The 288,358-nt window shown below is 40.2% G+C and overlaps 1 protein-coding gene across 1 annotated transcript; it reads right to left on the minus strand.

Annotated features, from left to right (window-relative positions):
• Positions 1–19,443: 19,443 nt before the first annotated feature.
• On the minus strand, positions 19,444–170,124 carry NIBAN1 (niban apoptosis regulator 1; the record flags this gene model as incomplete). Its single annotated transcript, XM_084250048.1, has 14 exons — positions 169,970–170,124; positions 103,216–103,346; positions 99,585–99,716; positions 94,509–94,623; positions 90,269–90,436; positions 46,054–46,169; positions 38,414–38,518; positions 37,954–38,116; positions 36,996–37,183; positions 34,617–34,778; positions 32,622–32,732; positions 30,742–30,849; positions 23,122–23,233; positions 19,444–20,564 (listed from the first exon to the last, which is right to left on the minus strand). The coding sequence occupies exons 1-14, from the start codon at positions 170,022–170,024 to the stop codon at positions 19,444–19,446; spliced, it is 2,787 nt and encodes a 928-aa protein (XP_084106174.1). The 5' UTR covers positions 170,025–170,124.
• Positions 170,125–288,358: the final 118,234 nt, after the last annotated feature.

Consider the following 288,358-nt stretch of genomic DNA (forward strand, 5'->3'; position numbering starts at 1 on the left):
CATATGCCACATGTCTTTTATCCATTCATTCACTGATGATCATTTAATTTATTTCCATTCTTGGTTATTGTTAATAATAAGTGGGAATGCATATATCTTTTCAAAATCCTATTTTTGTTTCCTTTGCGTATATGCCCAAATGGAGTTGCTGGATTGTATGACATATCTATCTTTAGTTTTTTGAGGAAACTCCTTATTGTTTTCCATGGTGGTTGGACCAATTTATATTCCTACTAATTACATTCCCACTTGTACACCAGTGTATAAGGGTTCCCTTTATGCCACATCCTCTCCAGCACTTGTTATTCTTGTCTTGATGATAGACTTCCTAAACAGACATTGTGGGTTTGGTTTGTATTTCCCTGATTATTAGTGATGTTTAGCATCTTTCATGTGTCCATTCTGACATTCACTGAAAAAAATGTCTACTTGTTCTTCGAGAAGCCTATGGGCTCTCTATATATTTTGAATATTAACTGCCCCCCCCATGTGATAGGAGGTTTGCAAAATTTTTCTTCTATTCTGTAGGTTTTCTTTAGTTTCGTTGTTTCTTTTCCTGTACAGAAACTTTTGAGTGTGAGAGTGTGAGGTAATTCCATTTGTTGATTTTTTTTAAGATTTATTTATTTATACAAGAACTGGGGTACAGGTCAGAGGCGTGGAAGGGTGAGAGAATTCACCATAGAGAGCGGGGAACAGAACAGGCAGATGAATGGAAGACACTGCTGAGGGGAGCAGCGGGCGAGGCAGGAGAGGTCTGCCAGGCCATGTGGGTTTCTCCCTGGCCGGCCAGGAATTGAACCCACGCTGCAGAGGCTGCAGACAGCTTCACAGAGCAGCGCTCAACCCGCTGCACCACCAGGGAGGCCCCATTTGTTGATTTTTATATCACATCTTAGCAAGAAGTTTGGTTTATTTAGTAAGAAGTAAGTAAGCATAAAATTTAATGCATCACCCCATTCTCAAAGATTTTACCGTAACACTAGTGATTTTGAACTAATATCTTTCAAACAAGATTCTTGATAGCAGTTGTGTATAATTTATAAAGGGTCACCAGTTTTAATTAAGTGGTCACAGTTCCTGCTTCCACAATAACTATCGTATAATATAAGCAGGAAGGGGAAAATATATCATTCGGGAAATTTCGCGCCAATTTTTATGGAGTCACTAAATTTTAAAGAGTAATTGGAGATGTCTTGTTCATGGAGATGTGTTTCAAATGCTCTGTGTCCATGTGTTTAATCTCACCCACTCAACAGAGTCTAGCAACTTTATCTTTAGGTAAATTTTCCCCACTGAGAGAAAATTTCCATCTGTGGTTTTGATCTAGAAACCACTATTTTTCAGAGATTCAGGAAAAGACACATTTATACATCAAAAGGATATTCAGATGAAATATTTAGAACTCACAGTTGTTTCGTACTTCAAATAGCCATATGCAGTGTTTTTTCGTAGCACATCATGTTGTGCTTTGATGAGTGTGCTGTCTTTTGTATTTGTAATTTCTTAATGCATATCAAGCAAGGGGTAATGGGCTTAAATAAAATTGCTTTCACATTAGACCTCTTGGGGGAGTCCTCAGCAGCACAGGGCTGAAAGTAAAACCTGGCATCTCATGGTGGGAAGAAAGTGCCAACATAGTGGTCAGTTGACCAGGCAACCCCAGAGGAATTCTGGTGGGCAAGATTTGAGACAAATCAGAACTTCAAAGAAGCAGCGGTGCCTTCAGAACAGCACATGTCAAACAGTTATCTTAGGGAGCTAATTTTAACTTGGCAAGGTTTCTGATGACTTTTCCTCTTTTGCTTATTCAATTATACACTGCTGTTCACAGGCCTGAGGCTAGGAGTAAATGTACCCAAAGAATCCCTTAATGTATGGGATTCTAGAAAAACAGAGGGTCCTATGCCAAATTCAAATTCAAATTCAAAATAGTTTTAAACATTTATTTAAAAAAATTTTTGACAGTAATACATCTTCCTTGTGGAACATGGGGGCAGATACACAAGACAATAATAGCTGTTTAATGTTTCATCAGCCCAAATCCTTGTTTCCATTTCAGCAAATTTTCTGCTATGCTTTCTTGCATGTATATTTAAATTGCTTATGATTTGTTAAAACTCAAAACCATGTCTAAATCTTTCCCATATCATGGTGATCTTTGTAAACATTTTTTTTTTTAAATGGAAGTAAAACAACTCAGTGGAAAGCGTATCTGGCTCTTCTTGGTGATTTGAAGTTCAAGGAAGGCATAAATTTGGAAACCTGCAGGTAGAGAAGACAGTTCTTTCTCCTCTTTCTTCTTTCTGGAAATCTGAATCTGCTTTATCACATGGGTTATGCAGGCTGTAAATGTGGTAGAGCTTCTTCCTAGGGACGATGGCATTCACCTTCCTCATGTACCCATGGTGTAGAAATCATTGCCAGCAGGAACCACATTTTATTGACTTGACACTAATTTACATAATTGTATATTTAGGGAGTACAACTTCACATCTCCATGTGGGAATGTGCCCTACTCATCCCCCACCAAAGCTCCAGTACCACAACCTGACTTTCCTTCCTTCCCTTACCCCCTTCGGTCCCCCACTTTCCATTCCCTCTCGTAACCAGAATATTATTCAGAGTATCTAAGAACTATTCTCATTTTGCCAGTTTGTTTTCTTTGGTTATTTGTATTCCACAAAGAGAACATCTAGTGTTTTTCATTTTGACTTATTTCATGTAACATAATCACTTCAAGATCCATCCGTTTTTTTTTTTTAAAGTTTTCTAGATTCCTGCTATGAGTGAGACCATCCGGTATTTTTCTTTTTCTTTTTGGCTTATTTCGCTGAGCATGATCCCTTCCAACGCCATCCATGTTGCTGCAAATTGCATGTGTTTATCTTTTTTGAATGCTGAATAATATTCCATGGTGTATATGTACCACATCTTCTTGATCCAGTCATCTATTTTTGGGCATTTGGGCTCTTTCCAAAGCTTAGCTATTGTAAACAGTGCTGCTATAAACATAGGGGTGCAGGTGTTCTTTGGAATTGATGTTTCTGTGTCCTCTGGGTAAATACCTAGGAGTGGAATTGCTGGATCATATAGAAGCTCTATGTTTAGTAGGTCCAGAAATCTCCACACAGCTCTCCATAGTGGTTGGACCAGTTTACACTCCCACCAACAGTGCAGAAGATTTCCTTTTTCTCCACACCCTTGCCAACATTTGTTGTTGCTAGTTTTTTTAATATGTGCCATTCTCATAAATAAGGGACCAGGAAAATGAATATAAGAAAGTGAAAATCAAAATCAACAAAAAACTATGAACCAGAGACACTTTTTGGGGGGTGGGGGGGCGGGAGGGGAGGGATTGGGGTCAGAATGGGGCATTTGCAATTGTATGGGGGAATATAAAAATAAAATTTATTATTTAAAAAAAATACAGAAAAGAAAAAAAATAAAAATGCAATGGATATGAAAAAAAAAAAAAGATCCATCCATTTTATCCCCAAAAGACACTATTTTATCTTTTTTCAATAGGTGAGTAGTGTTTCATTGAGTGTATATCCCAGAATTTCTTTAACCAGTGGATGGACATTTAGGTTAGTTCCATGTCTTAGGTATGAATAACGCTGCTATGAACATAGGAGTGCATAAATCTTTTTGTATTAGTGTTTTTGTATTCCTTTGGTAAATATCTAGCAGTGGTATTACTGAGTCGTATTGTAGTTCTATTTTTATTTTTTTAAAGATTTATTTATTTTTATACAAGAACTGGGGTACAGGTCAGAAATGTGGGAGGGTGAGAGAATTCACCAGAGCCAGAGTGGGGAGCAGAGCAGGCAGATGGACCAAAGACCCTGCTGAGGGGAACAGCGGGCGAGACAGGAGAGGTCTGCTGCGCCATGTGGGGTTCTCCTTGGCCGGCAGGGAATCAAACCGGTGCTGCAGAGGCTGCGGACAGCTTCGCAGTGCGGCGCTCAACCACTGCACCACAGGGGAGGCCCTCTATTTTTATTTTTTGATAAATTTCCATACTGTTTTCCAATAAGGTTGCACCACGTTGTATTCCCATCAACAGTGGATGAGTATTCCTTTTTTTTTTTTAAAGATTTATTTATATATACATACAAGAACTGGGGTACAGGCCAGAGGTGTGGAGTGTGAGAGGATTCACCAGAGACAGAGTGGGGAAACAGAACAGGCAGATCGACTGAAATACACTGCTGAGGGGAGCAGCGGGCAAGTCAGGAGAGGTCTGCTGTACCATGTGGGTCTCCTCCCTGGCTGGGCATCGAACTCATGCTGCAGTGGTTGCTGATAGCTTCATAGGTTGTGTCTTAACCCCTTGCACCACCAGGGAGACCCCAAGTATTCCTTTTTTCTCCACATCCTCACCAACATTTTTTTCCCCATTCTCTCTGATATGGGTCTTTCTCATTGGGGTAAGGTGATATCTCATTGTTTGATTTGCATTTCCCTTTTAATTTTTCATGTACCTGTCAGCTATCTTAGATGGCAATGGGCATTTTGTTTTGTTCCTGACTTTAAATGTAAAACTTTTCAGCTTTTCACCATTATACTAAGTTTGTGAAATGACCTTTAATGAGTTGAGGTAGGTTCCTTTAATTCTCATCTTGTTTAGAGCTTTTGTCATAAAAGAGTGCTAAATCTTATCTAATGCTTTCTCTGCAAATATTGATATTATCATAAGATTTTTATCTTTTTTCCTATAATGTCTAACATTAACTGATTTACAAATATTAAATAATCCTTGCATCCCTGAAATAAATTCCACTTGATCATTATATATACTCTTTATAATATATTGTCAGATTTGATTTGCTAGTATTTTATTGAAGATTTTTGCATCAATATTCATCAAGAATATCGGTCTGTAATTTTCTTGGGTTGTCTTAGATTTTGGTATTAGGGTAATACTGGCATCATCAAATGTATTAGGGAGCATTCCTTCTTCTCGGATTTTTAGAATTAATCTGAGCAAAATGGGTTTATGTCCTTTCTTAAAGTTTTGATAGAATTCACTTGTAAAACCTGGGCTTTTGTTTTGGGGGAGAATTTTAATTATTTCAAATCTCCATGATTGTGATTGGTTTATTCAACTCTTCTGTTTCTTCCTGTTTTAGTCTTGGTAAACTACTTTGTTTTAGAAATTTATCCATTTCTTGAATATAAGAAAGTGAAAATCAAAATCAACAAAAAACTATGAACCAGAGACACTTTTAGGGGGGCAGGGGCGGGAGGGGAGGGATTGGGGTTAGAATGGGGGGGCTGCAATTGTATGGGGAATATAACAATAAAATTTATAAAAAAGAAAAAAAAATAAAACATGTGATATACGAGACAGACAGTCCAATGGACATGGTAACCAGCCATTGGTCTGTACTACAAAAAAAAAAAAAAAAAAAAAAAAAGGAAATTTATCCATTTCTTCAAGGTTATCAAGTTTTCTGGCAAATTACTGCTTGTAGTAATCTCTTATGTTTGTATTTCTATGCTATCTGTGGTAATTTCTCCTCTTTCACTTTTAATTCTGTTTACTAATGTTTCCCTCTACTTTTCTTTGTTAGAGTAGCTAAAGATTTATTGATTTTCTTCTCAAAGCACCAACTCCTACTTTCAATTATGTTTTGTATGGTCTTTTAAAATTTTCATTTCATTTATTTCCATTCATATTTTTATTAACTCCTTCCTTCTACTAGCTTTGAGCCTTGGCATGTATGTTTTTATGTGAATAAAAAGCTTTCATTTCTTTTCAGTAAATACCTAAGAATGGTATTACGGTATTGCATAGTAAGGGCTGTTTAACTTTATAAAAAACTGCCAAACTGTTTTCCAAAGTAGTCATCCTATTTTGCATCCCCATCAGTAGCATATGAACGTTCTAGTTCACCAACATTCAGTTTGCATTTTTGTTATGGCAATAAGTGCTAAAATGTTTGATGAAATTGCAGGACAGAAAGTAAAATTGTGGGACACAATCTGAGAACCCCAGAGAAATTTCATTCTCCTTTTCTCTTTCCTATCTTTGGTTCCCTCCAAATTTCCTTTTAAAAATCTCATGCCTCTTGGAATAGGAAGAGAAATATGAAGCATATGATAGTAGAGTTATGTAATTTGGTTTACGTGGCCAAGCTGGAAAAAAAATCTACATGAGAGAAAAAAGTTATTTAGAAAAGTTCTAGAAGACTGTCTTATACCTCATTTTTATTTATTAAGTGCCCTTGGTATTTAGAAAGACAGATACCTTTGTACATAGAGGAGAAGAAATAAAAGCCACACAGAAGTCCCTAAGTTAGTATCTAAATATGTGCTTCCTCCACTCTGAGCTTATTGTTATTGTGGGAATATTAATTTTTTTTTACTTTCTTTTTTTATTGAGGTAATGTTACAGGACAACCCCAAGAGAAAACTAGGTGTGACTCCTCCAAGAATTTAGGACAAGACCCAAAAGCTAACACATAGAGGAAAAAAAAATATATTTACAAGGGGAATGAAAAGAGGGAAGAGAGAGAAGGAGTAGGAGGAAAAAGAAGCGAGGATGAAAAAGTAGCAGGAAGAACAGGAAGAGATCAATTGGTTGGCACATCCTATTAGCAATATAAGACTACAGGGTGAAAGTCACAGCAGGAAAAGCAAGAAAGCAAGAGTGTACATGCGTCCATTTAAAAGCCAAAAATGGCTGCTTAACTCTACCCCTAGTTCCTCATGACCCCTCCCGCCCATTGAGGAAGTCAGGTTCATGACATGCTGGACATTGTAATCCTTGGCACCTGAAATCTCTTCAGCATGGAAATGGGAGCAGAGTCTGTAAAAAATGTTAGGGAGCTGAGGATATCATTTGTGAACTCGAGGTCTGTTTGTTCCTTATTAGATTTTGATTATGTGGAGATTATTACTCCTCTAACAGTAACATTGGTTTCCAACACTGTAATGGCTCAGAGGTATAGGATCACACCTCTTCATCCTTTAATTTCATTAGCAACTAGATATGTCCTTTGTATTGAATCTGTTCATCTAGGTTGTGATTTGGCTCAGTTCCTGGCTTCTGCACCATTGCTGATCCACTGCCCTTCCTCCCAGAACAACTCAGTATCAAATTTACTAACTCCCCCAGGCTTCACACCTGATAGTGTGAGCATTTAGACACTTGTTATTGACTTCAGACCTGGCCATACTTTTCAGTTTCCACCCAATCCATGCTTAAATATTTGGAACTTGACATTATTAACGACTTGGATGCAAACACCAATAGTTTATAAATCAAATTTATGGAGACATAAAGCCAGGAGGAAAGCTAATATGTTAAATGAGAAAATCAGGACAAAGAAGATTTTCAAAGGCTGGTTGAAATAAAAAGCTGAAACTAACAAGGTAAATTGAAGCTGAATAGAGTTTGAACTTAAGTTTTAAAACTCAGTTGCATAAGATAGGATAAGAAGTGATGAATTACTTCTATTGCATATGAAAGTGACTTAAAGTTTGAGCAAATTACATTTCAGATGAGTCATTGGAGTGGTGCAGAAAAGGAAACTGCCAAAATAACTTAATATTGCCTGAAGCTTTATCAAGAGATACACAGTGGATTGGTCAAAGTGGAGACCATCCCACTATAATCCACCAGTCAGACCACACTTAGAATATCAGTTTAACTTTTTGGAAACACACTCTTAGGCAGACAGGACAAACCAGAGTGTGTCCCATCTCCCACAATGCTCTGACTTCTCTCTTACCAAGGTGCTGTGACTTTTTATAAGCCAACTGACACAATTCATGCCTTACCAGATCTGAGTTCACTGCCACATTTGACTCCTTTCTTCTTCAAGGTGTCTTCTATTTTGGCTTCTTGTCATTCTACCTTGTTATCTTTTATCAAGCAACTTTTCTGACCACAATTTTTTCTCCTTCTGTTCCAAAAAATGGAAACCCCCTAAGTTGACTAGCCCACTTTTCTTCCGGTAATTCTTCAAATGAGATCTTAACCACTGACATAGCTTCTGCTACCAAATACATAACATTGACTATCAGATATTAATTTCTAGTCTTAGCCCTTTTTGAGCTCTTGTTATATTTATCCTCCTCTTTTTTTTGATGAAAATATTTGATCAATAAATTCCAAGAAGATAACAAACAGGTGTCTGAGGGAAATGATAAGGTGTCAAAAGGAGGTGATTCTGAGGTAAGATGAATCTAGAGGAGATTACTTGCAATTTGGAAACCCTCATAGTTAACATTTAAACACTGAAGTTTTGTGTGAATTGTATTTTGGGAAAAGGTTATTTCTTGTAGGAATCGGTTCATATGTCCCTCTTCAAGGTAGGTTAGAAATGGAATCTTGGTGTATACCACATTTAGAAAATAAGAAGTGGACTGACAAGTCTTCCCATTACCTTCTCAAAAGGAATCAAATATGGTAGATGTGGAAACATAAATCTGACTTTTAATATTTTTATTATTTTTATCTCATTTATCTTCCCACAGAACATTAAAACAAAAGGTTTGCAACAAAGAGAACTTGCTCTTTGCTTTCCTTTGAAGATAACAAGGGAGGAAGGGAAAAGAAAGTACCTTATTTAGGTCAGGTTTGGGGATAGAAGATTCTTAAGAAAAAGGACTCTAGTCAATGAGGTAGAAGCTATTAGGAAAGAGAAGGGAAGTTTTGAGGAGCCTAATTAAGGAAGAAAGGAAAATACAAGGAAATAGTTTGTATCTGGGTTGCAAAAAGACTCAACATAGGAACTCAAAGCCACATCACACGAAAAAGAGAAAGATTTGATGATATTTACTCTGGAGAAGTGATTTCAAAGTTGTTTGGCAATGTCTGAAGTCTGTCATGAGGAAGAGAGCCTACAATTTGTATACAACTCTGATAGATAGTGTTGGACCCATGGGATAAAAATTATATTTGAAGATGGAGGTGGAGGAATGGAAAATGAGTCATATTTTTGCTCTCTAACCATCAGAGCCATTTGAAAATAGAATGAGATGCTTTGGGAGAATATGAGTTCTCTGTCCCTGGTGGATGCCCACTTAGGAAGATTTTACTTTTTTTCCCCCAAGATTTATTTATTTATGCATACAAAAGTTGGGATGCAGGCCAGAGATGTAGGGGGTGGGAGGATTCACCAGAGACAGAGTGTGGAACAGAACAGGTAGATCTACTAAAATACTGCTGAGGGGAGCAGCGGGCGAGATGGGAGAGGTCTGCTGCACTATGTGTGTCAGTTCCACAGCAGTGGCTGAGGATAGATTCATAGTGCTGTGTCTTAAACCCTTGAGCTACCAGGGGGCCCCAAGCAGGAAGATTTTAAGGGGGATATGCAAGCACTATAGAAGTCTTTGCACTGCATAAATGTTAAGGTATATTCCACCCCCAAGAGTATATGGCTCTATGACTACATTGAATATGTAAGCATGCAGGGTAAACTCCCTCTCCTCTAAAAGTTATGAGTCAGGGCCTGGTGACCCCTGGTTATGCAGGGGTTAAAGATAGCACTATCAAGCTATCACCAGCCACTGCAGCGATTCCCAGCTGGCCACGTTGCAACCCACATGGCACAGCAGACCTCTCCTGTCTCGACCCACTGCTCCCCTCAGTAGTGTATTTCAGTAGATCTGCCTTTCTGCCCCCCACTCTTTCTGGTGAATCCTCTCACCCCTTGTACCTCTGGCTTACATCCCAGTTCTTGTATGCATAAATAAATAAATGTTTAAAAAATAATAAATAAAAGTTATGAGTCAAAACACATGAAGAACCATGACAATTTCTTGGTGATACATGATGAAATACCAAAATCAATGTTGTTAGCATAATAGCCAAAAAAAATCAGAGAAAACAGTCTGGAAGGATGCTGGGAACAGAATGTTAGTACTGATCTGGTCCTATATTTTGGGAAGGCTGGAAAAGAAAGGCCATTCCTAGTGAGATGACCTACTACAAGATGTGGAGTGAAGTTATTATTAGTTCCAAGACCTTTTATGCAGACTTCATTAACATTTTAAAAGAGAACCATAGGTCACTAAGCGCAGCAATGTTGAAATAAAACTGGAAGGGCAAATTTCAATACAAGGCTTTTAAGAATGTTAAATTCTTAACATAACATTTTAACAGGTGAAGGAAAGGGGTTAGGTATATTTATAAACCATTTCTCCTTAGAGTTACAGAGACTAAAGCATATTAACCAGGTCGAATAAAGGTTTGATTAAGATTTATCTTTATTTCATTGTTTGGTGATAATAAGTTGATTTTCTAACTGGATTTAAAATTTTATTTTTTCTTGTTTTTGTTTTACTTTTAAGAAATGAAAAGAGCCTTCCTTCAAAATTATGTGTTTAGAATTATCCCCCAAAGATTGTAAACTTTCCTGAAGACTATAATTGTTTGCTACAGAAAAGAGCTCCTGTTATTAGCATGTTTGTTGTAGAAAAACAAGCATAGAAATATGCTTGCTTACTTGAAGTTATATGCTGTATTTGTCACAAGTCAAATGTTCTCAGTCATCTTAAAGGTAATGAAGCGTGTTGATCATGACCATGGATCTTGTTACTAGTGTGAGTTCTGTTGCTAATTTTGAAAGAAATTTCCTTGTGACTTTTCTTCTTATGAGGCTTATACATTTAAAGAAAAATTAATAAAACATTCATTTTCAAAACCAATGCAAACATCAAGATTCTTTGATAACCAAAGGATTGGAACTGGGAAGGATGTTTTATTCACCAAATGGGCAGTGAGGCTAGAGAAGCAAGTAAGTGTGAGCAGCTATATGAGAGTCACCAAAGTCAGTTGCGTGAGTGTTTATAGTTATAGCTAGTTTAGGGGGGGCAGGAGTGTGGGTTTTAGAGTAAACAAGTCCTTCGAATCCTGGTGAGGAGGCTGATTGCAGTGATGGCCCAGTTAATCCGTGGCCTCAAACCCAACGCGGTGTGACTTTGCAGCTCTTCCAAGCCTTTGAATTTTGGCCAGGCTTGTGACTTGCTTTCTCCAAAAGACTATGGTGGAACTGGTGTGGAACTGTTACAGAGCAGCCCCGATATAAAACATGTTGCCTGGCTGTGGGTCCTCACCCGCGTGTTTAAAAGGGACTTATTAATACTCCACTGCATGCACACACAAAAGGTTAATAAAAGGTTTATTTACAAGGGAAGGGGAAATGAGGAAATGTACAACTCAGGGAGAAAATAGGAAATAAAATCTTAAATGCGTCCTACCCGATCTGCCGACCTGGAAACCCAGTGGCACCCTGAGAACTGGCAGAGTGCCGTGAGATGGCTGAGAGCCGCGCTGGCGGAGAGCCAAAAGGGCTTCCCAAAGCCCACGTGTCTGGTTTTATACCAAACCTGGCTGCTTAACTCCACCCTCAGATTCCAGCAACCTTTAGTGGTGATGGGATTCTCTTTCCCAATGTCCTGATGGCTTTGGTCTGGGGTGGGGGTGGAGTCCACAAAGCCTGTATGCAATTAGCTTTAGGACATCCTTTTCCCCCTAACAATGCCAGTTCTCAGTCCACGTCTCAGGACTCCTTTCACTTCCTCCTTCTCTTTCTCTCCCTCCCTCTCTCTTTCTTCTGCCATAAGAATAAGCCTGAGCCACTTTGCTGACAGATGAGAGGTCACATGGAGTAGGGCCCAGTTGTGCTTGCTATAGGTAGGCTAGGCCAAAATCTGTTCAGCTCACTCCCAGACATGTTGAGAGAGCCTGGCAAGATCAACAGAACAGTCTACCTGAGGTTGGGTGGTCACCTTTTGAGCAATGATAAATGTTTACTGGTTTAAGCCACTGAGTTTTGCAGTGGTTTTCTTTTGTAGTATTGTTAAATGAGACACCTCGACTAATTACTAGCTGTGGAAACTTCAACTTCTTTGCACTTCATTTAATTCATCTGTGCTTAAGTATCTACTATACATTATCTTTTTTTTTTTTTTTTAAAGATTTATCCATTCATGCATACAAGAGCTGGAGTACAGGCCACAGGTGTGAGGGATAAGAGGATTCACCAAAGATAGAGTGGGGAACAGAACAGGCAGATTGACTGAAATACACTGCTAGGGGAGCAGCAGGCGAGTCAGGAGAGGTCTGCTGCGCCATGTAGGCAGTTCCCTGGCCGTGGATCGAACTCGCGCTATAGTGGCTGCGGACAGCTTCAAAGCTTGCGTCTTAACCCCTTGCACCACCAGAGGCCCACTTTATCTCTTTCAACCCTCCCAATAACTTGTGATGTGGGTTCTGGTATTCCCATTTTACAAATTAATTCTTTTTTTTAAGAATTATTTATTTATGTACATAAATGCATAAATGCTCCCTGGCTGCAGTGGTTGGCGATAGCTTGATCGTGCTGTCTTTAACCCCTGTGCCTCCAGGGAGGCCCCTTACACACTAATTCTTATAAAGGTTGAGTGATTAGTCCAAGGTCACCCAGTGAGTTCACAGATGTACAGCTTTCTCATAAAGGACCTCAAAGGAAGTAAACCAAGTTTATAAGACAATTAATAGAAGATTTCTAATACATGATCTGAAAAGTAGGGTGGCTCATTTATATTAAGAGTATTTCCCTTAAGTCAAATCATTGAAATTGTCAGTACAAAAAAGCTAAGCCTCACTCTGAGCATAGTGAAGGTGTGCTGGTTTTGTTGGTCACTCTGTCCCCAGGGCCTGGAAGAATTCATGGCACATTAGGGGATATCCATAAATAATTTTTGAAAAAATTAATACATTAATGAATCCTGATGGTGCATGGAAAATATCTGTTCAAAGACCTGAAATAAAATCTCAAAGATGCAAAACTGGAAGCCTCCAACCAGAGGGGGTGGAGCATGAACAAAGTGGGTAGGAGCACACCTGAAACTAGGGGCGTTTTGTTGGAGGGTGTGGTGTGGTAGCAACACCAGAAGGGGGAGATCCTATATCTCTAAAACACAAGCAACACTGTAAACCAGTGTTACCTCACTTAAAAAATTAATCTTTATATGTCTGTCTCCAACAGACAGGAATGAAAATACCTTTATTTCTCCCACATGATTCTTCTCAAATCAATATACAGAAAAAACTATCCCCCACATGCTTCAGGCAGCAGCACAGGCTGGACAGGGTGAGGAGTTGAGGTCTTACCTAGAAAAGCTACCCTTAGCTTCAAAATCACTTGCATGTCTTGTGGGAATTCCCAACACATTAACCCACTCTCCCACCCCAACTGTGGCCTGTCCCTGTCCCTTGGAGTTGCTAATACAAAAAAGCCCTCACCACCATATATGCTTACCCCTTTAAGTAGACCCCAGGCGGGGAACCCAGCTGGATCTGCAGAAGGTCTGAATGCCATTCACAGAGGACTCAAGATTCCTGGAAAGAATGTGTAGAAATGGACCAAAAGGGATCTTGATAGCTTAATAACAGTTTTCTTCAGGGTATCTATAGACAACTGAATTTTGGATTTTAGTCCATGACTTTATTGGATTCCTGGCCCAATCAACATGGGGGGTGTGTGTCTGTGTAGCTTTCCCCATACCAACAGGCAATTCTTTAACACTATTAAGGTATCCAAGAATTAATTCAGACATTTAATTCTGACATTATCTTCCCAGACAAGCATTAGAGTCTACAGGGAAAGTGCTCAGTTTCTTAGAACTGCCCTCTATTTCAGATCCAGCTATAAGCCCATATAGTCACTTATACATCTGACTTACTAGTTACATATCAGAGGTTTTTTGGACCCATCCTCAGGTTTGATTAATTTCATTTAATTAATTAACTTAATTAATTTCACAGAACTTCCGAAACACATTTATTCACTAGATCACCAGTTTATTACAAAGGATTTAACTTAGGAGTGGTTAGATGGAAGAGATGTGTAGAACAAGGTATGAGGAAAAGGCATGAAGCTCTCATGCCCACTTCAGGCTCACCATTCTCCCCAAATTTCTACATGTTCCCTAACCTGGAAGCTCTTTGAAGTCCTTCCTTTTGAGTTTTTATAAAGGCTTCACTCCATTGGCATGATTGATTAAATCATTGACCACTAGCAATTTCCAACTCTCTCCATATATAAGGGGGTCTGAGAGAAGAATGGAAGTTCTAAACCTCTAATCACATGGTTAGTTCTCCTGGAAACCTGCTCCTACCCTTAGATGTTTTCCAAAAGATCTTGTCAGCAACACAAGAGATAACTTTATCACTCACAACACTTAGGAAATTCTAAGATTTTGGGAGCTGTGAACCAGAAGTTATGGATAAAGACCAACTATGTACAAAAAAATATTTTTTGGTCATCTAAATTAACAAATACATATTTCTTATAAATCACAATGTTATGACAAAGAAGAAATGAAAGAAGAAATAAAAGAGGCAGGAAATTAATGTTTCATAATCAAACCTGCCATTTCTTGAGTGGGGTCATTAGTTGCCTTTCCTTTGTGCTGCCACACCTTCCTCCTCTTGCAGAATCTTTTTTGCATCTCAGTTTCCCCAGCTGAACTGAGTTCCCTCAAAGCAAGAATCATGTCTTCTTCCCTGTTCCTGCCTAGCCATAAGAGGAGTACTTGCCAGGAGGAAGATGCTATCCATGATTCTTGGACATTTGCTCATGTTTCACATACTTGGGTGAAATTCAAGGGCCAACTTCTTAACCTTTTTGCATTATTGATCTCATGGAGACCTCAGGAAAACCTAGTGGAGTCCACTGTATTGAAACTAAAAGATAGTTCATAATAACTAGCTTGATTTTGAGGGGGGCAACTTGGCTCTGAAGCTGTCTCCCAGAGGAATGGGTATGCACAAACACTTGATCAAATTCCATCAGTAATGCAGAACTGTCTCAGTAGACTAAAGGGTAGTAAAGTTACCCACTTCAGCCACCTTCATGGTATATAGGGACTCACCACTTATATCTCCATTTGTGTGCTGCTTCTGGTAGCAGTGATAATTTATTCATTTCTTTAACATTTATTGAGCATTTACTATCTGCAAGGGCCTATGCTCTGCTAGGGATACAAAGATTGAGGATAAGGTCATTGCCCCAAAGGTACAGGGAGGTAAATGGCTGCAATAGAGTAAAAGAGGATGGTTGGAACTGGGCAAATAAATTAGGGTGAGAGTTCAGCAAAGTTTTACTGGGTAGGGGCAGGGAGGGGGATTTGTTCTGACTTATCTTGACTCTTACAGGAAACATGGGAATTGGCCAGATGGAAAAGGGAGGGTCAGATGTTCTTGGCAGAGAGAAGACTATGGCAAAGATTAAGTGGCCCCAAGCATGGCTGAGGAGAGAACAGCTTTTAGATGACAAAATCCTCCCAAGTCCTTCATTAGTCCCATCTAAGCCATACCAAATAAACATGGAATCTAAGAAAATCAACCCTCACCTCCTATCCCATTCAGATTATTGGCCCTAAATAGAAGTTCTGGAGGAGCTCCTCTGGGGGTGGTTCTTGTACACTGAAAGTCTGGTCTGGAAGGAAGAGAGGGAGAGGTGAAGTTTGCACCACGCCACATATGCCCCTCACTCCTGGAAGTGATTTATCGAATTTCTTCCTCTCCCGACTGAAGTTGTTGGTTTAAGTAGCATGAAAGCCAGGATTATAAGCAAGCTTTATGGCAAGTGAGGAAGCAGAAACCTACTCTCAGCTCTCCCTGGTCATGTGAACCCTAAGAATTCAAGTTAGAGGATGAAGTACTCATATCTACCAAGTTTACCTATTTCTCCAGAAGCCACTGGAATGTCTCTGTGTAGTAGTGACACAATCGTTATTTGTTGGGTGAATGAGCAATCAAGTCAATATTGGTGAGTAAATATTATTTTACTTATAATTATAGAATGAATGTCTCACCCAACGCTACCCACTGAAAATTAATATAAGGTTGAACAGCAATTCAGTGATGTCAAGTATTGTATTATGGGCATAATCCAATTCCTAGAGAAATAAGCAGGTATATTTCCAAAGTATAAGGACATCTGACATGAAGTGACTTCCCTGCGGATTCTTTCCTGATGATAGAAAGTTAAAAGCGCCGTAATCCCATAGGAGTGAGGGCTGTTCCATCTACCTCAAGCATGACATTTACTTAAAAGATAAACCCAGCCCCATTCCAAATATATATGACATCTGGAAAGCTCTTCAAGGATGAACATTTTATTGGAATATAGGCACTTGCAAAGTAAATATGTGGTTACAAAGTGTTTCGGCTTTATCTGCTTTACAGCATGACTGGTAAAACCAATGCACAGTGTCTGGTTTTCTTCATGAAGTTGCAGACTTAAGAGGCAAATCCCAATCCCATTCATTAAAGGTCAAGTAAGAAGGCACACAAAGCTAACTGTTTTACCTAGAGCAACTGTCTTATTGTTTCTGTCAGTGATGGCCTGCCCTCCCCCAGATTAAAATTGCTGGGTAGCATATGATTTGACACTTTAGAAGGAATTAGAATCCCTTTTGGCTAGAAGAATTGTGAAGTCCTTTGAAATCACAACTCCAATCTGGAGGGCTACAAAACCAGTCCTATGAATCAGCGTTATAGAAGAGAAGGCCTTAAGATTGTAGAACAGAAAGCCTTAAGGCCTACAGTCCTTGACAGCCGCTTTAGAAAGCTTTTGGATAAATTGGAAGCTTATCCTTGTGATCTGCACAGCACATTTCTTGAAGAGTTTATTCTGCATAAATCAAGGCACTACTCTTTCCTTTCTCAGCTACAAGGAGAAAATGACAAGTTTTTTTTTTTCAAGGAAATATTCTTTCTTGGTGAAAGGTCAACAGCAACATAATTAAAGTCCTGGTGTTTTGAGAAAAACCACATCTTGAAGTTTTATACTTTTCTAATGGGTTTGCCCACAGGAGGGGTATCCAGAGCAGTGGTCAAAATCTTTTCATGCTGTTCATTTAATTCACAACCTCCTTCATGCAACCTGGAAACCACTGGAGCACCAAATACAAGCCTGTATTAAAAGCAAGACAAAGTCCAAAGAATATGAAGTTGTTCCACTCAATGTGTTCAAATGAATACAGAATATTTTTAATGCATTTTAATTTCCTGTTCCAGCTTCAAATGGAAGATAATCTTCCTTCTTAGTCTTGTGAACTTGTCTTTTCTGAAATATTTATAGGAATATTCTTTGACTGTGTTCTTGAGTGCATCCTTCCACGTTGTACCATCTTCTCTGGCCTACGGGATGGATAAAGGGAGGGCACTGATGTTTATCCATCTAATACAGAGTATTAGAGCAACGAAATGTACTCTCTTAGGTTTAGCAGAATTTCTTCATTTTCCAAAGTGTGCAAGAAGCCCTAAAGTTAGCACAGGAAGGAAGTGGGGAAGTCATGAGTGGAGTCAGCCTGGGCTGGGACCTCCTTTGTGAGGCTTTCCCCCAAGGCTACCTTGTGGGCTGGACACGGCTTCTTGGCTGCTGGCCTTACTGGGCAGCATATGATCACCTGGCCATCCACCCTTTGGACTTTGGACCTGATTTAAGGAATGACTCCCCAAGGGCAGAAAGTCCAAAGAGCCCCAGCAGAGCAGTAAGGCAGAAGTTCAGTTCTCTCCTTTCCTGCCCTGCCTGGCAGGAGCTAATTTCTGTGTTGGCATTAGAGACGTTGAAGAGACTTGAGGAGACAGAGAGCCATTATTCAAGGCTCTATGTTTCAAGCAGGAAACACATATGATGACTAAACCCTGGTTTCTGTCTTTGAAGAGAGGAGCCCCAGGGAGAGACGGGAAGTAAACATAATTTCAGTAATCTGTGCTAAGTGCAAAGACACTGGGTATGTGTTTGCTTACACAGGGAGGGGAGAGGAAGATGTGGAATCTACCTTTTTACCTATAACCAGATCCCTCACAGACATGAGGATTTAAATGCACTAAGAAAATTTAAAACAATTCAATATGAGAGTATACTGATAATGATTTTTTTCATCCTTTACAACCTAGAAATCCAAGAAATTCTTCATGGGGAAGTATAAAGGGAGATATTCAGATTCCTGGCTAAATGGTTAAACACACTGTACAAATATGTACAGAATGAATACAAACTTACTTGTTGCTAATAATACAAACAAGCTCTTAGGATAATATGTTGGGAACTAATATTAAAATTTGTAGAAGGAAATTTCAAGATGTAGTTCCTGGGACTGAAGCTTTGAGAAAATCATCTGGAATTTTTCTGAAGATCACAGAACCTATCTTTTTCATCTTTTACAAGTCCATTCCAGCTTTAACAGGAAGAGTTAAGGGTCATGATCCATTTAGAAGATGGATTTGTGTTTATTACCATTAAAATGAAAGAAACAATCTTCTTTCACCACAATATCTCAAGCTCTGGGGAGGTAAGGGACCTCAGGTAACTTGCTGAATGAATTAACAAATGCTTTCTACTCTTGGTAAGATCTTTGGAACTTGATAATACATACTTTGGCTCGCTTTCCTGCTCTCTCTTTCTCTCCCTTCCTCCCTCCCTCCCTAATCCCCTCCTTCATTTCTTATTTATGATTCATTTATTCCCTTCTGGGAATGAAGCAGGACTATTTGAATAGGAAAATAGAAAGCTGTCATGCTTTGAAAAGTAGCATATTTTTTCCTTCTAGATATAATTCCCTTGGGTTCTTTAATTTACACTACACAAAACCCTGTATATTTTCTTATTTTTGTTACTATGCCTGCTATAGTATGTGGTATAGAGTAACTGTTCAATAATATTTGTTGATTGGTAGGTTTTAAGCTCAGTAATTTAGCTAAGCGCTTTCTCGGCATGGTCTGAGGCTAATTTGGAATGCTTTCAGGCTTAAACATGCCAAGGAAATGTCTTGTTTCCTCTTAATTTCCAGAAAAGGTGATTAATTAATAAGAATCAACAAGATTAATGAACCAGAAATTGACAACAGAATTAGTGACAGGCCCAGACAGCTCCACAGACCACAACCTTCCTCCGATTCAGCCCAGCATCCCTGGAGATCTCTCAGGCTCCGTGGGCTGTATGAGGCAAGAGTGTTGTGTTCACATCATCCCTGTTTTCTTGCAGCCCAACTGTGGACAGATGCTGAGCCCTTAAGAGACAGTGAAGTTGGCATAATAGGTTGTGAAGCTGGATTTGCATATGCATTCTTAGAAAAAATTAAAAAGCGTTAAAGTGCATTGGGAGAAAATGTGCAAAGAGTGTTGGAGGCTGAACTCCTCCTGTTTTCAGTGTTTGTGTCAACACCCTACTCAGCTTCCTCTCACCCCAACACTCCACCACCATGAAATTCCTATTAACATGCTAAAGCAACAATTCACAATAGAACCGTTCAGTTCCACCAAGGTTTGCTTCATTCTGCATAGCCTGTTTCATCTGGTTTCATCATACAGATCAAGGAATTAATTAAAATTTTTTTAACAATTCGCATGCAACCCTTAAGTGTACCTATTACTATAACCCTTTGGCTGAATTTGTTCAAAGAAATACTTTTGCGAAATTGTCATATTCACTCCTCGGAAGGTGGTGGCTCTGGGGTACTCTCCTCATTCTGTGAGCCTAGGATATCGAGGTCTGGAGCATTCTCGACCACCCACTGACACTCATAAACATGGACAGGGGCAGCCTGCATCTCTGCATCCAAGCTGACAGGAGCCTGGGCAGTGCTGCTTTGCCCTCCCACCTCTTCTTGTTCTATGGAAACCTGGCTCTCCTGGGAGCCGATGGGGGCAGGACTGAAGGCACAATCTTCCTGGGGCAGGGTCTCTCCCTCCACAGAGTGGGCCTCCAGCGTGCAAGCCCTCCCTGGGAGATCCCTCTCTGCAGGCACTTCAGCCTCAGCCTGCTCCTCTGGTCTGGCTGGGCTGCCGGCACCCTTGGTAGGCCCTCCACTGGCTGGCGGAGCCCCTGGAAACCCCCCCAACTCTGCCCCACCAGCCTGAGCCTCTCCAAGGGAAGAATGGGCCTCCCTCTTGCTGACTTGACTTTCTTCACAGTTGTCCTGACTGGTGGCAGCTGCTTGATTGACCTCTGTGTACACATGGGTTGTCTCCTCTTCTTTTTCAATTTCTGGAGGAGCCAGGGTCTCCTCATTTGTATCTTTTCCTATGTCGAGATGGACAGACTCTATTGGTACCTCAACGGGCACTGTCAGCAGGCTTCTGAGCTCCTTTAAGGAACCTGAAGGAGATACAGATTCTGGCTTTAGGTGGGTGAGGTCTTCGCCCTCAGGAGTCTCTCCAAACTCCAGCTCTGCCAAGTGTGTGCCTGCCGTTCCCACCATGTCCTCTTCAGTCACAGGAGTCACAAGATGGTCATCCACACTTGAAATAATCACCTGCCCATCTCCACCGGAGGGAGGACTGGTCATAGTGAGAGAAGGACTTTCTCCTTTGGCCAGCTGACCAAGGCCCCCTGCCTGCTTCTCCACTGACTCCTGGAATACTTCATTATTTGGGGTCTCATCGTTTGGACCCTCATGCAAAATGGCCGAGGCTTTCCGCACAGGGCTGGCCTGGTTTGAGCCTGCAGGGGTTTTTAGATCGGCTAAGCTCAACACACTTTCACAGGGCAAGGCCATGTTGTCTTCAAATAAGTTGTGCTTCTTGAGGGTGGCAGCTTCCTTTATCACTGTAAGATACAGAAGAAAAGTTATGATATTAGCACGGTGCCCTGGCCAACATGGATTTTCCAATTTTATCCAGAAGCCAAATTCCCTGCTCAGTTTTTCTGGCTCTCCACATTTCTCAATCTCAAGTTCTAGGTGACGTCACCCTATCCAGGGAACCCTTCCTGACAGTCAAAGCCAAAAACTCTTTCCAGACTCTGGATCACAGCACTGTTCATCCATTTATTTCTTCACTCATTCATTTATTGAAACAACAAACATTGTCTGGGCATCTGCTACAGGACCCAGTTGACCTCTTAGCAGTGAACTTAATGTTGTCTATACAGATGTTGATTTCAAATGATGAACACTTGAAACAAATAATGTTATAATGCAATGTTACTTTAGTTAAAAAAACTGTAGTTTTAAATTTAAGAAATGATGCTTTATTGTTGTAAAAAATACAAAAAACAACCCATCTTCTTATATAGCTTTTTTTCCTTTATATTAATTATTAAAGCAACATTGCATTATAACCTTAAGTTTCAGGTGAGTGTCATTATAAATCAACATGTGTTTATATTACATGAAATTCACCACTGAAACTCCTCCAATTCTATCCTTCACTGTATGATTCGCCTCTTTATCTGATTTACCCAACTTTCCCTTCTGGTCCCTACTATAATAGATCTTATAGTCTAAAAGATTTTGTTTTATTTAGTTCATTCATTTCTTTATTTCTTCTATATGACTAACTTTAAAAAAATAATAAAACACTCTATTTTTATTAAACCAAAAAATCTGGATTTGTGGAATCCAAAGATGAATACAATAGGCCTTTGTGTTCCAGCCGCTCGCACTCCTTGTGGCCCACATCATATGGAAGCCCCAGTGCATCTCATCAGCTGCTGGTGCATGTGGTTCCAACCTTGCCTGCCCCAACTGAGGCGCTGCCCAGTCAAGGGCAGGGCTTGCTGCTCTCTGCTTTTCTCACAGGACAATGTGTAGCTGGAACTCAGCACAGAGCACGTGGAGTGTTGCGCTGTGGGGTCCAAAATGAGGACCTATGCACAACCAGCTCAGTCCCAGGGCCTCAGAAGAGCAGTTCTGGCAACAGTCAGAATAACAGCTGACATTGTTGCCCAGGAGCCTCTGCTCCAACCACACAGCCCAGGGGATGCCATGCACCTTGAATAGCTCAGGCCTATGTATTTGGTGAAATTGATGGGGTTAAGCGAGTGGGGTGCATAGGACCCTCTGAGAAAGATTTCAGCCCAGTTTCCTTTTCGGCAGCACATAGCGAATTTATTAAGGAAGAAGACATTTGCATAGATACAAACAGGCAAAGGTTGCATTTTAAAGGTTTATTAGAAAAAAGAGAAAGGCGGGGGGAAATGTGCCTGCATAGGCACAGGTGGGCAGACAGCTGCATTTTGCTAGAGCAAGGGGTGTTCTTATACAGTTTGCTTTGGGGTGATTCATTCCTTTGAGGAATTTTATCACTTTGGGGTCAGGTTGGGTTGGTTTTCTATAACACAGAATCCTTTCTGACTGCACCTCAGATTCCTGGAAACTTCCATGGCTGGTTTAACAACTGTCAATCATCCCTATCCCTACCTCTGCTTTCTGACTTTGTGAAAAACCTCCATCCCTAATTTTTCTACTCCAAGCTTTCATCATAATCATTTCCAGTGACTAGCAGCATAGTGTCCTAACAAAATCAGTCCACGGTGGCAACTTTTGCACAAAAAGCAGTAAAGTGCCTGAAGGAAGGGAGTCATTTACAAATTCCCTCAGAGGTGCTGCACTCAGCAGGCAGTAACCTTCACTGAGCCTTCCTTTATGGGGACATCTTGCCGACCTAAATGTAAATTCCTTATCTCATTGAGCCCAGGTGATTATGTGGCCAGGCCTTGCACATAGTCAATTTGGAGGGGTTCTGTCATATTCAACACCTTCCAGGGAGGAACCAGGTATGTTTTAGGGCTACAGATTGGGGATGGAGGATGCTCTCCAGCACATTTCTTTCCAGGCTTCTTGTCTGTACTCCTGTCCCCAACAGGTCTGATCCACAGGACAGAGGACAAGGCCAACAGTACTGCTGTACCCCCTCCTATGTCTGTGCCCAGCTGGGAGCAGGTGGGAGTGTACTGAGAGGGACAGCCCAGCCCTGTCCTGAAGTCACCTCACTGGACTCTCAGAGGTTCAGGAGCCTGTGGCTGGAAAGAGCCCTTTACTCTATCTGAAGAGCTATTCAGGAGACACGCTAGGTTGAATCTCTAAAGCCTCAGTTTTCTCATCTGAAAAAAAAAAAAAGCTTACAATTCCCATCTCACAGGGCTCTTACCTGTAGTGAGAGAGAACTAACGTCTAGCTCTGGGACAGTTCGGCACTGCCAAGACAGGCCGCTCAGTCTCCCTTTCTGGTCCTTGCCTTCCTCCCAGCTCCACAGCACCCTACTGTCAATTAACCTCCCCCTTCAAAAGGCTGAGAAAACAGAGCTGGGCTTCTGGTTCCATCTCCCAGGTGCTCCCTTCTAGAGTCTAAAGTTCTTTCCAGCCCCAGGTAAACCCTGCTTACCTTTCAGGGTTTCATCCAGGAGGATCTGATATAAAATCTCTTCATAGACATTTTCAACATGGATCATGTTGGTGTGGTCAGCAAAGATGAACTGCTCATATTTCTGAAGATCCTGGAGAGTGAGAGACAAGAAGATAAAGTGAACCAGACATGAGAGGTCTATTTGAGACTGTCCTTGGAGTGTGAGACTCTCAGTCATCAGTCTCTCCCTTCCCTCTCCCAGACACCATTCCCTACACTGGGCACACACTATGCATGCACTTTGAGGGCACAGACACCAGAGACTGCAATCATTTCAAGGCCCTATTAGTGGATCTGGGGCCCTACCCCCCTTCCTGTCTTCCTTTTTTGAAGTAACAGTTTGCAACACTGCATAGATCTCAGGCATACAGCTCCTCACATCAGCAACCATATGTATTACACTAAATGTCCAGTTACTACCACCAACCACCCTACCTGCTCCTTCCTCCCTTTCTAGTAACCACCATTCCGTTGTCAGAATCTAAGCATGTGTTTTTGGTTTTGCTTTGTTTATTCATTTGCTTTTTTTTTCCTTTTTAGTCCACAAATGAGTGAAATCATATGATATTTGTCTTTTTTCTTCCGATTTATTACATTGGCATAATCTCTTCAAGGTCCATCCTTGTTGTTGAAAATGGCAAAATTTCATCTTTTTATGGCTGAGAAGTATTCCAGTGTGTATCTAACACCTCTTCATTATTTCATTGTTGGACACTTGGATTTTTCCATATCTTGGCTATTGTAAATAACATTGCAGCGTGTGGGTGAATATATATTCTTGAATTGTGTTTTCATATTCTTTGCGTAAACACCCAGAAATGCGATTTAATGGATAATATGGTTATTTTAATTTTTTGAGGAACTACTATACTGTTTCCACTAGTGACTGTACTAGTTTACATCCCTGCCAACAGTGCACACCGTTCCTTTTTCTTCATATCCTCACCAATACTTATTATTTCTTGATATTTCCATAATCAGCATACTAACTAGTGTGGGATGAAATCTGATTGTGGTTTCTTTTTTTTTTAAATGTCAATAGTACGCTACCAAGGTATACACGGTATAATGAACACATTTAAAAACTGCAGCTCAGTGGCTAAGTATATCAACATACCCATGTAACCATGATCCAGATCAAGACAGAGAATATTTTCATCACACACACATACTTTCTAGTCTATACCTTCCAAAGGGATAAGTACGTATCTGATGGCCAGTGAGATTTTTGGGCCTAGAGTTGATGTATGCTCAACTATTCAATCGGGTAAGAGTGTTCAACTGTGTGGTGAGGAATGGAATTAGATTGTAGTGGTGAACTTAATGTGGTATATACAAGTGCTGACTTAAACAACGTGTTTCTGAGTCATATAAATGTTATGATGCAATGTTCTTCGATAAAAAATATTTAGTTAAATTAAAAAAAAAGAATAGAACACTTTTTCTGATATGGAGAACTTTTAGTCTTTTCAGGAACATTCTTCTCTTTCCTTCTAGCTGATCTTGGTGCTCCCTGACTCTTTCTTTGAAAGGCAGGTGTGATTCAAAATCCTTGCACCCTTCCTGCTTTTCCAAATGGCTTGCTTATTAGAAGCATGAGGATAGAGCATGGATCCAAAAGTACCAAATTATATCCTAGTGATAAAATCAGTAATCCTTGCACCTGGTTGTGTGGCTCTCAGAGAACCAGTGACTTAGCAGTGGGATTTGGTGTCTTTTGCCTACAGGAATTGGATTTATAGCAGGTGATCAGAAGTCACCACATTCAGACAACTCTCAGTGCTGGCATGTGGGGAGTTTGTCACCCAGGACCAAATCATAGCAGGCATTCCTGGGGTCCGTCTTTACCCCCACTAAAGCAAGGCCAAAGGATTGAAGAGACATGAGCTTCCATGACCCCAAGAGGGTCTGTGAGACTGAACTGACACACAGATTGGACACTACCCTGGAGTAGCTGTGGCCCTCTGGGAAAACTATGTCAGTGCTTTGTCTGTGCAGCTCTCTTCCTCTGCAGAATGAGGAGAACATGCTCCTGCCCTCAATACCCTTTGAACCCCTATGTGGTATCCCACTCCTGTTCCCCTGGTTTCTTTTCACCTCTCAGGACCAGATGTAAAGGACTCTGGGAAGACCCCACAAGCAGAGCTGATACACCTCTCCCCGGAGCTCTAGCCAGTGCCTCCCCATTCGCACCACTGGGCTCAGTTGACAGTGAACAGTGTGCACTGTCTTCTGTCCTGGGCTGTGAAGCCAAGATGGCAGGGACACTGGCCTGAAAATACAACCCACAAAATAAATTCCAGATCTGATACATATTTCATACATGTTTGCTGAATAAACAAAGAGTAGACTCTCACCATTTCAACCAGCTCTTTCTCTTGAAAAGAATGGTGTCTAGGAGCATTTATACCATTGTGACATGGCTAACTCTACAAAACAGGTTTCTTTTTCTTTTCTTTTTTTTTTTTTGGTAGCTGAAACAATATTTATTTAGGAGAAGTTTCTAAATATGAGATCATACATTAGAATAATACTTGATGCAATACAAAAAGAATAATACAAAAGAACAAGAAGTAGTTTCAAAAAGTAAAAGTGTATTTTTTTACTCAGCTGGAAGTTTAACATGAGTATTTCCTGATGAAGAGTAAGAGAGTGAGGCACAACTGTTTCCTACCTCCTTGCCAGTGGAAGTGAAGCCCATTACTTCTCATATTCTATTAGTTTTATTTATTTTTTTAAATAATAAAAAGGACTTTAATTTTATTTTTATTATTTTTTAATAATAAATTTTATTTTTATATTCCCCCATACAATTGCAAATGCCCCATTCTGACCCCAATCCTTCCCCTCCCGGCCCCCACCCCCCAAAAAGTGTCTCTGGTTCATAGTTTTTTGTTGATTTTGATTTTCACTTTCTTATACTTATTCATTTTCCTGGTCCCTTATTTAAGTTTTCTAGATTCCTGCTATGAGTGAGACCATCCGGTATTTTTCTTTTTCTTTTTGGCTTATTTCGCTGAGCATGATCCCTTCCAGCGCCATGCATGTTGCTGCAAATTGCATGTGTTTATCTTTTTTGAATGCTGAGTAATATTCCATGGTGTATATGTACCACATCTTCTTGATCCAGTCATCTATTTTTGGGCATTTGGGCTGTTTCCAAAGCTTAGCTATTGTAAATAGTGCTGCTATAAACATAGGGGTGCCGGTGCTCTTTGGAATTGATGTTTCTGTGTCCTTTGTGTAAATACCTAGGAGTGGAATTGCTGGATCATATGGAAGCTCTATGTTTAGTAGGTCCAGAAATCTCCACACAGCTCTCCATAGTGGTTGGACCAGTTTGCACTCCCACCAACAGTGCAGAAGAGTTCCTTTTTCTCCACACCCTCGCCAACATTTGTTGTTGCTAGTTTTTTTAATATGTGCCATTCTCACTGGTGTAAGATGGTATCTCATGGTAGTTTTGATTTGCATTTCCCTGATTACAAGTGATGTTGAACATTTTTTCATATGCCTGTTGGCCATTTGCATTTCCTCTCTGGAGAAGTTTCTTTTTAGCTCTTCTGCCCATTTTTTGACTGGATTATTTTCTTTGTTGTTGCTGAGTCTCATCAGCTCTTTGCAGATTTTTGTGATCAGTCCTTTATCATTAGTGTTGGGTGCAAAAATGTTCTCCCAGTTGGTGGGGTTTCTCTTTGTTTTTGTTATTGTCTCTTTTGCTGTGCAGAAGCTCTTTAATTTGATGTAGTCCCAGCTATTTATCTTTGCCTTTACTATCACTGCTTTGGGTGCTGTGTCTGTAAAGATGTCTTTGTTATGCAAATCACGTAGTGTTTCGCCTATATTTCCTTCTATGTATTTTATGGTTTCAGGTCTTATGTCTAGTTCTTTAATCCATTTACAAAACAGGTTTTCTATATGAACTGTCACAGAAGTTTAATTCCCTGGACCTGGACCAATTAAATTTGAATCCCTGAGGGTGGCTTGTGGGGAATCAGAATTTTTCTAAAGCTTCCCAGGCAATTCTAATGTGTTCTTGGATTGAGGACCACAGACCTAGGAAGTGACTTAACCAAGGAAAACACACTTAATAAAATAAAATATTCTTCTCTGAAGCAAATAATTCCCTAATTCATCAGTTCTAATTCATCTGTTCTGGAAATTCGGAGTTTTAAAAATCTCTAATGCTCAGAGCAAAGAAAGTTTGTTCAATAAATGGTGCTGGGAAAACTGGGTCGCTACATGCAAAAGAATGAAGCTTGACCACCACCTCACACCATACACAAAAATCAACTCAAAATGGATTAAAGAACTAGACATAAGACCTGAAACCATAAAATATATAGAAGGAAATATAGGCGAAACACTACGTGATTTGCACATCAAAGACATCTTTACAGACACATCACCCAAAGCAGTGATAGTGAAGGCAAAGATAAACAGCTGGGACTACATCAAATTAAAGAGCTTTTGCACAGCAAAAGAGACAATAACAAAAACAAAGAGAAACCCCACCAACTGGGAGAACATTTTTGCACCCAACACTAATGATAAAGGACTGATCACAAAAATCTGCAAAGAGCTGATGAGACTCAACAACAACAAAGAAAATAATCCAGTCAAAAAATGGGCAGAAGAGCTTAAAAGAAACTTCTCTGAAGAGGAAATGCAAATGGCCAACAGGCATATGAAAAAATGTTCAACATCACTTGTCATCAGGGAAATGCAAATCAAAACTACCATGAGATACCATCTTACACCAGTGAGAATGGCACATATTAAAAAAACTAGCAACAACAAATGTTGGCGAGGGTGTGGAGAAAAAGGAACTCTTCTGCACTGTTGGTGGGAGTGCAAACTGGTCCAACCACTGTGGAAAGCTGTGTGGAGATTTCTGGACCTACTAAACATAGAGCTTCCATATGATCCAGCAATTCCACTCCTAGGTATTTACCCAAAGAACACAGAAACATCAATTCCAAAGAGCACCGGCACCCCTATGTTTATAGCAGCACTGTTTACAATAGCTAAGCTTTGGAAACAACCCAAATGCCCAAAAATAGATGACTGGATCAAGAAGATGTGGTACATATATACCATGGAATATTACTCAGCATTCAAAAAAGATAAACACATGCAATTTGCAGCAACATGGATGGCGCTGGAAGGGATCATGCTCAGCGAAATAAGCCAAAAAGAAAAAGAAAAACACCGGATGGTCTCACTCATAGCAGGAATCTAGAAAACTTAAATAAGGGACCAGGAAAATGAATAACTATAAGATAGTGAAAATCAAAATCAACAAAAAACTATGAACCAGAGACACTTTTAGGGGGGCGGGAGGGGAGGGATTGGGGTCAGAATGGGGGGGCTGCAATTGTATGGGGAATATAACAATAAAATTTATTTAAAAAAAAAAATCTCTAATGCTCAATAGCCTTCATTCCTGAAAGCTTTGGGACATAGTTTCTTCTGAAACCATTCTCCCTTGAATTCAAATCTCAAAAGTTTCTTACAGGGCCTCCCCAGTGACGCAGCGGTTGAGCACTGGGTTGCAAAACTGCCCGCAGCCTCTGCAGCACCGGTTCAATCCCCGGTCACCGGGCAAGGGTCCCACATGGCGCGACAGACCTCTCCTGCCGCCCGCTACTCCCCTCAGCAGTGTACTTCATCAGTCTGGCTGCTCTGCTCTCCCCTCTGGCTCTGGTGAATTCTCTCACCCTCCCACGCTTCTGACTGTACCCAGTGCTTGTATAAATAAAATAAATAAATCTTAAAAAAAAAAGTTTCTTACAGATGGGGATCAACTCTGCTGATTTTTGGAAAGAGGGGAGCAGACAAGAGTGGTGGCTTTCCTTACCCTTCCCCTCTTCTGAGAGGAGGTGGCTCGAAGGCCCCCAAACAGCTTTTGAGACTAAAAAAGGAAAACATGTTAAGCAGAATGTCTGAGCCCAGACATGTCCAGAGGTGGGCTGAGCCATCCCCTGGTGGCTGAGCTTCTCCATCCATACAAGGCCAAGGGACAATCACAGAGACAGATTCTTTGCTCCCCTGCGGGGATCGAATACTTCTCTATGAAAGAAATACAACCCCCCAAATAAATTCCAGGCAGGTAACTAGATATACTGATGAGACTCTGGAAAAAAATAAACAGCCCATCACTTAGAGAATATTAAAATGCCCAAAGACATTTCTGTGGCCAAATAACTCATGCAAAGATTTTAAATGTTCCAATGTTTGGAGACTCTCTCTTTGCTGCCAAAAAGTCCTTTTTAAATCTGAAAACATTCTTTATTATTGACAGAGAGGCCTGCAAATGTGCAGGCTCACAGGTCATTTCTGAAATGGAAAAGTAGGGATGGTTGTGGTACACAACAGTTGAAGCCAGCAGTTCACAAACCTGGCTACACTTTAGAAGCAGTGAGAATGGGAGTAGGGAAGTCTTGGTAAAATTATTTTAAAAAATCAGGATCATGGGAGTAGGGCTGAGTCAGTATTTCTCAAATGCTCCCCAGATGACTCTAATGTGCAGCCCAAATTAAAAGCACTGATGTGAAAAACCAATTAATTATCCATTAATGTCACTTTAACTCCCTGAGATATTCCTGAATGCATTCCACACCACCAGTGAGCGGGTGCTGGGTTCAAGGTTGGTGCTTCCCAGCTCTGTGACTTTGGGCTGTTACTTAAGCCCTGAGGTTTTTCCATTTGCACAATGAGGAGATACGCCCTCCAAGTGTTGTCATAAGACAATTCATCACTGAGACAATTCATACAAAGTGGTGACCACAGTGCCTTGCATATGGTTAGCAACCATCAAAATGTTCATAGTATCATTCTAGTCTTCTAAGTCTCAAAGATACTCTGAGCATTATCTCCATTTTCTAGAAGATGAAATCTAGAGAGGAAAAGTGACTTGTGCAAGGCATAGAGCTGATACCTGGAAAAAGCAAGTCTGGGCCCTAGGCATCCCCAAGCCTGCAGAGCCTGCATCTACCCATCCACTGGGCCCTGACACTCTCATGCCTTCATAATCCTGCCCTCCCTAGTTGCTTAGTGTTCATTGTAGCTTTAAGTGGTTTTATTTACATTGATCACTAAAGAAATGTTGCTGGATTTAACAAAATCAATACCCTTCTGTAATCATGTCACTTACAGTCTTTACCTGGGTGTGGTGGGCAAGTCTCAGAGCACCTGTTGGCCCCATGAGTCAGACTAAATGAGGCTTACCCAGTATACTCTACCACACCCCTTAGTTTGGCTCAAACTCAGATCATTACCCTTTGAGATCATGTCTGGTCCAGGGCTGGCAAATCTGGCCAGCGGCTTGTTTTGGTAAAGTTCTATGGGAACACAGACATGTTCGTTTGTTTTTGTATTGTCTGGCTGCTTCTGTGCTCTGACAGCAGATTTGAGTAGCTTCAACCCAAATAGTATGGTGCATGAATCCTAAAATATTTACTATCTGACCATTTGCCATAAAAAGCTGGGGACCCCTCCCTGGTCTGGTGTACTATTTGCAAGCGCATCATCGCAAAAGAATTTACTTGGACTTCACAAGCAATCAGAGCAGGACCATGGAGTCACCCATCCCCTTACTGGTTTGCATGTGGCCGCCAGTGCCTTCTGCATGGTGGGAAGTGTGATCTGAACCAGCGCCTCTTGAAATATTCTCTTCCGGATGGTGCTGCTGTCATAATCATATTGCTGTCAATACAGAGACAGAAACATATGCTAAATAGCAACATTGCAATCTGTTAACTTTGGCTTAAACAAAAAACTCAGTCATTCGCATCCTCTCCCTTCCCCCTTTGCCCAATTTCTGAGTACCCTGTGGTGTTTTCAAGGTCTCAGAAATCTCTCTATGCAATGCTTACACTCTAGGTAGAGGTTCTGACTGATAATGACCCATCTTACAATCTCCTCAAACAGATAAGGAAACTGAGGCAAGACAAAACAGAGCAGCCCCCTGCACTGTAGAAGTGGGGTGTAGTGTGGGTAGAAGTGGGTCGTGAGTATGCGCTTCATCACCCTTGTCCCAGGCAGGACCATGATCATCTCCCTCTTTCACTCCACATCCCCAAAGCAGGACAAATGGTTTATAGTGATTTTTCCCAAGAGAAAAACAAGCCTGGCTCATAGTTGCCTTCCATTGTGGCCTTTAATCAGAGTTTTTAGTACCCAGAACAAGAAAGGTGAAGATTCACTCTGTTACACATGGGATATCCAACCCTAGGGACCAGGATTTGGTTTTAGATGTCACTTGAAGGAGATCACAGAAAAACTGGAAGCTCCTTGTCACAGGCTGTGCGAGAATAGTCAGGCCAGGCATAGAGTGGTTCGAGAGATGAAGGATTTATCCTGGAGCGTGTAACTTGGGGAAAAATTAGAGCTCTATTCAAACCACCAAAGGGTATCACATGAAAGAAGGACATGAACAAAGAGACAGAACGAGCAAGAGCTTAGGCTTAACATAGGAGGCATGGCCTTGCAGTTAAGTGTCTGAAGAAGAAATGGACTATCTGAGAGTAAGTGCCCTGACACAGGAAGTGGTATTAACACTATCTTTTTTTTTTTCTCACTTGCAAGTTCATTATTATCACAATTATTTGTGTTTCTATGGTATTTCTTTTAAGCTCAATTGTTTGGTTGCTGGAGTTTTCCACTTGCTGAGAGCAGCAGGACTAGGTCTGCAATTCGGGGACCCCTGCTAGCTCTGAGGGACTTGATCTTCTGCTCCAAGGTTCTTTAGGGGAGTAGAAGGTTGTAAAAATATCAGTGTACTAAGTTTAAGGATTGCTTTAGCTCCAATCTTGACTAGCCTGTTGAGTTTCCATTCATCACATTAGCTCTTAGTCAGTTTCCTCATCTCTACAATGAGTCCAATTTCTAAATATCTCACAAGTTTTTATGAAGGGCAAATGAAACAGGATAGGTTAAAACAAAAAGTTCTAATGACATATAATATCGGTGCAAGCTTCTATTATTACATCCATTTCCATATATACTTATGTACGGAGCAAACTGAAAGCAATTTTATATGGCAAGTATCTTTTCCTTGGCCATGAAATTTATGTTGGCTTAACTTAAATGAGTTTTATGATACCGTAAATTCTTTGAAGAAAGAAGGCGTGCCTTGCCTATTTCTATGTCCCATGCAATAATCATTATAATGCTTTGCTTCCAGTGGGCAGCCAGGAAATACCAAATCCAACTGCTAAGACAGGAAGCCAGACAGACATTCCCTTCCAGCTGAAGGTCAGATGTAGAGGCCTGGTAGTCCCCGAAGCAGCCACTAGATGGCAGAACAGGCATGAAAGTCTAACTGGGCACTGCTGCCCTTGGGAAGAAAAGAGGGGAAAGATGGGAGGGAAAAGGGGGCGGGAGTGAAAGAAAGGGCTTGATAATTTCCACTTTATAAAAGAAACAGAGGTCACATTCTTGATGCAGGCTTCCCACAAATGAAAGGACGATTTTACCTTTAAGACTCGGAGCTTCACCTTCTCAATGGCAGCTGCTGTTTTGGAAGCCTCTCCTTGGAGGTGTGGGGAAAGCAACTGCTCAAAAGTGAAGACTGCATTCCCCATCAGCTAGAAATCAAGGCAACACAGAAACAGATGCAGTCAGGGGCAGGGGCTGCACTGGGGTCTGCGTAAGTGGCCTGAGAGAGGGAGGGGATGGCCATTGATAGGGGTCTCCTAGGGCACTAATTGGGGGTGGCCCAGGGAACAGGTCTTCATCCCACTGCCTGGTCTGTGTGTGAAATGAGGAGATGCAGCCGTGGGATCAGCCAGAGGCTAGGATACGCGCATGCACACCTGTGGATGGAGGGGTATGTGCATGTTTGTGTCTTTTCTTCATATCACTTCTCCTTCCAACCTGAACTGAAAACACAGACTCAGAGCTGCAAATCCCATTAGCCCCACGGTGGTCCTGCTCTTCCTTCATTCTCTGGTACCTGCAGCCAAGGCTTAGGGAGCTGAGGTAAGAACCTTCTCCAGTTATTTTTTGGCTGCTTTACCACCCCTTTTAGTGAAGGTAAACCACTCTGCAGCAAACTCTCTCCTCTTTCCACTCTCACCATACTCCTCTTATTTGGGGACCAGACTGGGTGGGAGGCAGACAGTCTCAGGGCCTTAGGAGACCCTGCTGATACCTCTGAGGTGAGGGAATGGAAATGGAAGGGGCCAGATATTTTTTAACATCAGATTTCTTATTCTCCTCTCTTGATATGAGTTTCACCAGGGACCACCATTATCAAAAGGGTTTCTGTTAACTGTTGCCTAATTTTGTTCCTTGTCAGTTTTTTTTAAAGATTTATTTATTTATTTATTTATTTATTTATTTATATAAGCATTGGGTACAGTCAGAAGCGTGGGAGGGTGAGAGAATTCACCAGAGCCAGAGCGGGGAGCAGAGCAGGCAGAAGGACCGAAGTACACTGCTGAGGGGAGCAGCGGGCGGCAGGAGAGGTCTGCGCGCCATGTGGGACCCTCCTCCGGTGGCCGGGGAGCAGCCGGGGATCAAACCTGCGCTGCAGAGGCTGCGGGCAGCTTCGCAACCCAGCGCTCAACCGCTGCGCCACCGGGGAGGCCCCCTTGTCAGTTTTTAATGCTTCGCAACTCAGATATTAGATAATAAGATGTATCACTTAACCCTGCCTATACATTTTAAGAAAGAAAATATTCCTTTCTTCCCCCAAGCCTGAGACTGCAAGTCTCCAGCAGGCCTTTCCTCAGTGCCCCAAACACTATTGTGAGCTGATTTAAGACTCTGTCTCCCCATCATCTCCCTGAAGTGGGAGCTGCACAGAGCCCAGCCCACAGCAAGGTCCCCAGCAGATCTGCATAATAGAATCCTGCTCTTCAGCAACAGGGCTCACACCCTTTCTTCATTGAGAAAGCACTGTCATGTGGAGACAGTAGCTACTCCTTCCTGTTGCTGGAGGAAAAGTTCCACAGGGGGAAAGAACACACCTACAATGTAGGCTCAAGAAATCCAAACCGGAAGATATGACTGACTGACTGACTGACTGATCTACTCTTAAGTAGGTTGGGAAATTCATTGAAGCTGGCGGTACACAATTCTGGCTGCACTTTAGAAGCAGTGAGAATGGGAGTGGAGAAGTCTTGGTAAAATTATTTTGAAAAATCAGAATCAAGGGAGTGGGGCTGAGGCATAAGTATTTCTCAAACACTCCCCAGATGATTCTAATGTACAGCCCAAATTAAAAGCACTGATGTGACAAACCAAGTGATTATCCATTAATGTCACTTTAACTCCCTGAGATATTTCTTCTCTGTGATGTTCATCAACGTGGAAAAAAGAGGAAGCCAGCTGGAAGGACAAGATTTATCCTCACTCGACATGATGATAAAAAAAAAAAATATAGGCCTCATTCTTGGGCTGCCCCAACACCCATCTCTCACTGTCCCCCGCTTCCTCCTGTCCTCATACACCCCTGCTGTTCCCACCTCTTGCATGTAGTTCTGTGTCCTCTGGGCCACCAAGTCCACGTGGGGGAATCTGAAGCGGCTCCTGAGATCCTGCAAGCGTTCTTGGAGCTGGTCGACTTTGATATAACCAGGTTCCATCTTCGCGGAATCCAGTGGAAGATTCTTAAGCTGGTCTAGATGCTGCATTTTGGCGATGGAAAAAAATTAAGCACCTTCAGACATTTACATGGTACATATCAGACATTTACATGGTACATTCAATATTATTACACATTGCATAGATGCTGAACAATCAAATGTTTGTTACTAGCTCTCACTTCTCAGATCCTGAAACTTCCATTATCTGATTTTCTTCCTTCAGTGGGTCCCTGGGTGCCTCTATTGCTCGGACAGAGCAGAACTGGTAGAACTAACTGGACAACGGGAGAAGTCAGGGGTGCATCCAAGGGGTTGCAGTCTTTGTAAGCTCTTGGTGGTCTCCGAGCTCCCAAGTTTAGAGCTCAGGAATGCTAGGCTCCTGGGCGCATGGAATTGTTACAGGGCCCAGGAGCCTCCCAAACCTTCTTTTGTGAGTGGCATCCTTTCCCCAAAAGTATCATGGTGAGGAGATTCAAATTCCTCCTGGACTCCTGGACTCTGGGAGTGAAGTCAGAATGCCTACAGTTCTCTCAGGCTCAGACAGGATCCACAGAGCTCCCCTCTACTCTTGGCTCTCTGCAGTGCTAGTGGATTTTCAGGAGGGTGATAAGTAGAGGCCTAACCTGGGAAAGGTATCCGGTTTTAAAAACTGGGGTCTCTCAGGGCCTCCCCTGGTGGAGTGGGTGGCTGAGCACCACACTGTGAAGCTGTCTGCAGCCTCTGCAGAGCCGGTTCAATCCCTGCCGGCCGGCAAGGGTCCCACATGGCGTTGCAGACCTCTCCTGTCTCGCCCGCTGCTCCCCTCAGCAGTGTGTTTCATCAGTCTGCCTGTTCTCTTCCCCACTCTGTCTCTGGTGAATCCTCTCACCCTCCCGCGTATCTGGCCTGTATCCCGGTTCTTGTATACATAAATTAATTAATTAAAAAACTGGAGTCTCTCAAAACAAAACTTCAAGAAAAAGAAAAAAATATCAAGCAGAGGCATACAGCAGGGGAAGGGGAAGGGGGGAGTCAAAACAGGAGAGGGAAGAGCACAAGGGACCGTGGTGATGAAGCAGAGTGCTGTGGTGGTGGGAAAACTATGGGACAACACCTGAGAGGAGAAATCAAAGATTGTTTATAAATATGAACAATGATCCAAGAAAATAAATAAACTGCCAAAATATTTGCAAAATGATCTTGTTTTGGTGCAATGGCACGTATGTGTAAATATAAAGTAATAAGAAAGGAAAAGAAACAGAGGCATTTGTTTTCATGCACTGATTTCTGGGGATGTCCATCATAATATATCAAGCGCAAGGCCAAACCACTGGGCAGTATTTGTCAGTGACTCTTGAAGTCTAAGGAGCATGAAATTCTCTGGAGGTCTTATCAAATCATACTTATGAGGTCTTATCAAATCATACTTATCAAATCATACTTATGGAGGTCTTATCAAATCAGAATTTTGGATTCATAAGATCATGGTGGGGCCTGAGAATCTTCTTTGAACCACAAGGTATTGATGACAATCTGGTTCAGAGACCATGCTTTGAGAAACGTTGGTCTTTATCATGAGTCTGTATTTTTTTTTACGATTTATTTATTTTTATACAAGAACCGGGGTACAGGCCAGATGTGCAGGAGGGTGAGAGGATTCACCCGAGACAGAGCGGAGAACAGAACAGAAAGACGGACTGAAATACACTGCTGAGGGGAGCAGCGCACAAGAAAGGAGAGGTCTGCCCTGCCATATGGGTATCTCTGTGGTTGGCGGGGATCCAACTGCACTGCAGAGGCTGTGGACAGCTTCACAGCGCTGTGCTCAACCACCTGCACCACCAGGGAGGCCCCTGAATCTGTATTTTTTGAAAACAAGCAAATTATGCATAAATGAAGATATATGCTAATATATTGGCGTGAATAAGGAAAGAGTATGTGAAAACATATTAATATTAAAGTATTTAGTTATTTCAGGGAGTTGGACGTAGAGGTGGCCTCAGAGTTGGGGGTGGACTAGGTTGGGTGGGTATGGGTGATGGTGATTCATTTGGACTTTATGCATATATATATATATATATATATATATATATATTCATCTGGCTTTTCTTTCATTCATTCACCTGATTTCCAATATTAATGGTTTTCAAGTGGCAAAATTAAATAGCCTGCTTGTTCAAGTGAGCAGGAAGGGAGGGAGGGAGAAAAGCAGACGCATCCTTATGGAAAAGCCAGCCCTGGGAGAATGTCCTCACTCAGCATCTTGGCTTCGCAGCCTACCTCCTTTAGCTGGATATTGTCTTTGGTGGCTTGAAAGTTCTGGCTAAGTTCATCCACTTCTTTTTCAAAGAGTGAGCGTACTTCACTGAACCCGGAGCTCACCGGTCCCATGAGCTCCTCCAGAATGGACGTCAGGAATGGCTGCACATTCTCGGCACAGATTTTGTCTGCTGGCTGGGCCACCATCGCTGCAGTAGGAAAGAACCAGAAAAATGGGACTTGGAGCAAAATTGCATTCGGAGGCCCTGGATTAAGGCCAGGGCTGGACATCACCCCACAGCATCATTTAACAGTCACGGCAACCTCAAATAGCCTGGCCAGACCAGTCCCGTGAACCCTGTGTTGCAAGTGCCAGAATGGAAACCAGCAAACCTCTGAGAATTAGATCAGCGGAATCTCTCCCCTCTCCAAGTTTTCCCCTGCTGGCCCCTATGAACATATAAAAAAGAAAATTCCTAATATAAAAAAGAAAATCCTGGAGACCCACCTATTTACTATCACAACATACGTATAGTTTGACTTGTAAAACCACAATTTATTCAATTTGAATTCTTGAAGAGTTCATTAACATTCAGTTCCCCTCTTCCCTAGGAGGACACTGTTGCCTGATGCCCTGGGAGCCACAGGGGCTCCTGAACTGTGGGCTATGGGTCTCTCCTATGGACTGGATGCATTTTACATCCCAGGCGTGGATGCTCTACTGTTTTCAAGGATGCAGAGACACTGTCATGTTGAGTATGGTTTTGTGACACGTTAATTCCTCCACCTTGTGTCATTGACATTTCCATGGGAAGGTCCAGGTCCTCAGTAGTGCCTCTAGCAGGCTCCTATTACAATTGTTATTGCCTCTTCCCAATTCCCTTAGTTTAATTCTCTGAAACCACAAAACCAACTACGTGGTAGAGCCACTACAGTACAGTTTATTTTGTTAGTAAGGATATGGATTATCTCCACTGACCTTTGATTTTTCCAATTAAAAAGTTCTTTGAGTTCACAATCTGATCCATGTCTGAACGAACAGTTCCTTCCAGGCCCTTTGTCAGAGCTCTGCATTCCTCCTTCAAGGCACTTAATCCTTCTGAAACCTGATGATGGACCATGTTGTAGGCCTCCTCCAGGAGCTGCAACACACAACACGTAGCTGAGAGCTTTGTCCCAGGTAAGGGTTCACCAGCGTCACACAGAGGGAGCAGGTTAATCGCAGAATCTTACTGCACAAACAAAATGTACATATTTCCAATTTTTCTTTCAAAGTTGGAGTCTGTTTGGATTAGTTATCGTGTAAGTGAGAATGAACAGACTCAATGGTTGGCAGTTCTCCACCCAGGGAAGGAATTACTTAAACACAACACTGCCCTATAAAGAGAAGGGAATTTTCGTTTCGAGTGGCAGGGTTGCAAGGCAAAATCACCACTCACACTGAACCAGGCCCTCTTCCTGTCATTCTTCTTTCCCTTCATTTTGGGCAGCAGGTCTGTCTGGAGGGTTGGCAGGAGTTCCTCCATGACCAGGCTACTCAGGATCTGCAAGCAGAACAGAGGTCGAGGTTGGCTGGCCTGAGATGGTGATGGCTGAGGTCAGGCCAGTTGAAGGGGTTCTGGGGGAGTGGCCTCTCCTGGCTACCTCAGGCTGTCCCAGGCCCCATGAAATCTGCTAGGTTAATAGTTTCACCCTGGCCTGAGGCCACAGAAAATCCAACTATGACAAACTTAGAGTAGGTGTTCTTAAAGATCTGCAAGGATGGGCCTCCCCAGGGGTGCAGTGGGTTGAGCGCAGCACTGTGAAGCTGTTCGCAGCCTCTGAGGCATGGGTTCAATTCTTGACTGGCCAGGGAGCTACCCACATGGCACAGCAGACCTCTCCTGTCTCGCCTGCTGCTCCCCTCACCAGTGTATTTCGGTCCATCTGCCTGCTCTATTCCCCTCTCTGTCTCTGGTGAAGCCTCTCACCTTCCCGTGCCTCTGACCTATACCCCAGTTCTTGTATAAAAATAAATAAATCTTTAAAGAAAAAAAAAGAGGGCCTCCCCTGGTGGCACAGGCAGTTGAGTGCCATGCTGTGAAGCTGTCCGCAGTGTCTACAGTACCAGTTCGATGGCCGGCCGGCCAGCGAGGGTCCCACAAGGTGCAGCAGACCTCTCCTGTCTCGCCCGCTGCTCCCCTCAGCAGTGTATTTCATCAGTAAGCCTGTTCTATTCCCAGCTCTGTCTCTGGTGAATTGTCTCACCCCACCGTGCACCTGGCCTGTACCCCTGTTTTTGTATAAATAAATGAATAAAGAAATAAAGAAATCTTAAATAAAAAAGGAAAAAAAAAGATCTGCAAGGAACAGTAACATCTGCTGACATGTTTTCACTCAAAGTCAAATTTCTCTTATTCAAACTAGAAGAACCTAGTGCCTTTGGGATAAGAGAATTATAGGAGATTTCAACTGTGGGTAAGGGCGTTCTCTGCCACACTGTGAAGGAGTCAGGCTTGGTTTTGGTGACTAGAGTCCTTGTTTGTGTCCCTCACTCCTCTCACTCCCCCAGGATCTAGGTATCTCCCCACTGTCCCCAAACCCCATCTTCACCTCTTTAAATTTAGAAAAAAAAGGGAGTAACAAATACTTTGGAACAACTGGACCTGTGTGGGATGAGCAGAATATGGGAGGAGGGGTGAACTAAAGTTTTCAGAGTGTTTGAAAAAGGATCATTCCCAAATCTCTCCTGAAATTTTGCTTGGCCTAATTAAAAGTTTCTCTTGAATATGAGCAGTGTTCTATACGTCTGCAGCTCGTTAAGTTCCTCCACAAAATTCTGGCCTCTCCTCCCCTCCCCCATGCTCCAACTAGGGCAGCTTTGTTCAGATTCACTTTTACTATAAATTTTCTGGGGTTCACAGTTCCGCATTCAGTTTCAGGCTACAGACCAAGATTTACAAAAGAACAAGAGTCATTTTGGGAATGGAGGCATGCAGAAAAGTAGAGAATCATTTGACCTCCGTTTTCTGCAATTAAGTAATATTTGTCCAAAATAATTGACCTTGTAAAAATTCATATTAAGCTTTGGGAATTAAGAACGCTTTTCTCTGAGGTCACTGGTCAACCTTGGCTAGTGAAAATATTCATGAGTTAACTAGATTTTGCCTTTCCCTAGGGCTGGTGCAACACTTTAGCTGAGCTGAACAGGAACAACTCCAGGGTGCAAGTGGGTGGGAGAGCCAGCCAGCCTCTGTGCCTGTGGGTTCCTGGGAGAAAGGCCACCTGCGCTGTGTGCAGGGAGTGGGGCTCCTGCCATCTGGGAGGTGGAACTCGGGGTGTGACAAAAATTATTATGGGGATGGAATCTCCTCTAGTTTTGGTAATTCATGGGTAAGGATTTTTTTTTTTTTTTTTACTTTTCTTAACCATTCTCTGGGGGGAGGGCAGCCAAGCAGTGTGCTAGCATTTTGAAGGCGTTTAAGGTGAACTTGACATGTGCAAACTCCATGGAAATGAGCAGGTCCAACACTTAGATTCAAGTAGGTAATTACTAAGCCACTGAGCCTCATCATGCTCAGGGGAGTAAGTTCTCTTAGGAACATACTTGCCTAAGAGTGTAACAAGCATGGGGGGGGGGGGTACCGAAGAGGGTAAGGAGATAGACTCCAGAACTTAAAATCAAGGAGAAATGTTACCTTAATTGAAAGTGTTAAACTCCAGGATGCTAATAATTGTAGTCTCTTTTGCAGAGACTACTTTCACCCTGAACGCAGTCATGCAAGGGGGTTGGAAAGATGAAACTGTTATACCAAGGTCAAAGAGAAAGAATGTTCCATTCAGGTGGGGGCTTATCGCTTTGAGTCTTTTCCATACAAATGGTCCAAGAAATTTGGTTCTGTTTTACAACTTCAGGAATTGGGAGGAAAATATGACTGGAGAAAAATGGAGAGGGTGTGGGTTGCAAGGGTGGGGACTCAGGGAATAGCCCCACAGCAAGCAGAGTCTCTGAGTACAGATGCCCAACTGGTACCCAACAACATCGCCCTCTTCCTCTAAGCTTCAGCCCCACCCCCACCCTGACCTGTGCAAAGGCTAACCTGCCCAGGGATTTCCTACCTTGGTGAGCTCTCCAAGAGCAGAGTTGAAAGCCCTAGTGATTAAATTGCCAGAGAATGAAGCTAAAGTAATAAATAAATCATCATAAAAAAGGGGTTCCCCAACCTTCTCTCCCCAGCACAGGATCTGTTGAGTTTTTCCATGAGACCTAAAACGGGGTATTGCCAAGTGGCCATGCGTGAAAGAATCCACTTAAAGGGACTGCATTCAAGGTCATTAGACAAAAGGCAGTGCTGGAACATATGGACATGGCCTAAAAAAAAATGGATAGTTTTCTTGTCTTGAGACCACCCTGTTCTGTGGGAATTATGAGCTGCTCTTGGCCCATCTGGCTCACTTAAAGGCACAGAATAAATAGACCAAATAACTGTAAATACATTGTGCAAAACACTTTCTTTCCCTCCTGACCTCATTTGATACATTTGTATTGACAAGTGAAACTTATTCATGTTTTTACTGGTATACAAATATCTTCACTTTAATAGACTGTCAGGCAACTTATTCCAAGGTATTTGCTTTGCCTGGACACTTGCCTAAAATAATCATCACCCAGAGGGCCTGCCATCCTCACTGTGTGAGTCATTACTATGAAGATAATAATGTAATGATGCTGAAAGTCTTCTGAATGCAGGTCCTTAGGGTCGAGTGGATTAAGACAATGTTGTGATTAAATTCTCAGCAGCCATGAAGAAAAAATGCAAATAAAGCTAGGCTTTAACCACAATAAGTCACAGTCTCAAACTCAGTCATGCCGTACTATTTTCTTTAACTATTTGGTAGCTGCTTTGGGCTCCTGACCTCTTTTGTCTGCAAGTCTTAGGGCGGGTGCTGCTTCGGGTCCATGTATGAGGTCACAGTGGACCTAATCTTGCCAGACTCTGCACAGCAAAGTTTTGGGGACCATTTCCTTTCACCTCCAAGGAGAGCCTGGCATATGCAAAAAAAGCATCTCTGTCACAGTTCAGTTTCGTGGCTCCAGTCAACATTTCAGAACATTGTTTCAGTCACCTGGAGGGTGCTGGACAAATAATTCTGAAATGGCCAGCCAGCACTCCCACTTTATGAGTCTGTGATTTCATTAAAGAGACTCAGATTCCTGGAAGAGCAAAGTTTTCTATCAGGTATTGATTTGCTAATACCTCCGATTGTCTGTCTGTGTGTCATTTAATATGTTAAAATTTAAGTCCCCATCTCTGTCCCAGCAGGAAGGTTTGGGAAGCCTGATTAGATAAAGGGAATTGATAAGGTTGCTATGGGACCAGGCCCTAAGACCAGATCATTTTTAACCGTTTTTTTTTTTTTTTTTTTGTGATTTATTTTTTTTATTTTTTTTTTTTATAAATTTTATTGTTATATTCCCCATACAATTGCAGCCCCCCATTCTGACCCCAATCCCTCCCCTCCCGCCCCCGCCCCCCTAAAAGTGTCTCTGGTTCATAGTTTTTTGTTGATTTTGATTTTCACTTTCTTATAGTTATTCATTTTCCTGGTCCCTTATTTAAGTTTTCTAGATTCCTGCTATGAGTGAGACCATCCGGTATTTTTCTTTTTCTTTTTGGCTTATTTCGCTGAGCATGATCCCTTCCAGCGCCATCCATGTTGCAGCAAATTGCATGTGTTTATCTTTTTTGAATGCTGAGTAATATTCCATGGTATATATGTACCACATCTTCTTGATCCAGTCATCTATTTTTGGGCATTTGGGTTGTTTCCAAAGCTTAGCTATTGTAAACAGTGCTGCTATAAACATAGGGGTGCAGGTGTTCTTTGGAATTGATGTTTCTGTGTCCTTTGGGTAAATACCTAGGAGTGGAATTGCTGGGTCATATGGAAGCTCTATGTTTAGTAGGTCCAGAAATCTCCACACAGCTTTCCACAGTGGTTGGACCAGTTTGCACTCCCACCAACAGTGCAGAAGAGTTCCTTTTTCTCCACACCCTCGCCAACATTTGTTGTTGCTAGTTTTTTTAATATGTGCCATTCTCACTGGTGTAAGATGGTATCTCATGGTAGTTTTGATTTGCATTTCCCTGATGACAAGTGATGTTGAACATTTTTAACCGTTTTTAACCGTGAATGCAGAAGCAGGGCCAAGACACATTTTGTATCAAAGGTCAAAACTCAAGCCCCGACATCCCAGCACTAACTCTCTCAAACCAACTGCCCAGTCATGAAAAGCCCAAAAAACAGGTTATAAAAGGGAGCCCCAAATCATTCTTCACACGCAGACCTCTTCTGTCTCGCCTGCTGCTTCTCTTAGCCATGTATTTTAATAAATTCCCCTTTTCTGTTCTCTGCTCTGTCTTCTGGTGAATTCTTTCACCCCCTGCGCCTCCAGTCTCACCTTGATCTTCTTCCCACAACACTGACTTTTACAGATTTCTTCTCTGCTTTTCTTTTTGTTGCATTTCCCACTTAAGACATTTTTTACAATATATAATTTGTACTTTATTATGGCTGTGCTCTTTGTGTTCAGGATATCCATATGTGCATAACCCCAGTGCCCACATACACTTCTGCTCTGTCTGTTCTCTGTGTGCTTCCAGGTATGTCCTGTCTCACTTCCATGGCCAAGGTCAAGTCATTTAGTTCTCTCTCTGGGTCATTTAGTCATTTAGTATCTCTGATGACACTTAGCGCCTGTCAGCTGAAGGCAAAGTCAAGTCAATGAAAGTCAAGCAGCAAGTCAAGCAGCAAGTCAATGAAAAACTAATCAAAACCTCAATCCTTCCCACCCGGGAAGGATTTATGAAGCGTTTGAGGGCATCATGAAGAATGTGAGCTGGCTGAGGTTCCAAATAGAAGAAAAAAATTAAGCAAATGGCATCGTTAAACTCAAGGAGCTAAAGAAATGTGTAACTTCATATGTTCTCATGGTGGGTATCAATCTTCCCCTACCAGGAGTCAAACTGTAATGTCCTTTGCCATTTGTCTACTTAGCATGTGACCCTGAAACCAGCAGCCTCACAGGGCAGGGATATTTTCTCTTGCCCAGCATAGTGCCAGGCTCAGTAAATACTTGTTCAGCAAATAAAACTGAACAAAGTCACTTAACTGATGTGTGCCTGCCTCAGTTTTCTCATTTACAAAATGGAAAGAACAATAACTGTTCTACTTACCTTGTAAGATTGGTGAGAGAGAGAGAATTAAGATTTGAACATAAGAAGTATCTCTTGCAGGCATTTTTTTTAAAGATTGATTGATTGATTGATTCATACAAGAACTGAGGTACAGGCCAGGTGCACGGGAGGATGAGAGGATTCACCAGAGACAGAGCGGGGAACAGAACAGGCAGACTGACGAAATACACTGCTGAGGAGAGCAGCGGGCCAGACATGAGAGGTCTGCCCAGCAGGTGGGATTCTCGCTGGCCGGCCAGGATCCAACTGGTGCTGGACAGCTTCACAGCATGGCGCTCAACCGCCTGTGCCACTTGCAGGTTTTTTAATACTGGTATGTCTATGAAATGTGTTTGGTCTATCACAGGCCAATTTATTCAAATGATTCAGCCTCCTCTTGTGCTTTTGTTTTTCTTATAGCTACAAGTACTGTAAATCCTTTGCCTCTCATATTCATTAATGCACGTACTTTCCCAAAATCTCAGAAATCAAGAATCAGTTCAAGTACAGGATAAGTCTCAGGACGGAAAGTACATGAGTTTAGAATCCACCAAAAGAAAAATAGTAACAAGAGGAAGAAGATTCTGAGTCATAAGGTAAAATAATAAAGAACCATCATGAGAAAAGGCTTTTGGCTTAAATATTCAATGACCATGAAAGGTAAGGCCTCATGTGGCATCTTCTAAATTTTGTTCCTTATAACAAGTTTTATTGGTCCCCCAAAAGAAGCACTCTGGGCAAAACCAAAGAATAGCATTCTTGGACACTGTGTGCCTCTAGTAAATAATCCCTACCCTACCTCCTCTTCCTGGTGGAATCAACTGTTAGAAACCATCATGGAAGAGAGGGTCACTCATGAAACAGTTTCCCTGGAGACTTATTAAAATGACCCTAGTGGGGCCTCCCTGGTGGTGTAAGGGGTTAACTCTCAGCTCTACAAAGCTATCTGCAGCCACTGCAGCACAAGTTTGATCCCCAGCCAGGGAGCTGACCCACATGGCGCAGCAGACTTCTCCAGTCTTACCCACTGCTCCCCTCAGCAGTGTATTTCAGTCGATCCTCTTGCTCTGCTCCCTACTCTGTCTCTGGTGAATCCTCTCACTGCCCCTCCTGCATCTCTGGCCTACACCCCAGTTCCTGTATGCATAAATAAATAAAATAAAATTTTTAAAAAGAACAAGTAATATTTAAAAAAAAAAAAAAAAAGCCCCTAGTGCTTAGCCCATGGCTGGCATTTAATCAATGAGATTGGGAAATATACTCAACCACAGGAGGATAGAAAACCAGCAAAGGTAATGTGTTAAATGTATTAAAATCTAGCTAATGCTTTCCAATTTTGTTTTCATTAACTACTTCATTTATAAATCATCTACTAGATAAAGAAAACTGTTTGCCAAATACTTTCCAATAACATCTCATTTAATTCTCACTGCCCTGCAAGGTAAACATTGTCATTCCTGTTTGTGTTTTTTTTTCTTTCCCCTATAGCAGTGACCTGAGACTAAAGAGTAGGTTAAATTACTTGGCAAGATTTAAACCTGGGCTGGGAGCCTAGAGCACCACCCCACATGATGCCACACTTGCTCACATTTGCTCCTAGTCTGGAAGGATGAGGCCATTTAAAAGAATAATTTTTTGTGCAGAGAAAGTGGAATTAGCCCTTCCCATTGCAGCTGCAGTGCTTGGGCCCTATTTAATGCCTGGTCTGGGGTCTTCAGAGTAGGTGTCTCAGGGCTTCCAGACAATAAGAGAAGTGGACTTTGATCTTCCATTCAAGCAACTTTTTTTGATGGTTTATTATGATCCTGACCCCCTACTATGTAGATGGAGAAGAGGTCCCAAAACGCTGAGTCCCAGCTTACCTGGATTTCATCTCCAGTGTTCATTTCCCACGAACCATAATGCCCCTTCTCCTGCTGGAAGAACTGCACAGCTTCTAAAAAGGCTTGGGCTTCAAATGTCATGTGCTTCATGTAATCTAAAAGAAAGAGGCAAGGGCAGTGAGCAAAGAAAAACCACTTTTTCTGATATTTCTCCATGGTTCCCCAAGTGTAATGGATCAGAAACCTAGCATTAGGGGGATATTGCAAGGGATGCAGAAAAGTTAAGCAAGTGCTGAATGCAAAGAAATTGCTAAGTCTCCATCACGCTACTTGGCCACCATGCAAACTGGTTCATTCTGTCCATTAGAAGCACCTCCATTCCCCTTTCTCCTTTATGTGAATGCCTCCTGTAGGCACCAGGGTATCTAAGGCATCCCCTCCCAGTTTCCAGAACAATATTTCATTTTCTTCATGACCTGATAGCTACTTTTAGTCAAAATGCTATCAATAGAACATGTTAATTTATGTAAATGGAGGATGATTGTGCAACTATCAGTACAATACACTAATTTATGAAAATGAAAGATGATAATTACTAACATTTAGCGGGATCCTGTTCTTCTAACTTATATGCATTTTACTGAAATCTCACAAAAACCTCTGAGGCGAGTATACTTATCAGTCCCACTTGACAGATGAGGAAATAAAAGCACGGAAAGATGAATTAAATGCCTAAAGTCATGCAGTTACTACAGCTGTGCATTCAGGCAGTCTAACTCCAGGGCCTGCTTCTAAGCACTACAAGATACTGTCTCACATACTCATTTTATGGGCCTGGCCTTCCAAACATTTTGGATTTTTAAAAACATCATATCTGAAAGGTAATATTCTATCAAAAGAAATGAATATCTAAAGGTAGAATTTTAGGTGTGGTTGAGGTAACAGGGCTAACTGGTCTCCCCAGAAGTCGACAAATCTCACTGTGCATGCAAGTCTCTCCCTTTCTGCTATACATTAAGTGTTTGTACCTCCAAATTCATATGCTGAAACCCTAATCCTCAATGTGATGATACTGAAAGATGGAGCCTTTGAGAGGAAATGAGGATATCATAGCAGAACACTCATGATGGAATTAGCACCCTTCTAGAAAAGGTATGAGTTAGCAATCTCTCTGTCTCTGCTTTTCCCAGTCCCCACCACCTTGCCCCCAAATACTCCAGACCCCAGATCTGCCAGTGACTTGATCTCAGATTCCCAGGCTTTGGTGTTTATGTGATAGCAACCCAAGCTGACAATTTTCAACTCATATAACTAGCTCCTGGAGGACACAACTATAAAAGAATTACAGAAATCTTGGGAGATAAATGAATTTTAGAAATAATCTAACTTTGGCAGTGGGTGCAGTGGGTACATGCACATATCAAAACTGTACCCCCAAAATGTATATAGTAATGTAAACCAATGATACATCAATACAATTTTATTTGAAATAAGTAAATACAGAAATGTTTTATAACTTCCTAACCTTTAGATTCATTAAAAAAAAAACACACACAATCCTCCTCTTCCCTCAAATAAAATGAGTAATTGAATCTAACAATAAAGAAATCAAGTCTTAGAGGAAGTGGGCAAAGTGAAGTGATGGAAAGGTTTGAGTCTCTTGCCTCCTCCTTCTTTCACAGTAGGACTCAAGTTCTCTCTATTCTAGTGGAATTTGATCAGCATCTATAGGGAAACCATTAGCAGCTGTTTGATAGGGGAAACAGCAGAACTTAAGATAACAGGATTGTTCAGTCAAAGACTGAATGGTTATGCCACCAGGGGCTAAGTCTCAGTACTATGAAGCTATCTGCAGCCACTGAAGCACAAGTTTGATCCCCAGCCAGGGAGCTACCACATGGTGCAGCAGACCTCTCCTGACTTGACCGCTGCTCCCCTCAGCAGTGTATTTCAGTCAGTCCGCCTGTTCTGCTTCCCACTCTGTCTCTGGTGAATCCTCTCCCCCCTCCCCACCACACCTCTGGCCTAAACCCCAGTTCTTGTATGCATAAATAAATCTGAAAAAAAAAAAAAAGATTGAGTGGTTGACATGGGGCATCAAGCAGAAGTAACAGAAAAACAACAATTAATAGGTTGTGTGTTGACTCTTGAGATTGACTTACAAGATCATCAGCCACAGAAACGTGGAAAAGAGAAAATACAATTCAAGGCATAACCTCTTCAAGAGTTTGAGTAAAATCCTGTATAGTGAAGGTACCTGGAAGCTAGAGCACCACTTTAAAAAATGTGAAGCTTCAGCTGACATTGCTAAGATAGATACAGATTCAGTCAAAATCTAAATCAGAAAAAGGACATGTTCAAAATTCAAGTTTTAAATGTGAATTTTAATTTAAGATATTTTCTGCCTTTTTTTTCTGGTTTGGGAAATGTTTTATTGTTTAATCTTAGAGGTTTGGAAAACAAAATCTAAGGTCCTGGTATAAAGTGACAACAAGGAGGAGTCTCCTAACAGGCTTAATACTCTGGGAGGGACTTTACTGACTGAGATGGAAACTGTAATTACTACATTGAGATTCAAGATTGACTCACAGGCTCTTATTTTTAACAGCTGTTTTCATTTCCAACCTAAGGAAACAAAGAGATGGAAGAAAACTCCATCCACTTGGATAGAGTTAGTTCTGCCAGACCCAGGAGACTGAGAATAAAGTTTTAAATTCCTCATGTCCCCACAAAAAGCATAAGTTTACTTATTTTTTCCCCTGCTGACCTAAGTAACAGGAAGAGAGATTTGGAATCCAGTCCATACCTCTACATCAAAGCAAATGACACTCTTACTGCTGGTTACATTTTCAAAGACCTTTGGAAAAAATAACTGAGAAAAATGGAATTTGGAGACAATGATATGTGAAAGAGATGTCAAAGAAGGAATAGAAGAGGCAGTATCAGTGGAGGATGAGGCACTTTGATACAGAAGGAGAAGAAAAATATCAATAATCAAATGAATCACAAAGGAAATTACAATAATTAAACATCAGCAATGAAGTCTAAAAGAAAGAGGGCTCAGATTTGAATTCTGTATTCTTTACCATTAAGAAGGGCTAAAACTGGATTTTAACTACTCCTTTGCCTGAGAACAAGTATTTAATCTACCAATTCATCATTATATTTTCAGCTTACAAATTGATTAAATAAACTTATTTATATAAAACATTCAGAACAGTTTCTACTGTATTGTAAGTCACTTCATGAATATTTGTTCTTATGATTATAAGCAAAGCTCAACAGCAATTACCAGATTATTAAGAAAATAAAGAACAAAGGTTTGCTTTGTAAAAGACAGAACTATATTGCAATAGTAATATGATCTTCATTTCTTCTAAGTTGTTTGCAAAGGGCTTGCTGAGCTCAGCCAGCAACATACAGGTGTTTGAGAGAAACCAGATTATCAGTTATTTGATCAACTTCCTGCCACAGATCTCATGGGAACAAATCCCAGGATCACAACCACCCCCTCTCCCTCCAACAAGCAATTGAGAGTTTACTTCATTGGCCCAGGAACTGACAATGGGTTGGGGTCTTTGAATCTTCTCCCTGCCAGCCAATATAGAAAAAATAGCAAGTATCAGCTCAACCTCTACTTTTCCACCAGGCTGTCATTACGAGGATGGTCAAGGAGACAGATATGATGAGGAGTGACTTGACATCATTAAATCCAACTTTCTCATTTTATGGATGAGGAAACTGGAGCACAAAATGGTTAATTTTTTAGCTGAAGGTCACACAGCTGGTCAGGCTCAGAGCCAAGAGCTGAAAATGTGGATCTGGCCTGTCATAACTGGCCTTGGCATTCACGCTTACTTAAATCATAGACTATGCAAGTTGGAAGGGACCGTAAAGGTCAGCTACCCCAAGATCTCCTTCAACCCTGGGAATGTGCAGCATCCCAGAAAGGCATTCATCATTAGCTTGAATATTTCCAAGTGACAGGAAGCTCACAATTTAATGAAATAGTCCTTTCCATCACCGAACTGCTCTAATAATTTGAAAAACTTTCCTTCTCTTGAGCCAGAATCTGTTTTCATGAACTCACTCTCATTAATTCCATTTCTGCCTTTTCAAGCAAAACAGACAAGTTTACTCCTCTCCCATATGGTATCTCCAAGGGAAAGCTGAATATTTACTCAGCCATTGTTTAAACAACAGAGTTTTGGGATCCTTTAAATGTGACTCTTTCTTTACCTTCCTTCCCTAGAGATCAAGTCCAGTTTATCAATTTTTCTTAAATTTGGCCCCTACACTGAATACGAGACACCGGATATTCTAAGCACAAATTATATAAAGTAGAAAGATTGCTTTCCTTGTTTTGGTCTCTGACCTCTTTTCAATATAACCACATCATGCTGCTGACTTAAACTTTTCTTGTAGTCAAGTAAAAATCCCTACACACTCTTCATATAAAAATCTTGTTAATCTAAACATTACTTCTCCTTTGATTTTGAAGAACAGGTTTTAACATTGTCCCTACTCAATTACAATTTACAGTAATCAGCTCAGTGCCCCCAAAGCTGCCAAAGTCAATGAAAAGCTGTAATTCTGTCTCTAACTCCCTTTCAATGTGGTGGTGTTTGAAAATTTGGTGGGTTTGGCAAACTCACTGATAAGAACTCACCAGAACAGAGTTCTTGGAAACTCTCCAGGATTTGTTTTTTTTTTTTCTTTTTTCTTTTATTAATTAATTTTTTTCTTTCATCATTGTAGTCCCCATAGTTCTCCTGCCACCATATCACCCAGGAACCATCACTATATCCCCTTGTGTTCTGAAACTCTCCACATTCTAAGGGACATGTGGAAGACCCCTCTTGGCCATTCATTCAACAAGACATGTCTGTTCTCCTTAGTCTCTCCCTATTTCTCATCTGTTGCAGCTGCATGGAAAACTCATATTTGTGAGACATGATTAAGGATTTTGCAAGGAAAGGAAAGCTTCTTTTAGCCCCTTGGGGACAGTTATTCAGGGGGCTGGCCAGAGAGAAATTGCTTTTGTTTTTTTCCACTTAAACAGATTTATTACATGTCTGAGTCAAGCAAGATGCCAGAGCTCCAAGGCCTGGGTAGTCACTCTGCATTTAGACTCTGGCTGCCCTGTCGGGCCTCCCTGACTCGGGCTGGATTTGGAAACAACCTTGTTATGTTATTTTATCATTAAACTGTGCCAAATTGTTAGCTGATCTGCCTGGTGATTTGAGAGGGTTATGTAACAGTATTACTCACTGCATTGCTATGGGGTGCATCTCTCTAATGTATACTTTAAACTGACTTCAACTTCAGTTGGGTGTTGTGTTTTCAGTGAGGTTACTTGCCTTCAATTTTTTTCAATAGAACAAAGGAGAAGGAGCACATGGGAAAGCAATTGATAGTTATTAAGTGCTATCAAGGAGCATGAAGTACAAGAGATGCTTAAACACACTGGCTTGTATAATCCTGCCAACAATCAATCCATCAGGTAGGAATTAATAATCCCACTTTAAGTGGGCAAAGAAAATTAGTTCCAGAAAAGTTAAAGAACTTGTTTGAGCTGGTGTGTGGTCAAGCAAGACCTCCTTACTTCCATGTCCTGTTGTTATAACACTTATTGAAAATACAAAAAGAAACAGGCCCAAAATGGAGTCATTCATGCCAGATCCCAACAAGACTTCCTACCTAGCCTAACTGCAGTTTCAACCTCACCCCACCCCCAAAAGTGGAACTTGGAGTTTCCTCGTCAGCACTAGTGAGGTCATCTGAATGATAAGACCCTCTTACCTTTCCCTAAGTGAAGATGACTTTGCCTAAGACCTTTTTCTTCACACTCTCTCTGAATATAAAAACCTTCTATTTTGTACAACCCTTTTTAGAGCCCTTCTATTTGCTAGATGGGATTCACCCAATTCATGAATTATTGAACAAAGCCAATTAGATTCTAAATGTACTTGGATGAATTTTATTTTTTTTAAAACACTGCATGGTTTAATTTTTTAAACCTTTTTATAATGAGATAATTATAGCTTCACATATTCTTGTAAGAAATAATACAGGGCCTCCTGGGTGGCGCAGCATTTAGGCGCTGGGCTGTGAAGCTGCCCGCAGCCTCTGCAGCGCCGGTTCGATCCCCGGTTGCCAGCGAGGGTCCCACATGGCGTGCAGACCTCTCCTGCCGCCCGCTGCTCCCCTCAGCAGTGTATTTCACCCATCCGCCTGTTCTCTTCCCCGCTCTGGCTCTGGTGAATTCTCTTACCCTCCCGCACTTCTGACTGTACCCAGTGCTTGTATAAATAAATAAATAAATCTTAAAAAAAAATTAAAAAAAAAAAAGAAATAATACAATTTCACCTAATGGGAATCTTACAAAACTATATAATATAATATCACAACAGGAGACTGAAGCTGATGCAATCTAACCACCTTAGTCTGATTTCACCAGTTTTACATGTGTGTGTACATGTGTGGTGGCTTAATTTTAAAATAATTTAAAGGGCCTCCCTGGTGGTGTAGGCAGTTGAGCGCAGCGCTGTGAAGCTGTCCACAGCCTTTGCAGTGGGCTGGTTCCATCCCCGCCGGCCTCGGAGCAACCCACATGGCGAGCAGACCTTTCCTGTGTCTCCCGTTACTCCCCTCAGCAGTGTATTTCGTCAGTCTGCCTGTTCTGTTCCCCGCTATGTCTCTGGTGAATCCTCTCACCCTCCTGCGCATCTGGCCTGTACCCTAGCTCTTGTATAAATAAAATAAATCTTTTTTAAAAAATAAAAATAAAATAAAATAATTTAAAGAGGAACTTTCCTTTTCAAAGTTTAGAATCATCATATAATTTTAGAATTTGAACATACCATTAGGATCATCTAGTCCAGCCACTCATACAAGGAGTGAGAAATTGAGAGCCAGACAGAATGTAACATGACATTATTAAAAACAGATAAGAATGCACTCACCAGAATTAAACATGAATGGGGTTCATTCTAATGAAATGGCAATAAAAGTTTTAAATTTTATTAAGAAGCTTATTTATGACCTTAGCAAATCTCTACTGCCATCTTGTAAATAACAATTCTTATGAGAACTAGCTGGAGAATTACTTAGAAGATACTGGTAAACTACCAGAGAGGCCCAAACTGTATTTTGCAAACGACTAGAGTATAATATTATTCTACTGGTCAAATCATATCAGTTGTAGTGGACACAAATCTAATAGGAAGGTAAGTGGATTTAGCCAAGAGAAATGCATAACTCATGGAGATCCAGTGATAAGAATACGTTTAATTATAATGGCATTGCTTTAGGCAAAAATATAAAGATACAAGACTCACTCAGAGGATATAAAAGATTTCACAAATTCATGGAAGAAAGGTGTTTCTAGTGAAGATAATGTTTTGATAAAAAACCCACACAGAAACGCACTTGCATGTCTCATCCAACTAAGAGCAGTGCATCTCATGAATTCTCGACTTAACAATAAATAGTGAAAGACTGTCAACAGAGAGAGGAAGTGGTGATTACTAGAACAAGTGTAGCCAGACTAACCTCATTTCCTTTACATGTATGCTAGATTGGCAGGTTAGAAGGCTGTTGGAGGCAGCTACATTTAGATTTTAGCAAGGCAATTAATGAAGATTTTGATTGACGTATGTAGGGTAAGGAAAAAATGTCAGGCTTTTCTGCCCTCCCGCCATCAGGATAGATGATGGATCCTTGCGGTCCTGAATGCATGCCTGATGGTGGGCACCTGGAGTAGGGTGTGGGTAGATGTAGATAGGATTCACCTGGGCTAAGAATGGGCTTTTAAGGATGGCGTCACAGGGATGCCAGCAGGAACAGAGAAGCTGAGAGAAGAAGAGAAGCAGAGAGAGCCCAGATAGAGTAAAGATTTGCTGGGGGCTGGGAGGATTGCCACCCTCCCGGCCTCCCAGACCCCTGCCTGCCGTATGCCTGGTAAATCTAAATAAAAGAACTGCAAAAGCCACTGAGGACTCTGACTCCTCCTTTACCTGGTCTGCCCTGTGTCCGTTCCTGCCACTACAACATACTTCTAAGATTTTGAGTTTTGGTTGATAATGCAAATAAGCATGATCAAAGTTAAACACCTAAATGACAGGTGGTAGTCAAACGGCTGAAGTTACTGACAATCTAGAGGAGAATTTCTAGGATATTTTAAAACTTTTTCAATCACTGGCAAAGGTAATATACAGGTAGGTATATATGTATATACTATATGTGTATATTTAATATATCTAATATATGTATATATAATACATCTATATGTGGCATGTCTATGCTATACATAATATGTAACACATCTACATGTGTAGTGTCTATATATTATATAGCATAGACATATTACATACATGTCTATATATAACACAAAGGTTTCACTTAAATGTAAGTCCATCCCCATTTGGCTGTAAGGTTGTCTATGAAGCAGGTAAAGCTGGACCACAGGATATGAAATATGAGTAGGACAAGGGCAGTTACAAAAGGATTCTGAGATAGACTCCTCTGAGCTCATCAGTATCTCTGATGCTCATGTTGAGCATGAGATTATTTTAGAAAAAAAAATAAGAAAAAACAGTGGCGTATTTTTGAAGACCAAATAAATGAGGACTCTCACATCCTTGGAAAGAATAAAACCTAGAGGAAAGAGAGTGGATTTGCTCCTTGTAGAGTCAGAGAGTAGTCAGGATTGCTTGATCCATGGTAGAGCATGACATGTTTGGGTTCAATGTAGGGGATGGATTTCTAGCATTTAGATTTATTTTACAGTGAAACCAGTGCCAACAGGTAGTTAAAGTTCACCTGGAGAGAAATTGCTCCAACAGGGCTGAGTTACCTAGAAGAAGATAAATGAATTTGCTCAAACCCCTCTATTTTATACACTCTTAGGACACAAAGTATCTCCTTACAATGGCACTTACACAAATTATAATTCTATAGCTATTAGTGTCAGCATTTGAAATATGCTTTTCCTCTAGACGGTAAACTCCAAGAAGATGGAGAACTACTGTTTGCATTTACCACTGCATCCTCAATACCTACCCCAGTGCCAAGGAGACAGGAGAGGAGGGAAGGGGAGAAGATGAAAAGGGGGGGAAGCAGAAGGGAGAGAAGTGGGGAGAGGCGGAGAGAGGAGGGGAGGGCAAAGGAGAGAGGAGAAGAAGAACAAGGAAGGAAGGGATTAAGCACTAGAGAGAGGGCTGGATTAAATCTACAAATTTCCTCCTAAACCAACATTTCTTTGTTACAAACAAACCCAAGTGTTGTGAATGGATCAGATTCTCTTAATGAGAATCCCTACTGTTGTAAAGAGCTCCTGCAGTGAACTGATGTATTCCAGACCACTGCTTTTCAGACCAGGTAAAGATCAGAATCACCTGGAGGACTTACTGTGAAACAGAATGCTGGCTGCAACCCCAGGGTTAATGACTCAGCAGGTGGTGAGTGGGGGCCAAGAATGTGCATTTCTAACAAGCTACCAGGCAACTCTGCTACTACAGGATCAGGGGGACACTTTGGAAACCCCCTCTTCTACCTAACCCTAGGAGTGTGTGGTTTACAACCATCAGAATCACCTATAGTGCTTGGTTCAAAATGTGGTCTTAATCTTGCCCCAGATATTCTGATTCATCAGGTCTGGCATTGGGCCAGAGAACCTGGTGATTCTGTTGCATATAGTTTATAGAACACACTCTGAGTTTATAGAACTCCCCCCACTCTGGGGGCTGGGAGGAATTAGGGGTGGATTACAAAGAAGAGCTACCTATGGCAAAAGATTCTGCCTATTGAATGCTCAGGGTTTTGAGGACCGGTTCCCTCATTATCAGATTAAGAAATATTCCTTCTGTTGACTGCTCACCTGATTAACACAAATGAACTCCTAGACTTACCCAAAATGCTGTATAAAAACAGTATTATGATGAAGATTTCTCAAAAGGAATGAGGATAAGGAGGCACACTTCGAGCAATTTCAGAAGGACATATCCCAAGCAATCAGAACCCTACCTATGCAGGGGAACCCCAAAATTGCTTTTCAAAAGCAATCATCACTATCTGGATACAAATCCTCAACGGTAAGTCTGGTTGGATCTTAGCTGTTCTTTTCTGGTACCCATTGGATAGGTGGAGTCTGTCTTCTGCGTGGCCAGCCTTCTTTCCTCCGGCATAAATGAGCTCAGCTTCTGTAGGGTAAGGAAAAATATCAGGCTTTTCTGCCCTCCCGCCATCAGGATAGATGACGGAATCCTGCGGTCCTGAATGCATGCCTGATGGCAGGCACTGGAGTAGGGTGTGGGATTCGACTGGGCTTTTAAGGGCGGCGTCTGGGAGACACCAGTAGAAGCCAAAAGAGAAGCCGAGAGAGAAGCCAAAAAAGCAGCAGCAGAAGCCGAGAGAGAAGTAGAGAATGCTGGAGAGCCCAGATAGAGTGAGGACTCGCTGAGGGTTGGGAGGCCTGCCAGCCTCTTGGCCCCCCAGCACCCCTGCCTGCTGTGTACCTGGTAAATCCCAATTAAAAAAGCCTGCAAATGCCACTGAGGACTCTGACTCCTCCTTTACCCGGTCTGCTGGATAATAGAAAACCTGCACTGTGTCATTCCTGCCCCTACAGCTTCCTTTACCTTACCAAAATATAAGGGTGGTGTCATCAGATACCTGACAAGAGAACATTTGCTTCTTCTCAAATACCATGAAGCTACTCTGCAAAAGTGAACCTTTTTTCTAAGTTCATCTCTGTGTGCCTTAGACTCCTGGGCAGAGACAGGAGGAGAAAAAAAGGACCCAACCAATGATTTCCTATCTGCCCCAGGACAAACATATGTGACTGTGTGTGGGTGATGTTTGTATTTGTACAGTGAGCAGAGAACCGTCTCCCAATCCCCAAATAATTATTTGGAGAGGACATGAAAGGACCTCAGGAAGGAAAAAAAAATACACTCAACACCAAAGCAAAACAAATGAACACTATTGAACTGGTCTTGAAAATGTGAATTGTAAAGAGTTTTTTTCATAATGTCTACAGGAGTTACAACTGTGCACAAAGGGTCATCTTTCAGCTCAGACCACAAAACCAGATCACATGCCTCTCATTGATTCTGTGGGAGCTGTGTGGTTTGGTCCCTGCAAACAAAAATTTACCACAACCTGGACACAATTGAAAACAAGCTTGAGTTTTCAAATAAGTAAGGAGAATGCTCTTCTGGCCACAGATGGGTCCTTCCTCTTTGATGATACTTTCTCTTAACTGTCACTGGAAATGACAGTTAATACATAGATGTTGATATAATTTGTTACTGCGGCACACAAAAGTATTAGGGAAATTCTTCCCCACTGATACTATGGATTGACTTTTACTTTATGAGCTTAGAACACCTTGCCAGGTCTTCCCTGCATCCCTGGAGTGTGCTCTCTACAAGTAAGGGCAGGTGTGAAATGACTTGGCCAGGTTTGCATTAGAGAACATAGCTGGTGTCAGTTGGCATCACTTCATCATCTCCTAGCCTGATACACCCACAACAGGTAGCACTGGCTGACGATGCTGTCTGGGGATTTTCCACTCATTGTTATTACCAGTGATTAATAATAGCATCCACCCCGCCCTTGTCCGAAGATTTTACAGTTTACATCTCATTTATTCTCACCGCCATCACAAGGGACAGGTAAGTCCGATGTAATGGTTCCCAGGTAGAAAATGGAAAATATGTAAAAACCAAAGACTTTAAGTCATTGCCCAAGATCACATGGATACATAACTCATCTTATCTGGTAATCAAATGACCAAAAGAGAGGCAGAAAATGCATTTCTAGTCCCATACAGACACAACTTCAAATGGACCTAACCTTACTTAAAACATTTACTACATTAGATGTTGTAACTACTTTTGTCTAGGATAAGACATTTCTGTTTCCTTATTCATAACCACCCAAAGACCTAAAACCTTCAATGACCCATGCTCCGTGCCAACCTACAAAGGGAGACAGATTTCTGAAACCCATAAACTAGCCCTGACTAGGAAAGCAGGTACTTCCATGGCCTCCTCCTTGGCTTTGAAGAGCAGGATACGACTTCATCCTCAGGTTCTCAGGGACCAGATCATTTTTTTAAAACTGCAAACTTCGGCAGTCATGTGCCAATAAAAATAGTGTCTACATTCCTGAACGATTACAAGAGGGGCAGTGCTAACAGAGTTCTTTTTATTTCTGAGCAAGCTGAGCCCTCAATGTGTGCCAATTTTGTGTCATTGCCTGAGGCCTGACACTGGAAAGTTCTTTCTGTCAGGTGGTTGAAGGCCTAGGACTCAGCACTGATAACTGTTGTCTCACTATGGGAGCCATTGAACATGGCTTTCCACAGGGTAGATAGTGGTTTTATCGCACAAACTCTAAGCATCCACAATGATTTCCATAAAGTCCAAGGAGGAGCTTGCTTAATAACTTACCTAACAACAAGTTTAACAAAACATGATCAGATTGCTGAATGGAATATTATGCAGTCACTAAAATAACAATTACAATAACTTAGACATATCATGGAAAAAAGTAATTTGGAGATCACTTGTGTTGTAAAAATCAGACTCTAAAATTACACATACATCCTTTTTAAGCCATGCAAAATAAGCACCCATATAAGAATGACTGAAAGGGAATACATCAGAAGCAAAAAGTTAGTTAGGGGGAACTTTAAAAAAAAAATCTTTTTTTTTAAAGATTTATTTATTTAATTATATAAGCACTGGGTACAGTCAGAAGCGCGGGAGGGTGAGAGAATTCACCAGAGCCAGAGCGAGGAACAGAACAGGCAGACTGACGAAATACACTGCTGAGGGGAGCAGCGGGTGGCAGGAGAGGTCTGCGCGCCATGTGGTACCCTCGCCCAGTGGCCGGGGATTGAACCAGCGCTGCAGAGGCTGCGGGCAGCTTCGCAACCCAGTGCTCAACTGCTGCGCCAGTGTACTGACTTTTCTTTAAACCAATTCTGACTTTTCTTTTAACCAATTCTCTCAAGTCAATGAACACCCCAGAGTCAAAATGACCCCATGGCAGGTTGCCTCTGAGAATTCAGAGCTCCTGTGAGCACGGCAGCTGCCAAAACCGGATATGTCCTGACTTTCAGGTGCTACACTGAAGGGTTTGTAAAGCAAATTAACTGAAACAGGTGGAACAGCCTTTCCCTCCCAGGGCTCATGCCTCACTGCTCTTTTTTTAAAAAAATATTTATTTATGTATCCAAGAGCTGTGGTGCAGGCCAGAGGTGTTGGGCAGGGGGTGGCCAGAGTGTTTTCCTGGACAGCAGAGACAGAGCGGGAGTAGAACAGGCGGAGCCACTGAAATACACTGCTGAGGGGAGCAGCGGGTGAGACAGGAGAGGTCTGCTGTGCCATGTGGGTTAGCTACTTGGCAAGGGATCGAACTCATGCTGCAGAGGCTGCAGATAGCTTCATAGTGCTGAGACTTAACCCCTTGTACCACCAGGGAAGCCCCTCACTCCTCTTTCATTGTCCCTTGTTTCCGCGGTGATTTCAACCAAGAGGTCATTCTTTCTTTTCCTCTCCTTGAAGATGTATCCTGTGGATTACTCAGAATAGATCTCCTCTGCCTCCTTCAAGCATTTTGCCTTTCAGGAATGAAAGAGAAGTCCATCTCCCTTGGAACACTCTGAGGCTTGTCACAAGGGTCCTTCAAAGTAGAATTTCCACCTATCCCCTGCTTGCCATGAAAGCTGATCAAGGACAGGGGACAACGTAAGTGTGTCATCTGGAGATTCATCTGTGACACAACTGGATGAACTTGTGTCCCCCAAGGCTAGGCTGTCTTGAGGACAAGGTCACAGTCAACACTTTACCCTAAGCCTTAGTACAAGCCTGGTACTCAATGCTCTTGACTAGACCTGCAAAGAAATAAATGACTCAGTAACACAGAGGCGGCAGGGAATGGTGATGACAAATCACTTCTGGGTGCTATTTCTACTTCTGTCACTTCAACGAAGGTGCTGGAGGGGAGTTACTGCGCTCCTCTGAGCCTAGTCTGTCTCATTTGAGAGGAGAGGCTGGCTGTCAGATCTCCTGTTCTAGCTATGAAATAGTGTAATTCTATGAGTAACTTCAAGTTCAGCTAGTTTTAATTTAGTGTTTCCTGGACAATGTTCCAATGTGGAGGTACGATGTTTCAGTTGCAGCTGCAGGACCTTATCCGTTTCTTCTTAATGAAACTTCTCTCCTCTCCCAATTCCCCATTCCTTCCCCCTCCTCTTCTTTTCCTGCTCATCACCTTGCCCTACCCCACCTCCCCTCACCTCCCTACCCCACCTGCCCTACCCCACCTCCCCCACCTCCCCTTTCCTGCACCCCCCACCACTACCATATCATCTTTTTCTGGGCTACAGATAGTAATCAATATGGCTACTAGAAAATATTAAATCACATATATGATTTTCATTGTATTTCATTGGACAGCACTAATCTAGGCTCTTTGTCCTTCAATTGTCCTGAATAACAAAGAGTTTAGTTTGTGGTTATTTCTGTTGGACTCACCCTATCATAGGTTATTTAATTAATTAATCTAATAAAATATTCAATTTGCCATTACATGATCTGTGACAAAATATAGTCAAACTGACTCTTTTTATAAAAAAACATTAGATCATTAACTTACTCATAGGCTTGGTTCCTAAAATATCCCCTTTCCTTCCCCTTGAAAATAGAGGATCTACTTGGTTGATTTAACATTTTACAAAAAACATTCCAATTTATCAAATTTTTCAGTTCTCCAGAAAACCACCATGTTATTTTGGGTGTTTATTTGAGTCTCAACTGTGAGATCATTAAAAGATTCTGACTCCGCCAGAGAATTCTCTTTTATGAAATGCTACAGAACAAAAACACTTTATACGCTCTGTCCAAATCAGAGCAATCTAATGGAAGGAAGGTAGGTCAGTTCTTGCTTGTCTTGTTAACTAGGGAAAGCAAAGACAATGATAATTCTTAAAACTTTGTTTCCTTCTGCACTGCAGTTACTGAAGTCTTGTATTTACATTTCAAGTCAGATGAGTCTGATGTTCCAGTGAATCACCCAATTTTAAAACAAAGGGAGAAGAGACTTGGGCTGCATAATTCCTTCCTAACTTCAAATGAGAGCTGAAGGCATCTCAGACCAACCTGGAGCAAACTACCCACTTACCTTCCTTCCACTGTTCTTTATCTTTTCCACTGAATGTTCTCCCACCCCCGCTCTCACCACCTCCCCTTGCCTGAACCACCTCCCATGCATATACACACATAGAAATAAATCTTTGTCTAGACTGCAAAAAGTAATCAATATAGATTTTAAAAGGTCTTCTCCAGGGTAGCAGAAGGGGAAATGAGAGAGCAAACATTTTAGACTAGCACTGTCCCACAGAAATATAGCCAATAAAAGTCACACATGCAATCATAAATTTTATAGTAGCTACATCATAAAAGTAAGAGAGAAACATGTAAGGTTAATTTTATTTTACTTAAAACATTATATAAAAATAGGTAACCAATTAAAAAAATTACAAATGAGAGATTTTACATTCTTCTTTGAGTACTAAATCTTCAAAATCTGGTATGTGTTCTGTACTTACAACACATGTCAGTGTGTAGCCAGATCCCCTCCATTTTGCAACAGAAAACACCTGTACTGAAAACTAGGAATAAGTGGGATTAAACTCTAACCACTGAATTGCATTCCTTCTTTAGGACTGTTTATTCACCAATTGCAATTCACAGAACTGCACTCCTATGCCCTCCTTAGGATTAATCCTTAACTAGTTTCACCTGTATTACTGGGAACTTGGAAAATCAATTGTGTTACATCCCTAATAAAATTCTGTGTCCCTCTCGGGTTGACAGTGGCATCAACAGCAAACATCTGCTGATTGCTGAGAAAATCCCCTGCTGGGAAGTCACACACCTTGACCCCTGTCACCGAGGCAGCCTACACCTCCTCAGACCTGGAGAAGTGAAGCCCTGACTTCCCTCACCTTCCCTCACACCTTATTAAATTCCAGCATACCCCGAGCCCTCAGTTGTTTTGGGTGCCTGTAGGGTAAAGAAAATATCAGGCTTTTCTGCCCTTCCGCCATCAGGATAGATGATGGATCCTTGTCTTGAATGCATGCCTGGTGGCTGGCACCTGGAATAGGGTGTGGGCATAGGTAGATGGGATTCAGCTGAGCTAAGACTGTGCTTTTAAGGGTGGTGTCACGGGGGGGGACGCGAGCAGCACTAGCAGCAGCAGCAGCAGCAGTAGAAGCCCCCAGCCCCCCAGCCAGCACCCCTGCCTGCCATATGCCTGGTGAACCTCAAATGAAAAACCTGCAAAACTACTGAGGACTCTGACTCCTCCTTTACCTGGTCTGCATGGGATCAGAAAACCTGCACTGTGCCCAGTCCAGCCCTACAGTGCCTATTCTGCCAACTCCCTTGACTGCCATCTCAAATAAAACTCCTTCATGTAAAAATAGTTCAGAGTTTGGCTTTCTTGGTGCAAGTGCAAGATCAGATTTGGTCATTTACAAATGTAGACTCACAACATTTCAAGTGATTGGTAACTACCGATGTCCCCCATATTGGATGCCATGTCTCTAAAAGCCTGCAGCTGGAGAGGTAGATTGTTTGAGTGGGAGGAGGAGGGAGGCAATAAGAGCAAGCATGCCACTACACACCTGAATTGTATTTACACAGCGTTACTAGAAAGGGGATCTGTTGAGCTGTACCCCTACTCCAAATCAATACAGACAGAAGAAACCTGACTTTATGTCTGATTCATCATTGCACGTATAGCATGGGTCAGCTCATGGAGTAGCCCCAGGATCAGAAGAATTCACACAAACAAGGTGATTTGCAGGAGGTCCCTATGTGGATTAAAATGAATCACAGTTTAGGACCCTTGCAAATTCTTTTTTTTTTTTTTTAAATTTATTTATTCATGCATACAAGAACCAGGGTACAGGCCAGATGTGTGGGACGGTGAGAGGATTCACCAGAGACAGAGTGAGGAGCAGAACAGGCAGACTGACTGAAATACACTGCTGAGGAGCAGCGGGCGAGACAGGAGAGGTCTGCCACACCATGTGGGAATCTCCGCTGGCCAGCTGGGATAAAACCCCGGGCTGCAGAGGCTGCGGACACCTTCACAATGCTGCGCTCAAGCGCCTGAGCCACCGGGGAGGCCCAGGACCCTTGCTAATTCTATCTCATTTACAAACCCTCCCTTCAGGACAGGGGGGAATCCTCCTGGCCTGGACAGCAATGCTATAGCATAATAATCCTGCTCAGTGTGGTAGAAAACTGCTAATCTCCACAGATATTAGATGAGATAATTTCCAAACAGGGTATGGCCTTGCAACAATTTACTATATTTATAGCAATAAAATGCTTAGTTCCTTCTTGCCCTCCATCAAAAAGAACAAGCTAAAATGCTGACGGATTTGGGTGCCCCCTGTTGCTATTGTAGACAATGTCAGTAGTTGCTGTAGACTTGAATCACATGATATAATCAACCCTTCCCGTGGAATAATTTTGAAAGAAATGGCCCAATGATCTAATTCCCTTATGGTAAAACAGAGAAAGAGGAAATTAAAACAAAGCTGTGATTCATGGGTTAGAATTGTCAAAACTTCTAATGTATGAGAGAATGAGACAGAAGTGGGGGGGAGAGAATTTGTATGTGCATCTCATATGTGAATATTATAAATTAATGCCTCTTGGGTGCTCACAGTTCCTACTGGTATTTTTACCAGTAAGGAAGACATAAAGGAACCCTAGAACTAGAGTGGGCTTTTAATGTCCAGTTCGTTTCTCTACTAATAGAGTAGCATTTATTTATTCAATAACTGTAACAGCATATAAATTATTCAAGACCCATGAGCATTATTAATAATAGGAAAGACAAATATTTATTAAGGGTGCATTTCATGTGGGTTCGCAAATTAAATTAATCAAGCTTTAAGTCATTTAGAAAACATTCCTTCAGTCTTTCTATACATCACATTTAGAACTGAGGGGGCTTGATCACAGGCAACTCTCCGTCTTGGTTCACCTACATTCCTTATGTTACAACTGAGAACATCTTCAGTGGAGTTAGAAATATTATTGTTAAGACATTATTGTGTCTTCCAACACTTTCTCTTTCAAGGTTAGTAGAAGTATTTCCAATACTTACCACATTTTTATTTTTTCAAGATTTTACTTACATTTTTGGAACTCCTCCAACAGCATGCTACATCTGTGCATTTCTTAGGTTTTAGGTTGGGAGTTCTCCCAGTTGAATTCTGTGCATATTTAATCCTCACCCCTCCACCTCCAGCATGTTTGGCTCCCCTTAATCTACTCTACTCTTTTTCCACAGTGCTTATCACCTTCTAATATAGTACATAATTTGCTCATTTATTATCTGTGGTTTTATTTCCTGCCTCCACTATCAGTCTTAACCTAGAATATAATGTCACAAGAACAAGGATCTTTGTTTTGTTCATGGCTATTCCCAAAGTGCCTAGAACAGTATGTGGCATATAGTATATGCTCAATAAATGTTTGTTGCATAAGTGAGTACAGGTCCAATCAGTGTAAATCCAGTTTCTAATTAAATAAATATATAAGTATGCATCTAGACCCATGTTTCTAGTTAAGAAGTATATCAAATAAGATAAAATTGAGTGACTAAATTAAAAATAAATGTCTAATTTATTATAGATATAGACTATTGAAGAAAACTGGGTTATATAGGTAGTATTCATTTTTCAGAAGTTTGTTGTTCTTCAGTATCCAGCATCGAGGGTACAGATTAATTCTGATTTATTACCATATTTTTCTAACTATACATATGGAGATCAGTATTTAAATTTCTTAGATTTAAAAATATTGTGGCTACATGCCTTCTGGATAAAACAACCCAAGTTAATTTTTCAAACAGCAACCCTGTTGATGCAGGTTTATTACTTCGTTTTTAAGCTGCAATGGTTTTTATATGCCTTACACATAGTATGGGCTCAAAAATATCTATTTAATAAAAATTATTCTGGCAAGTTCCTCCCTTGTGGCCTAGGGGTTAAGTCTCAACAACTATCACTGTTGCTACACCTGCATTCCACACCTGCTAGGGGCCTGAGTTCCACCCCCTGGCCAGGAAGCTAACCCATGTAGAGAAGCAGACCTCTCCTGCCAGGCCTGCTGCTCCCCTCAGCAGTGTATTTCAGTAGATCCACCTGTTCTGCTCCCCACTCTGCCTGTGGTGAATCATCTTACCACCCCCTGCATCTCTAGCCTACACTCCAGTTCTTCCATGCAAAAAAAAATTATTCTGGCAAACTTTGAAAATTATGACTAAAGACATGTAAAGAAAAACCAAGTACAACATATTCAAATTAAGAAAAAATTAAAAGATGGGGGAAAGTAGTTGACTGATGCAGAACTGAGAAAATCATATTTCAAACAGAATTATTGTGCCCTCAACCCAATTTTATCACATATTCAATCACTCACCAAATGCCGCTTGAATGTAATGAGTCACTGTGGACAATTTTCTGAATGCACAGGAACTAGATTTGGTTAATGGGCACAAAGTTTACTGTGGAAACAATGATAAATCCACCATTTGTTCATCATTGCATCTCCACCTCCCTGCACAGTCACAAGGCAGATGCTCAATTTGGAAATGTTTCATAAAAAAGAATGCATAACTTTCTAGAACTAATAAAGAGCATGAGAAAGCAAAGGAGCATGGGAATTCAGAAGGGGAAGTGGAGAGTCTGTTGTGCAATGAGGATGTGTTTTCCTGGAGCTGGGAGCTAAGTGGTCAAGGTAGACTGGATGGTGGGCGGTGACCTGTGTTAAAGACACAGGGCAGTGCATGACCCGCACGCAGCACAGAGGCAGATGAAACAGACCACACAGGATCTGTCCTCCTCCAATGTATTTCCGGTCTCTAAACACCCAGCTGTGAAACCGTCAAACCAATGTAGAGTTTTTAAGTTATATTTGCACAGGTATAGAATTAGGTGATTATAAAGCCTCAAGAAAATAAGGTATGCATACACAATGGAAAAGTATTCAGCAATCAGAAAAGATAAACTCATGCTATTTGCAGCAACATGGATGGAACTGGAAGGGTTTATTCTAAGTGAAATGACACAGCAGGAGAAAGATAAATAAAGGATGGTTTTACTTATATGTGGGACCTATAGAAACCAAACAAAGGATCACACAAAGACAAACTGTAAGAATGACCCTTGAAAGCAGACCATATTTGAGACATCCAGGAGGGGAGGTGGAGTGAGAGAAGAAGAGTAGAGACCAGAGAGGTGGAGATTTCAGTGGAGTGTGATAGAGAACAGTGTGCACTTTGGTGGTGGGAAAACTATGGGGACCGCACTGAGGGAGAAATCCTATATTGTGCAAAAATAAACAAGGGTATTTAAAATATATATGAATGTATATATTTTATTAATTATTATATATTATATTATATAAATTATGTCAATTTAAATCCTTCATTTATTTATATTATATTTATATTAGCAAGAGTAAAAAATAGCCATCTAATAGAGTGAAGGTAGTGGGGCTCTGGAGTCTAAGAAGTCTAGGGTCTTCCTCACTGTCCCCAAGATGTCATTGTGTTGAGTGACAAGCTGGGAGCAGAGGACTGAGGACAGAGCCTGGCTCAGGGCTAGTTCTCTAGTGACCACCTTCCCTTGGCTTCACTCCCTGGACTCACTGCAGTTTGTGCTTAGTACTGACAGGGAACACACACTTTATGACACTTAGTCTATCCCTATCACTGATCTTTAAAATGAATTTATTAAGACCCTGCAATGAATATGACATGTACTATGTTAATATTTTCAAAATTATTTACAAATTAATGCCATGGTCATTAGAATTCCAGCAGGCATTGGGGGATAATTAGCTACAATGATTGTAAGTTCACAAATAAGAATATATGCCAAGAAAGAGTCAAGAAAAGTATAATGTGAATGAGCTATAAATTTTCTTTTTTTAAAATAAATTTTCTTGTCAAATAAAAGAACATCCAACAAAAATCTACTGCAGTCAAGTTGAAATTACATTAACATGGGAATAAACAAATATTTCTGTGGAAAAGAAAAGAGAATGCCTAGAGAAACTCAAGATATATTGATACATATATAATTTTAATATATAGCCAAGACAGTTAGTTGCTTAGTTCGGTAGGGAAGGTTAGAATTAATAAATGGTGCTGGCACAATTGGTTATACATTTAAATGGAAAATTAGACCATAGATATCCATAGACACACATGATTTTCAAGCAGACTAGACACTTAAATATATAAAATAAATCAATTTAAAAACTAGAAAAATCAAGGAAACTACATTATGTAATGTAAGAAGAAGGGAAATCTTTCACAAAGGCAGAAAATTCAAAAGATGGACATATTTGTATAACAATGAGACACTTTTTCATGAAAAAATAAGGTTAATAAGAATATAGGTAATGAAAACAGATAAATGAGTTTGAGAAAAATGTTTATAATGGAGATATAGAAAAGATTTAATATCTAAATTTTCACAGAGCTTTTACAGGCAAGAGAAGAATAAAAGAACAAATGCATGAATGAAAATGGGCAAAAGTCACATAAAAATAAATCAAATGGCTGATAAATACTGAATAAGATGCTCGGATTCACTGGTAGGCAGGGAAAAATCACTCCAGCTAACAAGGAGATTCACTCAGCCCCATCTGTGTGTCAAGCAGAAAAAGGGCCGAAAGGTCTGTTGCTGACAGGGAGGCAGGGAGAGTGCTCTCAGACACAATAAAAATGTAAAATTTTATAGTCCACCTGAAAATTCATATAGCAGCATCAGCTAAATACAAAATGCATTTCTCTTTAAACCTAGCAATTCGACCCTGGATACTGCCTTATAAAATAAAAGCACAATAAACGGGTCCTTTATTTCATCACGGATCAGAGTGGCAAAGTTGGAAACAAAGTTAAGGCCATCAATAAGAGAACCACTAAATCATGTAAGATGCAAGTCATGAAACATTATATAGCCACTGACAAATGAATTATGACAATTGACTTGGATAGATTTCATGAGGTTCTATAGGAAAAAAAAACCAAATGCAGCATTGTATTTCATAACCCTATTAAAAAATAGTGATCGAGCCCTCCACCCCCTTATAATGTATGTGGGTATATAAAAAAAAATACATACAGGGCTTTGAATATTGTTTATGGAGGAAAGAAGAGAATGGGTAGAGAGAGCAGAGCAGGGAGGGAAGACTAACATTTATGAAATGATCCAATTTATAGATTTACATAGGTGTGTTTTATATATAAATCTATTAATAAATGGGTGGGTGGATGGATAGATAGACAGACTAATTTTTAATAAAACAAAGGAGAAACAAAATTTGTCACAAAAAAATAATCTGGCACATTAAAACTCTTTGCTGCCTGCAAACTGCCTTCAGTGAAGCCACATTTATCAAAGACTCCCTCTCTTCATGTGATCTGGGGCACAGTAAGTGCTCAATTTCGTTCTGTCCTTAGTTGTCAGATGATGGTGTCAGCTTATGATCTCTGGGGTTTTTTCCAACTCCCACATAGCTGATGCCTCTGAGTCCCTGGGTCCAGAGAATATACGTCTACATGTGTATTTCCCCAGTAACCATGCAGCCTGTGGAAACAAACTAAGAAAGCTCTGAAAGCAGAAGCAGGGCCCATCCCACAACCAGGTTTCTGTTTTACCCACTCTGGTATTCTCCTCCAGACTAGGACATCAGGCCAGCGGTTATGCTCATGATGCCATGAAGCCCTCACCATGGCGTGGCAGCAACGCTCACCCGCAGGCATGCTGGTGTGCTCTGTGTGCTCACTGCATTTCTGTTAGATGACTGCTGGATACCAAAGAGGCATTTTAAGGAAAGGGCCATGGATCATTTCCATAGTAGAGAGAACTCCACTGTTCCGCAGGGACCTGAGTCAGGCTGGGACAGTTGAGGTGACACTCAGCAGGGTATGCGCAAGGCAGTCAGCTTTCACCCTTGCCACCCCATCATCCCACAACTCTTTGAGATGATAATTAGTCAGCCTCCCTGCACCTGTGTGCATCAGAGTTACAGGAAATTGAAACCAAAGCCAGAACTTCAGGGCAGAATGAACTGGGGTAAGGTGAGATGAGGTGGGACAGGAGTGGTTGGGTCAATACAAGGACTGTACATAATGAAGAGAGAAAGGAAGGAAGGACAAGGTCTTTGATGAATTAGCTAAAATAAATCCAAAACCTGGGGTGCAGGTGAAGTTGGAATTAAGGCTATAGGATTAGCATAGGCCGGGGTTGCAGACTACTGGAGGAATGAAAGGAAGACAAGTACTGATGGGCAATTAAAGGCACGCAAAGCTGTAGGCAGTTGGGAGTAATCAAGGAGTATAGGTGGGAAGTGAAGACAGGGGAGACATTATAGGCAAATCCCTCAAAATTCCAGAGTAAAAAAATGTAATTTTGTAAACACACTAAAAATTTTAAAATCATACAAAATCACCTTCAAAGATTGTAAAATTGTGACTTAGAAGCCACCACTTTTATTTATTCTGAGACACATGAGGAACTGGATTAGGATACAAAATAAAGAAAGACAATGAACACTATGGGATGATATTACAAAAATTGACAAGTTGTTTTACAATAGAAAATTTTTGTCTTGAAAATAATAATAATGTATGATACATACTTAGTACTTTCTGTACTAAGTAGATTCTTTGCATTATCTCCAGTAATTTTCACAATATTTACATGAGGTAGATACTATGAGTACTTCTGTGTTAGTGATGAGGAAATTGAAGAATAATGAGTGTAACATACATCCTAAGTGGTGGAGTCAGAAGTTGAATCCAAAATAATCCAATTCCAATGGGAAACTAATGGTCACCATGCCAGAACATTTTCCATAAGTGGAAAATCCATTTAAAATGTGCAGCCCAGAAATAAACCCACACATATATGGAGACAGTTAATCTATGACAAGAGAGCCAAGAGGATACACAGAAGCAAGGAAAGTTTCTTTAATGAATGTTGCTGGAACAACTGGAAGTTATAAGCAAAAGAGTGAAACTAGACCATTGTCTCACATATACACAAAAATCACCTCAAGATGGATAAAAGGCTTAAATGTAAGACCTGAAACTCTAAAATACATAGAGGAAAACAGAGGCACAATGCTCCATGACCCAGTCTTCAGAGATGTCTTTGCAGCAGCAATGAAAACAAAGAGAATATAAACAACTGGGACGATATATCAAATTTAAAAATCTACTGCACAGAGAAAGAAGCTGACTAAAACAAAAAGACACCCTACTGAATTGGAGGAGATATTTGCACATCATCTATTGGAAACAGGGCTGATATCAAAGATCTACAAAGAACGCATACAACTCAATGACAACAAATAACCCAATCAAAAAAAAAAGAGGCAGAAGAACTAAATAGAAGGCACTTCTCCAAAAAAAAAAAAAAAAAATACAGATGGCCAACAGGCACATGAAAAAATGCTCATCATCACTATCATCAGGGAAATGCAAAACAAAACCATGATGACATACCACCTCACATCTGTGGGACTATATAAAAAAGAACAGAACCAACAAGAACTAGTCAAGATGAGGAGAAAAAGGAACTCTCTTTCACTGTTGCTGGGAATGTAGACTGGTCCAGACCCTACTGGAAAACAGTATGGAGGTTTCTCAAAATTTTAAATAGGATCTATCATACAACCTAGCAATTCTATTCTTAGGTATCTATTTGAAGAATACAAAAACATTAATTTAAGGGATTTATGCCTTCCAGTATTCATTGCAGCACTATTTGCAATATCTAAGCTATGGAAACAACCTAAGTGCCCAAAGTCAGATGAGTGGATCAGGAAGATGTGCTGTATGTACACAATGGAATACTGCTCAGCTCAAGAAGAAAGACTAAGCTGGAATGTCAGGAAGTGAATAGGAGCATGAGAAAAAGTTGAAAAGCTGATAAGCTTTTGGAGAAAAAGAAAATAAGTAAATAGATAGTCAAGGAAGAAAGCTGAGTCTTTCAAGTAGATTGCCTCTGTTGTCAATTCAAGAAAAATGGACCTTCCTCCCAACTACTCTGGCTTGCTTTCTAAGCTATCATTATCCTTTCCAGACACTTCGTAAATAATGACCTCCTTCTTAAGCTCACTCTTTGAGTTAGAAATATGGTGTGATGCGGTACTCAGGGCTAAGATGCAAGAGGTGGGCATGAGCCTGGTTGCTAGGCACTTCAAGTTGTAGAAGTCAGACAAGCAAGCATTCGATGCCAATAAAATGTGGTTCCTACTGTGATGGAAGTGAGAACAGGGAGGAAAGAAGGAAGGACAGATGAATGAGCAAATAGAAAGAAGAAAATCAGAGGAGATTGCCCTAGTCCAAATAAAAAACAGCTTTCTCACTAAGATGACATGTAAGCTGGACCTTTAAAAAACAAACCACAGAGTCCCTAAGTGAGTTGCAAACCTAGGATTAATTTTTAAGAGAAAAAAAAAAAACCAAAGGGTGGTAGAAATAGTGTTGTAATTATAGAACACGTTCTTTGGAGGAAAATTAAGAAGACAAGAAATATAACTTCAAAATTATAATGCTTAACAGTCCATTTAGCCTCAGTTGTTAGCTCCCTATTAAAATATTTCAATTTAAAAGCAGTTCCCTTCTCTTCAGGTATGAAATTCACATTTTCAGCAATTCTTAATTAGACCATAAATGACTGAGATTCCTGACCTGGTATAATGATAGATGGTATGAGCAGAGTAGTAGCCTATTCATTTAAAACCACCAAACACGGAACTAGAAATCAGAAGAAAACTAGATATGGAAAAACTTCAAATCACATTTTCTGTCCAATTGCAACTCATCTAGACAGGGGATTTCCCTATACTTCATCATGACCAAACCCAACCATAAATATTGTAGGCCTGGCCTCACCAAAAGTATTTGAACAAGCATTCCCCAACATGCCTCGAGCAAGCTTTTTCCAATACATGTCACTTTGTTACATGGAGATAAAGGTTAATAAAGGCCCAGTGGGCCTAGGAAAAAAACATTACCTTAAAATTAAATGAAGATTTCCCAGATTTAGTGTCCTCTCCAGAAATAGCCTTTTTATCAGAGAACTCTATGTTAAGGCAGGGCAAACATCTAAAGACAGGTTTTATGATATGAAATAATTCCCTCTTCATCACTTGAGTACCCCTTCTTTCTCCTTGATGTCCCAGGCCTCTATCCCATTCTTTAGCTCAGGATATAAACCCTTTGTCTCATTGACTTTAGAATTTACAGTCATATAAATTTTCTCTACATATGGAATTAAATTTGGCCTTTTTATCCTACTAGTCTGTCAATTTATTAATTTGTTTGCTTGTCCAGCCTGAAAAGAAACCAGAGATAGGGGAATGTTTCCCTGTACCCTCCAAAATGTCAATCAACCTATTTCAAATCAATGATATTTAGACTTTCCTAGCAAACATAAGTTTTTGGCTAGCAAGATATGTACAGAAGAAATAATAGAAGTTGCACATTTCTTTTAGCCAATCAGAATTCAATATCTCTTTTCCTTTCGATTGCTGTTCATTCATTAGCACACATGTGGGTAAATTCATTCATTTGAAAGTCAAACAATCAATATGAGACTTGCATCTGTACAAAGAATATGAAGTACAGCACCTATAGTAATATAATGACATCAGTGCAGTCAACTAGGGAGATGGGGTCAGTGCCCATCACACCACACATGCACATACACACACCTCACAGATATACACATGTACACATACAACACACACATAATAGACACCTATACAATGCTACATGCAACACACATAATAGGCACAAATGCACACATGTCACACATACACGTATCAAAAGTGGCCCAGTCATAACATTGAATGTCCTTTGTGGTTTGTGACTAGGGCATGCAGTGCCAGGAAGTACAGCTCACTCTGTATAACAAGAAGTGCCAGACAGATACAAACTACCTACATTCCTGGCAAGAATGACTCATTGCTACTGACAAGAGGAGTCCATGACTTTGTGGAAAGACATTTGAATCTCAAAACTTGAAAATAGCTAATCTGTTATCTTAAAGAATGGAGATAAAAATACAAGAGGAGATCTCCACTCTCCTCACCAGGGACTGAAGAAGGAAAGGACAAAGGTGAAGATGTAATAGGACACATCTGGCCTGACCCGCCATGTTCTATTGAAAATAATCATTTCAGGTTGGGCAAGAGTTGACTTGAAATGAGATGGAATGAGGTGAAGTGATGTGCTTGGTCTACTTTCCAGTACTTTAATTCTACCTCTCCCAGAATATCAAGAGAAAATAATACTCAAAGCTCTCAAACATCCATTGAATGGATGAAGCTTACCACTAAGTCTTGTTTGCAAGCAGTGTCCATATGCTTTTCTTTCCCTCCATCCCCATCTAAGACATCTAGAAACATCTAAGAATATCTAAGACAATGTTCTGGATACAACAGACACTTAACAAAAGTTCTTTTATTTCAATGTTTGTCTATCTCTTCATTTATACTTTTTTTCCCCCAGGGAAAAATGATTTAGTACTCTGCACTCTGCTCGTACTACCTAATAAAACTTAATAAAAAGCCATAATATTTGGATGGCTGACAGGCACATGAAAAAACATTCATCATTACTTATCATCAGTGAAATGCAAATTAAAACCATAATGAGATACCACCTCACACCTGTGTGAATGGCCCATATTAAAAATACAAGAAACAACCATCGCTGGTGAGGGTGTGAAGAAAAAGGAATCTTCTTACACTGTTGAGGAGAATGTAGACTGGCCCAGACTTCATGGAAAGCTGTGTAGAGGTTTCTCAAAATACTATAAAAGGATCTGCCATATGACTCAGCGATGCCATTCCTAGGTATCTATTTCCCATCAACTAAGGTGACATTTATCCCTGAAATGTATGCACAAAGAAAAATGGTTATAAACAATTTGGCATTTGGGGTGCTGGACCATCCTTTACTTTTTATGGAAAGCTGGAGAAGGAACTGCAAGTACATGTAGAGACATTTTGGTTCTTTTCTTAGCTGGTACTTGCGCAGACTATGCCCTGATCTCCCACAGGAAAGGGAACTTGGTAGGGAGTGGTTTTGTCTGAAAAGGAGTGTTATGACACCATCGCTCTTCCTCGACTTCCTTCTCTCACCTCCCTTCCAATGGTAGTCATTTGAAGCATAATTTGTATTCTCCACAACACTAAAAAAATAAGATCAAGTCAGAATTTCCCCCAGCAATACCCAATACAGGAATCTAGTTGCAAAAGAAAATGCTGAAAGAGAAGATAAGTAAATAAAGGCTAAGGGCTTACAACATAAAGACATAGTAAGACAGTGGGATTTTCAATCCCACCCCTGAAACATACTCTACAAAATAATTCTCAGTTGTATATTGCATAAGCCGAGAAAATGCTGACTTTGGAGAGCATTTATGCAGTCCACAATGTACCATGAGGACAGCCATGGTTAAGGCACAATTTCAGATTTAACTTCAGAACTTAACTTCTTGAAGGTCTGTATCTCAACTGTCACTTGGATTTCAACAAATGTCCAGCAGTTCACCACTTCCTTCTCAGACATTACAAAATTAACCACGCTGGTGGCAAGTTCAGTAAGAAGTGAACTAACTTCAAAACATCTGGGCCTGAATAAAAAATGTAATTAATTTTTTATATTGGCTAGTCAAATAGCAGGCACATAGTAGGGGCTTAATAAGTACTTGCTGACTGAGAAGCCATGTGGCACCGTGCTTTAATGAAAACTTGGACTCCCGAGTCAGACAGCCTGGGCTTAAAATCTTGTTCTAACCACCAGCCTTTTTTCTAGCTGCCTCAGGATTCTCATCTATAAAGTGCAGAGGATGCACATAATAGCACCCACCTACCAGGACTGTGTGAGGATTAAATGAGTTAATATAGTGACTTCCCATGTATGGTCATCACACTTGTTAACACTGAGCAGTAGCAGTAGTATTAACTCAGAACACATTAAAAATTCAAATTTAGGGGCTTTCCTGGTGGCATAGGGGTTAAGTCTCAACACTGTCACATTATCACTGCTGCAGCCTGCCTGAGTTCAATCCCTAGCCAGGGAGATAAGCCACATATGCAGACCTCTCCTGTCTTGCCTGCTGCTCCCCTTAGCAGTGTACTTCAATCAATCTGCCTGTTTTTGCTCCTCACTCTGTCTCTGATGAATCCTCTCTCACACACACACATCCACCCACCCCCACACCTCTGGTCTATACCCCACTTCTTCTATGCATAAATAAATAAATCTTTAAAAAAAATCAAATTCAATGTGGTGAAAAAGGAACTCTCCTACACTGCTAGTGGGAGTGCAAACTGGTCCAGGCACTATGGAAACCTGTGTGGAGGTTCCTCAGTCTACTAAAAATGGAGCTACCATACAATCCGACAATTCCACTACTAGGGATCTACCCAAAGGACACAAAAACATTGATTCAAAAGAACACATGTACACCTATGTTTATTGCAGCACTATTTACAATAGGTAAAACCTGGAAACAACCCAAATGCCCAAAAATAGATGACCGGATCAAGAAGATATAGTATATATACACAATGGAATATAATTCAGCAATCAAAAAAGATAAACTCATGCCATTCACAGCAACATAGATAGAACTAGAAGGAATTATGCTCAGTGAAATAAGCCAGAAGGAAAAAGAAAAATATCAGATGGTTTCACTTATAATAGAAATATAGGGGAACCAAATAAGACATCACTGTAAAAAAATAATAGTACAAAACACAACAAAGCAAAAACAGACAATTATAGATCAGAGACATCCTGCAGGGGAGGAGGAGGGAGAGGGATCAGAGGGAGGGAGGGAGGAGCACAAGGGACTGTGGTGATGGTGCACGGGTGCCTTGGGGAAGGAAATTCTATGGGGACTCAATCTGAGGGGGTGGAGGAAAGCAAATATTATTTAAAAATTTAAAAAAATGACATTAAAAAAATCAAATTCAGTACCCAAGCCAGATCTACTGATTCAGAAACTCTGGGATTTTATCATAGCTCTCCAGGATGTTCCATATCAGAATCAAAGTTCTAGTCAATAGAAGGCAATCTATTAAATTGCAGGAATCACCCACATACAAAAGGTTTTGGTCCATTACAGGGAAATTGTCTGTTTCAAATCCAGGAAGTGAATGAAGAAGATAATATTTCCCTTGAGAAATCAAAATCACACTCATGTTCCCACAACATTTATGGCCTAAATTCACATTAGGTGGAAGGGTCAAAATATATAGCAGTGCCCTCAAGCACCTGGTGAGAGGAACACAAATCTTCACTGGAGAAACATCATCAAAAATCACAAAGCACACAGTTAATAAGGTACCATGAGTAAGAACCAGCAGAAACAACAAAGAGCAAAATATAAATCCCCAAATCTCAGAAATTGGAATTAGCAAACACAGAATATAAAACAGATTAAGTTGAACATGTTTGAGAATCGAATTGAAAATGTGGCTAAAGAGTAAGAGCATATTTTAAATGACTGTTCAAAAAGAATCAAAATAATGCTAGCAATGAAACATAAGAATTAAAAGTAAAATGTAATGAATGAACTTTAAAGCAGATTAAATATATCTGAGAATAAGACATATAGAAAACTGCTCAAAAAAAGATGCAAAATATAAAACATAAGGTTAATAGATGAGGATGAGAGAATAAGAACATATGCTATTTACCTAATTAGATTTCCCAAAGTAGAAGAGACAGAATGGGAGAGAAGAGGTAAGGGACGAGAATCTCCTAAATGGATTAAACAATAAGCCAGAGATTCAGAAAGACTGGCAATTCTTAAGCAGTATAAATAAATAGGAGACCCAGGAAAATACACATTCTCATGAAATTGCAGACTGCTGAAGAGAAAAAATAATTTTTAAGTGAGAAAGAAATCAAATTACTTTTAAAGGAGTAACAATGATGATGACAGCAAACTTTTCAGCTTCAACTGGAAGGTAGTAGAATAAAATATTCATTGTGGTGGTAGAAAAATAATTGCCACTCCAGAATTCCATATGCAGTGAAAAATCTCTTTAGAACAAAAATGGAAGAAAAATATTTTTTGATTGAACAATCACTGAGAGGGCCTCCCATGGTGGCGCAGCGGTTGAGCGCTGGGCTGAGAAGCTGCCTGCAGCCTCTGCAGCGCCAGTTCGATCCCCAGGCGTGGGTGAGGGTCCCAAATGGCGCGCAGACCTCTCCTTCCACCCGCTGCTCCCCTCAGCAGTGTATTTTGTCAGTCTGCCTGTTCTGTTCCCCACTCTGGCTCCGGTGAATTCTCTCACCCTCCCAAGCTTCTGACTGTACCCAGTGCTTGTATAAATAAATAAATAAATCTTTAAAAAAAATAAATAAAATAAATAAACAATCACTGAGAAAGTGTGAAACCCAAACTAAAGAAAATTCCAGAGGACATATTTCAGGAAAAAAAGGAATGTTCTCAGACAGAAAGTCTGTAAGAAGAAATTATGAGAAAAGAAAGTGGTAACGATGTGACAAAATTAAAGCTGCATTAAAAAGCAATAATAATACATTGGAAGGTTAGATAATTGGTTCTTTGGTGGTGGGAGTAGACTGAACCTATACTCCTAAAACATATGCAATGCTCTAAATCAATGTTACTTCACAGAAAATATTGTAATTAAAATTAAAAAATACAAATAAAAAGAACCTTTTTTTTTTTTTAGTTGAAGTAGAATTTATTCTTCAGAATACATATTTTTTTAAGTGTTTGTTGAAGGTCTTTTTTTTTTAAATAATAAATTTTATTTTTATATTCCCCATACAATTGCAGCCCCCCCATTCTGACCCCAATCCCTCCCCTCCAGCCCCCGCCCCCCTAAAAGTGTCTCTGGTTCATAGTTTTTTGTTGATTTTGATTTTCACTTTCTTATAGTTATTCATTTTCCTGGTCCCTTATTTAAGTTTTCTAGATTCCTGCTATGAGTGAGACCATCCGGTATTTTTCCTTTTCTTTTTGGCTTATTTCGCTGAGCATGATCCCTTCCAGGGCCATCCATGTTGCTGCAAATCACATGTGTTTATCAAAAAGAAGAACCTTAAACAAGGATTTGAACCACTTGAGTCTACGTATGCGTGGATTTTTTTTTTCTACCTGCAGTTCTGCATTCACAGATTCAACCAACAAAGGATGTTGGCTGGTTTAATTGAATCTGCGGATGCGGAAGGCACACAATACGGGACTTCCATGGATTTTGTCATGGCGGGGGAGTGGTGTGGGGAAAGGTCCTGAAACCAACCTCAAATATTCTAAGGAACAACTGTAGGTAACTTTTGGGGGGAGTCAAAAGTTATCCGTGGATTTTCAGTTACTAGGCAAAAGGGGTCAGCACCCTTTACCAATCCCCCTATTCCCTCATTATTCAAGGGTCAATTGTAATTAAAATACAAGTTAACAATAGCCTGTATGTGAGAGGAGGGTGTTAAAGGAGTTAGTCTTCTAAGTTTTCTGTATGTTTTGAGAGAAAGTTAAGGATGTTATTAATTTTTCTCTTGAAGAAGTTAAGTTCTATCCAAACTTACAGTATTCAGCCAAAACAATACACAGAGGGAAATTTATAGCATTTAAAAGCCTCTATTAGAGCAGAAGAAAGGGTGCTATTTAGTGAATACATTACTTTTCTAGCTACAAGACAAATGACGCCAAAAGCTAATGGCTCAAAACAATAACTATTGGTCCTCTCTCATAGATTTTGTCAGGAATTTGAAACAGTCTGGCTGGATAGTTCTTGATGGAGGTGTCTCATCAGACTATAGTCATGTAGCCAAAGCTGTAATCATCTGAAGGCTTGACTGGCGCAGAAGCATCCATTTCCGAGGTAACTGACTCACAAAGCTAACAAGTTGGTGCTGGTTGTTGGGAGGAAGCCTCCGTTTCCCTTCTCATGACCCTCCACAGACAGGTACTCGCACATTCTCACTAGCTGGTGCTAATTCTCCCAAGTGGGTGATCCAAAGAAAAACTAGGGGCAGAAGTTGTTCTGTTTGTAACCTATTCTTGGAAGTCACATAACATCACTTCTGGCATATTCTTTTCATAAGAAATTAGACCCTAAATCTGGCTCATATTTAAGAGGAGAAAAATTTGGGTTCATTTTTTGGAAGGAAAGAGTGTCAATATAGTTGTAGCATTTCAAAAGTCAGGATGAGCTAAGCAGCTACTGTAGAGGCAAGGGAGAAAACCCACCAAAACAGAGCTGAAGGAAATAGAAGAAAGGCAATTAAAAAAGATAATATCAGAAATTAACATAGCAGAAAACCCAATCTACAACAATTGAAAATGCTACGTTTACTTTTTTTTTGAAGTTAACAAAACTGTCAAACTTCTAGTAAGACTGACCAAGAATAAAAGAGAGGAAGTACCAACAATCAATATTAGAAATAAGAGGGAAGTACAGGTGCTGCAGAGAATAAAGGAGTGTCATGAATATATTAATTTTTTAAAAGATTTATTTATTTATTTATACAAGCACTGGGTACAGTCAGAAGTGCGAGAGAGTGAGAGAATTCACCAGAGCCAAAGCGGAAAGCAGAGCAGGCAGACTGACGAAGTACACTCTGAGGGGAGCAGTGGGCGGCAGGAGAGGTCTGCGCACCTTGTGGGGCCCTCAACCGGTGGGTGGCTGGTGATCCAACCGGCGCTGCAGATGCTGCAGGCAGCCTCGCAACCCAGTGCTCAACCTCTGCGCCACCAGGGAGGCCCATGAATATATTCTTAATAAATAAGAGTATACTATGCATAGCTAAAATTTAAAACATAAAAGAACTGTAACCTACCAAAACTGACTTAAGAAGTAGAGAAACTGAATAATTCTGTAACAGTAGAAAATCTGTCAGCAGTTTAAAATCTTATCTCAAAAGAATACTTAGCTTTACAGAAAAAAGGATAAAAAGAGAGGGGGATGGAGAACACTCTCCAACTCATTTTTTGAAGCAAGAGTAATCTTGATAGCAAAATCTAAAAATGTTATTGCAACATAGGAGAACTGCAGGTCAAATACACTTGTTAAGACAGATGTGACCATTCCTTACAATCATAGCAAACCAAATCTAAACTAGGTTTCTATAAAATAGTGTTGAACAGAAAGGAAATAACCCCAATGCCTATCAACAGAAGGAATTAGAAGGAATTAGAAATTATGGCATATTAATATAGTTGCATGTACTCAGCAATGAAAAAAGACATGTTATAAAATTCCATAGGATAAAGTCCAAAAACATGCAAATGATTAAACATGTGTGGTGAAGCTATAAAGAAAAGCAAACACAAAGTCCAAAGGGAAGTGAAGGTAATAGGATTAGCATGTGAGAAGGTACAACACATTACAGAAATAACGTTTACGCTCTTTATGCTTTCCACCTACTTCTGAAACATTCTTTTATAACTACGCAATATTCAATTTAAAAAATTCAAACCATCAATAGAACGAACGACAGCTCCCAGCATGTTTATCACCCAGGTCACGATACGAATTTGTTCACATTGCAGGGAAGAGGACATAATCACACAGAGAATATTCTCCAGGCTCCCCTGAATGTTGGTTTTTAAAAGAAATCCAGGAATATGCCAAACAGAGTTCTCTTATAATGCTAATTATCTAGCTACATATTCAAACAGCCATCCCATTTGCTTGGTCCTTTTAGTAAGTTTCAATCTTCCCATATTCCATTTGCTATTCAAACCTTTCCAAAGTCTGTCTTAATAACATCTATCTCCTGAGGCACCTCAAGCCAGAGCTATCCAAATAGTACCGACAAAAAAATTTACTGAATTAACTTCAACTCTCTGCTAATTTAATCTTTTTTTTATTACTCTTTTAATTGTCATTCTCAACTACCATAATAGCACATTTTTTAAACCTTCAGACCAAAATAGCTTCTTGGTTCACTCACTGGTCTGATGGGCTGGGAAGAAGAATGAGGCAGGGAGTGGATAGGAATCAGAGGATTTGCTGCAATCATAACGCATTTGATAGGCAAAAAAAGTATTCAAAAATAGTTCCATGGTAACACAGATTTAAGCAACAAATAAACCTAAGATATGCATTGGTGGTGATAAGTTAAGTAACTGAGAGAAAGCAGTTCTGTTTATTCTAGTTTCGGATGGGAACCTGTTCTTTCAGTTCCAACTTTTAGATTGTTTTGAGAGCTTGAAGTAATATAAGTAAATCCATAAGCATAAATGATATCAATCAAACATGTTTAAGACCTGTTATTTTTAATTTCAGCGCTACTAGGTATAACTGACATACAGAATTGTAAGATATTAAAGAGAATGCCGTGGTAATTTGATATATGCATACACTGGGAAAGAGTCCCCCGTGGAATTAATTAATACATCCATCACGTCACATGTTTATCTGTGAATGTTTAAGTTCTACTCTAAGCAAAATTCAGCTACACAATACAGTATGATCAACATTAGTCATCATGTTTTGCATTGGATCCTCAGCCCTTAATCATCTCACAGCTGAAAATGTGTATCTTTTCCCCAAACTTTCCCTATCTCTTCTACTCCTACCCCTCACATTCTCTCTACTACTTTCCATTCTATGAGTTTGACTTTTATTTTTTAAGATTTCCACATCTAAGTGACACCATGTAGTATTTGTCCTGCTCTGTTTGGCTTCTTTTAGAGCTATTATTTTTAAAGTATTCCAACTCATGTCCTCACAAGCAGAATCAACTTTCTTGAGAAATGAGCTTTCATTTGAATTACACAAAACTAGACAGCTTGAGTTTTTAATCAGTAAACCGGCTATGTCATCAAATATGTTACTATCAGAGTATATCTAAATTAAAAGATAGAGTCGCATTAAGCTAGTGGGCAAAATACTGGGTTAGTACTCCTTATCAAGAAACCAGACACACCCCAAGTTCAGATGAGCTCAAGTGAATAGCTCCGGGTTTACTTCACTTTAGATCATGTAAATGTATCACAAGAGCAATCTGATTTAGTAGTAATGTGTTTTAAATGACCAGAGAGGAAAGATCTTTTGAAAAGTAATGCCAAAAAGACACAAAAACTGAAACAGATGCCAAGGATTAGGCGTTAGAACAACTATTCTTTTAATGCTAACTACTTCAGCAAGTACATCATTATTACTTACCATTACTTATCATTAATAAGCTCTTGGGGGTTGGAGTAGGTGACCAGTAAAGTCCCTTCCAAATTTAAATAGTAAACAAGGGTCAGAGAGGGGGAAGCAATAATTTAAGATAAAATGAGTTAGGTAAAGAGTTAAACTCAAGAAGAGAATATAGTCACCAAGCAGAGAGAATCTTCTGAAAGAATTCTGTTTGGAATAGTCCTGTAAAAACTGAAAATTGATATCTAATTATTTATTAAACAGTAGTTAGGAAGCATTTTGTTTACAATGCATAAACATTTTTCAGCATTGCAACAGATATATACTAGAGAATAATTTGTAAGGAAGAGCATTCAAAGATCTGTTTACAGAAACTGTTTATCTATGCCCAGTCAATTTTTATCTGTAGTAAAATTTCCAAAAGGGCCCAAGGATAGTTAGAATTTTCTAACTCATAGATATGTGTTAAATATATAACTATCAGCATAAATAAATATATAAACTATCAGCAATAAATACATATCAGAATAAATAAATATATAAATATCAGCATGTGTCACAAATTTAGAAGAATATTTTCATATATGACAAAATAAAATTGATTTCATGTTTTCAGTTAAAATAGACTGATGCTTACACCAGACATTTAGTCTATCAAAGAATGAGTTTATTATATGAAGAGCATTAACACTGAGTTCAAATAAACACACCAAAAAGGATTTGTTCCATCTGATTTGAATCATACGATCCTTTTCTATTTTAAAATGCAGTTCAACTCTGCAAGTTATTGAACACCTAAAGTGTGCAAGTGTCAAAACCAAATCTAATAAAGGTGTTTGATTTGACATGGGGTTTCTGGGAGAAGAGCTCCAGGCAGGGAACACCCACAGCAACCAATTCCAAAGTTTAATCACTGCTGCTGCTTTGCACGCAGCCTGACTGCTCCATCACAAGCATAGAGGATATCAAAATTGTCACAAGTTTTGAATCAGGCCAACTTGAAGCAGAGGTTTGCAGGGTGTTTTTACAGGACTGTGTTCTTTCCATCAAAATCTTCTTTTATACTATCTCTTTCAGCCCTCATGCTTCCCAGGCATCCTACCATTTCTCTCCCTTAGTATTCATGATGATGGGGACACCAATGTTCATTCCATGGCAGTCCTGGCTGCCCTTCAAGCTAGCATAGCCCAGCTGAACATAACTTTGCAAACATTCCTTCTTCTTCCCAGAATCACCATTTAGCCAGTGACGGCTGCCTTGTAACACCTGTCCTCTTGGCTATCAACATGTCTCTGAGGCAGGGCTTAGCCTGAAGCTTGCTTTTATCTGAAGGAAGCAAGAGAGACCTTGAATAGGTAGACAAGAGGAGTGGGCAGTCCATGTGCAGGCAAAGACCAAAGATGTCCTTTAAGCTTCAGTTGACAAATCCCTTCACTCACTAATGCTAATGGGTTTGTGAATTAGTCCATACTGTTGGGAGAACAGTATGTCCTGAATAGGGGGTGGGAATACTGTCCTGAATACTGGGGGTGGGACTCCACCCCCAGCTCCATGCCAAAAAAAATCCCAGGAGTCAAGGATTACAACTCCCATCATACCATGAACCTGCCATAGTTCAATCCTCGGCTAGGGAGCTAACCCAAAGGTGCAGCAGACCTCTCCTGTCTCGCCCATTGCTCCCCTCAGCAGTGTATTTCAGTAGATCTGCCTGTTCTGTTCCTCACTCTGTCATTGGTGAATCCTCTCATCCCCCCACACCTCTGGCCTACACCTCAGTTCTTCTACACACACACACACACACACACACACACACACACAAGAGGATGGCCATATTTACAGAGCCTGTACCAGAGACCAACTTCGTGAAGGGAGGATTGCTGGGAACTAGGGGTAAAGTTAAGCAACCATGCTTGGCATAAAACTGAACATATGTGGGCTGGAGGGGGCTTGGTTTTGCCTGCCTTCAGTATGCACCTGGGGTCCCAGCTCAGACTGTATTACCAGTAGGACATATTGACCAATTAACTTCTCTCTCTCTCTCTCTCTCCCCCTCCCTCTCTCTCCCTCCTCCCCTCCGCTATTTTCATTTCCCTTATAAATAAACCTTTATTAATCTTTGTATGTGTGCCTCCCTTGGGTCTTGTTCTGAATTTTTTAAAGCATGTGAAGACTCACACCCATGCCGTTTAATTCCCCTTTGGGGTTGTCCTGTAACAGTCTGGTCCCCGATGTTGTTGACCCCATTACACCTGTGGTTTACCAGCCCAAAGGACCTTCCTTGCATTGGTGTCACTATAAGTGCACTGCAATTGGAGGACATGCTGCCCTGTAACAATACCACATTTATAGCTATATATATCTGCCTTCAGGAACTTGAAATAGACTCAGAGAAATGGGCCAACCAAATGTGAAAATGGACAATGTGCGGCAAAATGTGTAAGGATCCAATCAGGAGACAGACAATAGGCATTAGTAGAATTATCAATGTGTCTCTGAGGCAGGGCTCAGTCTGCAGCTTGTTCTTATCTGAAGGAAGCAAGAGAGAACTTGAACAGGTGGACAAGAAGAGTGGGCAGTCCATGTGCAGGCAAAGACCAAAGAGGTCCAAGCCAAATTTCCACCCAATAGCCAGGACAGCAGGGCTGCGGGAAGACTATCTCGTACTTGAGAGGAATAGGAAACAGGCTCAGCCAGCTTTGTAATGAAGTGTTTTATCTTTTTTGACAATGGCAGCGCCACTGAAAAATTTTAAACCAAAATTGCATTTAAAGATGATTTATCTGACAGTTATATGTAGGAGATGGCAGTAATTGGAAAAAATAGAATCAACTAAAAGCCTCTGGGAATGTTCTTTTATATGAGTCCCAAGCAGGTTAGTAGCAGTGAACTTGACATAAAATACGCAAGCGACACGGGTAACTGAGTAGGTAAGAAAAGGGTGAGTCAAAGACAGCCTAGTCACAGAACCTCACAAGTCCCAAACTAAGTCACCCAATCTCATGTTCCTGATAAACATGTTGCTTAAAGGTTCAATTGTAGATCACAGATCCATGAAATGAGTGAATAAGTTAGTACTTAACATAAAAGCACCAATCCATTGGACATTAATGTTCACACATTTTTAATACAAACATCTTTAAGCCGCACCAATATACAATGCCCCATGTTTTCACAAGTGGGCACAAAACCTAAAGTGAGAGGATGAGGGCCTCCCTGGTAACCTAGGAGTTAAGTCTCAGCACTATCACCACTAGGGCCTGAGTTCAATCCCTGGCCAGGGAGCTAACCCAAAAGTGCAGCAGACCTCTCCTGTCTCGCCCATTGTTCCCCTCAGCAGTGTATTTCAGTAGATCTGCCTGTTCTGTTCCCCGCTCTGTCGTTGGTGAATCCTCTCATCCCCCCCACACCTCTGGCCTACACCCCAGTTCTTCTAAACACACACACACACACACACATAAGAGGATGGCCATATTTACAGAGCCTGTACCAGAGGCCAGATGCTTGGCCAAATGCTGGGGATAGAGGTAAGAGGCAGCCTCTGCCTTTCAGGTCTCCCAACCAACACTCTTCCTACAAAGTCAGTCAGGGCTTCAGGGACTACACGTAGGTTGCTGGCTTCACACCAGTGTATCCACTCCACATCGTGCTTGCCTCTTCAGCTTTGTCCACACATTGCAAGACTTCCTCACTGCGATGTCCATGGACTTCTCCAACTCAACATCTGCAACACTGAACAATGTTTCCCTAGAAACTGCTCTTTTTCACACTAGGTACACATCTCAGAGATGGCAGAACCTGGAACTTTCCCTCTGATTCTCCCATGACTGCCTGCCCCATGTTCTCTAGCCTCTGTCCCCCTGCTCCTACTTCTTGGATCTCTCTTTTCCAGGCACCCCTCACTACCCACACACTCTGGGGCAGGGGCAGGCCGCCACCATCCATTGCCTGCCAATGCTTCTTATATGGTCAAACCACCTGGCATCCCAGCACGCTACCCTCATGTGACTACCCAGACTGCAGCCAGTGTGTCCCTCCTAGAATGAATATATGGCTGCCACTTATCTGCTTAAAACCTTTCCTGGTTTCTGGTTGCTCTTAGAATAAACTCTAAATCCTTTAATACGCATCACAATGCATCACAGCCTGGGGGCAGCCCATCTTGCTCTCACTGGGCACCTCTCTCCTCTCTCAACACTAATCACATAAAACTCCTTCAGTTCCTTGAATTCTGCACTGACTGCTCCAGGCCCCACACACCCTCCTCTTTTTGCTCTTCCTGTAAACTCCCATGCCAAGAAATGGTAATCCTGAAAGAACAAGGACAGACTCACAGTAAGAGCAGTCACTATTCCTCGGCATAAGTGCAGTCCTCTATGTTTGCTAAGAGATCTCACTATAACCACATAACAGTAATGATCATATTTTGCAAACAAAATTCTGAAGAATCCAATGGAATTTGGACACTAGGTCTGTCGGCGAACATATTGGCTTCATGGAAGTCCCCATTTGTGTCATAGACATTTAGAACTCTGACCTTCCTGCAGGGGTAGAGGGGATGGCTGGGTGATTTCATAGGCTGGGGTCCAGCTGAGGCTCTAGGCACCTGTCACACTGTGGACTTAATATTTAGTTCAGTGTGTTAGAGTGATTTATCTTGTTTTCTCGGTTCTGCTCAGTGAAGAGGTGCCAAAAACAAACACAAATACCTCTTTGTGGTTCCTAGGAGTGTAAAGGATCTATGGAGCACCTGGAGCTGCTCCCTGTCTTGAAGGCCCGACTAGCAGAGAGCCCTCTGCTTGCACATACATACCTTAGGGCACAAGCCTATTGTACCGAACAGGGGCAATGAGGCCCTCTGTCAGGATTAAATAGGAAATGCACCCATCCCAGGAGGAACAGAACCAGATGTGTGATTCTAGATTCAGATATCTATACCAACTTGAACGCAGAATTTATGGGGCAGGTGGGTTAGGTTCTGTGGGATTGAATACACGAGAGGTGTCCTAGGACCTCCAAATAACAGACATCCTTGGTAGAACTTACAGGAAGACAATGAAAGAATTTTCCTTCAAAGATCCCTTGGGCATTATGCCAAGTAAAATATCAGACAGAGAAAGAAAAATACTGTAGACCTCACTTAAAGGTGGAATCTAAAAACCTGGGCCTCCCTGGTGGCACAAGGGGTTAAGCAATGCACCATGAAGCAATCCGCAGCCTCTGTAGCGAGAGTTCAATCCCCGGCTGGCCAAGGAGCAACCCACATGGGGCAGCAAACCTCTCCTGTCTCGCCCGCTGCTCCCTTCAGCAGTGTATTTCAGTCAATCTGCCTGTTCTGTTCCCCACTCTGTCTCTGGTGAATCCTCTCATCCCCTGCATCTCTGGTCTGTACCCCAGTTCTTGTATGCATAAATAAATAAATCTTTAACAAAAAAAAAATAAAAAATCTGAACTCAAGAGGAGAACAGCTTAGTGGTTGACAAAGGCAGGGTGGGGGGAGAGATGGGAACTGGACAAAGGGGATCAGAAGGTACAAAATTTTATAACAAACACTTATAAAATAAATACTGCACAGAGATTTATTTATAAAATAAATACCTCACAGAGGGAATGTACAGCTTGGTGACTAAATACACTATATTGTGTATTAGAAAGCTGCTAAGAGAATAGATCTTGAAAGTTCCTATCACAAGAAAAAAATTGTGACTGTCTGTGATGATGGATGTTAACTAGACTTATTGTGGGGATCACTTTGCACTATATACACCTATCAAATTACTATGTTGCACAGCTATAACTAATACAACATTATAGGTCAATTATATCTCAATAAAAGTGGGGGTGGGGGATCCCTGAGGATGTGTGAGTGGATGGAGACCCAGCATCAGCTCCTGCCTTGGAGGTGGAGGTGGGATGTCTCCTCAAGGTTTCTGGCCTTTATCACAGCCCCAATTTTATATTGACTTCTGGAATTTTCCAGTAATTATGGAAAAAATAATGGTTAACTGTGAGTTTGTGAACCCCTTACTAGTCTACTCAAAATCACATAATGAAGAACAGGTAGACACTGAAATCCAAAAAGTGAGCCAGTGAAGAGGGTGAAGTGTGCTGTCAAACAGGTAGAAAGGGAGGCAAGAAGGAAAGGACTGTGAATGCTTTGTCTCCTGGCAGCCCAGGACTGATCCTTGCAATATGATGATGGTCTCTAGTTCTGGGTGGAGTTACTGGAAATTGTGCCAAATCACATTAAGTCTGCCCAAAGCCTCCAGGAGGAAAAAGTGGTTTCTGGACAGAAGAACGTGACACAGAACCAAGGCCATGTGCCTAATCTCATCCTCTCAGCACCTTTGATAACATGCTCACAAGCAAAGAGGGATTTGAATCTGCTGAAATCTTCCATAAAAGGAATCTAAATGCAGACAGCATGACATCCAAAAACTCCCCAGAGAAATTCCTATTATGTGCAAGGAAGGCGGTGGGGTGGGGGGAATGAAGCAAGTTCCATCCTGCTGGGCAGGGAACATTCTTTGCTTAGTGAAACTTCGTGGTTCTTGTGTTTATTGCCAACCGAATGCTTCATCTAGACCAAAGCCCTGCCCACCAAGGTGTCAGTATACTGAAAATGAGCTAGATGGAGCAGGAAGCACTGCACTGGGAAAGTCTCTAAAATGCCAAAGCCAAAAAGGCAAGATATAAATAAGGATATTATTTTTATAAAGCCCCTAACTAGTTTTGAGCCAGTACTATGGCTAATGCTGCTCAAAGTTGCTATAGCAAAATAGTGACATTATCTTTTTCCATTAGCCTCCTATGGCTACACAAGCCAAAATCAAGAAAACAGACTGTATCACGAGTGACTTTCCTACTGTGGGACTCATGCTCCCATGTAAGCCTCAGAACTTTAAAGTAAGTGTACAGTAAAATTAGCCAGCTAGGAAATAAAAGCACAAGCAGATGAGGTGACTCAACTCAAATGTCACTGCTCACAGAGGTCTCCCCTGACGAGCAAATATGATCCACTTTCTTGACTATGCAGTAACCCTAGTTACACTTTAATCGGTAACTTTGATAACTATCAAGTTACCTCATGAAGTTATGAGTGAGTTTTCCTCTGCTGTTTGACTACAGAGCCCAGAGACAGGAGCTTTGCAGGGTTCATTACTCGATCCCTAATACCTTATCCAGAATCAGCCCCCAGTCATATTTGGCTGCCTTCCCAAATACCAAAAGTCAAAAGATCAATTATCTGTAACTTAAGGCTTTGTGGACTCCAAAAAAAAACAGCATTCACATCAATTCACCAAAAAATCATACACTGGAATGAAAGTTATTATACACACACACACACACACACACATATATATATATATATATATATTGTGTGTGTGTGTGTGTACACATACTCTTAATTAAATGTACACTTTGGGCAAAGTGGTTGGAAGCAACTGTGGTCCACAGACCAACAGCATCAGCCTGAATATCACTCAGCAATCTGTTAGCAAAGTAAAATCAAGGCCCCATTAAGGTTCCAGTGAATCAGAATATCCAAGGGTGGAACCCCAAAATATGTTTACTGAAGTTCTCCAGGTGACTTTGTAAACTCAGAAGTTTTGAATGATTGTTATTCAGAAATAAAGGTGATAATAAGCAAGACATGTCAGCAGGACTAGGATTGGACCAGAGACAAGTAGTACAAATAGTACATTCTTGCTGTCATTTCAATTAAGAAAAAACAAAAAACAGGAAAAGAAGGATGAATTATACACACACGCCTGGCACCCGGCATGCGAGCCTATACTGCTTCCCACCTAGTGTCGCCCAGGCTGCCCATATCCGACTACACAACCAGCAGGATGGCAGGCTTCACCTGGTTTCCCTCTCCTTCCAGGGGGCAGCAACATCTGTGGCTCTTTCTAGAAATCATTCTAACAGTGGCCCTCCAGGTGAAGCAAGGAAAAGCAATGGGACAGGGCAATCACGCCGCATACCATGGTTCAGGTGCCGGATGCAGTCGCAGAGGAGGGCACTGAACTTCCTCTGCTCGGCAGCCTCCTGGAAGCAGAAGTAGCCGTGCCTGAGGAAGGGCTGCCACAGGTACACAGGGAACTCCTTTGGAAAGACCACAAAAGGCTGGCTGGCCTCCTTTTCGCTGGTTGCTAAAGATGGAAAATGCAAAGACATTTTAAATATATTATCTTTTATTTAAAATACATGTCCCAGGGCCTCCCTGCTGGCGCAAAGGGTTAAGTCTCAACACTATGAAGTTATCACCAGCCACTGCACCATGAGTTCAATCCCTGCCAGGGAGCTAACCCACATGGTGTAGCAGACCTCTCCTGACACGCCCTCTGCTCCCCACAGCAGTATATTTCTGTAGATCCACCTGTTCTGCTCCCCACTCTGTCTCTGGTGAATTCTCTCACACCCCTCCTCCCCCCTCACCTCTGGCCTACACCCCAGCTCTTGGATGCATAAATAAATAAAATAAATCTTTAATAAAATAAAATACATGTCTCAGGCTGTGAAGGCAAGTCTCTGGGGCAGTCCATGGGATGGGAAGGGGAGCGAGGCGACCTACAGGTGGCAGAGTGAGAACTGTGGTTCCTCCTGCTGCCTCCTCCTGCCCGCAGGTCTCACTCAGCAGATGGCTCTCGCCTTCTTGCGTAGAAATCACCCACAGACATAGCTGGCTGGTCCCTACCGGTCCTCTGCTTGCTCACCTGCCCACCTGGCCAGCATCTATCCTAACACCCCTCCCATCAGGTGGGGAAAAAATAATGTAATGATCTGTTTGTTCACCAAAAATAATGTAATAATCTGTTTCCCCGTCTGGCACCCATACTCAGGATGAAGGGCACAGAGTGAGGTAAATTCCCTTCCTGGTTTTCAGGTAGTCCCATCCCCCCCAGGAGGCAGTGCCACTGTCTATAGCTTAAAGGATGGAGACTTTATCTTGCATATCTTTATACCCTCAGTCTAGAGCAAGCCACAGAACCTAGTAGACATTCAACTACAGTTTCTTGAATGAATAAATATCCTATGTTGTCCTAAGAAATTTAAAAAACAATGAACTTTTTCCTTTTCCTTCAAAAGTAATTCCAAGAAACCCGTGTTAGCCATGCTACCATCAGATCCCCTACCTAAACTTTGTTCCCTCGCATGCATTCCATTTATATGACATGGCATTTGGTTAAATGAGCCCCAGCTTATTTTCAGAGTCATGCAGAACAGACAGAAGGAAGAAAATCAGCCCCGTGCTCTCTGCCTACAAAATGGCACCATCTTCAAGGAAAGGAAGGTAAGGCGAACACTCTGATAACAAATAAAAGCACTAGATATACCCAGATGTGGATAAGGGATAAAGAAGTGGATAGAGATGTATTTTAAAGTGAATACACCATAAAGGAGCCTCCAGAACTGAGTCTTGGTACTGGCAAGTTAATAAATCAAAACTGACTTAGATAAAGTATAAATTTCCTGAGGCATAGAGGGCAGCCCTGTTTTAGTGACCTGAAATCTGAACATAACAGAGTAAAAAGCATTGGGAGCAAAGTAGCCAAATACCTGGTACATAATAACAACAGACAGAATCAGCATGCAAATGTACAAACAAAAGAATGAATGACTGAATGTTCTAGCAGAGACCTCTATTTGTAACACAGTATCTTTCTCAGTAATACAATCCTACTTTTTGTTTTATCGATTTATTGATTTATTGATTTCTGCTCCCAGCCCTTCTCAGCAGACAGTCCCAGAAGTATTTATAAGTACATTCATAAATGCATAAGCAAATATTTATATCTGCATATATACAGCTAGATAGACAGAGATAGATAGATAGGTAAGTAGATAGATAGATAGATAGATAGATAGATAGATAGATAGATAGATAGATAGACAGATATAGTAGAAGGGTAGATAGAGATGTATTTTAAAGATACAAGATCACTCTGATGTCTCTGATTCCAATCCAATACTATAGCAATCCCTGATTTTTAATTGAGCAAGTAACTACATGGGATCATGACTAGCTTTCCAGCCTCCACTACAGTTTGAAGTGACACAGCCACTAAGTTTTGGGCAATGGGATATAAACAGAAGTGTCAGATAAACTTCCTGAGCTTTCTGGGAATATCCTTAAAGAGAAGGAAATTTCCTGTCTCTTTCCTTTTTCCCTTCCTGCTCTCTGGAGCAAGCACATGGCCAGTGCTCCAACAACTACCTGCCCTTTATGAGAGAGAGAGTCCTTGACCTTTATGACATGTCACATCAGCACTGGACTGCTCATATACAAGTATTTTTGGCAAGATGATAAAATCTTATGAATTTAATTTGAATTTTTTTGTGTGTGTCAGCTAACTGGAGTCTAACTAGCAATATTCCAAATAAATGAATCACTTTAGCAAAACTTGAGGGCAGTTGGGACACTTCATTTTAGCAGAATACTGTGTAAAGATGACATAATTATTGATAAACCTCTACCACTTTTTCGCAAGGGACATTAATTCCTCCCATCTTTATTGTGTCTTTTTTTTTTATTCTTTCCAGTAGAATCAGTAACACATCTTTCTAAGATGTCATAATTTTGTACAGACAACTGAAAGCAACATTGACCCTTTGCATGTAAAAGATTCAGCAAGTACCATACAATTTACAATAAGACTCTAGTTATCTCATTTAACTTTTTACAACTATTTTCCAGATGCCATTAGTCTGCATTTTTTCTGAATTGAGTTACAAGGATATACAAATGACCTACTGTAGAATATTCTATTTTTGAAACTCAGAAGGTCATACCACACAATAAAAAAAATCATTGAAATGCCTCAATCTGAAATCCTCGGCCAAAAGGCATTAGTCACACAGGCTTTGTGTTTTTTATCCCTTTGATTGCTTCTGGTTTCATCAATAAGTATATTGTCTCTCTGAACTCATTTCATTGGAAATTCTTTGGAGAGATTCTAAAACATGTTGGTATTCCCATTTCTACAGCAGTTCCAGAGTCAAGATGACACATAAGTAGATATTGAGAGAAAATATAATAACATGTGTCATGCACATAATGCACTGCTTTAGCTTGAATTACTTAGCAATAGTTTGCCAAGCTAGGTTTATGATCCATGTACTAATCCAAATAGCGTTATTAAAAACACTATGCTAAGCATTCTGCACTGAAATAACAATGAATAAAATGATTACATTTTCTCCATAAATTCTAATGAAAGGATCATACCATTAATAAAAACCAGGCCTCTCTTCAAGAAACCAAGTAATTATTGTGTTGTATGATTTACACAACACCAAATGGAGTTATTACATTATCCACAGTTCATGAATCTCCATAAGATGCACTATTTGGTTGATACGTAATCCATCACTGTCTCTACATGTGAAAAGTGGAATGAATGAGAATCGAAGTATGGCAGAATTGAAAAGATCCTTCTAGGTTTTCAATTCAAGGCCCTAGTGTTGGAGAAACAGAAACCGGAGAGGTTCAGCATGAGAACAGGATAAAAATTCAATCTCCCAAATCTCAGTTCAATGCTCTTTCCATGACAGCATTCAGCTATGATTTAGAGACACGCTAACTAATGTCATTTAAAAAAAACGCAGTGGCTCTGAGTTACTGTAGTGTTTGTTACAAGTTTTTTGTTGTTTTAGGATATTTTATTGCATATCATCCTGAAATTAGAAACATATTCCCTGACAGGTCCAGGCTGACTTCCTGAAAGACAGGTTTGCACATTTCATAGATGGGGTCCTATCTATTTATTTCTGCTGTCCTGTATACTGTTATTAAAGCTTGTAGTATATTCCAATGCTTTCTATGCATTAGGAACACAGTATCACTGACTGCGATTTAAAACAATAGAAGTGGTCCAATGTTTACCTAAATTTGGAAAAACACATCTTCCATTTGTCTATGGAGAATGCATGTCTAGTCCAGGGTTTCTTCAACCCTGGCAACTATTGATATTCTACACTGAATAATTCTTCATTTGACAGGGGCAGGCCTGTGAATGGCAAGGTATTGAGCATATCATTGCCATCTCCATCGACTCATTAAGTAGCTGTCATACCATCCTCCCAAAGTTGGGACAAAGATCTCCAGATAATGCCAAATGTCTCTGGACAGTGAAATCCTCCTACCCCACTGGAAAGCACATGTCTAGCTGAATAAAGCAAGTTTAGGAATTTTCCCTTGGGAAAGGATGCTCAACAACTTACCAATAGGGTCTGGAAAATGCCGATCAGATAATAAATTGTAGTCATTGTCTGAAGTTAATACCTTGCCACCAGCTGGAAGAATTCGGCTTTTAGGAGCAGCTCCTTTCTGGTATGCCTGGGAAAGTAAAAGCAGAAATGAATTTTTTTTTTCCTATTTGGATTTTCAGAAAACATCAGCAATATAAGAGAAACACAGACAGAGCTAGACGCATATCCTCAGACACAGTAATTCCCACACTGTCATTGAATAAGAGCTGTTATTGAAAAAATGTGTTTTGTATATCTGCTACTTGCAAGGCAATATTTTCATACTTCAGTGTGATGGTCACAACATAGTAGATAAGAGTCCCTAATCTTAGGGAGAGTCACTGTCAGTTTGCTTCTCAAATGGGAAAAACGTAATCTCAGTAGCATCTAGAAACACTCTACCATTCTTACTATTTCAGCACCTGAGTCATTCTCATAATCACAAGGTGAGAATGCACACAGATACTTCCTGCACAAAATGCTTGGTAACCAATGACAAATGAGACAGTAGGACATGTAACTGCAGTTACAGTTGCCATGATTTTCACCAAAAACAAAAATGTTGCCTTCCTTAAATGTGCTGCCACTTGGCCCTCAAACATGAGAATGTGTTGCAGTAAAACGGTTAGGGATAGAAGTGCAATATCATGACATCATAATGAGTGCTGACCAGTAGACAACTATCTCTGCTGTTTGGGAAATGGAAAATCAGTACGGAGCATCCTACAGCAGATGTGTGAAACCAATAGACCCATAAAGACCTCAGATAGGATAAAATGTAAGTAAGTGCATCTGATGTGAGAGTTTGAAACAAAGCAAAATTTGGGGAACAACAACCTCCAAGCAAGTTTAGAAGTGAAACCAAGAAACTGGGGACCCCAAATCCAGAGTGTACTCTTGGGAATAGCTAAAATAATGTTTTAGGGCAAAAAATCAGAATAACAGTAACACATTCTGCATCAATAAGAGAGTGACTGGAGAGACCCAAACAAATCCAGCTCTCATTTATTGAAGAAGGTCGCATTCTTGCTTGTAAGAACCACAAATGGATTGCTCAAGCCAATTTGGGAACCAGAGCACAATAGAAGAATCGAAAGTGATGTGATTTTAGAAAAGCTTAGAAGCAGTTCAAGTTGGCCTCCTATTTAAATTGTATTATTTGTTACAACAGGCCTGAGCTTTTATAAAAATTGCATGATGTAATCTTCAAAATAGCACTATGAATTAGATACTATCTTCACTTTAAAAATGAAAAAATGAAACTCATAGAGGTTAAATAACTTGCCAATGGTAAGTAGGTGACATATTCAGGCTTTAATCCCATTCTGTCCAGCCCCCAGGACTGTCCAACAAGTGCCAGGGAGTAGGAAGTGATTGGTAGATGAGAGTGCTTCACCTTTTCTTTTTTAACTATTAGCCAATAGTAGGCTAATAGTACTTAATGTTTATAGGTACTTAATGTTCAAGTCTTAGGTATTATTAAAAACACTCCTGTAACTAAAAAGCAGGATATTAACATTTGAAGAACTGAAGAAAATTGCATGGGCATTTTTTTTTAAACTTCCAAGTTTTTTAAACTTTATCACCAAATCCAGATACCATATCCTCCTATTATAACAACCCAACAAATTCATTTGAAATGATGAGCAAAGAAATTGATATGTATATTGCAAATCGTCTGTATATTGCAAGCTTAAAAAATGAAAAGAGGAAAAACACCAAAATTTGATTAAAAATGAAACTACAGTTAGTACTGAATGTAGTGAAAACCCCAAAAAATCCAAGAGCATACTGAGTTTTTCCTCCCAATGAGTTAGTAGTAATCACACAACAAATGTTCTATATCGGGCTCTATATTGGGCCATGTACAAAGTGTTTCAATATATTCACTTGTTTAAAACATCACCATGACAAAGTGACCATGCTGACTATTCTTACAGATGAGAAAACCAGGCTCAAGGAGATTTATATCTGGGATCTGATAAAGGTGTGATTCACCATAATGATATTAATCATCATACCATACTGCATCTCTCAAGTTTCCCTGAGAGAAGACTGCAGTGTACCAAAGAGAATGTAAAGGATCTGCTATCGTTACTCACATTGTGTTGATCATTTGCTTCAGAGAGAAATCAAGACTAAAATGAGGGTCTCCCTGATGGCGCAAGGGGTTAAGACAGCCTATGAGGCTGTCTGCAGCCTCTGCAGCAGGAATTCTATCTCCCGCTGGCCAGGGAGCAACCCACATCACACAGTAGACCTCTCCTGACTCATCTGATGCTCCCCTCAGCAGTGTACTTCGGTCAATCTGCCTGTTCTGTTCCCCACTCTGTCTTTGGTGAGTCCTCTCAGGCCCCATACCTCTGGCCTGTACCCCAGCTTTTGTATGAATAAATAAATCTTTAAAAAAAAACTTTAAAAAAAAGAGTTGAATGAAATTCTAATATAGATAAGCAAAAAATATATTAGCTTAATGTTGAAAAGATGACACTATTCTTAAAAGAGCACTTGAGCATTGTCTGGGAGTCCATGGATAAGTTTGAACTGCATTTTATGTCTGTTCTCCAAAAGGAAACACATAGGTCTGTCAGCAAGAAGCCTCTTCTTAATGGTTTAGCATCAGGGGTATTGCTCAGAATATCTGTGCAGGTTGTCCTGGCTACTCCTGAACTCAGAGTAGTTGGTCTTCATTCACAGTCCTGGCTCATAGGTCCCAAAGCATAGGAATTTCCTAAGAATTGAGCATATTAAAGGTATGTCTTGTTATGTTCAATGAGGTGACGCTGGGGGAAGTACCTAAGGGTGAGGGCCAGTTGCCCAGAGAAACCAACCATGTGGCTGGAAGGTTGGAATTGCTAGTTCTACCCCCAGACCTCAAGGGAGGGGAGATGGCTGGCTGAGTTCTGTTGCCAGTGAGTTAATCCTCATGCCTATGTGGTAAAGCCTCCAGGAAAAAAGCAATATTCAGGAGCTTTGGAGAGCTTCCAGGTAGGTGAACATGTGAACATCTGAGAAAGTGGCACACCTGGACAGGGCACAGAAGCTCCGTTCTTTCCCCAAACTTTTTCCCTATGCATCTCTTTCACTTGACTATTTGTAAGTTATATCCTTTGTAATAAGTCAGTGATCTAATGAGTAAACAGATTTCCTAAATATTCTGAAGTCTTCTAGCAAACAGATCTGAGGAGGGGTTCAAGGAACCTCTGATTTACAGCCCTTTGATTGAATGCACAGCTAATAACCTGACTGTGGCTGGCATTGCTGGCATCTGAAGTGGAAGCTAGTCTTGGGAGACTGAGCCCTTAACCTGTGGCATCTGATGAGCTGAGCTCTCATACTCCCTGCTGGTGTTCAGGAATTGCTTGCTGGTATGGAGAAGACTCCACACTCACTCATATCAGAATTGGATACAAGAACTCAAACAGCAACTATTCATTTTAAAGGGAGCTTGAGAATCTATGTGAACTAAAACTGCTATAGTGTGAGATCTGGAAGGAATCAATGGGCCAATCAGCCCAACTCCCTAGTTTTACTGAAGTCTGACCTTAACTTTAGTTTTCCAAACTCTCTGTTTAGTATTCTTTTCCATATGCCATGGTTTCTTTCTAAATAGGGAAAGACACAGGAACCCTGTAGGGTAAGGTAAAAAAAAGTATCAGGCTTTCTGCCCTCCCGCCATTAGGATTGATGATGGATCCCTGGGTCCTGAATGCATGTCTGGTGGTGGGCACCTGGAGTGAGTTGTGGGCATGGTAGATGGGATACACCTGGGCCAAGACTGGGCTTATAAGGGCGGTGTCATGGGGACACCAGCAGAGAGTGAAACAACAGAGCAAGAATAAAAGAAGCAGGAGAGAGAACCAGGCCACAAGAGAATGCTGAAGAGCCCAGAAAGAGTGAAGACTCGCTGGGGGCTGCGAGGCCTGCTAGCCTCCCGGGCCCCTGGCACCCCGGCACCCCTGCCAGCCATGTACCTGGTAAATCCCAATAAAATCCTGCAAAAGCCAGCAAGGGCTCCAGGACTCTCTCCTTCACCCGTCTGCTCGAAATCGTGGAGCTAGAAGGAATTATGCTCAGTGAAACAAGCCAGAAGGAAAAAGAAAAATATCTCATGGTTTCACTTATAACAGGAATATAGGGGAGCCCAATAAGATACCAGTGTAAAAAAATAACAGTACAAAACACAACAAAGCAAAAATAGACAATTATAAATCAGAGACATCCTGCAGGGGTGGAGGAGGGAGAGGGGCCGGAGGGAGGGAGGGAGGAGCAAAAGAGAATGTGGCGATGGTGCACGGGTGCATTGGTGAAGGAAACTCTATGGGGACTACACCTGAGGGGGTGAGGGGAAGCAAATATTGTTTAAAAATGAACAACGATGTAAAAAATTTTTAAAAATTTAGGAAAGTAAAAAATAAAGTTTTAACACACACACACACATACACAAAACACAGGTATCCTGCTCCATGCCCTTCCTGGCACTACAAACCCATTAAAACAGAGGTCCTCCCAGAGGTCCTCCCAGGTCCTCCTCTGAGACCTTTCTATACTTTACAGATGAGGAAAGTGAGATAAAAGTTAGGAAAAAATTAAATGAAAAAAAATCTGTAGGTGGAGTAAAATATGTGAAAGGTCCTGATTTCCTGGGAACCCATGCAAATTCAGTCACAATCACCTTGAAAGCAGAAAGAAACTGAGACAGAGCAGAGAGGGGAACAATATAGTGATTGAGAACGATCTAAAGGATCAAAAAAAAAAAAAAAAGGATCAAACCTGGATTGATTGGCATAACCTTCAACAGTCATACTCACTTGCAATTAAAGTCTATCTTCTCACTCAAAACATCTGTCTGATCTACCCGTTTGCCCAGAACCTTCTATAAAACTTGGCATATAATAGGCATACAATAAATATCTATTGACTGAAATAAGTACCTGTGTGAGTATGTGCTCAGTAAATGAGTCAATCTGGAAGAAGAGAGCACGCTAAACCACTCAGCCAACTTGTAAGAACTGTGGAAAGAACAGTGGTCACCAGGAAATGTCTCACCTCTTTGTTCTCGTAGCTTTCCACAGCAAAATCATTTTTAACCACAACATATCTCTCCTTCCATTTCTTTATGTCTTCGGCAAAATGTGACAGCTCTGCTTCATACAGAACAGTTCCAGGCTCCAGTGGTGGCTTTTAAAAAATGAATACAAGGGATTATCACAGCAAAGGTAATGTGCCATGCTACCACTAAGTCTATCCAGGGTATTTCAAGGAATATTTTGGGAAACTATCTTGGGCTGAAATCCTGAGGAATTTGTTTCTTCCTTCCCCTCCCTCTACATTTCCTTTTTCTGCTCCCCCTGACTAAATACAAATATTTGTCCATTGATTTTTTTTTTTAACCAATTTCCATTTCCCTACAATAAGCTACAGTAATAGCGTATGTAGAAGGAAGTATTGTAATAAGCCTGTGCCTGGTATACACACACATCATAAATCTTCAATGACTTGTGTGAGAGAGTCAGGGAAGTACAGGTTATAGACATCTACCCCAACACCCCAAGGTGCCTTGGGATTAAAATAAAACTATATAAAAAAGAAGAATGAACAGGCTGATGCCTATTATCACATCTTCAGAGCAGCCTCAACAGTCAGTGCTCAGTGGTTTGCCCAGACCCCAAATCCCCAGTCTATGATCACTTCACCCATCCCTGAGAGAGACCAGACTTGCTCTCTGACTAAAGAACAAGCAGACAAGCCAGCAAAACTAATTTCTACCTCTTCTACTTAAAAGTGTGAGTCTTTCTCATTAATGCTGGTGATGCATATGCTGAAGGGGAGTCTCCCTTAGATTGCCAGTTAGGTCTCCCATTGGGCTAACTGGAAGGGAAAATTCCCATCCTGCTCATAGTGTAATTCCCACATTATCTCAAAATACAGGAATGAGCCCCTAGTCTTCACATGTCACTGAACGTACATCTACTTTCCCTTTTAAAAAACTCAGTGCCAGGCCTGCCTGGTGGCGCAAGGGGTGAAGCACCACATTATGAAGCAATCTGCAGCCTCTGCAGCATGAGTTCGATCCCCAGCTGGCCAGGGAGCAACCCACATGGCGCAGCAGACCTCTCCTGACTCACCCGCTGCTCCCCTCAGCAGTGCACTTCAGTCGATCTGCCTGTTCTATTCCCCATTCTGTCTCTGGTGAATCCTCTCACCCGCCACATCTCTGGCCTGTACCCCAGCTCTTGTATGCATAAATAAATAAATCTTAAAAAACAAAAAACTCAGTGCCATGAGATATTCATCTCACCACTTCCAGGGAAAATTTACATGATCATACAGAGGAGATCGTCACTCTAATCTTTTTAAGAATGTCTAAAGGATAAGAAAGAAAAAGAAAAATACCGGATGGTCTCACTCATAGCAGGAATCTAGAAAACTTAAATAAGGGACCAGGAAAATGATTAACTATAAGAAAGTGAAAATCAAAATCAACAAAAAACTATGAACCAGAGACACTTTTAGGGGGGCGGGGGCGGGGGCGGGAGGGGAGGGATTGGGGTCAGAATGGGGGGGTGCAATTGTATGGGGAATATAAAAATAAAATTTATTATTTATAAAAAAAATAAATAAAATATAAAAAAATAAAAAATAAAAAAAAATAAAATAAACAGCCCTTTGTGCAAACTAAAAAAAAAAAAAAAAAAAAGAATGTCTAAAGGATAAATTTAATTCCCTTTCGAATGCTAGGGCTTCCTATTCTGCCCTGAGAAACACCAAGGCAGCTGTCTATCTTACTCATTGCAAGGTAAGACAGGGCCTGCCTCTTCCCCTTCAATGAAACTGAAACCACATATAAGCTGAACTTCACAGTTCTGAGGCACTTAAGTCAACTGGGCTACTTAAGTCAACTGATACGCTTGTTAAAAATATGGCCTCGCCTAGACTGACTGTGTCAAAATGACTGGGGGTGTGTACATGAACCTGCATTTTAATGAGCCCTTTAAATTCTGAGAATCACTGTTCTATGAGGATAACAACCAATAACCTGACACACCCATGCTATTAAATCTATGGGTCAACGTATTAGGCTTCTCAGTACTGTTGGGTCTACTTATCATTCCCTCCTCAAAACCCCTTCTTTGTTTGGCTTCTGGTGCATCACACTTTCTAGATTTTTCTCCTACTCCAGAGGCTATTTCATCTCAGTCCATCATGCTATATCCTTCTCTTTGTTCTGATCTCCAAATGAAGAGGGTTTAATTGTGGAACCTCTTTTTTTTCCTGTCTGTGCTCTCCTTTGATTGTGTCCCCAGGTTTTAATACCAGTTATAAGCTAACAACTCCCCAATTTCTATTTCCTAGTCTCCACCTTTTTACCGAGCTCCAGATTCAAACAACCAACATCCCCATAGTTGTATGTCAAATATGCAGCCCAAACTTAATATGGCCAAAAGTGAACCAGGATTGCCATTCACCTAGGACTCTTCCTTCTGAGTAAACGGCAACTGCATCCTCTTATTTGCTTAGGCTGAAAACCCTGACGTCATCACTGACTTTCCTCTTCTCTTATCTCATACCCAATCCATCAGCAAATTCTGTCTGATCTCAAATATACCTTGACTTGGACCTCTTTTCACAACTGCTACCACCATCTTTTTCCAGTTTGCCATCATCTTTTTCTTGGACTGCCATGTCTCCTCAGTCTCCATTGTCCCATCCCATAGTCTATTCTCTATGGAGAGGCCAGAAAGATCACCTAACATTATACCACTTTGTAGACAATCCCCCCTCCCCAATAACTTCCTATCACACTTAAAATCAAACTCTTTTTGGCCCACAGGCCTGACAGGGTCTGGTCCCTACCTGTTCTGCAAATACTTCTTCTACTCTCCTCTCTAGCTCATAATGTTATCAGCACACCAGCCTTCCTGCTGTACTTATGACTGCTGCAGGGTCTTTGCACTGGCTGTTCCATCTGCCTGGAATACTCTTCCCACAGATATTCACACAGCACAGTTTCAGCTCAAATGCCATTTGCACAGAGGGCATCTCTGCCATATTCTCTGTTGGTCACAGACTCCTGCTGCATTTCTCTTTATAGTATTTACTATCACCTGATAATTTGTTTACTGTCTGCCTCATATATTTATTTTGTATTGTTAATTTTTTAATAAATGTATTTATTTTGCCTCCTATATTTGAGTATAAACAAAGAAGCAGAGAATGCAGTTCTTGGAATAGGCTCTAGCATGTAGTAGATGCCTATTAATACTTATTGGGGCTGTGGATTACTGCTATATACAGCAAAGGAGAGAGAAGTTAGGGGGTTAGAAGAGAAAATTGTATTTGACCAATTATTACCAAAATTAAAATACCCTAGTCTGAGGCACTGAAATTTTGGCTTTTTTTTTTTTTTAAATAAACTGCACTATGGCAACTCAAATTCCCTAATATCCAAGCATCAATGTATGAAAAACATAATGAAATTGTTGCCATGCTAGTTTTTATTCTGTATGGACTACATCATCAATAAGAAATCACATGTTCTAATTTCCACGCAGATAGTTTCTTGAGCATGAAATGATTTGAGAATAGGTTTTAAAACTGTTGCTTATTTCAGAAATATTATGAGTTAGAGAGCTTTCTTCAGTGGGAGATATATGTAAGTCAAGTATTTGTGAGTTACCTTGGTCTTCAAAAACTGTGATGCTAAATCCCTGTGCTGTTCCACCTCATTGCGTACATGATTGCAGAAAGCCACAGAGTACTGGCGACTGTAGTAGGGACTGAAGTTTTTGATAGCAGCCTCAGTTTTCCCTGGAAAAGCAGGAAAATTCAAGGTCAGAAATGTAGCATCTCTCACAAATAGACACCTATCTACATAATTCTAGAGACACCCTTCCGGTCTCCCAAGCACCACTATTTCCCATGGACTTGCTCTGAGCCACATTCTTTGAGAACGTTGATATCTGTGGCACATGCCTCTATCTCTCCCTCCCCTTCTGGTATCAGGGTCCTTAAGGACTTTTTTTAGGAACTGGTTTAACCTGGTAGCAGAGGGGGAGAAGGGACAAGGGGTTTTTATGTCAAAAACCCATGGCCATACACATATCAAAAAACCCAGCAACAACAAATGTTGGCGAAGATGTGGTGAAAAAGGAACCTGCCTACACTGCTAGTGGGAGTGCAAACTGGTCCAACCACTATGGAAAGCTGTGTGGAGGTTCCTCAGTCTACTAAAAATGGAGCTACCATACGACCCTGCAATTCCACTACTAGGGATCTACCCAAAGGACACAAAAACATTGATTCAAAAGAACACCTGTACACCTATACACCTATGTTTATTGCATCACTATTTACAATAGGTAAAAAATAGATGACTGGATGAAGAAGATGTGGTACATATACACCATGGAATATTATTCAGCAATCAAAAAAGATAAACTCATGCCATACGCAGCAATGTGGATGGAGCTAGAAGGAATTATGCTCAGTGAAATAAGCCAGAAGGAAAAAGAAAGATATCAGATGGTTTCACTTATAACAGGAATATAGGGGAACCAAATAAGATATCAGTGTAAAAAAATAATAATAGTACAACAGACAACAAAGCAAAAACAGACAATTACAAATCAGAGACATACTGCAGGGGAGGAGGCGGGAGAGGGGTGAAAGGGAGGGAGGGAGGAGCACAGGAAGCTGAGGTGATGGTGCATGGGTGTCTTGGGGAAGGAAATTCTGTGGGGACTCAATCTGAGGGGGTGGGGGGAAGCAAATATTGTTTAAAAAAATTTTTTTTAAAAAAACCCATGGCCATAAATGCAATGATCCTTCTAATTCTTCTACCACTGTCATTCTACCTCTGGTGTTCTCCACTTCACCTTGCTCTTCATTCCCCTTGGCCTCCTGTCATTCATCTCTTTCTGCACTACAGCAATCCATAGTGTGATGCATGGTCATCCACACTCTAGTTGTACATGCACATCCCTCCACTGCTCTTCAGATTCTGGAGGTTCCACCTCTAATTTTGTAGATACATAACCCGAGATAAAATCAACAAACTCTTTCTTCTAATTCTACTCTATGTTTCTGGTTTAAATGGTGTGTGTGTGAGAAAGAGAGAGAGAGACAGACAGACAGACAGAGAGACAGAGAGACAGAGAGAGACAGAGAGAGACAGAGAAAGAGACTTGAAGCACTGATAATTACCCCGAGTAAAAGGGGCAATTTTGACTTCAGAGTCTAGAGACCTGAGCTCTGGTCTGAGTTCTAGTGAGACAGAAATCAGCTGCATGACCTCAGTCAAGTCACTCTCTCCAAGCTCCAGGCTCCCTAATCCACACTTGACTTGAAATCTATGTGCAGGTGAAGGAGAACCATGGAAGTGCCATTGAGCATTTGGTCTCTTAGGGCCAGAAGAAAATAAAGCTGAGAATCAACCACCTGGAGGGAGCTTGAGGACTTGAGGTGGAGGGGGAGAGGGAGCCAGGCACTGGGAATATTCCTGAGGTTTTCCAACCTGTGTTTGGCTTCAGAGAGTAGGGAAGTTGCAAAGGAGGGAAAGGAGATGGAGAAATAGGAGACAAAGGGCAAAGGAGCATTCCAGAGCAGATTAGAAATCTTCACAACCTTTCAAGGATAGAGATCCTCTGACTGGGTGTATAAGCTCTTAGTCATTGGAATAAGACAACAGCTTATGAAAAAACAAACCTGATAGGACATTCCAAAATATTTGTAAATACTTTTATGTGAATTTGCCATCATTTCTGTTTTCAGATTTGATATTATAGTCAACAGAAACATTAAAATATAACGTGCTACTAAGATTTGTTTAGCGCAATAGTGCATGTAAAATTTCAAAATTAAATGACAAATTCCAATTGCACAGAAATACTCAACACAAGAACCTTAAATCTATGGCTGCCAGTTTCTGTGCCTATGGAATCACAGCTCCAAACACCCAGTGTGTGGATATTCTCTGTAGATGGTGAGATTTTTTTGCTCAAGCATTTAGGACTCATGATGTGTATGAGAAAAAGGGGAATTCTTCTTTCTTCCCTCTATAACATTACATTTTCTTGTTGTATTTATGGGCTTTCATAGTTATTACTCATAAGGTGTTTTGAGAACCACTAATAATAGGTTCTGTAGAGATGCAAATAAAAACTTCTATAATTTAAATCAGGCATGCTTTTGCTTACTCTGTGAGTTTGTTATTGCTATTAATCAGTATTGCATAATACTTCAATATTCAGGCTTTGTAACTATCTAATTGGTTGTTATTTTTATTAGCTTTTATATGGTGCATAAATAATGAAATTCTATCTACTTGTTTATACTTTTCTTACAGGAAACAAGACATCTTTGAGAATTCCCACAATGAGAATGAGTCTCACCTCCTGAAACTTACAGATGATTAACAAAATTTTCCTTTTTAGGTTCTAGTAGCCACTGTTTCGTTTAGCAGAAAAACAGCCTGTTAAGTTCTGATAGTAATTTGTGCCCTTTTGCTTGGGTTTAAATAAAAGAGGGTGGATATCATTTTATGATCAGTTTTACAAATCTTTGAAATGTGATTTGCTGCCACATCCCCAAACCTGACTCAAAGACACCCGGCTTCTCCTGAGGAGGACCATAGCCACACCCTCCCAGCATATGAGAAAAATGCTTCTGTGATTTGAACATATGCATATATTATCTACCAGGCAACATTTATTTTACAAGGGAAATAGAGCATTCTTGGGTAATTAACCTAATCACTGGTTTAAAAGGTGAATAAAACACTTAACATCACACAAATTTTAGGGGGAATGAATCTAAAGGGATTCCCAAAATCCATCTAGATTTTATTTTATTTATTTATTTATTTTTAAAGATTTATTTATTTATTTATTCAGTAGGAAGCACGGGAGGGTGAGAGAATTCACCAGAGCCAGAGTGGGGAGCAGAGCAGGCACAGAAGGACCGAAGTACACTGCTGAGGGGAGCAGCGGGCGGCAGGAGAGGTCTGCACGCCATGTGGGACCCTCCTCCGGTGGCTGAGGGCAGCTTCGCAACCCAGCGTTCAACTGCTGTGCCACTGGGGAGGCCCCCATCTAGATTTTAGATTAATCCTATGTTAACCCAAGTAAAGGAACACAATTTAGGGGCTTTGAAAATTAGAGGAAAGCTTCATGTTGAGGCAAAATACCACTGTAGTTAGGAAAATGGGCTCTGAAGTCAGACAAACAAGTATTTCAGTCACATCTCTGCTACTTAACAGCTGTAGGACCTTGTGTAAGTTGCCTTCTGGCTTCACCAGTTCTAGCATATAGAAAGTAAACTATTTGGATTCAAACAGGCTCAAAAATGCTTCTCCCTCACTTCCATATTCAATCATCAGATCTTGTCACTTCCACAATATTTCTTGAATCCATTCCTTTTCCCTTTCCCACTTTTAACCAAGTCTTTATTATCTCTGAGCCACATCGTAAAATCACTTCATCTGCCCTGTCTCAGTAGAGCAAAAAACACTCAGAGTTGTTAGCTCAAAAAGAAGAACAAAAAAGTCAAAGCCAGAGTGGGGGTGGGGAGTGCTAGTGTCCATAGACGCACTCTAGAAGATTCTGGAAAATAAACCAAACTTATTTGTATGGCCCAAGCACATTCTGGGACATTGCAGAGTCCAGGCTAATGGAGCTGAATAGGAGAGGCAGAATCCAAGCTAGCAACTGTGGTCCCACTGGAGAAAAAGCTGGGAAATATCACCAAGCCCACACGTTAGAGTAGGGGACATCCTTAACAACCACAACTTGCCATTAATGTGCCAGAAAATTCCTTTGAAAGCCACAAGAAGCACATTTCATAGTCTCAAAGGCATAGTCTTCTGGGTCTTGGCCTGACAAGTTTCATTTAATAGATTGTTATGAGGCCATGTCACTTTGTTCATTAAAACTGTGAATAGGGCCTCCCCGGTGGCGCAGTGCGTTGAGTGCTGCACTGTGAAGCTGTCCACAGCCTTTGCAGCACAGGTTCAATTCCCAGCCAGCCAGGGAGATTCCCACATGACGGGGCAGCCCTCTCCTGTCACGCCCACTGCTCCCCTCAGCAGTGTCTTTGGTCTGTCTACTTGTTCTGCTCCCTGCTCTGTCTCTGGTGAATTCTCTCACCCTCCTGTGCCTCTGACCTGTACCCCAGTTCTTATATAAATAAATAAAATCTTTAAAAAAAAAGAGCTATTAAAAAAAAAAAAAACTGTGAATTGTTCCCCATCACCCAGAGTGCCAACCACTTAATTTAGTATCAAAGGTTAGTTGATCTAGTCGAAACTGACCACATTTCCTACTCCCCGGCTGAAACTAAATCTTATCCCCCTCACATGTCAATGCCTTCACCCTCCTTTCTCCCACTAAATGTCCTGCCAGTCATTTTAAGACCCTCCAAACCCATATGGCAATCCCAATCCAAGAAGTAGCTTATTGGCTCTCCCCAGGTGAAAACAATCTTAACCTTTTGCATTCTCCCAAAACTGTGCACAATTTGGTTACAGTTGTTCAAATAGAGCTTATCACTCCTTCAAGGGCATATTGTATTTATAAATTGTGCAAATATTTGTTGAATGAATGAAAGAATGACCAAATAAACATTTAAGAGTAAAGCAAATTACAATGTTTCCTAATCATTACTTACCAATGTCCCAATTAAGGAGAAAGATACCATTCTTAGCTTGAATATTTATTACTAAAACTATACACTCTTAAACCTAAACCCATATTTGTTTTTTTAAAAATCAGACTCTTACAGGCTAATTCCTTTCAAATTTTTAGATGAATGTTGTCCATGAAATTATATTAGGGCAATTATTTGCAAATAAATTACTTTCTTGGTTTGTTTATTTTTGTTGGCCAGTCTGTAAACATGGGAAGTATATAAAGGTCTAAGTAAAACATAAAATGCCTGAAAAACCTGATGGATTTATATATTTTCTCATTCTAGAAGATATTTGTTAACCTTCAGTTGTGCACTAGTTCAACTCCAATCTACTCTTTATCACTAATTTTCTTTCTTGAAACATACAGTTTCTAGTGAATTATTCCTCATTCCCCATGTCAATACAACTATGACAGATCCTAAAATCTGCAGATTCCTTCCTGTTTCAATCACTTTTAGCTCATAAACACAAAAAGATATCTAAAAAACCCAAACACCATATTTGCTACATTTCCTAATTATCTTTTTCGCAATTATTTTCCTAAGTCGTTGAGATTGTTATATCTCGTATCCACTCTCATTTACTTCACATTTTATCTTTGGTTTTTCCTATGACATTACCCGCCACCCCCACACCCCCTCCCAAAAAATCATGATTCTTAAGCGTTACATTTTTATTTTCATTATTACTATGTAGGAGAAAAATACTAAAGCTTTCAAAAATAGGTTTATTTTAACGCAGTGACTACTTCCTGGGAATTGAAGCAAATCCATGGGTTAACTAGGCTTTTGGCATAATTTCTTCGAAACAGTTGCAGATTTGGGTGAAAGTTAATTTGGGGAAATAAGAGAAGTTGCTCTAAAAATATGTTCTTAATATTTATGAAATAGGGTATAATATCTACTATTTTCCCCCAGAGTTTCTCGTATTTTAAAAATGTAAAAGTCCTTATGAATTATAACAAGTATAGTCTCAGGTTTCTAAGCGTGCTCACCACACATTAGGGTAGAGAAATAGAAATCCCAATTCACAATACAAAGGTGCAAAAATCTAATTACACAGAATAATACCCAAGTTCTGTCTTTCTTCTAGAAAATGCCTTAGAGAATAGAGATAAATTGGATTTTCCATAATTGAGTTGGATAGTGTATTTTAATTTTTTAAAGCACATTTATTATTGGAGATTGAGAGGCAGGTTTTTTAATAGACCCTACTGAGAAAAGTCAAAAATTCTTCATGGGTAGCCTTGATGCCAGCAGGTCTCTGTGTCCTACTTGTAAAAAAAAAACAAACCTCCATTTTGAGTTCAAAATAACACATATGCATTAAATACATCAAAGTCATGCCAGGACCTTCCCACCGCTCAGAAGGCATCTGGATGAAAAGCATACATGCTTAGGAAGAAACAATAGGACATTATCTTCCTTTCAAAATTCACACTCACAGAGATCCAAAACTCTAAGCTCGGAGTGTGCTTGCCCTTGGACTGTCAGAGACCCTCCATTTTTCCCAGTCCCTGCTCCAAAGACCCTGTACCTTCAAAACGGCCACCAAAATTAGTTCAAGAAGGGTGTGCAGTGAATCCACATTTATTGACAAGCAACCTGTGGAAGCAGGCTGCAGCTCCAGCGCAGGAGCAGAAGCAAAAACAGTGTATTCTATGAATGACTATAGCCACTAAGATAAAGTAAGGGTTCCATCTGCACTAAGTTGGTAGAATAACACTTCACAGGTGAAAACAATTAAGAGAAATGGGAGGAGACAGTAAGGGAGGGGAAAACAGGAGCATTTTATAAATTGCAATTCACTCTACCTTATTCGTTGGAGAAATGAAAAAAAAAAAAAAACCACCGTGGGCAGCTGTTCCACAGAGCACCTTTCTGAAACTACGGGACCGAAAGCCCCCTCTTTTTTAGGGGAAGAAACCGAAAGTATTGTTAGAAAAATACAGATCCCCGCGCATTTAAGCACACACATCTGTCTTTGGTCATAATTAGCTGAAGCTTAACTTTAAATTTTCTTCCTTTCCATTTGGAAAAAGTGCTTGGAGATTTTCAGGATTATTTTGCCATTACCTCACAGCATGCCTCCAATTTTCTCATGACACATCTGATGAGAACAAATCTTGTTTATTTTGCCACTTCTCTATGCTGCCTAATGTTCCCCAAGGAAGCTGCAGACTGGCTGTCTTTTCCTTTACAAAACCAATAGGGGAGAGTGTGAAAAAGAAAATTAAACCAATCTGACACAGCTACTTTGTCAGAAAGCTTCACGAGAACTATGAATTCAGGAGGAATCATAATATTTTTGCTCATTAGACAACCTTTATTGGCCTTGAAGAAAATACATCACTAAAATTAGAAGCTGAAATAATGAGCTTCTCTTTGCTCTTTGTGAGTCTAGTTATAGTTATTACATTTTTTCTGCATGTATTTTATCAGCGGCTCTCAAATTATTCCAAAATTCTGAAAATATTCTTTGCTCAGAGATCACAACCATGCAAACGAGCACAACATGCACATGAGAAGAAATCAGGCCAGACTTAAAATAAACCAGGCAACCAGCTTAGGAATTTTACTAAGTGATTCCCCTTCCAAAGAAAATAGGTTCTGGGGTCTCCTCCAGGGTTCTTTTATTTTCCCATGATGTCCTTTCTTTTTTCCTATTTTGTTCCACTTTTTGTCTCTCTGCACAGAAGTTTGTCTGCCATGTGGCTTTTTTTTTTTTCTATTTCTCCTGCCTTAAGAATCCATGCCATTGCTGTAAAAATAAAATGCATTTCTAGAGAACTGTGCTCAGGGCCCAGGTGTGTTTGTAATTTATTAGTCTGGGATATGGCTAACAATAAAAAGGAGCGGACTTGGCTAGGAAATGAGAGATGGCACCGGCAGGCTTGGGAGGGGGGTCCAGGAAAAACTTTATAAACTATCTGGCATTTGTGTAGGTCATCTGACTTTTTAAGACTATTTACAAGGCAGATAAAGTACTCATTAGTGAAAATTATTTTCGCATGCTCTAACTTATCCTCACAAGAATTAAAGGCCTGCCCAAATGGTTCTGACTCCTGTTCACTTGATTGTCAAATACTCTATCTCTGAATAGTTTCTTGGTTGTAACTCAAACATCCCCAATCATAAAATCTGACCTAACACAGTTAAAAGAATAGCTCATCTCAATGTCAAATTTTGCTTTTTTGACAACCTAATGATTGCCAGTCGCTAGATCACTTTATCACTAAATTTAAAAATTCATGAGTAATGTACATTAGTGAAAAATCATCCAAAATCTACTGAATGTGATGCTCCAAAAACAGAGACAGAGAAAAAATGCAGAGGGGAAAAAAAAAACAACAACCAAGTCCCAGTAGTAATAATTATATAGGTAGTACCAGTTTCATTAAAGTCATCCCTTTTCTATGGAAACCGTGCTTTTATAAAGTGAATTCACATTGCACTTAATATATGTGCTAGAAAAGCATAAATTAGCTCTGCTTGGAATCCAAGCCTCACCAGTGATTTCCACTCACTTCCAACTAGTCATTATATGTACCGAGAGAACTATATATGAAGTCAAATTATAAATAACTGAGAATACTTTCTACAATAAGCTAATGAGCAATTTCCCAACGTCAACCACATTCCAACTTCCACACACTGATGAGAAGATGAAAGATTACAGACTTCTAGAGTTGGATGGGACCCTAATGCCATCTCCAACCCCCTCCTATTTTCACATCAGGAAATTAATTGGCCATGGTCACAAAACTAGTTGCAACAGAACATTTATGACAATACATCTGTGTCAAAGTTTTTAACAGAGCTTTTCTCTCTTTTAATAGCATATGTATTTTTATAGTGGAATTTAAGCACTTCTTTTTTTGCAATGGAGGAATGTAAGTTTTCCTTGATAATAACAACTCCATTGTTCAAGAAGTTTGGTGAAATAATCTTAAATGTGAGTAAAAAGGTGTGATGGTTAATTTTTTTTTGTCTCAGCTTTACTGGGCCATGGTGTGCCCAGATATTTGATTAAACATTATTCTGGATGTGTCTGCGAGGATATTTCTGAATGAACCAGCAGACAGAGTATTGAAGACTCTCCTTCCCAGCATGGGTAGGGCTCATCAGATCAGCTGAGGGCCTAATAAAAGGAACTCCTGCTTGACTAACTGGAGTTGGTACATCTTCTTTTCTGGTCTTCATTTGGACTAAAACCTTGGCTCTTCCTGGGTCTCTCCAACTTTCAGGCTGAAACTATATCATACCTTCTCCTGCGTCTCCAGGCTGCTGACCTCAGATCTTGGGACTAGTTAGTTGGTCTCCATAAGAAAATGAGTCAATTCCTTATTTTAAAATCTCTCTCTCTCCCCCGCTCCCTTCCTCGCTCTCTCTGTCTCTTCTCCCTCCTCCTACTGGTCCTTTTCCTTGGGAGAACCCTGACTAATACAGACATAATATAATCAAATGAAATACATTATTGAGTCCCAACAATTATCAATTTCCTTAATGCATATTAAAAGCTTGGATCAATAACAAGTTAAAAGTAATGCAAATGTCTACTGCTTCAGTGTAGTGAGTTCTAAATTTATCAGTAGAATCAGTATGCCAATGTGTTTCAGAATACATTCTGAAATACATGGAATCTGTATTTAAAACATTCCCTGAAGTGATTTATGGAGAACAGTAAAAGTATTTGGCTCAGCTTAAACCCAGTGAGCAAAGCTTGAAAGCAAGAAGGCAGAAGCCAGGAATGTTCTGGGACAAGGAAAACAAGATGACCTTATCTGAGCACCCCTAATCTCATTCAGGTGCTCCGATTAAGTAATATCACTGTCTGAATTAAGGCTGCAGTCTTTGCTGGCTAATCCCATAAAGCTTCCTGGGGATTGTACTGATACTTTCTTGTCTACTGATTATGAATCTGTTTTGAACAAAATCAAATTTAAAAGGTACTGCTAAGTACCAGCCCCATCATGTACATGTTATTTGAAATGTCTTCAACAAAGCCCTCTCGTCTCTAGTCCATATTCTACTTTATATGACCCAAGAAATATTGACTTACAGATCACTGATAATAAGGATTTGGTGTATGTATGTATTTACTTTTATTATGCACTATATTAAACATATGGAATAGTATTGTGAATAAAATGTAGCCCCATTATTCAGCTAAATAAAATCTTAAAATTTGCTATATGCCTCAAAAAAATTTTAAACAAAATACTACAACTGCATTCATAGCCCCTTCTACTCTGTCCCACAACACTGTCGAGTACCACTGCACTCAATATGACATTTATTCCTGCAAGTCATTTTAGCCTCATACAATATACATATGTATCCATCCTCCCCTGATGGCTCAGGCAGTTGAGCACCGCGCTGTGAAGCTGTCCGCAGCCTCTGCAGCGCCAGTTCAATCCCGGCCAGCCAGCGAGGGTCCCACATGGCGCAGCAGACCTCTCCTGTCTCGCCCGCTGCTCCCCTCAGCAGTGTATTTCAGTCAGTCTGCCTGTTCTGTTCCCCGCTCTGTCTCTGGTGAATCCTCTCACCCCCTGCATCTCTGGCCTGCACCCCAGCTCTTGTATGCATAAATAAATAAATCTTTAAAAAAGATATATAAAAAAATAAAAGTGCTTTTGGCATTAAGGTTTTTACAACCTATAGTTAATTTTTTGTGCAAGGTATGACATAGGAATACATAAACTTTTCCATACAGATAACTATTCCAGTACTAGTTATTCAATAGTTTACATTTCTCCCAATATATAAAGCCATTTTGGATATATACTGTTACTATATTTAATGGATTGTTTTGGAGTGCTCCAGCCTGCTCCATTGGTCTGTTCTCTGTCTCTGTACTATTAGTACCATCCTGTCTTAATTATTTTAGTGTTATAATAATTTTTGATAAAGTCTTTCCACTTTTTGGTTCTTTTCCAGATTGTCTTAGAATATGCATCATCCACATGGGTCTAGGGTGAATTTATTCAAGTTCATGGAAAAAAAATATTGGAATATTGATTAACAATGAATTTGCAATTGTTCTAGGCTAGCTTTGTACTGGGCTGCTAGCCATATGTGCAAAGAAAAGATCTGCCTTCCTCAGGATAAATACAGCCAGACTCACACCAATAGAGATGCAGCAGAGAATAGAATTTGGGCTTTCATTGCTGCTCCTTGGTTAGGAGCCTCAAAGCTGTAAATGTCCTGGAAGATTGAGAACAGCAATTCTGTTCACATTCATTAGCAAAGCATACCTCTTCATTTATTCAAGTATTCCTTAATATTCTTTTTGTTTTTTTTTTTTAATTAATTTATTTATTTATACAAGAACTGGGTATAGGCCAGATGCACGGGAGGGTGAGAGGATTCACCAGAGACAGAGCGGGAAACAGAACAGGTAGATGGACCAAAATACACTGCTGAGGGGAGCAGCGGGAGAGACAGGGGAGGTCTGCTGCGCCATGTGGGACCCTCGCCGGCCAGCCAGCGGGGATCGCACCGGCGCTGCAGAGGCTGCAGACAGCTTCACAACGCAGTGCTCAACTGCCTGTGCCACCAGGGGAGGCCCTCCCTTAATATTCTTAAATAAAGTTTTCTTGTTATTCATATTTTTACACATCGTTGTTAGATTTATTCCTAAATTCCAATTTCATGTGAAGTTTATCAATGAAATATTTTTTCTTTCACACTTTATAATTATTTATTTCTAGTTCTTAACTTTTTGTTTTCTTATATCCAGCAACTTTTAAAACTTATATTTAAATTATCTTAGATTTCCTATGTACTTAATCATGTGCTACAAAGTGTAAAAATTCTCATTGACGTCTCATAAATTATTCACACACTAGTGTTTATTAGATTCCAACATGAGGTCACATTTTATTCCTATGCAGGGATTAAATCAAATACATTATTTCAATTTAGAAAATGTTAGGGTCATGTACAACAGATCTGACAAAAAGATGAATGGAGTAAATTGTTTTGCTTGCCATTCCTCCCTCTAAACTGTAATTATTTCATTATTAACTAAAAAATCAAGAGGTGTATTTCAGAGTTCATTAAATCCATGCGCTTCAGTTTGAGTCCCTCTATGTTTTATTAAAAATCTTTTTTAACATTGTTTTAAGTCATTTTAAAACAACTTTGTGGCTGTCCAAATGCTCCTACTTTAAAAGAATAATATGATATTGGGAGGGGGTAGGTTGATGATAATGAAATCTGAAAGGCAGTTTAACTTCAAAAAAAGATGTAGGCAGATTATGGAAAACTTGTGGCACTAATGCCAAAGGTGGTTAAAGAGTAATTGGATGTTACACATGCACTTACTTTCCAATTCAATCCAACAAATAATTCACTCCTTTTACATTTAAGGTCCTTCCTTAGAGGACTGAAAGACTAAAGCCAAAAGCTCATGAGGTCAAGGAGCATACAGCCTAGAAAAAAGGAATAAGTAGGTCTTACAAGTCATAATAAGTAGGTCTTTACAAGTCATATGTAAATGATGAAACAAGAAAGACTATAGAAGCATTAAAAGAAAACCAGAAACACATGGTCTCTGACTTCATAAAGGAGGGATATTGAATGTCCAAGGTTTTGGCCAGTGAAGTGGAGATGGTGAGATTGTCAGCTGTGAACTTTGTATTCCCTTAAATATTACATGGAAGTATGGAGGCCTGCTCCTGTACAAGGAAGACAAGTTCCAAACCTTGCTCTATGTGACTGCATGCAGAATGCTTGACAGAAAGGCACTGATCAGAGAGCTTAGAAAGAACTAAAGTGCTATTCTATAGAAATAGAGCAGTAATAATGAGCATAGTAATAGCTGGATCTAAGTCCTTCATGTTATTAACTTTCTAATATTCCTTTTTTTACAGATAAAAACATCAAAGAAGAAATGTTTTTCATGCAAAAGCAGAAGTTGAATTGTTTCGTATCTTGCAAATCTCAGAAACAGCAGAATTTTGAGGATCAAATGAATAATTCATATAAAACGCTTGGCAAACCTCCAAGTATTTCTGATGCACAATGAAGTATGAAACTATTGGTTTAATCAGTCTTCCACTGATGGATACTTGTGAATTGTCCGTTTTCTATTGATAGTATAAACAATGCTGGAATGGATCAAAATACTAAGTCAAAGAGTAAAAGCTCTGCAATTTTAATATAAATTAACAAATTGCCTACTATAGTAGCTAGATCTTTTTGTACCACCAAGAATGTTACATAAGATTGTCATTTACCCACAGACTCACCAGCAGCATGTTCTCAAACTTCTGTATTTTTGCCAATGAGAGATGTCTCTTTTATGCAAATACAGAGAATAAACAACCAAGACATATCATCTCACCTCCCTGAGCTATGCCTCCATTAAAACTATTAAGAAAGAATGGGGAAAATTATTTCCAGCAGAAGAAGTAGGAATGCACACTGTACAGTTTCACAAAAGAAGAGTGGTGAATGGTAGTTATATGTACCTAACATATTTGTACTTTCATTGTAAGATGCACTTCTTATAATTTAAGTACATATTCCTTTGATGTACATTGCAGATTTTTGCAGAATAGCCCGGAAAACAAACCAACAATTTACATTTCAAGATGATTCCGAAATCTAAACCATAGGCTTATAATTGAAATATTTGGAGTTCAAGGAGAACTGTCTAGATCTGCAAAGGAAACAGTGATTTCCATCTTGCAAAAGAGTAACCTTTTCAAAGTAGATTCTCTTAGGCTAGGTGATATTCTGGGGTTGACTCAGTGTAACTCAGGAAGGGGTTATTCCCATGGGTGCAAATTTGACTTAGTGTACAGTCAGATTAGTGGTTATCTTCAGTCTGCATCCAAGTGTGTCTCTATCCAACTGTGTCTCCATTTGAGGTTTAGAACAAATACTCCCAGAGGGTTCTGTCAGTTTCAGAACTAACCCCAAAGTGGGAGACTTGTGGGGTTTCAAAAATAGCTAAAGAAGTCTGTTTCAATTTCAGCACATAGCAGATCCTTCAGTCTTCCCCTTAGCAGATTCAATCTCTCTTGAATGAAACTGGATTTACCATGACATAAAATTCTATTTCAGAGAGGTATCAGTCCAAATCCCCACCTACTGGTTCTACCTCTTAATTACACTGCCTTAGATAAGTTACTTTATTTCTAGGAGAGCATCATTTAGTAGAAATTTCTTCCAAGATAAAAATATTCTACATCAGTGTAACATGGCAGCTACTAGTAACCTGAGGCTACAGAGTACATGAAGCATGTAACTTAGAAAATGAATTATTATTTTACTTAGTTTTGGTTAACTTTAATTTTAATAAGCACATGTAGCTTGTGGCTACCATGCTAAGGAGTATAGTTCTAGAAAAGCTCCATGTCTTCATGTTAAAATGGGGATAAAAAAACACCTATCTCGGCCTCCCTGGTGGCACAAGGGGTTAAGCAACGCACTATGAAGCAATCCACAGTCTCTGCAGCATGAGTTCGATCCCTGGCCAGCCAGGGAGCAACCCACATGGTGCAGCAGACCTCTCTTGACTCGCCCGTTGCTCCCCTCAACAGTGTACTTCGGTCAATCTGCCTGTTCTGTTCCCCGCTCTGTCTCTGGTGAATCCTCTCACCCCCCACATCTCTGGCCTGTACCCCAGCTCTTGTGTGCATAAATAAATAAATCTTTAAAAAAATCACCTATCTCAGTGTTTTCTTTCACCTTACTGGTCATAAGATTCTCTTAGGCTGCTTTATTAAAGATTATAAAATTCATTCCCTACTTCATACCTACTGAATCAGAATGTACCCAAGAGAGGCTATGCATCCAGGACTTTCAATATTTTCTTCCAGTTGATTCTCATGACAAGGTAAGTTTGGTATTTAAAAGAATTGTAATGAAGAATGGATACTGATACTTGTAAGAACCGGCAAGGTACCTAGTACAGCACATATCTCAGAGAGAGATGGTTCCTGTTCTGGCTAGACAGTTAACACATACAACTATTCTGGCTAGTCATATAACACATATGCTAACTAGTATCTAATCTACTGAAGGCAATTAGCGAGGCAGCCACACCCAGTGCAAAGAGGGCGCCAAGGACAAGCACCTTGCCTAGGACCGACATTATACAGGCTTGTAAAGTTCAAGGGGAAAAATGGACCATGCTCATGAGCTGAGGAGCTACATGTAATATATGTGTCCATGCCATTCCTTGTGCCTCATTTGCATACAACATTCACAATGCCCCAGGAGCACAAAACTCAACTGCACCCATGATGAAGTGAGACTCAAAGTACAAGGTTAAGAATATAAGGTTTTGATGATGTTACCAACACACGGTTAAAAGTAGAGGATTTTGATGATGTTCCTTGCTTCACTCCTGAAAGGAACATCTAACTGTTAACCAGTAGGACACCACACCAAGAGATTCCTGTGACTCAGGGTGAAACCGAAACACCTCTTGTACATCAGAGATCAGCAGACTGCACAGAGGAGACATGGAGGAGAATCATACCTCATTTAACAGGAGGTGGGTGGAGAAAAATACCCAAAGGCTATTGTGGGGAACACAGATGGCAGGTTTTCTGGCTCTCCCTGGGGCCCTGGGGTAGGGAGAGCAGAAATAGTGGAGAAGCACACACTCTTCACTAAAAGGTAACATGTGCAGAGGAACTGTGGTGCTCCAAAAAGGCCAAGATCATGGCTAGGGAAAGTATAGAGAATGTGCTCTGGATTGCATACTCCAACCCCACTCCTCAGGACTGATCTTGTGATGTGTACTGACAATGGAAAGACTGTAGAATCCAAGATCTGGAACCCTGGAGAGGAGGGATATCAGCAGTAACACAAAAAAGCAAATCTTCCCACCCTCCATTCCCAAGTACTTTTGCACCAGTGACTAGAACTCTCCAATTTAGTCCCCCATACTGCTGACTCAGCCACTGCAAAAACAGGTCTCAGTACCTGTAGAAGTTAAGTTAAACCACAGAACCACCTGTAGAAAAAATAAAAGTAGTTCAATTATATCAATTGCTATGGATATTGAAAAACAAATAGGGAAATGAAAGCAGTGAAATGGCAAAGAAAAAAATCTAAAACATAGAAATGTGAGGCCTCAAGGGAATATAACATCAAGAGAGAAAACAATGCTCCAGAATATAGCCATGAAGGCATGGAAGATTTTCTCTCCCTATGAGTAGAGAACTCAAATACTATTTTTTTTAAAAATCAAAGGGATAGAAGAAAATGGAAAAAGGCAATTCAAAGTGATAACAGTGAACTCAGGATAGCTAATCAAAGAGATAAAACAAAATTAAGAAAAACAAGAGCCTCCCTGGTGGCGCAAGGGGTTAAGCACCGCACAAGGGGTTAAGCAATACGCAGCCTCTGCAGCACAAGTTCAATCCCTGGCCACCAGAGAGCAACCCACATGGCAAAGCAGACCTTTCCTGTCTTGCCCGCTGCTCCCCTCAGCAGTGTATTTCAGTCAGTCTGCCTGTTCTGTTCCCCACTATGTCTCTGGTGAATCCTCTCACGCCCCACATCTCTGGCCTGTACCCCAGCTCTTGCATGCATAAATAAATCTTTAAAAAAAATTAAGGAAAACCAGGGAATGAATTCAGACATAAAATAAGGAAATTGAAGGTAGAAAGTGAAGCTCTAAATAAAATAACAGATATTCAGATGTAAAGAGCTCAATAAATGAGATTTAAAAATCTAGAGAAATTATGGAAGCAGACTAGACCAAATGGAGGATTGAATTAGTGACTGTGGAAATAGTAACACACAAAAGACCCAGCTGGAAGAAGAGAGAGGAAGAAGATGTAAAAAAAAAAAATTAAGAAGCACTTAAAGAACTATTGAGCTCCATTAAGAAAGGAAACATAAGGATAATGATATCCCCCTAGGAGAAGCAAGAAAGAAAGGAACAAAGAGCTTATTTAAAAATTAATAGAGGAAAAAACTCCCCATACCTGGGGAAGGAACAAAATATACAAGTCCATGAAGCTAAAACACCATCTGGTTACCTAAATACAATGAGACCTACACTAAAACAAAGTTGTGAAACTACCAAGAACTAAAAACAAAGAAAGACTATTGAAGGTGGCTAGAGAAAGAAAGGAGGTAACTATAAAGATATTCAAATCAGGCTTTCATCAGACTTCTCAGCAAAAACACTACAGAAAAGGATAGAATAGAATGATACAATCTCAAAAATATAAACTTATAGTGAAGACAAAATATCTAGCAAGACTCTCTCTTTTAGATATGAGAAAGAAATAAAGTCTTTCCAAATGAAAGCTAAAGGAATTTGCCAATACTAGACCTCCCCCAAATTGAAGAGAATAAAGTCCACCAAAAAAATTGAACAAGGAAATAAATAGGAAGAACCAGAAAATTAAAAACAAATTGGTGACTGCAAGCTGTCACATAATAACAATGACCCTTAATCAAATGGTACAGTGTGACAGGTAGGATCAGAACATAAAACCAAACTTTATGCTGTCTTTATGTGACCCATCTGATCTTCAAAGATATGTACATGTTGGGTCATTAGACCTTCAGAGATGAATGAATACTTATCCTTTCAAACTCTTCAAAAAAATTGACAAAGAAGAAACATTTCTAAACACATTTTATAAGACCAACACTACTCTGACACCAGTATGATATTGGAGTAAAAATAACTGTACAGACTAATGGAATAGAGTTGAGAGCCTAGAAGTAGACCCACACAAATATGGAAAGTAAATTTATAACAAAGGAGTCAAGGGCATACAATGGAGAGGGGAAAGTCTCTTCAACAAATGGTGCTGGGAAAACTGGGCAGTAACACACAAAAGAAAGAAAATATACCACTATCTTATACCATGCACAAAAGTTAACTCAAAATGGGTTAAAAGTTTGGATGTAAGACCTGAATCCATAAAATACATAATAGAAAACTAGGCAAAATACTCTGAGACACTGGCTTCATGATGTCTTTGAAGACTTGGCTACAAGAGCAAGTGAAACAAGAACAAAAATAGACTACATCAAACTAAAAGTCTTCTTCACAGCAAAAGAAACTATCATTAAAATGAAAAGACACCCTAGCAAATGGCAAAATATTTGAACTTCATGCATCCAACAAATAGCTAATATCCAAGATCTACAAAGGACTCATGCAACTCAACAGCAAGAGAACAAATAGCCCAATCAAAAATGGCAGTCTAAATAGACTCTTCTCCAAAGAAGACATCGAGATGGCCATTAGGCACATGAGAAAAGGCTCATCATAACTTGTCATCAGGGAAATAGAAATCAAAACCACTATGAGATAATAGCTCACACCCGTGAGAATGGCACATACCAAAAAGTCCCAGACCTACAAGTATTGATGATGGTGATATGAAGAAAAATAAGCCCTTGTACACTGTTGGTAGGAATGTAAGCTGGTCCAGATGCTATCAAAAAAAGTATGGAGGTTTCTCAAAATACTAATAAATATACCATATGATCGAGCATCCCCATTCCTAGATATTTACCTGAAGAAAGCAAAAAACACTATATTTGTTCACTGCAACATTATTTATAATAGCCACATTATGGTAACAACCTAAGTTCCCAAGGACAGATGAGTGGATTAGAAAGATGCAGTATATTTATACGCAATGGAAGGCCACTCAAATGTGTTAAAATTGATGGAATCATACTATTTGCAATAACATAGGTGAAACAGGAGATGATTATGCAAAGCAATGTAAATGAAAAAGAGGACAAATATCAGAATATTTCACTCATATATGGAATATAAAGAAACAAAACAAATTAACTAAACCAAACAAAACCTAGAAATCTGACTGCACAATTGAGGCTAACAAAGCAGAGAGGGAGGTGGACAGCAAAAGGGTGAGGGAGTACAACATACTATGGTAGAGGAATATGGGTGCTTTGGTAGTGGGCGTAGCATGGTAATATACATTTGAAGTGGTGTAAACTTTTACCCCTAAATCACATATAGTATTGTAAACCAAAATTACCTCAATTAAAAAAAAGACATGATTTTAAAGTAATTTTAAAACTAATGTACTATAGAGAATCAAAACATGCAACTTCAAAATAAGCCACTCTGACATAAGGGTTTTTGGAGCTGAAGGTAATATCAAAGCAGCAAATGGAAACAACTCTTTGCCCTCCCCTTGTCTGTCTGAAAGTAGAGCATAAATTTCTCTTCATGCTGATTATCCCTCTGCCTCTCCCAAACTAGAAGGAAGAAAACAACCATTAGCACCAGAGACAGAAAGTTGGCATCAAGATGGGTCTGCACAAACAAACCTTACTAAAGTTACCCTTAACGTTCATTAGTTTCCCCCATATAGTTGTCTTCTCACAACTTACTGCTCCTAGAGGCTCAAAACCATTTTCCATTGCCTTATCATTTCTCCACAAATTTATTATCCTTTGTTAAAATGATATAAGCCCTGAATTCTAACCACAACTTTGAAATACACATCACAGAATCTCTTTCATGTATGTGGATTGCGTACATAAACTGCTTTTTTTTTTCTGTTATTCTGTCTTTATCAGTTTAAATCACAGGTCCTAACCACTGAACTTAAAAGAGTAGACAGTATTTTTTTCCTCCCTGATTCAAATCTCTCTAATGCGTAAGAATGTAGTGATTCTGGTGGGGTGGGGTATTCCAGAAGGCTGAAGCCACTTCATCAATTTGCCTCTATTGAAGTAGAAAAGAATATAAGGGATAATATAAGGTATGTATTCGATGATGGGTAGCTTAAAGTGTGGGTGATCTTGACTCTATTTGATGGGGTAAATTATTTTGGAAATATAGTGAAGGCCTTTGGCATGGGAGGAGAGAGAAAAATAATAACATGAAACTACACACCATCAAAAAAAATTGAAAAAGAAGGAGGGAAAGGTTGAAAGAGAAAATTTGTCTTTCTAAAGTCAAAGTGGTTGTTAACTTTAGGAAACAGTGAGAAGAATGGTCTCAAAAGATTAAAGGATAGTTTGGGAGCAAATGACCTGCATTCTAGTCTATTGCTAAATTTGCTGCTGTTTGAAGGAACATGTTATATAACCTGAAGCTCAATATAGTTGCAGAAATAAATCCATGAACATTTCCATTGTGCAGGTGTGGGAGCCATCTGCTCATCGACTTTCCTAAAGGAAATATAATGAGATTTTTTTTTTCAGAGTACTTGAAGCTCTCCAAATAAAAGACACAAAGATGACAAGAAAGATTGTTACTTGCAGCAGTAGAAGCATGATCATCTAATAAATGTGTCTATTATGGCTTCTGGGGGCTCCTTTCATCCAGGGGACTGACCTGGAATCTTATAAACAGATAGCATTGGGTCTGCTTTGTGGCAGATATCAGAAGGGCAATAAAAATATGGCAGTGAAGGGGAGAAGAAAGCTGCAACAAAGTGACTAAATTATGTATGTGTCAAGATAAACGAAAGTTTTAGGACCTTGCATTTAAATTTTAAATTTCACTTTAATTACAACATACATTATAATGATAGATTAACTACGAATTTTGATTATCAGCAAAAAATGTAAAATGATTCATTAATTGCCTTTTATCCTTTTTGAATAATTGATTATGTAAAGAAAGATGAATAAATTACATTAGAGAGATATATATCAGCCTAAATCTTTAAAAAGCGAAACATTTAATTTCTGAGATAAGATTGAAGGTTGCTCGTTTCATCTAATATAACAAAATATAACTATCCATATATGTAATAATGCAACAAAACCAAATAGTTTTATTGAGTAAATGAACTGGGTTTGTATAAAAATAACACTTTATCTACAACATCATTCTCTCCTCTTTCCTGCTCACATCCACACCCCCCCACACACACACACATTCACCAACCCCAACTCCTCTCACTCATTTTAAACCTATTTACTCATCTACACCTCCACACACTTGCCCCTCCTGATTCTCCCAGCCCCTAAAACCTCCTTTGCTTACCTTTCTGCATTAACCCTCCTAGATCTCTGGTGATCTCTAGTAATCCCACCACTATCATTGAATACCACAGTCAAGAATAGCTTTGATTTTCTTACCCCTAAGTGTTTTCAAAGTCTGCCCGATCTCTAGGCCTGATCAATTCTTCTGCCCATGTTCCTGGCTGCTCCTTGCAGGGCCCCAGCAGATGATACAAGGAGGTCGTGTCCTTGGCTCTGTGACATAGAAATGAGCTCCAGCCTGAGATGGACCCAATCACTATTCAGCAAACTTTCTCTCATCTTCAGTGACTGCTCTTACACTCTCCACAACAGCTATTGCATCTTCACCAGTATCTACCACTCCCTTCCCCACTTATTCTCAGATTGTCCTTTTTTAAGATATACAGAAAAAATAAGTCTCGGTCCTCCCTTATCTACTTCCAAGTTCGTCTCATCAACTCTACTTTCTTCCTTTCTTCTTATCTCAAAAGTAAGAACTGGGCCTCCCTGGAGGCCTAGGGGTTAAATCCCAGCACTATCACCACAACAGCATGAGCTCAATCCCTGGCCAAGGAGCTAAACTGCATAGCACAGCAGACCTCTCCTGCCTCACCTGCTGCTCCTGTCAGCAGTGTATTTCAATAGATCTGCCTGTTCTGCCCCCCTCCACTCTGTCTCTGGTGAATCCTCTCACCCCCCCCCCCACACACACACCTCTGGCCTACACCCCAGTTCTTCTATGCAAAAATAAATAAAATCTTCAAAAATAAATGTTAAGAAAGGAAGATTTTCCAAACTTCTTCCTGTAAACTCACCCCACCAACTGTGTCCTTTTTCTTAGATTATCATTATCTTCTTCTTCACAAGTTTCAGCCCACAAATGTGCTCAACTCCTACAGCATGAAAGAAAGAAGCAAACACATCTGCCTCTCAGGAAACTACCCTCTGTCTCCCTTAGCTACCCAACAGTACTCTAAAACCACTATTCCCATATCCATCACCTATCTACTTTTTTATATACCCTTTTCCTATTTTTCTTTTGAGATTGATTTATTTATGCTTACAGGAACTGGGGTACAGGCCAGAGGTATGGGGGGTGAGAGGATTCACCAGAGACAGAGTGGGGAACAGAACAGGCAGATTGACCGAAATACACTGCTGAGGAGAGCAACGGGTGAGTCAGGAGAGGTCTGCTGCGCCATGTGGGTAGCTCCCTGGCTGGGGATAGAACTCGTGCTGTAGTGGCTGCCAATAGTTTCATAGGTTGTGCCTTAACCCCTTGCACCACAAGGGAGGCCCTATTTTTCTTTTTCTTTTTTTTTTAATTGAAGTAACACTGCATTGTAACAATTATATACGTTTCAGGTATTTCAATAAAAATCAACATGCATATATACAACATTAGGGTCACCACTAAAAAAGTTTCAATTGTATCCTTCACTGTCCAGTTGGCCCCTTTCCCCTGATTTACCAGCCTTCTGCATCCTTGTCATCCCTCACCCACTTAGAAACACACCTGATGACGTCTGCTCTGTCTGCCATACCACCTCTGGCTGAACACTGCATCTGTTCCTGAGTCCTTGCTAAAAAAACATCAAACCTGCTCCTGTCTCAGTTATCACATTTTTCCATGGCCTGAGCAATGGCAGTAGAAATTTCACTCATCCTTTATTCTCCTTTTGGTACCACAGATACCATGTCCTGCCCAGTTGACCTCACAAATCTCTTAAATACAACCCTGCTACCAGTGATGGTGCAGGCCCTCATCTCTTGCAAGAACAATTACTGGAACAAAATAATTTTTCTCCTGCCTCTTTCCTTCCTCCTTTTCAAATATGTCCTTTACCAGCAAAGGTAACATTCTGAAAAGCACAACCGACCAGGACTTGTCTCTGATAAAAACCATCTTGCTCATAGGGTCCTTCTCAAGTTGTCTCCCACTCACCTCTCCAGCCACTGCACAATCCAGAGTCTAATCCATATTCCCAGAGACTAATCCACATTCCCAGAGTCTAGTCCAGAGTCTGATCCACATTTGCCACTGCTGTTGAACACAGCACATGCCTGACCTTTGCTTCTGCTGTTCACTCCTCTACCTAACGCCCATTCTGCCCATTTCCCACTGCAGTGTGGTGATTTGCGACCTGCCCTCCTTTGCTGGCACAGCCACTAGCTGAAAGCAGGTTTCTCATTCTTGACTCCTAGGAGTCTAGAGAGGTCAGTACCTCCAAGAACATTTGTCTAATTGATAGTGTAAATATTCTCTTTGCAACAAATGTATTTCCCCTGCCCCTCTCCCAACTAAAACACATGAGGACTAATGGGAAAACCAATAGAAAATTAATTTTTCACACAAATTGAACATTTAAACCAACATTTTTAAACTTGTACTTCTATAACTCTTTAGAAAACTCCATTCCAAAACTGTTCTGTTTCTTCCACACTGTGAGCTTAATTTTCCTTCATTTGAGAACCAGAAAGTCTTCAAATATATAACTTGTCAGAAATATTTATCCTAAAGTGATATGTTCAGCTCTGTAATGAGTTAGTATTAAACAAATTGAAAAAAAAGTCAGCAATCAAAGTGTTTTGCTATCTCTACAAACTCAACGGTCTCCATCTACTCTTAAGCTCACCTGCCCCAACAGATGGGCAGAAGGAATGAATACTTTATTCCCTTTCTCCAAATCTGATCTGAAATTTACTGATCCGCTAGGAGCAAAGCAGCAAGACTACATTTACAAATCCAAGCTGTGAGGTGAAAATTTAGATTAGACCTAGTTCAAGTGATACAAAAATACTTGGTTGACAGAATCTGACTCAGCATGAAAAGAACAAGAAACAAGTTCAAACAGACTGAATGATAGAAAAAGAGCTACTCATTGGACAAACAAAACCGATTCAGATTTATCCTGGAAGTGATTTTAGAATAAGACCCTGAAGAAGAAAAGTGAGCTTCTTTGTCATCTGATTTGCCATTTTCCATGAAGGGTTTCCCTGGTGCTTTCAACTTGTCTATATTTGGACAATTGCACCAAGTAAGGAAGAAAGAGCAGCTGGGGAAATTTCCTGAACACCTGAGGTAATGAGGATAAAATGTATCTGAATACACAATGATGGCTATGAGTCACAGGCCCTTTAATAATCTCCAGATAAACAAACAAAGCAAACAATAAACAATAACACACACATACACACAAATTGTAGCCACACATACTATTAAAGGACTCTCCAGATGGAAAGCATTTCTCTTAGGAGGGAAAGAGATGAAAGTCTTGCATCATTCAGTTACCTAGGACTAGGGACACACACACACACACACACACACACACACACATGCTTTAGTTGTTATGATTTTAAATAAACAAGACCTGCCAACCAAAGCTAGGGAAAGCAGTGGACAGGAAATAAGACAAACTCCAAAGAGGAAGAGGTTTTGAGCTGGTAACAGAAGGGCATTGAGGAGAACCCACAAAATGTGTAAAAATCGAAAATCAAGTGCCTCATCTTAAGAAAGAAACTAAGAGTGCACACTAGATGATCACAAAGACAATGAACACAAGCAATTGATCTTTATAGCTACTTGAAGAGATTACAGAAAGAAAATCAAGAAAGATCAAGACAGAAGATGCATTATTTATAAAACTTCCAAGTTTGCCATCAAATGTGTGGAAATCATTAAATCATTAAAGGAAACAATTTGATGTGGAATATGAACACCTCTTTTTTTGACTATGTAATCATCTGGGGTGATTTAAGATTTAGCAGATATTTTTATTGTTATGAATTTGGTAGTTTGCTCCTTTAAATTTATGACTGGATCAAGAAGATGTGGTACATGTACACAATGGAATATCACTCAGCAATCAAATAAGATAAACACATGAAGTTTGCAGCAACATGGATGGAGCTAGAAGGGATCATGCTCAGAGAAATAAGTCAGAAAGAAAAGGAAAAATACCGGATGGTCTCACTCATAGCAGGAATCTAGAAAACCTAAATAAGGGACCAGGAAAAAGACTAATTAACACAAGGGAAAAATCAAAATCAACAAGCAACCATAAACCAGAGACACACCACTGGAGGGGGGGAGGGAAGGGGAGAGGAAGGACTAGGGTCAAAATAAAAGGGGGGGTGCAATTATATGGGGAATATAACCAAAATGAAAATGTATACATTGTGAAAAAATGAAAAATGATGTAAGAATTATATAAAATAATAAATTAAAAAAATTTATGAGTTAAAGCAAATAAATATTTTCTTCCATCAGAAAAGAAATGTATTTCCTGATCTAGTTAGGTATAATAAAATATAAGAATGTAGTATAATCAGGGATGTAAAATATGGTATATTTTTAATTAAGTGCAATAATTAAAAATGTATTTGTTGATAAAACTAGTTAGCAAATTATAAATCAGAGATATTCAGCAGGGGAGTGGGAAGAAGAGAGATCAAAGCAGGGGAGGGAGGAGCATAACGACTATGGTGATTGTGATGGTTCATGGGTGTCGGGGTGGTAGTAATTTTATGGGGATTATACCTGAGAGGAGAGTGGATGTAAAAAACATATAAATAAAAAAAATTTTAAAAATAAAAATGTATTTGTTTGGGTTGCTACATGCAAAAGAATGAAGCTTGACCACTACCTCACACCATACACAAAAATCAACTCAAAATGGATTAAAGAACTAGACATAAGACCTGAAACCATAAAATACATAGAAGGAAATGTAGGCAAAACACTACGTGATTTGCATATCAAAGACATCTTTACAGACACATCACCCAAAGCAGTGATAGTGAAGGCAAAGATAAACAGCTGGGACTACATCAAATTAAAGAGCTTCTGCACAGCAAAAGAGGCAATAACAAAAACAAAGAGAAACCCCACCAACTGGGAGAACATTTTTGCACCCAACACTAATGATAAAGGACTGATCACAAAAATCTGCAAAGAGCTGATGAGACTCAACAACAACAAAGAAAATAACCCAGTCAAAAAATGGGCAGAAGAGCTAAAAAGAAACTTCTCTGAAGAGGAAATGCAAATGGCCAACAGACATATGAAAAAATGTTCAACATCACTTGTAATCAGGGAAATGCAAATCAAAACTACAATGAGATACCATCTTATACCAGTGAGAATGGCACATATTAAAAAAACTAGCAACAACAAATGTTGGCGAGGTTGTGGAGAAAAAGGAACTCTCCTGCACTGTTGGTGGGAATGCAAACTGGTCCAACCACTATGGAGAGCTGTGTGGAGATTTCTGGACCTACTAAACATAGAGCTTCCATATGATCCAGCAATTCCACTCCTAGGTATTTACCCAAAGGACACAGAAACATCCATTCCAAAGAACACCTGCACCCCTATGTTTATAGCAGCACTATTTACAATAGCTAAGCTTTGGAAACAGCCCAAATGCCCAAAAATAGATGACTGGATCAAGAAGATGTAGTACATATATACCATGGAATATTACTCAGCATTCAAAAAAGATAAACACATGCAATTTGCAGAAACATGGATGGCGCTGGAAGGGATCATGCTCAGCGAAATAAGCCAAAAAGAAAAAGAAAAATACCAGATGGTCTCACTCATAGCAGGAATCTAGAAAACTTAAATAAGGGATCAGGAAAATGAATAACTATAAGAAAGTGAAAATCAAAATCAACAAAAAACTATGAACCAGAGACACTTTTTGGGGGGTGGGGGCCGGGAGGGGAGGGATTGGGGTCAGAATGGGGCATGTGCAGTTGTATGGGGGAATATAAAAATAAAATTTATTATTTTTTTTTAAAAAAATGTATTTGTGAAATATAAAGTGCACATCATAAAGAAAGCAACAGCAACAAGAGTCAACAAAGACTTTTTAAAGAGAGAGAACACAAAGAAGCAAAAAAAACATACCCAGCTGGGCAGAGGAAAAAAAGGCTAGAAGGAAATATACCAAAACAGTAACTGGTTATTATTGAGTAACAGGCCCATGGATTTTTTTTCCTTCTGTTTTCATACATGGTTATGTCTCGTAGACACATTTTATTTTAAAATGGGTAAGAAAGAAATTTTCTCAAAAAAAAAAAAAAACAGCAAAAGCAATAACTTGCTTGTTTAAGGTCTTAAACAATCTGCTTAGAAATCACTATTGCCCCAATAAAACCATTACATCTTATTAAATTTGTATGTAAAAATCAAGGCAAATGAATGTCCCATTAATTACCAAAGCATGGCATAATCAATCCAATCACTTTAACAGTAAAAATAATCAATAGTAATTTCCAAAACAGCATCAATTCTGCCAATTTTCAAGAATTTTCTGACTGTCGATATAAGCAATCTATTTAGCCCTGATCTTGTGCTCTGGTTATTTTAAGCGGGTAGCCCTAATTTTAAAGAGCAAGTGATTATATATTTCCTCTCCACCCTCACTAATTACCTTCTTCATTCTTTCATGTTTATGAAGGGTGTGTCCACCCCTCCACACACCCCCAAACCCCACTTCACCTGTACACACACACAAATGATTAAAATGACACTGGGAAAGAACTCAAAACATAGTAGGTAGTATAAGCCCGTAAAATACAAAGTCATTAAATCCTTTTTTTATTAGTGTCAATATATTTGGCTTCTGATTAAAATAAGAATTGCTGTTCCCATCTCTGATCTTGGTGTCTTAGTTTGTCCAGAGAAGTTCTTTTCCCAAAAGCTCAGTCAAAATACTTAAATTTTTTGGTCATTGTTAATTTAAGTATAATTTGCAGACAATAAAACTTGCCAATTTTAAAAGTACAATGCTTATTTAATGTTTACAATTGTACAGCCACTGTGTGATTTGATATAAAATATTTTACCATCCTAAAAACCTAATAAAACAAAAGTATCCAGGTCATCTAACAAATAATTACTTTTATTTCCATTTAAATCTTCAAGTACCCTAAAGTCGTATTTAGGATTTAGTGAGTCTGGTTTCTAAATGTTTGAAAGGAAGGTGTATGCCACTTATGTTTCCCAAGCAAAGCCAGGGAAAGAAATAGACAGGAAGATATTTTTTCCCACCTCAATAAACGAAGAAATACATATGGGGTTTTCTTTTTGAGGTTTTAATATTTATTCAAGTTTTATTTTAAGTGATGTCAATTACAGCATTTGAAGGGGAGGATCTAATTCCATACAAAATACAACACTCTAAAATGTACCCATTAAACTGCTAAAAAAATAAACTTAGTGGCAAGAATACAACAGAAGTTCAATTTAGATTCCAAGCGTTGTGATTACAGTCACACAGACTCTTCCGAGCTTGCAGCTGGAGCTCCTCAAAGCTATTTTATACTCTGGTGCAAGGGCAAAAAACCACAACGTGAGAGGGAAGTCAGTCCTGAATCATGGGCTTCATCACGTGCACCTTCTCTACCCCAAAATGGCTACCACGCCCCGCAGACTACTTTCAGTGTAAAAGAGGTGAAGGACTGGGATGGAAGCAGCTCATGAAGATCTGTCTAGAAATGTCCCTTTCAGAGGGGTGTGTCCACACCATCACACAAGGAGGATAGGAAAACAAGGTTTAATTCTCAAGAAGTCATGAATTCATTCATTTACTTAATACAAATTTATAAAGTGCCTACAAATTAAATCAGCTTCTATGGGCAGCCATTTCTAGATAAAAAAAGAAATCTGACATCTTCAAGTGGCTGCCAAATCCCCCCAAGTCTACAGCTGAAAATGAGGAAATAGAAGTTTTAAGGCACTCATTTTGTGTTCAATTTAATCCTTATATAAGAATTTTCCTCAGAAACTATGTCCTTTTTTTGCCACACATAGATTGTACACTGAATTTTTTTTCTTAATACAAAATGCAATGAGTGCTGGCTAAAACTGTGTCAGTTCCATTAATATTTAGTCAAGAATATTAGAATATCCCTGACAGATTAGATTACTGTGAAATGCTAATGGGAAGAAAAATTGTCAAACTTCTATTGAGCTTTGTGCCTGGTACTTGAAGTAGTTCACAGCTATAAACAGCTGTAAATGGATTGGGGTAGAAGCAAACCTCCAGCAGCAGTAAGAGTACCATCAAAAACAGGAATCAAGAATCTTGCATCCCAAGAAGCAAAGGATGGATAGATTCCAATCTCCCACCTTTCAAATGATCAGCAATGAAATAAAAGTCTTCAGAGATTTAACTCTAGGTAGACTGCTGAGAGGAAAGTTTGAAATGCTCGCAATGCAGTGCAAAAGCTGCCAAATCACAGCTGTCGCCATCAACCTTCAGCTTGGAAGGTAAAGAGAAATTGACAGCTTAACTTCTTTTGGTGGGTTTCTCACCTCTCTATTCATGGGGCACCCTCTGTAGTGAGGGGATGCCTGAAATGAAGATGGTGAAGGTAACAAGAAGGAAATTGACTCACAGTGGGTAAGTTAGGTGACTTCAACATATCCTTTCCTGTGTGTTTATCAGAAGCTATGCTTTACTAAATAAGGACCAGCAAGAAGTAAATCAGACCAGAAAAGCACCAAATCCTCCATTAAATTAACTACTAAGTGGCACATGTTATGGGGTAAAGGGAGCAAGGGCAAACAGGTGTCTCTACACAACACCAACTTGGAGCAGCTTTCAGGAGGATGGATAGTCTGTTTCACCCTCCCTCATGGCAGAACCCTTTGGTAAGATGACTGTGGTCACCAAATGAACATTATGGTTTTAGGACACACGCTAGTGTTTATCAAGAAACCAGCCACAAAGGGATGTGGCTCACCGGATTTAGTCTTTAGCAAAAGAGACAACACTTCAGCATGAGATAGGCTGGTCCTTGGACGCTTTTAGTTAGTTAAGTTCAAGACCCGCAAGAGGCATATTTTCTTCACATTTTGGTACTGCTAAATTGGGAATGTGTCTCATCATCAGTGGCTTCTTATAATTGCTTCCGCCAACTTGCTATCATGATGTGGTTGCACAGCCACAAACTTGGTTGTCACTGTCCATGCTGCTGTCAGTGTAACTGAGTTTTGTTTTAGCAGCTGTTGAACTTGTCATTTTTTCTGTCTTTAAAAGATGAAACTGATTCTACACTGATAAACAATTATCATGTAAATAGACAGGTATGGAAATGGGGCTGCAGAATTAATGTGATGTTAATAAGATAAGTATCTATCTTTGGGAAAATGACCACAATTCTGTATTTGAATATAAAGCAAAAATTGATTGCTTTATGGGATCTAAACAGAGGTAGAAGAAGTTGTGTTGCATTTTGTTACAAAGATACATACAAAGGACTTTCTACCTCATGTTCAAGCAACCCAACTGAAAACAGGCAAAAGTGCCAAATATCTCAAAAGAGATAAAAGAAAAGTCAAAGCAATGATAAGTCCCAACAGCCAATTCATGTGTACTGTATGTAGGATGGTCATTAAACATAATTAGCAGTACTTTTTTCTTTCTTTTTTTTTTAAAGATTTACTTATTTCTGTATACAAGAGCTGGGGTACAGACCAGAGATGCCGGAGGTAAGAGGACTTACCAGAGACAGAGTGAGGAACAGAACAGGCAGACTGACTGAAACACACTGCTGAGGGAAGCAGTGGGCAAGACAGGAGAGGTCTGCATTGCCACGTGGGTGGCTCCCTGACCAGCTGGGGATCGAACTCATGCTGCAGAGGCTGCGATTGCTTCATAGTGTGGTGCTTAACCCCTTGCACCACCAGGGAGGCCCCAGTACTTTTTTTCTTAATGGTGCATAAAATAGTGGTGTATTTACAACTGAGGTCAACTAAATACCAAGTCTTTATCTTTAGTACCCTCTCCATGGTTCCTAATACACTCCCCAGCTGTTTTCATACATTATTATTACTTCTCTCAAGGATACTAACATTTGAAATATAAAATCATATTATAAAAGGAGTTATGGACAAGCCTGTTTCTTTTTTTCCTGGGGATGGGGGTGGGGTGAGCTTTTTTCCTAGTAATTATTTTATTTTTTTAGTTGTAATATTTTTTCGCCCATCACCATCCCTTAGAACCCTCCACCCTTGCTTCCACTCTCCACCCTCTGCATTTCTAGTAAACTTGGTTCTATTGATGTTCTCTAAGTTTTTTTTGTTTTTTGCCCATTCTTCTTCTATATTTGGCACATATAGGTGAAATCATCTGATATTTGTCTTTTTCCTTCTGACTAATTTCACTTTGCTTAATCCTTATGCCTTCCTTCCATATTGCTGCAAAGGGCAAATTGTCATCTTCCTTTATAGCCGAATACTATTTGATTGTGTGTATATGCCACATCTTATTTATCTAATCATCTATCAATAGGCACTTAGGGTGTTTCCTTAGCTTATTTTAAATAATGCTGTCATTGACATTATGGGGCATATAACTCTTCAAGTTAATGATTCAGATTCTCTGGATAGATATTTATAAGTGGGAATGCTGGATCATAGGGTGTTTCTACTTTTAGCTTTATGAGGGAGCTCCACACTGTTTTCCAAAATGGCTGCACCAATTTACCTTCTCGACAACAGCATACATGGGTTCCCTTTTCAACATACCCTTTCAGGCACTTACTGATGCCAGTCTTTTGGATATGTGCCATTCTCACAGATGTGAAATGATATCTCATTGTGGTTTTGATTTACATTTCCCTAATAAGAAGTGATGATGAGCACAGATAACAATGGCAAATATTAAAAAGATGCCCAACAACCAGTGCTGGAGAGACTGCAGAGATGAGGAACCCTGATACACTGTTGGTGAGAATGTAAACTGCTATAGCCATTATGGAAAGTGGTCTGAATTAACTGAAAATGAAATGATACATGACCCAGCAATCCCACTCTTGGGCATCTATTCAAAGAACATAAAACCATCAAAGCAAAAAACTATATTTATTACAGCACTTTTGACAATAGCTAGGACATGGAAGCTGCCTAAATGTTCATAATAGATGACTGGATCAAGAAGATGTGGTATAGCCACACTATAGAGTACTATTCAGCCTTAAGGAAAGAATAAATGCAGTCATTTATAGCCAAATGGAGGGGCTTTAAGGAATTACGTGTAGTAAAGTAAGTCAGAATGCCAAATTCAAATACTGCATATTTACATAGTGGCCTAATTACCCCTATTAAGAAATACTTGAAAACTTCGAACAAAAAGGAGAAACACACGAGATGGAAATTGTCATGATAAACTCTCAGTAACCCAAAAAGCATTACCAAAAAGTCTCTTCCCAAGAATTCAACTGAAGAAATTAGAGAGCAATTGAATTAAGTATAAACTCCCCTGTCTAATATTGGAAACCCTTTCAAGAGCCACATAATATAGCCAGCTTACATTTTACTCTTACTTCTACTACTTCCCAACACTACAATCAAGCTTGACTATTATCCCTCCAAAGTGACCCAGACCTTCTGATTCCATGCTGTGCCCTCTGCCTGGCATGCCCTTTCTTCAAGTCCAATTCAACCTTTCCAATATATATTAAATACAAAGGACAAAAGAGCAATTTGGAAGGTTCCTTCCCTGAGGGACCACTAGTCTGGCCTCTTTTAGATTCTCCCCCTTCCACAAAGCCCTGTGAATCCACTCAACTGCCTGTGAACTTTCCTTTTGAATCCTCTTCTTTTTACTAATTCAATGTAAGAATCTCTTCTTGATCTCCTACTATATACCAGGGATAAAATCAGACACTTTCATATCATTTAATCTACACAACAGTTGCACTAGCATATGCTCCACAGGCATACCAGCATATGAGAAATTCATAAACCCATATTCATGGCAAATGTCCAGTTAGGGACCAGAACTTTGGTGTGTTGACTTTTGGATCACTGTTTCAGCAACACTCACCGGATATTCCCATTTGTGTGGCTAGCTGACTTTCTCTATCACAAAAAAACTTTAAAATAAGAATCTTTACTTATTCTAACATACAGTTTGAACACTAACCTGATGAAATGCTTGGTTACAGTAGGTATTCAAAATGTGTTTACTAAAGAAAATTATGGGGCCTCCCCTGGTGGTGCAGCGGTTGAGTGCTGGGCTGCGAAGCTATCCACAGCCTCTGCAGCACCAGTTTGATCCCTGGCCGCTGGCGAGGGTCCCACATGGTGTGACAGACCTCTCCCGCCACCGGCTGCTCCCCTCAGCAGTGTACTTCGGTCCGTCTGCCTGTTCTGTTCCCCATTCTGGCTGTGGTGAATTCTCTCACCCTCCCGTGCTTCTAACTGTACCCAGTGCTTGTATAAATAAATAAATAAACCTTTTTAAAAAAAGAAAAAGAAAAAGAAAATTATGTCCCAAGTATTCACTCTAGTAGCTCATAATGGTGCATACATCAAGGGGCTGAGCACCAACTGACCTCCCTGACTGACACTGTGAGAACATTGTAGGAACTGAACCCTTGTAGGAAGTTGAGAGGAGAGGAAGATGAGAACTGTGAAGTATCTCAGAATGTCTATAGGGAAGCCATGGGTTCAAGAGAAAGGAACTAATCTTTGTTGACCTATGTTGAGACCAGAAGGTCTACAGTAAGCAACATGATATAAAATATTAAAAGAAAAATAATGTGAAAAGAATAGAAGATGGTAAGAATTCAGACTGGCTTGATCAAGTTATATTCACAGACACCAAATGAAATGCAGGTAGTTGGGACCAAAGAAAGCCGAGCTGGCTAATTCCAAAGTCTGAAGCTAGGGATACCAACTTAGATAAGAACTAAGGTTTATGCTGTTGTTGTGGTTGTGTTTTAAGTCTTTGACCAGGACTAGGGTTCCAGAAAGAACGTCCTTCTCCAGGAACCTATGTCTCTAACAGACATCACTTGGGTCTAGTAGTAGAAGAAGCGTCATCTATGCAGTGAGAAAGGACTACAAGTTCAAGGTTGAAAGCAAATGCAATCTGGTGAGAGAGTAAATGGAATCAGAGTTGGAAGGAATCATAACCATGATCTAATTGAGCCTATTCTCGTGATAGTCATAAAAACAGGAGAAAGTTGAACTTATTTAAAGATTTATACTTATGCTAAGCTAATTATGTAACATGAGCTTTCCCACTTATAACTGACCTCATCCAAATATAGCTATGTTCCCAGTTCCCTCACAGGCAGTGAAGGTCACTTGTTCCCAAAGGGAATGCATATACGCGCGCCTGAACTGCACGAACAGCAAGCATCTGCAGGGGGAAGGACTCATGAATGCCAAGCTCTAGTTCTGGAGGCATACTCTCTTCCTATTTTTGATGCCCTGGAAAGTGAAAGCAGAAAGCTTTTCATGGGAAGCAGAGGGAGAGTCATCCGCAAGAATTCTTTGTTTTGGGTTTTTTTTTTCTTCTCTCAAGTTTTATTGAGTTGCCACTTGTTTATACAACTATGTCATTTGGGGAGAACAGATTCACACCTCTATGTATGCATATGCCTCCTTCACCCTTGACAAATCCCCAGTGCCACAACCCCCATCCATCACTTCCCTCCCTCAGAGGAGCCCTCGGTTTGGGGGCCTCATGCTTGTCATACCCCCAGTGTGCACTGGTTTCCTGTGGCGGTTGTATCAAACCACCACAAACTAAAAATAACAAACTTATTCTCTTATTCTTTGCTAAAGTAATAAAAATGTGTTCTCTCACACTTCAGGACCCCTAAAGTGTAAAATCAGCATGGCTTCCATAACATCAAGGGGGTAGCAGGCCCTTTATTCCTCTGGCAGGACAACACCCTGACCCCTGACCCCTGCTTCCAAGGGAGAAGCTTGTCCTTGCCTCTTCCACTTTCGGGCAGCTGCTGGCTTCCCTTGGTTTGTGGCTTATCACTCCAATCTGCCTCAGTCTTCGCGTGTGTGTTTGTGCGTGTGTGTTCTACTCTACTTCTGCCTCTCACAAAGACACATGACATTGCATTCCATTGCCTTGTCTCAAGATCCTTAAATTAATCACATCTGAAAATGCCCTTTTTCTAAATAAGGTAACATTTATGAGGCCCAGGCCCAGGACCTGCCATCATTGGGAGACATTCTTTGGCCTCCTACACCGTATTAGTCAAAGTCACCCTCACAGTAAATATAAAAATATTTTCAAATAAAGAAACTTAGAATCTCAGATGAAGCCTCGCTGCCAGAGTCCTCTCCACCCATTTCGGTTCCTCCTATACCCTTTGTTACCCACCCCCTGAGCTGTAATGGGCAGTGAGCATCTGGAGAGGAAAAGGAGTTACTGGAGGGCACAGGAACATCATTCTTTTACAAGGAACACTTCTTTACAAGCATTAATTACAAGTTCATCTAAGGAAGTGATAAATATTAGGCAGTACAAACATTCCCAAATTCTAATACAATTATCAAAATATTCATTCCTGACTTCGTTAGCAGCTGACTTTAAAATCCTTCCTAAGGGCCTCCCCTTGTGGCACAGCGGTTGAGCACTTGGTTGTGAAGCTGCCTGCAGCCTCTGCAGCGCCAGTTCAATCCCCGGGCCGCTGACGAGGGTCCCACATGACTTGCAGACCTCTCCTGTCTCACCCGCTGCTCCCCTCAGCAGTGTATTTCCTCAGTCTGCCTGTTCTGTTCCCTGCTCTGGCTCTGGTGAATTCTCTCACCCTCCCGTGCTTCTGACTGTACCCAGTGCTTGTATAAATAAATAAATAAATCTTTTTAAAAAAATTTAAAATCCTCCCTAAAATGGGGTTGTGCAGCCTCCCATTGTCCTGCTGTGACTCTTCTGCTCAGAAAGTGGCCCCCATTAGTTCTCCCTTCTGCTTCTTTACACCATACAGAAAAGACCGAGGTCTATTATTCCCTCACAGACCATGGGAGCTTTATACTGTGTGCTTACTGTACTGTTTGGTTCCTTCATTTCCCCCCCAAAAAAAAAAAATGTCTTAACTACCTATCATGAGCCAGACATAGCTAATTTTCACCTAAAGATGAAAGTGAGCTGATAGCCCCAATGAATGTAGCAGAAAGGGACAACTGTCCCCACCATGACTGTGATGATGCCGTGGTAAAAGTCAGGTGGGGGCCAGAGAAGCACCGCCAGGGCCCCCTCCTGCAGAGAGAGCAGATTCCTGAGACCGAAACAACAGGGTTCAAATTCCACCTTGCCTGTGTTTATAGCAGCACTATTTACAATAGCTAAGCTATGGAAACAACCCAAATGCCCAAAAATAGATGACTGGATCAAGAAGATGTGGTACATATACACAATGGAATATTACTCAGCAACCAAAAAAGATAAACACATGCAGTTTGCAGCAACATGGATGGAGCTAAAAGGGATCATGCTCAGCGAAATAAGTCAGAAAGAAAAAGAAAAATACTGGATGGTCTCACTCATAGCAGGAATTTAGAAAACTTAAATAAGGGACCAGGAAAAAGACTAATCAATACAAAGTAATAATCAAAATCAACAAGCAACTATAAACCAGAGACACACTGGTGGGGGGGCAAGAGGGGAGGGAAAGGAAGGACTAGAGTCAAAATAAGGGGGGGGTGCAATTGTATGGGGAATATAACCAAAATGAAAATGCATACATTGTAGAAAGATGAAAAATGATGTAAGAATTATATAAAATAAAATATTAAAAAAAATTCCACCTCACCACTTACCATCTTACAGTGGGATCTCAGGCAAATGGCTTCATCTCTTTGAGCCTCACTTTTCTTACCTGGATGGTGGGAACAAAGGCCACCTACATTCAAGGTGGTGGAGAGGACTAAAGAGCGTGATGCGGGCAAAGCACCTGCTGCAGCACAGCCCTAGGAGCAGCTGGGTTTGCTGCAGAGCTTGGCAGGGAGGTGAGGAGGAGCTGAACTTGACAAGCACACAGAGATTTGTCAGGGGAGTCAGGCCAAGGCCAAAAGCACAAGGCAATTGGGAAAAGGTCAGGTAATGAGCTTGGAGACATAGTCAGGAATGTGGGTGAGGGTGGGATAGGGGAAGTGGGGGATGGTTAACAAGGGGCTGAGAGCTTAATGGGGTTGTGATGTGCTCAAGTTTATACAGATGTGTCAAAGGTGGTCTGAAAAAATGATCAGCACAATTTGGTAAAATAGTTCTGTCAGAAGTTCATAAAGACTGGAAATCAGCCAGGGACAAGAGGTGGATAAGAGAGGAGGAATATTAGAGATATTTTGGAGAATTTACCTTTTACTGGGAAATTGTCTGTAGCATGAAATGTAGATAACAGAGACAAGGATAGCTTCAAGATTCTCAATTATATCTGCATGATATTAAAATAACTACTACAAGAATCCAGTTCTTTCTTTTCTTCTCTTTCCTCCTGACCTCTCCACTCTTCTCTCTCCCTGCCTCCCTTTCCCTCTCTCTTCTTCTCTCTTTCCCTCCCCCCTTTATCTCTCTCTCTGTTCTTTCTAAGAAAATCAAATGAGATCTTTCTTTTTTAATCTCAAAAAATAAATTCGTGGGCCTCCCCAGTGGCGCAGCGGTTGAGTGCTGGGTTGCGAAGCTGTCCGCAGCCTCTGCAGCGCCGGTTCCATCCCCTGGCACCGGGCGAGCGTCCCACATGGCTTGCAGACCTCTTCTGTCTCACCCGCTGCTCCCCTCAGCAGTGTACTTCATCAGTCTACCTGTTCTGCTCCCTGCTCTGGCTCTGGTGAATTCTCTCACCCTCCCGTGCTTCTGACTGTACCCAGTGCTTGTATAAATAAATAAATAAATCTTAAAAAAATAAATAAATAAATTTGAACTGGAACTTAAATAGAAATCTATGTTTCCCTGTGGTTCAGATTGATTCTGATAGGATTCTTAAGTTAAAGCATTCTTTTTACCAGCAAGAAATTATAAAGTGCTAAGAGGCTCCAAATGTCCAATATAAGCACAAATTTAAAGGTATAACTTTATACAATATGCCTAGTATTGATTTGGAGACATCATTGGAGGTGATGATGTAATAAGATAGGAAAGACTTTGGCCTGCTTCCCTAATGAGGAGAGGAAACCACATGGAGGCAAACTCTCCAGATAGAGTTACAGGGAATGGGTGAGGAGGTCAGGTCTTGGGATAACTGGGGATTCTGGGGAGACATCTGTGCCCTAAAAATGGCCAATGTGGTAAGTGACCATATGGCAAGAGTCCCCAGCAGCCAAAGCTTCTGCATTACTAGAGCAGCTTCTCCTGGTGCCAGTGCCACAGAACTGGGACTGGACTTCAGAGGCGAAATAAGAATCACCCCACCCACTGCCAGAAGCCTGCTTTCTGCAATTTTGAATGGTAGCAAGGAAGCATTCAAGTGAATGCATTTCCCCAAATTATTATTGCAGGCCTGGAAGTAGCTTGGAACATTTAAAATTCCTCAAATCCTATAAAACCACAGACTCTCTCAATAACACACAGTATCAAATGGCTTAAAAAAGAAAAAAGAAAATAATTTATGATTTACTGCTTTCATACGCTTTTCGAGGTATATGGGATCCTAATTAGTGTAAATTAGTATATTCTAATTTATTTTATGAGAGGGGTAAGGGAAAGATTATCATTGTCTTAAAACCTTCTGACATTAATATTCCACATTAACTTACTATTAAGGTATGCATTTAGCAACAAAGTTAAGCAAATAATTGCATAATAGTTTTAATAAAAACTTGTTCTCATTACTTCTGTGAGTAAATATAGTGAGTGTTCAGCACATTCTGCCTTCTAGATAATCTTTGTAAAAATCTGAGAAGGCCCTTGCTATTTCTGAACATAAGAGATATAGTGAAATCATCATTCTGCTGGGGATGGTTTGAATAGATCAACTCCTTTAGCTCCTGATTGGCTACATCCACTAGAAATATAGTTACAGCAGAACAAACATCAGACCCACTTTTGTCTATTTCATGTGATGGGAAAACTTGCTATATAGATTTTATTGACTCTAGACATAACTGAGAACAATGCCCAAACCACTTAGCAGTTGGCAAACAGAAGACAAAGAAAAAGGAAATGGCGGGGTGGGGTAGGGGAGCAGTTTAAAGAAAGGAGAGAAGGAATCGAGATGGGTAAACTAAAGTGAATTGAAGCTTTTTAGCATCCCTTCCCCCCTCAAATCCAACATATCTTGTTGTAAATTAGGAAAGTCGAACACCTGAAAATGTCAACACTTTTGTTTGAAGAGTATGGGAGTGATTTCATGACCTCCTGATTTCACATGGGGAGGGGCAGAGTACAGGCATAGCACACAGATCCTGCAATACTAGTTCATTCTTGTCATTAAAAACCAGGTAGATATGCTTCCCTGTGTCCCAGGCTAAATGATATCACAAGCTGGCATCTGCAGTCATGTTTCTGTCACATCTTTAGGGATGCATCTGTACCTGGGCTTAAGCAATAGGTCAGCTGCTTGGGAGATGGAGACCATATTTTCATAGGAAATTCATCAATCATTCATTTCACAGTTCTTGGACCTCTTTACACCTAATTCAGGTCTCTCCCAATTTTCTTTATGAAACAAGTTGTGTGACAGTATTGGTTCCACCATGCATCATGTCTCCAGGAGCTGAACAGATGCACAATAGTCTAAGTGATGATGCGCAAGTCTGTAATTGAAGTGTCTAAAGTCACGGCTGGGGTGACAGAGTGAGTTACTCTAACAAGGAAGTGCAAAGAGTAAGGAGTCTCCCACGGAAAAATATTCACTGTTCTCAGAAGAGGGAAGCTTTAACCATAGGGAAGGATATGAAGACAGCTCAAAGATGGGTGATGTTAAAACAGAGGGCTGATCTTGTCTCAGCTTCCCACAGCCTGACAACAGAAGCTATATTAAGACGAAGGCTACTACATACGAGGGCCTGTACTTTAAAAAACACAAATGAGGTGGTACAATTAGAAGTTGCTTAAGGTCTCTGAGTTACCATGGACTAGAGTACATTAAAATTATTGGTAAGTGACCATATGGCAAGAGTCCCCATGGACTCTTGGACCAGTCCCCATAACTTTTTAGGGGGCTGGTAGAGTTCATAATGAAAGCTGTGTAGGCTAAAAAATATAATAATAAACTATCAAAAAGAGAACATAGCAATTACTATATCTTTCCACTTCCTGCATGCATGAAAGTTATGCTTTTTTTAGTCCAGTTAGCTGTTTTCAGTTTAAAAGAGAAGATGTATCTTACAAGTTATAAAATACAAGTTATAAAAAAGCTTGGGAGCAAATCAGTAGCATAGTAGGATGAACATAAGCTCAATAGGAGCCTTGGATTTCATCACCTGTTTGAAGAACTCTTTACAAGTGTATTTAATAGGTAAACCTTAATCTTAGACATATGTGTAATAAGAACTTACTAGGAGTTGCCATTTTTAAAAGAATCAATCTCCTTACTGACTAACTGCCCACACATCGCTGAGGTGATGACTGGTGAGAACAGTCTCTCATACTCAAACTCCTAACTCTGTGCACTAACCAACCCCAGAAAAAATGAGAAAAGCACCTTCATATGACCTGAAAATCAATGATGTTTCAAAAATTCTCATTCCAGAATAGGAAAAAAAAAAGAGAAACTTTCAAAGAGAAGAACATCAATGAGAATGTGAGCTAAAGGTTTTTTTTATTTTGGAGAGAAAGTGAGAACTTTTCTCATAATCTAAGAGGTACAGAAAAAATGGTTAAACTTTTTAAGTGACATACCCTTTTAAAATTATACTGAAAGCCTTGAATACCAGAGTAATGTCTATAGACATAAAATTCTGCCACTCCAAATTCTCTGACCCTAAGCCAAGATATTTTGATTTAGATGTCTGTGATAAATCCTTCCAAAGCTAGCATGATGAATACTCTCAGTTACAAAATTAGATCAAAATGAGTTCTGTGGGAAGTCTGCATTGGCCAATAAATAGAAAATCAGTGGGCTAGTCCCAAAAGAGCAAAGAAAAAGAGATTACATTTAAATTTTATTAATGTTCTCAAATTAAAGAGGTTCTGCACAGCAAAAGAGACAATAACAAAAACAACCCCACTGACTGGGAGAACATTTTTTGCACACAACACTAATGATAAAGGACTGATCACAAAAATCCACAAAGAGCTGATGAGACTCAACAAAAACAAAGAAAATAATCCAGTCAAAAAAATGGGCAGAAGAGCTAAAAAGAAACTTCTCCAGAGAGGAAATGCAAATGGCCAACAGGCATATGAAAAAATGTTCAACATCACTTGCAATCAGGGAAATGCAAATCAAAACTACCATGAGATACCATCTTACACCAATGAGAATGGCACATATTAAAAAAACTAGCAACAACAAATGTTGGCGAGGTTGCGGAGAAGAAGGAACTCTCCTGCACTGCTGGTAGGAGTGCAAACTGGTCCAACCACTATGGAGAGCTGTATGGAGATTTCTTGACCTACCAAACATAGAGCTTCCATATGATCCAGCAATTCCACTCCTAGGTATTTACCCAAAGGACACAGAAACATCCATTCCAAAGAACACCTGCACCCCTATGTTTATAGCAGCACTGTTTACAGTAGCTAAGCTTTGGAATCAACCCAAATGCCCAAAAATAGATGACTGGATCAAGAAGATGTGGTGCATATACACCATGGAATATTACTCAGCATTCAAAAAAGATAAACACATGCAATTTGCAGCAACATGGATGGCACTGGAAGGGATCATGCTCAGCGAAATAAGCCAGAAAGAAAAAGAAAAATACCAGATGGTCTCACTCATAGCAGGAATCTAGAAAACTTAAATAAGGGACCAGGAAAAAGAATATAAGAAAAAAAGTATCAAAATCAACAAACAACTATGACCCAGAGACACTCTATGGGGGTGGGGGGCAGGGAAAGGAGGGCTTGGGGTCAAAATAAGGGGGTTGTAATTGTTTGGGGAATATAAAAATAAAATTTAAATTAAAAAAATAAATAAATTTTATTAATGTTCAGACTTAAATTTAATTTTTAAAATGGTCATCCTTTGGGATTAATACAGGCCCCCGATCACTGGCAACTTTATATAGTAATCCATCAATGCCATTTGCAGGAGACAAATTTTTAGTTCTTAATAGAAGCTGAGAGATTGTATTTGTAAAGCCTGCAAATGTTAATGCTGAATAACACAGTGAAAACCAACTATGCTGTTTAGAAATTGACCACATATCTTGCTGCTTGAATATTTGCAACTTGCTAAGGAAATGCAGTGTAGCAAGTCAAAGCCAATAACTCGGCAACTGCAAATTACTATTCAAAAATAACTTCCAAGATCTTTACTCATATAGTTAGTGGGATCTTATACGAAGCAATTAACTTTAAAAATACTTATTAAGTGCTAAATTTTCTATCACACTGTACTAGACACTGTAGGTGACACAGAAGTATGATTCATTAGGGAAGAATAGACCCAAAAGTGGGGATAGGGAAGCACAGGATATCCAGTTTATCACGAAAATAGAGGTAGGTAAAAAAGATGATCTTCTAAAAAGAAACATGAACACCTAAGTGGGGAGAGCCTATACTTCTAATACATAAACAATGATGTAAATCAATGTTACCTCAATAAATAAATGTATAGACAGATATTTTTACATATAAATATATATATATAAAGAAATATGGGGAAATCATGTACTGCATTTATCCCTGCACATTATTCAGCAACCACAATGCAGTTACCTCTATGAAAACTACTGCTAGTCAATCAAGATCATGTACATGAAACACCATGGAATCACATCCAAGAAGACACCAAAGCACAGCTAGAATAAGAAATCTTCTATTGTTCTGGTAGGAAAAGGGTGGCTGAAGTTCACCACTCTCATTTAGGATTCTGTGCAGATCAGATACAGCCAGTGTTGCTTGCTGTCCATCTTTCTGGTGACTATTTCTGGAATATAGTAGTCTACTGAAACACATTAAGCCCACTAACTCATGATTCAGTCCTGGGGTGTACATGGGAAGGAACCACATTGTGAGGAGACAAAAGCAGTATCATTTGTATTTAAGAAGTCACAGGTTGTATGTTTATTGCAGCAATATTCTACAATAGGTAAAACCTGGAAAGAACCTAAATGCCCAAAAATAGATGACTGGATCAGGAAGCTGTGGTATATATACACAATGGAATATTATTCAGCAATCAAAAAAGATAAACTTATAGCAAGAATATGGGGGAACTAAATAAGATATCAGTGTAAAAAAAAATAATAACAGTACAAAACACAACAAAGCAAAAACAGACAACTATAAATCCGAGACATCCTGCAGAGGAGGAGGAGGGAGAGGGATCAGAGGGAGGGAGGGAGGAGCACAGGGGACTGAGGTGATGGTGAACTGGTGCATTGATGAAGGAAACTCTGTGGGGACTATCCATAGATAGTGAGGGGAAGCAAATATTGTTTAAAAATGAACAGCCATATGAAAAAATGTTCAACATCACTTGTAATCAGGGAAATGCAAATCAAAACTACCATGAGATACCATCTTACACCAGTGAGAATGGCACATATTAAAAAAACTAGCAACAACAAATGTTGGTGAGGGTGTGGAGAAAAAGGAACTCTTCTGCACTGTTGGTGGGAGTGCAAACTGGTCCAACCACTATGGAGAGCTGTGTGGAGATTTCTGGACCTACTAAACATAGAGCTTCCATATGATCCAGCAATTCCACTCCTAGGTATTTACCCAAAGGACACAGAAACATCAATTCCAAAGAACACCTGCACCCCTATGTTTATAGCAGCACTGTTTACAGTAGCTAAGCTTTGGAATCAACCCAAATGCCCAAAAATAGATGACTGGATCAAGAAAATGTGGTACATATACACCATGGAATATTACTCAGCATTCAAAAAAGATAAACACATGCAATTTGCAGAAACATGGATGGCGCTGGAAGGGATCATGCTCAGCAAAATAAGCCAGAAAGAAAAAGAAAAATACCGGATGGTCTCACTCATAGCAGGAATCTAGAAAACTTAAATAAGGGACCAGGAAAATGAATAACTATAAGAAAGTGAAAATCAAAATCAACAAAAAACTATGAACCAGAGACACTTTTTGGGGGGTGGGGGGCGGGAGGGGAGGGATTGGGGTCAGAATGGGGGGGTTGCAATTGTATGGGGAATATAAAAATAAAATTTATTATTTAAAAAAATGAACAATGATGTAAAAAATTTAAAAAATTAATTATTAAAAGAAAGTCACAGGTTGGAGACTAAAAGACCCAGGAGCACAAGTGGGGTCCTTATATCTCTTCCTCTCACACTTTGGAAATTGGGAGAGTGAACACCTAACAATAAAGAGGTCGTTGGCAAGTAGGATGTCCTGGCAAATAACTGATACCTTTAGGTACTGCAATGATAGACTTTGGGTAGTGTTGGAGTACATCTGATGCAGACAGGAAGAAAAGCTTAGAGATCATCAGATACTCTTTATATTGTATATGGAAGAAGAGAAAAATAAATTCTCAAAGTCCTGAAGACAGTTACCAGAAAATCCTATGATGCCATGAGAAAAAGATGAGTTCAGGAGAAGCCAGGAGTCTCCTGTAAGAAAACAGTCAAGTTCTCCTGCTGCCATGGCCCACCTTGCACCCCAGTACAAAGAGACTTGGAAGGAGATATGCAGGGAAGCTGCTTTCCTGGAACTTGGCAGAGACAAAGGCAGCCATTATCCTGATTTCATGATGGATTATTTGGTACATCTTGAACTCTGACTCCTCTCTTTGTTCCAGATTTGCCTGGCCCTTTTTGCCCCCTGTCCATGGTTCCCTACCAGATAATGCATTAGACTTGTGACAAGCTTCCAGGCCTCAGGAGTCCCAATTTGGGCTGACTCTGTTTGGTTGCATTTGCCCACAAGGTAATGGATAATTTTTGGTGTTTTATTGGGAAACTCATATTAGGAATATTTTCTCTTCTCTTCCCTCTCTGTGCATACCAATTCTATTAAAGAACTCACACTAAATAAAAAAATCAACTGGGAAAAGTTTTCAAAATGATATTCATAGTTGTATGAGACCAGAAGAGAGCATGGGAACCTGAAAATAAAGTGATAGATATAATCTAGTAGTCATTACTGGGAGTTGGTAGTATTCCAAAGAAATATTTGTGATGAAGGGAGGTAAAGAAATAGTACTGTGTGAAAATCCATGAATCCAGATGGTAAGGAAATAAAGAGCCATTCAAATGAGGATTAAATGAGAGGAAAAGATATCATATTGTTGATAAAATTGATATTCACAAAGTATCTAGCTTAACGGAAGAAATGGATGATGTGTTCCTAATTTTGTTTACAATGCTGGCGTAGAGGCCTGAAACAGTTCGGGTGGAAAACTTCAATTGCACAAATATTTGACTGGAGGACTCTAAACTAAAAGCAAAATGTCTGCAAAATCCCTGCATGGACTGGATAGCAGTTTTATTTCTTTGTAGAGACATAACCAGGGGAATAGTTCCTTGGATTTAAATCTTAACAACAAAGAGATAGCAGCTAGTGAAGTGAAATGACCCTTAGGTAAAAGCAATCATGTCATTTTAGCATATGACAGAAGCCCGTTCCATCATGCTGCACTCACCCAAGGGTTTTCATCCACTATCTTTGTAAAATGTATTTGCTAATAATTCAGGACTCAAGTTCAGTGGTGTATTCTCTAGTACCTCTGATCCATCTGCTAGGTTGTGTGCTTATCGAACGTCTGTTGTGTTTCCTTCCAAATATACTCATACTAATTGTGATTTAAATTTAAATATAACTTAAATTAAATATTATACAACTGACTAAATATTAGTGCAAAAGGAAAAGAATGGTTATTAGTTAAATTAAATGTTTTGGAATATTTTGATAAAAGTTCTACACAAAGTGTTAGATGTAGGAAATTCAAGTATTATTTGCACATAATTCAAACAATGTAGTGATTTTCATAGTTTGGAAAATCAACTGAAAACAGTGTTTTGAAATATCAAAACTATATATATGTATATATCTCAAGATGGATTCTGTGATTCAAAATGGATTTTGTGATCAAATTTCTTTATAAGATCTTGCTCAACTGAAATCAAAACTGAAAATTATAGATGATGCAAAAATGACAATGTGGCACTCTAATCAATTTTTAAATAAAGGCCTTTGCCCTGTGTCAAAAGATTGCTGAATGAATATTTGTTTCATTAGCACACTTTAAGTGAAAATAAGATATTCTAGGTAGGTCTATCTTTTTGTGTTTTGCCACGTTAACTACCTTTTTGATTAATTATCAAACTCCACCCCAATAGTGATAGATAAAAGGTTTCTGTTCTGAAACATCAATTCCAAAGAGCACCTGCACCCCTATGTTTATAGCAGCACTATTTGCAATAGCTAAGCTTTGGAAACAACTCAAATGCCCAAAAATAGATGACTGGATCAAGACGATGTGGTACATATACACCATGGAATATTACTCAGCATTCAAAAAAGATAAACACATGCAATTTGCAGCAACATGGATGGCGCTGGAAGGGATCATGCTCAGCAAAATAAGCCAGAAAGAAAAAGAAAAGTACCTGATGGTCTCACTCATAGCAGGAATCTAGAAAACTTAAATAAGGGACCAGGAAAATGAATAACTATAAGAAAGTGAAAATCAAAATCAACAAAAACTATGAACCAGAGACACTCTATGGGGGATAGGGGGCGGGAGGGGAGGGATTGGGGTCAAAATAAGGGGGTTGCAATTGTATGGGGAATATAAAAATAAAATAAAATAAAAAGGTTTCTGTTCTGGCTTCTTAATAGTCAAGAAAGGGATGTTAAAAATATGATGATAAACCCTGAACTTCAGAAGGCAGATGTCAAAAGACTCAACAGAAACAGAATCATGACTCTGGAGCAAGAGATTCTGAAAGAGGGCTGGGTAGCACCCATCTGTGCACACAGTGTGCAATTCTGTCAGCACAGTCACAGATTGTGATTCCACCAAGGAAGGGATGACCTGGGTCCTTACATAGTTCTATCAAGACCTCTATTTTTTTTTTTTTAGATTTATTTATTTATTTATTTATACAAGCACTGGGTACAGTCAGAAGCTCAGGAGGGTGAGAGAATTCACCACAGCCACAGTGGGGAACAGAACAGGCAGACTGACAAAGTACACTGCTGAGGGGAGCAACAGGCATGGCAGGAGAGGTCTGCGTGCCATGTGGGACCCTTGCCCGTGGCCAGGGATCGAATTGGTGCTGCAGAGGCTGCGGGCAACTTCACAGGCCAGTGCTCAACTGCTGCACCACTGAGGAGCCCCAAGACCTCTGATTTTGAAAGGGTGGAATGAAAAATAAAAACGGGGCTCCCCCAGAACAAATATGAGTGATGGGGTTTCTCCAAAAATAATGAGATTGAGAACAATAACTATAAGAATACCAAAAAGTAGCTTTTAGGTACGTTAGAAACAAAAAGGGATTTGATCCCAGGTTTTGGCTTAAAACAAAAAAACAGAAATACCAGAAAGAGATAAGCCAAATGTTTGGGGACCGTCACCTGATGTTCAGAGACAAAGACATGATGCAATAACACAGGAAAAGAATAACTGACTCACTATTATTTTTGTCCTTGTCTTCTCTTCTAAGAATTATCATTTTTGGACTTAAAATAGTAGACTAAATATGGTAAGAGTAAAAGACCCAAGATCAGTGAAAAGATTTAAAATGAGCAGTATGGCATATGAAAGCATGTATTAGGGAAATGTAAGTCAAAAGACAATGTGATATCACTTCACATGTGCCAGAATGCTATTATCAAAAAGATAAGAAACAAGTGTTGCAGGATGTAGAGAAAGGAACACTTGTGCTCTGTTGATGGGAATGTAGACTGTACAACCACTATGGAAAACAGCATACAGTTTCCTCCAAAAATTAAGAATAGCACTACCGTGTAATCCAGCTATTCCATTTCTGGGTATTTACCCAAAGAATGTGAAAACACTAATTAAAAAAGATGTATGTACCAATATTTTCACTGTAGCATTATTTTCAATAGCCAATGTACGGAAACAACCAAATTGCCCATTGATGGATGAATGGATAAAGAAGATTCCATTGGCATATACACAATGGAATATTACTCAACAATTTTTAAAAAAGATGAAATCTTGTCATGTGCAACAAACACCATGGATGGACCTAAAAAGTATAGTGCTAAATGAAATGAGTCAGAGAAAGACAAACAACGTAAATACTGTATGACTTCACTCCATGTGGAAGATAAAGCAACAAAACAAATTAACAACAAAAAATACAAACTCTAAGATTATAAGAACAAAACGATGGTTACCAGACAGAGGGAATGGGGTGGATAAATCAGGTAAATTGGTCATTCATATAATGGTAGATGGAGACTGAAGTTTTGATAAGGATCATAATATGCATATACAGATGTTGACTTACAATGCTGTGCATCTGAAACCGATATGTTGTAAACCAATGTTACATCAATAAAAATTAAAATAAATTTCAAAATATAGATAAACTGAGCAGCAGGATGTTGTAAAACAACCACGCTCCAATGTACTAAGAAAATTCACAAATAAGATGCACAAGCTATTGTCTACAAGTAGAGTTGAATAGACAAATGAAGATCCTATTCTCAAAAGAAAGAATGAATGCAGATTGTGTAACCTGTAAGCCTTTGAGCCTAATTTCAATAACAAAAAATATAGAATCAATATTAATGGGATGCTTTAAATTTTCAAAATAAAAAAAATCATAAAAAGTATCTGTTCAAACTAAAAGTCACTATCAATGTATTGGTGAATTAATAGAGACCTTTCTTTTAAAAAGCAGTATCAAAACCAGAATGACTGCTGTTGCAGGTGGGTGGGCATTTATTCTCCACTCTTCTTCTGGTACCACAGAAGAAGAGATTTTTCTAAAGAAGAATTTAGAGTTCAAGACAAAGAAATTCATTGTTTCTCCTATCTTGCTTTCTGCTGGAGCAAATGACATGAGGGCAAAGCCTCTGTTATCTTTGTAAAAGCATGACAGCTTTTGGAATTGAATGAGTCTAACAAGTTGAAATACACAAAAAGGCACTAGTGATGGAGAACCAACTATGATTGTAGGGTGCTAGAGTAACTTATATGAGGAGCTTATAATAGGCAAATCCACAGACAAAAATAAATTAGAGGTTAACATCTAATGGCTACAGAGTTCACACTGGGGATGATGAAAAGTTCTGGGTATCAATAATGGTGATGAGTATACAATAACATGAATGTATTTAATGCCACTGAATTGCGTACTTAACAATGTTAACCCATTTAACAATGGTTAAAATGATACATAGGTTATGTATATTTTCCACAATAAAGGGAAACAGGTATCTAGCTTTGATCAAACAAATGTGGGTTTGAATCCCAGGTTTTTATAGGTTGAATTCCCTTCTAAACACACAGGAGCGTGGGTGCTGATCAAGGGCCCCTAACCAGGGACTTGGCCATGGCAAGGCAAGAAAGGGTGGCAGAGCGCCTGGCCCAGGAGCTAAGTGTAAGCCAAGAGACAGGGATGGATCTAGAAAGTATTCAATCCTGGCACAGTTCAGTAACAAAATAACTGTCCAAATATGGATTGATTGGCTTTAGGAGATAATCAAGAATTTCCTGTTACTTGACTTATTGAAAACTGTTCATAGGATTAGTAAGAGCATTTGACCATAAGATGATCTTTAATTTCCCTTCCAAAGGAAAAGCAAGTAGTGTTTACCCCTTTACTATAATCTCCTTAGACTGTAAGTCATATACAGTAATGCCCCCAAATAGTGGTGAAGTGGAAAGGAACAAGAATATAAAACGCCTCTCAGATTATTGGGTTATTCAACCTACTCTTAGATAAGCACAATCAGGTATTCAACAATATGTAATAACAAGAAGAAAAGATCCCTAGGAACAAGAATTTTCACATACAATAATTATAAAATGCACTTGAAGAATTTTTTTCAACAGAGGCCTAATTATTGATATATCTAGTATTTAGGGCTAATTCAGGTGCAGTTCTGTTTGAAAGAGGTCTAGAGTCTATTAATTCCTATTCAATTAATATTTATTCATAAAACAAGTATTGAGGGTGGGGATTATGGAATACAAAGGGGGTAGGAAAATGAATAAGATAAAATATCTGCTCCCAAGAGTTCAGGGTAGTTACTGAATTCCAGAGATTCAGGAATTGAGTGTGGCTGATATATTGCTCACTTATTATGCCTTTCTTTTAATGCTATTGTTTCTAAAATTGCTTATATTCTTTGACATCTATGAAATATATCTAAGGAAATAATCAAGAGGTACATAAATATTTATGCATTAGGATGCTCACTAAAATATTATTTATAATAATGAAAGTTTGAAAATGAGCTACATGTCCAACAAGAAGAGAATGGTAAAATAAATTATACAATGTATGGAAACTAGAGTTAGTTCTCCACCATCAATAAAACTTATGCTTTAGATGAATACTTACTGATTTAGGGAATTGTTTTTGATATAATGTGGTGTAGCAATACACAGATTCATTTTCAAAATATATGACCCAAATTTTGTTTTTAATGTGTGTATGTATATATATATATATATATAGATATATGAAACATTGACAGAAAAAGGAGTAAAATAGAGATAAAAAAGAAATAGCGTTATTTAACAATAATTGAAGGATTGTGGATAATGTATTCATTTTCCTTATATTTTCTTCTTGATTTTGCAGTAATATATAGTTAGAATTAACTTTCATTTAATGTTTTAATTAAAAATTATAGTGTTCACTATTTCTCCCTAATTTTTGTCTTAAAAATCTTCTGGGTTTACAGAACTCCTGACATGTGGCAAGAGATTTGCCTTGGTTTTTTCTCTGAACTTTGATTGTTGTTCAAAGAAACTGATCTATAATCAAATCAAGAATAGCTATCATTTATTGAATCTTGATTTTCATCCAGCACAATACATGCATGATATAAAATTCACAATAAAATGTCAAGTAGTTGGTATTGCCCCATTTTACATAAGAAGAAACTGAGGTTCGCGAGCTACATAATTTGTGTAAAGACCTGGCTGCTTTTACACACTTTCCATTGTACTCCACAGTCCCCCAAATCTCCCTTCTGCTTGCCTGATCAACAGTAGGTTTAAGTGAAGATACAAGATAGTATCTTCCCTCTCAAAACAGAGTCATTCATTATTAACTTGTGACAGTGCTTTCTTTCAGATTAATTATCAAAAACTGAGGTAGTGTTACAGGGTAGGTAGAGGGGCAGCCCAGACCCCGCACACCTGCCTACTCTAAATAGGTTCTGCCATCTGCCGCATCAGCACAAAATATATGAGACTTTAATGTGAAGGAACTTTAATACAATTAGGAAACAATACAGAAAAGGCAAAGAATATAGTTTCTAAATCAACTGCCCAAAGTTACCCATCCCCTCATTGGTAAAAGTCCATTCAAATGGGATTGGCCCAGAACAAGGCCCCAAAGCCTGCCACAGGTCTAAAGCATCTTCCAGTGGGGACCCACAGAAAAGGATCAGAAACAACCAGACAAGTCTGGAGGGAAAAGAGCAAAATCAAAAGCAAGACAAAACCGCCATGGTCACCTCCCCACAGGTCTCTCACCCACATCTGTGTCAACCAGTCCACGACCAAAAGACAAGTGTAGTTTCTTCACGTGTCTCTCGGCTACATGTGCCTCCTCCAGGTCTCCTTCTGGCTCTCCAAACTGTTTCCTTTTTCCCTCAGTCTCCTCTGCAGCTTCTTCTCTCTCTGCTCAGCTCCACCCTCTTTTTGGGTGAGGCAGAAAACCTAAAACCTTCCCCTTTCCTGTGGACCACCCTGTTACAGTAATGCTAAAGGGTATGAACAGTACATATTCAAGTGCAAAATTACAAGCCAGAATTTAAACGTCAGTTCTTGATCTGGAAATGGTGGATGATAATATCTACAGAAAATGACGTAGAACTGAATCTGGATCCCTGCACTGCCACAACCACAACCCAGATGTAGATAAGGTTCTGGCACCACCAGGCTGACAGCAGCCACCGCCATTACCACCCAAGCATCACTCCTGTGTGGAGGAGAAGAATCAATGGAGTGTTTATTTTATATAGTTCAATCAAAATAATGATTTATCTGCTTTATCACCAAAATCTTTTTTTTTATTCAAAAAAGGGATACAAAGGTAAGGATCCCATACTCCTTAAGCCCAAGTTCTGTCTACTAGGGCAGAAGATGCTTCTTCACTGGGGCTTTGGATGCTTACTAGATAGTTTAAGGGAAAATTAAAGTTACTCCAGGGCCTCCCTGGTGGCGCAGAGGTTGAGCGCTGGGTTGCGAAGCTGCCCGCAGCCTCTGCAGCACCAGTTCGATCCCCGGCTGCTCCCCGGCCACTGGAGGAGGGTCCCACATGGCACACAGACCTCTCCTGTCGCCCACTGCTCTCCTCAGCAGTGTACTTCGGTCCTTCTGCCTGCTCTGCTCCCCCTCTGGCTTTGGTGAATTCTCTCACCCTCCCATGCTTCTGACTGTACCCAGTGCTTGTATAAATAAATAAAAATAAATAAATAAATAAATCTAAAAAAAAAAAAAGAAAAGAAAATTAAAGTTACCCCAGATTTAAAAAGACAGAAATAGAAAAAAAAAATTTCAAACAAAAATAATGATCTCATGATTGACCACATATGAGCTTGATGCGGAACAAAAACCTGAGCCTGTTGGTGAAAGGTGCACAATTTTTTTCCAGGCCATCCAGAATGTTTAGCCTAGTTGAGATGAAGTTAGCAAAAAGGCAGCTGAAGAATGAGAAAGAGCTCATGTAATTTATTCCCCGCTGTTAATTTACTCCACAATCTTAAGCAGGCAGGCCCTGGACACACTGCCTTCTCACTCCATCATTCTCCTGATATGGAACAGGGGTCATTAAGCTAGGTACGAAGAAGAATTGCTAGAGATGATTATGCATGCCTTCAGCCGCCTGTGAAATGTGTCCAAGAACAATATATTCGATGAGCTGTCAGGGAGATGCTTATGCAAATGAGAACAATCATGATCTTATTTCTGCTTGTTCAACTAAAGGCTATCATGATATATAGATGGATAAACTTCACTGGGCCAGCAGCATCACAAAGAAGCTGCTTTAAGATGCTAGAAATGAAAATTCATGGCCCAATGCCTAATTTAGCTATAAAAGAGGACATAATGGACATAGTTCAGCATCCAAGCTTATTGCCTTTGGAAACAATAATTTCATCAGATGACAGTTCTTTCTGCACTCCTGAATTATAGTATTTGGCACTGAAAAATATTTGTAGTCCTCAGAAGTAAAATATGTTGTAAATATATGTCATCAGCAGCTTTCTGCTCTTAAATAATAAATGATACTTCTGATGAATTCAATAAGCTTCAAGGTGTCTGTGAGAATTAAGACAAAAAGAGGTTAAGACAATGGATAAAAAGCAAATTCATTCAGGAACAGGAACTCAAATCAGTTATTGTGATGTCCATCTACCTCCTCCCACTGGCTCTTTAGACTTTGTGTGTAAGGTCCAGATTTTGGCCTCAGGAAGATCTCCATCCACTATTAGACACGTAACCATAATTACAGATTTGATGTCCCTGGCTCTCAGTCTCATCATCTGCAAAATGAGTAGGATAATAATACCTATTTACTGAGGATTTGAAAGTATAGCATTCTTCACATGGTGCCTGGCAGGTAACTCCCCTAACAAATAGCAATTATTATTACAGTTGTATTGTTGCTCATCCATGTGCATTTCAAACTCAGTGCGTCCAAAAATGAACTCTTCATTTTCACCTTTAGGTGTGTTCCCCAGTATTCCCTGTTTCAATAAGTAGCAGATCCAATCTCCATTTCTCAGTCTTCTTTGGTAATACTTTTCCCCCTACTACCCCACAGACCTCATGAGTAAATTCTGGCAGTCCTACCTTCAAAATGTACTCTCAAACCAATCACTCCTCACTCTCTCCAAGCCACCCCTCGCCTGGATTATGGCTCTCTCACTTCCTAATTAACCTCTGGTATCCTCCCTTGTTTCTCTTAGAGTTTCTTTAGTCAGGGAAATTAGACGATGGCACTCCTCTGCTCAGACTCTCCATGGTTTCTCTTCTCATGCAGAATAATAGCCCAAGACTTTGCAAAGTCCTACAAGTCTCCCCTCGTACACTAGCATATTGCTCATCCTCTCTAACTACATTGGCCTTCTGCTATTCCTAAGACAAACTCCTTTCCAAACTCAGAACCTTTAAACTTTCCTCTGCCTGGGATACACCTGCCCACTACTCCTATGTCCCACACCAGCACTTCATTCAAATATCAGAGAGGGCTTCCTGCCCCCTCGTTGAGTTAGTGGCTCCTATCACTCTCTTGCCTCTTCCTGTTCTTATGTTTTTTCATATTATTACCACATGCCATCTTATTGTTTATTTCACTTTCCCCCCACCACCTCCATGACAAAATCCTCAAGAGCAGTTTCATGTGCCTTGTTCATCTCAATTTGCCATGCAGGGCACATTCTAATTGATGAAGAGAATGTAAGTTAGTCAATGAATGCTTCATTGGAAGGAATAGATGTGTCCCAGGATATTTTTATAATTTCAAAGTAAGATTCTTTGGAGAGACTTAAGCACTATTTTAAAAAAGAAGAAGAAGCGGGACCTCCCTGGTGGTGCAAGGGGTTAAGAAGCAGTGCTATGAAGCTATCCACAGCCACTGCTTCATGAGTTCGATCCCCGGCAGGGAGGTGACCCACATGGCACAGCAGACCTCTCCTGTCTCGCCCACTGCTCCCCTTAGCAGTGTATTTGTAAGTCTGCCTGTTCTGTTTCCCACTCTGCCCACTCTGTCTCTGGTGGCTCCCCTCACGCCCCGCATCTCTGGCCTGTACCCCAGCTCTTGCATGCATAAATAAATAAATCTTTTAAAAAAAAAAAAAGCTGCATAGTAGCATTTGTGCTGAATGTTTTACGAGGATTTATCTGCCCTGTAAGTTCATTTTATTTTCTTCACTCTTCTGAAAAGGGGACAGATACAGATTATAAAGATCAGATTTAAAGCTCTTTTGAAAGCTTTGTGTCTATTTGAAGTTTTCTATATACCATCCAAGTTTGGGAAGTACACTCTATGATATTCTCGCAATGGCAAACACTTAACAATGCCTTTCCCCCTACATTAAGCAGTGAGTGACTGTAAATGGTTATTAGGTCTATACACTGAGCTCTGGGAATGTTTGTTTCAGCAGCCAGCCCATACTGACTAATGCACAACTGAAACCTGGTTTGAGGTCACTGCCAGGTGGTTACCACTATGACCATTCCAAGCACTTAAGGGAAGTGCATCAAGCTGTGACGTGCTGTTACATTGGGTCTGAAAAAAGAAAAAAAGAAGAAATTCACTAGGTTGATTGTATGCCAATATGGTGTCACTGAACAGTGAGTTAGGAAGGGATGCCAGCTTCAGCTCTTGTTAGCCAGTGTGTGCAAGATCCTAGCACAGCACTATAACAGCCTCCCCTATTAACTAATGACACGATTTTTTTTTTTAAAAAAAAGAAAGAAGAGAAGAATAAAAGATAGAAGCATGCAAAATGCAGTCACCCGGTCTGGGTAAAACCAAAACAGAGTCAAGAAGCTGCCAATCCTTGGGTACACCCAAGCATGCCAGACACACCCATCTCCAGGAAGGAATCAAAACAAAGACAGAACTTCACAGACCACCCAGGATTGAAACGTGACCAAACACTGCTCAACTGACATTTCACCTGATTTGCATGTTATTGCACCAATTGGAACTGGACTGGCTTCTAGCCAAATCTGCAGAATGGGCCATCAATCAGACTTTAATGGACTTCTAACCCTGGCTTGCATAGCTGACCACAGTGGGAACTCATAACCTTTTCTGTGTGAATGTAAGCCCTATCCTATCCAGGCAACTCAGAAACTATTCAAGGGCTTCTTGAATCTGTCTCCTGGGCTGCCATCCTAATAAAATCCCAAACAAATGCTTATACTTTGCTTCAACTATGCCTCATTCATTCTGGGACAACACTAGAAAGGTGTCTTGCTATTTCCCTGCACTAGTTTGAGGACAGAGGTATGTGTAAAATCTTGAAAATAGTTGTTCAAAGGCTTTTATTTAAACCATTGTGGCTGACTCTTTCATGATGAATAAATAAAGCAGGATACCTTAGATGCAGTAATTTGTAAATACTGCAAGCTGTCGAAAAGAATTTAATTAGTACTAATTACAATACTAGAGTGTCCCAACAAATTATAATGCCATCGCTTCTATAGAGGCATTGTGTTTAAACACTGAAACATTAATTAGAGTACAGAACAAATGTGTGAGGTAGGTATTATTTGGCAGTGTCTGAAAGCCAATTATTTAGTCTGGGAAGGCCTGATGCCATTACTGACAATAAAAACAAATTGATTAGCATAATAGTAGGTTGGGGAAATCTGAGAATTATATTACTTTCATTTCCGACCTCCTTTTATCTCTCTGGGCAATACTGCTGTCCCCATTTTACATGTGAGAAATTGAAGGCGGCCGGTTGACAGATTCAAAATCTATAGAGAATCCATCTTCAGGTTCTGCATGTACTCAGGAGATGATCATGCCATTTTTTCAAATCTGAAAGCTCCATTTATGAGTCTTTGTGTCTTCCTAAATATAAATATTTTCTTTTATAATGAAGCTGCCTAAAGGCATCACTTTACTTAAAAATAAAGTGCCTGCTTCCATTGATTTCTAAGTTCCATATCATGTTTTGCTAGCATTTAGATGAATTTTAATTTCTAGATTAAGCTATTTATAATCTATCAACTCATCTGCTGAAAATGTTCACTTCAAAAGTAGTCATATCATTTAGAATTAAGACATGGAATCAAAAGCCTTATAAATGTCTTAGTTTACACCGAAGGATAAATTATTGGTTTAGCTCATTTAAGTAGCTGACATGGTTACAACGCTGCTCAAATTCTATCAAGTTGACACTCCATTCCTCTTAAGAAAAGGCTATTCCAGGGCAATACCTGGAATTTCTGGAAGAATATTTGCAATCCTGTTATCTTCTGTTTGAGACATTTACTTGCCTGGTACATAATAGGCACTCAGTAAATGTTAGTGCTTATCATTGTGATTGTTATTATTCCTCAGATCTGAACCTATTATTTTTGGTTAAGAACTGACATCCTAGCTGATATGCACAGGTCTTAGTCATGCTCTAAAATTCTTATTTACTTTTTTTTTTAAGATAACCATGATTCTTTTTTTTTTTTAAGATTTATGTATTTATTATACAAGCACTGGGTACAGTCAGAAGCGCGGGAGGGTGAGAGAATTCACCAGAGCCAGAGTTGGAACAGAACAGGCAGAGTGACGAAATACACTGCTGAGGGGAGCAGCAAGCACAGCAGGAGAAGTCTGCGCACCATGTGGGACCCTTGCTGGTGGCCCGGGGATCGAACCGACGCTGCAGAGGCTGCGGGCAGCTTCGCAGCCCATTGCTCAACCACTGCTCCACCAGGGGAGGCCCAAATTCTTATTTACTTTAAGCGTAAACAGTACATTTCAATTAATGGGGCTAATTTAATCCTTCTCTACAATGAAACCATTTTAAATATTTATACTCCAGATATTACACATTTGCAGTGGTTGCTAATAAAATTTATCTTTATTCTAATTCCAAGCCTGTGTCTGTCTCATTTAAGCAATTACTTGGACATATTGCTCTAACTCAATCAGCATGACTTACATAGGAAATCATTTTTTAAACAAACACCTTTAACCCAAATTAAGAAAACCTCTGAATTCTTTTGAGCTAATCAGAGAAATTGTCTCTTGCCCTGGATGAGCCCAAGTAAGGGCAGAGACAACTGTCCTTTTTGAAAGAACATTCACAATTTCCTTTCCTTTCTAAGTTGATGCCACCAAGGCTCCAGGCCAGCCCCCTGGCAGCAGCTCCAAGTACAGGTGGACTCTGCTCCTCTGTGAGATCAATTTAACTTTAGTACAAGTAATACAGCCTCATTTCCCCTACTTATTCCACTAGACTTCAGAAACACAAAAGTCGTGCTCTCTTTCCTAAAGACTAAAGGCAAGATTTATGTTTCCTATCTTCCATTCCTCTCCTGATCTTGTGTGTGTTCCTTTGCTTTAACATATGGAACATATTTATAAAAACTCTTCACATCCTTGTCTGCTAATTTCATCATGTCTGAATTCCTAAATCTGTTTCCTTTGATGGATTCTTTTCTCCAAGTTAAAGATATTTTTCTGCTTCTTCATTCACCTAGTGATTTTTTTATTGGGGGCTGGGTCTTTTGCATTTTTTTGTTGAGTGTACGTTTGGTTGTATTCCTATAAAGAATGTTGGACTTTGTTCAGGCATGCAGTTAAATTACTTATGATCAATTTGATTCTTTTGAGGTTTGCTTCTACGTTTTTATTAGAGCAGGACCAAAGCAATCTTGAAGTCTAGGGCTAATTTCTGCTCAGTACACTATGAACTCCTTGTAAGGCCCTACACATCACAAGGTTTTCCTACCTTTAATAATGAGAAACTGCGCTTCTACAGCTCTAAATAAGCTTCAGGAATTATTTGGTTCTATAAATTCAAAGACACGTGATCTTCTATTCTAGAAAATGGCCTTGAGTATTTCTTTGATAATTCTCTCCCATTTATTTTCTTCTCTATTTTGGGACTTCAGTAAGTCAGATTTAGAAATATTTGAATTAACTCTAATTTTTTAAAACATTGTCACTTCTATTTTTCTATTTCTATTTGATGGAAAAATATGCAAGTCTGGGGGCCCCAGCATTCCCCTCAGTTGCACGGGGTATTACAGCTCTGGTGTTGCAGTTATAGCATTAGCGTTGCAGCTCCAGTATCACAGGAAACATCTGGGGCTTCAGGTCTGCAGTTTGGGGGAGACAGGCTAAAGATGCATTCAGCTGTAAGCCCAAGGAGTACAGATGCTTTAACAGAAAATTTGCAAGTAAGAGACAGAGATGTATGGGAAATCTATAGATCAAAGTAATTTAAAAAGGATATTTTAACTGGGGTAGAGTAAGCTATAATGTTTCAAAATGCATTGCTAGGTGATAAAATTATAGAAAGTATAAGGACGTTATTACCATAAAATCTAGGTTTAGTTGGTGTGGTTAGTCTGTCACAGTGGTCTTGCCTAATGGACCACATCTCATGGTATTCAGAAAGTTTTGTGGTCCTGAATCTGGGCTATCCTTGAAACTCCCCTTAACCATTAGAATGTGGTGGAGTCATACTGTGCTAATCCAAGCCTAAGACATAAGAGGTTTCTAGAAGTTTTTGCATTCTCGCAAACCTTGACTTGACCACCGTGAAATATAAGAAGTTCAACCCAGGGCAGATAACAGAATTGGGAGCAAATAAAAAAGATGTTTTAAGAGCCACTATCCTCTGGGGTACTTTGTTAGGTGGCAGTAGGTAATTGAAGACCCTGGTTCTTTGGAGAAAGTCAAAGGAGTCTAGGACTGGTATGGAGCACAAGGAGGCCAGGATAGCTAGTGAAGTTCTTTCTATTTCCTGACCTCGATGATGGCTCTACATAAGGATATTTGCCTTATAATGAGTTACTAACCCATGCATTTGTTTTGTGTGGTTTTCTGAATTTAAGTATTATTTTAAAATAAAAATGCTTTAAAGAAAAAGGAAAAATACCCATATGGTTTGGCATAGAGACATGTACGCTTTTTCCAAAATTCCTTCAGATACAGACTTCATTAAAATCACTTCAGTGCTCCTAATAAAAACGATCAATTTATTCTAATCCTATAGACATCAATATCCAAACCACAGCAAGCACAGAAAAATATATTTCCTTGGATCCTAGACTTTGTAATTCGCAAAATTGAATTAAATGTTTTCATATCTCTAAATCTTTCCTCCTCTAAGTGAGAAAAAAGATTTAGTAACCCCAAAAAGGAGGCACTTTTATAAGCTGGCTTACATTTTCTTATTGGCAGCAAATTACTAGTCTCTTTTCAAAATGCATTTTCCAGTTTAAAGGAGAAAATCTGTATGGCATTTGGGTTTTGTTTGGGGAATGTTTGCGTGTGTGTGTTTTAGTTTGGAACTATTTATTATTTCATCTCTCCTGTCCTATAAGTTTTACTAATGTGCTTTGAACAGACTATAGCAGATGATTTGTCCTCTTTTATTCTTTTGTCTTTCTTTCCATTATTTTTTTATCTTCACTTTTAATTTCATTTCCCATTTCACAATGCAAATTGTTAGATGTTCCTTTCTTAGAATGGTGTTACCTAGCTTTACTAATAAAAACAATTAAAAATTCTGATTAGGAGATTAAAATTCACTGCCATAATTCACACTGCATATTTTATAAAACATTCACAGTACATTTATTTTAATTGAATTAGAAACGATTGCTATGAATTGAGTTCCTGCTGTTGCACTTTCTACCTAGAACACAGTTAAGTCCTTACCAAATAATACAATAGAGTTAAACCACAATCAGCTCAGCAACCCACTGCAAAAAATAAATAAAATGTTTTTAAATATTAAAAAATCACTACTGTCATCTTAGGAATTATTATTAATAAAGCCCCTGTGATGATGTGGTCCTCTTAAGTCAATATCCACAAAAAAGGGAAGTGTTTCATCAAGACTAAATACTAAATCAATGTCTGACTGCATAAGTTTCATCAAGGCATGAATTAGGACCTGACAGGAAAGGTCACAGTTTCTTCCACAAGTACAAGAGAAAATGTTAATTTGTCTCGATCTAGTGTCTTTATTTTTTATGAAGCTAAGGAACACTCCATTCAAGTCTTTTATGGCTTTGTAAAATTAGACTAGGGGCTTCTTAAAGAGCTTCATAGTACCAAAGTCTCAGTTTTCATTCGCAAAGACCAAAGGCAATAGAAAGTAATTACTGCCACCAAAAGTATCCAATACACAATTTTGAATTTTCCTGATTCAAAGCCTCTACTAGTTTCACTAGTGATTTGGCATTCATGAAGAAAATTTTTTCATCAAAACATAATGTGATCAAAAAATAAAAAAACATAATGTGATTAATATGTTTGTGTACTATTTACACTCAGTTCTCTCCATCTGTCTCCCATCCCTGCTATGTCTACCTGGGGCACTGCAATCTCTCAATTAGGAGCATCCACTCATTTCTATAAATTAGGAATTAAGACAAATACGAATGATATCACTTTTACTCACTTCCTACTTTCCTTGGATTAATTTTTCTTAAAGGGGACCCAATGAGGCACTTAGTATACTGGTTAGGAAGTCTTCAGTCACAAATAACAGAAAACAGTTATATTAGTTCAGATAAGGTTTGTCTGTGATAACAGTAATACCACAGAGAAAACTTGCTTAGGTAAGATAGAAGCTTATTTCTCTATCATTAAGGTCCAGAGATAAGTGATGTAATACGGCTATAAATTGTCTAATAGGGAGGTTCTACTACATGAAGTCCCTGGCTTCCTTTTGTTCACCTAACTCCATTCTGCATAAACTCTTTCTTAAAAGGCCATCACAGGGCCTCCCCAGTGGCACAGGTGGTTGAGCACCGTGCTGTGAAGCTGTCTGCAGCCTCTGCAGCACAGGTTCAATCCTGGCTATCTGGGGAGATAACTACATGGCATGGCAGACCTCTCCTGTCTCGCCCACTGCTCCCCTCAGCAGTGTAATTTGGTCAGTCTGCCTGTTCAGCTCCCCACTCTGTCTCTGGTGAATCTTCTCACCCTCCCACACCTCTGGCCTGTACCCCGGTTCTTGCATGCATAAATAAAATAAATAAATCTTAAAAAAAAAAAAGGCCATCACAAAGTCCAAGATGGTCTAGCCAGCAGTACAGAACAGGGCAAAGAAGGGCACCATCTTTCCCTTAAGGTCACTTTCTGGAAATAGCATACAACACTTCTACCTTGGCCCATTAGCCAAAACTCAGTCACATGACCCCATCTAATTGCAAAGAAGACTGAGAAACTTTTTTATTCTGGGAGCTCCTGAGGCCAGGTAATATTTGAGGACACTATTATTTTTAAAAGCAGAAGAGAAGGATAATTAGTCTCTATACCCCAACTCAAAGAGAATTTAGTATCTCATTTAACAAGTGACTAGGGATAGGATGTTCAGGTGATCAGCAATGTGTATGGGGACTCCAATTAATCCAGCAAGGAATCATAATACACCAGTAGATCTTCTAAGATGGTCAGAGCTTCTCTTGTCTGAGACAACCACAACCTCAAAGGTTCCAAGTGTTAGCTCTATCTTTAAGCTAGCTTCCCTCCTGCTCATCAAGATAAAAACAGTAGTTCCAAGTGTGGCATTAGGATACAAAAAATCCAAAAGAAGAAGGGCAAGAAGTGTGAAACTCTTCCCTCTGCCTCCTGTTAAAAAAGGAAGAAATCTTCTTAAAGCTGCCAGCAAACTTCCCTTTGAGCTTCACTGACCAGACTGCACCATAATCCCATATGTCCTGTAACTACCGGCAAGGAGAACACATCACCATGAAAGGTAGGGACCAATTGGCACCCACCCCAGAAAGGCTGTAGGGGGTTGCCCCTTTGGAACAAAGGGCAATGTGGAAGAGGTTGAATCCCAAACAAAACTGGGGCTGTCATGAAAAAGGACTCAAAGATGACATTGCCATAGCTGTCCAGATAAATCAGACCAGTTCTAAAGCCATCTCCCACCAACAACTTATCACCAAAGTCTAGTACTTCCCATCTAAACCAAGTGGACCGCAGACAGGTGCCACCCTCCCTATCTCCCACTCCCAATCTGTGCAGGCTTTACTCCACACAGCTATCAGCATAGATTTTGTGACTTAAAAGTCACCTGTGTTTTCACCCTATGGCATAAATATGAGGAAATTCCCTTGAGCAAAATACATATTATTTTTACACTGAACTGATGTCTTATTCTACAAGCATCTGCTCACAGATAAGCATTTCAGAGAAGGCCACTAAACTCTTTACATGGGTGTGACCACCCATGCAACAGTCTAGAAAAAGAATGGTTTTTCTAACTGTAATTTGTGGCTACTAGGCCTAAAGTTGCCACCAGTCCCAACCCCACCCCCAACCCTTGTGCACTCCACAGTTCTTACTTGCAATACTGAATTTCCAATTCTTTTATTTTTTTAATATTTATTAATTTATGCATATAAGACCTGGGGTGTAGACCAGAGGTGCAGGGGTGGGGAGGGTGAGAGGATTCACCAGAGACAAAGTGGGGAGCAGAACTGATGGATCCACTGACCCACTGAAATACACTGCTGAGAGGAGCAATGGGCAAGACAGGAGAGGTCTGCTGTGCCATGTGGGTCAGCTCCCTGGCCGGGGATCGAACTTGTGTTGCAGTAGCTGTGGCCCACTTCATAGTGCTGACACTTAACCCCTTGTGCCACCAGGGAGGCCCCTGAATTTGTGATTCTTTCCTGACCCTCCACAGGACCCCTGTGGGAGATTTTTAAGGTTTTTTTTCTTTTGATTCACTGATAATTCAATTACAACTTAAAAGATGAAGTGAATGTATTGCTGAACCATGAAAACAGTGTTTCCTGCAAATATAGCTCATTTTTAGGCATATCAAAAGTTGAAAAAGAAAAAGAAAACATGGAATACAAAAATGAAAGTGTCCTAAATTGACCATAATGCCATTATTATAAGAATTTTTTATTATTTTTTAATATTTTATTTTACATAATTCTTACATAATTTTTCATTTTTGCACAATGTATGCATTTTCATTTTGGTTATAGTCCCCATACAATTGCAACCCCCTTATTTTGACCCAAATCCTTCCTCTTCCTGGCTCCCTCCCTTAGTGTGTCTCTGGTGTATTTGTTGTTTTTGTTTGTTTGTTTGTTTTTGTTTTTTTTTTGTGGGACCCTCGCAGGTGTCCGGGGATCGAACTGGCGCTGCAGAGGCTACGGGCAGCCTAGCAACCCAGCGCTCAACCGCTGCGCCACCAGGGGGGGCCCTAGTGTGTCTCTGGTCTATAGTTGCTTGTTGATTTTGATTTTTTTTATAAGAATTTTCTTCCTCTTTAAAGGAAGCCCTTGCAGGTCAGAGCCAAGATCATCAATGAAGTTAACAGTTGCCACTGCCTGTGTGATTACAAGTTGGTCTTGATTGCATTTATTAATGGAAACATCTCATAAAGGGAACTTACTAAGAGACTTGTAGAAACAATTCTCAAAATGAATTCTATTGTAAGAAACATGAGTGGCAGTAGTTTTCAAAACTATCTTTAGAAATGAAGTGACTCCTTCCACTGATATCCCTTTTCTTGAGACATTTACAAAAGCCTAAGAAATAATATACTTTCAGAACATCCACATGACACAAAGATTTGAGGCACACAAGCCAAACAACAAGCTGTTAATGATTTGTCTAGAAGCAAATGCTGATTCAGTCATCAGCATACTAGAAGTATTATTGCTTATAACACACACAAGATTAAGTTAGCAAAATTCACTCCAAATATGGTGATTAGTGATTCTCTATATGTCAGCAAACTTTATCAAGTTCTTTCTTATGAAAAAGAAAAAAGTCTAGGCTATAGCAAATTTCTAATCTACAATATTTCACTGGCAGCTATTTTATGTGAAATAAGCCATAAAATTGTATTTAAACTGGACCATTATTTTTTCAGTTCTTATGCTTACAATTAAATCCAAGCTAGAGAAGAGTTTGGGCTAAAGATTTGGCAGGGTAGTGAAGATCGGTTTATGGCTTTATTCAGGGAGCTGAGGCTTCCAACCCATCCAGGCACTCACAGACCCTGCACTGCATTCGCTCATGCACTAACAATTCACAGCACCATGCATTTTTCCAATGTTCTTTTCTCTCTTTGGCAGGAGTAGTATTCCCACAACATCTTGTTTTCTCTGGAGGTATTCTAACTTTAACTCTTGTCTGCCCTCCACCATGACATAATTTGAAAGTATCCTCCCTGACATAGAATAAGGAGAGAAAAATAACAAGACAAGAGGATGCAACAACTTCCACGCATCTGCTACCATTGCACAGTGAAAAAGATCACACATTTTCTTACCACAGGAGCACAAAACTTGCATCAGGAGCAAGAGCTGTTACCACCATAAAGTCTCCAACAAGTTAATCCCTCACCTGTTGGATTTTCAACAATTACTGGAGATATCTGCTTTCACTTTAGGCGTTTCTAAGATTTTCAGTGACATAAAGCCTTACAATATTAAGATCATAGGGCCTCCATGGTGGAGCAGCCAGTTGAGTGCAGCACTGTGAGGATGCCCTCAGTGGTGTGAAGATGCCCTCAGCAGACCTCTCCTGACTCACCTGCTGCTCCCCTCAGCGGTGCTTTCAGTCCATCTGCCTGTTCTGCTCCCCACTCTGTCTCTGGCAAATCCACTCACCCTCCTGCGACTCTAGCCTGTACCCCAGCTCTTATATAAATAAATAAATCTTTTTAAAAAATTAGCATCATAAACTTAAGTTTGCTAATTACTAAAATGTCCTACTACATGGTTCTTTCATTCCCCTACACACTGGTGACCACAAGCACACAGCCAAATTCATAAGACAAAAGCAGCCTAAGTATAACTTCTACTAATGTAAATGTCATCCATCTTTTCCCCATTTTTAATAAACAAAAGCAAAAGGAGACACAGTGCGGCTTGTTAAAGATCTTCTACCTCCCAAAGCAAGACAACAGGAACCTGGAAAATCAATTACATTGCTCTCTAGGTCCCTGACTTGATTCCTTTTAAAATGACTTTAAATCTTGTGGTGACTGAAAAGAAATATGGTAGGACACCACATAAATGCTTTCCTCCTAGGAAAAGGTTGAGAGGGCCAGAAACAGGTATCAGGAAGAACTTAACCGTTTCTTCACAAAATTAAGATAAAACCCAACTCTAATGCCTAACTTAGAAGGTATTTCTGAAACCACAAAGACACTAAGTTGACAAGATAACCAACTGCTAGGTAGTGACTGTGGGTAAGCTGGGGGCTGAGAGAGGTAAGGGAGGAAGACCAGCTACACACAGAAGGCAAAGTGTCATGATTTCCTGCAGTTTCAGTTCAGTTTGCTTTGTTTTCTCCTGCCCCATTCTTCACTGAGTCACTACATCTCTGAAAGTCTCCCCAAAATGGATTTCTCCCCCATGTATAATTATAGCAACTGTTACAAAATATGCCAGTGTTCCTCTTTTGCTTCCCCCCCCCTTTCCGGGGAGGAAAGAAAGCCACACAACCTGGGAACAATGACATTGTCCTTTATGCATCTGATGAAACCATCCGACTGCAACAGCACGAAGTTCAGATGAAGCTGGGGGCGACACCACTTTGTATAAACCAAGCCAGCACTACCAGAAGGGAAATTTTGCTTTAGGGGCCGGGAATCCCCAGGGAAATCTCCAGAAGAGCGGGATATCCCCCGGCAAACTCCTTAGAAGGGCACTAAGGACAGGAGGGCAAGGTGTTTCAGAACAGGGGGCAGAACAGATGTCTGGGCCGGTGCAGTGCAGGAAACGGAGCCGCCCCCCATTCGCGGCCTGCACCTGCTTCTCCCGGAGCCCTAGCGTCGCCTTCCAAAGCATCCCCGGTCCGGCGTCTCCAAAGCAGTCCTGGTAGCCAGCCCACCTGCACCAGCTGCGCTCCAGCCCCGACCGTGACTGAAGGCGGCGCGGTGCGCCCTGGAGAGCCTGGCCCCTGCAGCAGAGAGCTGGGCTGAGAGACCCGGGAAGCGGGGAGGCCACCGTTTGTGCGCCCCTCGGGCTACAAGGTCGGGCGGCCAACCTGGCCCAGGGTCCGCGCGCTCAGCAGCGCCGGCGGGCGGGCGTACCTCGGATGTAGGCGCACTTGCCCTCGTCCAGCTGGCTGGAGGCCGAGCCGCCCATGGCGCGGGAAGGCGTATGCTGGGCCCGGCGGCACACAACGGGGCTGACAGTTCTGTGGGCGCCCGCCGCTTGCTCCTGAAGTTGTGACCGAGATCGCTATAAAAGTGCAAACTTCCTCCGAGAGGCGCCGCCTTCTGGGGCGCCTCCTCCGGCCGGCGCCCTCAGAGAACCTTGATCCAGTCCTCAGTTGGGCCGCCTCAGGCCGTCTCCCTAAGCTAATGCTAGTATGCAAGGACTTCCAATCCTTCTCTTCCCCCACTTCTTTTTTTGTTTTTTTAATATTGACATCTTTACAGACACATCGCCCAAAGCAGTGATAGTGAAGGCAAAGATCAACAGCTGGGACTACATCAAATTAAAGAGCTTCTGCACAGCAAAAGAGACAATAACAAAAACAAAGAGAAACCCCACTGACTGGGAGAACATTTTTGCACACAACACTAATGATAAAGGACTGATCACAAAAATCTACAAAGAGCTGATGAGACTCAACAACAACAAAGAAAATAATCCAGTCAAAAAATGGGCAGAAGAGCTAAAAAGAAACTTCTCTGAAGAGGAAATGCAAATGGCCAACAGGCATATGAAAAAATGTTCAACATCACTTGTAATCAGGGAAATGCAAATCAAAACTACCATGAGATACCATCTTACACCAGTGAGAATGGCACATATTAAAAAAACTAGCAACAACAAATGTTGGCGAGGGTGTGGAGAAAAAGGAACTCTTGCACTGTTGGTGGGAGTGCAAACTGGTCCAACCACTATGGAGAGCTGTGTGGAGATTTCTGGACCTACTAAACATAGAGCTTCCATATGATCCAGCAATTCCACTCCTAGGTATTTACCCAAAGGACACAGAAACATTAATTTCAAAGGACAACTGCACCCCTATGTTTATAGCAGCACTATTTACAATAGCTAAGCTTTGGAAACAACCCAAATGCCCAAAAACAGATGACTGGATCAAGAAGATGTGGTACATATATACCATGGAATATCACTCAGCATTCAAAAAAGATAAACACATGCAGTTTGCAGCAACATGGATGGAGCTGGAAGGGATCATGCTCAGCGAAATAAGTCAGAAAGAAAAAGAAAAATACTGGATGGTCTCACTCATAGCAGGAATTTAGAAAACCTAAATAAGGGACCAGGAAAAAGACTAATTAATACAAAGTAAAAATCAAAATCAACAAGCAACTATAGACTGGGGTGGGGGGAAGAAAGGGGAGAGGATGGACTAAGGTCAAAATAAGGGGGGGTGCAATTGTATGGGAAATATAACCAAAATGATAATGCATACATTGTGCAAAAATGAAAAATGATGTAAGAATTATATAAAATAAAATATTAATTTAAAAATTATTTTATATAATTCTTACATCAAAATAAAATATTAATTTAAAAATTATTTTATATAATTCTTACATCATTTTTCATTTTTGCACAATGTATGCATTTTCATTTTGGTTGTATTCCCCATGCAATTGCACCCCTCCCCCTTATTTTGGCCCTAATCCTTCCTCTCCCTGTCTCTCCTCTCCTGTTCCCTTCTCCCCCACCCCCAGTGTGTCTCTGGTCCACAGTTGCTTGTTGATTTTGATTTTTACTTTGTATTAATTAGTCTTCTTCCTGGTCCCTTATTTAGGTTTTCTAAATTCCTGCTATGAGTGAGACCATCCAGTATTTTTCTTTTTCTTTCTGACTTATTTCGCTGAGCATGATCCCTTCCAGCTCCATCCATGTTGCTGCAAACTGCATGTGTTTATCTTTTTTGAATGCTGAGTGATATTCCATGGTGTATATGTACCACATCTTCTTGATCCAGTCATCTATTTTTGGGCATTTGGGTTGTTTCCAAAGCTTAGCTATTGTAAACAGTGCTGCTATAAACATAGGGGTGCAGGTACTCTTTGGAATTGATGTTTCTGTGTCCTTTGGGTAAATACCTAGGAGTGGAATTGCTGGATCATATGGAAGCTCTATCTTTAGTAGGTCAAGAAATCTCTTCCCCGACTTTTGCTTCTCATTTTCACCCGTTTAGGGCAGCTGAGAAGTACCTTGGGGGAAGTGGAAGGTTTCCCTGGTGACTGGAAACCTTTCTGAGCTAGATCATTCCCCATTCACATCCCATGCTCTGGAGTTCAGAGTCCCTTCACTTTGCAGGCCCGCAGGTCCAAGAAGGAAGAGTTCTCTAGAACTCTTGTTAGAAATGAAAAACGGGGCCTCCCCGGTGGCACAGTGGGTTGAGCCGGAGCGCTGTGAAGCTGTCTGCAACCTCCACAGCACGGGTTTGAATCCCAGCCGGCCAGGCGTGGCAGACCTCTCCTGTCTCGCCCACTGCTCCCCTCAGCAGTGTTTTCAGTCATCTGCCTGTTCTGTTCCCCACTCTCTCTCTGGTGAATTATCTCACTCTCCCGTGCCTCTGGCCTGTACTCCAGTTCTTATATAAAATAAATAAATGTTAAAAAAGAAAAATGGAAATTCCTGTACACACAAACACACACACATACACACACTGAACCCCAGTTAGAAATGCTGGAATTGCGACCCTGCCATCTGTGTTTGCCCCAACCCTCCAGATCATTCCCATGCTTGCTGACATTTGAAAAACAATGGTAAATTGTACTTTCATGAGCCAAAAAGTTGGGCCATGATGGGAGTGGTAACAAAGGGGAAAAAAGAGAGAAATCGAAAAACTAGAGAAACCCTGGGCCTACGTCCTACAATCTGCTTCCGACTCTGAAACTTCTTAAGATTTGATCAGAGTCTATTCTTGCACGTTTAGTGTCAGTTCCTCTCCTTGACAAATCAGAAATAGTTCATTATAAAGGGCATTGATTCTTTTTGCACAACCACCATTTTGCCTGGCAGCCTCTTCTAATAAACACTTAGGCAGAAACGTCACCACACATTTGTTCCTATTTTGAGTGTTTTGTGTTTTAGTGACTCCTATTGACTTAACCTGGAAGGTCAAGTGGACTATACACATAGGAAGCAGGTCTGAGAAGGATCTTAAAGCTTTTCCCTTCAAAATTAATTAACTAGGGCCTCCCTGGTGGCGCAAGGGTTAAGACACAACTTATGAAGCTATCCACAGCCACTGCAGCACAAGCTTGATCCCCAGCCAGGGAGCTACCCACATGGTTCAGCAGACCTCTCCTGATTCGCCCATGGCTCCTCTCAGCAGTGTGTTTCAGTCAGTCTGCCTCTTCTGTTCCCCGCTCTGTCTCTGGTGAATCCTCTCACCCCTCACACCTCTGGCCTGTACCCCAGCTCTTGTATGCATCTATAAATAAATCTTTAAAAAAATTTCATTAACTAGTTTTCTATGGCAAAGAATTGTCACACATCACACCCCATCACTCACACTCTATATCCCCATCCATCAGTAAATGTCCTCAACTCTTACTTTCAAAGTATATCCAGTGGCTAGCCATTTCTCATGCCCTTCACTGCATTCACCCCCCATTATTTCTCATCTGGATCCTTTGCTGGGTTCCCACCTTCAAAGAGAAAGCTAAAGTCCACCATCCACATGAAGACTGACTTTCTCCTCTACTATCACCCTCCCACTTGCTCTCTGTTCCAGCCTGCAACACGATTTACAAGAAATACATATATATATATGACAAATGACCAAAATATATATATTTCTCATACTTATTTTGTTCCTGGCTCACAGCTCCCCAAAGCCTTGCAATTTTCTAAGTGTTCTGAGTGATAAAGGTATATCTTGTTATAAATACCAAATGTAAAGTTTGGGAAACACCTGAGAATGGGGTGGTTTCTAGAGGAAATAACCCTGTGATTACAGGGTTGGAACTTCTAATCCCACCCCCAGGCCTCTGGGGAGGGGAGAGTAGCTAGAGATAGAGTTCATTTGCCAATGGCCAATGAATTCATCCATTTTGTAGTAAAACCTCCAGAAAAACTCAAGAGGGAGGGTTTTGGAGAGCATCTGGATCAGTAAAATATGTGGAGATTTGGGGAGAATGTTGGAGAGTGCATGTAAGCGCCACACCTTTCCCGTATATCTTGCCCTGTGCATCTCTGCCATCTGGCTGTTCCTGAGTTATACCCTTTGTAATAATAAATGGATGATCTCGTGAGTAAATGGGTTTCCTGAGTTCTGTGCTTGTATTCTACCAAATTAATGGAATCTGAGGAGGGTATTCTGGGAATCTCTGATTTATAGCCAGCCTGTCAGAAGCAGAGATAATAATCAGGGTTTGCAAAGGGTACCTGAAGTCTAGAAGATTGTGAGAATCTCTGATTTATAGCCAGTTTTTGTGAGAAGCTAATGTGGTATCCTGAATTTTAAATATGGTTGAAGTGGAAGGCAGTCTTGGAAGACTACGACTCTTACCCATGTAATCTGACATTTCTCTTGTTTACAAAATTTACTTTTTATTATTTATGCATACAAGAACTATGGTGTAGCCCAGAGGTGGGGGGAGGGGCTAGAGGATTCACCAGGGACAGAGTTGGAGGGGAGCAGCAGTCAAGACAGGAAAGGTCTCCTATGGCATGTGGGTTAGCTCCCTGGCCAGCAATTGCATTAATGTATCAGTGGCTGGCAATAGCTTGATAGTGCTGAGACTTTAACCCTTGCACCACCAGGGAGGCTCCTGGAATCTGACATTTCTATGGTTCAGCTAAGCTGCTGGTATCAGAATTGCTTGTTGGTGTGAAGAGGCTGCCACACACCCATGTTGGACACAAAAACACACAGTCCCACTGGCCTTTTTACTTTGTAAGGACATGCCAAGCTCAGGGTCTTTGCATGTGCTATTTCTTGGCCTGAGATGCTCTTCCTCAGACATTCACATGGTTCACTTTCCAAGTCTCTCACTTCATTCAAATTTCAACTTAAGTACTAACACTTGACAAAGGTTTTTCTTGGCACTCTCCACCCCACCCCCAACTCAACACCAACCCTCATCTCTATTTTCCCCTAAGACTTTATTATTTCATTCATATCATTTAGCATTATATGACATATATTTCTTTGCCTCTCCTCACTGAGATGGAAACTCCATAAGGTTAAATATTTTGTTACTATTGTTTTTCTTTCTTTTTATATAATTATCTTTTTCTTGAAAGGCAGGAATTTTTGTTATGTTCTCAGATGTTCCCCAGATGCCTAGAGTAGCACCTGGCACATAGTAGGTGTTCAGTTGATAACTATTTGAATAAGTGAGTGAATGAATGAAATAAAAAATATAAGAATCTGAATTAAATGGAAGCTGTTATCTCAAAGGAAAAGGAGCGTTTCCAGATAACGACTCAATGATAAAACTATTCAACCTTCAACTCTTCTTAATTTTCTAGTTTGTTCTTAAATTACGTATATATTCTCAGAGTAGTAATACCTTTCATTATATATGCTGGCATAATTATGCCTGAGAATACTGTTATTGTTATGGAAAAAAAAACTAATTCAGGTCTCTTATCAGAGTGTAGTTTTAGCTTGTGACTTTTTGTTTGGGAGCACTTTGAGAAAAGACTGAATTTCCAACCTCTTATTCTTTGCTCATTTTTAACATTCAGAGATGGAACAAAGTACAAGGAAGAATTTGTATGATATAGTACAATAGTTCCAGTTTTGAATCTTAACCTAATAACTTAATAGTCATGTAACCTGGTGAGGTTGCTTTACTTATCTGTCTGTCTCCTCATCTGTTAAATGGAGTAAATGGCACTTATCTGATAGGTTGTCAAAATTAAATTTGATCAGATCTTTGAAGCACTTAACATAGTCCCAGGAACAAGCTAAGTGCTCAGTAACAGAAGCTAGGATTGTTATTATCAGTAAGGGCAAGAAGGGTTAAGGAAGAGATTTTTCAGAGTAAGTGAATTTTAATTGGTACTTAAAAATCATTGATGTTACATTAAGAAAGAACTGCTGTGCTGCTCCTTTTTCTCCCCCAAACAAATAAAGCTCTTTTTCCCCAATTGGTTTATAAAAAAAATTAAGGAATTCATTATTTTAGTCATAGTATTTAACATTTTCAAATCCTATGTGAGCATCGTTTTATTAATCAAACTAAAAATGAGTCTCCAAGCAATTCTATAACTTTATGAGCTAGATTAAATTTCATATTATTCAAATCAACTAGTTTAGAATATATCCTATGCAATATTATTTTCTGTACTGTAACAGTTTTGTCTTAAAATACTCTTAAGATCACTTATTTTGGGTAAATATATACTGATATGATTACATTTTAAAGCATCTTAATTGAGGAGTAGAGAGAGGGAAGACTTTGCCATCAAGGTGAACTCTGGGTACCAGGAAAGTGTAACCCTTGCACCATTGTCAGAAGCCAGCAACCCAGCGACCCACCTCTGCAACTGGGTAGAGAGAGGGAGAGCTCCACCATCAAGGTGAACTGTGAGTACCAGGAAAGTGCAGGTCTGCCTGTGGGGCTGTTGGAAGCCAGGGATCCCACAATCCCCTTTTGGAATTGAGTAAATACAGAGGGAGGAGATCTTTAGGAACAGTACCCATCAATATATCCACAAAATCACCACCTTTGTGAAGTCTGGCTTAACAGTGCTGGACACAGTCTGGCCTCCAGTTTCCAACATCCCAGAAGGAGCACCCTAAGATGAGGCAGTGGCACAGTGGCCCAACACATAGAACAAATTAGAAACAAAAAACAGAAAGAAGGAAAAATTCAAATAACCAAGCAAGCCCTCTGGGCAAGGACACATCATAAAAAGAAAATGAGTCCCCAAAACTCAACAACAATGACATAGAAGAAATTTTCTGCCTGCCAAATAGAGAATTTAAAGTCATCATGATTAAAAAACATAAAGAAGTGAAAAAAGGAAAAGAATGATATGAGAAATATAATTAATGAACCAAAGAATGAAATTGCATATTTAAAGAAGGAAATAAAGGAATCACAGCAGATTAAAAGATTAATGGAGGAGTTAAAGAACTCTGGGGGAAAAAAAATGAAAACAGAACTGATGAAATGGAAGAATGAATCAGTACTCTCAAAGGTACAGATATAAAAAGAACCAAAAAGAAAAGGAAAGAAAATAGGGAAAAGAATGGAGAAACACTTCAAGAACTATCTGACACCATGAGGAGTGGAAATATGAGTTATAGGAATCCCAGAAGGAGAGGAGAGAGACAAAAGAACTGAGAAACTATTCAAGGAAATAATCAAAGAGAACTTCCCAAGCATGAAGAAGGAGATGAAAGTAGACATACAGGCAGCTGGAAGCACACCAAATTACCACAATGAAAGGAAAATTACAGGAAGACACACAATAGTAAAGCTTCCAAGAGTCCAAGACAAGGACAAAATAATGAAACTGACAAGGGGGAAGAAGCAGATAACCTATAAAGAAAATCAATCAGGCTGATATCAGACTTCTCCAAAGAAACACTATGAACAAGAAGAGTATGAAGTGACATATTTAACAAACTCCAAGTAACAAATGCCAACCAAGAATATTTTACCCCACAAAGCTCTCCTTCCTCTATGACAGAAAAATAAAGACCTTCTCAAACAAACAGAATCTCCAAAAATTCATTACTACTAAACCCCCACTTTAAAAAATACTACCAGAAGTCCTAAAGCCAAAACCAACACAGAGGAATGAATAAGAACAAAACAAGTCAAGATGCCAACATATTAATATTAACCCTAAATGTAAATGGACTAAACTCATCAATAATAAGACAGCGTAGCAGACTGGATTTAAAAACACAATCCAACCTTCTGCTGCCTTCAGGAAACACATTTAACCACAAAAAATAAACATAGACTGAAAGTAAAAGGTTGGAAAATAATCCTACAAGCAAATGGACCAAAAAAGAAGTCAGGAACAGCTATACTTATATCAGATGAAATAGACTTCAAACTAAAAAAGGTAAAAAGAGACATAGATGGATACTACATTATGATTAAGGGGACAATACATCAGGAAGATATAACACTCATCAACATATACTCACCAAATGAAGGAGCACAAAAATATATAAGACAATTATTATCAGCTCTGAAAACAGGTATTGAGAAAATACATATAGAGTAGGAGACTTCAACACCCCAGTTTCACCAATGGACAGATGAACGAGACAAAAAATAAACAAGCTCACTAGAGCCCTAAATAAAGTTTTAAACCTCATGGGTTTAACAGACATCAACAGCACACTGCACCCAAAAAAATCCGAGTACACATTTTTATCCAGTGCACATGGATCATTCTCCAGAATCTATCACATATTGGGCTACAAGACAAATATCAACAGATACATTAAGATCAAAATCATACCAACTATCTTCTCTGATCATAAAGGCATCAAACTATATATATACCATGAAAAGAAAGCAAGGAACCCTCCCACTTCATGGAGATTGAAACCCACACTACTGGCAGACCATTGGATTAAAGAGGAGATCAAAGAAAAATTAAAAAATACTTTGAGTTGAATAACAATGAGGACACAACTTTTCAGAATGTATGTGACACAGCAAAAGTAATGAGGGAAGTATATAGCAATACAGGCTCACATCAAGACACAAGAAAGAACTCAAAGAAACAACCTAATCTCCCATCTCAAAGAAACAGAGAAAGAACAACAAAAAAAACCCAAAAAACAGTAGAAGAAAGGAAATAAAAATCAAAGCTGAAATAAATGAAATAGAAATTTAAAAAACAATCCAAAAAAGCAATGAAACCAAAAGCTAGTTCTTCAAAAAAAAAAAAAAAATAGACAAACCTCTAGGCAGGCTCATGAAGAAAAAAAACAGGAGAAAACACAAATAAATAGGATCATAAATGAAAGAGGAGACATCACAACAGACACAGCAGAAATCAAAAGAATAAGCAGAGATTACTATGAACATTTATATGCAAACAAATTCAGCAATGAAGAAGAGATAAACAAATTCCTAAAACAATATAATCATCCAAAGCTAGATAAAGAAGAAATAGAACACCTAAACAGACCAATTACAAGCAGTAGAATTGAAGTAGTAATCTAAATCCTCCCCAAGAACAAAAGTCCACAACCAGACAGCTTCACAAATGAATTCTACCAAATGTTCAGAAATCAACTAGTACCTATCCTACACAAACTCTTTCAAAGAAATGAGAAAAAAGAAATACTATCAAATACATTCTATGAAGCCAACATTACACTAATACCAAAACAAAAGACAACACACAAAAAAGAAAACTACAATCCAATATTCCTAATGAACACTGATGCAAAAATCCTCAATAAAATCCTTGTCAACAGAATCCACAATGCATCAAAAGGATAATACACCACAACCAAGTGGGATTTATTTGAGGGGCACAAGGATGGTTCAATATTCAAAAATCAATTAATGTAATCCAACACATCAACAAAAAGAAAAACAAAAAACATATGATCATGTCAATAGATGATGAGAGAGCAGTTCACAAAGTTCAACATCTATTTATGAGGAAGACCCTTGAAATCCAAGGGATAGAAGGAACATAACTTAACATGATAAAAGGCATATATGACAAAACTTACAGCCAATATAATTCTCAATGGTGAAAAGATGAAAGCCTTTCCTTTAAGATGAGGAACAAGACAAGGATGTCCACTCTTGCCACTGCTTTTTGATATAATACTGCAAGTCCTAGCCAGAGCAATAAGACAATGATATGCACATCAAAGACATATTTACAGACACATCACCCAAAGCAGTGATAGTGAAGGCAAAGATAAACAGCTGGGACTACATCAAATTAAAGAGCTTCTGCACAGCAAAAGAGACAATAACAAAAACAAAGAGAAACCCCACTGACTGGGAGAACATTTTAGCACACAACACTAATGAGAAAGGACTGATCACAAAAATCTACAAAGAGCTGATGAGACTCAACAAAAACAAAGAAAATAATCCAGTCAAAAAATGGGCAGAAGAGCTAAAAAAGAAACTTCTCTGAAGAGGAAATGCAAATGGCTAACAGGCATATGAAAAAATGTTCAACATCGAAATGCAAATGGCTAACAGGCATATGAAAAAATGTTCAACATCACTTGTAATCAGGGAAATGCAAATCAAAACTACCATGAGATACCATCTTACACCAGTGAGAATGGCACATATTAAAAAAACTAGCAACAACAAATGTTAGCAAGGATGTGGAGAAAAAGGAACTCTCCTGCACTGTTGGTGGGAGTGCAAACTGGTCCAACCACTATGGAGAGCTGTGTGGAGATTTCTGGACCTACCAAACATAGAGCTTCCATGTGATCCAGCAATTCCACTCCTAGGTATTTACCCAAAGGACACAGAAACATCAATTCCAAAGAGCACCTGCACCCCTATGTTTATAGCAGCACTGTTTACAATAGCTAAGCTTTGGAAACAACCCAAATGCCCAAAAACAGATGACTGGATCAAGAAGATGTGGTACATATACACCATGGAATATTATTCAGCATTCAAAAAAGATAAACACATGCAATTTGGAGCAGCATGGATGGCGCTGGAAGGGATCATGCTCAGCGAAATAAGCCAAAAAGAAAAAGAAAAATACTGGATGGTCTCACTCATAGCAGGAATCTAGAAAACTTAAATAAGGGACCAGGAAAAAGAATAACTATAAGAAAGTAAAAATCAAAATCAACAAACAACTATGAACAAGAGACACTCTATAGGGGGTGGGGGGGCGGGGAGGGGCGGGATTGGGGTCAAAATAAGGGGGTCGCAATTGTATGGGGAATATAAAAATTAAAAAAAATTAAAAAAAATTTGCAAATCTCAGGCCTCCCCTGGTGGCGCAGCGGTTGAGCACTGGGCTGCGAAGCTGCCCCACAGCTTCTGCAGCGCCGGTTCAATCCCTGGCTGCTCCCCGGCCACCAGAGGAGGGTCCCACATGGCGCGCAGACCTCTCCTGCCACCTGCTGCACCCTCAACAGTGTACTTCGGTTCTTCTGCCTGTTCTGTTCCCCGCTCTGGCTCTGGTGAATTCTCTCACCCTCCCGCGCTTCTGACTGTACCCAGTGCTTGTATAAATAAATAAATAAATCTTTTAAAAAAAAGAAATGGAAAGACATCCCCTCCTCAAGGATTGGAAGAATTAACATTATTAAAATGGCCATCTGACTGAAAGCAATTTACAGATTCAGTGCAATCCCCATAAAAATCTCAATGACATTCTTCAAAGAAAGAAATGAATATTGATAAAATTCATATGGAGCCACAAAAATCCTCAAATAGCCAAAGCTCTCCTGATTAAAAAGAAGGAAAATGGAGGTATCACACTCCCAGACTTCAAATTATACTACAAAGGCATAATAATTAAAATAGTCTGGTACTAGAACAAAAGCAGACACACAATGGAATCAAATAGAAAGCCTAGAAATAAAGCTACACATACATGGACATGTAATCTTTGACAAAGGAACAAATATGCAATGGAACAAGGACAGTTTGTTCAATAAATGATGCTGGGAAAACTGGACCACCACATGCAAAAGAATGAAACTAGACCACTTCTTCACACCATTCACAAAAATCAACTCAAAATGGATAAAAGAATTTAACTTAAGACCTGAAACCATAAAATACATAGAACAAAATATAGGTAAAACACTGTGTGATATACATCTCAATAACATCTTTAAAGACTCATCCCCCAAAGCAAAGTGAAGGAAAAGATAAACAGCTGGGATTACGTCAAACTAAAAAGCTTCTATGCAGCAAAAGATACTTAACGAAAACAGAGATACCCTACTGATTGGGAGAAAATTTTTACTCTCCACACAACTGATAAGGGACTGATCACGAAGATATACAAAGAACTCAAATGACTCAACAAAAACAAAGTAAACGATTCAGTCAAAAAATGGGCAGAAGAGCTAAAAAGACACTTTTCCCAAGAGGAAATGCAAATGGCTGACATGTGTATTAAAAAATGTTCAACGTCCCTCATAATTAGGGAAATGCAAATCAAAACCACAAAGAGATACCACCTTACACCAGTGAGAAGGGTACATATTAAAAAAGCAGACAACAACAAAAGTTGGTGAGGATGTGGAGAAAACGGAACTCTCCTACACTGTTGGTGGGAATGCAAACTGCTCCAACCACTATGGAAAGCGTGTAGAGGTTCCTCAGACTACTGAAAAATGGAGACTACTACTACCAGAGTAGTTCCTCAGACTACTGAAAATGGAGCTACCATATGAACCAGCAATTCCACGCCTAGGGTTCTGCACAAAGAACACAAAAACATTAATTCAAAAGGATACCTGTACCCCTGTGTTCATGCAGCACAATTTATAATAGGTAAGATTTGGAAACCCGAATACCCCAAAATAGATGACTGGATCAAGAAGATGTGGTATACTATTCAGCAATGGAATACTATTAGAATACTAATGGAATACTATTCAGCAATCAAAAAAGATAAACTCATGGCATTTGCAGCAATATGGATGAAGCTAGAAGGGATTATGCTCAGTGAAATAAGCCAGAAGGAAAAAGGAAAATATCAGATTGTTTCACTTGTAAGAGGAATCTAGGGGAACCAAATAAGGAATCAGGGGAAAAAACAATAACAATAAAAAAATTATTAGACAACTATCAATCAGAGACATTCTGTGGGAGAGGGAGAGGGATCGGGATCAAAACAAGGGCAGAAAGAGCACAAGGGACTATGGTGATGGTGGGAATTCTATGGGGACTACATCTGAGTAAAGAAAGTAAAGAAACATTGTACAAAAATGATGCAAAATATATACATAAATTATATAAAATACATAAATAAATTATATAAAAAATCTTAATTGAGAGATAACTAACATATCATAAAATGTACTCATCTAGATCATCTTTTGGAACAAACTGGTTCAGCAGACATTTAGCAGTTTTAAATTTTGGGATTACCGGGGCCTCTTTGGTGGCACAAGGGGTTAAGGTGTAGCCTTTGAAGCTGTCCACAACCACTGCAGCATGAGTTTAATCCCTGGCCAGGGAGTTGACCTACATGGCACAGCAGACCTCTCCTGTCTCACCCACTCCTCCCCTCAGCAGTGTGTTTCAGTAGCTCCACCTGTTCTGTTCCCCACTCTGTCTCTGGTGAATCCCCTCAACCCCCACACCTCTGGCCTATCCGCCAGTTCTTGCATGTATAAATAAATAAAACTTTAAAAAAAATAGATAGATAGATAGATAGATAGATAGATAGATAGATAGATAGATAGATAGATAGATAGATAGATAGATAGATAGATAGATAAAATTTGGGATTACCTTGCATGCCATAGAATATTATGAAACCCTTGTTTACCATATTTTATGTTACTGACATCTGTCTCTTTGGACATTTCACTGCTGCCGAGCAAGACAGTCTTTCAACTTCTCTGTCCTTCCCTGCAATTTAAGAGTAGGAATTCCTTAATTACTCTATTGGTCCAGAAGTACACATGACAGGTTGGCTCAGATAGCCAAAAGCCCGTTGAGGCAGGCACTATTAATATCACCATTTTACAGATAAGGAAACCAAGATTAAGAAGTTTAAGGAATTAGCCTCCCCTGGTGGCACAGTGGTTGAGTGCTGGGCTGCGAAGCTGCCCGCAGGCTCTGCAGCACCGGTTCGATCCCCAGCCACCAGCGAGTGTCCGACATGGCGAGACAGACCTCTCCTGCCATGCCCGCTGCTCCCCTCAGCAGTGTATTTCATCACTCTGCCTATTCTGTTCCCCGCTCTGGCCCTGGTGAATTCTCTCATCCTCCCGTGCTTCTAACTGTACCCAGCGCTTGTATAAATAAATAAATAAATCTTTAAAAAAAAAAAAAGTTTTAGGAATTTATCTAAGATCACCTGTCACCTGGACTTATCTGACTCCAGAGCTCATCCTCTAGTTGCAAGTCTATTTCTTTCATCTTGAGTCTTGCTTTTCTTTATTTACATGCTTTTCTTTATTTATTTGTTTTTTTCTATTGATTTTTTATTCTTATTGATATATAAGAGCTATTTATATATTAAAGCTTTTCATATATTAAGACTTCTATTGTAACAGTTTGCAAATTAAACACATTTTTCTTATTAAAATGTATTTCCCTGTGTTCTTTATTGAATAATCTTTTTTAAAGACTGGGTTAATCTCTAGCAAATTGTAAAATTAGTTCAATTTGTCTGTAATATCCTCCCATCTTTCTTTAACACTCCCCTCTCCTCTTCCCTTTATGCAATTTCTAAAGAATGCCTAACTTTATCAATAATATCCTATCTTTTGTTGTACATAGGATTTTTTTTTTAAGATTTATTTATTTACATAAGAACCAGGGTACAGGCCAGAGGTACAGGAGGGTGAGAGAATTCACCAGAGACAGAGTGGGTAGCAGAACAGGCAGACTGATTGAAATACATTGCTGAGGGGAGCAGCGGGGTGAGACAGGAGAGGTCTGCCACACCGTGTGGGTATCTCCCTGGCTGGCCAGGAATCGAACCAGTGCTGCAGAGGCTGCAGCAGTGCAGTTTCACAGCACTGCGCTCAACCCGATGTGCCACTGGGGAGGCCCATACATAGGATTTTTATACAAAATAGCGTAACTATTGAAAGTCATTTTATAAATTGACTTTTTAAACTGAAGCTTTTTGACTTACTAACAGCTTCATAAAGTTGTTGCAATAATCTAATATGTTCTGTTGGGAGTACAAGCTTTAGAAGCTCCAATCCTTATTCTGATACTTATTCACCTCATGAAATTACATAAATTACTAAATCTTTTTATTTTTTTGTACAAAACATTTTATTGCTACAAAGGGAAACATGGTCACAAAAAGCCTTTAAGTGTATCTCAACGCAAATTACTATTCCTTGTCCAATGCAGTAAAAAAAAATACACAGTCAGCACAAAATACTTGCCCAGTTTATCTCTTCTAGGGTAAGTATTCAAAACATTAATGCACATGAATATATACTCAAAAGAGCAGCATTTAAGTTTAAATGATTGTGATATACTAACAATATACACCTGTCATCCTTAACACCAATAAAGTAATAAAAATTAAGCCTAGGGCCTCCCCCCCCCGTGGTCCAGCGGTTGAGCTCTGGGTTGCAGAAGCTGCCCCGCAGCCTCTGCAGCGCCGGTTCAATCCCCAGCCGCCAGCAAGGGTCCCACATGGCGAGGGTCCCATATGGCACGCAGACCTCTCCTGCTGCACCCGCTGCTCCCCTCAGCAGTATATTTCATCAGTCTGCCTATTCTGCTCCCCACTCTTTCTCTAGTGAATCCTCTCACCCTCCCATGCTTCTAACTGTACCCAGTGCTTGTATAAATAAATAAATAAATAAAATAATATAAAAAAATTAAGCCTGAAAATTATACAACCAATTTACTGAATCTAAGTTTGGCAGCTATAAAAACTAAACTAAAATAGCCTTACCTTCATTCTATTAAACAAATGCCAAACATTTACAAATTATACAAAATAAAATTTAATGTGTGGAATGTATGCAACATGGGTGTTAACTCATATTTTAAACTATTAAAATTCTTACCCTTTTCCACATTAGGACAGAAATATAAAGCATCTTTAAATTTAATAACTTATATTTAATTTTCTTCAGGTTGGTCAACAGAAGGACTGACAGTTTCCTCCTTTGTTTCTTCTTGCCCTAGTCTTCCTCCACTTCCCCACCCTGCACCTCCTACTTCCCCCTCCTGTCCTTGCTTCCTCTTCTTTCTCGTCCTCTTTTTTTTTTTTTAAGTTTATTTATTTATTTATACAAGCACTGGGTACAGTCAGAAGCACGGGAGGGTGAGAGAATTCACCAGAGCCAGAGCGGGGAACAGAACAGACAGACTGAAGAAGTACACTGCTGAGGGGAGCAGTGGGCGCGGCAGGAGAGGTCTGCGCGCCATGCGGGACCCTCACCTGTGGTCAGGGATCGAACCGGCGCTGCAGAGTCTGCGGGCAGCTTCACAGCCTAGCGCTCAACCGCTGCGCCACCAGGGGAGGCCCTTCCTCCTCCTCTTTTTGATTGGGTTCATCAATGATTTCTTCCTCCACCTCATCTCCTTCTATTTGTTGATCTTGAGAATGATCCTGAATTTCAAAAGGATTCTCACCCTTAATAAACCGTTCATATCACACCTTCACTATCAGATTATTTAAAATGCTTGTAGCAGTCAAAACACTCTCTCTTTTGACTTGTTCCTTATAAGCTTACTTCCCTTTGATGTGATCAGGAGATTTTAAATGCTGCTGAACTGAACTATGTAAAGCAGGGATACATACACTGCAAGCACTGCAGTGATCAGTTTCCATTTTCATCATGTGGTCATCTGCAGTAACACCTTCCATAATATCTTTTTCTATTATTTTTACAACTTCATTTGTCTGTTGCTTGTGAATAGATGTTTTCTTTAATTTATTAACCATACATTCATGCAAAAACTCCATAACTACTTTGTCAGTTTTGGTTTGTTTCTGAATGTGATCTAAATCACTAAATCTTTTTATTTTTTTATTTTTTTTTTTTTATAAAGAGGCATGTGTTTTTTTTAGTTATTTATTCGTTTGTTTTGTTTATATATGCACTGGGTACAGTCAGAAGCGCAGGAGGGTGAGAGAATTCACCAGAGCCAGAGCGGGGAGCAGAGCAGGCAGAAGGACCGAAGTACACTGCTGAGGGGAGCAGCGGGGCGGCAGGAGAGGTCTGCGCACCATGTGGGACCCTCATCCGGTGGCCGGGGAGCAGCCGGGGAGCAGCCGGGGATGGAACCGGAGCCTCAGAGGCCGCGGGCAGCCTCGCAACCCAGCGCTCAACCGCTGCGCCACCGGGGAGGCCCAATCACTAAATCTTTTTAAACCTCTTATTTCTTATCTTCAAAGTGAATATGTTTGAAAGCTTAATGAGATATAATATATGATGCACTTAATATCTATTAATATGCCTGAAGCTTGCATAAGATGTAATAAATGAAAAGGTGCTTTATTAACTGTCATACAATATTAGTTTCTTTTATTCTTCTGTTTGTTATTGCACATTTGTTTTGTGACCACCAAATCATGCACTTAGAGGCAAAACACAAAGCCAATTATTTTTTTATGTAGTTGGTTATTTTTTTTTATTAGATAATAAATTTTATTGTTATATTCCCCATATAATTGCAGCCCCCCCATTCTGACCCCAATCCCTCCCCTCCCGCCCCTGCCCCCCTAAAAGTGTCTCTGGTTCATAGTTTTTTGTTGATTTTGATTTTCACTTTCTTATAGTTATTCATTTTCCTGGTCCCTTATTTAAGTTTTCTAGATTCCTGCTATGAGTGAGACCATCCGGTATTTTTCTTTTTCTTTTTGGCTTATTTCGCTGAGCATGATCCCTTCCAGCGCCATCCATGTTGCTGCAAATTGCATGTGTTTATCTTTTTTGAATGCTGAGTAATATTCCATGGTATATATGTACCACATCTTCTTGATCCAGTCATCTATTTTGGGGCATTTGGGTTGTTTCCAAAGCTTAGCTATTGTAAACAGTGCTGCTATAAACATAGGGGTGCAGGTGTTCTTTGGAATGGATGTTTCTGTGTCCTTTGGGTAAATACCTAGGAGTGGAATTGCTGGATCCTGTGGAAGCTCTATGTTTAGTAGGTCCAGAAATCTCCACACAGCTTTCCACAGTGGTTGGACCAGTTTGCACTCCCACCAACAGTGCAGAAGAGTTCCTTTTTCTCCACACCCTCGCCAACATTACCCACAGATTTATGGTCAACTAATCTTTGACAAAGGAGCAAAGACTATGCATTGGAGCAAAGAAAGTTTGTTCAATAAATGGTGCTGGGAAAACTGGGTCGCTACATGCAAAAGAATGAAGCTTGACCACTACCTCACACCATACACAAAAATCAACTCAAAATGGATTAAAGAACTAGACATAAGACCTGAAACCATAAAATATATAGAAGGAAATATAGGCGAAACACTACGTGATTTGCACATCAAAGACATCTTTACAGACACATCACCCAAAGCAGTGATAGTGAAGGCAAAGATAAACAGCTGGGACTACATCAAATTAAAGAGCTTCTGCACAGCAAAAGAGACAATAACAAAAACAAAGAGAAACCCCACCAACTGGGAGAACATTTTTGCACACAACACTAATGATAAAGGACTGATCACAAAAATCTGCAAAGAGCTGATGAGACTCAACAACAACAAAGAAAATAATCCAGTCAAAAAATGGGCAGAAGAGCTAAAAAGAAACTTCTCTGAAGAGGAAATGCAAATGGCCAACAGGCATATGAAAAAATGTTCAACATCACTTGTCATCAGGGAAATGCAAATCAAAACTACCATGAGATACCATCTTACACCAGTGAGAATGGCACATATTAAAAAAACTAGCAACAACAAATGTTGGCGAGGGTGTGGAGAAAGCCAATTTTTAAAAAGAAAATGTGTTCATTATATTTTCACTGTATATTTGAAAGACAAAAAAAAATAACCTTCCTTGTTTTGATTGAAATCGTTTTTTAAATAGCTAGTTTTATCTTGAGGGGAAGTTTCAGGATTTCCAAGATGGTGTGGAATTTTTACTTAAGAAACAGACTTTTTTCCAAATTAAAAAACATTGCTTTTGCTCAATATGCTTTTCAAATAGGAATCATCACAAATCTGTACAAACCTCTATCTAGCATTGCAAAAAACGTTAAAAAACAAAGTAGAAGTCCACGTATTTAAACAGTAACAAACAAAAGCTTAGAATGAAAGATGACAAACCCTAGAACCAATGGGGCATTTCAAATCTGAAAAAGACAAGACCAATACTGCTCACCCGCAAAAGGCATAACCATATTATTGCCACAGATAAGCAGACTTCATGGGTTCCTCCAAAGACCAGACACCAAGCTATCCATCCATACCTTGTGTGTGGGGAACTTTGTTAGTTTCCTACTGGGGCACAGAGGGAAGCGCGCCACCTGCTGGACCACCATTAATATTCCATGCAAGACCGCAGGGCCACAGGGCGGCGAGGAAAACCACCCACTCTGTCCAAGTCCAAGTCATATGCCTGCTTTTAGATGATTTTAACAGTCATTTGGTATTATTCAACTCTTTCTTAAAAACTTCTTAGTCAAGCAATTTTTGCTCAATTGACAAATGAATTACTCTTCCAGAACAGAATTTTTCCTGCTGAATTTATTTCAGGGCTAATTCTCTATTTTAAAATGCATGATTATACTTAATGCTTATAACACACTTTATGACAATAATTATAATCTATTTTGTAAAACACTTTCTTCTGATTATTTTCTCTTAGAGTCAAGGTGTCCTGATCTCTTTAGAGTGCAAATCACCAGCATGTTAATTCTCCTAATGAGGTAGCCATAGTTGTGAAAAGCAATATGCTAGAACTCACACTTATATTCTGGGATGCTTCAATAGAGAGTTGGAAAGAAGTATAGGCAAGAAACCCCAAGGGAAAGGCACAGTGGGACTGGTTCATCAAGATCAGGAAGGATATTATAACATTGATGTTCAGAATTTCTATACATGAGCATTTTAAAAAAAACAGCAGGCTGACTTAGTTTTATTATTGCTTTCTGAGAATTCATTCCTTAATGCCTGATCCAAAGGTGAACCACTCCAGACATGCCCCTGATAAACTCTTGGATATTTGCAGTCACAAATGAGATAGTATAGGGAAGAAGTGTCCAGATTTTTATTGATATGTCCTGTACATGGAAAGGCTAAACCCCTTTCTACACTGCCATGACTTATTGTACTGATTTAAACTGTCCTCATCCATCAAGTCTCAGATTCTTTTTTTTTATTTTGACAGTCTACGAATTATCAATTCATTTAGGCTAGAAATATTAAAGTTATATTAAATGCCTTCAACTATTTAATCAGATTTCATTCTCCTAGTACTTAACTAAGATTAGTGCATAGCAACAAATAACAGTTTGGGGGGGTGCAAGGGTTTAAGTGTCAGCATTATGAAGCTATCCGCAGCTACTGCAGCATGAGTTGATCCCCGGCCAGGGAGGTGACACACATGGAGCAGCAGACCTCTTCTGTCTCACCTGTTGCTCCCCTCAGCAGTGTATTTCAGTCAATCTGCCTGTTCTGCTCCCCACTGTCTCTGGTGAATCCTTTCAACCCCTGCATCTGGCCTGTACCCCAGTTCTTACATGCATTAATAAATAAATCTTTAAAAAAAAAACAGTTTTGAAGAAAAAAAGGAGAAAAGAATAAGCTAAGAGCAGGAGGTCCTTCAAAACACATTATATTAGTCTACTTTTAAATGAGGTCAGTTAGGATCTAACCCAGAATTTCTCTATCAAAGGTACTTGAAAAGGACTGTTTCTTTCCCTTGAATTGATAAACTGGTAAGATATGAATCATGAACTACTAGTGGATATTTGTCCCCAAAAAGGAAAGCTCCTGATTTAAAGAAAAGACTTCTCTGATGATATCTTTGCCCAGTTACATGAGACAATAAATCCTCTCCATTTTTGTTTGTTAAGCAAGACTGAATTGGATTTCTGTCTTTCTCCTAAACCAAAAACATTTTGACCAACATAAAGCTTTAAGTGCACTGCTTGTTTACAAGATTAAAATATTCTATAGCTGTAATATATTCCTTTACATAGTTGATTAAAGCAAAGAGAAATCAACATCAATTTCTGTGAGTCACCTGTAGCACATGCCAACAACTGGCAGTTAGCATAATATATATCAATTTACTTTTTCTTTTCTTTCCTTAGTCATTTTTCATTCTTTATAGTCATTTTTGAAAATGATTTATTTTCACTCTAGGCATTTGACTAATGATTAGCTCTAAATATACACTAGTTCCAACTCAGATTTAAAAGCAGCTTACCCTAACGTTGGCACAAGAATTAGCAGTCCTTCTGTACATCATGACCTGAATATATAAAAGTATAGTTTTTTACTACTCCCATTTTGTTCATTTTTAAAAAATTAGATTCATAAAGTCAAAATTTTGGTTCAAGTCATGCTGCAATTAAATTAGGAAGCATGGCAGTGTTTGGATTAGAACTAGGTCAGATTGGCAGAAATTCTGCAACCTTAATGGCCACGTTTTACATGGTGCTATATAAGTGATAGTCACATAAATTATATCACTTAATCCTATAATTCTTGGAAATTAACTACTGTAAGAGAAATAATAACTTTAACATAGAAGGAGCCCAGTGTCTATAAATTATGTGGTACTAAGGAAGCTATTATGAAAAAGATATGTGTGTATAAAATCAGGTGGGCAACAAGAACATCAACTATCTGGGATTTTCATATTTATTTGTTGAGACTGATGTATTACAATCTTGATGGCTGATTTGGCCTCGGTGCCTAGAATAGTTTATTGTCACCCTCAGTAAAGGCTTGTTGAATAAATGAATGAATGAATGTTCTACAATAAATACAAATCTTCGGGTACAAGAGTTTTCCTGTCATTTCAATAAGTTACAAGACATAGCCCTAGCAACTGAACCAGAACAAATTGTAGGTGTCTTTTATTCAACCTACTTCATCTTAAAATTGAAGGATCTAAGATCAGAAGAAGCATGGTGACTTCTCAAAACATATGTAAGGGTATTGAATCATTCAGTAAACATTTCGGAGTACCGACTACTAAATCAATGTTTGATATCATTTCAGATAATGAGAAACAGCAGAGCATAAGATAGTTAACGTTTCTGCCTTTATAACTATGTAATGCCCATAGAAAGGGGAGGTGCCAGGTTCCCGGCCCTATCCAAGGAAGATTGGAGCAGAGCAACAAGAAGAAGCTGAAAAAGAATTGGGAAAGAAAGCAAGAGAGAAGACTAAGAAAAGAACTGAAGGAGGCGGATGGAGCAGAGAGACATGTAAAGAAGAAGCTACACAGGCTTCTTAGCTTTGGACTTGTACCAGGACTTGGAGGACATGGAAGGAGATATTTGAAAGAGACAGAGACGTGGGTGAGAGACCTGTAGGAGGGTGACAATGGCAGCTTCTGTCTTTATGTTGATTCTGCTCTTTTCCTTCCAGACTTATCTGGCCCCTTCCCCCCCTTTCGTATGGTTCCCCACCAGAAGATGCCTTAGACTTGTGGCAAGATTTTGGGCCTCAGTGGTCCTGCTTTGGGCTAATCCTTTTTGGCTGTGCAGTTAACCACAGGGGATGGATAACTTTGGGTGCTTGATTTGGAAACTGTATTTTTTCTCCTTCTATTTTCTCTATTGCATGCTAGTTATTGCACACTCATTGTATTGAAATTCTTTTAAAGTTATTGCACACTCATTGTATTAAAGTTCTTCTATTAAAAAGTCTTATGGACAAGAGTATGTTTGCCTTTATGTAATAGATGGCAGAGACCATTTAGAGCAGGCAGATTTAGGGGTCCCAGTGTGCCCCTCATTCTGCCTGCTAACACCTTCTAAGGAGCTCACATTCCAGTGAGGAGAGATGATAAATATGTGAATGAATATGTATGATAATTTCAGGTTCTGATAATGACACTATGAAAATATTATATGGAATATTGTGGTAAAAACTGCTGGAATGTGGGCGGGCACAATTGATTTCATAAACTACTCAGCGCTGAACTTATGCACTCTAAGCCCCGAGGGATGGGGACACAACAGGCTAAGGTGTGGAGGAAGTGCCAAAGCCCTGAGATGAGGACAAGCTTGGCACAATGGATGGATAGAGAAATAGTCATCACATACTTCAACTGAAATGAAGATGGAGGGCTTCCCCGATGGTGCAAGGGGTTAATTAAGACACAACCTATTAAGCTATCCACAGCCTCTGCAGCATGAGTTCGATCCCCAGCTGGCCAGGAACTACCCACATGCACATGGCACAGCAGACCTCTCCTGTCTCATTTGCTGCTCCCCTCGGCACTGTATTTCAGTCAATCTGTCTGTTCTATTCCCCACTCTGTCCTACTGAATCCTCTTACCCCCCACACCTCTGGCCTGTACCCCAGTTCTTGTATGCATAAATAAATAGCATAAATAAATAAAATTTTTAAAAAATGAAGCTGGAGAAAATGGACAGTGGTGAATTTAGATGGGCAGATACCACAACTGGAGAGTCCTAGACATCAGGAAAATAAGTTGAGATTTATTACAGAATGTGATGAGAAACCATGAAAAATGTTCTAAGAGGAGGAACCATCTATCCTAGTTTTCATTTAAAAAAATACCTCTCACGCCAAGTCAGGATCATGGTTCAGATGTAGGTGGACAGTCGCACATTTGGAGAGGAGCTGAGACAATTCTTGTCCAATTCTATCATAGTTGTAGCCAATTTTCCCACATCCTACTCTGCTTTGTAACCACATAGTCTCCATTAGAATAATAAATTCCTTGATCACAAAATAGGCAGAAGAGCTAAAAAGAAACTTTTCCAAAGAGGAAATGCAAATGGCCAACAGGCATATGAAAAAATGTTCAACATCACTTGTAATCAGGGAAATGCAAATCAAAACTACCATGAGATACCATCTCACACCAGTGAGAATGGCACATATTTAAAAAACTAGCAACAACAAATGTTGATGAGGGTGTGGAGAAAAAGGAACTCTCCTACACTGCTGGTGGGAGTGCAAACTGGTCCAACCACTATGGAGAGCTGTGTGGAGATTCCTCAACTTACTAAAGCTAGAGCTTCCCTATGATCCAGCAATTCCACTCCTAGGTATTTACCCAAAGGACACAGAAACATTAATTCCAAAGAGCACCTGCATCCCTATGTTTATAGCAGCACTATTTACAATAGCTAAGCTTTGGAAACAACCCAAATGCCCAAAAATAGATGACTGGATCAAGAAGATGTGGTACATATACACAATGGAATATTACTCAGCAACCAAAAAAGATAAACTCATGCAGTTTGCAGCAACATGGATGGAGCTAAAAGGGATCACGCTCAGCGAAATAAGTCAGAAAGAAAAAGAAAAATACTGGATGGTCTCACTCATAGCAGGAATTTAGAAAACCTAAATAAGGGACCAGGAAAAAGACTAATACAAAGTAAAAATCAAAATCAACAAGCAACTATAAACCAGAGACACACTATGGGGGGTGGGGAGGAGGGCGGGAAGGATTAGGGTCAAAATAAGAGGGGGGGTGTGCAATTGTATGGGGAATATAACCAAAATGAAAATGCACACATTGTGCAAAAATGAAAAATGATGTAAGAATTATATAAAATAAAATATTAAAAAAAGAAATGCTATATCATCAATGCTTTTGATTACAATGTTAAGAAAAATTATCAAAACTTGAAAATGGGGCAAAGGAAAACAGCATATGCATTCAATGTCATATTGATCGTTTAACTGTCTAAAGGAATGTACTTTTATTTGATTCTGATCAACTAGTGGTTAAAGTTTCACAGTACATGTTACATGCTAACTTTTATCTGATAGAGATTCAAATCATCTTTGTCTAGTAGATTCAAATAATCCTTGTCTAGTAGAAACGATAGCTGCAAAGATATATTTTACTGTGATAGGACATTAGCAGGCTTTGTTTCTAACCTAACCTATTTTCCCAATGTCTGTGTCATCCTTGTTCCTCTAACTTTCCTCTGAACCCGTTTTGCCATCGTTTTAATTCCCTCCTTGATCTTTGACAGGTGTTCATTCTATGTTTGCATGAAAATCTTATTTTTTAACTATTTGAAAAGCACACACAGCAATAGCTAAGTAGCAAGCTGATTCAAGAGTTAGACTCTGAATGTGAAGAATTTTCAGGAATGCCTTCATCCATTTATTCTAATTTCTGTTTAGGTATGAAAAAGGTGAATATATATTAAAGTATATCAATAGTGGGCCTCCCCGGTGGCGCAGCGGTTGAGCGCTGGGTTGCGAAGCTGCCCACGGCCTCTGCAGCGCCGTTTCGATTCCCGGCTGCTCCCCGGCCACTGGAGGAGGGTCCCACATGGTGCGCAGACCTCTCCTCTGCTGCCCACTGCTCCCCTCAGCAGTGTACTTCGGTCCTTCTGCCTGCTCTGCTCCCCGCTCTGGCTCTGGTGAATTCTCTCACCCTCCCGCGCTTCTGACTATAACCAGTTCTTGTATAAATAAATCTAAAAAAAAAAAAAAAAAAAAAAAAAAAAAAAAAACCTTAAAAAAATATATATCAATAGTTAAGTCCAAAAAGAAACTTTCAGTAAATTTAAAATAAAAATGCTAAGTGAGGGCCTCCCCTGGTGGCGCAGGCAGTTAAGCGCCGCTGTAAAGCTGTCCGCAGCCTCTGCAGCGCGGGTTTGATCCTGGCCAGCGGTTGAGGATCCCACATGGCGCCGCAGACCTCTCCTGTCTCACCTGCTGCTCCCCTCAGCAGTGCATTTCATCAGTCTGCCTGTTCTGTTCCCCGCTCTATCTCTGGTGAATCCTCTCACCCTCCCACGCATCTGGACTGTACCCAGATTTTTGTATAAATAAATAAATCTTTAAAAAAATGCTAAGTGATAAGACATCATCCTATCATCATTTAGTTGGAAGTGGTAAAAAGGGAGCAAAGCCAACTGAAACAGAAAAGGAAATCAACTGCAATCTTCACGGAAACTGGGGAAGGAAAAATAAGCACCAACCTCAAACCCAGGAGTATACCTACTTGAGCTGCCCAGTGGAGGGCAGGGACTTAGTGGAATGACGACTACAAGCTTCTCTCTCATGCCCATTAGGGCCCTCTGGAACTGAGAGCACCTGCTGTTTTCCTTTGCCCCATTTCCAAGTTTTGATAATTTTTCTAAACATTGTTGTGATGGTGGCTGGATGACCTTGGGTCACCAGCATAGGAAGAAGAGTGGGCTTGGGAAGGGCTAGCAGTTTCCTCATTGGGGAAGCACATTTTAACACCAGGCAGATTTGCATTAAGATATAAATAAAATGCACAAGATTGGGCCTCCCTTGTGGTGCAAGGTATTAAGCACCACACTATGAAGCAATCCGCAGCAGCCTCTGCAGCACAAGTTCGATCCCCAGCCGGCCAGGGAGCAACCCACATCGCCTGGCAGACCTCTCCTGACTTGCTGCTGCTCCCCTCAGCAGTGTGCTTCGGTCAGTCTGCCTGATCTGTTCCCCACTCTGTCTCTGGTGAAACCTCTCACACACACGCCCCCTCCCCCATCTCTGGTCTGTAGCCCAGCTCTTGCATGCATAAATAAATAAATCTTTAAAAAATAAAAAAAATAATAATAAAGTCCTATCTGTGTGTTGTACATAATAACTGCAAATTTTGAAAGGTAATTTCTATTTCAACTGATTAGCTGTGTGAAAAAATTCTGCAATCCTGATCATCTAAGCTTAGTGGTACAAAAGTGAAATTATCCAATTAAATAGAATTCTTACAGGACTAAACTTGTTTTGAGAACAGTGTAAAAGACACACTGAAAAAGTAGGAGGAATCTGGATCTTTGAAGTCATTGTTGAAGCCCTGCATTAATCAGCTCTAGATCAGCCATACCAATGTGTCTTATTATGTGAGTTAATAAATGTACAGATTGTTTAAGTCACTTATTGTTGACTATTGCCACTTATATCTAAAAGCACAGTATTTTATTGGGGCAACTGACAGTCATCTGGAAAAAAAATGAAGTTCATCAAAGGCTTCATTTGTGTATGCAAATAAGCACTTCAATAGATTAATCATCTCAACAATAATATGGGGTAGATTTTATTCCTATTTTAAACACAAGGAAGGGGTTGTCTTCTAAGGGAGGTGCACAGTCTATGCAACTTTGAGAATTAACAAATCCTAAAATATACCATCTACACAGTCAATAATCTAAAATCTGCTTAAGTTCAAATTACCTACCTCAAGCAAGTGTTCTAAGTTGGAAGTCAAATTGCCCAAAAGGGCCTCCCCGGTGGCCCAGTGGGTTGAGCACAGCACTGTGAAGCTGTCTGCAGCCCCTGCAGCATGGGTTCGATTCCCGGCTAGCCAGGGAGAGACCACATGGAGCAGCAGACTTTTCCTACCTCACCCGCTGCTCCTCTCTTTAGTGTTTTCAGTCTATCTGCCTGTTCTGCTACCCGCTCTGTCTGTGGTGAATTCTCTCGCCATCCTGGCCTCTGGCCTGTACCCCAGTTCTTGTATAAACAAAATAAATCTTAAAAAAAAAAAAAAAAAAAACAGGGCCTCCCTGGTCGTGCAAGTGGTTGAGCGCAGCTCTGTGAAGCTGTTCGCAGCCTCTGCAGTGCTGGTTTGATCCCCTCTGGCTGCAGAGCAACCCACACGGCAGAGCAGACCTCTCCTGTCTTGCCCGCTGCTCCCCTCAGCAGAGTATTTCAGTCAGTCTTCCTGTTCTGTTCCCGGCTTCTGTCTCTGGTGAATCCTCTCACCACCCCCCACACCTCTGGCCTGTACCCCGGTTCTTGTATAAATAAATAAATCTTAAATAAATAAATAAATTGTTAAAAAAATTGCCCATAAGATAAAAAGAACCGACACAGCCATACATATTTCTTCTCTTTTTAAATAAAAACAGTATACAATGTCCATTGTAGCAACTCAAAAGGTACCTGCAACAAAGTGGCCAGAAATCATGGGGGGGGTGGGGAGGGGCGGCGGTCAAAGTGAAAGGCGGGAGGGGAGGAGTGTTGCCATGGCCACAGGAAAGGACAGTGATGGGACTCAGGGGTGCTGAGGGCCCCCTTGGGCCTTGAAGTCTTCCCAGGAAAGAATTCGCACAGGTAAGAATTCGCACAGGAAAGAATTCGTGTGGGAATCAGTATAGGTGAGCTAGAAATGAAACTTCATTTATAAGTCAAAAGGGCAGGTTTGTTAGGACAGAGAAAAGGAAAAATGGATATTTGCATAGGTGCAAACGGGCAGTTCTTAATGAGCCAAAAGCTGCCTTTGGAAGGGGCAGGATTATTAAGAAATAGACCCCTGTGTAGACAGAGGTGGCAGTCTTGGGGTAATGTCTGAATTTTCCCAGAGCAAGGGGTATCATTATATAGCATTTTTAATTGTAATTTTTCATTGCTTTTGGTGGAATGTTTTCCTTTGGAGTTGTTATCCTGAAAAGATTAACTTTTTTTACTTCCACTTCTAGTTGCCGGCTTTGCCTGTAGACCTTCCAAAGACTGTGTTGATCATCTCTATCTGTGCCTCAGGCCAGTACAGGAGATGAAAGGTCTAGAGACCTGAGTCAGATGTTTGTCTTTCCCAACAGTGTCCAGGAATGCAGTTAGTTCATGGTGGCATGGGGACGGGGTATAAGGAAAGCAATTTAGTGTTTTTGAACAGTTAATTTTAAAGAGTGAATATGATTCAGTGGTCAGAGTTTAATTCTGCTTCTTCATCTATTTTCTGTTCTAAGATTCCATCAGCACCATTTGCCCTGCCTCCACTTTCAGGCTGCCAGCATCTCAGGTGCCTTGGATTACAACTCCTACCATGCCATGAATGACACTTCCTGAGAGGGGCTGCTGGGAAGGAGGAAGGCAAATAAATATAGATTGGCCTCATGGTAGATTTTATGGTAGATTTATAGCTTTTGGGCTTTAACCACCTCACTCTTTGCCCAGCCTGTTTGGCTAAGCATTTGCCCAAGAGGGTGGGTGATTTTTGGAGTTTTATTAGGAGTCTGTTGTTTGAAATTCTTTCTTCTCTGTCTCTCTAGTTGTAATCCCTGGGTAATCCTTCAGTTACTCCCAGTTTCATTTTGGTTCTCTCGTGGCAGCGTAATCTAAAAAGCGAAGATTCCATATTCCCTGCCCTCCCTAAAGGGTGGAGCTGAGTTATGAGGGGAAGCTAAATAAGACTTGAGATAGAGATCCTTGGAAGGAGACTCCTTTCCTTCCAGACTTGCCTGGCCCAGAAAGGGCCCTTCTGGCCCTTTCCTATGGGTGCCCAACAGAAGGTGCCTTAGACTTGTGGCAAGATTTTTGGCCTCAGTCGCCCTGCTTTGGGCCAACCCTGTTTGGCTGTGCATTTACCCATGAGGGGATGGGTAACTTCAGGTGTTTAATTGGAAACTATCATCCTTTCTTCTCTTCTCTGTTGCATACTAATTCTATTAAAGTTCTTTTCTATTGAAGATCTATGCAGTGGATGGCAGAACCCATTTTGAGCATGCAAGTTTGGGGGTTCCAGGGTACCCTTCAGTCTGTGCTAACACTGACCAAAAATGACCTTCCCAGCAACAATACCAACAGGACTTCTCTATACTTTACCATCCCCTCTTTTGTAAAAGAAGTTGCAAACATAATGAATGAATCTTTTGTTGCTTTTTGGCATTCTGTTCATTGTGAGCAAAGTAGGCTTCTTCTCACCTCTATATGGAAACTTGAGGCCAATGGAGACCCCCTGACCCTCAGGAAGTCTGTTGAGGTCTATAAAAATGCAAATTGTTCTCAGTCAGGAGAAGAGATGACCCTAGGGGCTAAAAGAAGCTTTTTCCTTTTCTCATTGTTTACCTTTTTACTAACCAAAGAAGCAATCACTGCTCCCCATTTTAAGGATCTAGAAGAATGTAGTTTTGTTACCTGTGGGTCAAAGGGGAACTAATGTCAGGAAATTCTTAAGCTATTTTGGTTGTTTTTCAGAAACTCAAGCAAGATCCTGACTCAAACTGGTTTGTGCCCAGCAATCCACAGAAGAAGCCAACAACCTGGAGTAAACTTGGGCTCAGTACCTAACATCTACCCTGGAGATTCAAATGTTGCCATATTCTTATGCAATATGTGTGGGAACATGATTCCACCATGGAACTGATCTGTGCCTGTATACCACAGCCCCTCAACTGCACTTCAAAGTAATAGCTAGATGTCCTTTACATGCTGTAGTATCCCAAGAAGTGGGGAGCTCTCTCCCTGTCTTCTTACTTTACTCAAGTAATAAACTCTTCTCACCATGGTCTATTGGCTCTTCATGATATATACAAAGTGACAAACCTCATGAGTTCAGTAACAGTTTGGGGAGTTTGTAATAGGGTGGTCCCCAGAAAAGGGGGAAGTTCCAGGTTACCTGCCCCACCCAAGGGAGGGTAGAGCTAAGCAGGGAGAAGAAGAAGCTGCAGAGGAGACTGAGAAGGAAGGAAGCAGGAGGGAGAGCCAGAAGGAGACCTGGAGGAGGCACATGAAGATGAGAGACACGTGAAGAAACTGCGTTTGCCTTTTGGTTGTGGACTGGGTTATACAGATGCGGGTGAGACCCATGGGGAGGATAACAATGACAGCTTTTATCTTGATTTTGATTTTGCTCTTTTCCTCCCAGACTTGTCTGGTTGTTTCTGATCCTTTTCTACGGGTCCCCACTGAAAGGTGCTTTCGACTTGTGACAGGCTTTCGGGCCTTGCTGTGGGCCAATCCTGTATGGGTGGACTTTTACCCATGAGGGGATGGGTAACTGTGGCTGCTTGATTTAGCAACTATATTCTTTGCCTTTTTTGTATTGTTTACTAATTGCATTAAAGTTCCTTTTCATTAAAGTCTCATATGTTTTTGTGTTGATGCAGTGGATGGCAGAACCTATTTAGAGCAGGCAGGTTTGCGGGACCTGGGGTGCCCCTCTCCCTGCTCTGTAACAAGTTCAGTAAGAGTTTCAACTCATCCAGATGTAGATTTATCAGTGAACATGTGCTCTCTATCTGACAATCTCATCTTTACCCCAGAGTAAAGTTATGTCACTCCCTCCTTTTTGTCATCTGAAGTATCCCCTCCACTCTCCTTAACACCCCAGGTCCCTAAACACAGAATAAAAATCCCAGAGGTTTCCATTATTCTTTAGAATTTACAACCATGCAAATTTTCCATGCATATGTTATTAAATTGTTTTTTCCTTTGCAAATATCTGATGCTGCTTTGATTACTTGTCCAGCTTAGAGAACCCAGATGGTAGGGAATTTTTCCCCTTTCACCTCTACACTATGCTAATGAATACATCACTAAGGCAGCTGTGATGGTTTCATTTTATAGGTTTTATTTTTATTTTATTTATTTTTTTTAAGATTTATTTATATATGCATACAAGAGCTGGGGTACAGGCCAGAGATGTGGGGGGTAAGAGGATCCACCAGAGACAGAGTGGGAAACAGAACAGGAAGATTGGGGCCTCCCCTGGTGACGCAGGTGCTTGAGTGCAGCACTGTGAAGCTGTCCACAGCCTCTGGTCTGCAGCGCCGGTTCAATCCCAGCCAGCCTGCGAGGATCCCACATGGCGTTGCAGACCTCTCCTGTCTCACCCGCTGCTCCCCTCAGCAGTGTATTTTGTCAGTCTGCCTATTCTGTTCCCCACTCTTTCTCTGGTGAATCCTCTCACCCCCTGCACCTCTGGCTTGTCCCCTGGTTCTTGTATAAATAAATAAATAAAATCTTTAAAAAAAAAAAAAGAACAGGCAGATTGACTGAAATACACTGCTGAGGGGAGCAGCAGGCGAGACAGGAGAGGTCTGCCTCACCATGTGGGTTTCTCCCTGGTTGGCCTGGGGATCGAACTCGTGCTACAGAGGCTGTGGATTGCCTCATAGGGTGGTGCTTAACCTTTGCACCACTAGGGGGGCCCTTTATATGTTGATTTAACTAGGCCTCCATGCCCAGCTGTTTGTTCAAACATAAGTCTAGATATTGCTGTGAAGGTGTTTTATAGATGTGATTAACATCCACAGTCAATTGATTTTAAGTAAAGATTATTCTCAATTATCTGAATGGGCTTCATTCAATCAGTTGAAGGATGTAATAAATAACTGAGGATTTCTGAAGTGGAAGAAATTCTATCTCAAGGCCATAATATAGAAGTTCTTTCTGAATTTCCAAATTGTTGGCCAGCCCTATGAATTTCAGACATACCAGCCCCTACAATTACATGAGTTAATTTCTTAAAATAAATCTCTATTTGTTTCACTGGAGAACCTTGACTGATACAGTAACTACGCTATTTGCAAAAAAACAAAATAAAGTAGTACCAGGAATACTGACGTAATAAGGAACCTGTGTCTCTTCCTTTAGTAACATTTACCAGATACATAAATTCCCAATCTGCTACAGAATCCTGCAATCTCTAATTACAGTGAAGCATGGTGACCTGAGATAAGCAACCTGGGCATCTTAGTAATGAATTTTTGTCCAGTTTCTGCTATGCAGCTTAGTTCCTGGTAGAAATCTTCTCACATGTTAACCATGAAGCAGAACTGACTTGGATGGTCCCATCATTACTGACCCTTTACTCACTCCTTGGTATGCAATCATACAACTCACATCTTAGTATATAGCCATGTCATATCTGATCATGTACAGCTGCCAATGCAAACCCACCTGGAACCTTGTAGAAACTGAAAGTGTATATAAGCCCCTGACTTCCTAAAGACAGGGCTCAACCTTGGGATGTGAATCCACTGAGTCAGCACCAGTGCATTAAACCTGCTTCTTATTAACCCCGGTGTCCAAGTTTCCTTTGTACCATATAACAATACCACAAAAATATCCAAAATTTCAAGAAATAAAATTAATTCTAGGTCATTTTAATTTTAAAAACACTTGATTTATTGCTTTGAGAAAATCCTAAAGTCATCATTAAATCAGACAGTCAGAAAGTGGCACAACATTAAATATTCTGAAGCACTAATTTCAGGGATCCCCAAGGATTTTTTTCCCAATCCTTACCTTTGTATTCAGATTGTGTTTCAATATCCATCTTTAAATGCAGCCCCAATGAATTTAAAACCACTAAAATATGAAACAAGAACTATCAGGAATAGCCACAAAAAGCTGGAGGGAAGTGCAGTTATGACAATGCTCTGAGTGGTTAGGTGATAGCCATTTAGCAATATGCAACCTTAAAGAGAATAAACATAGCATCAATTGACTTTTCAGAAAAGTGCATGAACCCCAAGTGTTGAAGATGTGTCTAGTTCTCTCAAAGGTGGCTCAGGCAGTTGAGCGCAGCGCTATGAGGCTGTCCGCAGCCTCTGCAGTGCCAGGTCAGTCCCCGCCAGCCGCAGAGATACTCACATGGTGGGACAGACCTCTCCTGTCTCGCCTGCTACTCCCCTCAGCAGTGTGGTTCCGTCAGTTTGCCTGTTCTGTTCCCTATTCTCTCTCTGGTGAATCCTCTCACCCTCCCGCACATCTGAACTGTACTCCGGTTCTTGTAGAAATAAATAAATCTTTTTTTTTAAAAAAGTTTACATAGCAGACATCTGAGCTTTTCAAGGAGCACCTGTAACAGTAATTCTCAAGGAATAGAGAGGTTCCAGGTTCCCAGCCCCACCCAAGGAATGGGGTTGAGCAGGGAGGAAAAGCTAGAGAGGATTGGGAGAAGGGAGATCAAGAAGACCTGGAAGAGGCACGTGGGCGCAGAGACAGATGAAGAGGCTGCTTTTGCTTCTTGCCTTGATAATCCAGCGGCATTAATTACATTCACCATGTTGTGCAAACATTACCACTATCTGCTTCCAAAAGTTGTTTATTGCTCCAAACAGAAACCCTGTAACCATTAAGCAAGAGTGTCCCATTTCACTTAACTTCAGCCCTGGTAACTTCTTTTTTTTTTTAAATATTTATTCATTTATACAAGAACTGGGGTACAATCAGAGGCGTGGGAGGGTAGGGGACTCACCAGAGACAGAGCGGGGAGCAGAACAGGCAGAAAGACCAAAGGCACTGCTGAGGGGAGCAGCAGGCGAGGCAGGAGAGGTCTGCCACGCCATGTGGGTTTCTCCCTGGTCAGCCAGGATTGAACCCACGCTGCAGAGGCTGCGGACAGCTTCACAGAATGGTGCTCAACCCGCTGCGCCACCGGGGAGGCCCCCAACCATGGTAACTTCTAATCTCCTTGCTGTCTCTATGAATTTGCCTATTTTAGGTAACTTATATAAGTAGAATCAGAACCTATTTGTCTTTGGCATCTGGTTTATTTCATTTAGCATGATCTCTTCAAAGTCTATTCATGTTGTGGCATATTGGAACGTCATTCCTTTTTATGCATTGTGCCTTTAATAATCAGGAAAGAGGAGCGAGAGTAGTAATTGTGGCTGTACTGAGACTGTTATTAAGGTTCACATGCTAGCGCTTGCCAAAGGGAGGAAGGGGGATGATAAATATACTGAACAGAAAGCTGAGTGTAGAAGTCAGATCTATGAGGCTAAGAAATCTGTGTGGAGCAGATAGGCATCGGACTTAGAGCTTGCTGGGCAAATCTTCATCTATGGGCAAGCAGAATATTTCCAGACTGATAAATGAATCAACAAAATTATTTCCTTCTTCTAATGGGAAGGCTGATGGGAAACAGGTTTATTCAATAGTTCCATAACCCCGGGAGCATTACAAGGATGTGTCTACAGAGCATTATTGACTTAGAATAAAGAGCAAGAGTCTGAAAGAAACTTACAACAGTTGGTCCAGAAAGGGAAGAGAGAAGAGCCGAAGGACAGGATGAACCCAGGTGACAGAAGAAGAGGAAAATCCAGACTCAATGAGTGAAGTAATTATTTTTTAAACATTTATTTATTCACTTACTCAAGAACCAGGGTACAGGCCAGATGCGTGGGAGGGTGAGAGGATTCACCAGAGACAGAGTGGGGAACAGAACAGGCAGACTGACAAAATACACTGCTGAGGGGAGCAGCGGGCAAGACAGGAGAGGTCTGCCGCACCATGTGGGACCCTCACCTGCCGACCTGGATCGAACAGGCGAGGCAGAGGCTGCGGACAGCTTCACAGCACAGCGTTCAACCACCTGCGCCACCAGGGGAGGCCCATGAGTGAAGTAATTAGAAGCCAATGTCAAGTAGATTCAATTTACACAAGCTTTATGTATGCAAGGCCACTTCATTTAGAGCCAGGAGAGATAGTAAGTATTGTAACAGGGTGGTCCCCAGGAAAGGGGGAAGTTTCAGGTTTCCTACCCCACCCAAAAGGAAGGTGGAGCTGAGCAGAGAGAGAAGAAGCTGCAGAGGAGACCGGGGAAAGAAGGAGACAGGATGGAGAGCCTGAAGGAGACCTGGAAGAGGCACATGGAGATGAGAGACACATGAAGAAACTATGCTTGCCTTTTGGTCATGAACTGGGGGAAACAGATGTGGGTGAGAGGCCTGCGGGGAGGATAACAATGGCAGTTTTTGTCTTGATTTTGAGTTTGCTCTTTTCCTCCCAGACTTGTCTGGTTGTTTCTGATCCTTTTCTATGGGTCCCTGCTGGAAGATGCTTTAGACTTGTGGCAGGCTTTGGGGCCTTGTTCTGGGCCAATCCTGCTTGAGTGGACTTTTACCCATGAGGGGATGGGTAACTGTGGGTGCTTGATTTAGAAACTATATTCTTTGCATTTCCTGTATTGTTTACTAATTGTATTAAAGATCCTTTTCATTAAAGTCTCATATGTTTTGTCTTGATGCAGCGGATGGCAGAATCTATTTAGAGCAGGCAGGTTTGCAGGGCCTGGGGTGCCCCTCTCCCTGCCCTGTAACTGTATGAATCCATGAGAAATAAGTACTTTAGAGCAAAAGGAGACAGAATATACAAGATCAAGTTACCTAAATATTTATGCCAGAAAGTTGGAACATCTATTATTCCTGTTTGCCCCCATGTTAGTACATTTGCTGCTAATTTCTAAAAGATATCAGCTTAACTATGGACCTAAATATTATGAATGTTTTTAATTCTTCCAGATAAACATTATGAACATCCCCTCACTCAGATGATAAAATTGTTGATGGAGAAGTTAAGGTTGTCATTACACAGCATTCACCAGGAATGTTTTATAACATTTTGCCTTGTAGCAAATTGCTCATTATGCTTCTAAATCTATTAATTTATTTATTTTGCTGAATAAAGGAACCAAAGAAAATATAGACGGTTATAGATGATCTGGATAACATTAACAAGCATAATCTAATAGATACATACAGAACATTACATATGACATTTATGAGCTATATGTTATTTTTCTAGCATGCAAAAATTCTCCATGTGTTGAGGCAAGAAGTCATGACACATTTTAAAGAAATTAAATCATATGTGATTGCACTAAAACTCAATAATAAAAAAAAGAAATTTAAAAATATACTTCTAAAAAAAATCCATGAATTTAAAAAGAAATTATTATGGAAAAAATTAACTACCATGATTCAAAACTTAGAAGAGGCTGCTAAGTACCCAAAGAAAAGTATACAGATTTAAATGCATAAATTATACAATTTAAAATGCTGAAAATTTACAAGCTAAGCAGCAAGAAGTTGGAAATATTACAGAAGTAAAAACCCAAAGAAGAAAAAATAATAAATTACCAAAAAATGATGAACTAGAAAACAAACATATAATAGAAAATAACAACAAAGCCAGATGAATCCTTGAAGAGCTTAAAAATTGCTAAACCTCTTTCTACAAGAATTGAAAAAAGAAAGAACAAATAATTACAATCAGGATGAAAACAAGGACATAACCGCAGTTGCTACAGACATTAAAAAGATAATGAAGGGGGGCCTCTCCGGTGGCTCAGCGGTTGAGCTCTGGGTTGCGAAGCTGCCTGAAGCCTCCCTGGCGCCGGTTCGATCCCCAGCTGCTCCCCGGCCACCTGAGGAGGGTCCCATATGGCGCGCAGACCTCTCCTGCCGCCCGCTGCTCCCCTCAGCAGTGTACTTCGGTCCTTCTGCCTGCTCTGCTCCCTGCTCTGGCTCTGGTCAATTCGCTCACCCTCCCATGCTTCTGACTGTACCCAGTTCTTGTATAAATAAATAAATAAATCTTTAAAAAAAAAAAAAAGATAATGAAGGGGCTTCCCTGGTGGCACAAGGGCTAAGATGCCACCTATGAGGCTGTCTGCAGCCTCTGCAGCACAAGTTTGATCCCCGGCCAGCCAGGGAGCTACCCACATGGTGCAGCAGACCTCTCCTGACTCACCCACTGCTCTGCTCAACAGTGTACTTCAGTCAGTCCGCCTGTTCTGTTCCCCACTCTGTCTCTAGTGAATCCTCTCAACCCCCACATCTCTGCATAAATATATAGATCTTTAAAAATAATACTAAAAAAACTTTCATTTTGTGCAAGTACCTTTGCAGGACCTTTCTACTTGGGGTGCTACCTGATTCATGACTCTTTTGATAAAACCAATTAAATCTCTAAATCTACTCTGATAAATTTGGGGTTTGGGAGAGGTATATCAACATCATAGTGATATACCTCTTCATATTCAGCACATGGCTAGAATTAAAAAGGATAGGCAGTAGCAAATGTTGGTGAGGATTTAAAGAAATTTGAACCCTTGTTATTGCTGGTGAGAATGTACAATTGTGCTGTCACTTTGGAAAACACTCTGGTAGTTCTTCTAAATGTTAGACAAAGTTATCACATCGCCCAGCAATTCTTCTCATAGATATCCCAGAGAGAGAAAGATGTACTTCTACATGAAAACTTGTACATGAATGTTCATAGCAACCTTGTTTATAACAGCCGAGAAGTAGATATAAACCACATGTCCATCAACTGATGAATGATAACAAAATGTGGTACTTGCTAAACATGATACTTACTAAACATGATACTTACTAAAATGATATGCTGAAGAAAGAAGCCAATCACAAAAGATGATATATTTATGATTCTGTTAGGGGAAAAGGATGTTCTGAGCTAATCCCATACAGGCTTTTGTGGACCCCACCCCCACTTCAGACCAAAGCCATCAAGACATTGGGAAAGACAAATCCTGTCACCACCAAAGGGAAGGTGGCTGGGACCTGAGGGTGGAGTTAAACAGCCAGGTTGGGTATAAAAAACTAAACACGTGGGCCTTGGGGGCTCTTGCTCTGTCGCTCGCCTCCTGGCTTCACGGCTCCTGGCTTGCGGCCAGCTCTCAGAGCGCCATTTGGAATTCCTGATCGGCAGATCGGGTAGGACACATTTAAAACTTTGTCTCCCATTTTTCTCCCTGACCTGTACATTTCCTCATTTGCCCTTCCTTGTAAATAAACCTTTTATTAACCTTTCACGTGACCCAGAGTCAGGCACCCCGTTTTGTATCGGGACTGCCCTACAACAATTCCATTCACATAAAAAATTCAGAGTAGGCAAATCTATGGGACAGGAAGTAGATTTGAGGTTGCCAGAAACTGGGGGGTGAGAGGGTTGTTGCAGGAGAGTTGCTAGTGGCTAATAAGGAATGTGAATAAAATATTCTGGGAATGACCCCTCCCTGTTCTAGCAGACAAGCAAGCAAAGCCATTTGCATACAGATGAAGTCTATGACACAGTTATGCAAAATCTACTGCTTACTGGTAAAAGCCAGTCTTTTCAAACCCCACTGATGACCAAGGAGCCTAGAAAGAACATTTAAACAATGGGTACCCAGGCTTTGCATCTCCACAGTGCATTCTTTAGAAAGCATGAGAGTAAATCCCAGCATTGTCTTCCTTTCCACACAGTTAGCATCAACATATCTTTAAGTGAAAAAAAACTTAGAACCAGAAGTCCCCTTGTCAAGGATAATTAAATTGTTAATGTCAACAATTCACTGTTCCTACCTATATAAACTAAATTGTGATTGTGGGCACAGTTTTCACAGAGTAAAACCTGTTGGACTGTTTCCAGGTTTGAATCCTCACTTTGATTGTCTCAGAAACTCTTTGTCTAACTAACTCCTTTTTATGAAGATGTCTTACAGTCTCATGTAGAAATTCTCTCCTTTTTACCTTATTTTCTAAAATTCTTGCTTGGATTCTTTACTTTCCCATCTTTCAAATGATAGGCCAAGTTTTTCAGGAACTAACTTACTGATTTAGTAAAAGATGGGGTAAGGCACACATAAGAGCATAGAAAATCTAAGCTTTAACCAAGACAAGGCCACAGATGTATTAATGGTGTATTAAATGTGAGATTCAAGTTTAGGTTCATGAAAAAGCAATATAAACTCACTGATCCTGGTCTAGGAATTAACACTTTCCTACACTTACAGCCTTGTAGTAGAAGAAATAACTTAAAGAATATACTTTGTGGTTGTGTCATTGTTTTTCATTTAAATAGTTTTACATAGTAAAAGTTATACAAAAAATTTCAGTGGAATAAATTTTGTGAAATAAAGATTACCTGAATGTATAAATAATAAAAATTAATAAGATAACATTATGAATGACTGTGTCAAAAATTTGAAAATGTAGGTGAAATGGACAAATTCATGAAGCATTTAGAGAGGACTAAGACAGACAAGATTTAATAATATAACACTACTAATTTACGAGGATTATTTCTCTATATAACTCTTTATTTTTTTAAAGATGTATTTATTTATGCATACAAGAACTGGGGTACAGGCCAGAGGTGTGGAGAGTGAGAGGATTCACCAGAGACAGAGTGGGGAACAGAACAGGTGGATCTACTGAAATCCACTGCTATGGGGAGCAGCGGGCAAGTCAGGAAAGGTCTGCTGTGCCATGTAGTCTGGGACTACCTGGCCTGGGATCAAATTCGTGCTGCAGAGGCTGCAGATAGCTTCATAGGTTACATCTTAATCCCTTGCGCCACCAGGGAGGCCCTCTATATAACTCTTTAAATATGCTGAGGCATATTAGCTATGAAGCTTCATCAAAACCAGGAATACTTTATGTTTATAGGGGATGTCAGCTGGGATTATCCTGCCCATTGAAAAACAGATTAGGTCAACTCAAATAATCACTGCACTAGTAGAAATTCTAGTATCTTCCTCGGGGTTCCTGGACATTTCTGTGGTAACAGGGTAATTCCAAGGGAAAGGAGAGGATCCAGGTTCCCTGCCCCATTCAAGGAAAGGTGGAGCTGAGCAGGGAGGGGAAGTGAGGGAAGACAGGGAGGAGGAAGGAAAATCAAAAAGGATGCCCAAGGGAGGCACATGGAGCAGAGACATGTGAAGAAACTGTGGTTGCTTTTCATTCTTGGCCTTGCACCAGGGACTTGGGGGACATGGAAGGAGACACTTGAGAGACCCATGGGGAAGGTTGACAATGGCAGCCTTTACCTTGACTTTTGTTTTGATTTTGCTTTTTTTTTCCTTCCAGACTTCCTGGCCCCTGCCGCCCTTTTCCTATGGGTCCCCACCAGAAGGTGACTTTAGGCCCTGCTTTGGGTCAGCCCTCTATGGCTGGGCGTTTACCCAGGAGGGGATGGATAACTTTGGGTGTTTCATTTGGAAACTATTGTATCTATTCTTTCCCTTCTCTTCTCTTTATTGAATACTAATGTATTAAAGTTCCTTTCCATTGAAGGTCTTATGCACTAGAGTACCTTTTGTCTTGATGTGGCAGATGGCAGAAACTCTGTAGAGCAGGCAGGTTTGGGGGTCCTGGGGTGCTCCTCACCCTGCCCTGTAACAGTCATATTTGTGTTGTCACCTGGTTCTCACAAAGTTGACCAAGGTTTAGTCAGGCTCCTCTGAGCCTGATAATAGACTAGTTCTCATCCTTGGCACTAGAAGAAATGCAACTTTTTGTACAAGCAATTTCATTCCCCCCCATACTAAAGACTTATGGAAACACTAGCATAGTTCCCAATAACTCATGGCTGTGTCCTTAGAATGATGGCCCCAGGTCCCTGAAGCTTCCACCTCAGAAAACGCTATAGGGTCAAAAGAATTTTCTGTGTGTTCGGTCAAAACCTGATAATGAGCTTATGACTGCCCTTTTCCTAGAACATTTACTTAAGAAAACTTGCAGTTGTAAATACAACTCAGAGTTGTATCTTCTACAACACAGACATGTCTTTCTCAAGCACCCAGGAGTCATTTCTTAAAACATAATCGTCAAGAATGATGGACTCCTCTCTCCCCTTCTCTGTGCAAGATGGTGACTTCTGCAAGCATCAGTCAGCAACCCCAGATGGCCTCATTGGGTTGACTAACCCCCCCAACATTCTCTTCAGTATTTTTCCTTATACACCCCAGTATTTTAAAAGACTCCCACCTTTTGTTTGGCAGAGTCAAGTTCAGGTTAGTGAGTCTTTCCCCCTACTGCAGTAGTACCAAATAAAATCTATCTTAGGATTTTTAACATGTGTCCCGTGCAAAATGTTGCTTTTCTTTTTGGTTGGAATTTTTCCTTCTGGAAAATTCAGGTTATGGAAGCTGTCATTATCCCACTTTGCCGTTGGTGTTCATGCCACATTGAGCCTGTTGCAAAATCTGATGCCTTTCCTAAAAAACACAACTTGGGCAAATAATGAGTATAAACTGTCATTTGCTGAAACTTCTAGGAGGCAATGGGAGTATTTATCACAGAAAAATAATGCCTTAAAATAGGATATCAAGGGGCCTCCTTGGTGGCACAAGAGGTTAAGACATAGCACTGTGAAGCTATCCGCAGCCACTGCATCACAAGTTCAATCCTCCTGGCCAGGGAGGTGACCCACATAGTGCAGCAGACCTTTCCTGACTCACCCGCTGCTCCCCTCAGCAGTGTACTTCAGTAAATCCGCCTTTTCTGTTCCCTACTCTGTCTATGGTGAATCCTCTCACCCCACAGACCTCTGGCCTGTACCCCAGTTCTTGTATGCATAAATAAATAAATCTTTAAAAAAATAGGATAGCAGAGATTCTTTTAAGAAACCTTTTACCTCTGTACTACATTGTTCAGCCATCCTCTCTCTTGCCTCAGCTCCTCCCTTCTCAGCTTCTCTGGACTCAGTTCCTTCTTGTGTGGAACAATACCCTGTCTCTTTTGTTCTCATGCCTCCATCTGAACATGCTGAGATTCTCACCCAAGCAATCAGCTGAAGCATTTCCTAAAGTAAAACAATTCCCTCCATAGATAAATTTCAGGGCCATTTATAAAGATAATATTTTTTCACCTTGCAACACTTCATATAAATCTTCACATTTATCTATTTGCATATCATTATTGAATCCCCATCTCCATGCTTATAAAAGAGCATTCCTATAGATGCCAACAAGCAAATAAATATTCTCTGTGTTATCAGAGAGGGAAAATCATCAGCAGAGAGTGAAGAGATTTTACTAAATTAATGACATTTACAAGTGACAATTAAAAAGTACATTACTTCACACATCAAAAAGCACTTAGATAGCTATTTATTTTGCTTCGTAAAATGCATTAAGATAAAAATCACTTAGCTATTTAACAGATTATGAGGCCATTAAATGAAAGGTTTTAGCACTATGCTGCGGCTGCTCAAAGCACAAAATTCTCAGCACACATCCAATGCTATTTCTTCTTTTCAAATAAATGTCAGCTCTTAAACAATCCATTTTCTCAGGTTTTTCCAAGAGTTATTTTTTATTCTAAAGCCTTCAATATTTTTCACTTCTTTTTCTCTTTTTCATCTTCTGGAGTCCATGTTGGACTACTGCTGGCTGACTGTAACAAAGTACAGATTGTTTACTTCACACCTAAGAGCACCCTCAGCGAAAAGGGCAGTTTGTTCTAACTGAGCAAATTAAATTACTCTAAGGTCAAATTATGATGAGTCCAGAATAGCTAGATAATTACAGATCTGGGTCACTAGTCCATCTACTAAGAGCGTGCTGAATAATGAAATAAGAAACATTTATTAACTATTGTGTCTAGCCACTTTAGATCCATATTTTCCTTTAAGTCTTACAACCTGGCTGCAGGTGAGTACAGAGATACCTGTTTTATTGTTTAGGAAATGAAGCTGAAGGAAATTAAATAACTGTCCTTCACCCCAAAATTGAACAGCTGGATAAAGACAGAAAGTGATGTATACTCAACTTGTTTTCTGACTCAAAATCCTGTGCTCTTAAGACAATCAAGATTTTCTCATATCTACAGCTTTCCATTTTAATATATATATTTACACTCGGATATTTTCATCTGAAAATAGGAATTAAGGCAGCTTCCTTGTTGGTACTGTCCATCAGCTGAGCAGATGTAAATTGAGGTAGTATTACATTACTTAAAAAAAAAAAGTGGCACTAGTTTAATTTTAATACTTCCAAGAAAAATTTAAATTATTTTTCAAAAAAAAAAAAAAAACCTTATTGGGCCTCCCCAGTGGCGCAGCGGTTGAGCGCTGGGTTGCGAAGCTGCCCGCAGCCTCTGCAGTGCTGGTTCGATCCCCGGCTGCTCCCCAGCCACCAGAGGAGGGTCCCACATGGCGCGCAGGCCTCTCCTGCTGCCCGCTGCTCCCCTCAGCAGTGTACTTTGGTCCTTCTGCCTGCTCTGCTCCCCGCTCTGGCTCTGGTGAATTCTCTCACCCTCCCGCGCTTCTGACTGTACCCAGTGCTTGTATAAACAAAACAAACAAACAAACAAATAAATAAACAAATAAAACATGCCTCTATAAAAAAAAAAGAAAAAAACTTATTTATGTTAAGTTGATGAGCTGTAGACATTTTTCTAGACACTATTTACTGAATCCTGGCACTTTCATTTCTCTCAAAACACACAAAAAATACACAAAATATGTTGAAACTCATTTTTAAGGTCAAAGTTAATATATTTTTAATACATTTATTGAGATAATGTTGATTTACAACATTGCTTATGCTTTAGGGATATAGGTTCATACCTCTACACATGGATATTATCACACCAAGCTCAGCACCAAAACCCAAATAATCTTCTACCACTGAGCCCCCTCCTCTTTGATGTCCCCACTCCTTCCTCTTCTGGTAGCCTCAGTCTATAGTCAGATTTCAAGCATTGGTTTTGGTTGTTTTTGACTGTTCCTTTGTTTTGTTTCTTTGTATTCTGCATATTTTTTTTAAAGATTTATTTATTTATACAAGAACTGGAGTACAGGCCACAGGTGTGGGGGGTGAGAGGATTCACCAGAGACAGAGTAAGGAACAGAACAGGCAAACTGATGAAATACACTGCTGAGGGGAGCCGTGGGGAGACAGTAGAGGTCTGCTGCACCATGTGGGTAACTCCCTGGCCAGGGTTCAAACTCATACATCAGTGGCTGCAGATAGCTTCATAGGTTACTTCTTAACCCCTTGTGCCACCAGGGAGGCCCTATATTCTGCCTATTAGTGAAATCATCTGGTATTTGTCCTCCTAATTTTTTGATAAACATAATCACCTGCAGTTCCATCCATGTCACAAATGGCTAGATTTCACGTTTTCATAGCTCTATAACATTCCATTATGTATATACATATACCACTGCTTCGTAATCCAGTCATCTGTTGCTGGGCATTTAGTTCATTCCCATAATTTGACTATTGTGAATTGTGCTCCAATAAACAGAAGTATATATATACATTTTGAATTAGTTAGTGTTTTTGTATTCTTATGGAAGTTACCTAAAATAGGGAATCCTGAATCATATGGTTGATTTCTTCTTAATGTTTTGAGAAACTACCATACTGTTTTCCACAGAGGCTAGGCTAGCCTATATTCCCACCAACACCAAATGTTAAACTCATTTCTTAACAATTATTATTACGTAACAAGTCATATTTCATTATCACTCCTTCATCCTCCTAAATCTCATTCATGCTCTATAAGTGTTCTTAGAAGTCTCCTGTTCCTGCCCAGGTACCCTGTTCCTGCTTCTGCCTGCTGAGTCCTGCCCAGGACCATAGACACAAGACTACATGATGAAATTCATGTCTTTCAAGAAGTTTAAGATTAGTGCTTTCCCCTGTGTCACAGAAGGAATTTCAAATATGTACTTGTTAAGTTTCCTGACAGATGGGCCTCCCTGGTGGAGCAAGGGATTAAGCACAGCACTGTGAAGCTATGGGCAGCCTCTGCAGCACAGAGTTCAATTCCCAGCCAGCTAGGGAGTTACCCACATGGTGCAGCAGACCTCTCCTGTTGCGCCCACTGCTCCCCTCAGCAGTGTATTCCAGTGCATCTGCCTGTTCTGTTCTCTACTCCGCCTCTGGTGAATCCTCTCATGCCTCACACCTGGCCCCTACCCTGGTTCTTGTGCACATAAATAAATAAATCTTTAAAAAAAAAAGTTTCCTGACAAAGTAACTGTCTTTGGTTAAGCAATGTTTCTGTCTGAATTAAATAAATTTCTTTTTTTTAAACGAGGTAAGTTTTCCAGTTTTTTTTTTTTTTTTTTTTTAAGATTTATTCACTTATACATTCAAGAACTGGAGTACAGGCCAGAGATGTGGGGGGTGAGAGGATTCACCAGAGACAGAATAGGGAATAGAACAAGTAGACTGACTGAAATACACTGCTGAGGGGAACAGTGGGCAAGTCAGGAGAGGTCTGCTGCACCATGTGGGTAGCTCCCTGGCCGAGGATCCAACTCATGCTGCAGTGTCTTCAGACAGCCTAATAGTGCTGCGTCTTAACCCCTTATGCCAACAAGGAGGGCCCCCCAGGCATTTCTTGACAGCCCTAGGGTATACCTTCTTCTATGCATTCCATCCTATAGCATCCAGGCTATTCCTGATGTTGCCCTGTCGAGCAATTGAGTTGAAATTTTTTCAGACTCCAAGACCAGATCTGTTGTTAAATGTGATCTGAAATTCTCTGCACTTCTTTACTTTGGAATCTGAACTTAAAATGAAATATTCTTTAACTCTCCCAGGAAAATTAATGTTGCCAGACTTCTACTAACTTTCCTAATAATTACTCTCTTCACTCATTTATTTTTTGTAATTTATAATGCAAAAGCAACATCTTATCATAGTTGCCTTATTTTTGAATTATCTTTCTTTCATAGGCATAGTTTTGCCATTTATTAATTGATTGACCTGCCTTAATCTCCTTAATTAAATTATACATTCCTTATGAGAGGAGGCTTTTCTTTTTTTAGCATCCGCCTATAGCACCCGTTATAAATCCACCATAATCATAAAATATGAATTCAGGAAATTCTTTTCTTTTTAAAGATTCATTTATTTTTGTACAAGAGCTGGGGAACAGGCCAGCGGTGCAGGAAGGTGAGAGGATTCACCAGAGACAGAGTGGGGAGCAGAACAGGCAGACTGACTGAAATACACTGAAATACACTGCTGAGGGGAGCAATGGTCTCCCCTAATACTGTTTTCTTTGGAAAACAGTATGGTAGTTTCTCAAAACATTAAGAGGTCTGCCACGCCATGTGGGAATCTCCCTGGCCATTCGAGAATCGAATCTGTGCTGCAGAGGCTAAAGACAGCTTCACAGCACAGCGCTCAAGCCACTGCGCCACCGGGGAGGCCCAATTCAGGAAATTTTTATTAATGCAATCTCAAAGATGCAGTAATAAATTGTAGAATTGGTAACTGAAAGCAAGAAATGTTTTTTTTTTTTTTCTGGTTTTATTCTTTTTTTTTTTTTAATAAATTTTATTGTTATATTCCCCATACAATTGCAGCCCCCCATTCTGACCCCAGTCCATCCCCTCCCGCCCCCGCCCCCCTAAAAGTGTCTCTGGTTCATAGTTTTTTGTTGATTTTGATTTTCACTTTCTTATAGTTATTCATTTTCCTGGTCCCTTATTTAAGTTTTCTAGATTCCTGCTATGAGTGAGACCATCCGGTATTTTTCTTTTTCTTTTTGGCTTATTTCGCTGAGCATGATCCCTTCCAGCGCCATCCATGTTGCAGCAAATTGCATGTGTTTATCTTTTTTGAATGCTGAGTAATATTCCATGGTATATATGTACCACATCTTCTTGATCCAGTCATCTATTTTTGGGCATTTGGGTTGTTTCCAAAGCTTAGCTATTGTAAACAGTGCTGCTATAAACATAGGGGTGCAGGTGTTCTTTGGAATTGATGTTTCTGTGTCCTTTGGGTAAATACCTAGGAGTGGAATTGCTGGGTCATATGGAAGCTCTATGTTTAGTAGGTCCAGAAATCTCCACACAGCTTTCCACAGTGGTTGGACCAGTTTGCACTCCCACCAACAGTGCAGAAGAGTTCCTTTTTCTCCACACCCTCGCCAACATTTGTTGTTGCTAGTTTTTTTAATATGTGCCATTCTCACTGGTGTAAGATGGTATCTCATGGTAGTTTTGATTTGCATTTCCCTGATGACAAGTGATGTTGAACATTTTTTCATATGCCTGTTGGCCATTTGCATTTCCTCTTCAGAGAAGTTTCTTTTAAGCTCTTCTGCCCATTTTTTGACTGGATTATTTTCTTTGTTGTTGTTGAGTCTCATCAGCTCTTTGCAGATTTTTGTGATCAGTCCTTTATCATTAGTGTTGGGTGCAAAAATGTTCTCCCAGTTGGTGGGGTTTCTCTTTGTTTTTGTTATTGTCTCTTTTGCTGTGCAAAAGCTCTTTAATTTGATATAGTCCCAGCTGTTTATCTTTGCCTTCACTATCACTGCTTTGGGTGATGTGTCTGTAAAGATGTCTTTGATGTGCAAATCACGTAGTGTTTCGCCTATATTTCCTTCTATATATTTTATGGTTTCAGGTCTTATGTCTAGTTCTTTAATCCATTTTGAGTTGATTTTTGTGTATGGTGTGAGGTGGTGGTCAAGCTTCATTTTTTGCATGTAGCGACCCAGTTTTCCCAGCACCATTTATTGAACAAACTTTCTTTGCTCCAATGCATAGTCTTTGCTCCTTTGTCAAAGATTAGTTGACCATAAATCTGTGGGTTTATTTCTGGATTTTCTATTCGATTCCATTTGTCTGTATGTCTGTTCTTGTTCCAATACCATGCAGTTTTGATGATTATGGCTTTGTAGTATAGTTTGAAGTCTGGGAGTCTGATGCCTCCATTCCCTTCTTTTTTTTTCAGGAGAGCTTTGGCTATTCGGGGTTTTTTGTGATTCCATATGAATTTCATCAATAATTGTTCTATTTCTTTGAAGAATGACATTGAAATTTTGATTGGAATAGCATTGAATCTGTATATTGCTTTTGGAAGGATGGCCATTTTAATAATGTTTATTCTTCCAATCCATGAGCAGGGGATGTCTCTCCATTTCTTTGTGTCTTCTTCTATTTCTTTTAACAGTGTTTTATAGTTTTCTTTGTATAGGTCCTTTACCTCTTTTGTTAGATTTATTCCCAAATATTTGATTTTTTTTGTTTCAATAACAAAAGGGATGGTCTTTTTGATTTCTTCTTCTTCAGATTTATTGTTTGTGTATAGGAAGGCTACTGACTTTTGCGCGTTGATTTTGTATCCTGCCACTTTACTGAACTGATTGATGAGTTGAATTAGCTTTTCTGTGGAGTTTTTGGGGTTCTCTATGTATAATATCATATCATCTGCAAATAGTGATAGTTTGACTTCTTCTTTTCCTATTTGGATTCCTTGGATGTCTTTCTCTTGTCTTATTGCCCTGGCTAGGACTTCCAGTATTATATTGAAAAGCAATGGTGAGAGTGGACATCCTTGTCTTGTTCCAGATCTTAATGGAATTGTGAAAGCAAGAAATGTTTATGCTAATAGAATGGGCTCTTCCATGTTCACTTCTCTCATCATCTCCCAATTCTGCTACTATCCAGTCTTACCTAAAAGAATGGAAAAGCAAACCTCTGTTCTGGGCCTCTCTCCTCTCGAACCTATAAATAAGGTTCCTCTCCCACATGGGCTGCTCAGTTTGCTGAATCTGAGACATGCTTCCATAAGGAACGAAGCAGATGACTGCATTCAACATGAACTTCCATCAATTTCACGTGCATCCTTTCTTCTGCTGTTTTGCTGGTTTGAGGTGGAAATGAAAATAATCTCAGCCAATTTGTCAGTCACGACAAGCTATAAACCTGGTGTGAATTCATTTTTTTTTTTTTTGTAATTTATCAACCTTTGTGATCTGATCTCATTAAGCACAAATGTAAATCCTTTATATATACTATTAAAGCCTCACAAACAAAGATGATGTGGCAAAGACAGTGAGTGGTTGCCTATAACATTTCTCAACCTCCCTTGTAAGAGGCTGGTGGGGTCATGTGAATACTTCTGGTCAATGGGCAGCATAGGAGTAAGATGTGTCTTGGGGACTGAGGAAGTTAAAAGCCACTATACTGGGGCCTCCCTGGTGGCGCAAGGGGCTAAGACACCACCTATGAAGCTACCCACAGCCACTGCAGCATGAGTTCAATCCCTAGCCAGGGAGCTACACACATAGCACAGCAGACCTCTCTTGGCTCACCCACTGCTCCCCTCAGCAGTGCATTTCAGTCTCTCTGCCTGTTCCCCACTCTGTCTCTGGTGAATCCACTCACCCCCTATACCTCTGGTCTGTACCCCAGTGCTTATATGCCTAAATAAATAAATCTTTTTTAAAAAAATAAAAAAGGAACATTGCTATAAACAACAGGTATAGCCATATGAGTCCATATCAGTTGAATAACCCAGAAAACAACCTTACAGATTTGTCTCAATTTTATAGTTGATGAAACTGAAGATCAAAGTGGGCCAAGTGGTCTAAGATCAATTGCTTAAAAGTGGCATTAAATCCAGCTCTGTTTAATCCACCTTTCTTTTTTTGTGTGTGTGAATTTTTTCTTTTTTTTTTTTTTTAAGATTGCATTTGTTTATTTGTACAAGCACTGTGTACAGTCAGAAGCGCGGAAGGGTGAGCGAATTCACCAGAGCCAGAGCAGGGAGCAGAGCAGGCAGACTGACGAAGTACACTGCTGAGGGGAGCAGCGGGTGGCAGGAGAGGTCTGCACACCATGTGGGACCCTCCTCCAGTGGCTGGGGAGCAGCCGGGGATCGAAACGGTGCTGCAGAGGCTACCGGCAGCTTCGCAAACCAGGGCTCAATCGCTGTGCCACCGGGGAGGCCCTAATCCACCTTTCTATCTCAACACTTTACTTCCTTCTTATTGGCAAATCCTAAATTACCTCAATAACTTATCAGAAGTAGGTTTCAATAACTGCCCAAATAACTTAATTTTTTGTCTAAACGATGACATTATAGTCCATAGTATTTACTTGTTATTGTTGAGTTTTCTTTAACTTGGACCCATTCTTGCCTCTGTACTGGTTGTCAGCATATATCTTGCCTTTTCTTTTAAATTCTCCTTTTGTCATTATTCATCACTAACTGTGAAACTGTATTATTTAAGCTGACACATCTAGCTTTATGATATAACATATATTTAAAAAGCAATAGAAAATTAAAATGGATGAAATGCTTGGCTTTTGGCATAGTTCTTTTGCTCCTGCTGTTCATTCTTCATTTAAATTCATAAGTCTTTTTTCTCCATGACAGGATAATCATCTCCACAGCAACTAACTATTATATCACAAAGGACGGTGCCTGTGAGTGAGAACTGATCAGCAGGAGCTGAGCAACACTTAAGCAACAGAGATTCTATTTTCATACAAATATCTCTAATTATAATAACCTAAGGAAGAAATACAACATCCCCCCAAAGCCCCCCCAAACACAAGCAGAACTACCACTACATCATGATGCCTTCAACTGTAAAAGAATTTTAATAACTTATTTTTATGAAGAAATGACATCACCTGTTATTACAAGTTAAACATCTATCTGGGCTAAAAAGCAGGCACTAGTTAAATTAAAATCATACAAACAATGCGTGATTGGAATAGAAATCAAAGCAGGATATGTGTTTTACAGATTGCTAATAACATTCAAACAAAAATTCCTCTTTGAAAGAGAAAGGAAAGCTATAGAAATGGTCACTTGGTCAAAGAATAAGCTCTATTACCAGAGCTCTTCTTTCCAAAGAGCAAATCTGGAATGGGACTGGTGTGTTTGGGTGATTATATGAGTGTTAATCATGGCACTAATAATACACATTAATTTTGGAATGATTTTGAATACTTTATAACACAATCTCAAGGTAATACTCATTGGCAGGCAGAATTCTCTAGAGAAAGCTGCAATCACAGACTTTTGATGGAGCCCAAGAGAACAGTACTGCCTTCTACCCACTACTTTTTTTTTTATAGACTTTCTTTTTTTAAAAGATTTATTTATTTATGCATACAAGAACTGGGGTGCTGGCCAGAGATGTGGGGGGTTGTGGTGGAGTGGGTAAGAGGATTCACCAGAGACAGTGTCTACCCACTACATTTACACTGATTTTGTCACCGTGCAAAGCCTGGGAGAGCCAAAATATCATGGTTGGTGGGTTCTCATTCATGTGTCTACAACTGCATTTACAGGACACAGCTCAGGTTCAGGGTTCAACAGCAGTGGCTTTATTTACATAGGGAACAGAGACAGAGAAGTTGGGAGAGAGGAGAGTGTTAGAGGCAGGCAGGATCAGAAGCAATAGCAATGGTTCAAAGGTCAAAAGTTGAAAGTCTCTGCAAAGTGGAACCACAGCAGTCAGCAACAGCAAAACAAAGGCTGAGCTGGGCAGCACTGAACACCAGACTGGTCAGCACCAAAGAAAACAGCCTCTGGTGATGGTGTGGGATATGTCAGAGGCAGGGATCAGTGTTATATCTCTCAGAGATGCTGGGCATAAAGCCAACAGCAAACAGCTCTTTTAGGGACACCTAGCACAGGGCCAATGGTGTCATTCAGCAGATGATGCCCGAGGCAGAAGAAAAGGTCAGGTCTACAAAGACAGGGTATGAGAGGACAAGGTTCAGCTCAATGAAGGTCTTCCTGACAGCCTCTCCATCTGCCTCTTCAAGTCCTCTTCAATTCTGCTACTCTCCTTTCAAGCTGCTTGGACCCTCACTTATATATTATCCAAGTTGCCTGCCTTTTGAACCTGACTGGTCCTTTTAGTTGATTGGTACCCATGAGAGTGCCAATTAGATCGGTCTATTTACGATCCCAGTTATTTGTATAACTGAACACTAGGAACAAAGGGCAAGGAAGGGATTCTAATTGCAGCTGCTTGATTGATGTTGGTCAAGCTCCAATTAAACTGGTCCATTTTCTTTTTTTTTTAATTTATTTATGCATACAAAACTGGAGTACAGGCCAGAAGTTTGAGGGGTGAGAGGACTCACCAGAGACAGAGTGGGGAACAGAACAGACAGATCTACTAAAATACACTGCTGAGAGGAGCAGCAGGCAAGTCAGGAGAGGTCTGCTGTGCCTTGTGGGTAGCTCCCTGGCCGGGGATGGAACTTGTGCTGCAGAGGCTGCGGACAGCTTCATAAGTCATGTCTTAACCCCTAATGCTGGTCCATTTTCAATATCCTCAAGCCTGATGTGAAAGGAAAAAGCCTGGCCCCAGCCCAGACTGGACCATCACTGCATTCCTGGCTGGAGGGCCCCAAGGAACCAAGGCTGGAGTTGGCCTCAGTATCTGTGGCCTTCAATTAGCATGTAAGGCCAAAATGCATGGATTTTTTTTTCCTCTTTGGCTTCCCTAATGTTCAACAATTTTTTTTTTTAATGAGTAATAAGAAGATTGATATTGAATGGGGGCAAGAAAAGGGGGAGACAGTTTTTGGAAAGGTCATGGTTGAAAGCAAGACTGATATTTAGTTGGTTTAAACCACGCAAATGTATCAGTTATTTAAAATAGTAACATACTTTGGGCCTCCCCTGGTGACCCAGGCTGTTGAGCACAGCTCTTTGAAGTTGTCTGAAGCCTCTGCAGTGCTGGTTCTATCCCAGCCAGCCAGCGAGGGTCCCACATGGCACAGCAAACCTCCAGCGAGGGTCCCACATGGCACAGCAGACCTCTCCTGTCTCGCCCACTGCTCCCCTCAGCAGTGTATTTCGTCAGTCTGCCTGTTCTGTCCCAGCTCTATCTCTGGTGAATCCTCTCACGCTCCCACACATCTGGCCTGTACCCCAGTTCTTGTATAAATAAGTAAATAAATCTTTTTTTAAAAAAATTAACATACTTTTATATAAATTGTTAAGTGTTGGGCCTCCCTGGTGGTGCAAGGGATTGAGATGTAGCCTATGAAGCTGTCCGCAGCCACTGCAGCATGAGTTGAGCTGCCCACATGGCACAGCAGACCTCTCCTGACTCCCCCACTGCTCCCCTCAGCAGTGTATTTCAGCTGGTCCATCTGTTCTGTTCCCCACTCTGTCTCTGGTGAATCCTCTCACCCCCTGCACCTCTGGCCTGTACCTCAGTTCTTGTATGTATAAATAAATCTTTTAAAAAAAAAATTGTTAACTGTCTCCTGTCCAGGAAACCTTGATTTCTTTCCCAGCACCTTTGGTTGGCAATTAAAGAGTCAATATGGGTGCAGCTGGGGGCCTTTTTCAGACCAGCTCCATCAGTTAAAAGTTGATGTCTCTGATCTACTGGTTTAAATATTAAATAAAAATAAAAATTTTTAAATATTGTATTATTGAGACAACCCAAAGGATTCCTGGGCAGCAGTGTGGGTCATGTTGAGGTGAAAAGTGTAACTTTAGAGAAAGTCATGTTAGCGAAGATCCTTGGCTTCCCCCACCAACTACTGTCAATCTTGGGACTGAAAGGTCAAAGGATCATTTATTAATAACTTTGATCACTCTCTCTGTCTCTCTCTCTTTTTCTTCACGGTTTCAAATGTACTTTATTTCTTCAATCATGTCATATTTTGATGGGTACACAGTACTTTTACTTGGCATCAATTGTGAATTGGTTTTGAAACAATTCAGTTTTATACCAGCTGGAATGATGACAGATCTCTCCATTCTTTGGGGATAACTCTGCCAACACTATTCCACAGAAAGTGGCTCCACTAGCTAACCCAGCATTGCCGTCTATGTCATGGAAACCAGGTGGACATTTCCCATGGTTTGCCCTTGTCATTAAGTGCCGAATGCTTCAAACCGAGACTGTGGGGACCAACACACAGAAAGTGACAAGAGAGACAACCCAGAAAGATTACAAGGCTGGAGATATAAGGGGCTTGGAGGGAGTTCTTTGGTATGATTAATAATGGAAATTGGGAAGGTTCCAGTGATGTGGGAATCCAGAATAATAATACCCTTACTACCCAACTCATTGACGCTATGGGGCTAACTGAAACTTCTTCAGGTCCCTTTAAGTAAAGAAGCCCCTTAAGACATAAAACCTATGTTAGAAGATAACAAGACTAATGGCTTTAAAGGAGGGTTAAATAAACCCACCTACCCTTGAACATTATCAGTTTCCCTTCTCCCTTTTTTTTTAACTTTTTTTTTTTTAAGATTTGCTTATTTATTCAAGAGCTGGGGTACAGGTCAGAGGCCTGGGAGGGTGAGAGGATTCACCAGAGACAGAGCAGGGAGCAGAACAGGCAGACAGACCAAAGGCACTGCTGAGGGGAGCAGCAGGAGAGACAGGAGAGGTCTGCCGCATCAAGTGGGCATCTCCCTGGCCAGCTGGAAATCGAACCCGTGCTGCCAAGGCTGTGGACAGCTTCATAGCACTGAGCTAAAGCCACGGCACCACCAGGGAGGTCCTCCCTTCTCCCTTTTTGGCACGTGAAAAGAAGAGGAGCTACCATTGACCCTTAAGATACAATAGTAACCAGACCCTTTGGCAAGAGGATAACCTCCTTGCTTTAGAGCCACTGTTGTCACTGCCCTTTTGGTTACGGTCAGTAAGGAAATCATTGCAGGATCCTTGTTTAACCATTTTTGTATCTCGTGCAATAGAAGCTCTTCTAACCACTTTAATCAGCTACTTTGTCCCCTGCTACTGTCAAAGTTCCTCACTACTGTCTGACACTCACAGTCACTTTCTGATCTCTTATGGTAACAAACCGTCAAGAAACCCACCTGGGTAATGCTGACACTCATGGTTCACTGATAGCTCCTATTTGAAAAGTGAAAATGGTAGATATTGTGCTGGATACCAATATCAACACTGATGGAATCGAAATGGCACTTTTGCCTTTGACTAGTAGGCCAACATGCTGAATTACACGTGCTCACCCTGGGCCTTTGCCAAAGACAGCACTGCCAACATTTATACTGACAATAGATACGTTTTTGGAGTAGCTCATGATTTTGGAATCTTGTGGGAAGCAATGTGCCATCCTTCCATTTTTTCAATGGACCTTATGTCCAGGAATTATTGGCTGCTATACTTTTCCTGGCTGTCTTCGCTAGTATTAAGATCCCAAAGCATTGTAAAACTGACTCTCTGATACTAAAGGAAATCACCTCATTGATATTTTCATGAGAAATACTGCCCATATAGGAACCAATAGCAGACAATCCTCTGTGATGCTCCAAAGGGATATTTCTCCAATGAATAACTTAGAAAAGGAAAACAGGATTGGAAATTTAATGACTGTTGGTATGACAAAAAGGGAAAGCTGTGTTTTGGACCAAATAACAGCCCAGCCCTACCAGCAGCCCTAAAATTTCTACTACTCACCACCAACATTAAACATTGGACCAATAATAAAATGGTAGTTTTCGTGGTACGGAATGTTGGTAATGTTAATATTTGTTGCTGCAAAAAATGTGTAGCTTATTTGTCCCACCAACTCAAAATTAATCTAGGGAAGCTTGTTCATGTGGCTCCTAGATATTTTGAAGTGCTTAAGGGGCCATTTAAGGTCTCACAATTGGATTTCATCCAGTTGCTTCCATATCATGGAGATGTATTTGTTTTAGACGTGGTCTGTGTGTTTTCTCACTGGACTGAAGTCTTCCCTTGTAAACAGACTACTGCCTTTTCTGCCTTTTCAAAGTCCTTTAGGAAAAAATTCTATACCTGCCTGGCAAACCCCTCAACTTCCTAGCCATTGAAGAACCCATTTTACGGGTGCTCGGACTAGGTTTCTCCTTTTTTGCAGGTTATGCAAATTTTTCACTGCAGCACAGATCTGGATCTATCAGATTCTGAAGTTGGAGCCACTTTCTGAGCCCTTTCTTAGAGGAACAGATGTTCTTTTGCCTACCCAGTCTCTTGTAACCTAGTTAATGAGTAGAAACCCAGTCCTGAGCTCAGAAAGGAAATTGGAGACACAGAGGAGACAGTCCTTGTCCAAAGCTGAGAACTGAGTTGCTGAAGATTCCAGTAGAGAGAGGAGATGACCTCAGACTTTTATTTAAAACAAGTAACCTATTTTACAGCCTTAGAGTATGACCCATAGTGACTTGATAAGAATCTCTCTTCTGCCTAATTGGATTCTGTTACTGTCTTGTCTTTCATTTGACCTCCCTTTTATTGGCAAACCCCTTGAACTTAGAAGAAATCAACCAATATTCACTGTCCCTCTTTATCAGAAACTGCTTCCCTTGCTTTCATGAGGCTAGTCTCCTGAATTTTCTTTCATCTGCTTCACTACCTCTTTTGTTCTCGGATCCTTTTACTCTTTCTTCTTTCCAACACTGCATTAAAGGTGACCAACCCCCAAGGTTCAGAGCAGAACCTTCTAGTTCTTTATCTTCTCTCTCTACTGGAATCTTCAGCAATTTTAAAACTCTAGTTCCAATTTCCTTTTTGAGTTAGATCTGTGTTTTCTATCCACTGTTACAAATTTACTTAGATTTCTTGGCTTAAATTCATGTTCCACTAATCTAAAATACTTTTTCCCCCCTTTTTACGAACTAATACCCCTTTGACCTTCCCTTACTGATTCTAGTATTCTCCAAAATGCAAGACTTGAAAAGTGGTGGCCTTATAAAATGAGAGAATTTGGGATTGCAGGGATAAGAGGAGCAATGGGAATGAGGAACTAAATTAACATATCTTTTTTTTTAAGATTTTTTTTTTAAAGATTTATTTATTTATTTATACAAGCACTGAGTACAGTCAGAAGCGTGGGAGGGTGAGAGAATTCACCCGAGCCAGAGCAGGGAGCAGAACAGACAGACCGACGAAATACACTGCTGAGGGGAGCAGCGGGAGCGGCAGGAGAGGTCTGTTGAGCCATGTGGGACTCTCGCTGGTGGCCAGGGATTGAACCGGCGCTGCAGAGGCTGCAGACAGCTTCGGAGCCCAGCGCTCAACCACTGCGTCACCAGGGGAGGCCCTAAATTAACACATCCTGTTTTTTTTTTTTAAGATTTATTTATTTATTTATACAAGCACTGGGTACAGTCAGAAGCACGGGAGGGTGAGAGAATTCACCAGAGCCAGAGGGGAGAGCAGAGCAGGCAGACTGAACGAAATACACTGCTGAGGGGAGCAGCGGGTGGCAGGAGAGGTCTGCACACCATGTGGGACCCTCGCCTGGCTGCCGGGGATCCAACCGGCACTGCAGAGGCTGTGGGCAGCTTCGCAACCCAGCACTCAACCACTGTGCCACCACCGTGGAGGCCCAATTAACACATCTTGAATAGAATCTTGAGAGGGAGCAGAACACCAGGGTTCCAGGGATACATACCTGATTTGTGGCTATGTGTCCTGCTATGCTTACTTGCTATGGAAAAGAGTTATTCCAAACAAAATTAAAGACCCATAGCTCCATCTTTTGAGGAGAGACAAGCTTCCAAGTGAGATAAAACTTTTCCCGCTAGTTTAAAAAAAGCTATTTTTAATAAAATCTTCATAGGGGCCTCCTTGGTGGTACAAGGGGTTAAGTCGCAGCACTATGACGCTATCAGCAGCCACTGCAGCACAGGTTCCATCCCCAGCCAGAGAGCTGATCCACATGGTGCAACGGACCTCTCCTGTCTCGCCTGCTGCTTCCCTCAGCAGTGTATTTCAGTAGATCAGCTTGTTCTGCTCCCCGCTCTGGCTCTGGTGAATTCTCTCACCCTTCTGCGCTTCTGACTGTACCCAGTGCTGGTATAAATAAATAAATCTTTAAAAAATAAATAAAATTTTTTTTCTAAAAAAATACAAATAAATAAATACAATAAATCTTAAAAAAAAATCTTCATAGCTTGGATTTGTCAATGACTTCTTGGAAAGGACACTAAAAGCACAGAGTTCAAGAGGTTTTCTTTTCAGAAGCATCCAAACTGATGCACTGATGTCAAGGAGGGCACAAATACCTATATAATGGGGGTTTGGCTAGTCTCAAACACTTGGGGATTTGTTTATTTCCCTTCCCTGGTAAACTTCTAGCTATCTTTCCATCCTACCACCTTCCACTCTCAAAGTTCTTCTGCCTTAATAGAACTTTTTAAGATGGCATCTGAAGCCATGTGAGTGAGTTACTCAGTTTTACTATGTTTCTTCCAGGTAGACTGGAGATATACATGTTATTATTCAATTTCTTTTTGGCTTTTTTCCTCATAAATTTGCCTGATATTTGCTTAATTATTTGCCAGCCTAGAAGAACCCATAGGGGTACAAGCTGATTTTCTTTGTGCCCAAACACTGACCTTCTTCTTGTTTTCAGCATCTTCTTACTGATCTAACTGCTTGAGCAAGAATACACACATCTCCACAAAAATAAGCATCAGTTTGCAGGTAGACCATAGTTTGAATCCATATTACTCAATGAACCATATTATTCCAAATGAACCATAATCTACAGAAATGTGCCTCTGCCCATAACACTTTCTATACTCATACAGAACACCCTAGTCATGTAGAGCACTGGTCCCTCATGATCTTCATTAACATTTCAGAATCATAGTGTCCAGTTGTAGAAATGAGGAACACTTACATAGACACTTGCTGCTACCCTTAGCTACCACTAACATTTGTTCTTCGACTCTATGTGTTCTGGCTTCCTCTTCTTGCAGAGGAATTACCCACTCCCTCTTCCAAAGATGCTCTTTCCACGTGCACACTAAATCTTGTACCTACATAGTAAGTCAATCCAGTGATGCTCCCTTGTCTCTCTCAACATTTTCAGGTTTTGGGACCTCCCTGGTCGACCAAGTGGTTAAGACACAACCTATGAAGCTATTTACAGCCACCGCAGCATGAGTTCGATCCCCGGCCAGCCAGGAATCATCCCACATGGCGCAGCAGACTTCTCCTGACTCGCCCACTGCTCCCCTCAGCAGTATATTTCAATCAGTCTGCCTGTTCTATTCCCCACTCTGTCACTGATGAATCCTCTCACCCCCTGCACTTCTGGCCAGTACCCCAGTTCTTGTATGCATAAATGAAATAAATATTTCAAAAAAAATTTTTTTCAGGTTTTTCCTCTCTATTGATTTCTTTCCAATAGCATACACATTTGTTCGTAGTTGTCCCACCTTAACACAGCACCCCTGATAGCAAAACTACACCGATGTTGTTTCAATCTCCTTTTTTTGCCCTGGAAGCAAACGCGAGCTTCCTTTTTATGGTCTAAATGATGAAGCTCCTACTTCCCTTATTCTCTCTTAAAAAAAAAAAAAAAAAATTGGGCCTCCCCTGGTGGTGCAGTGGTTGAGCTCTGGGTTGGGAGGCTGCCCACAGCCTCTGCAGCGCCAGTTTGATTCCCGGCCACCTGCGACGGTCTCACCAAAAAAAAAAAAAAAAAAGATTAATTTATTTATGCATACCAGAACTGGGGTACAGACCAGAGATGTGGAGGGCGAGAAGATTCACCAGAAATAGACTGGAAACAGAACAGGCACACTGACAAAAATCCGCTGCTGAAGTGAGCAGCAGGCGAGTCAGGAGAGGTCTGCTGCACCATGAGGGTCACCTACCTGGCCGGGGATCAAACTTGTGCTGCAGTAGCTGCAGATATCTTCATAGTGCTGCATCTTAACCCCTTGCACCACCAAGAAGCCCCCCCCCTTATTCTCTCTTAAACCCACTCAAATTAGACTTTTGCCCCCATCAATCACCCCCTCTCTTAAACCCACTCAAATTAGACTTTTGCCCCCATCAATCACCCCCTCTCTTAAACCCACTCAAATTAGACTTTTGCCCCCATCAATCACCCCAAATTGCTTTTGTCAAGATCAACTATGGCCTCCACTTGTTTCAATTCTTAGTCTGCTCTTCATCTACTGGGCCTACAGCAACATTTGGCAGCACTGATTATTCTCTTTTCAACATACTTTCTTTCCTCTTTTTTTTTTTTTTTTTGAGTTCTAGTTTCCTTTATTTATTTTTTATTTCATATATATTTTACATCATTCTCCATTTTTGTACAATACTTGCTTTCTCCTCTCAGGTGCAGTTCCCATGAAAATCCCACCACCAATTCAGCTGTGTCCCTTCACCATAGTCCCGTGTGCTCTTCCCAACTCTGTTTTAATCCTTCTCCCTCCTCTACCCCTGCAGAATGTCTCTGATTTATAGTTGCCTGTTGATTTCCATTACTAATTTATTATAATTACTTTCTTTCCTTCAGGACACCCCAATCTTCTCTTTTGTTCCTCACTTATTGGCTTGTTCATTCTTAGGCTCCCTTGCTGTTTTTTCTCATTTCCAACCTCCTAATATTGGACTCCCCCAGTGATCCATTCTAGGTGGTTATAAAGTATAGAAAAACACACCACTCATTTGGTGAGTATTCACCATACAACATGCCACACTTTGCAATAACTTATATAGGTAACATATTTGTTTTCCATTGTTTAGCTTTCTCACAGTAAGTACCACAAGGGCAGGCACTTCTTTGTGTTCTGATGGTACCCAATGCCTAGCACAAGTCTTTGGCACAGAGTAGGTACTATGTCAGTATTTGTTGAATGAATAAACGTAGCAGGGTAATAGAATTCAAATTTTTCTTGGTAACAAAAACAGTCACTGTTAAATTTTTTTTAAAGATTTATTTTACTGGACCTCCCTGGTGGCGCAGGAGGTTGAGCACCACACTGTGAAGCTGTTTGTAGACTCTGTAGCGTAGGTTCGATCCCGGCCGGCGGGTGAGAATCCCACATGGTGCAGCAGACCTCTCCTGTCTCGCCCACTACTCCCCTCAGCAGTGTATTTCGTCAGTCTGCCTGTTCTGTTCCCCACTGTGTCTCTGGTGAATCCTTTCACCCTTCCGTGCATGTGGCCTGTACCCCAGCACTTGTATAAATAAAATAAATCTTTCAATAAAAAAGTCAACTCGTTAAGACTAACACAATTAGAGAAAAAAATACAAAAACTTTTAAAAAATAAAGATTTATTTCACTTATGCATACAAGAACTGGGGTGTAGCCAGAGGTGTGGGAGGATTCACCAGAGACAGAGTGAGGAGCAGAACAGGCAGACTGACTGAAACACACTGCTGAGGGGAGCAACGGGTGAGACAGGAGAGTTCTGCAGCTCCATGTGGGTTTCTCTCTGGCTGGCAAGGAATTGAACTCATGCTGCAGAGGCTGCGGCCAGCTTCACAGTCTACTAGTGAATATCAAAAGCCGCTGTGGTGGTAAGCTTTGCGCAGAGATCACTCAACCTGTCCCTGGCAGCAATGTGGAAAGGTGAAAAAAAGTGAACAGTTGTTCTCAGAACTGACACTTCTTTGGGAGCCAGGTTGGTAAGTGAAGAAAACTATATATAGGGGACTGGTTGTAAATGACTTAAAGTGACTAATCCCCGTTGTTGGGTAAAGAAAAATGTCAGGCTTTTCTGCCCTCCCGCCATCAGGACAGATGATGGATCCTTGCGGTCCTGAATGCATGCCTGATGGCGGGCACCTGGAACAGGGTGTGGGCATAGGTAGATGGGATTTACCTGGGCTAAGACTGGGCTTTTAAGGGCCGCATCACGGGGACGCCAGCAGAAGCCAAGAAGAAGCAGAACGAACCGAAGAGCAGAGAAGCAGAGAGAAAGCCAGAGAGCCCAGATAGAGTGAAGGCTTGCTGGGGGCTGGGAGGACTGCCAGCCTTCCGGCCCCTCAGCACCCTTACCTGCCATATGCCTGGTAATCTAAATAAAAAGCCTGCAAAACCCACCGAGGACTCTCTAGGACTCCATTTTTACCTGGTCGGCTGGATCAGAAAACCTGCTCAGTGGTCCGTTCCTGCCTCTACACCCGTTCATGTCCAATTAACAGTAGCCATGTATCACACAGATCCAATTTCACCAAATCATGGGGAAGCTAGAAAGCTATATTCTTAAACAAAAACTCTCAAGTTTTAAAGGTTGGCTCAAATTCAGAAAACATTGGCAGTCGAACCAAACACTGTCGCAAGGCCAAATGTTGCCTATGTCCACCAGTTCACTATCGTTAGTGTAATAATGCTTTGAGGGGACCTATTTTGTGCTCTGAGAAATAGGTGCAAATTTTCCTCAAAGCCAGTCAAGAAATGGATCCAAATACCAACATCTTCCCTTCTCAAGGTGGTTAAAATAACTTACAGAGCCTTATATAAATAGTCTTCTTTGAATTCAGCCGTGAAGAAAAGACATCCAGCCCCAGCAGGGAAACAAGAGAATCCGGGGTCCTCGTGGGGCTTTGAAGAGGCATTTGGGGCGAGACATTCCATTGCCTTAGCACTGGGTGCATGCTTTGTTCATGGGAAAGAGGAGGGCCCAACAGTGGCCTAGGGAGATCACAAGTGGTCGTAATAGTAAGGCAGACACCTTCTCTTACCTCCTTATGTTACAGGACAGGGAGAAGGGCACCACAGACACCCCCAGAACTGCCTACTCTAAATAGGTTCTGCCATCCATCACATCAACATAAAACAAATGAGACTTTAATGGGAAAGAACTTTAATACAATTAGGAAACAATACAGGAAAGGCAAAGAACATAGTTTCTAAATCAACTACCCAAAGTTACACATCCCCTCATGGGTAAAAGTCCATTCAAATGGGATTGGCCCAGAACAAGGCCCCAAAGGCTGTCACAATTTTAAAGCATCTTCCAGTGGGGATCCACAGAAAAGGATCAGAAACAACCAGACAAGTCTGAAAGGAAAAGAGCAAAATCAAAATCAAGACAAAAACCGCCATTGTCACCTCCTCACGGGTCTCTCACCCACATCTGTTTTAACCAGTACACGACCAAAAGGCAAGTGTAGTTTCTTCACATGTCTCTTGGCTCCATGTGCCTCTTCCAGGTCTCCTTCTGGCTCTCCATCCTGCTTCCTTCCTTCCTTAGTCTCCTCTGCAGCTTCTTCTCTTCCTGCTCAGTTCCACCCTCCCTTCGGTGGGGCAGGAAACCTGGAACCTCCCCCTTTCCTGGGGACCACCCTGTTACACTTACACTTTGGAAAAACTTCTGCTGCCATTGTAGGGGGCTGGACTGTGTTCCCTACACCACTTACACGCAGCTACCTTGGAATAACTACTGGGAACCGTGGGTGGAGCTGAGTGACCAGATGAAGGTATAGAAGACAGAAGGGAGGGGGGCTAAAGAGTAGAGCCCTCTGGCTTCTGTGACCCAACTTGTACCCTGGTACTGCTGGGAAGAAAACACATGGAATAAACACATGTAGAGATATTTGGAGGAGACGTGGGGAGGCTGCTCTCTTAGTCCTTGGCAGGAGCAATGGCAGCTGGTGTCTTGACATCATGATGGATTATTTGGTACATTTTGAATTCTGACTCTCTTCTTTGTCCCATTTCTCTAGGACCTTCCTTACCCTTTTCTGGTGGTTCCCTGTACCTTATGTTTGTGGCCTGCTTTGGAGTGACCGACCCTGTTTGGCTGGGCACTTGTCTATGAGGGTTTGGGTAATTTGGGATGTTTTAAAAACAAACAGCCAATTATAAATCAGAGACATCTTGCAGGGGATGGGGGAGGAAGAGGGATCAGCGGGAGGGAGAGAGGAGCACAGGGGACTGTGGTGATGGTGCACGGGGGAATTGGTGAAGGAAATTCTATGGGTACTACACCTGAAGGGGGGGAAGCAAACATTGTTTAAAAATGAACAGTGGGGGCCCTCCCATTTGGCGCAGCAGGTTGGGCGCAGCAAGTTGAGTGCAGCGCTATGAAGCTGTCTGCAGCCTGTGCAGTCCAGGTTCAATTTCCGGCCAGCCTGGGTGATTCCCACATGGCGTGGCAGACCTCTCCTGTTGTGTCTGCTGCTCCCCTCAGCAGTGTATTTTTGTCTGTCTGCCTGTTCTGCTCCCCGCTCTGGCTCTGTTTCTGGTGAATCTTCTCACCCTCCTGAGCTTCTGTCCTGTACCCCAGCTCTTGTATAAAAAAAAATAAATTTTTAAAAAAAGAACAATGATGTAAAATATTTATAAATAAATTATTTTAAAATTTGGGATTTTTTTGAGGAATTCTTAGAAACTTTCTTCTCTTTCCTCTCTGCGCACACAAATTCTGTTAAAGATCTCTCCCATCAAGAGTCTGTTTTGCCTTTGTCTTTATGCAGGAAGTGGTAGAATCCCTTTAGAGAGGGCAGGACCAGGTACCCTTTGGTTCAGTGCACTAACACTATCAGCAACAGTGAGGAAACCTTAGTCCTTCCAGCAGTCATGATCTCAATGGGTGAGACTTCATGTTTTCAAAAACAAGCTACAATCAGAACATCAACAAAAGGTGCCAAATGATACATTGATTACATTCTTTGCTTCTCTCTGACCAACTTACATGAAAACAGGGCCTCCCTGGTGGTGCAGGGGTTAAAGATACAACACTATCAAGCTATAACCAGCCACTGCAGCATGAGTTAGATCCCTGGCTGGACAGGGAGCTAACCCACATGGCGCAACAGACCTCTCCTGTTTTGCCCGCTGCTTCCCCCAGCAATGTATTTAAGTCAGTCTGCCTGTTCTGCTCCCCACTCTGTCTCTGGTAAATCCTTTTCCCCTAACTCCCGCACATCTGGCTTATACCCCCATTCTTGCATGAATAAATAAAAATCTTTAAGAAAAAAAAGAAAACAAACTGGCCCTGAGAATAGTGTTGATTCCAACAATCTTGATAGAGTGGGTTAAATGCCAGAGTGCTCCGTAGAAAGGTGGGCTGGCATAAAAAATTATTTGATTTAGATATCAAAGACAAATGTGGTTATGGAGTAAGAATAAACAGATTAATGAAAGAATGTAATAATAAAAAAAAAAAAGGCCCACACTTATACAGTCAATTGAATACTTACAAAAGTGCCAAGTCAATTCAATGGATTAGAAAAGTCTTTTAAACCAATGGATTGTAACAAATGGGGGGAAATAAATGAACCTTGAATGCTGGCTTTGCCAGCATGGTCCTACAGAGACGGTTAGCATGTTCTATGCCTAAGGCTGACATGCAAATTTGTGAAGCAGTTGCATATTTTTAAGAGTTGATCTTTAGCATTCTCACCAAACACAAAAAAATCATAACTATGTGAGGTGATGGGTATGTTAATTAGCTTGATTGTGTTAGTCTATTTACTGTGTAAACACATTTTAATTAAAACAATTGAGTTAAGTAAAAGAAATCTGAATAGACATCTCACTTAAGAAGATATACAGATGGAAAAAAAACATAAGAAAAGATCACCATTATCATTTGTCATTAGGCAATTACAGTTAAAACAATGAGATATTACTCCAAGCCTATTACAATGACCAAATGCTGACAAGAATGTGAAGTGACTATAACTCTCATTCAATGCTGATGGGTATGCAAAGTGATACTGCCACTTTGGAAGACAATTTGGCAGTTTGTTAGAAAATGAAATATACTCTTATGATCTAAACATTATAGTCTTTGGTGTTTACCCACTGAATTGAAAAGTTATGTCTACACAAAAGCTTGCATGCAATGTTTATAGCAATTTTATAATCGTCAAACTTGAAAGCAACCAGGAATCCTTCAGTAATTAAATGAATAAATAACAAAGGAATATTATTCAGTGTTGAAAAGAAGTGACTTACAAGACAGAGAAGCTTTGAATGGATATCACTAAGAGAAAGAAGGCTATGTGAAAAGGTTACTGTATGATTCCAACTGCATGGCATATTGGAAAAGGCAAAGTGGTAGAGACAGTAGAAAGAGCAATGGTTGTCAGGAGTTGGAGGGAGGAAGAGATGAATAGGCAGAACATTTTTCTGTATGATACTATAATGTTGGATACCTCTCATTGTACATTTGTTGAAACCAATAGAACATCAAGAGAGAGTGTCAGTGTTGCTCATTGATTGTAGCAAAATGCCCCATTCTGGTGCAGGCTGTAGATAGTGGAGGGGGCTGTGCATATATAAGGTCTGGAGGTATTTGGGAATTCTCTGTACTTTCTTTTTTTTTTTTTTTTAATAGAGGCATGTTTTATTTATTTATTTGTTTGTTTGTTTGTTTGGTTTATACATGCACTGGGTACAGTCAGAAGCGCGGGAGGGTGAGAGAATTCACCAGAGCCAGAGCGGGGAGCAGAGCAGGCAGAAGGACCGAAGTACACTGCTGAGTGGAGCAGTGGGCAGCAGGAAAGGTCTGCGCGCCATGTGGGACCCTCCTCTGGTGGCTGGGGAGCAGCCGGGGATCGAACCGGCGCCACAGAGGCCGTGGGCAGCTTCGCAACCCAGCGCTCAACTGCTGCGCCACCGGGGAGGCCCCAATTCTCTGTACTTTCTACTCAATTTTGCTTCTCACCTAAATCACTGAAAAATATAAAGTCTAATAAAAAATCCTAGCCATAAACTAAGAGAAAATATTCTTAACACTTATATATGATATGGAATGTATATAAAGTGTTCGTACACATCAAAAACAAACATCATAAATTAGGCAAAAGATCTGACACACACATCACAAAAGCAGATATACAAATGACCAATAAGCTCGTGAAAATGTTAGGGGGAAATGATGTCCTGAGTTAATCCCATACAGGCTTTGTGGACCCCACCCCCACTCCAGACTAAAGCCATCAGGACACTGGGAAAGACAAATCCCATCACCACCAAAGGGAGGGTGGCTGGGACCTGAGGGTGGAGTTGGGCAGCCAGGTTGGATATAAAAAACCAAACACGTGGGCCTTGGGGTCTCTCTCTCTGGCTTGCGATTGCTCGCCTTCTGGCTTCACCACTCCTGGCTGGCGGCCAACTCTGAGAGCGCCATTTTGGGATTCCTGATTGGCGGATCGGGTAGGACTCATTTAAAACTTTGTCTCCCGGGCCTCCCCGGTGGTGCAGCTGTTGAGCGCTGGGTTGCGAAGCTGCCCGCGGCCTCGGCGGCGCCGGTTCGATCCCCGGCTGCTCCCCGGCCACCGGAGGAGGGTCCCACATGGTGCGCAGACCTCTCCTGCCGCCCGCTGCTCCCCTCAGCAGTGTGCTTCGGTCCTTCTGCCTGCTCTGCTCCCCGCTCTGGCTCTGGTGAATTCTCTCGCCCTCCCGCCCTTCTGACTGTACCCAGTGCTTGTATAAATAAATAAATAAATAAATCTTTAAAAAAAAAAAAAATAAAACTTTGTCTCCCACTTTTCTCCCAGAGCTGTACATTTCCTCATTTCCCCTTCCCTTGTAAATAAACCTTTTATTAACCTTTCACGTGTGCCTGCAGTAGAGTATTGATAAGTCCTTTTAAGCGCGCGGGTGAGGACCCACAGTCAGGCATCCCATTTGTATCGGGGTTGCTCTACAACAAAAAGTTATTCGACATCATTAGTCATCATAGAAATAGTCACTAAAAATACATTGAAATCCACTTGTGAAACTAAAATAACTAACAATATCAATTTATTACTGAGCATGAGATACAAGTGGAACTTGGATGCATTGCAAGTGGTGATTTAAAGTGATTTAGCTTCTTTAGATCACTGTTAGAAAGTTTCTTTAAAAACTATACACCCAGGCCTCCCTGGTGGCACGGGGGTTAAATACAGTGTAATCAAGCTATTGCCAGCCACTGCAGCATAATTTCTATCTCTGGCCAGCCAGGGACCAACTCACATGGCACAGCAGACCTCTCCTCTCTCACCTGCAGCTCCCTCAGCCGTGTATTTCAGTAGATCTGCCTGTTCTGCTCCCCACTCTCTCTGGTGAATCCTCTCATCCCTGCACCACTGATTCACACCCCAGTTCTTTTATGTGATGGAGTTTTGTAGAGTAATGGGGTCCTTGGGTCCACTCCCACTCTGGGGAAGATTTCACCAGAGGTCCCATTTCAGCGGCACGCAGCGAGTTCCCCAGGTGCTTTTCTCCACGAGACAGAGACATTAGCTATATTTAAAGAGCAGGTTTATTAGGGAAAGGAAAAGTGACAAGTTTTGCTAAGAGAGGCCTGCATGGTTGCAGGTAGGTGGCCTTGACAGGTCACAGGCAGGCAGGAAGCTGCTGCCCTGCAGAGGGAAAGAATTAGTGAAAAGAGGCACCTGCATAGTCACAGGTGAGCAGTGGGAGTGCTGCCCTGAGCCTGTGCAGAAACTGCACTGATATAGCCCTTTTCTCTTTGGGAGGGGTCACTCCTTCTTGGAGTGGCCTGCTTGTTGCTGACATTGGGTAACAGGCAAAACTAGAAAGGGATCAGAGATTCCAGGGTGGGCCCAATCTCCATATTTTTACCCTCAGGCCTGTGTGCCATTCCCTATAGCAGTCTGATTCTGCTTGGGTCTCATGCCTTGTGATAAGGCACTGATGCCTAAGGGTCATGACCTCTACAGCTGGGTTAATGGTCATGTTATTCCCCTCGACCCCCAACTCCTTGTGTGAGTCAGGTTTTAGTCTTGTGAGGCCTCCTTTGCAGTTTTTCTATTCTTGTCTTCCATCAAGAATGTCTTAAATCTTGATGGGGGGCTGAGGGGGTGGTTACATAAGTATATATATTTTTAAAAACTCACCAATTGCACACTTAATCTTTGTGCATTTTCCTGCATATAAATTTACCTCCATAAGAAACAAATGTGACCACAGAATCACCTTAAACAGGTTAACAATACATATCATTTACATATCTTGTTCTTTCCCCTCTGATACTTAGAAGAACATCTCGAACATGATGATTATTCAACACATATTCAAGAATAGTTAAACAACGGCCTGCCTGGTGGTGCAAGGGGTTAAGTCTCAGCACTATGAAGCTATCACCAGCAACTGCAGTACAAGTTCGATCCCCGGCCAGGGAGCTGAACTACATGGTACCGCAGACCTCTCCTGACTCGCCCTCTGCTCCCCTCGGCAGTGTATTTCAGTCAGTATGCCTGTTCTGTTCCCCACTCTGTCTCAGGTGAATCCTCTCATCCTCCAGCACCTCTGGCCTATACTCCAGTTCTTGTATGCATAAATAAATAAATCTTTAATAGGGCCTCCCCTGGTGGCACAGGCAGTTGAGTGCAGCGCTGTGAAGCTATCTGCAGCCTCTGCAGCGGCGGTTCGATCCCGGCCGGCCAGCGTGGGTCCCACATGGCGCAGCAGACCTCTCCTGTCTCGCCTGCTGCTCCCCTCAGCAGTGTATTTCGTCAGTCTGTCTGTTCTGTTTCCCGCTCTGTCTCTGGTGAATCCTCTCACCCTCCCGCACATCTGGCCTGTATCCCAGTTCTTGTATAGATAAATAAATAAATCTTTAAAAAAAAATCACTTTAAAAAAATAAATAAATCTTTAATAAATTCTTTTTAAAAAATAAGAATAGCTTAAACAAGTGAACCAATTGTTTTGGTAGTAGCCTTGCTGAGCAAATCACCAATTGTCAACATACAAATGTATGCACGTACGTGTGTGTGTCCCCACAGTATAATCAATTGGTTTCGGTTGTTTTCCTATGATAGAAACTGTCTAAAATTACTGATGTTTAAAAAAAAAAAAAAAAGATCATATCACATAAATGTGTTGTAAAAATAAACTGAAAACTAAATCAAAAGTATTTTGGAGAGGGCCTCCCCGGTGGCGCAGCAGGTTGAGCACCGCGCTGTGAAGCTGTCCACAACCTTGCAGTGCGGGTTCAATTCTTGGCCCGCCAGAGAGAAATCCAATTATCAGCAGACCTCTCCTGTCTGGCCAGCTGCTCCCCTCAGCAATGTCTTTGGTCAATCTGCCTGTTCTGCTCCCCACTCTGTCTCTGGTGAATTCCCTCACTCTGGTCTGTGCCCTGGTTTTTGTATAAATAAAAATAAATCTTTAAAAAAAAAAAGTGCTTTGGAGAAAGACATCTTTGCTCAATTAATGATTTTCAGGTAATTTCCTCTTAAAAATAGTTTAATAACCAAACCTATATTCCATATTGTGTATTTTTTTGTTCCAAGACTATTTGCAAGCTAGGATATTTATTACGAGAAAAGTTTCCTCTACTAACAGTTTGAAAGTTTGGAAAACTATAGGTAAATCATGTTAGGCTAACATGGAAAAGAAATCTTTTCTTCTTAAATGTACATTCTTAAAATGAAATTACTTTCAAAACTTAAAAAAAAACAAAATTTTTTGAGCTTCAGTTTAAAAAAAAAGCAGATGGCAGACAAAGATTTGTTATTGAGTGCTACTATTAAATGTTATGTCTAAATCCCAGATGAAAATGGAGCAAATGAGGATATGTAAATGTTAATATTTACATATCAGAGCTGTATTTTCTAAGAATATTTTGCTTTAGATTAAGTAGAATTTACTCAGAAAATCTTAGGTCTTTCTCAAAATGAAAATAATTGCATTTCAAAAGCCAAAAGTTTCAGCAACTTCTAGATTAAGAAATTAATTTTTCCAATTAATTTGAAAAGATGATTGGAGATTTTTTTACTCTATTAGTATAATGTACGAAAGGAAACTTCTGGACCACTTACAAGTTGTGATTCTCTGCTTTCAAGTAGGGGTCACATTCCTCTCCCCTGTCGTTCATGGGATGGCTTCCTCCATTAAGCATGCATCTGGTTTAAATCCCCACCATCTGTGATAAATCAATGCATAACAGATAATAAATTTGGAAGACTGTATTCCTATAGGGCTTGGCTTCTATTCTCTTAGTTTTTACAAGGCTGATGATTTTTCCATCTTTGCTGATCCATGTCATGGTAATAAGAGAAAGCTGAAAGCAGAGAACGTACTTAAGAACTAAGAACTTATGTCCAACGGCAATCCGCAGGAAACTTGAAATTATCAATACTTGCTGCTGCTGTGTCTTTACGAGCTTTGAAAAACTGAACTCACCATTTCACGGTTTCTTAGGCTAAAGTCCTTTTTTATTCAATTATGCTTGGTGATTGGTGATTATTCCCAAAGTATACAATGACTATTCACTATTTGGATTATTCATACATTTATCCTTTTATTTTAGTATAAATATTAAAATTAAAACCTGGCACCACTTTTCTTTTTTTTTTTAAGATTTATTTATTTATGCATACAAGAACTGGGGTACAGGCCAGAAGCGTGGGGAGTGAGAGGATTCACCAGAAACAGAGTGGCGAACAGAACAAGCAGACTGACTGAAATACACTGCTGAGGGGAGCAGCGGGCAAGACAGGAGAGGTCTGCTGCATCATGTGGGTCACCTCCCTGGCTGGGGATGGAACTCAAGCTGCAGTTGCTGTAGATAGTTTCATAGGCTGTGTCTTAACCCCTTGCACCACAAGGGAGGCCCCTAGCACCACTTTTCTTAATTAAAGCAGGACCACTGATTACGAGAAGGTAATTTAGAATAGTGGTAAATGATGTGGATTTCCCCACGCAATTATTTCAGGTGACTTAGGCAAATATTTTTACAATGCTTTAAACTTCAGTTTTCTAATCCATAAAATGGTAACAATAACATAATATACTCATAAAATTGATGTAAAGTTTAAATAAGATGTTTTTATACTTTGTGCAGTACCTGATACATATGGAGTTTATAAGGTTCCTGGCTATCAGCACAATTGTGAATTTACCTACAATCCTTCTCATGTCCAGGGTTAAAGTTAGTATTGCCAAGACTGGAGCCCTAAGAAAAATGCTGTTCCACAGTGTGCAATTAATAATGGGCCTCAATGGCCAGTTATTCCTATTGCCTTTACTCATAGCAGCCTCACCATAGTTGGTATGTGTCTCTCCTATTAATGCGGAGTTCTTTGAGGAGCCATGTTTTACTTCCCTTTGGATTACTGAGTCTGGTTAATTGTAGACCCTTACTAAAAGAATAATGCATAAATGAACATGTATTCAAACATAGTTAAAACATTAATTTTATACCTCAACTATTTGTTTAGTTTTACATAGCTGTAAAAATTAATTTCTTTTAACTCCTTGGGTCTAGGAGAGAAATATATTAAAAGGAGAGTTAATAATCATCTATGGTTCTCTGTTTATATTTTCAAAGAGGATGTCTAGTTTAGGCATATTATATTTGAGATATTTATTTGACATCCAAGATGAGGTGCTGAATAGTTTGGCAAAGTCCATATATTTCAAGAAATTTACTGAAGGCCATCTATAAATTTGGAGAAAATTGGGAGTTGTCAACATATGCGCAGTACTTAGATTCACATGACTAAATAGGGTCACCCAGGGAGAGGATCTAAATTAAGAGGGAAAAAGGTGTTAAGGCTAAACCCTGGGACATTCCAAAACCTAGAGTTTGAGGTAATGATGAGAAGCCACAAAAGAGACTGAGGTGGACAGGGTCAGAGTGTTAGAGGAATTGGGAGAACCAAGAGAAAACCAAGATCACATGTCCAGCTTTTATTGTCCCCAGTTCTCTACTCTCACTCTCTGAGCCCTTCTTCTTTCTCAGGAGGCCTTGCCCCATTTCTGTGTGCTATTTTTTTTTTAAAGATTTATTCATTTATGCTACAAGAACTGGGGTACAGGCCAGAGGTGTATGGGGGTGTGTGTGTGAGAGAGAGAGGATTCGCCAGAGACAGAGCCGGGAATAGAACAGGCAGACTGACTGAAATACACTGCCTTGGGGAGAAGCGGGTGAGTCAGGAGAGGTCTGCCGTGCTATGTGGGTTGCTCCTTGGCTAGCAGGGTATCGAACTTCTGCTGCAGAGGCTGCGGATAGCTTCATAGGTTGTGTCTTAACCTCTTGAGCCACCAGGGAGGCCCCTCAATGTGCTATTTGGCTCCACATCTCGAGTTTGCCTATCTGACCCTCTGCTTCTCATAACCCTTATTCAATAATTCCCTGTTTTGCCTGTGTCTTCAGACTTGGCCCACCTGCAATTTTAAGGTCTGGAGTCCCAGTCAGAGTTGTCCTTTGCTGGATTCAACTCACATCAACCCTATGGTTCCTCACTCTAGTTCTGCCTCATGTATCATCCTCTCTGCAGGAGGAGAGATAGCTACTTTTGATATCCAGGTTTCAGACTCCTGCTTCAGCTTTCAGGTGGGTGCCTCACACCCCTTCTAACTTACACTGAGCCCTGCTTTCCTGGATTGCTCCTGGCTGGGTAGGGTATTCTTGCTGCAGATCTGGGCATTGAGCCACTTAGGACAAACAGCCTGTCCTTTTCAGCCAGTTTGAGTGCCTCATCTCTGCACAACTCCAGCTGCAGGAGCCAATTTTCTTGCTCGAAATTTCCAGTCATTTGAGCCAAATCTGGAGGGAGGTCAATTCTTGTGAATTCAGCCTAAACTATTGCCCAAGTATTTTACCATGTGGTGATCTCAAAGAATCTGGAATATAAAAACTCCATGGAATAGAGCTATATAAAGTGGACAATCCAAATATTTTATTGTCAACCTACAATTTGACTTGCTTCTAACAATCACATGCTAAATCAGTAGGAATTTCTTGAGGGAATACTAAGGAGACCAATTAGCAAACAACACCTGATATTTCCCCTAGAGACTGTGGTATGTAAATTAGTAGGAGGTACGGAGAATCCCAAGATAATTATACAGGTTCTAGAACTCTTTTAAAGGGTTGCTATTTGAGGGCCTCCCTGGTGGCACAAGGGGTTAAGCACCACACTATAAAGCAATCCCCAGTCTCTGCAGCATGACTTGGATCCATGGCCTGCCAGAGAGCTAACCCACATAGCACAGCAGACCTCTCCTGTCACACCCACTGCTCCCCTCAGCAGTGTATTTCAGTGAATCTGCTTGTTCTGTTCCCCACTCTGTCTCTGGTGAGTCTCTCACCCCCCATATCTCTGGCCTGTCCCCCGGCTCTTGTATGCATAAATAAATAAATCTTTGGAAAAAAAAAAAGGGTTGCTATTTAAGGGATCTATAATCATTGGTTGATCTCTGTTTAGCTATTTTCACAGCAAGTAGGGTTAGGAATGTTTAAGGGACTGGAGATTCAGGTTTAGTTATAAGTCATTCGAACCCTGATTTTCAAGGCCAACTAGCTCTCTAGAAACAAAGTTGTTTTGACTGATAATGCCTGATCCTAGAACAAGCTGTTTTCTTTATTGCAGTCCTTCAGTTAATAATAGATAGAAATGTGCTAAAATTTTCACTCATTTTTATTAGCTATATTTATATGTAATTATATCTTTACTGCTTTGATGATAAAATACATGTTCTAGTCCATTGTGAAACTTTCAAAGAATGTAAAAATTGAAAGTGCACAAAAGTTCTCCTTTCCTTAAATATAACCCCTCTTAATAGTTTGTTTTTTAAAATACTTTTGTGTTAGAAATGATATATATGGTACATATTATACATATTGCCAAGAAACTTGAATTTTTACTTAATGAGTAATATAGGTTTTTTTTTAATTTATTTATGCATACAAGAACTGTGGTATAGGCCAGAGGTGTGGGGGATGAGAGGATTCACCAGAGACAGAGTGGGGAACAGAACAAGCAGACTGACTGAAATATACGGCTGAGGGGAGCAGCGGGAGAGTCAGGAGGAATCTGCTGCACCATGTGGGTCACCTCCCAGGCTGGGGATGGAACTCAAGCTGCAGTGGCTGTGGATAGTTTCATAGATTGTGTTTTAACCCCTTGTACCACAAGGGAGGACCGAATAATATAGTTTTGATATCTATGTCAGGACTTATAAGTCTATCTCATTCTTTTTATCAATTATATGGTGTAGTATTGCATGGCTATACCAAAATTTATTTAGCAAAAGAATATGGGTATTTGCAGGTTTTTTTACAAACACAAGCAGTGCAAAAATTCACATGTTTATATGTATACATATATGTGCATATATGTGTATATATACTTTTCCTTGCACATTTGAGTATTTACATAGGATACATTCATAGGATTGGATTTCTTAGACTAAAAGATATACACATTAAACATTTTGAGAAATAACTACCAAATTTCCTTCTTAAGAGGCCATGCACGTCAATAATGTATGTAATATCTATGTTCATAAACACGGACCAACAATGTGTATTATGACTGCTTGAACGTGGTAGCAAGAAAAATGTCTATTCAAATTTGCACTTTCTAAATGTTATTTTACTGATTAAACTATACACAACTGTAAAACTAAGTATAGTGACTGATTTTAAAAATTTGTTATTATCATTGATCTTAACTTATCACTTGATCTTAACCAAAAGGCCGAGAAGCGATTGTCATTGCTTAAAGAGAATATCAAATGTATTAGTAGCACATACATATGTACATATGTATTACATGTCAAGTGCTGGGACCCATGTAAAGATGAATAATGACTGGCATTGGAAGATGAATAAAGACATGGTGCCCTCATGCTACTTTCACTCAGTGGTGGTGGGCATGGTGGGGACATACTTGTATGCTAATAATCTTAACAAAATAATGGAGGAGAAAGTAGATGCTAAACATAGTTTGAGTTTTTTTTTTTTTTTTTTTATAGAGGCATGCTTTATTTATTTGTTTGCTGGTTTGTTTGTTTGTTTTGTTTATACATGCACTGGGTACAGTCAGAAGCGCGGGAGGGTGAGAGAATTCACCAGAGCGGGGAGCAGAGCAGGCAGAAGGACCGAAGTACACTGCTGAGGGGAGCAGCGGGAGGCAGGAGAGGTCTGCGCGCCATGTGGGACCCTCCTCTGGTGGCCGGGGAGCAGCCGCGGATCGAACCGGCGCCGCAGAGGCCGCGCGCAGTTTCGCAACCCAGCGCTCAACCGCTGCGCCACCGGGGAGGCCCCATAGTTTGAGTTTTAAGTTCTAATTGGAATACTTAGATTAATGTATAACTTTTTTTAACGATTTATTTATTTATGCATACAAGAACTGAAGTACAGGTCAGAGGTGGGGGGGTGGGGTGGTGGTGGTGTGTGTATGTGTGAGAGGATTCACCAGAGACAGAGTGGGGAGCAGAACAGGTGGATTGACTGAAATACACTGCTGAGGGGAGCAGGAGAGGTCTGCTGTGCCATGTGGGTAGCTCCCTCACCAGCTGCCAGCCAGGGATTGAACTGGTGCTGCAAGGCTGTGGATTGCTTCACAGTGCTGTGTTTAACCCCTTGTTCCACCAAGGAGGCCAAAATGTATAATATATTAAACTATAACTTTTGATATGAAATGTTAGTGTGTTTTGACAAGACTCTTTAAAATCAACATCCCAATACAGTTCTACTTGAAAGACCACTGACAACCAATTTTCTTCTAGGTCATTATTTTTCCTTGAGTAACTGGGGCAATATCGTATGGATTCCTAAATTGGGTTCTCCTGACTGGAAATCATTCCTGGAGTATTCAATACCAAAAATAGCAACCTCATTTTTTCTCTATTCTTTTTCACTAAATAGTTTGGTATTTTCTGCATTTGTTGACAGAGATGACTTTCTCTATATCATGAATGTGTCTATAGCATGGCTGGTATTTGTGATACTTTCTTGTAACTCAAGTTCGCATTCACTAGGCATGAAGCTTCAAACTAAAGGCTGGGATGAGAATATGGCCAAACCTAATTAAAAAGCCAAGTCAGGAAATGAATAGGTTGGCAAATAGCTAAGAATCAGATGATGTGGAAGAAGGGACAGTTGTGTTGAGATGAGACCCATGGTAGTCTTTCAAATTTTAGGAAAGGATCAAACCAGGGAAGCTAATGTGCCAATGTCAAGACTGATAGTTAAGGATGTGTAAATGTCATGAAGTCAAGGAATTGCAAACCCACTAACTATGAACATCAATACTGCCCTAGAATAAGATCCAATTGAATAAGAGGAATTGTGACTTTTGGCGAGGGACACAATAAGGTGAGGTAGGGTACCCATATATCCCAACAGGTTCCTTTGCAATTAACTTACTGTGGTAGAGTTATAATTCTGGCAGAAACACACTCAATTCTGAGCTTATAATCATGAACTAGAAAGTATATGTGCTTAAAAATTATTGAAAAAATTTATACAGGTAGATTAAAATCCTTAAAAAACGACTCTTCCTGTACATTATACATAAAAGCTTAGTTTTCTAGGTTGAGCAGAATGTTTTTCAGATTTACCTAAATTATAACCTACTTTAGTTTTAGTTTGCTATTCAATGTATATTTAACTGGCTTACTTTTATGGAGTATAAAATGCTAATGGTTCAACAGATGGATATTGTAGGGGTTTTCAGATTTTGATGTAGTCTAAAATAAAATTTTCTTGTGGGTGGGATTTGTCAGTTATTTTAAATTCTTTACTAAAAAACATTTCTAAGGATAGGAGATGTCTTTACCTTCCACTTTCTCACCCCACGGAAAACATTTTTTTTTTTTAAATAGAGGCATGTTTTATTTATTTATTTGTTTGTTTGTTTGTTTTGTTTATACATGCACTGGGTACAGTCAGAAGCGTGGGAGGGTGAGAGAATTCACCAGAGCCAGAGCGGGGAGCAGAGCAGGCAGAAGGACCGAAGTACACTGCTGAGGGGAGCAGCGGGCGGCAGGAGAGGTCTGCGCACCATGTGGGACCTTCCTCTGGTGGCCGGGGAGCAGCCGGGGATCGAACCTGCGCTTAAGAGGCTGCGGGCAGCTTTGCAACCCAGCGCTCAACCGCTGCGCCACCGGGGAGGCCCTGAAAACATTTTTGCATCATGGGAAACATTTATTATAAATGTCCACAAAGGCACTTTGAGTAAGGTGTAACTTGGTTAAGATATTTTGCACTGTGTATCTGTGTATCATTTTACTGGGATCTTTCAGTCTTCCTTTCCAGAGAAATTTTCATATTAGTTCCGAGTTTTGATCTTAATTACTATTCCTTGTTAGTTTCTGGGATGATCTCGTTGTTTCTAGACCAATGCCAAGGCACATATTTCATCTTTCTTGCCATAAACATTTTGGAGGGAATAAGTCTACACAGTTTGTTTGAATCAAATAAACTTTCTTCGTATTAGAAAACTGAAATCAGCAATTATTAAATCATACTTTACATTTGAAGTTGGATGTCATAGTAAAATCTCCTATTTATATACTCTATTATTAGCTACAAAGAAACAGTTGGCTATTCATGCTGTATCAGAAAAAAAAACTTTTATTCGTTTTTTTGACTTTTCAAATACATGCTTGTTCAATATTTTATTAAAATGCACTAACAGATGTTAGGTAGAATGTGGCCACATTTGGGGTATATAAAACACCATTCCAAGTCTCCATAGGAGGGACACAGCAATACCATTTAGTTCTCCTTTACTGTCTAACTAGCCCATCTCATTTAATCTGTTTAAATCCTTCAAACTGAATAGTTAATTAAAGCACCAATTATTTCGGTTGTCCTGGGAATATGAAAAGGAACAATGAACTAAAATGCTAAGGGAAGCGTCACAAAAAGAAATGCACTATGCTGAGATACAAATAAAACCACTAAAGCTTGTGGCTAGAGCTATATTTTTTTCATTTGAAGAAGCTGTAAATCTTGGGTTGCCTGCTTCCTGAAACACCTTGAATGTCTTTCTACAATGTCTCCGCTTAACTTGACCCTTTCAAAGAAAGTACAACTCATCTAAAAGATGGCAAGTAAAGATTTTATTAAAAGGTATATTTTGACAGTAGTATATATATAGATGATTGTTAAATTCTAACCTATTTCAATCTTCTACCTTTTACTTTTAATTTTGCTTTCTTCTTTTAAAGCAAGTTTTCTAAAAATACAAAAAAATCTATTGGTTATTTGTCAATGGATCAGATTCATATACTATTACATTTAGTACTATCACTAGCTTCTTGAAAATAGACCATACTGATGATTGGAATAAATAACAGTTGAAAAGAAGTCCTGGAGATTCTTGTCTCATACACTGCTTACCAGTTAGGAAGAAGAAAAATACCTGGAGTTGTATATGTAGCCAAGAGTGGGAAGGCAATTGTGGCGTAATGAAAAGGATCCTGAATTTGGAGTGAGTTGACCTAGGTTTCAGCCTCAGCCTTTGCCATTTTCTAGCTCAGTATTTGGGAGAGTTCTTTAACTTTTAACTGCTAAGTCACAGTTCCCTAATTTATAAAATTAGAATAATACCATGGAGGATTATTATAAAGATTCAGTGAAATAATGGATATAAAAGCACTATGTGAATTGTGATACAAAGAGAGAAAGAGAGAGAGAGAGCGGAGGGAGAGAGCGAGCAAGAGCACACTTACTGTTAACAGGTTGTTGGTGGCTTGCAATCTTTATCTCAGATGAGCAGCTGACACTTAGATTTGGAGCACAATTGAAAAGAAATGCACGTGGTGGACATAGAATAGGCAGGCGTGACTTTCCCCTTAGACACACTGTCTAAACAGAGAAGGTCTCTGGAGGGAGTAAATTCAACCTTGATTTGAAATTTCTACTCTTCAGTGATAAAAGTGAGGCAAACCAAGCTTACATATATCTATACTATTTCATATATACCCTGGAATCAAAGATTTTCAGTCTTTCATACTCTTAACACCTATTTGCTGAGGGTCTAGTATATATACCAAGCATTGTGTTAATATCTTAGTAAACACTGGTCGACAAGATTTCTGCTTCCAAAGGACTTGGTCACATTAATATCTTTATTCCAAGTAGTTGTCAAAGTGTCAGCTCATAGTAGATGATCACCAAAAGTTGGTTGACTGAACTAATGTCTCTAATTTTGTAGCAATGCCATAGCCAAAAAAAAATAAAGAAGCAATTTTTTTTGTGAACAGAGATGCCTACCCAATCATGTGATTATCATGGTAGTACTTCTTAAGTTTTGAGGGAAAGAGTCTTTTAAACTAAAATTTGTCTAGTCACGTACCTATAATGACACTTGTAGTGTAAATTTAATGTCTTTCTGTTTAAAATGATTATCACTTCCAAGCAGTACATTTAACATGGGGACACTGTCAGTAGAAAATATTTTCAAGGGCCTCCCTGGTGACGCAGCGGTTGAGCACTGGGCTGCGAAGCTGCCCACAGCCTCTGCAGCACTGGTTCAATCCCTGGCTGCCAGCGAGGGTCCCACATGGCGTGACAGATCTCTCCTGCCGCTCCCGCTGCTCCCCTCAGACTTCACCAGTCTGCCTGTTCTGCTCCCCGCTCTGGTTCTGGTGAATTCTCTCACCCTCCTGCGCTTCTGACTCTACCCAGTGCTTATATAAATAAATAAGTACTTAAATAAATCTTTAAAAAATATGTATGTATATATATTTTCAAGGTGGCCTCCGTTATGTCAGGTCAAGAAACTAGCAAAAAGGGGCCATCCCTGGGCCTCCCTGGTGGTGCAGAGGGTTGAGCGCTGCGCTGTGAAGCTGTCCACAGCCTCTGCAGCGCGGTTCTATCTGGGGCAGGCCAGGGAGAAACCCACATGGCGTGGCAGACCTCTCCTGCCTCTCCAGCTGCTCCCCTCAGCAGTGTCTTTGGTCTGTCTGCCTGTTCTGTTCCGCACTCTGGCTCTGGTGAATTCTCTCACCCTCCCGTGCCTCTGACTGTACCCCAGTTCTTTTTTTTTTTTTTTAAAGATTTATTTATTTATTTATACAAGCACTGGGTACAGTCAGAAGCATGGGAGGGTGAGAGAATTCATCAGAGCCAGAGCGGGGAGCAGAGCAGGCAGAAGGACCGAAGTACACTGCTGAGGGGAGCAGCGGGAGGCAGGAGAGGTCTGCGCGCCATGTGGGACCCTCCTCCGGCGGCCGGGGGCAGCCGGGGATCGAACCAGCGCTGCAGAGGCCGCGGGCAGCTTTGCAACCCAGCGCTCAACCGCTGCGCCACTGGGGAGGCCCTGTACCCCAGTTCTTGTATAAATAAATCAATCTTTAAAAAATGGGGGGCATCCCTGGTGACACAGGGGTTAAGCTGCAGCGTTGTGAAGCTATCCACAGCCACTGCAGCATGAGTTTGAAACCTGGCCAGGAAGTTGATCCACATGGTATACCAGACCTTTCCTGCTTCGCCTGCTACTCCATTCAGTGTATTTCAGTCAATCCACCTGTTCTGTTTCCCACTCTGCCTCTGGTGAATCCTCTTAGCCCCTGCACCTCCTTCCTGTACTCCAGTTCTTATATGCATAAATAAATGAATTTAAAAAACTAGCAAAAAGAATGCACTCTGCTTATGTCAAATCACTATCAATAAATTATGGACTTAATATTGATTTCACATGCTATTGAAACAAAGTATAAGAAAATGGAAAGTCCATTCTATTTATACTACAATTAACTCTTTTAATAAGTACAGAGAGTTTATTTTTGAAAGTATCACTTTCTGGAAGCCATTAGAGAGCTAGTGCTATGCTGTAAAACTTCGTGGAGATTTTTCATAGTATCTAGAGGCTAATGGGTGGGGTGAAGGTGGCCAGTATTAGTACTGTCCACCAAGGTCCCCACTTTTACTTCTGAACTGTGAAGGACTCAATCTCTTTGCAGATGTGTCAGGCTAGGCAATTAATTTTGGCCAGTAAAGTGTGATCATTGATCTGTTTCCTTTCTAAGCTAAGACTGAAAAGTTCATGGGGATTCTTCAGTAACTTTCTTCCTCTGCCACAGAGAATGAGTTGCTATAAGGCCTGGAGGTTTTGGGTATATTTGTTAGTTAATAACATACTGTTTCCTAATAGAGTTCAGGAAGGCTCATAGTACTCTTGGTGTCAAGTTTTTGAGTAAGAGATAAAAGAGATAAAATGGGTTTCATTAATTTGTCAGTAGTGTCTTTCATATTAAAGATGTTAGCCTCAGGTCTAGTTTTTTAATCACATTTAATCCAGATATCCCACAAGTTTTCCATTTTCCATTAATTCTCCTGTGAATCTTTTTTAAGTACTATAACTTTCATCCATAAATTTACTGTGCTTGCTACAAATGATCACTTTTCTCAACTTCAATTGAATTGTTTAATCTAATAATACATCATTATTTTCCTAAGCATTTTAACTGGAGCAAGAGGTTCTGAATTACGAACACCTTGTCTTTCTTTAATTGAACTATATAGAGAGCTGTCTTGAAGAAGGGAGACATCCCCACAACTGCACTATCTCTACAAGGGAGAAGGAGATGCATTCCTGATGATTTTATTTTTTTTTTTCAACATTGGAGAGTTTAACCTTGAAGGGCTTGTAGAGTTTGAGAATTATTATTCCTTATTCAAACTATAGATAGTAGGTAAAAGTTTTCAAGTCACTGAAAAAGAATGCTTTGTTCTTGTTTACTTTAATGGATTATTAAGTAGGAATACATAATGCATATAAAGCCTGTCCTTTCTTTTCACTTATCCAGAGCTATCCATCACAGTCCTATTTAAATCCGAGTCCCTAGGAAATCATCCTTGAACACACCAGCTGGAATTGATCCTTTTCTTTCCAAATTCCTATGTAAATTCATATAATTTATTTGGCGTTGCTGGCAGAGAGCATCAGAGTTCAAAGTTGGAAAGAAACTAGAAACCATAGAATACAATCCTCTCGTTTTGCAAATGAGGAAAATAAAGTCCAGAGGAGTTACATAGACACCTTGGAAGCTATAAACCTAATGTGCCCAATTCCCAAGGTAGTCCATTCCTTTATGCCACCACGACCTTTACATTCAGTGTCTGGTTATTGTTGGTATCTACTCAAGAGAAGGTGCATCTCACCAATAGTATGACTTGAAGTCAGGGAACTCTGTTACCGCTACAGTTTACAGTTTAAACACATTTTATCTAAGTTTTTGTAGACTCTAATGATTACATTTATTTAACCTATTACTTTAATCCATAACCTTGTTATCATTCCACGTTCGGAAGATAGCAACTTGAAGGGGCGAAGGAAGTAGGAGTAAAACTGCAGCAAGGTAAGTAAATAATCGACTCCGTGAGAACAATCAGAATGCTTAGAGATGCCCAACAATCACTTCTAGAACTGAAGGTCACTGCCCTTGGAATGATCAGATCTGCAGGTCCACTCAGCAAGGAGAAGCGCGCTGTCTGAACGGGGGTGCCCGAAGTTCAGGCGAAGTTCTGGAGGGGAAAGCCTAAAGAGGATTTCCGCTGGGTGGGATGCGTGTAAGATCAGGAGGAAGTCGCGGGAGAGCCGAAGTCGGAGCCCACACCCGGGCCACCTCCGGCGAGGCGCGGGGAGCGCGCCGGGGCAGGCGCGGCAGCCGGAGCGGTGCGAGCGCCACAAGGCAGCCGCGCGGTCGCCATCCGGGCGTCGCCGGGGGCCGCGTCGGCCGGCGGAGGGCGCCGGGGGCGGGGCCGGGCCGCGTCGGCCGGCGGAGGGCGCGGGGGCGGGGCCGCAGGGGGCGGGGCCAGCTCGGGCCTCCCGGCTGCACGCGGCGCCCCCTCCCCTCGCGCGGGGCCCTGGCGCGGCGCACGTCCGCGGCCCGCGCCTCCGCCCCCAGCTCGCTCGCTCCTTCCCGCCCTCCCCGCGGCGCCGGCCGAGCCGGCTTCCCCTCGGTCTCTCATGAATATTGAGCGGCCCCTGTTGTATTTCCCGAGCTCCATTGCGGAAGCCCAGGCTCGCCATATTGTGCGGCGGCGCCGGCGGCCGCGGCGGCTGGTATCCGAGTCTAGCTCTGGCCGCGGCCAGCGGAGCCCGAGCGGGGCCCGGAGCCGGTAAGTGGGCGCGGGGAGGGCAGGACGCGCGGGGCGGCCGGGACCGGTGCCCGCTGGGCCGGGCGCGGGCGGTGACGCGACCCCGGGCCGGGGGTGTGTGTGTGTCCGCGGGGGCGTGAAGGGAGATGGCGCCGACGCCCCCGGCCGCCGTGGGCTGAGACTCGGGGGAGGCGGCTTCTCATTGTTCCGCTTCCTTCGAGGGTCTTGGCTGGGGGTGCCGAGTCGGGTCTGTCGGGGACCCGTGGGGGAAGCTCGGGGGTTCCTCCTCCGCCGCGACCACCTCGCTGCCCTTCGGCGCGGAGGCCGGGGCTGCGGCGCAGGGAGGGGGCCCGGCCTCGGTCGACCCCTCGCGGGTGGACGCGCTGAATGCGGGGTTTCTCTCCGGGTTCCCCTCCCGGCCGGGGGTGGGGTGTGTGTCTGCGGCGTGGGGGTGGGGTCGGGCGCTTTGTGCTGAGTCCCCTCTTGCCCCGGCTGCGGGGTCGGGGTTCCGTGTGGGGTGCGGGAGACCCCCTCTGCTGAAACATTCCTGGAGTGCCCCGGCCCGCTCGGGAGTATCTGTTGCTGCTTTCCAAAACCGCGAGGTGGCCCGGGAGGGGCTTGGGGGTTCTAGGGGGAGGGGGTGTCTTGGTTTGTTTCTGTAGGAAGAAGCTTCGCGTTTTGAACCCAGGGGTCCACGCTGAGACCTTTGGTACCCGGTGTCTCCAGGGAGCCCTAGTCTTGGTTGTCAGGATCCTTCACCTCCTTCCTGTTCCCAGAGATGCTGTTAGTAAAAATTGATCTCTCCCTCTTTGAGGTTCATTCCTATTATTTGCCCGTTAAGACCAGTTGCAGGTTTATCTCTTTGAAGCCTTTCGGGATATCTCCTGCCTGGCTGTCAGAAGTTTGGAGAATGTGTGCTTTTGCGTTGTAAAACGGTTTGACAATGTCACAGTTCCCTTAAGGTGTGTAAAGAAATTTAGTTGCTGTGAAAGGATAGGTTTGCTATCCTTAGTAATGTATTTTATTTCTTTTAAAAATTAAATTCAGACATGGTTTCAGTGTTTCAAACTAAGAATTATGTTTAAAGTAGTGTGTGCTTGATTTGCATTACATAATCTCCTTTTGGTAGTTGCAAGGTGATCAGCTGGAATAGGAATACTTAGTGGATTGGCAGGTAATCTTTCTCTTTCTGTGTTACGGTATGGCTGTTGAATATTTTAATAACTTAGATTGGTGTTAGGTCTTGGTTCTTAGAGTGACTCTTTGATCCTATGATTTATAAAGAATTTATAGGAAGGTAATACAATTGTTGGTTCTTTCCTTTCCCCCCTGAAATTTCTACTTGTCATAGTCAACAGGTATCTTTTAAAATCTTGACTGTGCATTTAATATTTTTAGTAAAATAATGGGTATTTATGTAAGACTCCATTTTCCAGGGATAGCATTGCAAATATGGCTCCTCATTTTTCGTAAGGATTTGTGTTATTTCCTTCAGATACTCTTGTGCAATCCACATTTGAGGTTAATTATGGAAGGTGTGAAAGTGGAATGGAGAATTTTATGAAGGAAAACTGCCTGAGTAGACTAGTCCATTTGAGCATTTGAAAAATGTGCTGATGGTTCTCAAATGTGCTGCTTAGTAAAATTTCAAATTAGAACCACTAACATAATGTAGACAGGGCAGGCATTCAAAATACTGAGAAGCTGGAATTTATCTTTGCTTGTGTGGAGGACACAAACAGCTAGATCCCAGGTTTGTGTGGATAGAAATGTAGAGCAGGTCAGCAAATGTCTTTGGATTTGCATTTGTCTTACTGACCCTCAGTGTGTGTCAGGTCTATATTTTTAATATGATTTGTGTTTATAATATGCAGTCTTTGATGTAAACGTGATATATGTCTGATGAATAATATATAGCCAGATTTTTCAGTGACAGTTTCATTTCTGTGCATTAGCAAAGAAGTGTAATTTCTTATAGAAAGAGAAGTGAGTTAACATTAAAATGTACTTTATTGAAATTATGGCAGCATTTCTAGTATGACTTAAAGTACCTTATAATTTTGTAAGAACTCATTAAACCTGGAGAAACAAAACAGTTCACAGTTTTTGGAAAAGGAAAAAAATATTGAAAGGTTATTTTTTGCACACATACAGATCTATACTTAATTTTTGATTAGTGTTTATTATGTGTGTTGTGGAAGATAGACACTGTCATCAGATACCAGTTATATTAATTTTCTGATTTTCCCCCCCCATTTCTCTGAAATCTAATTTACAATAATTTACTGAAGATTACATTATTGAATGTTTACTTATATTTAACAGTGAGTCCCCTTATAATCTGGGGTACAAAAATACATCAACCCTATGCATTTACTGTCTGTGTCCCTTTTACTACCTATTGTGTGAGAGGGGTTCTCTGTTTCTCTTGTAAGGAATCCAGTTTGGTTGATTTTTACATGGATATACTGATAGGGGTATTGTGGCTCTTGACCCGTAAGTAAATGTCCCATAGGCTGGAGTGAGGTGATGAGCCCTGACTTCCGAGATGGTAAGTGGTTAGGTGGCCCACTGTCCAGTTTTGTGCTGTGTGGGGGAACTCTAGTGGAACTAACCACAGACTTTAAAGTTTAGAATTCCTTTCACAAGTCTTTGTCTTAAAGTGGTTAGGCAGGTATGTCTGTCTGGACCTAGTGATAGGTCCTGGTTGGGTGCTTGGCAGCTATATACATTACAAAACCTTCCCAGAAAGATTCCTGTTGCCTGAATTTGCCTTCTCCCATGTCATTTAGAGAGTAGATTAATAATGTTTGCTGCTTCTATATACCTGCCATTTTGTTAAAAATTAAAAAAAAAGTTCATTAAATGCAGTAATGAAAAATTGTTGAAATTAACCTCAGATTAAATTGTCCATTAAGGTCATCTTATTAATGTAGTAAAAGACCATATGAAAAATATCAAAACCTTTTGGTCATTTGTTTTCAATGGTTGTGTTAGTAGGGGCTCTTCTAAAAGGGGAATTTCTGTTTGTTTCTGTGCAATAGGGTAAAGTTGTATTTTATGAAGAAGTTAGATTCTGAAGTCAGTGTGTAAAATGAAAATCACATGTAGTAAGAAATTATGTTTGAAAATCCCTCAGGAAGGGAGAACAACATACCAGTAAGTTCAGCTAGCTTTAGTTTTGGAACAGATAGCTGTTTCCTTTGTTGAACTCTAGATGTAATAGTTACTTACCTTACATTTAGGGGCTCTGTTGAGCAATAGCAAAAAAAAAAAAGTGTCTTTAAATAAACCAATCATATTCGGTATGGCATCATGCTCACAGTGGAAACTGAGACCACTGAGGAATAGCAGATCAGCTCTTAGTCTCAGAGTTTCTCTAGTATATGTGCTCTAGTGCAAGAAGGTACATGTGTGTGCTTGGAGTAGCTTACACTGTTTAAATATTTTGCATTTCCTCTTTTTATTTTCCTTCCAAGTTGGATACTTAAAATCACAAAAGTTTAATGACTTATGCTGCATCGTAACAGACACGAAATTTACAGGGTTTTGAGTTATCCTTAATAAAAACATTTTTTTATTTATCAGAATAGCACTTGCTTTAGTTTCCCCCTAGTGAAAGCAGCACGCTGTTTCAGAGAAGGGCAGTTATAATCACTATGTTTAACGGTATTTTAGTGTCCAGTAGTGGAAACAGAAACTTCAGCTGGTATTTTAAGAGAGGGTATTTAATATAGGGAGCTGGTTAAATGGGTGGGTGTAGAAGTAAAAAGAGAACATTATAGTAGTCAACCTTTTAAGAGCTCAGAGAAGAGGTTCCATGAACCTGTTTCTGGACCTGGTCAGCAATGCTCAGCTACTGCTACCTCTGAAGTCCTGGAGGGGGGGGTCGAAGTTCTAGGAGTATGAAAGAAGCTCTAACCTGGAACTAATTGTGCTGCCAGGGTCAGCAACTATAGTAGCTCCCAGGAACTGGAAGAAAATTACCTATCCTCTCTCCTCACTTTCCAGTCATTAGTGCCATTCACAAAACCTAACAGTGAGCTAGCTGGCAGAAGAGTTGGTGACAAATAGTTTTATATAAAGCAGAGTCTAGAGTGATGGTTTTGGAGTTGAAAGACAATGAATGACTTGGACCTATACTATATAGGTTAAAGTACAATAATTTAAATAGGGATCCCGTTCTTCCTTTGCCTGTTCAAAAAACATTTATTGATTGTCTTCTGTGTGCCTGACTCTATGCTAGAAATTAGGACTAGAAAAATGAATTGAACAAGGCTTCAGGAATTTACAATGTGAGACTGACAAACTACCACACAGTGTGTTAAATGCAATAACAGATGAATGATATGCTTTGGGAATCTAAAGGACATGGCAAACTCCTTGCCTGTTCTCTACTTAGCTAAACTTAATGGCTGCTGATTTTCTTTTGTATCTTGAGCAATTTCCAACTTGATTTTCTCTGACTGATGTGTTCAGCCCAAGTTTAAGAAAACTATTTCTCTGAGATTCCTCAATTTTGTCATGTAATTCTATTAATTAAAGCTTTCTGTGTACTTTACTTATCTAGATTAGAAAGACCATCAATTTCTCTGCACTTTCTATCCTAGCCTAGTACTGTGCACGTACGAGATGTTTAAGAGATACTTATTTTTACAGGAGATAATGGGAATTAAAATACTATTCCCCTTTGCAAACTTGTTTCCTCCTCGCAAGTTTATTAGAAAATAGCGTGGTGAGCTTGTTATTTGATGTTAGGGATGTGAGTATTGAAAATAAGAATAATCAGTTAATTTGTAATTGTTAATAACACTTGTTGATCTGGAATCTGAGTTGGAAGTCAAACTTAGACTTCTGATGTACTATATTTCAAAGCCATTAAATGGGGATTCCTTTTGATGCCTAAATAAAATCTTCTGCTTATTTTTTAGTCTATGTTCCCAACTTTAAGTTATTTCTTTGGGGAAAGACAAGACAGAAGGGTCTATGAAAACATCATGCAGTTCTTTTTAGTTGTCTGTTCTGTCTTCTTTTTTTCCTCCTCCCTGTGTTGATTACCAGTAGCTCTATTAGCCATTGTAGAATGTGCAAATCTTTAGTAATTAATTTAGAATTGTTCTCCTTGTTTCCCACACAATATATACACTGTGTTGATTTAATTTAAAACCAACTGATTCTTGCGTTTTAAAAAGATGTGTGCCTCCATGTCAGTAATTTCATTAAACCCTCACTGTTTACACTATCTACTATATAGAGTCTAATTCAACTCTGGACCTGATGCCTTGGAATCTAGCCATATGTTTTATAGAAGGCTTTACTGTATTACAGGAGTAGTACTTTGTGTAATAGAAGCAACTTTAGAATCGAAGAGAAGAGGCTTTTTTTTTTAGGTCTGGTTCTACTACTAAAAATTCTCAGGCTGTTTTTTTATGTATTAAAAAAATACCACCCTTGCTTAACGTACAGGCTATTTGTAAAGATGTAATAATATATATAAAATATTTTTATATTTTATATATATATTATTTTATATTTTATATTTTATAAAGTAAATCGTATTATATGGGGTATATATGAAGGAGAGAAAAAAATAAATAGATCTATGGCATGGATCCTGGGGATAGTTTTGTGTTTTTCACTTTTTTTTTGTTTGTTTGTTTTGAGTTCCATATATATATATTTTTAATTCAAGAACTGGAGTACAGATCAGAGGTGCAGGAGGGTGAGAGAATTCACCAGAGAGCTGGGAGCAGAACAGGCAGATGGAACCTAAGACACTGGTGAGGGGAGCAGCGGGCAAGGCAGGAGAGGTCTGCCACACCATGTGGGTTTCTCCCTGGCCAGCTGGGAATCGAACCCGTGCTGCAGACTGTGGACAGCTTCACAGTGCAGTGCTCAACCCGCTGCGCCACCGGGGAGGCCCTTGAGTTCCATATTTAAAAGAAAGTTGTTAGGTTGTAAATGGGGAGTGGGAGAAGTTATGAAAGTCTTGTTACCCTACCTTTCTCAAGTCTGGTTGATAGTGTCCTGTTTCCTCCCCCTTAAATAATTGTTTTATGGTTGATACACCTCATTAATTTCTTTTCATCAGAGTTACACATCTGCCTTATTTTTTGAGACAATACCCCAAACTTATATACACAAGGAACAAAGAAACATTTTTGCACCTTTAAATGATAAGGGTTGGGACTCCACTGACAACATGGTGGAATAGAGAGGTTGGGATCACCCTCTCCCTTTAAAAAACAGCTATTAAAAAAATATTTGCTCATAGGAAGATCTAGACCTCTGTTCCATCTATAAAATATAAGGGCCTTAGGGAGTAGGGAAACAGATGCTTTGCTATTTTGACTGGAAATTACCTTTTGTGGTTTGCATTGTTTGTGTTTTATAATATCAATTACAGAAAATCATTGTGCTTTTAAAAATACACTTAGCAAGATTAGAAATTATATCTGTCTGGTTATTAAGGAACTTATCCTTTTATCATTGATCTTAAATGTTCTAATTGGCACATTTGTGAAGAAAACATGCCTCATTGAATTAGTGGAAAGATGCTTTTAAAATTTTTATGAGGTAACATCCTCTAGGAATGGTTCCTTAATGTGACTGTAAAGTAATGGAAATATGTTGTTAAAGGTTGTCCAGTATTGATAGTTGAGTATTGTTTAAAGTATTAAGACTACAATTCTTTATTATATTTGATTCTGTTTGTATTTAAAATAGAGGTCTCATTTACCAGTTGAAGTTAACCAGTGATAATTTATCATTGTAGTCACCTGATATTTTTAAAAAAAAGATTTATTTATTTATGCATACAAGAACTGGGGTGTATGCCAGAGGTGGAGGAGTGTGAGGATTCATCAGAGACAGAATGGGGAGCAGAACAGGCAGATCTACTGAAATATACTGCTGAGGGGAGCAGCAGGCGGTACTGAAGGGGTCTGCTGAGCCTTGTGAGTTAGCTACCTGGCTGGCCAGGGATTGAACTTGTGCTGTGGTGGCTGCTGCAGTGGCTGCAGTTAGCTTGATAGCGCTGTGACTTTAACCCCTTGCCCCCAGGGAGGCCCCACCTGATATTTTTTTACCCCCAGGGAAGTCTTAATAACTTCTGAAAAGTTAGCTGACAGTTTTGTGCAGTTTAGATAACATGATTATTAATGCCAGTGTAATTTATTCTGAAAACTTTTTTTTGTTTGTTTGTTTTTTGTTTTGTTTTTAGAGAGAGAATAGGAGAAAAGAAACAAATAAAGTGGTACTCACAGGCTGGTGGAACCAGGCCCTGGAGGGCCAAGGAAGCCATTCTGAAACCTTTTGAGTACTCTGTTGGAATAATTGATTTAGGAGCATTGAGACAATATTGGTGTGCCAGTGAGAGCATAAAGTTTCACAGAGTAAATAAACTGCCATTCATTACTTAAATGCATTTTTTAGTTTTAATTCCATTGTTCAATATTACTTCTTTCAAAAGTAACTTAAGAGCTAAGAATAGGGGGAAAATCCATTAATTATTATATTGTCTTTTACCAAATATTACAATTTCCAGTTGCTACTTCATTAATATTTTTTAATTTTGGAAAATTTAAGAAGTAGGAAAAAAATCATGCTTTCACTATTCAGGTTTTTTTTTTTTTAAAACAATTTATTTTTTTTTTAAAAAGTATTTATTTGTACAAGCACTGGGTACAGTCGGAAGTGAGGGAGGGTGAGAGAATTCACCAGAGCCAGAGCGGGGAGCAGAACAGGCAGACTGTCGAAATACACTGCTGAGGGGAGCAGCGGGCGCGGCAGGAGAGGTCTGCGCGCCATGAGGACCCTCAACATGTGGGACCCTCGCCAGTGGCTGGGGATCAAACCGAAGTTGCAGAGGATGTGGGCAGCTTCACAGCCCAGCGCTCAACCACTGTGCCACCAGGGGAGGCCTCACTATTCAGTTTTAATTGCTCTTAAGTTTTGATATATTTCCTTTTGTTTTTTCCTTTACTTTTTGATTTTTACTTTGTTTAAAACATAGTTTTAATTGTATTTTATATAGACCTAAATTTGTGTATATTTTAAAATCTAACCTTAGATATAATCATTTTCTATGCCACAACCAATTTGGTGACTTTTTCTATTGCATATTTCAAGTAGATGTACTATGGTGTACTTACAAACATTTCCTTGTGGTTGGAGCCTAAGATTCCCTTTAACTGTCTATTTATGTTGAAATTAAGGAGGTCCAGCACTCACTGTGGCAGCTGATGGAAGCAGTTAGCAAGCAGTATCCATTGTTTTCATAAGTTTACTTTCTGTAAATGAATCTAATTGTCTTTGATTGTTCTTGACCTGAAGAGGTCTCTAAAGGTGCACAAGGAAAAAAATCATGCTTTCACTATTCAGGTTACTCCATTACTGTGGAATTTTGCACTTTCTTTTATATGGCTCTTCCACTCCCCAGGCCTAATGTGAGTTCCTGATTTTCATTAGCTTGTCAAAGGGGGAAGGGAGTGTGGATTCAGAAAAGTTAAGAACCACGTACTTGGAGGATTTTGTTCAAAAGTAGAGGTAAGAGGAAAATGGTTTTTAAAAAAATACCTGACAGCAGTAGCTGTTGTACTGAATAAATGTTAATTTTCCTTTTTTATTGTTTGGTTATATGAAATCAGTTTTGCTTGGGAGAGAATGACTTTTGCCGCTTTAACTTCTCAAGTTTTTCTTTATTATGGTTTTCCCTTTTTAGTAGTAATTGAAGAAATCACATTAAGATCATCACAGTCTAATTGCTAGTAAGTAGTTTTGCCCTAATAGACATTAATTTATTGAAATTTGTATATATAAATGTGTATGTTTTAATTGCTATTATGGAGCTCTGCACTAATGAATGTTAAAATCATACATACACACATCACTTAAAACATGCTGATTTTATAGAGGTTTAGACCTGTGTATTGCTGTATAGATTTTGATTTCCAGTATATATGAGCTATGCCAGAGTTACTTTTGCCAGTTTTAAACTTTTTTGATTGCAGAAACCAGGAGACAAGGGAAGGCCAGAAGAGGAGAAAGAGTAAATCACTTTACCATTTGAAATTATTTTAAGAACCAAAAATGAGAATTGAGGTCCCCTGAATTCCAGTTTGGCTGTTAATATTCCCTGTAGTAGTTACTTTTCTTTGCAAGAGGAAAATTTACCCTGTGTGATAAAAGAACACCAAGATGACCATTTCTTCACTCCTCTCTTACCTCATCTTAAAACTCTTGGCTAAAATCTGTGCTTATTAGTAAGATGGTAATAATAATTAATATTGAGTAAAAAAATGGAACACTACTCCCCACAAACTTAACTCCATGTTGCCTTCTAAAACATAACTTTTACATAGCTGTAGCACAGATGCAAATTGGTAACCTTGCATTTATCTTGCAAATATTTATAGTTGTTGTATGTGGCATTAATAATTGTTATGATTGAAGACATTTCCTGTTGTTGATGTTACAGTGAATGTCTTTGTGCTGATGACATTGTAGAATATGTTTGCTGTGGCCCGTGAGGCATGGCCTTCTTAGTCAAATAACATGGTTTGCTTGCTTCTTTATAGCCTGGCTTGATTTCTTTATTAAATGAGAGTGGTAGGGTGGTTGGGATTTGGCAAGCTTTCATATAAAGTGCTAAACACACTGTATGTGGTACCTAATAATAGCATTATTTTCTAGAACTTGTAATTACAGGTGAATTTTTTTTTAATCTCTAGAAGTGAATTGCATAGCTGCTTTCATTAGAATGTGGATGCCTTCCTTCAGCTCTCTCTCTTACCTTTATTAATCTAACAATTTTCTTTGTCCTTACCTCACATGTCTTTAAATTTTCAACAGATTATGCCCTCCCCAGAAACAGTGCCTGATGGTATATTTTCTATGACACAGAAGAATGTTGCTGTGACTTCCTATAGTGTTACTTGCTAAATCTAATGTGATTTGCCAGCAACTCTTGCTTCTGCTGGAAATTTTTCTTCCCAGTAAAGGATAACAGCCTTGATAGATACCATTTTTCAAAAGCTGTTAACTTCTATTCTACCCTTTGGTGCTTTAAACTAAATTGGTAGGTCTTAGACTCGACTCCTTTTTTTACCTTCTCTTTGTCATTAATTACAAACTCTTTAAACTTTGCTTTATGCCTTAGTTGTGTTTCATCTTTCTCTCGGAGATAGAAATATGATCTGTGCCATTAAATCTACAGATATCTGTTGGGGGCCAACCATGTGTGCTAATGGCACAGACTAATAGTCCACAGTCAGTAGTAAACTGGGTAGTGTAACCAAATCAGTATGCTTGCTTTATTTACTGTTTCCTGTAATCTGGGTGAGGATGTAAAATGAAATTGATAGTCTCCCTTTGTTTATTTGCAATTTTTCTACTCTGTTCAGAAGATTATTAATAGCCGTTGTTCCCTTGGTCATAAGGTACTGGAAGGATTAAGTGCTCTCTGAGAATGTAGTTAGTTTGTGGTGTCATTGGTATGTATTCAGGGCTGAGAGCCTAGATTATGCCAAACTATTAATGAGTCAGTAATGTGGCAGTAGGTCACTAGATTCAATTAACTGGATGAAACAGTAGACTGAAAAGCAAACAGAGGTTGACACATCCTTGTAAGAGTTAAAAAAAAAAAACAAAACAAAAAACAAAACTAGACTGTCAGATTAGTACTAGAAGATAAAGTACCAGTATAAGGAATATCTCTTCAGAGGGGCAGAAAATTAAGAATTCAGGAAATCAACAGAAATGAAAGGTTCTGATCAAATGGGGCAAAAAGTAAATAAATACAAGAGGGGAAGATAAAACTCCCAGATATACAGGCAGGCCCTAGCACCAGGGATACCAGTTCAGAGGAAAATTTACAGCTACCCCAACTTTGAAAAAATTATATACAAGCAAGCTAAATAGATACAAATAAATATAGTAACAGCTATTTTCTTTATGACAAAGGGAAAAAAATAGTTATGGCTTGGAATGCTAGATGTATGTATTTTAATACACTATACCTCTTTTACTTTCTTTAAAAAGAATAGAGGAAATGACTGGTTGTGGTTGTTTAAAGTATTCAAGTTGAAAGAAATTGGTAGAGGTAGAACACCCTTTACTCAAGGGGTCTGACTGTCTTTTAACATTGTACTGTTAAGGACATGAAAGCAAACTTTTTATCAACACAGTATTAGAACTAAGAGGACTCTTGGGTTGCTTAATATAAAATCTTACATTTACAAGTAAGGAAACTGGATTCTCAAATTGACTAGTCCTAGTTCACGCAGGAATTTAGAAGCAGAACTTCCTTGATGTTGGAGTATATTTGTTGAAAATAATAGTAATAAATAGTAGCCACTATTTCAGTAATCCACATTTCTATTATCAAGTTTTCTCCACCTAGTGGCAAAAAATATTTTTGCAAGACTGCATAACTGGGAAGAAACTGCTACCAGGAACTTGATTGCTACTTTTTTTTTTAAACAGATTTATTCATTCATTCATCCATTCATTCATTCATTTATACAAGCACTGGGTACAGTTAGAAGCGTGGGAGGGTGAGAGAATTCACCAGAGCCAGAGCGGGGAACAGAATAGGCAGACTGACAAAATACACTGCTGAGGGGAGCAGCAGGCGTGGCAGGAGAGGTCTGTGCGCCATGTGGGACTCTTGCCTGGTGGCCGGGGATCGAACCGTCACTGCAGAGGCTGTGGGCAGCTTCGCAACCCAGCACTCAACCGCTGCACCACCGGGGAAGCCCTTGATTGCTACTTTTGAGGAAGAGTCAGTTCATAGTTGTATTGCTTTTGCAGAGGGAAAGGAATAGTTTGCCTAATGCTTACTTTCATATTTCATAACTCTATTAAGGACTGTGTAAAACTCTTTATACCTGAGTAGGCAGCACATTTATTGTTGACGGTATAAGGAGTTAGTGTTAGGCTTGTGTTTTAGACTTTTCATATACGTGAATACACATTTTTTAAGTATGTTACATGTATATATTCACATATATAATTATTTTCTTTTTTCCCATCTTTATTATGACTTAAAAGATAGTGCGGTAACTTCATTAGTGAAAAGAAATGGACTATACCATATATGATGTTGGGAGAAATGGCCAGTTATTGGACGTCAGGAGGAGCCAGGTCCTGACTTCTTTTTTTTTTTTTTTAAGATTTTATTTATGCATACAAGAGCTGGGGTATGGGCCAGAGATGTGGGGGGGTTTGAGGATCCACCAAAGACAGAGTAGGAAACAGACCAGGCAGATTGACTGAAATACACTGCTGAGGGGAGCAGCCGGTGAGACAGGAAAGGTCTGCTTCGCCATGTGGGTTTCTCCCTGGCCAGCCAGGGATTGAAGTCGTGCTGCAGAGGCTGTGGATTGCTTCATAGTGCGGTGCTTAACCCCATGCGCCACCAGGGAGGCCCCACATCCTTACTTCTTAAAGGTAAAAAAATGAAATGCTGAAAGTATTAGAAAAAAATGATGATTGGATGGTGAATGTTTTTATAGTTCTATAGTACTGATAATCTTTCCAAGAAAACATGGAGAAAAAGAAATAATTAGAAAATGTAAAATATGAAATCTATGGCCTAACGCAGTCAAAGACAAAAACTGGGGGAAAATGTTCAACACTCTTGACAGGCAAAGGTCAATCAGTTTTAACAGAAAAGTTCTTACAAATTGAAAATAATGAATATGAATAAGTAATTTATGAACCAAAGAATGACCGGCAAAGCTATGAAAAGATACTTAGCTTCACACATGATTAAAGCCTTGCAAATTAAAACAACAATGAAATATAATTTCCTACCTATTGGATGGGCACGCTTTGGAAAAAAAAGTTGCTATTCCTTAACTGATACTATGATAAATTGATACGGCAATTTAGCAGTATGTGTCAGAGTAAAGAAAACATACCTGCCTTCATATCCATTAGTTTTACTTATATATATTTGCGTAGGGTAACTGATTGTCAAAGTTCAAGTCAGCAAAACATACACTAAACCAATGAATGAATGAATGGTGAACCTTATCTTTATTATAGTGGGACTAGCTATTTCCCTGTGTGACTAGAACAGTAGTCTTTAGCTAGAACAGTGAGTTCTCAACCTTTGCTGCATGTAAAAACCATGTCTGCCAGACTTTTTAACTACACCAGGCACCCTGGAGATAATGATTTAATTGCTCTGAATGGTACCTTACTATCAGAATTGTTTAAAAGCTCTCCAGATGATTCCTGTATGCAGCCAAATTTGAAAATACTTTCGTAAAGGAAGGCTGTTTTTTCCTTTGAGGGCATTTCAGTTTCTTTGGCAGAAGACAAGACTTTATTGGGCAGGTAAGCTGAAGTTCCCTTTTTTCCTTTACTTTCTTTCATTCAGCTTTTGGCTTTCTCTTGATACTTTGGGTTCAACGGGTGTATTAGTTTTCTGTTGCTGCTCTAACAAATTACTACAACGTAGTGGCTTAAAAATACAGAAATTTATTGTCTGACACTTAAAAGTCCAAAGTGGATAATAGGAAACTAAATCTAAGTGTTATAAGGCATTTGTTCCTTTTGGAAATTATAGAGAAGAACTTATGTTCTTTCCTTGTCAAGTTTATGGAGACTGCCTTAATTTTCCTGGCTGTGGGTCCTTCCTCCATGTTCAAGGCAGCAGTATATAGTATCTTTAGATTTCTGTCTTTGACACTACCATTGCCTCCTTCATATCATCTATTATGAGGACCCTTGTGATTACACTGGGTTAGACCCAGATAATCTAGGATAATTCCCCACCTCAAGATTCTTAATTTAATCACATGGGCAAAGTTCTTTTGCCATGAAGGAAACATAGTTATAGATTCTGGGCATTAGGATGAGGACACCTTTGGGGGCCTGTTATTTAACCTGCCGCAGTTGGAGACAGTTGGGAAGATCACTATTTATAAATGGAAGATTTTAGTGTGTTATAAGTTGATATGTTGAACCCAACATAAATTAGCTTTGATATAGTAATGATTAATGTTTAATGATAATGTTTATTAATTTTTATGTTTAGTATTTTTTGTTTTGTTGTTTTATGTTTATTAATGTTTTTTAATGTTTATTATTTTTATGATTAATGTTTATTATCCCTCAGAAAGAATCTGCAGTTTCTTCTTGTTAGAAATACTGGGTTGTCAGAAAAGTCATAAACCATTTTTGCCTGAAAAACAAAAAAAAGTCATGACTTTTCTGAATCCAATATAGTAGATAGGATAGACTGACTTCTTTCATTTTTATTATAATTAAAAACTATTGTATATTCACAAATCCTATAAAATGGGTACTTTATTTTAGCCCTCGCAAATTTCATACCTCGATTTTTTAGAATGTCTCTGGAGTCGCTAACATATGGCCTCAAGTTCACCAGTAGGTTTCATCCTGAATGTTGATGAGTTGTTTTTTTTTTAAATAATAAATTTTATTTTTATATTCCCCACAATTGCAGCCCCCCCATTCTGACCCCAATCCCTCCCCTCCCGCCCCTCACCCCCCAAAAAGTGTCTCTGGTTCATAGTTTTTTGTTGATTTTGATTTTCACTTTCTTATGGTTATTCATTTTCCTGGTCCCTTATTTAAGTTTTCTAGATTCCTGCTATGAGTGAGACCATCCGGTATTTTTCTTTTTCTTTTTGGCTTATTTCGCTGAGCATGATCCCTTCCAGCGCCATCCATGTTGCTGCAAATTGCATGTGTTTATCTTTTTTGAATGCTGAGTAATATTCCATGATATATATGTACCACATCTTCTTGATCCAGTCATCTATTTTTGGGCATTTGGGCTGTTTCCAAAGCTTAGCTATTGTAAATAGTGCTGCTATAAACATAGGGGTGCAGGTGTTCTTTGGAATGGATGTTTCTGTGTCCTTTGGGTAAATACCTAGGAGTGGAATTGCTGGATCATATGGAAGCTCTATGTTTAGTAGGTCCAGAAATCTCCACACAGCTCTCCATAGTGGTTGGACCAGTTTGCACTCCCACCAACAGTGCAGAAGAGTTGCTTTTTCTCCACACCCTCGCCAACATTTGTTGTTGCTAGTTTTTTTGATATGTGCCATTCTCACTGGTGTAAGATGGTATCTCATGGTAGTTTTGATTTGCATTTCTCTGATTACAAGTGATGTTGAACATTTTTTCATATGCCTGTTGGCCATTTGCATTTCCTCTCTGGAGAAGTTTCTTTTTAGCTCTTCTGCCCATTTTTTGACTGGGTTATTTTCTTTGTTGTTGCTGAGTCTCATCAGCTCTTTGCAGATTTTTGTGATCAGTCCTTTATCATTAGTATTGTGTGCAAAAATGTTCTCCCAGTTGGTGGGGTTTCTCTTTATTTTTGTTATTGTCTCTTTTGCTGTACAGAAGCTCTTTAATTTGATGTAGTCCCAGCTGTTTATCTTTGCCTTCACTATCACTGCTTTGGGTGATGTGTCTGTAAAGATGTCTTTGATGTGCAAATCACATAGTGTTTCGCCGATATTTCCTTCTATATATTTTATGGTTTCAGGTCTTACGTCTAGTTCTTTAATCCATTTTGAGTTGATTTTTGTGTATGGTGTGAGGTAGTGGTCAAGCTTCATTCTTTTGCATGTAGTGACCAAGTTTTCCCAGCACCATTTATTGAACAAACTTTCTTTGCTCCAATGCATAGTCTTTGCTCCTTTGTCAAAGATTAGTTGACCATAAATCTGTGGGTTTATTTCTGGATTTTCTGTTCAATTCCATTGGTCTCTATGTCTGTTCTTGTTCCAATACCATGCAGTTTTGATGATTATGGCTTTGTAGTAGAGTTTGAAGTCTGGGAGTGTGATGCCTCCATTCCCTTCTCTTTTTTTCAGGAGAGCTTTGGGTATTTGGGGTTTTTTGTGATTCCATATGAATTTCATCAATAATTGTTCTATTTCTTTGAAGAATGACATTGAAATTTTGATTGAAATAGCATTGAATCTGTATATTGCTTTTGGTAGGATGGCCATTTTAATAATGTTTATTCTTCCAATCCATGAGCAGGGGATGTCTTTCCATTTCTTTGTGTCTTCTTCTATTTCTTTTAACAGTGTTTTATAGTTTTCTTTGTATAGGTCCTTTACCTCTTTTGTTAGATTTATTCCCAAATATTTGATTTTTTTTGTTTCAATAATAAAAGGGATGTTTTTTTTTATTTCTTCTTCTTCAGATTTATTGTTTGTGTATAGGAAGGCTACTGACTTTTGTGTGTTGATTTTGTATCCTGCCACTTTACTGAACTGATTGATGAGTTGAATTAGTTTTTCCGTGGAGTTTTTGGGGTTCTCTATGTATATTATCATATCATCTGCAAATAGTGATAGTTTGACTTCTTCTTTTCCTATTTGGATTCCTTGTATGTCTTTCTCTTGTCTTATTGCTCTGGCTAGGACTTCCAGTATTATATTGAAGAGCAGTGGTGAGAGTGGACATCCTTGTCTTGTTCCAGATCTTAATGGAATTGCTTTCAGCTTTTCACCATTGAGAATGATACTGGCTGTTGGCCTGTAATAGATGGCCTTTATGATGTTGAGGTATGTTCCTTGTATCCCAAGAATTTCAAGGGCTTTTATCATGAATGGGTGTTGCACTTTGTCAAAAGCTTTCTCAGCATCTATTGATATTATCATATGGTTTTTTTTTTTTTTGTTGTTGATGTGTTGGATAACGTTGATTGATTTTCGGATGTTGACCCATCCTTGTGTCCCTGGAATAAATCCTACTTGGTCGTGGTGAATTATCTTATGGATACATTGTTGGATTCTGATAGCTAAAATTTTATTGAGGATTTTTGCATCAGTGTTCATTAGGGAGATTGGCCTGTAGTTTTCCTTTTTTGTGTTGTCCTTGTTTGGCTTTGGTATTAGTGTAATGTTGGCTTCATAGAACGTGTTTGGTATTGTCCCTTCCTTCTCAATTTTTTGAAAGAGTTTGTGAAGGATAGGCACTAATTCCTCTCTGAATGTTTGGTAGAATTCATTTGGAAATCCATCAGGTCCTGGGCTTTTGTTTTTGGGGAGGTTTTTGATTACCATTTCAATTTCGCTACTTGTAATTGGTCTGTTTAGGTGTTCTATTTCTTCTTTATCTAGCTTTGGGTGATTGTAGAGTTGTAGGAATTTGTCCATCTCCTCTAGATTGTTGAACTTGTTTCCATACAACTGTTCATAGTAGTTACTGATTATTCTTTTGATTTCTGCTGTGTCTGTTGTGATTTCTCCTCTTTCATTTGTGATCCTGTTTATTTGTGCTTTCTCCCTTTTTTCCTTTGTGAGCCTGGCTAGGGGTTTGTCTGTTTTATTGATTTTTTCAGAGAACTAGCTCTTGGTTTCATTGATCTTTTGGATTTTTTTTTTTAGTTTCAATTTCATTTATTTCTGGTTTGGTTTTTATTATTTCTTTTCTTCTACTGGTTTTGGGGTTTTTTTGTTGTTCTTTTTCTAGATCTTTGAGCTTCGAGATTAGGTTGTTTCTTTGAGTTCTTTCTTGTTTCTTGATGTGAGCTTCTATTGCTATATATTTTCCTCTTATTACTGCTTTTGCTGCATCCCATACATTAAGGATATTGGTGTCCTCCTTGTCATTCAATTCAAAGAATTTTTTAATTTCTTCTTTGATTTCCTCATTAGTCCAGTGGTCTTCCAGTAGTGTGGTTTTTAATCTCCATGAGGTAGGAAAGTTCCTTGCCTTCTTTTTATGGTTTATTTCTAGTTTGATGCCTTCATGGTCAGAAAAGATGGTTGATATGATTTCAATCTTGGTGTATCTGTTGATGTTTGTCTTGTGCCCCAGTATGTGATCGATCCTGGAGAATGATCCGTGTGCGCTTGAGAAAAATGTGTACTCCGTTTTTTTGGGGTTTAGTGTTCTATAGATGTCTGTTAAGCCCAAATGCTCTAGGTCCTTATTTAGAGCTTTAGTTTCTTTACTTATTTTTTGTCTTGTTGATCTATCCATTGTTGATAGTGGTGTGTTGAAGTCTCCCACTACGTATGTGTTTTCTCTGATGTCTGTTTTCAGAGATGACAACAGTTGTCTGATAAATTTTGGTGCTCCTTCGTTAGGTGAGTATATGTTAATGAGTGTTATTTCTTCTTGAAGTATTGTCCCCTTGATCATAATGTAGTGACCTTTGGGGTCTCTTTTTATTTTTTTGAGTTTGAAGTCTGTTTTATCTGATATAAGTATAGCTGTTCCTGCTTTCTTTTTTGGTCCATTTGCTTGTAGGATTGTTTTCCATCCTTTAACTTTGAGCCTATTTTTATCTTTTGTAGCTAAATGTGTTTCCTGGAGACAGCAAAAGGTTGGGTTTTGTTTCTTAATCCAGGCTGCAACTCTGTGTCTTTTTATTGAAGAGTTTAGTCCATTTACATTTAGAGTTAATATTGATATGTTAGCATTTGTATTTGCCATTGTGTTTGTCTTTTCTTTGATTTTATTTATTCTTTTAATAACTTTTTTTTTTTTTTTTTGGCCTTCTTTCGTTGTTATTTGTCCCTCTGAGGTTCTGGCTTTAGGATTCCTTGTAGTATTTTTTGGAGTGGGGGTTTAGTCGTAATGAAATTCCAGAGTTTCTCTTTGTCTGGGAAGGTCCTTATTCTTTCTTCATAGAGGAAGGAGAGCTTTGCGGGATAGAGTATTCTTGGTTGGCATCTGTTTTCTTGGAGTCTGTTGACTATGTCCCTCCACTCTCTCCTTGCCCGTAGTGTTTCTAGAGAAGTCTGATGTCAGCCTGATTGGTTTTCCTTTGAATGTTATCTGTTTCTTCCCTCTTGTCAGCTTCATTATTTTTTCCTTGTCCTGGTTTCTTGGGAGCTTTACTATTATGTGTCTTGCTGTATTTTTCCTTTCGTCGTGGAAGTTTGGTGTTCTTCTTGCTTCTTGTATATCAATTTTCAGCTCCTTCTTCGCGTTTGGGAAGTTCTCTTCAATTATCTCCTGGAATATTTTCTCTGTTCCTACATCTCTCTCCTCTCCTTCTGGAATTCCTATAACTCTTATATTTTCTTTCCTCATGGAGTCAGATAGTTCCCGACGTCTTTCTTCGTTCTTTTTCCTTCGTACTTCTTTTTCCTTTTCTGTTTTGGTTCTTTTTATTTCTGTGTCTTCAACAGTACTTATTCGTTCTTCCATCTCATCTATTCTGCTTTCATTGCTTTTCCCAGAGTTCTTTAGTTCCCCCATTAATTCTTTGATCTCCTGCGTTTCTTTTGCTTCCCTCTTTAGGGACTCAATTTCCTTCTTCTGATCATTGTTTTCCTTTATGAGCTCTGTCATTTTTTTAATCACGGCAATTTTAAATTCTCTTTCTGGAAGGCTCAGAAGTTCTTCCAAGTTACTGTCGTTGCAATCTGAGGGGTGGTTTTCTTTTTGTGGTGTGCTTTTTTCCTGAGGAGTTGTTAGGTTGCGTGTGGTTCTTCTACTCCCTACTGTCTGTTTTCTATTTTGTCGTATGCATTGGGACACTGTGTTGCTTGGACTGGCCGGTATCTTGGGTGAACTTCTCCGCTCCCCTCTGGCTCCTCCAGGAGCCATCTCTGGCTTCTGAGGGAGCTTTCTGCTGGTTTCAGGAAGTCTTTACTGAAGAAATGTCCCTGTTCTAAAATGGCAACGCGGGACTCAGTCCCTGAGCATCCGGTCTCAGGTACACTCTTCTGCGCGCCCGGTCTGCCCCGGCCGTGGGTGCCTGTTCCCTCTGTGGGCTCAGACTGCTGGTCGGAAGGGGCCTGGCGTGGGCTAACTTCCCAGCTGGCCACTGTCTCCTCTAGGAGCCTTCTGCCCTTTTCAAGCAGTCTTAAGAAATTTCCCTGTTCTTTGGGGTGTTAGTGACTTTTTTTTTCTGGTCGCTAGGTGGCGCCAGAGAGCTCTCCTATTGTCCTTGGGGGGCTGTTTTTCGCCCCCCCACCCCGTGGGACAGGGACCAGAGCGGGAATGGTAGGGTATACCTCAACGGCTTTGGGGTGCTGTCTGCCTTGTGCCCCACCGTCGTGGAGAACCCACGCCCCGAACTTCGTGCCCCGGGTCTCAGTTCCAAAGCCCTCAGGTCCAGGACGCGGGCTGTAGCCCAGTTCAGTGGTGCGGGAATGGCGCCTTTTGCACCCGCTCCCGTGACTGGGCGCCTGGTTCCTGCTTACTCAGTGAGGGACTTTCACCTCAGTGAGGGCCTTCGCGCGTCTCCCCGCAAGCCTAGGTCGCAGGCGCGGGGACCTGGGCAGCCGCGATCCCGATCCGCGTTTGCTTTTCAAGCACGCCAAGCTCGCCGCTTTTCCGCACAAGCTTACCGGCCGGCCCGGGGCTGTGTGCAGGTCTCCTCCAGAGTCTCTTTGTTCTCTAATGGCGGCGGGAGCCGTTCGTTCACCGCTGTGGCGAATCCTGCAGGGTTCTCCACAGCTCCCGTTCACGGGGTGTGGTGGCTGCAATAGTTCCTTTCCACTCACAGTCCCGCTTGCTGCGTAGTTTGTTCTTGTTGGTCGTTTTAGTTTGTTGTTTTCCTCCTCTCTGCGGGTAGGAGAGTGCCGACTCTGTGGGCGGGGGAGGGGAGCAGGGTTCTGTGCTTTCCTCCCTTCTAGTCCTCTTTTATGGCCACTTTCTTCTTCGGGTAGTTTGCTGGAGTCGTCCGTTTATCTTCCGTGTCCCAGTTCTCACTGGGACCTGCCACTTTTCTTCCCTATTAACTTTTTTTTTAATGGGAGATCTTACTCGCAGCCTCTCCTCGCCGCCATGTTGCTCCGCCCCTTTGATGAGTTGTTTTTGAATCAGATTAACATTGAGGTGTAAGGTAGAATAATTTTGAATAGTGCTCATCCTATACCTTTGAATTCGGTTAAGAAACCTATCCCACATTTGAATCCTTTTCCCACATTATCTTTTCCCACTGCTTTTGTTCGCTTATAGTTTTGCTACTGTTTTTTAAGGATTGATTTATTTATGCATACGAGAACTGGGGTACAGGTCAGAGGTGCAGGGGTGAGAGGAATCACCAGAGTGGGGAGCAGAACAGGTGGACTGACTGAAATACACTGCTGAGGGGAGCAGTGGGCAAGATAGGAGAGGTCTGTTGCACCATGTGGGTAGCTCCCTGACTGGCTAGGAATAGAACTCATGCTGCAGTAGCTGCCAATAGCATGATAGCACTGAGACTTTAACCACTGAGCCATCAGGGAGGCCCATAATTTGCTACTTTAAGCTGAGATTTCCCACAGAACATTTTGTAATTTATGTGTGTTAATTCTTCTGGATGCCCTGCTTTGACCTTATTTGTAACAAGTCTAAAACTCAATGCAGCCTCTCATCCCTTCCCATTTTAATTTTTTTTTTTTGATGTGAGAAAAATATATATGTAAAATTTACTGGTTTTAGATGTACAGTTCAGTGGCATTAAGTACATTGTTATGTAACCATCACAACTGTCTATTTCTAGAACTTTTTTATCATTCCAAACTGAAACTGTACATAGCATTAATTTCCTATTGCCTCTTAACCTCAGCCTCTGGTTATCATTATGTTAGTGGGCAGGGTGAGGGGCACCCCAGCACCCCCCGCCCAAATCTGTCTGCGTAAAATAGGTTTTGCCATCCACCACATAAAGACAAAACATAAGCTAGTGCTAAAGACCTGCATTGGAAAAGAACTTTAATACAATAAGTATGTAGTAGAGAGAAGAGAAAGAATATAGTTTCCAAATCAAGCACCCAAGGTTGCCCATTCCCTCCTGGGCAAATGCCCAGCCAAACAGGGTTGGCCCAAAGCATCAAAATAGCCACACGTTTGGGGACTGTAACTCTCCTTTTTCATTTTTTATGTACCATATTTTTTGCCTGTTATTTTCTGCATCTGTATATTTTACCTTCTAAGTATTTTTTTAAACAATGTTGTTGTAGCCTTTTCTTTGTTTCTTACTTGGATTTTGTCCAAAGCTTTAAACCTTCCTTCAGGTCTATTCTCCACTGTTATAAGAGGCGAGCTGTTTGTCTTAAATGCAAATTTGATGTTTTCCTTCCACTGTCCATCTTTACTGATTTTTTTGCATAGAATGTTAGGCCTCCCTGACCTGGTCCACAGTTTTGTTTTTTTTTTTTTTTTTTAAGATTTTATTTATTTATTTATACAAGAACCAGGGGACAAGCCAGAGGTGCAGGGGGTGAGAGGAGTCACCAGAGAAAGTGGGGAACAGAACAGGCAGACTAACGAAATACACTGCTGAGGGGAGCAGCGGGCTGCAGGAGAGGTATGCGCGCCATGTGGGACCCTCGCCCGGCGCCTGGGGATAGAACCATTGCTGCAGAGGCTGTGGGCAGCTTCGCAACCCAGCACTCGACCGCTACGCCACTGGGGAGGCCCCTGGTCCACAGTTTTATTCTTCTGTTCCACTCTGCAACTCCCACCTTCTCTTTTCACGCTTAAGAGCGAACTATGTGACCTTTACCAGACCTCCCATTTTGAGTTGTGACTTTGCTTATATGTCCTTTAGACTGCTTTTCTTTCTTTAAGTGGTTAACTTCTGTTTCACCTTAAACTCTCCTGTGTTTCACTAGGAAGTCATTTCTGATTTCTGCCCTTTCATGTGATTGCTTCTTTCTTTCTTTCTTTTTTTTTTTTTTTGAGCATTTATTTATTTATGCATATAAGAGCTGGGGTATAGGCCAGAGATGGGGGGGAGGGGTGAGAGGATTTACGAGAGTGGTGAATAGAACAGGCAGACTGACTGAAACACAGTGCTGAGGGGAGCAGCAGGGGAGACAGGAGAGGTCTGCTGTTCCATGTGGGTTACTCTGGCTGGCGGGGGATCGAACTTGTGTTGCAGAGGCTGTGGATTGCTTCGTAGTACGGTACTTAACCCCTTGCGCCACCAGGAAGGCCCTCATGTGAGTGCTTCTTTGTGCTCTTGTAATATTTAGCAAATTGTATTGAAAACATATTTAGGACCCACAAACCAATAAACTCTTGAAGGGTCTCATTTCGTATCAGTGTTTCCTAAACTGTTAAGCTCAAATGCTTTTCATTATGGGTCTGTAAGCTTCTAATATGGACAGGCAAAGGGACAGAAGAAAAACTGTGCTATTGATACAACTAGTGTTGACTAATATTAGACTTTACTATGGACTTCCTGAAGCCTTAGGGAAAGAATTCATTAGAAAATGTGTGCGTGTAGGAGAGAGGGGAAAGGTGTGTAGGCAGGTGTGTGCGAAAGAGTAATGTTAGAGGAGATAGTGATGAGTGATGAAAAGTATGGCAGGGGAATACTAATCATACTAAATTATCTAGACCTGTATTTTGTTTTTTAGAGATTTATTTTTTTTTATTTGTGCATACAAGAACTGGCATATAGGCCAGAGGTGTGGGGGTTGAGAGGGTTCACCAGAGACAGAGTGGGGAGCAGAACAGGCAGACCTACTGCAGTACACTGCTGAGGAGAGCAGCTGGTGAGACAGGAGAGGTCAGCTGTGCCATGTGGGTTAGCTCCAGGGCCTGGGATCTGGGATTAGCTTGATAGAGCTGACACTTCACCCCTGTGCCACCAGGGAGGTCCTAGATCTGTATTTATTTTTTTTATTAAAGATTTATTTATGATGGGCCTCCCCGGTGGTGCAGCGGTTGAGCGCTGGGTTGAGAAGCTGCCGGCAGCCTCTACAGCGCCGGTTCGATCCCCGGCTGCTCCCGGCCACTGGAGAAGGGTCCCACCTGGCGCGCAGACCTCTCCTGCCGCCCGCTGCTCCCCTCAGCAGTATACCTTGGTCCTTCTGCCTGCTCTGCTCCCCACTCTGGCTCTGGTGAATTCTCTCACCCTTCCACGTTTCTGACTGTACTCAGTGCTTGTATAAATAAATAAATCTTTAAAAAATAAATAAATAAATGAATAGATAAATCTTTAAAAAAAAAGATTTATGCATACAAGAGCTGGGGTACAGGCCAGAGATGGGGGGGGGCAGCGGTGAGAGGATCCACCAGAGACAGAGAGGGGAACAGAACAGGCAGATTGACTGAAATACACTGCTGGAGGGGAGCAGCGGGTGAGACAGGAGAGGTCTGCTGTGCCGTGTGGATTTCTCCCTGGCTGGCCAGGGATCGAAATCATGCTGCAGAGGCTGCGGATTGCTTCATAGTGCGGTGCATAATCCCTTGTGCCACCAGGGAGGCCCTAGATCTGTATTTTAAATGGTGCTTAAAAAAAAAGTTTAAAACATTTATTTTCTCTTTAAAGATAACCTGATTGTGTAAGGGCTAAAAAACATTGTTAGCAGTATGTAGAAACTTACTTAACTCTAGATAACGATTTAGCATATCACCTTTGAGAAGTTCTTGTTCTGTGTTCTACATTGTGATAAAGATATAATTCAATTATGAATTGATCATACTATTTTTTCTTAAAGTAGCTATTGGGGGGCCTCCCTGGTGGTGCAGGTGGTTGGGCGCAGCACTCTGAAGCTGTCCGCAGCCGCTGCAGTGCCTGTTTGACCCCTGCAGGCCTCAGAGCAACCCACATGGCGAGCAGACCCCTCCTGTCTCGCCCGCTGCTCCCCTCAGCAGTGTATTTTGTAAGTCTGCCTGTTCTGCTCCCCGCTCTGTCTGTGGTGAATCCTCTCACCCTCCCACGCATCTGGCCTGTACCCTGGTTCTTGTATAAATAAAATGAATCTTAAAAAAAAAAAAAGCTATTGGATTACCGGAGGTAATAAGTATACTTAGTACTCATTAGATGAGTATTTTAGATGTTTAATACACGACAGATTTTTCAATAAAGAGCACTTGCTTTGTGTCTTTAGAAGCCTACAGAAATTAGTGTATGTCTTACAGCTGTAGTTTCAGATTAAACTGCTGAAAATGGTTTTTATGAGGTGATACTGGAAGCAATGTTACCATGGTTGGAATGGTTAGTCAGAATTTATTATTCCCTGGTTTGCCTTGTCTTGAGTAAATTTCTAAAATCTGTTGTGTTTTATAAGCAAACTGTTTTAATTAAGGAACAAATCATTCATTCATTCATATGTTGGATTATTTACTGAAAAGGAGAAGAAATATCTTGAAAATTGGGAGAGTTAGCTTAATGTGGTCTTTATTTACTTTTATGTCCAGAGGGGACTGTAACTGAGGAAGAAAAAGACACGTTGCTTATTGCAAAATAAAGTTTCTTAGCTTTGCTTCTCATAGTGCTTGGAAAGCAAATCTCAAGCAAATGAAGAAAAAGACTTTATAGGGAAATGGGTTAATCTAATTTAGAGATTTTATTTTCTGATTAATATTTTACAGTTTAAACAAATTAAGGAAACAAATGACACACAGAGTAAAGACTAATTGTTGACTGCAATGAGTTGTTTATTGGGGGTGGGGGGGATGTCTTAAAGATACGATATATGAGAGGTTATCTTGGATTAGCTGGGTGACTAAATGTCATTATATGTGTGCTCATAAGAGAGGCAGAGGAAGATGACACGTAAGAAGAGGCAGTGTGATCACAGAGGCATAGACAGGAGTGATGTGAGTCACAAGGCAAGAATTCCAGCAGGTACAGGTTCAGAAGGCAAGGAACAGTCTCCCATGAAACCTAGACAAAGTGTAATGCTACCAACACCTTGACTTTGGCCCAGTGATACTGACTTAGGACTTCTGGCCTCCAGAACTTTTTTTTTTTTTTTTAATTTCATACATTTTTTACATCATTTTGCACATTTTTCCCCTGGTCCCTTATTTAATTTTTCTAAATTCCTGCTATGAGTGAGACCATCCAGTATTTTTCTTTTTCTTTTTGGCTTATTTCGCTGATTGGCACATATTAAAAAAACTAGCAACAACAAATGTTGGCAAGGATGTGGAGAAAAAGGAACTCTCCTGCACTGCTGGTGGAGTGCAAACTGGTCCAACCACTTTGGAGAGCTGTGTGGAGATTCCTCAACCTGCTAAAGATGGAGCTTTCATATGATACAGCAATTCCACTCCTAGGTATTTACCCAAAGGACACAGAAACATTAATACAAAAGGGCACCTGCACCCCTATGTTTATGCAGCACTATTTACAATAGCTAAGCTATGGAAACAACCCAAATGCCCAATAATAGATGACTGGATCAAGAAGATGTGGTATATATACACAGTGGAATATTACTTAGCAATTAGAAAAAATAGACTCATGCAATTTGCAGCAACATGGACAGAACTGCTTATTTTTTAAATCATCAAACTTGTGGTAATTTGTTACATCATACTTAGGAAATAAATACAACAATCAATTTTCAAAGTGTTAATGGACATTTCTGAATCCATTTACCTAAACTCTACCTGTAGTTCTATTTTGAATAATCAGAATAGAGACTGGGCAATTTTTATGGTTAAAAGCAATTGGTAACCAATTTTAGACACAGAATGCTGAGGTTTTAGCTCAAATTAGGTTATATCTGAAGGTCCTTTTTGGGGATGGGCAATGTTTTTTTCAGTTGGGAAACTTTATGGCTGCTTTTTTACAACTACACTGTTAAGAGTTCAATTCAAACTTCTAAAAATTTACAACACAATGTCTGCCCCTGTGCCTACACATCTATTTACTATGAATTCTTTTTTTCACCCATACTATTGAAAAGATATAACTAAAGTTCTAGTTAAAAACTGAGTTACGGAGACTCCTCGGTGGTGCAGGCGGTTGAGTGCAGCACTGTGAAACTGTCTGTAGCCTCTGCAGTGCAGGTTCTGAGCCGCGCTGCCTGGAGAGATACCCACATGGCGAGGCAGACCTCTCCTGTCTCGCCCACTGCTCCCTCCAGCAGTGTAATTCAGTCAGTCTGCCTGTTCCTGTTTCCCGCTCTGTCTCTGATGAGTCCTCTAACACTCCTGCACATTTGGCCTGTACCTCAGTTCTTGTATGCATGAATAAAATAAATCTTTAAAAAAAAAAAAAACCTGAGTTATGATTTCAGTATTACCCAACATTTTTCAGGGCTTGATTGAGACTTCAGTTTATTGGGAATCTGACCAAGGGGGATAAAGGTCATTTAGGTTGTTAATGATCAGACAGTAGTGTACCTAGCTTATATTATTTTTATTCCCACAAATATTGTGTATATGTTTGGGGGTAGAGGTGGGATAATTGGGGAAATGTCCAGTTGAATGTCTTTGGTCAGCACAGCTGTGGTTCAAGATAACCTTCTTTATGTAATTTAGTGCTCCTTTTATGAAGCATTCCCAAATTTCTTCCACTGGAATTTGATCTGAAAATATCTGTATTATTTCTTTTTCTCTTGAGCTTTTAGGAACTACATTTACTAGCAGTAGACAAAGAAATCTTCCCCTTTAGGCAGTTTTTGTTATAGAAAGACTAGGTGAGTAATTTTGGATTAGCCAGCCCATTGTTTTTTTTTTTAATTGTGAGGCACATAAGTGAACATTTTTATCTTCCTTCAGTATTATTATAAGAAACTCTTTTTGAAAGGGGATTAATGTAAAATTCTTAAAAAAAGTTGTGGGGTGCATAAGTAATTGTTTTCCTAGTCTTTTACATATTAGGAGACTGAGAAATAGAAAAAAAATGAAATAAAGGAAATTATGGGCTGTTTTATGGCTGTCATTTATGGAATGTGCTAAGTGCTTACTTACAAACATCTCATTCAGCTTTGCTAATGACCCTGCAAATTTTTATTGTTTTGAAGAATTAAAGAAAAAAAATTAGGGCTTCCCCGGTGGCGCAGCGGTTGAGTGCTAGGTTATGAAGCTTTCTGCAGCCTCTGCAACACCGGTTTGATCCCCTGCCACAGGCGAGGGTCCCACATGGTGTGACAGACCTCTCCTGCTGCACCCGCTGCTCCCCTCAGCAGTGTATTTCGTCAGTCTGTCTGTTCTGCTCTCCGCTCTGGCTCTGGTGAATTCTCTCACCCTTCCGCACTTCTGACTGTACCCAGTGCTTGTATAAACAAATAAATAAATCTTTTTTTTTTTTTTTTAAAGCCTTGAGAGATTTTGAAATTTGCTTGTGGATCCATAGCCAGTGACTGCTAGATGTAAATACAGGCTGATCCAGTTCCAAATATCATTAATGAGTTTTTCAGTTGTCTCATTTGCTGTAGTAAAATATAAGGTCATCCCTAAATATGAAGTTCTCTGCCCTTACCCTTGAGGAATTTTCTCTCTAGGAGAAATCAGGAACGGTCTTGAAAGCAAATGTATGGATCAATTGGGCTATTTGTGGTTAGGGATCTCACAGTTGAGTGGGAAAATCACTGTTAGTATTGTCCTCAGTTCTTCCATGTGAAACCTATTTATTTATTTATTTATTTATTTATGCCACATATAACCTCCATGGACTTGACCATGGTTGTTTTATATTCCCTTCAGCCAAGTTAAGGATCATAGCTTAGGGGGTGTGATAAAATGGCACTTTGGGAGCCTCTGCTTTATTTCATTTCCCAGGTACTATTAAATGAATATTTTTATAGAAACAATGTCATGATTGGTGATTAAGTCCCCTTTTATATTCGTTTCAGAGATTCGTTGCTTTTAACCCTAAATTATTCAATAAGTTTTAGGAACCAAATATTGTATATTAAAATAATAAATTTTATTTGTATTTATTTTCCCCAATTGCCATTCCTTATATCCCTTGCTCCCTCCCCCCTTCTCTCTTAATCTCAAAGTACTTACTGAGTTTATTATTGTATGCTAGTTTTTGTATTTTACTTTGTCATTTACTTTACTATTTACAATTAGTCTGCTATGTAAATGTCTAGTATTTGTCATTCTGACTTGCTTTACAATTCCCTTGAACTCCTTCCATTTTGCCACATTTTGCTGTAAATGGCTGCAGTTCATCTTTCCTAATAGCTAAGTAGTATTCCATAGTGTGCAAATACCACATCTTTTTGCTCCAATGATCTGTTGATGGACATTTAGACTTCTTGCATTTCTTAGATATTGTAAATAGTGCTGCATTATATAATGATAAAATTTTAATAGCTATATTTATTTATATTAACCTGTAAGTAGTCACAAAATTTCTGGGCAGTAATAGATTATTACACATAGTCCTAATTTTTCCCTGAAGAGTGATTCAGTGAGAGTTGGATATTTGGTTGGTAGGTGAAGAACTTAAAAAAAATAATGAATTTGGGATCTTGCATACTTGTTCCTCACTACTCTGCCTAAGAGAGAGGGAGAGACCTTTGCTTTCCTAATATAAACAAATTCTCCTTGGTTACAGAAGGGAAGGCTTGTAAGTTCTTAATCTTTGGAATGTGAATGAATGTTCCAAGGGTGAAGGTGAGACGCTTAGAATTTATAACCTCTAGAATGTCTCCATAGTCTTACGTCTCATCCCCCCGAAATACAAATACTACTTCTAGAGAGGTAAACCTCTTATCTATTCAGTTATCATTAAGTTTTCAAAGTTTGTCCTTTGAAGGACAGATTTCTTTGCTCTTAAAGCCCTAACCATGCAGAACCATAAAAATATTTTCTCTATACTGATAACTCTTCCTTTTGTCTTACCTGTTCCCATGTTAATTTGAAGTGACTTTTTCAGTGTTGAAAATGTGAAATGTTAAGTTAGTCTGTTTTGAGCTTTCTTTAGCTATCACCATTGTTGAATTCTTCAGCAAATATTTATTTCAGTACTCTGTGCCAGGCAAAGTGCAAGGTGCTGGTAAATAAGCTAAATAAATAAAAGTGCTATAGTTGGGGGAAAAAAAAAAAGGAAGACATGAGAGAATGGCAGAGTTAGAATTTTGTAGAATGCATAAAGGCGCTAACTATGGGAGGATCTTAGGGGTAAGAGAACATTATGTTCCAGGTGGAAGGATAGTTTAGTGGCAAGATTCTAAAATGAAAATGAGGTTGGCTGAATTGATAGACTGAAACATGGTGAACAGAACTCAGATCACTATTATGCTTTTTAGGTGTTGCTTTAAAAAAAAGAAATTGTATATTGTGTACATATATTGAATTCCATGTCACTATGTACAGCTAGGTAGAATTCTGTATTATCATTATGTCCTAATTAGCTATATTCCTATTGATAAGTGTAGACTTTTCTTGAGTTTTTGCTGTTAAGGACAATACTGTGATGACCATGCTTGTATATACATTTATTGTATAACTGAGAATTTTTGTTGGGTAGACTTTTTCTTTTTCCTTTTTTGAAGATGTATTTATTTATTTATACAAGCACTGGGTACAGTCAGAAGCACAGAAGGGTGAGAGAATCACCAGAGCCAGAGCGGGGAACAGAACAGACAGACTGATGAAATACACTGCTAAGGGGAGCAGCGGCGGCAGGAGAGATCTGCGTGCCATGTGGGACCCTCGCCTGTGGCCGGGGATCGAACCGGTGCTGCAGAGGCTGCGGCAGCATCGCAACCCAGCGCTCAACCGCTGCACCACCAGGGGAGGCCCTGTTGGGTAGACTTTTTCAGAGAACCATTATCAAGTCAAAACTGAAGTACAGTAGAAAATTTGATACATAAATAAGCTGCTCTGAGAGAGGTGAAGATTCAACCAGTACAGTATACTGAAGTGTTGTTTTTGATTTAGCCAAAAAGCAGACAGTTCTTGCGGTGTATTTTCTACATTGGCTTCTGTTTTTCATATCTTGATTTACAGCAGTTTATTTTGTAAAGGGACAAAGGGAATTATTTTAAAAGAGTATCAAGGTGCCTGTGTGTGTTAAAATACATATACTGAAGTGCTAAGAACTGTCACACTTTTGTGACACCTCTAAAGAATGTGGATAAAATAAATGCCATCAGTAAGTTCTTGACGGTATGTTGATCAAATACAAACTAAAAAATGGGGAATACATTCCATAGAATTTTCTGTAATCTGTGTAGCTAGATTCAGCCAGTTTCTATTTCAAGTACTTTCCTAATCTCACATACTATAATTATGTCTTAAATGTCAAATTGGTCTGTCCCCAAAACCATACTACTATATTTGAGATTTCCTGTTTCTTCTGGACATTACCAGTCATCTTAGTTTTTGACCGTATCAAATAAATAAGAGCATAATAGATAGCACTGTTTTGATTCATAATTCCGTAATTATTAAGCACAGTATATTTTTATTGGCCATTTGTAGTCTATTAACTACTCATTCATCGTTTTGCCTATATTGAGTTCTTTTAAAGACTTTGGAATTGGGCCTCCCCTGGTGGCGCAGTGGTTGAGTGCTGGGCTCTGAGGCTGCCCGCAGCCTCTGCAGCGCCGGTTCGATCCCCAGCCACCGGCAAGGGTCCCACATGGCGCGCAGACCTCTCCTGCCGCCCGCTGCTCCCCTCAGCAGTGTACTTCGGTCCTTCTGCCTGCTCTGCTCCCTGCTCTGGCTCTGGTGAATTCTCTCACCCTCCCGTGCTTCTGACTGTACCCAGTGCTTATATAAATAAATAAATAAATCTTTAAAAAAAAAAATAAAGACTTTGGAATGGATTCTTAGCATATTACAAAGATTGTACTTTGTTTACTGTATGTTATGTTGCAAATATTTTTCTCCCTGTCTAATACTTATATTTTCAATTTGCCTATGATGTCTTGGTTGTTTTTTTGTATTGAAGTTTTAAAAATTTATGATGTGAACTGTTTTTAAAGTCTTGGGTATTTTAAAGTCTTGGTATTGCATCTTGCTTAGGCTGCTTTCATAATCCTAATAGTATAAAGACATTCTATCCTCGTCTAGATCTCTCACACTTTTTTTTTTAAAGATTTTTATTTAACGTACATAGGAGAACTGGGGTGTAGGCCAGGGAGGTGAGGGATGGTGAGAGGATTCACCAGAGACATCGTGGGGGGCAGAGTAGGCAGATCTACTGAAATACACTGCTAAGGGGAACAACTGAAAGTGGAAAGGTCTGCTGCACTATGTGGGTTAGCTCCCTGACTGGGGATCTAAATCAGGCAGTCTGGGTGGTAGTGCTGAGACTTACCTCCTAGGGAGGCCCTCTTACAGTTTTCTGTTTTTTTTTTTTAATATAAGAACCGGGGTACAGGCCAGATGTGCGGGAGGGTGAGAGGATTCACCAGAGACAGAGTGGGGAACAGAACAGGCAGACCAACGAAATACACTGCTGAGGGGAGCAGCAAGAGAGACAGGAGAGATCTGCTTGCCCTGTGGGTTGCTCTGAGGCCAACGGGGATTGAACCGGCACTGCAGAGGCTGCGGACAGCTTCATAGTGCTGTGCTCCACCACCTGTGCCACCAGGGGGGCCCCAGTTTTTTTTTTTAAGCTTAATTCTTCTGGAATTTTTTCATTTGTTTATTTATGTACATTTGATTTAATTTAAAAAATTTTAAAAATGTATCCTCATGTAAAATAGTGTAAATAACAAATTCACTTACCTGTTTCATTGTATTAATCAGTTGCATTAATCTTGAGGCTGTAGTGGTGCTTTTTATTAAGCTTTGATGTAAGTTAAGCCTCCCTGATTATTCTTTTATTATTATAATTTCTAAAAATATCCTAGATGTTACTGTACATATTCCAGGTGAGCCAGCCTTGGATCAGTTTGTTGATATTTTGATGGGTATTACATTGCAGTGGATTTTGTTTATGTGTATAATTATTTAATTCAGGTCCTTTTCAGTGTCCTTCAGTTAAGTTGCATAGTTTTGTTAATATTTTTGTGTAATTTGCTCATAAATATTCTGTAGCTTTTGTTGCTGTTGTGAATGTTTGTGAATGGGATTAAAAAAATACTTTTCTAACTGGTTATTCCTGGTTTATAAGAAATCCATGGCCTTTTGTCTTCAAACCACCATGTTAAACTGCTTTTTTTTTTTTTAAGTTTTAAGAATTTTTTCATTTGATTCTACTGGATTTTCTAAGTAGTTATATTATCAGTAGTGGATACTTTTGTCACTTTTTCCAATATTTCTCTGTCTGTGTGTCACTGTCTCTTATTAAGAATTCCAGCAGAATGTTATAGGGAAGCACTGTTTTGCTTCTGACTTTTAAAATAGGCCTCTTCAGGGCCTCCCTGGTGGTGCAAGGGGTTCACACGCAACCTATGAAGCTATCCGCAGCCTCTGCAGCATGAGTTCAATCCCCTGCCAGCCAGGGAGCTACTCATACTGCACAGCAGACCTCTCCTGACTCGCCTGCTTCTCCCTTCAGCAGTGTACTTGGGTTAGTCTGCCTGTTCTGTTCCCACTCTGTCTCTGGTGAATTCTCTCACCCCCCACAACTTTGGCCAGTACCCCAGCTCTTGTATGATAACTAAATCTTTAAAAAAAAATAGGCATCTTCAAAAACTTTGGTTTCAAGGTTCTGGTGTATCTTTATCAAGTGAAGGGTGTTTCTGAATTTCTAAATTAACACTTTTAATAGGAAATAATTGAACTTATTGGCATAAAGTATCATTTGTGCTGGATGTGTGCTGGAGGCAGGAGCAGCGGACAGGATCAGAAGTGGATACACTTCTGGTGCTAGAGTATCAGAAGTGGTAGGCAATTCCTAGATGTGACTGGGCACAAGTCAGCATTGCCATTGAGCTCTGGTCAGCAGGTGGTAATGTGGAGGATCAGGCAAGCAGTGTTACAGCTCTTTAAAGGCTAGAGGCACCAGGCACAGGCCAGTGGCACCTGTACACAGGCACCAGTGTACAGTTATTTCAGACATGCGGGGCATAGGCCAGCAACAGTGGTCAGCCAGTGATGAGGAAGCAGAGTCAGAGGCAGAAACAGCAGTCAGGTGGCCAGATCCAAGAGGAGATCGATGTGAAGGTCTAGATGAATGAATGTCCCTTGAGAACCTCCTGCTCAATGAAGGAAGCCAGCTACTGTCCTGGCTTATATTCCCTTCAGGATGCCTGCTTTTCAGGTCAGATTGGTCTGATTTTCAGAGCTGTCACCTTTTCCAAGACTTGATAGATGATGGTGCAAACACCAACCGATTGGTCTTTTTTAAAAAACCTGATGCTGCATGTCTGAACTCAAATCTGATCTGTTTGCAAAATCGTGGCGGCTTTAAAACTGAAACCCCACCAGTATGTGAAACTTGACCTGCACTGAGGGCAGGCAAGCTCTGTGACATCTGAATGGTACCAGTTAGGTTGAATGAAAATTAACCTATGCATCTCCAAAACCACTGCAATCCAGGAGCCACAGGGGGCTCCTCTTGTATTTTAACATAAAGGTTTTTGCCTTTTGGACTTCTTTTTAATTTTTTTCAGATAACTGGACACGATGTATCAGGTAAAAGAAACTGCTGTAAATAGGTAAATAGGTCTTTAGTAATGTGGTGGTGAGGTGGGGGGGGGCAGAGGGGGTGGGTTCTTTAATTCCGTAATTAGGTCTCTTTCGGTGAATCTGTCCCTCTGGGCTCTGAACCTCACAGTGGTTTTCAATTTTTTTCCTCTCTCACTCTTCCCCTCACCTTCCCAGGTGGGACAGGACTGCTAGAGTGGGCTGGAGTTGGGTATTTCCCTTAGCTAGATCTCAGTCTGGTTTTAATAGTATGCCAACAGGTTCGATTCTGACTGATTACTTTCCTCTAAAGACGGACCTTATTAAGAACAGAATGCTTTGGCATATTTAAAAATGGCTCCTTATCCTTGCTTTGCTGTAAGCATGAATATCTCTGTTATTTAGTGTGGGAATCTGGTTAAGCTTCTGGAGGTAAATTTCACAATATTTGTGGACCCTCCCCCCTACGTCCCCATGACTGGGTCCTCGAGTTGGAGCCTTTAACTCTGACTTGTTTATACCAAGTCTCCAGCAGTTTTTCAGTTATACTGTAGGTTAGATTTTGCTCCCTACACTGGTTCTGACTACAGTTTCCATTCCTGTGATTAAGCTTTGTAAGTTAAGATTTCCTGTATTTTCTCTCTTCTGATCTGGAGGTAGTGATCTGCCTGTGTCCTTCCCTTGCATATAAATCCAAGAAGAGTTGAATTTGTTTTGTCTGACCCTTGGGTTTTTCTTTTTTTTCTCTATTCCCGTAAGTGAAACCATCTGGTATTTCTTCCTCCGCTTGATTTATTTTGCTTACTATTATCCTCTCCAGTTGCCACCAGTTGTTGCAAGTTGCAAAGGTTCATTTTTTATAGCTATGTAGTATTCCACTCTGTGTGTATAAACCACATTTTTCTAATCCACTGCTCTGTTCTTGAGCACTTAGGTTGTTTCCATGACTTGGCTATTGTAAATAGGTCTGCAGTGAAAATAGGAGTGCATATTTTCCTTCAAATTTTTGTTTTTGTAT

Source organism: Talpa europaea (genome assembly GCF_964194135.1).
Source record: "Talpa europaea genome assembly, chromosome: 12".
In the NCBI taxonomy this organism is placed as follows: Eukaryota; Metazoa; Chordata; class Mammalia; order Eulipotyphla; family Talpidae; genus Talpa; species Talpa europaea.